General features: G+C 46.1%; 9 protein-coding genes and 1 pseudogene across 34 annotated transcripts; 3 read left to right on the top strand and 7 right to left on the bottom strand.

The window, feature by feature from the left end:
• Nucleotides 1–422: 422 nt before the first annotated feature.
• LOC135544467 (far upstream element-binding protein 3-like) lies at nt 423–28543 on the bottom strand (annotated as a pseudogene).
• A 19865-nt stretch (nt 28544–48408) lies between these two features.
• ass1 (argininosuccinate synthase 1) lies at nt 48409–77722 on the bottom strand. Its single transcript, XM_064972102.1, has 15 exons — nt 77609–77722; nt 76868–77000; nt 73307–73375; nt 71149–71337; nt 70587–70643; nt 70373–70447; nt 65730–65800; nt 65334–65364; nt 60300–60390; nt 56903–56987; nt 56602–56666; nt 53735–53866; nt 52430–52586; nt 48780–48845; nt 48409–48630 (listed from the first exon to the last, which is right to left on the bottom strand). The coding sequence occupies exons 2-15, from the start codon at nt 76967–76969 to the stop codon at nt 48582–48584; spliced, it is 1239 nt and encodes a 412-aa protein (XP_064828174.1). The 5' UTR covers nt 76970–77000; nt 77609–77722; the 3' UTR covers nt 48409–48581.
• A 2945-nt stretch (nt 77723–80667) lies between these two features.
• Nucleotides 80668–87612, bottom strand: surf4 (surfeit 4). The gene is made up of 6 exons (XM_064972097.1): nt 87380–87612; nt 84564–84750; nt 84109–84185; nt 83907–83950; nt 82584–82770; nt 80668–81869 (listed from the first exon to the last, which is right to left on the bottom strand). Exons 1-6 carry the CDS (start codon nt 87425–87427, stop codon nt 81603–81605), a joined length of 810 nt encoding a protein of 269 aa, XP_064828169.1. The 5' UTR covers nt 87428–87612; the 3' UTR covers nt 80668–81602.
• A 60-nt stretch (nt 87613–87672) lies between these two features.
• bbln (bublin coiled coil protein) lies at nt 87673–96038 on the top strand. Of its 3 annotated transcripts, none has more exons than XM_064972099.1 (3): nt 87673–87808; nt 94699–94813; nt 95004–96038. In XM_064972099.1, exons 2-3 carry the CDS (start codon nt 94726–94728, stop codon nt 95228–95230), a joined length of 315 nt encoding a protein of 104 aa, XP_064828171.1. In that variant the 5' UTR covers nt 87673–87808; nt 94699–94725; the 3' UTR covers nt 95231–96038. The 3 variants fall into 3 exon arrangements, with proteins under 3 accessions (XP_064828171.1, XP_064828172.1, XP_064828173.1); XM_064972100.1 differs by lacking the exon at nt 87673–87808 and adding an exon at nt 94230–94466; XM_064972101.1 differs by lacking the exon at nt 87673–87808 and having other exon boundaries at nt 94243–94804.
• On the bottom strand, nt 92046–93744 carry LOC135543916 (surfeit locus protein 2-like). Its single transcript, XM_064971233.1, has 6 exons — nt 93589–93744; nt 93213–93364; nt 92949–93052; nt 92581–92760; nt 92290–92414; nt 92046–92156 (listed from the first exon to the last, which is right to left on the bottom strand). Exons 1-6 carry the CDS (start codon nt 93664–93666, stop codon nt 92064–92066), a joined length of 732 nt encoding a protein of 243 aa, XP_064827305.1. The 5' UTR covers nt 93667–93744; the 3' UTR covers nt 92046–92063.
• Nucleotides 95888–108633, bottom strand: ciz1a (cdkn1a interacting zinc finger protein 1a). 6 transcript variants are annotated; one of them, XM_064972092.1, is made up of 15 exons: nt 108544–108633; nt 107754–108025; nt 105141–105262; nt 104307–104488; nt 102821–102929; nt 102489–102582; nt 102223–102314; nt 102026–102093; nt 101689–101892; nt 100706–100851; nt 100282–100528; nt 99988–100125; nt 99736–99817; nt 98929–99050; nt 95888–98791 (listed from the first exon to the last, which is right to left on the bottom strand). In XM_064972092.1, the coding sequence occupies exons 2-15, from the start codon at nt 107933–107935 to the stop codon at nt 98318–98320; spliced, it is 2262 nt and encodes a 753-aa protein (XP_064828164.1). In that variant the 5' UTR covers nt 107936–108025; nt 108544–108633; the 3' UTR covers nt 95888–98317. The 6 variants fall into 6 exon arrangements, with proteins under 6 accessions (XP_064828164.1, XP_064828163.1, XP_064828168.1 ...); XM_064972091.1 differs by having other exon boundaries at nt 108517–108610; XM_064972096.1 differs by having other exon boundaries at nt 100321–100528; nt 108517–108610.
• A 6822-nt stretch (nt 108634–115455) lies between these two features.
• Nucleotides 115456–228531, top strand: dnm1a (dynamin 1a). 6 transcript variants are annotated; one of them, XR_010456341.1, is made up of 24 exons: nt 115458–115908; nt 150173–150246; nt 158483–158632; nt 159156–159359; nt 159541–159639; nt 161167–161327; nt 164446–164588; nt 164797–164932; nt 166060–166127; nt 167722–167860; nt 174794–174880; nt 175335–175405; nt 175571–175622; nt 176146–176160; nt 180671–180784; nt 218109–218218; nt 219109–219220; nt 219461–219475; nt 220155–220331; nt 220631–220872; nt 221533–221730; nt 221933–221965; nt 222989–223025; nt 228012–228531. XR_010456341.1 is itself a non-coding variant. In XM_064972086.1 (23 exons), the coding sequence occupies exons 1-22, from the start codon at nt 115748–115750 to the stop codon at nt 223008–223010; spliced, it is 2547 nt and encodes an 848-aa protein (XP_064828158.1). In that variant the 5' UTR covers nt 115456–115747; the 3' UTR covers nt 223011–223025; nt 228012–228531. The 6 variants fall into 6 exon arrangements, 5 of the variants coding, with proteins under 5 accessions (XP_064828158.1, XP_064828156.1, XP_064828154.1 ...); XM_064972086.1 differs by lacking the exon at nt 221933–221965 and having other exon boundaries at nt 115456–115908; nt 176149–176160; XM_064972084.1 differs by lacking the exon at nt 221933–221965 and having other exon boundaries at nt 115457–115908; nt 220158–220331.
• A 429-nt stretch (nt 228532–228960) lies between these two features.
• On the bottom strand, nt 228961–264511 carry LOC135544456 (golgin subfamily A member 2-like). Of its 13 annotated transcripts, none has more exons than XM_064972069.1 (33): nt 263965–264508; nt 261175–261311; nt 260269–260849; nt 259415–259503; nt 258627–259213; nt 256766–256831; nt 255801–256362; nt 254557–254688; nt 253765–253833; nt 253025–253180; nt 252367–252410; nt 252052–252115; nt 251727–251789; nt 248934–249014; nt 248336–248374; nt 248184–248246; nt 247710–247803; nt 247401–247507; nt 247159–247217; nt 246795–246936; nt 246612–246701; nt 244200–244307; nt 243996–244083; nt 243717–243853; nt 243257–243475; nt 242967–243080; nt 242658–242882; nt 242342–242530; nt 241987–242188; nt 241670–241840; nt 234077–234183; nt 233081–233267; nt 228961–232640 (listed from the first exon to the last, which is right to left on the bottom strand). In XM_064972069.1, the coding sequence occupies exons 7-33, from the start codon at nt 255846–255848 to the stop codon at nt 232372–232374; spliced, it is 3267 nt and encodes a 1088-aa protein (XP_064828141.1). In that variant the 5' UTR covers nt 255849–256362; nt 256766–256831; nt 258627–259213; nt 259415–259503; nt 260269–260849; nt 261175–261311; nt 263965–264508; the 3' UTR covers nt 228961–232371. The 13 variants fall into 13 exon arrangements, with proteins under 13 accessions (XP_064828141.1, XP_064828145.1, XP_064828146.1 ...); XM_064972073.1 differs by lacking the exon at nt 259415–259503 and having other exon boundaries at nt 258627–258695; nt 258851–259213; XM_064972074.1 differs by lacking the exon at nt 259415–259503 and having other exon boundaries at nt 258627–258981; nt 259071–259213.
• Nucleotides 264512–265372: 861 nt separating this feature from the next.
• hspa5 (heat shock protein 5) lies at nt 265373–269434 on the top strand. The gene is made up of 8 exons (XM_064972088.1): nt 265373–265491; nt 266192–266342; nt 266476–266707; nt 266861–267111; nt 267224–267614; nt 267735–267972; nt 268202–268369; nt 268486–269434. The coding sequence occupies exons 2-8, from the start codon at nt 266227–266229 to the stop codon at nt 269064–269066; spliced, it is 1977 nt and encodes a 658-aa protein (XP_064828160.1). The 5' UTR covers nt 265373–265491; nt 266192–266226; the 3' UTR covers nt 269067–269434.
• rabepk (Rab9 effector protein with kelch motifs) lies at nt 269346–276635 on the bottom strand. 2 transcript variants are annotated; one of them, XM_064972090.1, is made up of 9 exons: nt 276460–276635; nt 276050–276106; nt 275800–275954; nt 275460–275615; nt 275066–275227; nt 274699–274848; nt 273104–273253; nt 272513–272601; nt 270288–270374 (listed from the first exon to the last, which is right to left on the bottom strand). In XM_064972090.1, the coding sequence occupies exons 2-8, from the start codon at nt 276100–276102 to the stop codon at nt 272558–272560; spliced, it is 870 nt and encodes a 289-aa protein (XP_064828162.1). In that variant the 5' UTR covers nt 276103–276106; nt 276460–276635; the 3' UTR covers nt 270288–270374; nt 272513–272557. The 2 variants fall into 2 exon arrangements, with proteins under 2 accessions (XP_064828161.1, XP_064828162.1); XM_064972089.1 differs by lacking the exon at nt 272513–272601 and having other exon boundaries at nt 269346–270374.
• Between the last annotated feature and the right edge of the window lie 10628 nt (nt 276636–287263).

The raw sequence follows: 287263 nt of genomic DNA, 5'->3' as shown, positions 1-287263 counted from the left end.
TTGTGTGTGTAGTAGATGGGTGAGATAAAAAAAAATATATACTTTCATCCTTTTTGAATTCAGGCTGTAACAGAATGTGGAAGTCAAGAGGTATGAATACTTTCTGTAGGCACTGTAGCAACTAATAAAGATAGTATACTTCAACCACAAGAGAGGCTTGTGGAACATTTATTTGAATTTGTGAACTGGCAAAGTAATGTTCTATAGAAAAAAAATATATATCTTCTGTTTATACAACATACCATACAGTTTCACCTTTATATTTACTTCATGTATAGCGAATACTCAGTCTTAAAACAGAGCGCGGAGGAAAGGTTTCACAGTTTAAACCCAATAAAATCGTTAACACTCAATACTGGAATGTGACAAGAAAACTAAGCTTTCAAATGGCAAAATAAAACAATTTTAACAGAACACAAAGGTAGTCTTGACGTTTTTAATACACGGTTACCTGTACATATGAGGAAAAAACACTAAAATTAAACATTTCGAAATTATAATATCCCTTTTCATTAAGCAATGAAGTTAACACTAGATTCATTTCGTAACTAATCAATCATACATATATTAGATCACACAAAGTAGAAAGAAAAATGAATTAAAAAGTTTAGCATTGGACTGTACACGAGTCCACAGTGTGTACTGGATGGGGCATTAGGGAAACTGGGTGGTACCAAATAAGACAATTTTGATCGTAATACTTAGCATATAAAAAACTACAATTAATTATTACACAGGTAGAATCCAGAGGCTTAGCAGTCTTGAATTATTTAGGTACAAAACATACATAAAAACCTGGCATTTCTCATTTTTGTCCATAGCAAGATGCAACATCAAATTTCAAATGACACATTCACGATCTTTGAACATTTTCAGTATGAAAACAGAGCAGAAAAACAGGGACAGTTTTCCTGTGATAATGACTCCATGAAAAAAACTTCTTTGATTTAATTATATATATATTTTTAAATAAAGTATTTAGTCAAGTATCTGAGCATACATACATAGTTTTACAAGATAGCAAAGGCAAATAACTCACAAAATGCAACATCCCCTTTCCCATATCAGATCATTGTAATAAATTATTCATTACATTTTCATATGCCTAAAAAAAAATTCATCTAAGAACTACAAGTTAAACGCCTGTCAAAATATTAGAGAATCCATCTTTGTTTCAAAAATGAAATAAGATATTGCACCTTTTTTAAACCAGAGTACAATAAAAGACAATGGAAAACAATACAAAGCACAACAGGAATTAAATTAGGAATTGACTGCCATTTGCCAACATCTCTCGTATTTTGCAACAAAATTATACATTTTCCTGTAACAAAATATCACAGTTTCATCTCACTGAATTAAAATGCTTTTTGTAAAAGGAAAAGAAAACATTTTTACACATTCTTAAAACATCTTATGACAAAACAAAAATTAATTCAAGACTGCTAAGCCCATAATTGCGATTTTATTGCAACAGAACTAGAAAAAATAGATTATATTGCGTTTACTGAAAAGTTACAACTCCGGGGTTCGTTTTGGCAATGTAATTTGAATCAAAAAAGGAAAAAATAGAAAACAAAACAGCTCTCTCATAAGTCCAAAAGGGATCCCGGAAATTGTCAATTCAAAATAATGGTGTACACAAGTATTTAGTAACAATTAAATGTTCCTGATTTAGAAATATTCTTTTTTTAAATTGTATAAGTCATTCTACAGCTAGTGTTTCTCACTAAGAAAAAAGTAAAAGTCTTCAAGGCGTTGCAAATCTAGAAACCTCTGTTACAAAAGGTTTGTTTTCATCCTCTCAGTGATTCAAAAATCTTCAACTAAAGGGTGTCCTCTCTAATGATCCTGCAAAACAGGTTCACATCAGTGACAACGGACAGACATACATTTACATGTGCAAGTTACAGTTCATCTCCTGACAGAAACAACTTAGTTAAACAGGTGGAGAGGGTGCTAAGAGTTGGGATGGGTTCTCACCTGAAGGCCTGGGGCCGGTGTCTGCTGTGCACCCTGGCCATAGTAGGCCCCCTGCTGTCTGTAATACTCCACCCAGGCAGCACTGTAGTCCGGAGGGGAGCTCTGCTGGGAGCCGGGGCCTGCTGCCTGACCTGGGGAGAGGGTGAGCACAGGGTAGAGGAATGGGGGTGACAGAGGAAGGTCAGGGGAGAGGGAGTTGGAGGCACCAGAGCATAGAGCACTACTGACAGCATCAAACAGCGAGCAGAAATCTACTTCCTCCGATGTTGTGCACTCAAAAGGCAAGACTATTGGAGGAGTTTGGTGGCCACGTGGGTGTAATCTTACTCTGTTTCTTGTAGTAATCCTCCCATGCTTTGCTGTAGTCAGAGCCACTGCTCTGGGCTTGGCTCTGCTGACCTGGGCACAATAAAACAAGGATGAATCAATACAACACACACCAAACCAGCTACCAAGATCTCCCCAATTAATGTGTTCGGCTCCATAAATTCAATTTCTTCTGACTCAAATATATTCAATTATTCAAACTAATGCTAATGTACATTGGTGATAAAATCAAAAGTCTGCTCATTACACATTTAAAATGGCATTGATACACTCAGCAATCCAGCTGCACAAACATATAACCAAAATGGTAAACTTCTGACTACAATCATCGGCGTCAAATGGTGTCAAGGTGACATGACATTTCTGCCCATAGACTCAAGTTCCTTTGCACAAAACCTCTTTAAACAAGGGCAGGGGGAAGGTTTGAGGTCTGGTTCCGAGGTGTATACTACGCACAACCCTAACCCTTAGTGGTGTTACACAAGCGAGAAGGGGTAGGAGCTCCCTTCTCTGATCTCCCCGAGAAGACTGACTCTTGCCTATGTTTTTAGAATACGGCTCCCATGCTTTGGAATAGTCCATCTGTCCGGTCTGGTATCCATTGAGACCTGCAACCAGACAGATAACACTGTTGGAGGACAGAGTTACTGCACGAGGGTCTTTCAATGGAGGCTGAGGCTTACCATCCAGACATGTCCCGCTGTATCCTATTGCTTGAGGCCTCTACCCAAACTTAGCCCAAACCGTAACTTGAACTTCCATCGAGTGAAAATTGGCTTTGAAATTTGAAGAAACGAAGGAACAAAATGTAAGTAAACCCATATCTGGACGGTTAGTCACATTCTGAATGCAAGGACTTTTCTGCCCCTCTCTTGAGTTGAATTTAAATGCACTGCAGCATTGCCAAAACCAGCCTTCAGTCTTTAATCTCTCCAATTCCTTGTATTCCTAGGAAATTTCTGTTCAACTGGCAACATGTTGTCAGTAAGCAGAGCAGAGAGCATAAGACATAGCAAGTTTTAGTCCTCCTTCCACCTCTTTGTCCTCTTTCATTTCTCTGGGAGGGACTGTTATGCCCAGCATTATTTTGAGGATTACATGATCTCCATATATCAAGGAATTGTAGTGAAATGGCAGACCGATATTGGTATTAAGTGTTATGGGTATCCCACCCTGAACCTAACTGACTTACTGGGGTCCTGCTGGCCCGGAGCCTGCCATGTCTGATATGTTGTGCCCCATCCTCCTGTCAGGAATGTCTGGGGTCCACTAACACCACAAAAACAGAGATACACATGTCAGACGGTTTAAGAGACCTACGGTCACAGTTTATATTTATACTAATTGTTGGCATGGGAATTGTTAAATCATTGTTGTTTTCATACTTTGGTCAGTGTAAGTAGCAGCCGAGAACATAGACGAAGGCATGTTAGACAAATGTAACAGTAGTAGAAAGTGTGGAGACCAAGAAGCTACTCACTTCTGATGCGGGGTAGTTGGTCCTTGTCCGAATGGGTTCAGACCAAAACTGCTGTTGCCCCCCATTCCTGAGGCCTAGATGAGAGAGCAAGAAAGGACAGGAGAGACCACACTTGTGGTTAAACGGGGGTGAACAGGCAAGGCCAAAGGGCAGTGCTGGCCGCTGACGCACTCCATTAAGTCCATTTGATGGATTCTTCATGTTTAACCCCGGGTGACATACTGGTGGATGGTAGGGGCACAAGAACCAGTTGCACCCCCCCTTTGACATGTGCCCTCATGAATATCAGGTCAGACAATAGCTTTTTTTTGGGGGGGTGGGGGGAGCGGTATAAAAAAGGACCACCTACCCCAATCTTCTCATCGATCAGCTGGCGGGCCATTTCCATCTGCTGGTGGGTGCCGCGGATGGAGAAGATGCGCACGTTGGGGTCAGTGTTAGGTGGCGGGTTTCTCTGCAGCTCCACATGCGCTCCGGACTGCTGGTTGATGTTCTTGATGGTTTCGCCACCTTTTAGGGAAGAGGAAACACACAAGTTTACATTTTTACCACCAATCAATCAGTTAGTAAAAACCACCAACAGTTCTTCCTCTGCTGTCTGGTTCTTAAAAACCACCAACAGTTCTTCCTCTGCTGTCTGGTTCTTAAAAACCACCAACAGTTCTTCCTCTGCTGTCTGGTTCTATCCTTTAGGCTTCACCATACGTACCTAAACTCAACCGACTGAAGGTTAGTTGTAGTGATACCTACACCTTCATCCCCATTCTATTTTAACATCCGCGCTAATCAGAGACAAAGGACGACAACACTTCTTCCCCCACGCTGACGAATCAGACGGCAGCTTCCTGACGTGAAGGAGAGCAATTAAACCAGCAGGAAGAAATTAAACTTAGATGGGGAAGAAAAGACAAATTAAAGCGTATCCTCTTTCTGGGATGTCGTTAGTCTCCTTTTGCTTTCCCGACTCCATGTTGCGTTGTGGGGAGGGGGGGGGGATACAATTACAACCCCTCTCCCCCCTCCTGCCATCCCAGTGAAAGGAGCGAGGGGGCTGTCCCAACATCAATTACACATTTGTTCACTGGTGGCTGACACTGGGTTGACCCCAGCTGACCTCGCAGTAAAAACGCTCATCCAAACCGCTCCTCCTCCCGTAGCCTCTTCCCTGCTGCCAATAGACTACACATGGGCCATTAACCCATTGTCAACCAAATGAAACTTCTGCCTTAATGAAGCCATTATGAGGTCCCCCCAGTCAGACAGCAGAGGGGAATGAAGAGCCACACTATTCATTTCATGAACTGGGCCTCGCTGGGACCACATCATACAGCCTTATTATTGAGACTGGTTTAGTAAGCTGGACAAAAAAAGGAGGGGATATAAAGTGCAACTGGCGAGGGACTTAGGATAAGGGGGAGGGAGCCCAGACAAGTTGGCCAGCAGTATGGGAAAATCAACCAGGCGCTTAAACTTAAGTGAGAATCAAAATAAAATGTTATTTGTCAAATGCTTCGTAAACAAGTGTAGACTAACAGTGAAATGCTTACTTACGAGCCTTTCCAAACAATGCAGAAAAAAAAGGAATAAATACAATGAGTAACAATAACATGGCTATATAAATGTACAGTATATATCAGTACTGAGTCGAGGTGAAGGGGAACGAGGTAATTGTGGTAGATATGTACATATAGGTAGGCATGACGTGACTAGGCAACAGGATAGATAAACAGTAGCAGCAGCGAATGTGATTAGTCAAGAGTTCATGCAAAAAAAAAAAAAAAAAAAAAAAAAAAGTCAACCAAGAGCTACACGGACTAACTATTTAGCAGTCCTATGGCTTAGGGGTACAAGCTGTTCATGGTTCTGTTGGTTCCAGACTTCGGTACTGCTTGCCGTGCGGTAGCAGAGAACAGTCCGACTTGGATGGCTGGACTCTTGGACAATTTTTAGGGCCTTCTGCCGTAGAGGTCAACCGATTAATTAGGGAAGATTAAGTTCATAAAATCGGTATTCTGCCTTTTTGTACACCGATTACATTGCAGGCAGACCACCTGTTACGCGAGTACAGCGTCAATGGGGCCTTGTGGCTGCAATGAGTCAAGGTAAGTTACAAGCTAGCGTTAAACTTATCTTATTAAAAACATTTTTTTATAATCACTCGTTAACCTAGTAATATTATCAACCATGTGTTGTTAACTAGCTTGTCCTGTGGTGCATATAATCAATGCAGTGGCTGTACATTTATCATCGAATCACAGCCTCCTTTAACCCAAACGGGTGATGATTTAACAAAAACGCAATCTTGGCACAAATGTACTTAACAATATTCATCAATGCCTTTCTTAAAATCAATACACAGATGTATATATTTTTAAACCTGCATATTTAGTTAATATTGCCTGCTAACATGCGTTTCTTTTAACTATGGAAATTGTGTCCCTTCTCTTGCATTCAGTGCAAGCAGAGTCAAGGTATATGCAACAGTTTGGCCTACCTGGCTCATTGCGAACGGTGTGACCGTAACTCATTTGCCAGAATTTTACATAATTATGACATAACATTAAATATTGCTGTTACATTGCACAACCTTCAGACTTAAGGTTGCCACCCTTTCGATAAAATACGGAACGGTTCCGTATTTCACTGAAAGAATAAACTTTGTTTATTTCGAAATGATAGTTTCCGGATTTGACCATATTAATGACCAAAGGATCGTATTTCGGTGTGTTATTATATTATAATTACGTCTATGATTTGATAGAGCAGTCTGACTGAGCGGTGGTAGGCAGCAGCAGGCTCGTAAGCATTCATTCAAACAGCACTTTAATGCGTTTCCCAACAGCTCTTAGCAATGCTTGAGGCACAGCGCTGTTAATGACTCAAGCCTATCAACTCCTGAGATTAGGCTGGCAATACGAAAGTGCCAATAAGAACATCCAATAGTCAAAAGGTATATGAAATACAAAATGGTAGAGACAGAAATAGTCGATGTGTCATAATTCCTATAATAACTACAACCTAAAACTTCTTAAACTGGGAATATTGAACCACCAGCTGAGCAAGGAACGTACGTTAGCTTCTTTATTTATTTTTACATGGCACATATTGCACTTTTACTTCAACAGTTTTTGCATTATTTAAACCAAATTGAACACATTTCATTATTTGAGACTAAATAGATTTGATGTATTATATTAAGTTAGTGTTGTGTTGTAATTGTCATTATTACAAATATATATGAAAATCCGCATCGGCTTTTTTTGGTCCTCCAATAAAATCGGTAACGGCGTTGAAAAATCATAATCGGTCGACCTCTATTCCCGACACCGCCTGGTATAGAGGTCGTAGATAGCAGGAAGCTCAGCCCCAGTGATGTACTGGGTCATACGCACTATCCTCTGTAGCGCCTTGTGGCCGGACGCCAAGCGGTGATGCAGCCAGTCAAGATGCTCTCAATGGTGCAGCTGTAGAACTAAGGGGCCATGCCAAATGTTTTCAGTCTCCTGAGGGGAAAAGGCATTGTGTGTGGACCAGTCCTTGGGGATGTGGATACCGAGGACCTCGAAGCTCTCGACACGCTCCAATACAGCCCTGTCAAAGTGGATGGGGGCGTGCTCCGGCCACCGTTTCCTGTAGTCCACGATCAGGTCATTTGTCTTGCTGACAGTTAGACAGCTCTACCGTTTAGCTCAATGCAGATGTTACCTGTAATCCATGGCTTCTGGTTGAGATACGTACGTATCGTCACTGTGGGGACGACCTTGTCGACGCACTATTAATGTAGCCGGTGACTGAGGTGGTAAACTCCTCAATGACATCGGATGAATTCCATAACATATTCCAGTCTATGCTAGTGAAACAGCCATGTAGCTTAGCATCCGATTGATTGCACGACTTCTGTATTGAGCGTGTCACTGGTCCATCTTTTTTTAGTTTTTGTTTGTAAGCAGGAATATATACACTGCTCAAAAAAAATAAAAGGGAACACTAAAATTACACATCCTAGATCTGAATTAATGAAATTTTCTTAAATACTTTCTTTACATAGTTGAATGTGCTGACAACAAAAAGGATCAATGGAAATCAAATTTATCAACCCATGGAGGTCTGGATTTGGAGTCACACTCAAAATTAAAGTGGAAAACCACACTACAGGCAGATCCAACTTTGATGTAATGTCCTTAAAACATGTCAAAATTAGGCTCAGTAGTGTGTGTGGCCTCCACGTGCCTGTATGACCTCCCTACAACGCCTGGGCATGCTCCTGATGAGGTGGCGGATGGTCTCCTGAGGGATCTCCTCCCAGACCAGGACTAAAGCATCCGCCAACTCCTGGTGCAACGTGGCGTTGGTGGATGGAGCAAGACATGATGTACCAGATGTGCTCAATTGGATTGAGGTCTGGGGAACGGGCGGGCCAGTCCATAGCATCAATGCCTTCCTCTTGCAGGAACTGCTGACACACTCCAGCCACATGAGGTCTAGCATCGTCTTGCATTAGGAGGAACCCAGGGCCAACCGCACCAGCATATGGTCTCACAAGGGGTCTGAGGATCTCATCTCGGTACCTAATGGCAGTCAGGCTACCTCTGGCGAGCACATGGAGTGCTGTGCGGCACCCCAAAAGAAATGCCACCCCACACCATGACTGACCCACCGCCAAACCGGTCATGCTGGAGGATGTTGCAGGCAGCAGAACGTTCTCCACGGCGTCTCCAGACTGTCACGTCTGTCACGTGCTCAGTGTGAACCTGCTTTCATCTGTGAAGAGCATAGGGAGCCAGTGGCGAATTTGCCAATCTTGGTGTTCTCTGGCAAATGCCAAACATCCTGCACGGTGTTGGCTGTAAGCACAACCCCCACCTGTGGACGTTGGGCTCTCATACCACCCTCATGGAGTCGGTTTCTGACCGTTTGAGCAGACACATGCACATGTGGCCTGCTGGAGGTCATATTGCAGGGCTCTGGCAGTGCTCTTCCCGCTCCTCCTTGCACAAAGGCGGAGGTAGTGGTCCTGCTGCTGGGTTGTTGCCCTCCTACAGCCTCCTCCACGTCTCCTGATGTACTGGCCTGTCTCCTGATAGCGCCTCCATGCTCTGGACACTACGCTGACAGACACAGCAAACCTTCTTGCCACAGCTCGCAATGATGTGTCATCCTGGATGAGCTGCACTACCTGAGCCACTTGTGTGGGTTGTAGACTCCGTCTCATTCTACCACTAGAGTGAAAGCACCGCCAGCATTCAAAAGTGACCAAAACATCAGCCAGGAAGCATAGGAACTGAGAAGTGGTCTGTGGTTGCCACCTGCAGAACCACTCCTTTATTGGGGGTGTCTTGCTAATTGCCTATGATTTCCACCTGTTGTCTATTCCATTTGCACAACAGCATGTGAAATGTATTGTCAAATCAGTGTTGCTTCTTAAGTGGACAATTTGATTTCACAGAAGTGTGATTGACTTGTGGTCGTATTTGCCAAATGGAGGGTGAGGGAGAGCTTTGTATGCGTTTCTGTGTGTGGAGTAAAAGTGATCTAGAGTTTTAGCCTCTAGTTGCACAGGGGACATGCTGGTAAAAATGAGGAAAGATGTCAGTTTCCCTGTATTAAAATCAATGGCCACTAGGAGCACTACCTCCAGCTATGTATTTTGTTGTTTGCTTATGGCCCGATACAGCTCATTGAGTGCAGTCTTAGTGCCAGCATTGGTTAGTGGCGGTAAATAGACAGCTATGAAAAATACAGTACCAGTCAAGAGTTTGGACACATCTACTCGTTTAAGGGTGTTTCTTTTTTTATTATTTTCTACACTGTATTATAGTGAAGAAATCACAACCATCAAATAACACATATGGAACCATGTAGTATCCAAACGTGTTCAACAAATCAAAATATTGTTTATATCCGAGATTCTTCATAGTAGCAACCCTTTGCCTTGACAGCTTTGCACACTCTTGGTATTCTCTGAACCCGCTTCACCTGGAATGCTTTTCCAACAGTCTTTAAGGAATTCCCACATATGCTGAGCACTTGTTGGCTACTTTTCCTTCTCTGTGGTGAAAACTCATCCCAAACCATCTCAATTGGGTTGAGGCCAGGTGATTGTGTAGGCCAGGTTATCTGATGCTGCACTCAATCATTCTCCTTCTTGGTCTAATAGTCCCTACACAGCCTGGAGGTGCGTTTTGGGTCATTGTCCTGTTGAAAAACTGAAAGTCCCACTAAGCGCAAACCAGATGGGATGGCGTATTGCTGCAGAATGCTGTGGAATTATAAATAAGTAACAGTGTCACCAGCAAAGCCCAATCACACCACCTCCTCCATGCTTCGCGGTGGGAACCACACATGCAGAGCTCATCTATTCACCTAGTCTGCATCACAAAGACGACGGTTGAAACCAAAAACCTCATTTTGGACTCATCAGACCAAGAAACAGATTTCCACAGTTCTAATGTCCATTGCTTGTGTTTCTTGGCCCAAGCAATACTTCTTATTGGTGTCCTTTAGTAGTGGTTTCTTTGCAGCAATTCGACCATGAAGGCCTGATTCACGCAGTCTCCTCTGAATAGTTGATTGAGATGTCGGTTACTTGAAAGCTGAAGCATTTATTTGGCCTGCAATTTCTGGAGGACAGTAACTAATGAACTTATCCTCTGCAGCAGAGGTAACTGGCTTTTCCTTAACTGTTGCGGTAATCATGAGCCAGTTCCATCACAGTGCTTGATGGTTTTTGTAACTGCACTTGAAGAAATGTTCAAACTTTTTGAAATTTTCCAGATTTACTGACCATGTCTTAAAGTAATTTTGTTTCTCTTTGCTTATTTGAGCTGTTCTTGACATATGGACTTGGTATTTTTTACCAAATAGGGGTGGTATACAGAAGATGATCCAATCTTGTCACAACACAACTGATTGGCTCAAATGCATTGAAAGAATTTCCACAAATTACCTTAACAAGGCACACCTGTTAATTGATATGCATTCCAGGTGACTAACTCATGAAGCTGGTTGAGAGAATGCCAAGAGTGTGCAAAGCTGTCAAGGCAAAGGGTGGCTACTTTGCCAAATCGAAAATCTATTTGGATTGGTTTAACACTTGGATACTACATGATTCCATGTGTGTTATTTCATAGTTTTGATGTATTCCTTATTATTCTACAATGTAGAAAAAAGTTAAAAGAAAAATCTTGGAATGAGTGGGTGTCTAAACTTTTGACTTACTGTAGATAAAAATCTTTGTAAATTGTATGTCTGCAGCTTATCGTGGGGTATTGTTACTCTGCCATGAAAACCTAGAGACTTCCTTAACATTAGAGATACAGCAGACCAGCTGTCGTTAACAAAAAGAAACAACCCCCCTAACTTTACCCGAAGCAGCCTTTCGGTCTTGACAATGCATAGAAAAAAAAACAGCTCGATAACTGTCCATGTCCTTGTTCAGCCACAACTCAGAGAAACATAGACTATTACAGTTCTTCAGGTCCCGCTGATGAACTGGACAAGCTCCGTTCGAGTCTCTCTAGTAATTGTACGTTCGCCAATAGAACCGAGGGTAGAGGCAGTTTATTTACTCGCCAAAATAGTCGTCAGGGAGCCCAATCATTTGTCTCTCATTTGTCTGCTTCAAGAATGTTTCTGAAGATAAACTTTTTCTTGAATTTCATTTGCAAAGAAAGTAAATCCTTGAATATGAGTTGTGGACACTAGAGTAGAAGTACTCTTTCAGTTGAATGTTTATATCTCCACAGTTAACATAAACCACAACAAAGAGATGGGTCTAATACCTTACACATGAAGATCTTTACATGTTTTTTTTTTATAACTTAACTGGACGATGCTGGGCTAATTGTGTGCCACCCTATGGGACTACCAGTCATTGCCGGTAGTGACACAGCCTGGGATTGAACCCGGGTCTGTAGTGACGCCTGAAACAGACCGCTGCGCCACTCGGGGGGCCGGAAGATGATAGTTGATGACTTGTCTAGAGTTGAATCCCGCAAACAATTACCCCCCCCAGCCAGTCACTACAAAGACAACGCTCCTACATGTCAGACTCAATCTCACAAGCACAAACATGACTCGAGCCACGCTACCTACCACGGTAAATTCCCACCCTTAAAAGGGGCAGGTGAATTTGTCACATCTGTGATATATTGGTTAAATGACTGTTTAATTAAAAATACATTTTGACAGTCTACCACATTACTTCTTACTAGTAATGCATTTATTGCTTTAGAAACATTAAAGCATGCTCAGCCGTTGTTTTGTTAGTGTAATTCTAGCAGGAGGAAAATGTTGGCTGGTAAAAAAAAAAAGAAAAAAAAGAGGCTGGTAGATTTTTTTATCCATCTACCTGCCACAGTGACTGGTGGAGCAAAAAGTACATTTTATGCCCTGTATGTGTGGGTGGGTGGCGTGAGCCCCAAGTTACCAGGCTGTGTGTATTTGGGGGTGTAATCAGTGGGTCAAGCAGCTGCATAAAGGCATCGTAAAGATATTAATCACCTCAGTCTGTAAGGCCAGGCTGACAGGACCCAGACCCACAGTCATATTGGACCAGTTCATATGCTAATGCAGGGAGGGGGGTTCGCAGGGGGACGCAACGCCCAGGTTTATTCGCCCCCCCTCCCACCTCACAAAAGCCACTTGACATTTCTATTGCCATGTTTCTATCATAGGTAAAGAGCCCCCCCCTCTAACCACGCCCACCACAGCACACACACCCATAGGACAGGGACACACTCAGGGCTCCTCCGTAAGCGCAATGGTCAATGACTTTTAAATAGCTGGCAATGGAGTGAGCATGAATGGCCAATAAGCTAATTCCTCTCATTCATTCCCTCACTCCACTCCATTGAGCTGAAAGGGCCTCATTAGATGCCAGGAAACCTTCTACGTGATTGAAGGCTGTTATTATGAACCTTTAACAATTAATGTCACATTACATGCATTATCCCTGTCATTAAGCCCTTAGGGATGGGACACAATGCCACTTGTGCTGCATGCATGAGCCAGTGGAGGGGGTGAGGTGAGGGGGTGGCTGGACCCACACCATACGGGCTCATTGTGCAACTTTAAATGGCATTTCATCACGAGAGAACAAGCACAAGCTAATGGCCTGGCAATGATTCACTTTGGGCATAATCAAGGTTCTTGATAAATTGCTTATGCCTCTTTAAGTGATGAAGACCGCTGGTAAAAGAAAGAATCGACTGAAAGACAACATTATGCATTAAGGCTTGGTTTTCCCGAGAATGCACAGTAGGGGATGGCCTCGAACAATTTTTGAAAAACTTTTCCTATTGGAAGTACACACACACTGAAAGATAAAAAAAAACTGCTCAACTGAACTTTGAGAAGGGCTTTCAAGGAGTTGATCTGATGTCACCGGACTCGCACCTTGTTCCCACCCCCCCCCACCATGTCATACCTGGACCACCATATGACATGTGCCTTTTGTTAATTTACTCAGGTTTTAAATGAGGCGAAAATGAGACCAGAATAGGACTTTAAATGGGTTAATGGCTTTACTCAAAAATACATTCAAATGACAAAGATTGTTTTTGCTGGTGATGGATCTTGACAGCACCAAATGTAAAACTTGCAGAATAATTTACTCACTGCGTTTGCTTTCTCACCTTTTCCAATCACCAGGCCACACTTGTCGGCAGGTATCGAGTACGTCACTTCCTGCAGTCCACCAGGCGCACCCATGTTCCAGTCTCCACGGCCTCTGCCCCGGCCTCTGGGCCCCACAGGACTCCCAAAGCCATCCCTCTCCTGTAGAGGAACCAGTGGGTGAGAACAGGCTCCTAGACAGACACCAACACACAAACATTTTACACACCTCAACCCCCCCCCCCCCCTCCCCCCAGTATCACCAGTGCAGCAAAATCTTGTCAAATTAAATAGTTCAGATTGTTAGGCATTCTCTTCAAATTCATGTGACTTGCATCATTTTACCTTCGACCCGATAGAAAGAGTAAACCATGGAATATGACCAAGAGCGCCACCATGTGGGAGATTCTCTATGTTCTAGGGTTGGAGACATGCCTCAGAGACTAAGCTCACCCACCCAGTGTACATTCTCTGCTCAGGGGCAGTGGGTCAGGTGACAGAAACTAGAGGTGGTGGAGGTGGAGACCCACTGCCCTGTTACCTGTCTGTACACCTGTCTGAGGAGGTCCCCCCCACCACCCAGCCACAGGGCTAGGGGGTCCAGAGAAGCTTGAGAGGTGGCCAGGCTGGCCCTGTCCGGGAGCCAGCCAGCTAGAGAATGGGCTGGGGAGGCCTGCTACACAGGCAACAAGGAGTTTAAGGGGGGCATAGCTTACTTCAGAAATACTGTAAGGCAGGAGTGAACCAATCTGATACGATTCATAAGGGGTTGTTCATTTCATGGCAGAAATATTTAAAGTAAAAAAAGTGGAATCCGTGCTGTACCTGTACCTGTGCCGTTTGGACCAGCTCGTTGATGAGATGCACTGCATGCTGGCAACGGTCAGACTGGCCCATCACCTGGGCAATCCGGTCGGGACTGATGCCATCGTCTGAAGGAGAGGGGGACACTAGTCAGAACTGTTACATTAAACATAGTCCTTTGTAGCCCAGTTGGAAGAGCATGACACTTGTAACGCCAGGGTAGTGGGTTTGATTCCCAGGACCAGCCATAGTGAAAAAGTATGCATGCATGACTAAGTCGCTTTGAAGTGTAATCATGGCACAGCCTCACTGAACATTACAGATTCTCCAAGACATTTGTTGTTACAGCCACCATGTGAGTCAATTGAAGAACAAGACAGGCAAACAAAAGATTCCAGATAGATTCAAGATTGAGGCCATCACTAACATTGACAATTGTATTAGCCAAGCACAAGGGAAAACACCTTTAGTAGAGGGGAGCGGGCTCACCTGGTTTGAACTGGATCCTGACCCCAGAGTCATTCTGGATCTTCTTGATCATCTCTCCGTTCCTCCCAATGACGATGCCCACAGCAAACCTGGGGACTGCCACATCCAGACTGCTTCCCCCAGTCTGGATCCAAAGTCTCCCCTGCTGGCCCGGAAGTCTCCCTGGTCCTTGTCCCGGATGATCTCCACCACCAGCTCTCGCGCTTGCTGCAAAACACCAATGCCACCAGCACAGAAATGTTTACATATTTTAACTGTAATATACAGTTGTATATTGTGGGAGGGGCTAGGTCCACATAATGGTGCAACTTTTAAAAAATCCCAAAAGCTCTGACGAAGGCCGTGTGGCCGATACGTAAGCTTATTAAAGATCGGTGATACTATCAAGAGCAGTGTGCAGTTTCCTTTTTCCTTCATCTTGTTCAATTGTTGCCATGCACCTGCAAATTAGATTGCTCAGATGTGCGAGTGCCTTTTGGATTGTTATATACACAAAGGCTGATTGATACCTTGAATCGTCTATCCTTGCCTTTTACAAACTCATTGGTCTTCTAACACGTTTTTATACTTTACAAAAATAGAAAACAACAATTAACAGTTTTACTGAGTTACAGTTCATAAGGAAATCAGTCAATTGTAATAAATTCATTAGGCCCTAATCTGGGGATTTCACATGACAGGGGAGCCCGGCCCAGCCACTCAGAATGTGTTTTATCCCCACAAAAAGGGCATCAATTTCATCAGCTGTCCAGGTGGCTCGTCTTAGACCATCCCGCAGGTGAAGAAGCCAGATGTGGCGGTCCTGGGCAGGTGTGGTTACACGTGGTCTGCGGTTGTGAGGCCAGTTGGACATCTTGCCAAATTCTCTAAGATGACGGAGGCAGCTTATGGTAGGGAATTTAACATTCAATTCTCTGGCAACAGCTCTGGTGGACATTCCTGCAGTCAGCATGACAATTGCGCGCTCCCTCAAAAACATAAGACATCTGTGACATTGTGTTTTTTGACAAAACGGCACATTTTAGAGTAGCCTTATTGTCCACAGCACAAGGTGCACCTGTAACGATCATGCTGTTTAATCAACTTCTTGATATGCCACACCTGTCAGGTGGATGGATTATCTTGGCAAAGGAGAAATGCTCACTTAGAGGGATGTAAATAAATGGGTGCACAAAAGGAGAGAAATAAGCTTGTTGTGCACATGGACCATTTCTGGGATCTTTTATTTCAGCTCATGAAACATGTGACCAACACTTTTCATGTTGCCGTTATATTTTTGTTGAGCACACGAGCAGGCGTGGAGTGTCGATATGAAGGAGGGGATCCAGGTTTCAGGGACTGACTGACCTGCACTTTGTAGGGGTCCCCAGTGATTCTCAGGGGTTTGTCTGCTCCAGTGGGCATGGGGCCATCCTGGATCATCATCATTTTCACACCGGTTCTCTCCTGTGGGGAGCATGTCAAAAAAACATGTCAAAAATAATCTGAACTACCTATTCCAGATGTAGAGAAAGTGAGATGGTTGAATAATGTTGACAATGAAGCACAAACGAGTAGATATCTTCCCATTGCTTATTGACAACTTCCTCCATTTCAATACCCACGGTTTCTGAAGAACTGCCTAAACGAATGTGGTTAACTTCAATAACCCAAAACAGTGGCATAAGGAGAAATTTATTTCGCAGCTTAAAAACAAAATCACTAAGACCGGAGCATTTTTTGTTAATACACGTGTGCCTCAACCACAGAATCCACTGAGCGTCTCGTGGACGTACCTGCAGTTGTTTGATGGTGTCCCCACCCTTGCCAATGACCAGGCCCACTTTGCTGGCAGGGATGAGGATCTCCTGGATGGCGCTGTTGCTGTCCATCTCGCTGTGGAACCCCGGGCCGTTCCGACACCGGTCCACAATCTGACTCAGCAGCCTCTTGGCCTGTCTGGTGGGAGAGGGGCACAGTCCACTCATGGCCATGTTCATACATAGCCAGACCATGCATACAAACTATAGCTGATGGGTTTCTCCATGTGCAGAAACTAGATATTGAATAATGTCAACGGATTGTAAGGTGGTGCCACCTAATAACAGCAAAGGACCATTCATCCGGTGCTGGTCATTATGGTGGAATTCAGGAGGGCGCCGCGGAGAGCATTACGATAAACCGACACAGCCTTCCTCTTGCCGAAGCATTTTGCTTAGGTCTGTAATTGTGGCCGATTTTTGCTAGACAATGTTCCCGTAGATTGTAAAAGCATTATTTGGTCAACAGTAATAGTCTATGCATTATGTTGATTCCTGCTATGAAAGTATATGCCGGTCTCTGCTTCACTGCCGGCTCCCACTACCCACAGCGCGCACAGAGGGAGAGATGCAGTCGGAGAAGCATCAGCATATGACCTTTCTTCAAAATGCTATTGCGGGAAAAAAACAGTTTTCAAAGCAACCAATGTTCTAGTTACAGAGCAGAGTGACAGCTTTCTGAGAGTATATCATGTATTTCTCACCTCTTAATGTTGAGTTCATGGCAACACTTTACAACCAGTATAGGCTGTGTTGTATGGGTTTTACGCCACTGTGGAGCAGAGCGTACTATTTACAGTGAATAGGCCTACATCACATAGCTTGGGCATTGCGCTGGAAAGCATGTGGGACATTAGCTTACATTTACTGATACATTAATCAATTAGCCTACATTGCTATATAGCAATAATATCATATTTATAGTTAGCAATCGAGCTAAGTGTTTATCAGCTGGCGAATAATATAACTTATAGGTCAATACGGACAAAGATCCCAGAAAATTCTCTGGAGCCAAAAATAATTCTGATAATTATGGATACTATTTTTAAAGGTTGCACATCAAAATATAAAATCATGCAAGATATATTAGATGTAATTGCTTACTTTATCAATCATAGGCTACCATCTCAGTTGTCTTACTTGGCACTGGCAATGTTTTGTCTCGGGAGTCCTTTTTTGTTATCTGGCATAATAGTTCCATTTATTGTGACTGTGTTGCAATAAACTCAAGTTCTGATTTTCACGATTTGTGACTCAACCATTGGGGCCTTCTTGTGACTTGTATTTGCACTTGGACTGGATAGGCTACTATGATAAGCAGAATATTAGCAGCACTGGATGTGCTCAGCAGTGAGGGTTCTGTTCTCTCGCAGTGGGAAGGACTCGCCACACCGGCACAAGCAGCCTACATCAGCTGGTGAGCTGTGGAGGAGAAAGACATGTGGGCAGACAGGCAGGCACCGCTCATAGGCGTCAAGACGCCAAAGCGACTCGCTTGCTTCTCCGTAACCGCCAGTCACCAGCCTACCATTTAGCTTTGCCCGGTTATGAAAAAACTAACTGTTTATGAAATTGAAAACTAAACTATTGTGTAACCCTCCCAATTTCCCCAGTCTCCATTTAGTCTTCACTCTGGAATAAAAAAACTACACAAATAAAACGGGCATTACAAAAAAGTAGCCGAGAGCCCGTCACCATTATTGTAAATTATAATATGGTCAATCTGACAGGAGCAAGAGCCAACTCCGTAGAGAGACCATTCATCCATTCAAAACAGCATTACCGATTACACATAACTATTGAACATTATATAAAAAGTGTGTGTTAGCCTGTGTGAGAAGGACTTGTTTCATAGGCTATTACAGGCAATCACGACCACATTATTATTGGTTTCACACAGACGAGAGCACTTGACCAGGACTCGAGCACTGGGGCTCAGTCTCATGACTCGAGGCCTTGAGTGACTCGACTATGACACCCCCCCCCCCCCCCCATAAAAATATTTATCATGAAACCGCTGATTTACCATTATCACAAAAATTGGCCATTGACGGCCAAAAATCCATATTGTCATATCACCCAGCTCTAGTGGCACTTTGCTGAGCAGACATGTTTCCTTACAATATATTTCCATCTGATCACTATGTAGCCAAAGCCAAGGTACCAAATCCCTGAGGGGAATGTGCTGTAACTTACTCAATGTTCTCTGGACTTCCGGTTAGGGTGCAGGCCCTGTCCATCATGCCGCCGCTGTCTGTTACACAACACAACGCTCCATTATACACACCTCCATGTTAACAGCCTACATGCTACCTTATTATTGATTCATGTTTATGAAGTCACATTGGTTATTTCACTACAAAATGACTCAATATATTCATTGTGGGCGTATATATGGTTGTAGATTAGATTTGACAAGGCTTCAGTTTCTCTCAGCTGAACCTGTTGAGCAGGTTGTGTCATGCGCTTGCCTCGTACTCAGGGTGTGCTTCTGGGCTTCCTGGAAACGCTATCACCGATAACAGGAAGGACCTTAGTAGCAACTCAGTCAAGTACCGACATGACAAACTAAGGTATAGAGGGCCACTGTCTCTTCTTTAGGCAGAACTTACCTGCAGCTATCTGAATCTTGCAGCCTGACTCCAACTGAATTCTCGTGATCTGCTCTCCTCCTCTTCCAATGACTGAGTGTGGGTGAGAGGAAAGGGAATTACAACAGTTAAAATGTCAATATCCCAGCCCGTGTTTGTTGAAAATGACCCCAAACAGTTAATGTGAGTACTGTAAGTTGGAGACAATCACTAGAATGTGTGTGGAAGTATTATCAAGAGCTAAATAGTGTTACTTACTGAATCCAACCATCTTATCAGGCACTTTGAAGTCTTCTGTCATAATAGCCCTGCAAGACACCACGACAACAATCAATGACCGAGGCCCCAGTACAAAACCATTAAGGGTATATACAGTATCAACTGGGACGTAGTATGGCCTACTTACAAATTATAGGATTTTATTATCATACTTATGAAAGCTTGACGGGATAGTTCACCCTCAACCCAAAGATGCATCTCAGTGTTCCCCTAGGATTTCTTTCAGCAGCAATGACAGAGTGAGGTTTGGGGGGGTTGGGTTGGTAGTGGGCGTGGCCAATGGCACTGTCTCTGACCAAAACTTTAGATAGCAAATATGTCAGGTTGTTTTAAAGCAATTTTCCTGCAACCCTACACATTTTGCAACAGGGCTGAGAAAAAAAACGTAAGCCAAAATAATATTTCATGTTTTTATTAATCTGACTATCTAATATTACAGTAAAGCCACGTGCAGTGAAGTAGAAATTTTGCTGACCAGGATCAAAAAAATGGTCATGAGAAGCGAACGCAAAACGCAAGTATTATTTAATAACTTTGTAAAATGAACAATATATTATACAAGGCCTAAAGCTTAAGTTACAAGGCAACACTGACATTAACAAGACAATAATGTAGGCACCAGAGACTGTTCATGGCCTGAGTCCCTAGGGAGGAGCGAGTCAGTACTGCATTTCACCAGAGTACGTCAAGAACCAAATGCAATTAATCTAAAACCCTGTCATAAACATTGAGCTGTTTCAATAAAAATAAAGAATAAATCAGCATTGTTAACCAATACTATTACAGATATCAGACCTACAGGAAGTAAAGACAACAGAACCTCTGCTTCAGAGGTCTAAGGAGTTGGGGGATAGGGAGAGCAACACAGAAGGCTAAATGGTATTTGCCATGGTCTTATGCTATCTGACGGACTCAAACAATATCAAATGGGGGGCTCCATGCCAGGACTTTTTATTTTAGGTTCTGCCCGTCTAGTTTTTATGGGGATTGTTAGTTCTCAAAGATTATCCATTATCTTTACTACATACATTATATCTGGTTTGAGTCTTAAGTTTACACTGAAATCATTTTAGTCACGAAAAATATATAAATAAATGCATCATCTTTTTCTGGAGAGGCGGCCCGCCTCGGCATCTTAGGTTGCGCCCATATTTCCCATTCATTTGGATTGATGGCTGCCGATTTCTACACAACATGGACTCAGCTCAACTTGAGACATGAAAACTTCCAACTAGGTATCCCTTTAATTCATGAAAGTGTCATTCTGTGAAGAACATGTGTTTGACTAAAACCACAAAGGCCCATTTGTTCTGCATGCAACTATCTGAGATGCTACTGGATACAGGGGCAATAGTGAGGTTCATAGCCTGATTGATCTACTGTTAAATCAATATCTACTCACACATCAATCAATACAAAGTCATTTGAGAAGATGAGTCTCACCTTTGATGTACCATTCCACCCAGCTGGTTACCTACTGAGAAACGATATGTGGGAAAACAAGAAGGGGAAGAGAAACAGGGGGAAACAATTAGCTTGAGACCAAATTGACTCCAATCAATGCAAAACTCAAAAATACAGAATAACCATTGTGGCTGCAGGACCAAGAGAAGTGACTCCGGGTGGATTGGATTAAAAAAAAACAGATGGAGATGGCTCTGTCTGACACACAGCAGGGGTGTGCACAGCTATGGAAATGAGGCGTGTGCATGGTTCAGAGATAGTACCCGGGTCACTGGTTATCAGCACAGACATGCATTTTGACAGGTTGCAATAAGCAGTGGACTTAAAGGGTCACTGAATGATATGGTACTACTGACAGAACACCATAAACAGATATCTACAAGGTTCACTACATTTTTACAGTCGTTTGCACATATTTAGTTGTTGGAAATGCATTGAGGTAAAGAAATTAAATGCCTATGAATATAAAGCATGTATGATGTGGTGTCAATTCACACAGACATTACACTGTGGAGGACTTGTGCTTAACTTAAGTGTTAAATGGTACTTGTATTATTTAAAAGTGACCATTAAGGACCTAACAGGGGTGACCGACGTATTTATACAGCGCAACAGCCGACTGTTGTTACATTTCATATTTTGTGTAGCTTAACCTTGAGAAACTGAAGAGCAAATTGTTGAAAACAAGTGAGTTGGCCAGCCAAATAGACACCAGAACTGCACACAACTTATTCAGCCATGCATTCAGAGCGAAAATATACCACACCATGACAGGTTAAGAGGACAATAACTGACTGGAGTTTCTGCTTCACCGACACAAAATTGCCCAAATCTACATTTTGGGTGCATATGGGTAACCACACGAAACATTCCACCATTCTGCAAAGCCACACCCTTGCGGGTTAGCTACAATTCCAGAAGAGTCGACCGCCGACATACACAACAACAATAATAAAAACAATAATAATAACGTGGAAACTAAGGACAGCTTGTCAAACATGCTTGGTGAATTGAAAACATTTTGTTGGTAAACAAGATAGGCTAGTTCAAATTTACTGAGTGTTCCATTGTCATATGCTTCTAAAACAGACTGAGTATAAAGTACGCAGGAAAATACTGACCTACAGAGGGAAAACTATGAGCAATGACAGATACACACTTTAGACACAAGTATTAGGACAAGTCATGAATTCTTTCACAGACAAAATACAGTGTACATTTGAAATCAGAAACACACCCAGCGCTAGAGGCCCAAAGGAAAAGGCAGATGTTGGAAAATGAAAATGCATACAGTTCAGTTACATTTCTAGTTTGCCAGGTTTCAAACTGCGAGAGCAAAACAGAATTGCGCCGGAATGTGAATCAAGGGCTTCAATACAAAAACGTAAAACCATGTTCACACTGACCTTTGCGACCATCAGACAATACCTCTTAACCCCTTATTAGATTAGGCCAAGCCATTTCCTGTTTTATAACATAAATGCTCTGACAGAACTGCTTCCTCAGGGAGAGGCTGGAGTTAAGTCATGAGTAAAGCCTTACATAAGGTTTAGCTGACTTCTGTTACTCCTGCTTTTACTGGGCCTGTAAGCTTAGAAGGTAATTTTCCACATCAAGGACCCCCCCCCCCAAACTGGTCCCATCTCATCCGCTGCAATTCCTTCAAGGCAGCTGCAGCCCATTTGTTGAACTGATTCTGCAGCAAGATGTAGCAAACACACTAACACCACAGAATTACAATTCCTATAACCACTGGAAGTGTGAACGCGAAGCCAATGCAGCAAGATCCTTGATGTAAGGGCTCACTCAATTACAATGAAATCCAGATCAGTTGTGCTGTCTATTGAATTGTTTTCATCTGTAAATACATGTCATTGGTCATTAGCATAACAAAAAGTAACCATAACAATAATAGTTACAAAAATGAATCTTTATGAATAGCAACAACTGATATGAGCTCAATCAGCATTATCCACATTTCTAGAAGCACGGTTCCTTTCTCTACTTGGTGGACTTGCCTCTAACCACAAACCTGTTTCACTTGCTGCTGCTCGCTGCATTTGGCCTTTTTTTTAATCCCTTACAGCTTTGGAGGCATGAAACCTGCAGTTTGTGGTTTATCAAGCAACCAATGTCGATCAATCATATCTGTCGCAGCTCGAGCATTGTGCTTCAGGAGGAGGGAGGGTTAGAATGAGAAATCCCCTCAATGGCCTCTGGGTAACTAGGGATCTGCTTCTGTTCTGACCTAACAGTTAATTTACTTTGTGGTCTTGGACAGTAATCCTGCCCTGAAATAACACAGGACGAGGAGGAGAAAGCTCTGTCTGAATCGAGCTACAGAGAGGCAGAGCACTTCCCAACTCCTCCTGGCTAGTGGTTACTCTACCCACTTCCACATTTCCCCTCCCATTGGCACAAGTCAATCCAAGCCAGCCCACTACTAGTACAATTACATGTCATTCAAAACGCAACAGACCTGCTATCCAGAGGGCCCCATTGCTTGACAAACATACTAGCTAGCTCCTACACCTTCCACAAATAGGCTACGAGACAGAATATACATAAACAAGTGACAAGAGCTCACATTACGTAAAGCCGTCATGACTGATCTCTTGACCGGGGGGGGGGGTTGCTGGTTATCCTGGTCAGTTAGCTACACCACAGTCTCAAGACAGCTGAAATATGGAGTGGATTTAGAAAGCTAAGGTGGACCAATCAATTACTTCATAGTGTTTGCAATGGCACTTCAGAGAACAAGGTTTGATTAAGCCAACACGGTATTTGGCTTAAGTGTTGTACCACAGTCCTCAACAAGTACGGTAAGATTGCATAAAAAACCAGAAGGACCCTCACACTCGGTTGCAGCGCACTTTACCAAAGCCGTTTGAAGGGTACCCAGTTGAGCATACTGTAACGGGGATAACTGTTAAGGCTCATATTAAAACAGGAGGATTGTTTTGTATAGTGCACGAGGGAGAGTGGAGAGACCCACTGCCACCGCCTGCTTACCTCCATCATCCATTGAGCGCTTCTGGCCTCCGTAGCCATAGAGAGAGGGGTCTAGGACTGGAGAAGAGTTGTTCATGTGGGGCATCTGGTCACCTCCCATCTTTGCCGCAATCTGAGGAGACAAGAGGGATAGAGGAGAGGGAGGGCTAGGGTGAGCACACTGATAGCAGCACATAACCGGTCCTAGATAATTAGACTAGTTATATTAGAAAGGTTTTATTTTACCTTTATTTAGCCAGCCAAACTATTACCCAAAACTATGTACTACTTTTCATGTTCTAATTTCAGTAGTCAGACATTTTTACTCAGTCCCCTACATCTGAAGGAAAATGAAAGGCAGTAACTACCTAGTTATGAAACTAGCTATAGCAGCACCACATGCACATTTGACAAAACACTGCTTGCAACTCCTCACCCGAAATTTGCCCCTTGCCAACACCAATTAACTACATGTATTCTCAGTAGATTGACATTCAAATCCAAACATCGCACAAAAGCATGAGGTAAGTTTCTCCTAAACCCCTCCTCCACCACTACCTCTAGCCATTAAAGAAAGTATAGAGTTTCGGCAACATAGTCACAGATTAGACGCTGACAATTAGAGGCTGACAATTAGAGCCTTCCATCAACTTCAGCAATCATTATCTACTTCAGTGCCATCACACAGAGCTTCCTGCCTGCCTCTGAAAGTGAGAGGGGAGGAGAAAAAAAAACAGCTGTCCAACATGGCTCCTGATCCCAGTTAGGGCTGAGCTGAACTGGGTAGGGGGCCACGGACTGGGTGAGTGAAGGCTCCCCCTCTTCCCTAGAGCTAAACCTTCTTTCTGGGAAATGTCGGGGTGGTATGTCAACACTGAGCCGCACACTGATAAATCAACTACCTAGCGAAAGGCTCGTGCCTAGAAGACTAGTATAGTCCTCACAAAACAACTGTTGCTGACTGTCAAGGGGGTTTGGGACAGGCTAGTTCCATGAGGGAAGAAATGCCAGAGGATATTCTGATGCTCAGGGAACATGCCCGAGGTTGGTGAGGCCAGTTTGCTCTGAAATTACAGGTCAAACACTCATGTGTCAGGGGGTAATTCCACTCTGCATACCACACTATGGCATTGATGTTAAGGTTCTTGAAGTAAAAAATATTTGTATTCTATCTTCCATTAAGGACTGGATGACATTTCATATCAAAAACATTGTGAAGTGAAAGATTCTCCGGAACGTTTATATAGTTTTTGTCCAGTATTTCGGAAAGTAGCGCAAGGAAAAATTGGTCCCCGAAAAACTACAACACATGTGTACGTGTACCACATCATTGCTCCCTCGCTCTGCTCTGGGTGCATCTTGTGCCTCTTGCTCGATGTCACTCAAATGACGAGGGGCTGAAGCTCATTGGATTGAACTCAAATTGCTTGGGGGCTGGCCCACGTGGGGGGAAATGGCACAGCTTCCAGAAAAAGTCAATTTTAAACAAAGGATTTCGTGGCTAAATGAGGTAATACAGTAATTCCGCGCAGATTATGCATGTATGAACTACACGTCGACCCATCCAACGCAAAGCTATTTCTAGTCTTCCCATTCTTAAATTTAGTTTTTGCCTCTTAATCTTGGTTTTGTCCATCAGCTAAAAATACAATATTTTTGGTTAATGAAATTATATTTCACCACAGTTTAGATGATACAATGAAATTAGGCGAACGATGAGAAGTTTTGCAACCAGGAAATGGTGGAGCGATTTTTGCATATTGCACCTTTAAGGAGAAACGACATGCATTTACTTGATCAGAGAGAATAGCAACTCAACCTCAACACCCAATGACAGTAGGCCTAATGTTCAGTCACATTTTACATTTAAGTCATTTGGCAGACGCTCTTATCCAGAGCGACTTACAAATTGGTGAATTCACCTTATGACATCCAGTGGAACAGCCACTTTACAATAGTGCATCTAAATCATTTAAGGGGGGGTGAGAAGGATTACTTTATCCTATCACAATATCAGATACATAGGGCCTACAGAAAACATAACACACAAGGGCTATTTTGGGGTGGAGTGCTATTTTCAGTTAGAAACTGTAGTGCTGAGCGATTAATCAGCATTCTGGTTAGGCGTGTTATCCATTTATTAAACTATAATTGACCTACAATTCATTTATTTGAATTCCCATATTGGTTCTGTGCATTCTACATAGTTTAGCAAGGAAAACATGGTAATGAACTACAATGACCATAAACCATTGTCTGGTCTGTGAGCCAGTCACAGAAAGGGAGAGAAGAGAGACAAATAGAGCTGTTGCTTCGAAGGCATCAACCTGAAAATATATGATTAAATGACTGATAGTTAGTATTCAGCAGTTATAAAATGATGCCTTATTTATTTTGATGAACTACTAAAAATAGTGATTTTGTCAGACAGCAGCTCTATAGAGAATAATGTGAATTAATCCTGGTTATGATAAGCAGCAATGGTCAGTCACTACCATGATTTATTAACTGTTTTATTCTGTGTTACAGCATTCAACACACAATGTATTTAAATGTTTAAAAACATAATTGAAATGGAAAATTGTGATATTTTAGAAATCTAACCGAAAACAAACTCAAAAAGCATTAACCGCTCAGCACTAAGAAGCAGTGTATTGAAATCTTTGGTCTTTGTACAGGCTAGCAGTAAAATGGGCAGAGTCTCTGGACCTGTTCTACTTTTCCCCCTATGGAGTTGATAAATGCTAAATGGGCAAATGGCATGGCTGTCCTATTCCTCTTCCCAGAAGCACAGACCTGGGGCCTATAGGGAAGCCGCAAGGGACAGCACGGTGCCACGGTTTCCAGAGAAAAACTCAAACCTGACCCACAAGCGTGATGGTTGACTACAAGGCCACACGCTTGTAGCTCATGGGATATGCACACAGCTGAGAGAGTTGGGGGAAGAGACCTCAGGCATTATGAAATGGACACCAGTACACCCAAACATGTGCTTATGCCATATGTTCATCTGGGTTTATTTGCAGGAATGTGTCTTTCTCAGGGCGAATATGTTGTGAATATCTGGGTTAGTGTCGATTATGGTAATGATGACTAAAAGTTGCTTTTAAAATACGCAGGAGGATTTCAGCTCATTATTTTCTTTGTCATATTTCCCTGGCCGAGACTATATGAAAACAGGTGTGGGTTTTAGCCCTGGGAGTAAAGGCTTCACAAGAACTCGGCCCCGAGTGCAGATACCAACTAGGAAGGAATGGGGAACAGTTGGCAGTTTTCCTTCACTGTTTTCAATAGCCTACGTCCTGAAGTTATAGTCATCTTGGGAAACTTTAACCATGTTGCATGCATGATACTGGTATTTTAAATGGAATAATTTGCACCGTAGTAGCTATGTTGCTAGCTGTGGTTTGATGATCAATTGTAACATTGTAGTCGAATACAGAGTGTGGGAGGTTAAAGATTAATCAATTCTGAATAACTACAGTGCCTAGCATTTTTTCATCATATGCCCAAATGACATAGCTAACTTCGAGACGTCAAGAAGTAGCTAGTTAGCCAGCTAAAAAAATGCATATGAATTATTGGACGTTACAACTCGTTAGCTAACTAGCTAGATAAGGTTAGCTAGTTAGTTACCGGTAGCTAATTCCAAGACTGGAGTCACGTTGTTGTACCGTTAGCTAGCCAGTAGCTACTGAGTTATAACGTCCAACACCATTTAGCTAGCTGACACCCTGGCTGCAAAAAAAGTTCAGTGATCACATTCCCGCTAAACTAGACGGTCAACATAAGCTGTTGCCGTTGCTAGTTAACCGTGCATGTTATCTGGCTTCATTTGTATAATCGAGGTTAGCTAGTTTTGCTACCAGACTGAAGCACTCGATAGCTTAACAGCTAGCCAACGTCAACTCGGTATTGGATTCTGAAATTGTTTGGCATGGCTACATCGCTGTAGTTAGCTAGCCAACTTATTTTATCCAGTGTAAATGTGCGAGTGGTTGCAATTTAACACATCGAGTTGTCTTGTTTTCAGCTATTAAGACAACTTTTGACAGCGCTTGGCTGAAATCAGCTGATATTTCTGGCTTCACCACGAAACTAGGCCACGGCCATACCGGTAGTTTCTCGACGCTGGTGGTAGAAATAGTTAGCTAGTGTTAACTAGCTTCAACTTATGTGGCTTTACAACAGGTTGCAATTTGTTGCTTATGCCTAGCTTTAAAAAAAAGTTACCCTCACCTCAGTTTCATGCAGTTGATTTCTATGTTGCGTCAATCATGCTTTGCCTAATTAACTTGCTTGTTATTTTGACTTTTTATTGTGCGTCTTTTGGTCCGCATTCTCAATCTGCAGGCACAGCCATGCAGTCACTTGGACCTAGTGTGGCTAGTTAGCTAGCTATATATACGGGAGAAGTGTTTTTTAGAGTAAAGGGGGTTCTGTGGGTGCGCTGGTAGAAAAAAAAGTGCACTCCTCCACCACGCAGAATGGTCTTGTTCGTTTCTCCTCTGAAATCATTCGGTTTCTCTTCGTTGTAATGAATTACCTGTCGGGCCCGGTGTAAAGCGTCGGCGAAGCCATCTGCTTTCGTTCCAGGCTGAGCCACCGAGGCCTGTCCCTGTACCAACTCCGCCATCATCATCATCCCTACTACAGCAGCTCAGCGACACACCAAAAAAAAACCTTTAGACTAGCGAGCAAATCAAGCAGCACACGCGCCGACCTCAGGAAGAAGAAGCTGAGCCCCTTTCTACACGATACCGCGAGATTCAGAACCATCCATTTTGGATACATGTATTTGATGAAATCACGCGTTACTTGACAGATAGCATGACCATTTTAACCGGAAGAAGTACTGATGGAGGTCAGATGGGTCGTCTTTAGTTACCACAGCCACAAAGTAATAAACTCCGCCTATTTCTAAATGTAACTTCTTAAATATGCATTTCCTGGATGCTAAAATTATAAATGGTCGCCTAATTTCAGTTTATGTGACAAAACAAGAACGTATAGTGTAGATAATCATTGTAAACCGCTGTGAAATATACACTGCTCAAAAAAAATAAAGGGAACACTAAAATAACACATCCTAGATCTGAATGAATGAAATATTCTTATTGAATACTTTTTTCATTACATAGTTGAATGTGCTGACAACAAAATCACACAAAAATTATCAATGGAAATCAAATTTATCAACCCATGGAGGTCTGGATTTGGAGTCACACTCAAAATTAAAGTGGAAAACCACACTACAGGCAGATCCAACTTTGATGTAATGTCCTTAAAACAAGTCAAAATGAGGCTCAGTAGTGTGTGTGGCCTCCACGTGCCTGTATGACCTCCCTACAACGCCTGGGCATGCTCCTGATGAGGTGGCGGATGGTCTCCTGAGGGATCTCCTCCCAGACCTGGACTAAAGCATCCGCCAACTCCTGGACAGGCTGTGGTGTAACGTGGCGTTGGTGGATGGAGCGAGACATGATGTCCGGGCCAGTCCACAGCATCAATGTCTTCCTCTTGCAGGAACTGCTGACACACTCCAGCCACGAGGTCTAGCATTGTCTTGCATTAGGAGGAACCCAGGGCCAACCGCACCAGCATATGGTCTCACAAGGGGTCTGAGGATCTCATCTCGGTACCTAATGGCAGTCAGGCTACCTCTGGCGAGCACATGGAGGGCTGTGCGGCTCCCCAAAGAAATGCCACCCCACACCATGACTGACCCACCGCCAAACCGGTCATGCTGGAGGATGTTGCAGGCAGCAGAACGTTCCCCACGGCGTCTCCGGACTCTGTCACGTCTGTCACGTGCTCAGTGTGAACCTGCTTTCATCTGTGAAGAGCACAGAGCACCAGTGGCGAATTTGCCAATCTTGGTGTTCTCTGGCAAATGCCAAACGTCCTGCACGGTGTTGGGCTGTAAGCACAACCCCCACCTGTGGACGTCGGGCCCTCATACCACCCTCATGGAGTCGGTTTCTGACCGTTTGAGCAGACACATGCACATTTGTGGCCTGCTGGGGGTCATTTTGCAGGGCTCTGGCAGTGCTCCTCCTGCTCCTCCTTGCACAAAGGCAGAGGTAGCGGTCCTGCTGCTAGGTTGTTACCCTCCTACGGCCTCCTCCACGTCTCCCGATGTACTGGCCTGTCTCCTGGTAGCGCCTCCATGCTCTGGACACTACGCTGACAGACACAGCAAACCTTCTTGCCACAGCTCGCATTGATGTGTCATCCTGGATGAGCTGCACTACCTGAGCCACTTGTGTGGGTTGTAGACTCCGTCTCGTGCTACCACTAGAGTAAAAGCACCGCCAGCATTCAAAAGTGACCAAAACATCAGCCAGGAAGCATAGGAACTGAGAAGTGGTCTGTGGTCCCCACCTGCAGAACCACTCCTTTATTGGGGGTGTCTTGCTAATTGCCTATAATTGTCTATAGTGTTGTCTATAGTGTTGTCTATTCCATTTGCACAACAGCATGTGCAATTTATTGTCAATCAGTGTTGCTTCCTAAGTGGACAGTTTGATTTCACAGAAGTGTGATTGCATTGGAGTTACATTGTGTTGTTTAAGTGTTCCCTTTATTTTTTTGAGCAGTGTATTTTCCATAACCAAAGTACTGTATTTTCAGCTGTTTTTAGCTGGTGTACAAAACCGAAAGTAAAATACGCAAATATTAAACTTAAGACCAGGAAGCATAGAAATAGCGCACATTGAACACATCTACATAGGAATAGCGCACATAGAACAGATATACCGCTTCTTAGACTTGCTTAGACCCTAACCCTATGTGAATTTGGTCACGTCAACCAAAACATATTGCAACTGTAAAATTTAATTTTAAACCTAACCTTAATAACACTTTAAACTTTTACTTAACTAGGCAATTCAGTTAAGAACGAATTCTTATTTTCAATGACAGCCTAGGAACAGTGGGTTAACTGCCTGTTCAGGGGCAGAACGACAGATTTGTACCTTGTCAGCTCGGGGATTTGAACTTGTAACCTTCATGGTTTACAAGTCCAACACTCTAACCACTTAGCTACTGTAACAGTATAACTTTAGACTGTTACCCGGGCGCGAACCAGGGACCCTCTGAAGACATCAACAACTGACACCCACGAAGCATCGTTACCCATCGCTCCACAAGAGCAAGGGGAACCACAACTTCAAGGTCTCAGAGCAAGTGACGTCACCGATTGAAACGCTATTTAGCGCGAACCACCGCTAACTAAGCAAGCCGTTTCACATCCGTTACACTACCCTACCGCCACTTTATGACCAACCTTAACTTTAAATTAAGACAACAACGTGGAAACCGGTCAGATGGTGGTTGGTCGGTTATGTTTCACGATATTGGATCGCTCCAATATATTGGTATCACTCCGTGGCGGAGGGAATGATTTACAGATTCACTCCGGTGTACAGCTGTGTCACAGCTGGGGTCCGCCCCTATATATAGACCCCATGGCCGTATGGTTTGAGGTACAAACTTTCTGAAGTTCTCTTGGTAAGTCACTGGTAAATGTATTATAACAGATTACTGCACCTGTACATAGCCCACCTATAATTTTGCACAAACAACTACCTCTTTCCCTACTGTATTTATTATATTTATTTATTTTGCTCCTTTGCACCCCGTTATTTTTATTTCTACTTTGCACATTCTTCCACTGCAAATCTACCATTCCAGTGTTTTACTTGCTATATTGTATTTACTTTGTCACCATGACCTTTTTTTTGCCTTTACCTCCCTTATCTCACCTCATTTGCTCACATCGTATATAGACTTGTTTATACTGTATTATTGACTGTATGTTTGTTTTACTCCATGTGTAACTCTGTGTCGTTGTATGTGTCGAACTGCTTTGCTTTATCTTGGCCAGGTCGCAATTGTAAATGGGAACTTGTTCTCAACTTGCCTACCTGGTTAAATAACGTTGAAATAAAAAAAAATATTAAAAAAAATATCTTGCATGGTAGTATACTCATTGGCTGTTTGCAGCCTGGAGTAGCTGCCCCTCCTCTTGAGTGCTCCACACGTTTGATCTGTATCTTCCGCCCGTGGTTTATCGTACTTGTTTCGTTAGCGTTACAAAACGACTCAGTGTGCATCCATTAGTATGGTGGCTCTTGCTATTATAAAATGTCATTTACCTTTCACAACTTGCCGACCAGCTTGTTCTATGTGTGTGTTGTGAATTGCTTTAACATGCTGCTTGCTGCATGCGTGGGTTCTGCGCTAATTACCCTGCTATTTTTTTTCTGGTTCTTTCCTCTGCATAGTGTAAGAGTATCATGGTGGGCTTTCCACTACGTAGAAACATTAACTTTGGAGTTCCTTAACGGAGTTACTCCATCATATGGCTGTTTTTACTTATTGGATATTAAACCTGCTCGGTAATATTGCAGTTTGTAAAATAAAATAAATAAAATCCATTACCTGTTTTTTTTTTGGTCTGTCTGTCTGTTTTTCGCACATGGGTCTTGCCTGTTTTTTTGCAGAGGTACTGGGTAATTTATCCCTCACCGGGTTCCTATTCCTCACTGGGTTCCTACACCGGGTTCCTTTTCCTCTGCCATGGCACAGGTGGTTACCTCCCGGCGCCTTCTCTGGTTGGCCCAATCCCATCTCCCAGCTGCTCTCCAGAGAACAATTGCTCCTCTACCCATCACCCTAGGGCTGACGTTTGGAGCAGGGGTTGATGTTCTGGAGCAGACCGATAAGGGTTGTAGGGACCGGGGGACCCTGAGATGGTTCATGCCGCCTCCTCAGGCCCCGTGTCCAAGGCAGACTGACTGTCGCTACCCACCTGCACCCGAACGACGGTGGGGTCCCTCTCCTTCCCCATAGCCTCGTGCTGAAGGACGACAGTGCGGTGGATCAACAACCTGTCAACTGTCACCGCCATAGGGACGTGCCTGGGAGACCCAGGCGCTCAGGGTGCCAGAGGAGAGGCAGGCTCCGGCAGGACCCTTGACACACCTTTCCCCGGCCGCTTCTCCCGGTCTCAAAGGGCAAAGTGGGAGGAGGGTGTGGAGTCACCCTGGGTGTTGTCCACAATGCTCAAGGGGTACCGACTATAATTCTGGACATCAGAACGGCTAGATGGGTTCTACTCCATTTATTTTGTGATCCCAAAAAGAGACTGCGGGTTTCAACCGATTCTGGACCTCCGCATCCTCAATGGGTACTTGAAGGTAATGAGGTTCCACATGCTGTCCCCAGCCCGCGTGTTGCAGGATGTATTCAGGGACCAGTGGTTTGTTATGCTGGACCTAAGGGATGCATACTTCCATGTTCCTGTTCACCAAGCTTATTGGCAGTACCACCGATTTGCTTTTGAAGGGACGGCTTTACGAATTCATGGTTCTTCCCTTCGGCCTCTCCTTTGCACCCTGCACTTTCACAAAGTGCATGGATGTGGTCCTGGCACGTCACATCCCGAGGATTATTGATCCTCAATTACTTGGACGATTGACTGATTTGTGCCCCGACCAGGACCCAGGTGCTGTCAGACAAAGACATGCTCCTGACCCACATCGGCAGGCTGGGCATTACTGTAAACGACAAGAGTCGTCATCTGACGTGGTGGGTGGCCTTCATTGGCATGGAACTGGACTCAGTCCTCATAAGAGCATGCCTGCCCACCAGAAGGGATCAGGCGATCTTATCTTGCTTCAACCACTTTCGGCAGGGGCGGGTGGTATCCGCCTTGACCTGCCAACGCCTGTTGGGCCTGCTGACGGCAGCCTCGTTGCTGATTCCCTTGGGCCTGCTCTATCTTCGGCCTCTTCAACGGTGGTTCAATTCCCACCGACTGCACCCGAAGCGCCACCGTCACCGTCACCGCCAGCTGCGGGTGACTGCACAGTGCCTCAGGGCATTGTTGAGGTGGCACTGTTGCACCTTTCTCTTAGGGGGTGGAGATGCTGAGGATGTGTTGCTGGTCAGTACAGACCCCTCCCAGATCAGCTGGGGTGTGTGGCCAAGGGCAAGTCGGCAAGCAGCTGTTGGCTACCCCCTTGGAGCGGCAGGCGCATCAATACACTAGAGCTCCGAGCTATACTGCTGGCCATGCGGTCTTTCCTTCCACATCTGAAGGGAAGACAGGTCCTGGTGAGAACAGACATCACCACATGTGAGGCTTACATCAACCATCAGGGTGGACTGATGTCCCACTGCCTCTGGGACCTCTGGTGCAGCACCTATGACAAGTTTGGGTAGGTGAACCTGTTTGCCTTCCTGGACAATGCACACTGCCCCCTGTGGTACTCTGTCGGAGCCATCAGGGCCTCTGGGATTGGATGCTCTGGCTCACAATTGGCCAGGGCTGGAGCTTTACGCATTTCCCCTGATCCAGGGTGTGCCAGACAGGACCAGGATGGCAGAGCATCCTCTGCTGCTGGTGGCCCCATACTGGCACAGATGACCCTGGTTCAGCCTTCTCCTATCCCTGTTGTCTGGGGCACCTTGGCAACTGCCCCTGAGATCTGACCTGCTGTCTCAGGCCTCCCTCCGGCATGCTGTGTCCAGTATGGGCACTGGCTGCCGATGTGGAGCAGACTCGGTGAGTGAGAACAACACACCAGCTCTTTGTCTGCTATGGTGAGAGAGTCCTGGGGGCTGGGTTATCCAAGCAGAGGCTCTCTCACTGGATCATGGACACGATTATGACAGCATTCCACCTGGTTGGCAGGCCAGTGCTGGGATCTGTGGTGGCACATTCAACACGAGGTGTGGCTGCGTCTTGGGCTCTATTGAGAGGAGTGTCCCTCGCTAATATTGGTGCTGCGGCCAGCTGGGCTTTGCTAGATACTATTGAGTAAATGTGGTACCTCCCCACTATAGTTGGTTCAGCGGTCCTGGGCATCGCCTCCCCTTCCCAGGGACTGGGCCAGGACCCCCCCTTCCACATTAATGGCCCCTGTATCTCAGTCCCGCACTGGGACTTCGCCGTTTGCTGGCCAGGTCCCTCTAGCACCAACTAAATCTGGTATGGGTATACCAATATATTGGAGGGATCCAATATAGTGAAACATAACGAAGGTTACGTATGTAACCACAGTTATGTGAGCTATATGGATCACTCCAATCCTCTATGGCACTACAGGCGCCTCAAAAATGATGTAGAGAACGTGTCGCGGCCATGGGGTCCATATATAGGGGCGGACCCCAGCCATGACGCAGGTGTACACAGGAGTGAATCTGTAAATCCTCACCTCAGATGTATCCCTCCACTGCGGAGTGATACCAATATATTGGAGTGACCCATATAGCTCACAAAACAGTGGTTACATTCAGCTGAAGTCGGAGTTTACATACACTTAGGTTGGAGTCATTAAAACTCTTTTTTTCAACTATTACACAAATTTCTTGTTAACAAACTATAGTTTTGTCAAGTCGGTTAAGACATCTACTTTGTGCATGACACAAGTCATTTTCCCAACATCTATTTATAGACAGATCATTTCACTTATAATTCACTGTATCACAATTCCAGTGGGTCAGACGTTTACATGCACTAAGTTGACTGTGCCTTTAAACAGCTTGGAAAATTCCAGAAAATGATGTCATGGCTTTATTAGCTTCTGTTAGACAAATTGACATCATTTGAGTCAATTGGAAGTGTACCTGTGGATGTATTTCAAAGCCTTACATTGAAACTCAGTGCCTCTTTGCTTGACATCATGGGAAAATCAAAAGAAATCAACCAAGACCTCAGAAAAAAAATTGTAGACCTCCACGTCTGGTTCATCCTTGGGAGCAATTTACAAACGCCAGAAGTTACAAACAATAGTATGCAAGTGTAAACACCATGGGACCATGCAGCCATCATACCTCTCAGGAAGGAAACTCATTCTGTCTCCTAGAGATTAATGTACTTTGGTGCTAAAAGTGCAAATCAATCCCAGAACAACAGCAAAGGACGTTGTGAAGATGCTGGAGGAAACAGGTACAAAAGTATCTATATTCACAGTAAAACGAGTCCTATATCGACATAACCTGAAAGGCCGCTCAGCAAGGAAGAAACCACTGCTCCAAAACTGTCATAAAAAAAGCCAGACTACAGTTTGCGACTGAACATGGGGACAAAGATTGTACTTTTTGGAGAAATGTCATGTGGTCTGATGAAACAAAAATAGAACTGTTTGGCCATAATGACCATTGTTATGTTTGGAGGAGAAATGGGGACGCTTGCAAGCCGAAGAACAACATCTCAACCGTGAAGCATGGGAGTGGCAGCATCATGTTGTGGGGGTGCTTTGCTGCAGGAGGGACTGGTGCACTTCACAAATAGATGGCATCATGAGAGTGGAAAATTATGTGGATATATTGAAGCAACATCTCAAGACATCAGTCAGGAAGTTAAAGCTTGGTCGCAAATGGATCTTCCAAGGACAATGACCCCAAGCATACTTCCAAAGTTGTGGCAAAATGGTTTAAGGACAACAAAGTCAAGGTATTGGAGTGGCCATCACAAAGCCCTGAGCTCAATCCTATAAAAAAGTTGTGGGCAGAACTGAAAAAGTGTGTGCGAACCTGACTCAGTTACATCAGCTCTATCAGGAGGAATGGGCCAAAATTCACCCAACTTATTGTGGGAAGCTTGTGGAAGACTACCTGAAACATTTGACCCAAGTTAAAGAATTTAAAGGCATTATTATTCTGACATTTCACATTCCTATAATAAAGTGGTGATCCCAACTGACCTAAGTCAAGGAATTTTTACAAGGATTAAATGTCAGGAATTGTGAAACTGAGTTTAAATGTATGTATACTTTCGACTTCAACTGTACATAACCTTTGATTTTTAAAGAGAGCGAGCAGCATGTTGATCAATATGAAAATGTTTGATTACATGAGGCATTCGGTGTGAATGTTTGTTTTGGAATGCTCTTTAGAAATTATTGTTGAATAAAAATAAGTACAAGCCGATGTGTATTTTTAAACTTGCCCACTTAGTATGCAGTAGCACAACACTGTTCTTTTACCGATGTTTGGTTAAATAAATATGAATTGTTTCCAGGTAAAACGTTTTTACCACTTCCTCACATCGCTACGGTCTTGAATTTGACCAGGTCACAGGATTTATTTAACTGGCAAAACATTTTCAAACAAATGTGCAGTTTTATGTTAATTTTCTTCTGTTACTATTTGTGTGCCCTCCTTTGTTTAACACTGAATGTAGCCTACTCAGATAATGGGCTACAAGGCAATTGGTTTTAAAATGTTTTTTGTTGTTGTTGTGTGTTACAATTGCCTCCACAGTTGGCTAAATGTGTCTGTTTTTGCATGCAGGCCTATTCCTTATGAGTAAAGACGTGTTTTATTGTGTAATATGGGGAGCATCGTGTAACCAATCTGGTTGGACCCAAAACAGTTGACATGTAAGCCTACAGAGAGATGAAAATGGAGGAATATTGATTTTCCTTCTCATTTTCTCCTTGCACATGTGGAAACATCTATCGTTACACATCTGGCAGATTCCAGCACTTTGGAGAGAGGCAAGTCAAATTGCCCCAAATTTATAGACGTTTATGCAAAACAGTTCACGTTCCTTAAATTCCACCCAATCCCAAATGCTACAAGAACAATATGCAAGTAGGCCTCACTCAAATGAATTTGGAGACAATGTTATAATGAAAGCACATTTGTTTGAGTAGCCTATTTTTCAGTTTATTTTTTATTGTCCATGAAATGCAGTGCTTTACATTTTTCCCTAACAATGCAAACAATGTGTTCTCTGTATGTACACCAAACATTGGGAACACCTTCCTCATATTGAGTTGCACCCCCTTCTGCCCACAGAACAGCCTTATGGACTCAACAAGGTGTTGAACGTGTTCCTCAGGGATGTTGGCCCATGTTGACGCCAGTGCTTCCTTACAGTTGTATCAAGTTGGCTGGATGTCCTTTGGGTGGTGGACCATTCTTGATACACACAGGAAACTGTTGCGCATGAAAAAGCCTTCAGTGTTGCAGTTCTTGACACACTGGCGAGCCTGGCACCTACTACCATACCCTGTTCAAAGGCACTTGAATCTTTTGTCTTGTCCATTCAGATTCTAAATGGCACACACACAATCCATGTCTCAATATTTAAAAATCCTCCTTTAACCTGTCTCCTCCCCTTCATCTACACTGATTGAAGTGGATTTAACAATTGACATCAACAAGGGATCATAGCTTTCACCTGGATTCAGATGGTCAGGCTATGTCATGGGAAGAGCAGGTGTTCTTAATGTTTTGTATACTCCATGTACAGTATGTGTGGGATATAGACATGTGTCAATGCTGTGGGGTGCTTGGACATGACTGATTTGGGTGGCCTGTGAGACAAGGAGATTGACATTCCCTTGGTCTGCTGCCTCTTATGGACACAGAGATATCAATTTTCCTGCCTACTCAGCCTCATGCATTTTATCACTTCCAAAAAAGAAGAGAAGAAATTAAGTGGCTGAGAAGTAGGGGTTCCCATTACCATAACCAGACTGACACCACTAAATTAAGATATCACATTTTTGTGATGTATGATCTTGCGCCGATATTGCTACCATGTGCTCAGCAATGTATTCAGACTCAGGGATGGGTAGGAAGGGAAGTAAAATTCACACAGAACCATTAGAGATGCGGCCCCCAGTCTCTCTCTCTCCCAGCGGTACAGGAGAATAGGGATAGCCAAAGCAGGTGTGGTGGGCCTCTGGAGTCCTGCCAGTCAACAGTGGGAACTTTCATGAGAACGGAGGGGATGGTGGGGTGTGCAGAGTGTGGTTACCATACAAGGCTGATCAAGTGTCATGTTCCTCCCTCTCCTCTCCATTATTGTTGAGAAGGGTCTCTTGTCTCCTGGGTCATCTGTGGTGAAATGTACAGACTTTCTCACTGTGTGTGTGTGTCTGTGGTAAGAGCTAAGCTTTACAAAAACATGCTGAAGAATAACCAACCTGTGGGATTCCTTCCAAATGACAAAAACATGACTTTCCTCTGAATGTTCCACTTGCTTCAGGCTTGTGACGTAGATCTATCACAGTATAAATGGGCTAGGGGGAATAAATGCACACATGCAATTGTCAGTCTCCATGATTGATTGCATTTAGACAGGCAGCCCAATTCTGATACATTTTTTTCATTCATTGATCTTTTAACCAATCAGATGAGCTCTGAAAAAGATCTGATGTGATTGGTCAATAGACCAATTAGTGGAAAAATATCAGAATTGGGCTGCCTGTCTAAATGCAAGCCAGGTGTTTGAACTGGTTTTGAGTGAAGTACAGTAGTGCTAAGCTTACGCATTCATGCAGTTGTAAAAAAAGCATACATATGACTGCTAATTTTCAAAATCAAAAGTAACAGTCAGTATCAGTCAGTATCTGGTTTTGCCACCAGCTACATTTAAGTACTGCAGTGCATCTCCTCCTTGTGGACTGCACCAGATTTGCCAGTTCTTGCTGTGAGATGTTACCCCACTCTTCCACCAAGGCACCTGCAAGTTCCCAGACATTTCTGGGGGGGAATGGCCCGAGCCCTTACCCTCCGATCCAACAGGTCCCAGATGTGCTCTATGGGATTAAGATACGGGTTCTTCGCTGGCCATGGCAGAACACTGACATTCCTGTCTTGCAGGAAATCATGCACAGAACGAGCAGTATGGCTAGTGGCATTGTCATGCTGGAGGGTCATGTCAGGATGAGCCTGCAGGAAGGGTACCGCATGAGGGAGGAGGACATCTTCCCTGTTAATGCAAAGCGTTGAGATTGCCTGCAATGACCACAAGCTCAATCTGATGATGCTGTGACAGACCATGACGGACCCTCCACCTCAAAATCGATCCCGCTCCTGAGTACAGGCCTTGGTGTAACACTCATTCCTTCAACAATAAACACGAATCTGACCATCACCCCTGGTGAGACAAAACCTTGACTCGTCAGTGAAGAGCACTTTTTGCCAGTCGTGTCTGGTCCAGCGACGGTGGGTTTGTACCCATAGGCGACGTTGTTGCCGGTGATGTCTGGTGAGGACCTGCCTTACCACAGGCCTACAAGCTCTCAGTCCAGCCTCTGTCCACAATAGGCTGAGAGTCTGAGCACTGATGGAGGGATTGTGCGTTCCCGGTGTAACTCGGGCAGTTGTTGCCATCCTGTACCTGTCCTGCTGGTGTGATGTTCGGATGTACCGATCCTGTGCAGGTGTTGTTATATGTGGTCTGCCACTGTGAGGACGATCCGCTCTCCACCCTGTCTCCCTGTAGCGCTGTCTTTGGCATCTCACTGTACGGACATTGCAATTTATTGCCCTGGCCACATCTGCAGTCCTCATGCCTCCTTGCAGCATGCCTAAGGCACGTTCACGCAGATGAGCAGGGACCCTGGGCATCTTTCTTTTGGTGTTTTTCAGAGTCAGTAGAAAGGCCTCTAGTGTCCTAAGTTTTCATAACTGTGACCTTAATTGCCTACCGTCTGTAATCTGTCAGTGTCTTAACGACTGTTCCACAGGTGCATGTTCATTAATTGTTTTATAGGTTATTGAACAAGCATGGGAAACAGTGTTTAAACCCTTTACAATGAAGATCTGTGAAGTTATTTGGATTTTTACGAATTATCTTTGAAAGACACTGTCCAGAAAAAGAGACTCTTTTTTTTACTGAGTTTAAATGCTTTAATTGAGCTACCCCAGAACCATGAAATATCCAGATGTTGGGCTTGTTCAGTAATTACTTTGGAAAAAGAAACATGGATAGAAGCTAAAAAATAAGAAGCTAATTTAACACCATTTTGAACAGTGGTGGGCCGTCAGGGCCAGCAAGGCCTTCTCTGCTGGCCTAAACATCATCAGAATATATATATTTTTTAAAATATATTTTCCCACAAATATGTATTAAATTATTCCCCAGAGTAAGAGTTACACTCTTCATTTCATAGCGTTCCTCTTGGTTGCACTGCTTCCAGCCCCAGGTTGAGATTTGGAGGGCTGGTCTTTATGTTAGATATTATATCCAATCATATTCAGCCATCATGTGTTGCCAGGGGTCTAAAATCTGCCCTCAGGCCTTCAGAATCAACAGTGCGGGCGCTTGTAGCTTAAAGTGAATGGAAATTAAAATTTAGTGTCAACCAATCAGCTTTAGAGTTGGCTATTGTACGCCTGCTGGCTGGCTCCAGTGTTACACAGGAGCCAGCTAGCAGGCGTAGTGCCTGCATGTCTTTTGATTGGATTACCAATATTGAGTGGCAGGTCTCAGAACTAGGAAACTGAAATTGATCAACGAATTAATTTGCGTACTATTAAACTGTTTTTTTTTTCAACCCACAATGGCGGAAGGAGAAGATATCGATTTGGTCGAGGATATAATTATAACGCCACTCTCAAGACAAACTTTTCAAGAAAAGTTATACATTGTCAGGAGAGGTAGACGCCGACGCTACAAAGCCGACGCTACAAAGACAGGCTCCGAGAAGCACTGCAAACTGTACTGCTGGGAATGCCTATTATTTGCAAGTGATCGATTTGGTGTTAGGTTTGCAAAGCCAGTGTGGCTCCAGAGTTGTCTAACCAAGGCAGCAACGAGACACCAAAGTACGGCTGGGCACTTACAAACAATGGTGCTTTTGAAAACTTTTGGGGACACCCGAGTGTATCTACAGCTTAACGAACAAGCGCGCAGGGCAATGAAGCTGCACAATGAAAAGGTATTGTACTCTTCCCCTGCAATTCTCTGAATAAAAATGTCAATTTCAAGGTGACGCAACGCCTGGTTATACTGCGTTTCTGTCTAAATGTATAGTGTCTAGAGCCATGGCATCATAATGATGGTAATAAGAGGTGGAATAATTCGTAATAATTCGGGTGGGACTGTGTAGGACTTCACTGAAGGCCCAGGCCCCAGAAACACGGCACGCTACTGATTTTGAAACATCTCAGAAAATGCAGGATTATGAAAACAGTACCTCCTCTGGGGATTATTGGGAAATAGAAAGGTTAAACACAAACACTCGCATACTTATCCCAGTTGCCGCTGAATATTTCACCCTCTCCCGCAGAAGAAGGGGCCATATAAAACTGTAATTGCCTTACATGCTGAGAGATACTGCAATTATATGTGGAATTCTGAAGGCAGGATACATACAGGGATATTGTTTCATTGAGAACCCTCTTAGGTATCTCTCTCTGTCCAGCTTTCAGTTTTCCTTCAAATACAAATCATTGTCTATGGAGAGAGGAAACACCCCCCCCCCGCAAAAAAAAAAAAAAAAAAAAAAAGTTTAATAAAATGCAACTTCAAAAGGCAGTAAAGGGAAAGATCATTTTCACTACCAGTGTAGCATAATTATAAGAAGACTACAGACAATAGGCAATTAAAAAGAAGATCAGGCAGGAGAAAAAGGCATCTGATCAGTAAGTATCACTGATGCAAACGTGAGAAAAAAAACCCAGAAATGAAATTAAACTGTATGATGGCTGGAGAAGGTGTACCTTAAAATAAAAATCCCTGACAGGACAAATCCTGCAATTCCCCAATTTTTGTTTTGACAGTTGAACATTTGAAAACAGACTGTCTTTCTCCAATGACAGGAAATGTACACGTTTACCTCCTTATTTCCCCCCTTGTCTTTTCAGCTTCCTCAGCCCCCAACCCCCAGCCACTTTGCTTTGATTCAGCTCTGTATCTGTATTTGAAATGACTCAATTACATTGGATCCTGCGGTGAAAATTACGGATGTTTTCCACTATTTCTCTCTCTCCTCTGGGACAGCATGACCCCGCCCTGCCACCAATCAACCCCACCTCTTCCCTCCACCAATTTTTCCTGCCCTCCTGCCCCACCTGTCCTACTCTCCTCTTCTTTCCCCAGCTCTTTCCTCTGAAAATGTTCACTTTATTGTGTGTCTATCTGCGACTAAGAGGAAATAATAGCTAAATGGGCTTGTGTGTGAGCTCTTTTTGCCGTGAACTGACAAAGAGAGTGTTTGGCTGCTGTTTTTCCAGCAGCTAAAGCTTCACCTGTCATCACTGCATAAGTCAGAGTCTAGAGTGTATCCTTTCAATGACAGGAGCCCGCAGTGCTTCCAGCCATTCAAAGCCACCCAGACAGAAATCAACACACACATCAGCAGGAATAGTAAACAAAATAGTCTCTATTCTTTAAAAGCAACAGACGTTTCCCTTCAGACTCACAGTTTACAACCCTGGTTAATCAGGCTCACAGTTTACAACCCTGGTTAATCAGGCTCACAGTTTACAACCCTGGTTAATCAGGCTCACAGTTTACAACCCTGGTTAATCAGGGTTACAGTTCACAACCTTGGTTAATATGTATGTCTGTTTCCACAACAATGAAAATGAAAATAACATCAAGGAAGTATTCATAAAATGCAAGTTGTACCGGTTGATTATTCTCTCTCTGTGTGTGAAAGACATGGATCCACAATTGAAATCTGTCTCATTACAATCTCTGTTGAAGCGCAAATGGTATCAATCAGAATATGAGGTGCTTTATATAGCCCTCTAGTGGTGATCCATATATATACAAATATATATATATACACTATTGCACAGTGTATTTCCATGATTAGAGCAGTAGTGTAAAGTGGTCATTAAGAAAAAAGTGGCTCTGATGAAGATTTCAGAATGTGCAAAGATGCTAACAAGACACTCCAACCGACCATCAACAATCAGCATCAGTCATTACACCACATGCACATATTCAGCACACTGATCAAACTTTCTGAACATCTTCCAAATATTGAGTTCCACCCCCTATTGCCCTCAGAACAGCCTCAAGTCGTCGGGGGATGGACTCTACAAGATGTCGAATGGATGCTGGCTCATGTTGACTCCAATGCTTCCCACAGTTGTGTCAAGTTGGCCGGATGTCTGTTGGGTGATGGTCCATTCTTGATACATGCGAATAACTGTTGAGCATGAAAAACACAGCAGCGTAGCATTTCTTCACACAAACTGGGGCGTCTGGCACCTACTACCAATTTATTGGTCCTCACCAGACATCACTACTACCCCGTTCAAAGGCACTTATATTTTCTCTTGCCCATTAACCCTCTGAAGGACACATACCCAATCCATTTCTCATTTGTCTCAAGGCTTAAGTAGCCTCCTTTAACCTGCCTCCTCCACTTCATCTACGCTGATTGAAGTGGATTTAACAAGTGACATCAATAAGGGATCATAGCTTTCCCCTGGTCAGTCTCATGGAAAGAGCAATGTTTTGTATACTCAGTGTAAACAGGGCCATTAAACATTAAAATCACCTTCCTAGGGATACACTCAAGCAGAATCACCACCTTGAACCTGATACGCCACTCATCCATTCACCACCTCTCCCAGAAACAAATCGAAGGACATAATGAGTGGGCCTGCTAACAAACCAGCAGACTCCAGGGAGGGAGCCAGAGAGCGCAGTCACTGCCAGGGAGATAAATCTATTGATTTGAGATAAACATACTACATTACTGCTGCCCTGGGGAGTTGGGTTTTGGAGCTGGTCTGAGACCACAGGGCAGCTGGTTATGGGATAGAGACCAGACCCCTCTGATCCTGGCTGCTTCTCCCTGGTGAGATCTGTGAAGACTTCCTGGCTGCCCACTCTCTCTATGGAACTGGCTGGGGGAGGAAAGCCCCTCTTAGAGAAGCTTTAAACCCCATGGATTTGGCATCTATGGATTTGTATTGGTCTGAATGGGGCACAGGGCAAACCATCATTCACATCTATCCCTACACGAACACTGTTGTGACAAAGAGGAAGAGAGGTATGAATGGGGTGGAGTAGACAGCAGGTAACATTAATTTATGGAACCTTAATTTAACGAGGCAAGTCAGTTAAGAACACATTCTTATTTACAATGATGGCCTATGAACAGTGGGTTAACTGCCTTGTTCAGGGGCAGATTGACAGATTTTTACCTTGTCAGCTCGGGGATTCAATCTAGCAACCTTTCAGTTACTGGCCCAACGCTCTAACCACAAGGCTACCTGCCGCCCCTAACATAACTGTTAAAATAATATTGAGAATATGAAAAATGTGTGTTGGACAATATTTTGCAGATGATGAAATACAACAGAATTTCTGTGCAGTGACCACATTGTAAATCGACCAAACCTTCCAACATATTTAAATCTTATATTTTGGTGAACAAGATTCAGCCTGGCCACAAAGACCTCGTAGACCAAGAAAAAGTTAATCTGGCATTGTAAAAGGCTATCGATTAGCCCTGGCCCCAGGGGGACAGACCTTAGAAGTCTAGTTGCTGTAACAGGAGACAGGGTATCCCAAACACTCATTAACCCTCTCAGATGAGCAACATTAAGCAGGAGGCAAAATATTTATAATTTTCCATCAATATTTCATCACTGGCTGTGTCCAAACAAAGACGAGGCTTTGACCATAATGGTCCTCCATCCGTTTATAGATTTTGGGGAGAGGAAGTAACATACCAGTGTCCTTTGACACCAGAACTAAGTCTGTCTCAACTGCCGTGAACACAGGATCCATGCATATTAGATAGCTAGGTTGTCCTACAGTCAAGTACTGTAGAATAAGTACTGCAAAAGGAGAGGCAGTTATGTTTCTCTGACACTTTCACAGCCTGGGTTTGCTTCACATTAAACATACTGCAACTCATATGTCGAACACGGTGGTGGACTTGGCAAGGCATCTTCGGTGTCACATGTCACCGTCTGTGAATCCTCCTTATACCATCCTCACATCTCATCACAGTGGGATTAAGTCACCTAATGCTTCCATTCATTAATCCCAGCGGTTCCACTTAACACACTAGAACAGTATATAGTAAGTCAGAACCAATCTGTGGTGTGTCTCGGCCTGTCGTAAATCTCCCCGACTCACTCTGCAGTGAGAGGATGACCTCATTGTCTTTTCCTGGCCCATTAGCTTTCTGGGAAAACCTCTGGGGACCGTTGTTAACCCCTCTGGTGCTGGACCAAGCAGCATTACACTCCATCCCAACCAGGTGGAATTGGTTTCATATTATAAAATATTGATGGACTAATTTGCTCTACATGCTATGCAGATGTCACACATTGGTTTCATAACATTGAGAATTACATGCATATTATTTGGGTGCATTTCAATAGTCAAAAGTGCCTGCCTCCCCACACATCTTCATTTGCACTGATCTGTACACCCAGGGGCATTGAAGGCAATAAGGTACATACTGTGAACTTTATTTCACCCATCCAGTTCCTTCCTCAGTGCCAATCTACTCTGCCACCAGAACCAAAGCTCATGTGAGACCCGGCCTCTTCATGTTTCCATCTGTCAGGAGAGACTACCTCAGTGCAGACGGAGTGAACACAGGGAAGGACTGCGCTCATCCGTTACTGCCACTCTTCCAGGTGTCTAGCTGGGAACCGTGGACGCAGGGTCTACACTCCCAGTCCCAGGGTGAAGTGCACTACAGACATAATAGAGAAAGCTTATGGGGCGGTCGTCTTAGGTTACAGGTTCACCATAATGATGGGACCTGCCTTGCATTCTAATTGCAGGTAATTTACCTCCTGTGGACTGTTATTGTTCCAGCTTCTTTTGTGCTGGCTGCCGTTTAGAGCAGAGGTCAGTGAACCTGGGACCCCTGACTCCTCCAGACAGGTAGTCTAGGATTAAATGACCCAAGACGTTCTGTTAGAGAATAGACTCATCTTCTGTGCTTAATAGACCCCCAGCTCTCCCTCCTTTACTGTTACATTGTTTGCCATTAACTTCAGTTTACAGAAAACTTTTGAGGTTGACTTGATTAAAGAGATCGTTTCTCGTTCAGTTATACACTTTAGAGCAGGTACAGATGAATTTCCGAGAGAAAGAAAAAATGTATAATTTGAACTGAATTCACAATTTGAGATATCGCAGTTACAAATTGAGACTACAGTCCATGTCGTTCACATTTTTCACTACAGCAGAGACAAATCACCTGCACCCGTGCACCCTCTCTGTCACAAAATACTAGAGGATCCGTCTCAAGAGGCCACAGTAACCTGGGAACAATGGTGTCCTTTGTGAGAGAGTGACAGAGAGTGAAGGTCTGCTCCTACGGAGACAGACAGAAGAGCATCCATTAGGGCTCCATTCAGGGACGCCGTTGACTTTCATGTCATCCCATTGTGGCACTTCTCCTTGGAGAGGCTGACACAGAGTGGGTAATGAGGGGTAATTGACTCAGGGTCAAGGATGATTAATTCCCTTGGTCAGGTGTCCTCGCTTTCATACCTGACAGAGACGCAGGTTGCCGTGAAGCCACAGGCGGGCGGGCAGAGCAGGAGGCTGGCTGGAGCTGAAACACGAGACACACGCAACACACACGGTACACACTGCCCAGGCCGTTCTCATGATGTCATCCAATCCTTGGACAGGCTAGTGGTTAATGCTCTGAACTGCGGCACCTTGACTGCTGCCACAGACCACAGCTCTCCATCACTCTCACACACACCTAGCAGTGTTCACATGTCAGTCTGCTTCATTTATATGGCTAATGACCTGGGGTAAGACACAAAGGTGAAAGGTCATAACTATCTTCCCCTACACAGAGCTATACTGAGCTCCCACCACAGACCACAGATTGAGAGTGACAGTCGTACTACTCTACCCTCCTTTCTCCTTCAGCTTCACTGGCTAATCTGAATCCCTCATTTTCTGCACAAGCAATTTCCCCCCCCCCCAAAAGGCCAGTGATTACAGGCGACCTGCTGAATGTATGCACGCGTTACTAAATGCCAGGGCTAGCTGGTAATTGACCAGGCAGACAGAGACGCCTGCGGTGTAATTGAGCAGGGTTGAGGGGTTCTGGTGGGACTGAAAGGACCTGGGGATCCCCCACCGGCCATTAAGCCCAGCAGGAGGGCTCCTGCCTGGGTCCACCTCAGGCTCAGGGCGGCCCCTCATCCAGCCTATCGCCCCTTCAACAGTGTGGGACACCCCAAGATCTGGAGAGGGTTTGGATCACATAGTGTGAGAGGAAGAATGAAAAATAAGACTTTAGGGCACTAACTTTAAAAACGGTTTGTTTGAAATTCCTTTTTTATTTTATTTTTTAAACATAGATTCTGCATTGAGACGCAGAACCCATGTAGAATCCATGTCAATGGAGACTCAAAGAGAAGGTATCATTTAACTGCAATACATATACGGTACGTGTCATAAGTTCATCTCTTGCTGGCTGTCTGTCCATATGCAGTTGGGATGAACAGAGCAGAGCACACATGCTGAGCCTGATATACGTTGACCCCCAATTGGCCTGTCCTTTCACTCCAGTCGCGCCGTCACATACCAGAAATAGCCTCATCACTTCCACTACAGTAGATGACAGCTAGCCTAGCAACAAGGCCCAAGCACACCAGTGCAACCAACCAACCTCCCACTAGGCAACAGCGTCATCTACTGATCTACATATACTGTTTACATGATACAGCTTCCCTGATACCCTTAACCTCTTGACGGAACAGTGCCCAGATACGACTGTTCTGTACCAAAAGGACACCTATCAGATACACTAAATCAATGTAAGAATTTTCATTTACCCTCTTAAGCACAAAATGTAGTGTGACAGCAATTCACTTCAATGATTCAAATACTTTTTATTACAACCTACGGTAACAAACACCTCATTTGAAATATGCAACTAGAAAACTACTACGGTAAGGCAAGAGGGGTGAGAGTAAACATTAGGAAGTGTAAAGCTGCTTAAGACACAGGGGAGAGAAAGATGATCCAAGGCTGACCGTCTTGCCCTAGTGCTTGGAGCGATGTTCCCCCTGCAAACGGTGGTGCTCCCTTAGTCTGCAGTGAGAGAACAGAGTTAGTTAGCGCATTTATCAAAATCAAAAAAAAAGTGTATGTAAAAAAAATTATATGGTTGACGCTCAAGAAGCCTTCTTGAAAATATAACTTCTTGGGGACAATTGAGTTTGCTTATGAAGGACACAAACCTGACAGCGTTGATCTTGATGAATCCAGAGGCATCACATGGGTCATAGTCTCCCTGCACATCCATACTGGGACAAAAAAACAGGAGTGTAAGTCACGTTATTATGTAGGCCTACGTGGTTGGGGAAGGGCTTTTGCAGGCACATTCTAAACTGAAGTTATTCCACCATTCGTCTAGCCCACAGGAGAGGTAGGACAGTGAATAACATTAACCACGGATTATTGCATCATTCAAAAGAAAAATGTCAATTGATTTCTCTGAACGCATTTGCTCTTTATTTTTGCGATTTCAGAGGGGGAAAAAAACAACCACACGTTGAGAAAAAGCACAAACACCCAACTCATTTGTAGACAATCCAGTTTTGTACAAACTCCTAAGCAGAGGAAATGAGTTTTCCTCATAACCAGAAGTTTTTTTTGTCTGTGACATCCTTTTTGTAAGCAACGCCCGTGATGAAAAAATTGTGCTAGTGAACATCTATTATATAGGCCTCTTGTGGCTCGTTCCCTTCTCCTCCTCTGTGTGTGTATTTGTAAAGGTGTGGTTTTGTAAGGTGTGTGTATTTGTAAAGGTGTGTGTGTGTGTCGGAGAGAGAGAGGGGAGAGTATGTTCCTCTATGTTAGAGCCTCGCTACCCTCCGAAGGTAGTACGCGACACAGTTGAAGCAGTGCAGTGGAAACAATTGTCTCCCTGAGCCAACATTCCTACAGTATAAAAGGTAATAGCAGAGGAATGTTTTTTTAAACAGCTGAAATGTATAGACATTTTCCTTATATTTCAGACTTGCTATATTGCGTTTTTACCTGAAATTGCAGTAACAACCCGTTTAATGGAAATTGTAGCTGCCGGCTGCACTGAGACATGTATGACATGAAAGACCATCCCACTACCAAAAACATGTCAAAGGTAGATCCTACACATAGGATGTGTTGTTTCATTTGTAACATTGTGTGGTGGTTTCAGAGGTGACACCACAGGTCCCAGAATGGTGCTGGTGGGGAGGGGGGGTTGTTTTCCTGGGGCCCAGAGTTTCCCCTGACCTGGTAGTAGGCTAACCTCACCAACTTCGGACCCAAGTTGTGAGGTATGACATAGCAATAAATCAGCTGTAAAAAAAACAGTTTTATATGGGCTATGATGGGACCAGAGTTTTTCTGATCCGGTCATGTGGTTTAAAATAAAACTCCTGGAAAGTCTCCTGGAAAGGCCAGAGGGAGGATTAAAACATTTAAACCATTTACAGGAACATACTAGTCTGAGCTCGCTGTATGCAGGGTTACAATCATGTAGGCCTAAAAAGACACTCAAACAGCATGTCATCACTATTGTGTTGATTCATTCCACTAAAAATACTTAGTTAGCCTGTATAATAAGTTTGTTTTAAGGTAGGCCTAGTGTACTTTTATATTCACATGAGAAGGTTAATCGTTCCTTTTTGATAGGCTGACGTTACTTGATGAAGGCATGATATAAATCAAAATGTAATGAGTGTAGCAAACAGACAAGAAAATAAACCTTTCATTGTCTGCACAATGCACATAAATGCTTATGAATTATTGTATTACCCAGGTGTGTAATATTGTTGTTGTATTATTCAATAAAAGCTAGGTTTCCATCCAATTAGCAACATATTTACATGAGAATATTCTAAAATCAGCATAAACACAATGTGCATTTCCCCACCAGAAACGTGTTTCCATCAAATGGACTTGTTGTGGATAAAATGCTGTGCGTGATGAAGTAGTGCACATAAAAATAACTTGGTTAAATTTCCATGTAACCAATTAAAAAGTACAAGTTAAATGGGTTTCCATCGCATTTTCAACTCTGCTGACTGTCTTGTCACAAACAAAATGTACGTTTTATAGTGAATGTGTTCATTCTGGTATGGGCACTTGCGCTCTAGCCACCAGCTCCAGATACAGTGCGGGTATAGCCTACATGAGGAGAATATTATGGACAGCGAGATTGTTTATTTGTCAAATGGCAGCCAAGCATCGATCATCATGTCACCAGAATAAGACCCTCAATATTTATTGGAAAGTTGCATCAAGCTTATCACTGTGAACTTTCACCACACTGTGAAGTTCATCATAACTTATTTCATCTGTAGCCTCAAACTGTATACGTGGACGACACGAGTCATCGCATGACTCCAAGTTTACTTCCATATGAAGGTCATAATATAAATATTTGCGTATAAAAGCGTTTCCACCTCCATTTCTCACAATTAACTTTACCGACAAAAATAGCCCACCTTGCTAAGCGTGTTTTGTTTTGTCGACATTTGGAAAGTTTACCGACAAATTGTCTGTTTCCAACAGGCCTGTTGTGATTTATCTGACATGTACTTTATTCGCATAAAAAGGCTGGATAGAAACCTGGTTATTGCTGAATATTTTGTGTTTACTCGCTACTGTGATATTTACGGTCAATTTGAGCTGCGGACCAAGAATGTCGCATTGCCAGCCACAACAAAAGGTTAGACAAGGATGTAATGTGAATTGAAAAGTAGAATTATCTGTTCGCCACCCCACCCCATCCCCTCATACTCGCCTTCATATCTCGTAGTGGGAATAGGGCCTAATTACAGTCGTTTTTACCTGCAGCGCGAACACCCTCAGCTCCTCCTCCACAGAGCCCCAGCTGCTAATCTAAGACCTGCACTCATTCTTCAGACACACCGTGCTGGAGGAAATCAAAGAATGTCAAAAAAAAAAAAAAAGACTCCGTGGAGAGAAAGAAAGGCAAGACCACCATCAACTCTCAAAACAAGGCTCCCTACCTACCATCTTATGAGTGCGGTCTATGAGTTGTTGAATGGCTGTGGAAGCAGGTTTCCAGAAGGTGAATACATAGGAAAAACCATGTGGTCTAATTGACTGCCAAACACCTAGCAGGAAACCTTCTGACATTTGTCCCAGATCAATGCAGCGTGTGTGTGATGCTATACCACTGTGTTAATGACACTGTTTACTGAGGAGACGCAGCTAGCTGTCCACCAGGGTCTTACAGTTAAGCATGGGTTTGGAGGGTGAAATGGTGTGTGTGTGTGTGGGGCTGTACTTCAGGTGGTATAAGTGGACTTTGCACCACAATGGGATCCTTCACAGGACACTCAGCACATCTGTTACCTCAGAATAGTGCCCCTAAGAACCTCTCCTCCAGTGCAACCCAACACTCAGTCACCAACAGGAGTGTGTGTGAAAGAGAGCGAGGTTGAGCTCTCAGCTGCACAGCTCCCCCTGCTTAACTAGCATGAAACCTGTGCTTTGGCCTTAAAAGCAGCACTCTCTTCTCCTTTGGCTGGAAATGCCATTAGCGGTGGAGGGTAGATGGAAGGGGGCATATGGAGGCTTTGCTTTGGTCAGCACTGAGCCAGCCCAGGGGGCATTGGGGGCTTAGGTGTCTGAATGGACTCACTGTTCCACAGCGAAGAGACCAATGGGGAGAAAGCCCTCCAGGAATTGAGCTTGACACCCCTGCTCCGCACTCTGATGTCTTTGGAGCCAGTGTCCATTTATTGGTGGTGTAGGGTCAGTGGAGAATGAAGTGACCTGAGCAAACAATGGGGATACTGCATATATGCAGTGAACTGATTATACTGTACCCAGAGATTAGTCACAAGCACACAATGCTAGAGGTCCTTACCTGACCAGTTCCTCGTTGTAGAGGGATTTGGGCGACTCGCGGCCCAGGATGTAGACCTGGCCTTTGAAGACAGACAGCTGCACCTTGCCCTCCACGCTCTCCTGGGACTTGTCAATGCAGTGGCGCACAAACTCACACTCCGGACTATACCAGAAACCTGGGGACAAGGAACTGGATGTATACAAGCCACTATAGTGGAAATCATCCTTCAGCCTCCATTAGAAGTCTGGTTCAATTGTGCACATATGACCCCCCCCCCCCCCACCACCACCACATTCTCCTCCCATCCCACTCCTCATGCGAGCACTCGTCACATCGCTCCAGGTGAGGCTCAGACCCTTCACCCCGCCTCTCCTGCCTCACCCAGGTGACCTGCTCTGTCGGTCTGAGGGACAGCTGGACTGGGGGGGGGGGGGGGTAGAGAAAAATGACGCCCATCTCCATGGGGTGGCTCTCTCCCTCTTCCATGCCCTTCCACCTCCCAATCCCCAAGAACAATCCTCTCACCCAGTCCCTTTCCACAGAATCTGCAGTGGTGTGAGTATCACACAGTCAGGCCAGGGCTGAGTGGATGGATCAAGCCACAGCTGTCCTCTTTCTCTCTCTCTCTCCATACTGTGTTCTGTTCAGGGAATCCCCTGTGGCTTTAGCCCATGCAGTGGGCCAGGCAGAGACAGTGGTATTTCACGCTTTAAGACCATAATGAGTTTAATCTCTGCCCCCCTCCTAGAAGGAGCTAGCTAGCGCCTGTACCTTGGTGTCTCGCTCGCTCTCCTTGGTCTCTCTGCCTGCCTGGCCAGCTCCCTCCTCTCATGAGGATTTAAATTGCAGAGGCTCAGTAATCAGTCTCTAACGGCTGTGATCCTATTATAGGGGATGAAGGAAGGCCGGCCGGGGGGGCTTAGGACACCTGAGCCAGGCGGACAGGAGGTTTAGGCCCCAGTCATTCAGTCACACATTACCTCTATGAGAGGCAGAAGTAACATAGTCACTCCTCACCTGTCAATCACCGTGATTGCCACTGTGTGAGGTGTTCTGGCACAAAATGGCTGCCGTGTGCCATGCACAATTTAATCACCCAGATCAGTGTAAAGTATTTTGCATAATTTTATCATCAATGTAAAGTGCTTTGAAAACAAGTGAACATGATATAAATCAAATATATTATCAGGAGGCTGAATCATTTTTGGCTAACCATTTAGTGTGTGTTCTAGGAGAGAACATAACCATGAATGCACCGTTTCTGAATGCTGTATGAGCACGGTTTTAAATGTGTGTGTTTTTTGCGTAATACACCAAACGTACCGTTGTAGAGCATCTCGGCGAACTTGACCCCCAGGCCCTGTTTGATCCTCCTGACCTCTCGGTCCATGGTGAAGGTCTCTATGTCCAGGTGAGCGTGGTAAAGGATGGTGCCTCCTGGGGTCTCATAGATACCTGGGGGAGCACAGAAACACACAACTAGGTGCGGAACAAAAGGTGGAGAGACAAATTAAGCACATAGGTTGCATTGCATTTCAAAATAGTCTGAAGTTGCCCCCCCCCCCCACCCAAACAAAAATATTCCATTCATACTTTTAGATGTGTGTATGGTTGTGAATTGTTAGACTTTACTGGACTGTTGGAGCTAGGAACACAAGCATTTAGCTACAGCCACAATAACATCTGCTAAATATGTGTATGCGACCAATATAATTTAAATTGATCAGAACAGGTCTCTGGTGGTCCTGTGTCCATGACAACCTCATTGTACTTCCTTCCAGGACCAACTCAACTCAGACAGCTCTATTAGGCACCAGCCATCTTCACCCTCCTCCTCCAATACCTTGGCTGACGGACAGGCCAGCACCACAGTATATCAACCCAGTCAGAATGAGCCTGTCGCGGGCAAATGACAGGGTAGGAGGCCCCCGCCAGCCCTGAGCTAGGCCCCAGGCTCTCCCGACCCTGCAATTTACCCCCACTGCACTGTTGAGGGGAACGGAGGGAGAAGACAGAGGGGGGGGGATGACAGGAGAAATGAAGCTGTCACTCAGCTGTCTGTCTTATGAGGGCGAAAAGAAAAGGCCGAAAGAGACCAGAGGAGAGATCGCGTTTCTCTATTCAAATAATACCATTCTAATACGCTAAACCACTGGGACATCTCTGTTTAATTGACTATGGTTACGTATGGGCAGGATATTCCTATCCTTTCCATTCAGTCTTTGGGATTAAACTCTGCGGATGGGCGCCTTGTGTTGGGACCTCAATTCACTGTTAGAAGGGGCACCGATACAATTCTTGTCTTAGATGGAGCCTACTTGAAGGTGAGGGGGGGGACCTTCTGAAAATTGAGAAGCACTTACAAAGCACTGGCTGCCCAAAACAGGATTTTGCAAAACTGCTAATCATCTAAACCTCAAAAAGTGGCAATTTGAGCCACTAAAACAAGGCAACAGAGGGCAAAAACAGGGGCAATTCAACTGTCACTATCTGATAAAACAGTTCAAACTGCCCTTTAACCCAATTTACCTTAAGCACCCCAAAGAGAGATTAGAAAGACAAATGAACAATAAAAAGTCTCTCTTACCTTAGCTAAACCAACTGTGGCTTAGTTAAGCTTAGGAGGACAAAAACACCAGTGATTTCCAGGTATTAATCTTTTAAACAGTTTCTCTGTATGTAGGCCAATTCTGCTAGAGGGGGTAGAGGGGTTAAGACTAAGCATTAACCCCACCTGGGCTGAGCCTGTGCTCCCCTTTGGGCGTACAGCCCACGAATGCAGGCACAAATATACACATTAAGCCTGCTTCCTGCTTTCCTGATGTTCCTCTGATCAAGAATCAAAACACACACACACACACACACTTCAGAATTGTAGTTCTTGAATTCAACTAGGCCTAAATTCCTGAAACACGAAAAAGTACAAATTTGTCTGATATTCTAAACTGTCTGAAAAAAAAGCCTCCAAAAACAAATCAAATTTCTTTCAATAATATATCAATCAAACCAGTTAATCATCACCATAACGTTCTCTACAGACCCTCAGCACAACATGGTTCGTCACAGTGGAGAGTTCAGAGCTCAGACAAGGGTTGACAGGTGTACACCACTTACATACACCAGTGAAATGTTTTGTCGAGAACTGACAACATTCTTGACAACCATTTCCATGCCCCGCCTTCTTGACCCCCCCCCCAAGACATACAAATAAATGACACATTCAGTCTGTCAACTAGTCAATCCTCCTTGGCATCTTTTGTGCAAACCCCCCCTTCTCCCCCTGCCGTCAACACACAATCTTTACTAGTTATTCACTGCCGTCAAACCTCACACTCCTCCTTTCCCATTTCTGTAGAAAAGATGAGCTTTGATCTTTTGTGCAGCCAAGAGGGAGAAAAGTGGGCTTCCCATTTTTCAATTTCTACCTGCCACTACGCCAGAGGCGGAGTGTGTTGGCGAGTCAATTTGCTGGTCAGGTTATTGTGCGGAGTAGAAATGCAGTGTGGCAGGAGGCAGGGGCCACTGAGGGAGTCAGTGACGTGCTGTCTGACATGGGACACGGGTGCCACAAACATCTTGGCCCCTCACGGCCCTTAAGCATGCAGAAATAAGGAGGTTTCTGAGAAGCTCTGTTGACGGAGAGGGCAATTCGAAGTCATGCGGAGTGGCCGACTGCCGAGATGGAGTGTGTGTGTGTGTGGGAGGCTGCAAAAAGAGAAATGCGAAGGCTTTCTGCATGTGAAAGTGAATGTGGGTCACATCAGACCCTCAGTTTACAGGTGAACCAGAGAAAAACATTTCCTCTGAAAGGAAAGAGGCACATAATGCTGTGTTTGTTCATGGTCTTGCTTTTCCTCCACAACACTTTTATGCAAGTGGAATAGCAAGTGTTCCCTTTTAGCACTGACATAAAATGACTGCAATTGCCTGAAAGCACTAGAGATGTGACAGGAAGCTTTACAAATGGATAGGACATGGAAGTGTTGGCACTTACGGCGGAGTAGGTACTGTATGTCTTTGTCCGAGCTTATCTATAAATCTAAAATATCTATAAAAGGGAAGTGCATTTTAACCAAAGCTATTGATACAGTGTACATGTTTTTCCTCTCAATTCAATTCATCTGTATTCTCTCAGGATCTCTTCTCTTTATACATATAGGCTCTCTCATTACACCTCGTCACTGCCTTACCTCTGGACTTCATGCCGATGAAGCGATTCTCCACGATGTCGATCCTCCCAACTCCATGCCTCCCTCTGAGACCACAATGGAAACCACAATAGAATTCTTACTCACCAAGAACAGTAGTCAATATTTCAGTATTCTCGCCTGCAAACACCCACACTTTGCTGAAAACACTGCAGTATGAGTTTACACACTGCCCTCTTAATGGTGGTTCCATGCAGTCAAGGATTCTCATTCGCAGTTTGGCTCTCCCTACTGATTGTCCGACTCACCCCATCTCATTGAGGTAAGAGAAAGTCCGACTCACCCCATCTCATTGAGGTAAGAGAAGATGTCCAGCGGTGTGTCCTTCGACTTCCCCTCCTTGACGTGGGTCACCTTGATGGGCACACCTGTGTGGGTTGGAATGGAACAGTCAGACAGTCAGTTACGCAACAGTCTGGAGAGATACTGCATCATCATAACACTGTGCTACAGTAGGTCATTCAGGTTAACAATATGGTTCTCTTACAGTTTCAAATCTGATCTCGTTACATTCAGCAAATTTTGGATTTGGGCAGAAGCTGTATTTATGAATCTGACAGAATCAAAGCCAAAGTTGTTACTACATTTCCACCTATTTGTTTAATGTTCACTAAAAACAAACAAAGTGAAGAGACTGATTCCCAGGCACTGAACACAGTTCACAAGGGAGATGGGAGAGACCATGAAAAGAGTGAGGGAGTGGAGAGGGAGATTTGGATGTGGGGGAATGTGGAGGAAGGGTAACGGGTGTTAATGGTAGAATACTTCAATGGGATGTGGTGAAAAGTACTAATATATTCAAAAGCCCTGCTCATTTGAAGGCTGTGAAATCCCAGACAGGCCTTTCCTAATTTAATTACACACCCGGGCTTTGAGTCACCCATACCTTTTCTACCAATAGCCTCGCACTGCGGTATGAGTGAACGTGTGTGTGCACATTATTAGGAACGCATTGACCATTCCTAATAAGCACACACACACGCCTAGGTGCTCCCCAATCAATCTCCATCCCCAACTTTCCCTACAAAGACACACTAAATTCAGTTTATTAGGTACACCCATCTAGTACTGGGTCGGACCCCCCCTTTGTCTCCAGAACTGCCCGAATTCGTCAGGATTCTCTGTGGAAATGTTGCTCAAATGGTATCAAGGGAGCTAACGTGTTCCAGGAAAACATTCTTCTCACCATTACACCACCAGCCTGTACCGTTGACATCAGGCAGGATGGGGCCATGGACTCATGCTGCTTACGCCAAACCCTGACTCTGCCATCAGCATGACGCAACAGGAATGGGGATTTGTCAGAACAGGCAAGGTTTTTCCACTCCTCAGTTGTCCAGTGTTGATGATCCGGTGCCCAGTGGAGCCGCTTCCTCTTGTTTTTAGCTGATAAGAGTGGAACCCGGTGTGGTCGTCTGCTGTAATAATCCATCCGTGACAAGGACCGACGAGAAGCGCTCCGAGATGTTCTGCACATCACTGTTGTACTGCGCCGTTATTCGCCTCTTAGCTTGCACCATTCTTGACCTTCTCATTCATCCTCTCATCAATGAGCTGTTTTCGCCCACAGGACAGCTGACTGAATGTTTTTTGTTTGTCGCACCATTCTCGGTGAACCCTAGACACTGTCGTGCGTGAAAAGCCCAAGATGCCGACGGTTTCTGAGATACTGGAACCGCCGCACCGACGATCATAACATGCTGAAAGTCGCTACGGTCACCTGTTTTGCCCATAATAACGTTTAAATCGAACAGTAACCGAATGCCTCGGTGCCCGTCTGCCTGCTTTATATAGCAAGCCATGGCCATGTGACCTACTGTCTGTAGGAGCGAACCATCTTCATGAAAGGGGTGATGTACCTAATATACTGGCCAATGTATTTTGGCCACTGTCATTTACTTGCTTATTCATAGTATTCATAGGTTAAAATGAGCAACGCAGAGGTCAAAGGTGGAGGAGGTGCAATAGACTGGGACATGGGCGGGGGAGGGGGAGGTGGGGGGCTAAAAGAGCTTTTGAAGACACACGAAGGATAGAAGAAAGAAAAATAAATCTGCAGATAGTCACTCCCCTATCCATCCAGCGCTCATTAGCATTTAGCATACTTGCAGTTGCCAATCAAGTCCCGGTAAAAAAGCAGCACTCCTGGTTGCATTTCAATGGGCACAAATGTAAGCCCTGTTCGAATGACACGTAAAGGACTTGACAAAATATTTTTAGACAAGGGCTTTGTCACTTCGGCCCCTGAGGAAAACTCCCAGAGCCGGAGAGGGCACACGGATAGCGCTCCGACAAAGCCCCCTGATCCCCCAAATAGTTAATAATTAGATTAAAAGTTCAAATAAATTAAGTGAGGGTGTGAATGCGGGAGCCGGGCCCGGCCTCTCGTCCTCCTCTCCTCCATCTCGCCGTGTCTATCATTCATTGGGCCTTTCTTTTCCCTGCCTGCCCTTTTCTTCAGCGCTGAAGTGAACAGTGCAAACAATGGGACAGCAGACACAGTTGTAGGAAAAATTACTGCTTTAAATTTTTCCTCTCTCTTTTTCCTTTCCCCCCCCTCTTTCAATGAAAGGAAGAGGGATAAAAAAAAGGACAGAAAGAAGGGGAAAACTGCTGCTGATGAAAGAAAGTTTCGTTTATCTTTTTAATCAGTGAGAAAGCCCGGTGAAAAAAGGGCTGGTGGGAGATGAAAAGATGGAAACATTCTTGCGCTGATCTTGTGCTTGAGGAGGAGGAGTAAGCTGAAGCCTTTGTGTGAGCCACTAAAACAGCTTTTGTCATCGTCACTCAATAAGGGGAGAGAAAAAAAAAACTATGAAAACTGATTGCAAATGAGCAAAGGGCCGAGGTGAAACCAGGTTATACGATGACGTCAGTTTCAGATTCCTATTACCAGCTTATTTTTTATTGTTTAAACCTTCCTTCAAATGAAGATTTAACAGTTCTCTATAAACTTTATCATTGCTCCTCTCCCTCCAATTTCACTTACTTAAGATAGAAATTTCAAATATACCCCACAAACCTTCAAAGTTGCATAAATCAGCAGATAGATACCAACGTAAATCACAGATGAAACCTCCTTTCTCTTCTATTCCTCTCTGAACTGCTTCAGTGTAGTAGCAATGTCATAAAACTGTCACTGGTCATCACCATGATCAGAGGCTAATGTCCTGCCATGTCTTTTGAAGCCCCAGCAGGCCTCAGTGGCCTGTAGCCCCCCCCATCCATCCATTTATACACACGGACACTTGTGACCAGGATCTAGATTAGAGGGATTTCTGCTTCTGGCCCCAGGCTGGGATGTGTGTCTCTTTTCGGCAACTGTGCTAATGTGTCACTTTCCTGGGCCTCCCTCAGTCAATTGTATTAGCTGGCTTAACGCTTCCGGCCCCTCCATGCCCCCAGGCAGGCTGCTTTAGTTTAGACTGCTCCGGGTTGTGGGGCTGGGCTGTCCTAGGTCTGGGTGGTCAGAGTGATAAACACAGCCAGGGAAAGGCAGGGTAGCACGGGGTCTACAGCAGCCCTGGGGCTGTGGGTATGGCCAAGCCATTGGTGGACAAGACGAACAAACTAACACAGGTCAGGACTGGACTTGGAATCATAAACCCCGGCTGAACTAGAGGACTAAAAAGTCCCACTACATGGGATGAGGAGATGTAGACAGACGGACGGACACACACCTTTTTTGAACTCGATCTCCAGCACATCTGGGCTGTTGGGGGCATCCTCTGGGCTCTTGGTCATCAGGTACAGGCCAGCTGGAGCATGGCTCTGTAATATACACACAATGACATTCACATTTCAGCACTTAGTATGGTACTAGGAGATTCAGTTGAGAACATGGCAGACATAGCCAGTCTACTGTGGGTGGAGGGATGGGATGATGCGTGAAAAAAAATCACCTTCAAAAGCTGTCAGGATCTGAGAGAAAAAGACAAAAATCTACATCCTATTTTTCTCCTCTATTTGGTTTCATTTTTCCCTGCTTGGCCTCTCACCGCAGAGGGAGGTGGAGAGAAGAGGAAGAGATGCAGCTGGGAAAAAAGAGAGAGAAAGACAGACCCCAATCCACTGAAAGAAGACACTTCATAAGTCAAAGCACATCTGATACTATGACAGGATGTACTCAAGCGAATGCCACACAATATTCACTGGCTGTTTGGAAAGGCGCAAGCAAATCTTCCAAATCTGCCATCCAGCCTCCCCCTCCCCATAAGCTTTTCCACATCTTCTGGAATTGACTTTCTGACTGACATTTTCTCCTTTATTTCTCTTCAGATGGAGAATGAATCTTTATGGGAACCACACAACAACAACCTACCCCTCCTACCCTGAGAGCCATAGGAAGTTGTAGGAGCCGACATAGACGTTTGTTGTTTTCCAGTTGGGGGGAGTTGGTAGTTGAGCACTTAAATAAAAATCGGGCTGACACCCCTGCCAATTACCTCACATTACAACCAGACGATGGCCAATGTCCCCTGAGCTGAGGCAAATTGCAGGGGAACTATGCAAAATAACCACTGGGTGCATTTAAATGAAAACCTTTACCAGACAAAAAAAAAATCATACGATAACTAATCTCGCTCTCTGCCGCAGAGAGACTGCCCACGTCGGGGAACGAGTGCAATCGCTTCTTTCCTTTTAACTAAACACCAACGTCGACTTTAAAAAAGGCTCCCATCTCTCCTTTTTATTTTCTGCCTCAGCGCCCAAGAAGACGACAAACGAGAGGGAGAAGGAGTGGGGCAAAACGACTCCCCGAAAAACCCATTTGATGCATACTATTGAAGGGGACAGAACCGAGGAAGGCGGCATGATGTCATTTGAACAACAACAGACTGAGCAGGCCTTGCTCTGTGAATCCGGGTATGATAACTATTGTTGTGTGGTTACTATAGTGTTCTACAGAGTTGCCTTACCTACTAGTGGTTTAAAGCCTACGCAATCCTAACCAATGAGTATGCATTGTTTCTGCCGGCTAGAGCTCACTCTATGATAAAGACGTTATCCTTCTTACCTCTCTACACAGACACATTATCACAAGGAAATACATGGAATATCAATTCAAACATGTATGCTCACGAGACGCGAGTGACAAAGTGGGAGAGAGAGAGAGAAATGGAAAGAGCGAGGGAATAGTTTCCAGTGCTTAAAGATCAATGCATTTCAATTCCAGCCCCCCGCAGGTGGACCGGTCCCAAAGCCCCTGGCCCCGAAAGACAGAAACATTTAGAAATGGAGCGAGAGTGAGAGAAAGGGAGAGCAATGCTGTCAAATGGGGCGTGAAGCTCAGCCATCATGTCGCTGTGCATAGCTCCCTTTTGCAGCCATTCTCCAGTTCTGCCATATTGTGGTGCTGCTGTGGTCCCACTCAATGTGGCCCCCAGAAAGAGGGCTGTGGCAGCATGAACTTAAAGTGAGTAAATTTCTATCTTTCCACACGTTAGCTGCCTCATTGCCTTTCAATTGAGTCCGGTGGCCTCCAAAGAAAAAGGCAGAGGTGGGGAGAGAGTTGGGGGGGGGGGGGGAGCTGGAAGAAAATCTGGCCCACTGGTTTGGAACTGACACTTAAATCACCACGTCTAAAGTCAGGCCTCGTCTTTAAAATGCCATTTGCAAACATGGCACATTGAGAATGTATTAAATCTGATTTGTGTGGACTATTTTTTATGTTTAACACCCCGCTACATTTGGTTAACATTACCATTGGCCGTATCATGGGGCGGCAGGTAGCCTAGCGGTTAGAGAGGCGAGCCAGCAACCGGAGGCTGACCTGTTCGAATCCCAGGTCAGTTGGGAAAAATCTGTCGGGAAGTGAGCTGGCAACTGGAGGGTTGCTGTATCAAATCCTAGATGCCATTGAGCAAGGCACTTAACCCCTCACAACAACAGCTCCCCAGGTATCCAGTGTGGTAGCACCCGCACCTCTCCAAAACCTGTGTATGTGTGTATTTCAGGGGGGTTGGAAGCGGAAGTAAAATTTTGGTTGAACCTTGTGTGCAATTGACCAATAAAGAAAATCTTAACCTTTGTCTACAGTATCTACCAACAGCTTTGCCCAAGAGGCAACACTAGTAACAAGCACAAACTATAAGACAGCAACTAAATCAGAGACAAATAGATTGACAGAGAGCTCTATAATATGTCAGACCCAACCATCTGACCAAGGGGCGAGAAGGTTGCATGACAAATCTAACCCTCCGTGCTTGAAAAGACACCTACACACACCATCCAACGCGTCCTTCCCCCTAGGCAGCTGCGTCACGGGCCGGGTCATTTCCAAACTAACAGAAAACAAGTTTCATTTCCTCTGTCGCAACACAGTCTGTTCCGCTACCACCTCTTCAGTCAATACCATCAAAGGGGCTCGGGGTTTACCACACAACATCGTTGTCCTTCACTCCTACTGGGCTACTGGGCCAGGGGAAGTCCAGCCAAAGCCAGGGACTATCATTTCGACAGAGGGGATGTTTTAATGACTGCTGCCGAGTGTCACACTGCCCCAGGGACCCTGACCGGTAAACTGACAGCACAGAGGATATTGGGTTGTGTTTCAGGACAAATAGCTTGCCTTTTCAAGGTAAATAGCTTCACGTTATTTATACAAGTTCAATCAGATCAGGAAAGCAGCTACAACATGTTATCGATACGGCAAATGATAGATCTGTTACATAGTGTTTAAACTTCAGAGTTGAAATGCTTGTCCTTGAATTGCAATGTGTTCAAAAATAAAAATGCATCATCAAAATTCCATCATTCATAGAAACTTTAATCCCCTGGTTGCTCCTAATCCAGTAAAAAACTGTCTAGAAGAACAGCGTCAAATGTGAGCGGATAAAGACAATGTAGCCTAGTGGTGTAGCTAAAGCCTAACCTCTGGTGTAATGGGAGAGAATCCAGCTAGTGGGAATAACCACAGTGCAACCTGACCCTGGTTACCTTATCTCAGAAGGAACATATGAGCGACCATTTGGACATTTCCTAATCTGTGTGTGGGGAGAGTGGAGCCATTGTGTTTACAGGTGGGCGGAGAGGCACTGTGAATGGAGGGAGTCTGCTCCGGCCTTGGGGGGGGGTAACTGGACTCCTAGGAGGCAGATGCCCAGTTGAGAACTAGAAGGTTGAGATGACCTTTTCAATATCTCCTCACGGACAGTCATGTTTGGGTGCATATGTTGATAAGAGGTTAATAATTATACAAAGTACATTGATGTATTATTACCATCTGGGTTGTACATTCAATTTACAGTAAGGTTTCTTAGAAGCCTGAAACGGTTTTAAATTGACACATTAAAAGTAAAATGTTTAAAGTACTTAGAAAATGTGTATTATCTCAAATAATCTCCTACGGGAGCAGAAACTGAGCAAATGAGTGAATTATTACAGTCTGCTCAATTTGAAATGGATCATAACAGGCCCCGAGTAATGTATTCAAATCCCTTTATCACTTGTATCTCCTCCACCATAAATATTTCATCGCATTTAATTCCATTGATAAATTCATTGTGAAAGTAAATGGGACTAAAACCATGAATTAAATCAATTACACAATACTGTCATACTACACATCGCTATGCTATTGAGTCGTTTCTTTTCAGGATAAATTTCTCCACAGGGCGAGCGTCGGAGAGAGAAAAGCCTGCGTTACAGTTCTGCCCCTGCCCCGCCAATCCAAAAGCGGGGGACCCCTCGCCTCCCTGACACCCCGTCCATTGGGACGCTCATCTGTCTGCCCGCCTTTGTACTTTACTGTTACTGGTGACATTCTGGTGTCACGGTGAAATGGGTCCCTCCCACGTTGCAGCCTGCGGCGGCGCAACCAGAAACAATGGTCCCCCAAGAGCCGGGGGGACCCAGGAGGCCCAGCTGGGCGCGCTGCCCTAACCCTTCCCCCGGCTCCCATGAAATCGGGAATTATGCGAGCCGTTTCTGATGACAAGTCAGTGTCTGTGTGTCCCAGGCTCTTCCCAGGCTCGGCAAGGTTTAGGGTGAGAAGAGACAACAAGGAGGGATGAGGTTTGAGTCGTCAAGGGTGACCTTTGTGTACAGCCTTGACCTCTGACCCCTGAAGAGATCAAACTATCTCTGTCTCACTGTGGGCTCAGGGTTTGGTTCATCTGTGCTGGTGCCAATATAAGAGATTGGGGGGGGGGGGCTCTTCTTAACTTTATCTCAATAGACTCTAATCTAGGGTTGCAAAATTCCAGTAAATTTCCCCAAATCCCCTGGTTTTCCAGAAATCCTGGTTGTAGGATTCATGGAATTTAGGAGGGAATAAGCAGGAAATCTGTGAATCCCCTAACTGGGATTTCAGGAAAAACTTTTTGGGAAAGTTATTTCACAACTCTACTCCTATCAGCTATTGCTTTGTACATATTACAATAATATATGCTGTAAAAAAGAAAACGTGAAACAGGGAGAATCTATAAACTACCAGGCAGGTTGACTATGGAGAGAAATGTTGAATATGAGTAGGAGGACTAAGGATGTGATAGATACTGTATGGTCAATGACATGGATTAGCTGACACTATGTGAACCAGGGTCCAGTGTATCCATCCTGATACTCTTGAGAAGTTTGCTGTTGTGATTCAGACAGCAGGAGGTGAGATGAACAACCCGCTGAATCTGGCACTGGGATGAATGGTGACATGTTAGGGGCCATAATTGTCCTGATTGATTCCTCAGCCTGCTCATGCATGCGGAAGATCTTACCTTGGGATTTTCCAGTATTCCAGACTCATAGCTGTTGAAACAGACAATGAGAAGGTATGTTGGTGAACACATTCATTCCCTTTGTCATTCTACAGCGGTGTTTCCCAACTAAGCAAACCTAATTCGACTTTTCATCTAATCATCAAGCCCTTGATAAGTTGAAGCAGGCGTCATTGTCTGGGTAGACAACAAAAATGTGTGGCGTTGGGGCTACTCAAGGACCGGAGTTGGGATGTACTGCTCTACAGGCTATAGCTAATGTGGGAGACAAATTACCAAAAAGGGCCAATACCGCCTGAAAGTTACAAACTATTCTTGTAAAAATAAAACATATATATTTTCTTCAACCTTAATTTAACCAGGAAGTATTGTGAGCATCAGTGGTGTTCTTCTCACCTGATGTGCATGAGGTTGGCATCCATGCTCCAGGGTGCTTTAGGGGTGACGGGCACAGGGATGCCATGTTTCTGGGGGGGATGGAAAGGTCAGAGAAGAGTCAATGATAACAGTATATTAACACTTCAACTGAGACCGCTCTGAGCAATACATTTTTATCTGCTAAATTCTGAATAGTTAAACCAATCATATCAACTCCAGCTGTTCTTTAACAACTGCAATTGTTGATTTGACTTCAAATCTGGTCATTACGTTATTTATTTAAGTTCAACGTTGTATAACAATCATGGGAAGGGAGAAAAGCTTGATAAAAAATGGTGACTGATGCACACATGGGACTAAAAGGCCATGATCCCCCTCTAGTGGGCAGAGTGGAGAACACCACCTCATAGACAAACACTGCCAGGCAACATGTTATGAAAAGAACATTTACATTACATTTACATTTAAGTCATTTAGCAGACGCTCTTATCCAGAGCGACTTACAAATTGGTGAATTCACCTTCTGACATCCAGTGGAACAGCCACTTTACAATAGTGCATCTAAATCATTTAGGGGGGGGGGTGAGAAGGATTACTTATCCTATCCTAGGTATTCCTTGAAGAGGTGGGGTTTCAGGTGTCTCCGGAAGGTGGTGATTGACTCCGCTGTCCTGGCGTCGTGAGGGAGTTTGTTCCACCATTGGGGGGCCAGAGCAGCGAACAGTTTTGACTGGGCTGAGCGGGAACTATACTTCCTCAGTGGTAGGGAGGCGAGCAGGCCAGAGGTGGATGAACGCAGTGCCCTTGTTTGGGTGTAGGGCCTGATCAGAGCCTGGAGGTACTGCGGTGCCGTTCCCCTCACAGCTCCGTAGGCAAGCACCATGGTCTTGTAGCGGATGCGAGCTTCAACTGTAAGCCAGTGGAGAGAGCGGAGGAGCGGGGTGACGTGAGAGAACTTGGGAAGGTTGAACACCAGACGGGCTGCGGCGTTCTGGATGAGTTGTAGGGGTTTAATGGCACAGGCAGGGAGCCCAGCCAACAGCGAGTTGCAGTAATCCAGACGGGAGATGACAAGTGCCTGGATTAGGACCTGCGCCGCTTCCTGTGTGAGGCAGGGTCGTACTCTGCGGATGTTGTAGAGCATGAACCTACAGGAACGGGCCACCGCCATGATGTTGGTTGAGAACGACAGGGTGTTGTCCAGGATCACGCCAAGGTTCTTAGCGCTCTGGGAGGAGGACACAATGGAGTTGTCAACCGTGATGGCGAGATCATGGAACGGGCAGTCCTTCCCCGGGGGAAGAGCAGCTCCGTCTTGCCGAGGTTCAGCTTGAGGTGGTGATCCATCATCCACACTGATATGTCTGCCAGACATGCAGAGATGCGATTCGCCACCTGGTCATCACTGACTCACTGTCAGTCAACGTTTATGTTTAAATTACATTGGGTGTGCGTGTGAATGACATTGGGTGTGGGTGTGGATGACATTGGGTGTGGGTGTGAATGATATTGGGTGTGGGTGTAAATAACATTGGGTGTGAATGACATTGGGTGTGAATGTTTAACTGACATTGGGATCTTGCAGTTTAAAAAAATATATCCCTAACCGTTTTTATTTATTTTAAGCTGCAATATGTAACTTTTTGGGCAAGCCAACAAAATTCACATAGAAATGTGAGTTATATATCTGTCATTCTCAATGAAAGCAAGTCTAAGAAGCAGTAGATATAGCACACATAAAAACGGGAAGCATAGATATGCAAGACAGAAACTTAGAACATCTTTTACTATCGGTTTTGTACACCAACTTCAAACTGCTGAAACACAATATTTTGGGTTACGCAACAAAATATTTCACAGCGGTTTAGATGGTACAATGATTCTCTACACTATATTCGCTTGTCACAAACTGAAATTAGGCAAACTATTTGAATTTTAGCAACCAGGAAATGGCAGAGCAAACAAAATTCTAATCACAGTGCAGGTTCCGATCATCATAATGAAAGGAAAAATAACAATTCAACAAAATGCCTAACGTGCTGACCACACCGCTCGAGTTTCGTGCTTTGTAAAATAAATGTACACATACACGTTATTCAAATCATTGCACCCGCATGTCTGCAGAGCCAGTCGCTAAAATAGAACTTGGTTCTATTTGTGACTGTCACGTCCTGACCATAGAGAGCCCTTATTTTCTTTTCTTTTACCTTAATATAATACATCAATAAAATCAATTTAGCCTCAAATAAATAATGAAACATGTTCAATTTGGTTTAAATAATGCAAAAACAAAGTGTTGAGAAGAAAGTAAAAGTGCAATATGTGCCATGTAAAAAAAGCTAATGTTTAAGTTCCTTGCTCAGAACATGAGAACATATGAAAGCTGGTGGTTACTTTTTACATGAGTCTTCAATATTCCCAGATAAGAAGTTTTAGGTTGTAGTTATTATAGGACTCTCTCTCTCTCTCTATACCATTTGTATTTCATATACCTTTGACTATTGGATGTTCTTATAGGCACTTTAGTATTGCCAGTGTAACAGTATAGCTTCCGTCCCTCTCCTCGCCCCTATCTGGGCTCGAACCAGGAACACATTGACAACAGCCACCCTCGAAGCATTGTTACCCATCACTCCACAAAAGCTGCGGCCCTTGCAGAGCAAGGGGAACAACTACTCCAACTCTCAGAGCGAGTGACGTCACCGATTGAAATGCTATTAGCGCGCACCCCGCTAACTAGCTAGCCATTTCACATTGGTTACACCAGCCTAATCTCGGGAGTTGATAGGCTTGAAGTCATCAACAGCTCAATGCTTGAAGCACAGCGAAGAGCTGCTGGCAAACGCACAAAAATGCTGTTTGAATGAATGCTTACAAGCCTGCTGCTGCCTACCCCCGCTCAGTCAGACTGCTCTATGAAATATAAAATAATAGACTTAATTATGACATAATAACACACTTTGGTCATTGATATGGTTGAATCCGGAAACTATCATTTAGAAAACAAAACGTTTATTCTTTCAGTGAAATACAGAACCGTTCCATATTTTATCTAACGGGTGGCATCCATAAGTCTAAATATTGCTGTTACATTATACAACCTTCAATGTCATAATTATGTACAATTCTGGCAAATTAATTACGGTCTTTGTTAGGAATAAATGGACTTCACACAGTTCACAACGAGCCTGGCGGCCCAAACTGCTGCATATACCCTGACTGCTTGCACGGAACGCAAGCGAAGTGACACAATTTCCCTAGTTATAAGAAATTCATGTTTGCAGGCAATATTAACTAAATATGCAGGTTTAAAAATGATATACTTGTGTATTGATTTTAAAGAAAGACATTGACGGTTAGGTTTGGTACAACGACAGTGTTAAATCATCACCCGTTTGGCGAAGTAGGCTGTGATTTGATGAGAAATTAACAGGCACCGCATCGATTATATGCAACGCAGGACATGCTAGATAAACTAGTAATATCAACCATGTGTAGTTAACTAGTGATTAGGTAAAGATTGATTGGTTTTTATTGGACTAGTAACCGGAAGGTTGCAAAAACGAATCCCCAATCTGACAAGGTAAAAATGTCATTCTGCCCCTGAACAAGGCAGTTAACCCACCTTTCCTAGGCCTTCATTGAAAATAAGAATGTGTTCTTAACTGACTTGCCTAGTTAAATAAAGGTGTATAAAAAAATTTAAACTTTTTTTTTTTAAATGGCCAAATCAGTGTCCAAAAATACAGATTTCCGATTGTTATTGAAACTTGAAAATCGGCCCTAATTAATCGGCCGACCTCTAATACCCACATCTCATCTCCTCAATGCGCTCATCACGTCATCGTTGTTTACAGTTAGGAAAGTGGCAGACAGGGACGCGACAGCAGCGAAGCCCTGTATACTTTGAAAAGTTAAATGAGAAAGTGGTCAAATAAATGCGAGGTGGAATTGAACTACAGTGGCAGGATATTTGCAACGCTTAACCATCTCAAAAGGGAGACATCGAAAGACCCAAGCCGTTGCTGGCAGCAGTGCGATAACGGATGGAGTGAGAAAATCACAGCGCTGATGACAGAAATGATTGCAGTTGATATGCAGCCACTGTCAATGCACTGATGGCATATCTAGAACCAGACTACAAGATGCAAAAAAAACTTGATGGCCCGGATGGAGATATTGTACAATGATTTCTCTGCAAGTACAAAGGGTGAGCTTTCAAAAACCATACGTGGCGTTAACACATTGTCAGAGGTCTATGAACACGCTGTCATGCATCACTGCAGCGAGCCATCACATTGATGAGAAGTGGGACATGTACTGCAAAATGAGAACATGGAGGAGAGGGTCACAGCAGAGAACCTAAAATGGCATTAACTACAGTCATTGTTGAGTGGGAGGGGTACAGCAGTAAGGTGACTGCCTTCTGTTAGGTAGTCAGGGTTGCACTAGATTGAACGGCACTGCCCCCTAGCGGTCACACACAGGACCAAATGTGAATTGTGAATTCACGTAATTTAATACTTTTTAAAATAATTTAAAAATGGAAGTTTAAACTTTCAAATGTTTACATAAGTCACATCACTAATGTATATGAAGAGATCACACACTCACTGCCAGGCAACATGTTATGAAGTGATCCTATCATGAGGAAGTGTTACCTCGGCATACTCCATCAGATCCTTCCTCCCAACGAAGCGATTGTAGAACTCAGGGATCCTCCACGGAGCGATAATCTGAGCGGGAGAGAGAGGAGCGAGGGTTACGCATGTCATTTGTATGGTGCATTATCTGAAGTAAATGTTGGATGATGGGACTGTCATGTTGTGCAGTTACAGGTGTTCATGCAGAGGAGCTGGGGAAGACTGTACTGACCTGAACCTCAGGGTAGAGGGCATAGCAGGTGAGCTCGAATCGGATCTGATCGTTGCCCTGAAAGTCACAGTTAACCATTCACACACAAAACACTAGTAGCATGTCCAGAAAAATATCTAAAAAATGACTAGCAAAGACAGAGAGATAATCAAGCAGGTGATTTCTCACTCACCTAAGACAAGTTAAGGTTCAAATCACTTCCAATGGTAGTTGAAAAAGCATGTAAACTGACAAGCTTCCAGTGAGTGACTTCTTGCAGTTACTGTTGGTTGAAGGCTCAATTCAGTGGCATTTGTCTCCATCTACAGTTGGAGCAGGGACACTACATCTCCCCACAGTATCGTTACACTTGTGGCTGACTAATGAATACCATTGTGGTAGCTGAGGGCTATTTGAATGTGACCTTCCCACTCACTCCAAAAGCTAATTGGGAAAACATTCAGATTTCAACAAAACAGACAAACATCTCAAATGAACCTTGACAGATGTTAACTATTTGCTAATGGCTCCACCTCGCCTTCCGGGTTCTTCTCGGCTCTCCCCTTGCAGATTTACCCCTCACCTTTCCCGTGGCACCGTGGGAGACGTATTGGGCACCCTCCTGGCGTGCGATCTGGATCTGGCGGCGGGCAATGCAGGGCCGGGCCACTGAAGTGCCCAGCAGGTAGCGGTCCTCGTAGATGGCGCTGGCCTGGACCGACGGCCAGATGAACTCTTCCACAAACTCTGCCCTCAGGTCCTCGATGAACACCTATACATGGAGGGAGGTTACACTTGAACCATTCGGCGTAAAGCTTACGTCAACAATATTTCACTAAATGCTCCTTTGACGATCTTAATACACAAGCGCAGTCAGTTGAGTTCACCTGCAATGGCTTTGCGTTGACAAACTTTTGCTTACAAATCTTAACTCGCAAGGCAGAAAGAGCGCAGACCCCTGCCAGTGTTAGCTGCTAAGAAGACGACGACAACCCAGACCTCATATCCTCACGTGTCTTTGATAACAATCAAAATACGATTTGCCTGCTAAATCATTTCCCGTAACTCTGTGACCCAGATGTCAGGACACATAATTCTAAACCTCAAGAACTGACAATCCAACCTTGAACTGGCTCATCACCATGTACCCAAAGTAGCAAATGTATCACTGTTCTCATTGTTCAATTGAAAGTTGTATCAGTTTCATATCAACCAAAGTCTAATTGTATTTTTATTTTTGCATACATACAGTACCGTGAAATTATTTGCCCCCTTTTTAATTTTCTATACTTTTGCATATTTTTTTATACTGAATGTTAACAGATCTTCAACCGAAACCTAATATTAGATCAACGAGTGAACAAATAACACAACAATGACACACTTATTTCATAAACAAGTTCAGCAACATCCAATGTTCCTGTGTGAAAAAGTAATTTCCTCAATAACTGGTTCTGCCACCTTTAGCCCCAACCAAACGCTTCCACGTCCCTGCGGAGGAATTATGGCTCACTTCCATGCAGAACTGTTGTAAATCAACGACATTTGTGGTTTTTCAATTCCTGCCACAACATATCAATTGGGATTAAGACTTGCCTTTGACTAGGCCATTCCAAAACTTTAAATGTGTTGCTTTTTTGCCATTTTCATTTAGACTTGAGCGTTTTGGATCATTGTCTTGCTGCATGACTCAGCTGCACTTCAGCTTCATCTTACAGATGGATGGCCTGACATTCTCCTGTGGAATTCTCTGATACAGAGCAGAATTCATGGCTCCTTCTATAAAGGCAAGTTGTCTAGGTCCTGAGGCAGCCCCATCACACTACCATCATTATAATTCACTGTTGGTATGAGGTTCTTACTATGGACTGCAGTGTTTGGTTAGCGCCAGACATAATGGGCCCGTCGTCAAAAAAGTTATACTTTTGAATCATCTGTCCGTAGAACAGAGTCTTGATGATCCTCCAGGTGCTATTTGGCAAACTTGAGTCAACTATTTGGACGACACGGTTCCCATTATTCCTGGCGAAAAATAAAACACTGCATTCCACAGTACGAACCTCGTACCAACGGTCCAGACCTAATCCCAATTGAGATGTGGCAGGACTTGAAAAGAGCAGTTCATGGATTAAAACTCAAATGTCGCAGAGTTAAAGCAGTTCTGCGTTCAAGAGTGGGCCAAAATTCCTCCACAGCGATGTGAGAGACTGGTTAACAACTACAGGAAGCATTTGGTTGCAGTCAATGCAGCTAAAAGGTGGCACAACCAGTTTGAGTGTAAGGGGGAAATTACTTTTTCACCCAGGGGAATTGAGTATTGCATAACTTTATTAAGGAAATAAATAATATATTTGTAATTTCAGGTTCCTTTTATCTGACAACATTCAGTATCAAAAACATGCACAAAAAAAGAGAATCAGAAAAGGGCAAATACTTTGACGGCACTGTATGTAATTCAGAATGACTCATCTTGAGACTCAAGAAGAAGGATTTGCTCCTTTTAGCCATGTTTTGTAGTTGTTGCCACCATGCCACCTTGGCTTTGTAGCCTCTGGTACTATTAGCCTATGCATTTCTTGTTTATAATTTCTGTGTATTTGTCTTGTATCCGAAAGAGATTCTACTGCACTGTTACTTCAACCAGATCCTGGAACTCCTCTTTAACCTTCTCTACCGTGTCCTCCACACCACTATGCTACCTTGTCTTACCAATGTCATGACGCTTAGACTCCGCTTTTTACCTTCTTTGCTCCAAGACTCTCTGCTTTCTTCTTTGCAGCATCAAAGTCCTCTACTTGTCCAATATTAGCCTGCAGGAAGAGAGTTTGTTACATCTAATCAACTGGTGCCCAAAATAGTATACTACAGGAGTGTTTCAGTGAAAATGTTTAATGTTCTCCAAACTTCATTCGCGTGTTTTTTACGAGAGCACTTAGTCAGAAAATCAGAGTTTTGAATTCTGCCATACACTCTTTGAATCAGCTATTTTCTCAAAGGAGAAGAGCATGTAAACATTTAAAAACAATATGCTACTTATCCTTCTATTTATAAAATGTCTTGCACAACTAGCAAAATTTGTTTCTGATCACTTTAGACATTTTGGGATTCCACCCTGTAAAAGTACTTTGCCTGTTGACACGATTGGAGAAGTAGTCCCATTTCACACAAGCATACTTTTTCCCACTTTCCCTCTTCTTGCTGCTTCTCCTCAATTACCTTTGACCTTTTTCAAAAGGAGGACAGAGGATTCAGGATTTGAGCAAATTTAATTGAAAAAAGGCCTGTGTCTTCATCCCAGGTCATTCTCGCCAGGGACCAAAGCCATTGATTGTCACAGATTGGCTGCTGAAGTCCCGTCGCCCACCATTTTAACATTCAGGTCACATCTATGACATACTTCCACACAGTCTAGCAGTGCACTGCTGCTCCAGGAATATCATGGAGGGATTTCTGCTGAGATTGTTGATTAACCAGGTCTTTTTCCTTTTGACCGGTAACTCAAACTAAGACTTAACAAAACCCAGCTCAGACAGGAAAATCAGGTGTGGAGTGAGCCGGCAACCTCAAGATTTCTGGCATTAACTTACAGTGCCTTCAGAAAGTTCAGACCTCTTGACTTTTTCCACATTTTGTTACATAACAGCCTTAATCTAAAATGGGTTATATATATATATTTTTAAATCCTCTGCAAACACCCCATAATGACAAAGCAAAAACAGAAATAGCTTACTTACTAGGAATGCATGATGTATATCGGTGACCATATCGGAATCGGACCATATTACCTAAATGCCAACAACGGCCCGATGTCTAGTTTAACGACGACGTGCAAATCCGATGTCAAAGCTGACGTGTATACCTATATAAAAAGGTAGGTATTCTTAGCAATGATTTAGGAATCCTCGTAAGTATTAGCTAGGTAGCCACTTGTTGTTCGCCTATTGGAATTGAACTTCAGTTCATGAAAAATAAATAGCTAGCCAGCTACTTCACCCTGTTGCCCAAAGCTAACGTTTAAGCAGCCAGCTAGCTTCATCTGGCTAGTGAGGCTCGACCAGAACGTGTTGTGAAGCTAGCCACAATAAGGATTAGGCACGGTGGAATTTGCGGTTTCTTTTCAAAATAAAAGAAACTCTTTGAAAGGGATGCAGAAGATTACAATTGGTGGAATCATGCCATATTCAGACTATATAATGTTAAACAAGGTTGGAATGTGAAGCAATGAAATGGGGTATCAGTCTACTCAGTGACACCCACAGAACACAACTGTATATCGGATATTGCTATTCGCCAAAAAAATGTAATATCGGTGCATCACTATTATTTACATAAGTATTCGGACCCTTTGCTATGAGACTCGCAATTGAACTCAGGTGCATTCTGTTTCCATTGATCATCCTTGAGATGTTTCTACAACTTGGAGTCCACCTGTGGTAAATTCAATTAATTGGACGATTTGGAAAGGCACACACCCGTGTATATAAGGTCCCAGAGTTGACAGTGCATGTCAGAGCAAAAATCAAGCCACAAGGTTGAAGGAATTGCCTGTAGAGCTCCAAGACAGGATTGTGTCGAGGCACAGATCTGGGGAAGGGTACCAAAACATTTCTGCAGTGTTGAAGGTCCCCAAGAACACAGTGGCCGCCATCATTCTTAAATGGAAGAAGTTTGGAACCACCAAGACTGTTCCTAGAGCTGGCAGATGGAAGCCACTCCTCAGTAAAAGACATATGACAGTCCGCTTGGAGTTTGCCAAAAGGCACCTAAAGGACTCTCAGACCATGAGAAACAAGATTATCTGGTCTGATGAAAGATTGAACTCTTTGGCCTGAATGCCAAGTGTCACGTCTGGAATAAACCAAAAACCATTCCTATGGTGAAGCATTGGTGGGAGCATCATGCTGTGGGGATGTTTTTCAGAAGCAGGGACTGGGAGACACGTCAGGATTGAGGCAAAGATGAACAGAGCAGAGAGATCCTTGATAAAAAACCTGGTCCAGAGAGCTCAGGACCTCAAGACAGGGGTGAATGTTCACCTTCCAACAGAACAACGACCCTAAGCACACAGCCAAGACAACGCAGGAGTGGCTTTGGGACAAGGCTCCTTGAGTGGCCCAGCCAGAGACCAGACTTGAACCCGATCCAACATCTCTGGAAAGACCTGAAAATAGCTGTGCAGCAATGCTTCCCATCCAACCTGACGGCTTGAGAGGATCTGCAGAGAAGAATGGGAGAAACTCCCCAAATACAGGTGTTTCAATCTTGTAGGGTCACACCCAAGAAGACTCGACGCTGTAATCGCTGCCAAAGGTGCTTTAACAAAGTACTGAGTAAAGAGTCTGAATACTTACGTAAATGTGATAAAGGTATTATAAATGTACAACATTTTCTAAAGACCTGTTTTTGCTTTGTCATTATGGGGTAATGTGTGTAGATTGATGAGTGGAAAATAACTTTCATCCCTGTTAGAATAAGGTTGAAACAAAACATGTAAAAAGGTCAAGGGGTCTGAATACCTTCCGAATGCACCGTAGATACCATTGACTGCCGGTGTACCTCTGAGCAAGGCACTTCACCCCCTACAACTGCTCAAGTGGTGCTGCACTGCAGCTGACCCATAGCTTTCAGGCCCTTAGTGTGTGTCGGGTTGTGAGCATAAAGCCATCTGTTCTCTGCAAGTTCATGGACAATAAAGTACATCTCTCTCACTTAGTCAAAAAAGAAAAATACAAGCCAGTGTTCCACATAACTGAGGTAGCTGTGCCTGTCTTTGTCTACCTCTGTGGAATTCTGAATGGTGGCTTGGCAGAGGTTTTTCTATAACAACCTAACATGAGCAGACAGGGATTTCAACAAGAAAAACAGGTTGCCGATTGGGACAGTGTCTTCCTGCCCACCCAAAACCAACAGGTGGTGCCATAGCCCTTCAGCATACCCGCCCTTTTCTCTCGCCAGACAATGAATAAACAGTTACACAATAAAGAAATCTGCATTGTGGTCAATTCTGAACTGGCCTAGGGGCAAAAAGTTAATCTAGACTGCTATTCACCAGCATTATGCAGCCAGATAGCCCTTTTGTGTGGGGGGGTTAACTCACTGCTATGGTGAATGAATCCCTTCTTTACAAATATCTAATACGGCATGAAATGAACATTCACTGGGGTTTCTGCTGCACAAGTGAAATATTTAGGCTCTAATAGGTTGACCTACAATAAAGGAGAGCACCAACTGGATGGCTGTGTGCTGTCCGACCCCAAGTTATATTGGCCCCACATACAGCTACTTGTGCGTGTGATCCTTACCAAGTATGTGATGACATCATAGCCTTCTTCCTTCAACCACACCAAGATACAGGAGGTGTCCAGTCCTCCGCTGTAGGCCAGAACCACTGTGCCTTTCGACATGATGACGGCAGGTCAAAGGGGGCTGTTGTGTCTGGGGGCAAAAAAATACAAGGAAAATACAGACTTTTTCCATATAGAAAATTAATTAGAGTAATACAATTACGGAAATCTCCAATCATCTTCTATTCTGAATACTGGCGTATTCGTGAGGCTGTGACTGGATGCAGGGTGGAAAATGGATGGATGTAAATGGATGGATGATGACATCCATCCATTTCCCTGAAAGAATATCGTTATAGAAACTAGTAGCAATCTCCAATCGCATTACAAAGACTACGGTTACAAACACCAATAAACATTTCATGGAGTTGCAGGTTCCAAAGGTTTGCGCTCAATAAATGCACACATGTAAACCACGCATGTTATACTATTAAGTATTCTACTGTTATTCAACACCTGTTGTTAAGAAGCATGTGGCAAATAACATTAGCTTATTAGCTACCTAGTTGGCTGGCTAGCTAACACGCTTCACTGAAATACCAACTGTTGCATTCGAATCAGTAGTTAGTTAGCTACCATGGACTCAATAATCAGCAGCAATCACGCACGATGTGGACGTTATCCCGGCTGATGTTTTGATAGCATTTAGTAGTATTTAAAATATAGGTGACGCCATTTTACAATGATATATGTATTTACCGTTCTAAAAGCTTGACAGGGCGAAATGAAGTCTTCTCTCCAGTCCAGTCACCACGATGAACGGAATGCTTGTGCAAATGTATAGGGCAGTGGGCAAGATTTTGTATACAGCTGCAGCCTTTCACTAATAGTATCGCCATCTACTGGCCGTGGTTTATCTCTACCACATACTGTAAATGTTAACTCCTTTCTTTCCTCAATCCCTTTCCTTTCCTCCTTTCCGCTCTCCTGGCGGTTGTTAACCCCTACCACATACAAGTGAACAACCTCATTTTATTTCCTAGATTCCTTTCTGCATTTCTTTGCTCCCTTTCCTAGCTCCTTTTATTTTCTTCCTTTCCTGTCTACTGGTTGTGGTTAATTCCTACCACATACATGTGAACTCCTTTTCTTTCCTAGATTCCTTTCCTCACTCCCTTTCATTTAATATCCAAGCTCCCTTTCTTATCCTCCTTTACTAGCTTCATTTCATAATTTCCTTTCATTCCCTACCTCCCTTCCTCATGTCCTTCCTAGCTTATTTATTTAGTGGAGAAAAAAATTAAGGAAACAAGGATAGTTGGAAATGATCTAGGAAAGGAGATAAGGAAAGTGAGATAGGGATGGAGTAGAGGAAAGGGTGGTAGGGAAGGAAAGGAAGCTAGGAAAGGAAAAGTTCACATGCATGTGGGAGGGATTAACCACACCCAGTAGTGGAAAGGAAGTTAGGAAAAGAGGAAAGGAAGCAAGGAAAGGATGAAAGAAATATAGGAAAGTAGGAGTTCACATGTATGTGGTAAGGATTAACCACAGCCAGATGATGGCAATAGTATTGGTTTTAGGTTTTAGTGACAGGTTAGTTTTACTCACAGGCTGCAGCAGGGCCACAGTAATTTCAAAATTCGGGAACACCAACAGCCAATCAAAACTCGACTACCTTTGGAGGGGGTGTATGGAATGGGTGTGATGAGTCAGAAAATCTGCTGTCTCAGCCACTGCCTGTCACAAAGGGAGCACCCCAAGGCTCAATCCTAGACCCCACGCTCTTCTCAATTTACATCAACAACATATCTCAAGCAGTAGGAAGCTCTCATCCATTTATATGCAGGTGATACAGTTTCATACTCAGCTGGCCCCTCCCCGGATTTTGTGTTAAATGCTCACAACACGGCTTTCTTTGTGTCCAACAAGCTTTCTCTACCCTTAACCTTTTTCTGAACAACTCCAAAACAAAGGTCATGTGGAACACCCCTCTCCCCACAGGTGTGATTACTACCTCTGAGGGTTTAGAGCTTGAGGTAGTCACCTCATACAAGTACTTGGGAGTATGGCTAGACGGTACACTGTCTTTCTCTCAGCACATATCAAAGCTGCAGGCTAAAGTAAAAACCTAGACTTGGTTTCCTCTATCGTAATCGCTCCTCTTTCACCCCAGCTGCCAAACTAACCCTGATTCAGATGACCATACTATCCATGCTAGATTACGGAGATGTAATTTATAGATTGGTGGGTAAGGGTGCTCTAGAGCCATCAGATTTGCCACCAATGCTCCTTATAGGACACATCACTGCCCTCTATACTCCTCTGTGTTACGTTCCCCAGTTTGTGTTGTAGTTTGTGTATTTGCATGTGTTTATTTCAGGAAATGGCTTCCTGAAATCCCTCAAGCAGCTGATTGGTCGACTCTATGGTTAATTGGAGAGCTGACCCCGCCCCCTCGTCAAGACACAGCTGTCTCCAGTTACACATTCATTCTGAAGCTATATAAAAGCCAGTGTTCTGTTCAGGAAGTTCATTGCTGGGAGGTCATTGTAGAGACATTGAATGTGATAGAGAATCATTGCTGAGAGAGGAGGCTGATGGCTGTGGAAAATTTACTATGTTAGTGGTTGGTAGCAGTTGGTATGTTCCGTGAGTTTGTTGCTCAGATAGAGCTTATTTGATGTCCTTTGTTTCTTAGTTTGTTTGAGAAATTATTTGTTCTCCTGTTTCATTTGTTCCCAGGGGGGAAGGCACCTAGGGAGTGCTTAGGCAAGATAAACCCGTAGTATATTCACTGTCTAGGCACAATAGGTAAGACAGGGGACCACCCCCTGTATTTTGGTTAGGGCACCAGGTGGTGCTAAATTAGGTAAGTATTGGTCAGGCAGGTAAGATAGGGAGAGAGAGGGGGGGGGATTTGAGATTTACTTGATTTGCTTTGGTTCCGTCCAGCCCATTTTCCCCATATTACCGTGTAAAGGACTAAAGTCCTTGTAAACGGTACCACATTCTGTCTGTTATCCTTACTCGCACCTACAGTCCATACCTTTTTCACTTCACGGAGAGTTGAGTAGTCGCAGGGTGTTGCGTTCCCTCTTCATAGAGGCGTGCGTAACACTCTGTAAACTGGTCATCTTTGTATACCTGTCGCAAGACCCACTGGTTGATGCTTATTTATAAAACCCTCTTAGGCCTCACTCCCCCCTATCTGAGATATCTACTGCAGCCCTCATCCTCAACATACAACACCGTTCTGACGGTCACATTATATTAAAGGTCCCCAAAGCACACACATCCCTGGGTCGCTCGTCTTTTCAGTTCGTTGCAGCTAGCGACTGGAAAAAGCTGCAACAATCACTCAAACACTCATTCATTGACACTTACTGACAGCTGTGGCTGCTTTGTTGTCTCTACCTTCTAACCCTTTGTGCTGTTGTCTGTGCCCAATGATTTGATCCATGTTTTGTGTCGCTACCATGTTATCATGCAGTGTTGTCATGTGTTGCTGTCTTGTCGTGATGTGTGTTTTGTCCTATATATATTTTTTAAATCCCAGCCCCTGTCCCTGCAGGAGGCCTTTGCCTTTTTGGTAGGCCATCCCTGTAAATAAGAATGTGTTCTTAACTGACTTACCTAGTCAAATAAGTCAGAAGGGGAAGACTGACCCCTGGTTGTGAGTTTAGCCAAAGATTAATACAGCAAGAATGATTTTAAAAAAACTATAAAAATACCCATTTTGAGATCAAGCAGATGCTTTTTTGTAATTTTCAATGAACTCAGAAAAACAATTAAATACTATATAAACTTCTGAAAATCAATAAACTCAAGATGTTTATTTCCTTATACAGTATAAAGCAAAAACACTGAACAAAGGAAAAAGTCAGGGTGATTGACTCTTCAGTTCTGCTTGCTTCTTTAGATTGAGGAATATGGCGTTTCACAAATGTCAAACTCCCACTACGGCCCTGTTAAAATACAGTTACTAGTTAGGCATTTGCCCTAGATGTAAAGAACAAAGTGCCCAAAAAGAGTCCTGGTGCTAACAATTGTTTCAATATTCAATCAAGCACAACTCCAACCATTTTGAATAGTAGTATACAATGCACACATCCCCCACAACTAATCTCCATATGCAATCCATGAGTCACAGCCATGGGACTGGATGTGTGTAAGGATGAGGCCTGAGACTTCTGAAAAGCAGGGAAGATGGCAACCTACAGAGTGAGGGAGAATCGTATTGTATTCAGTGCCAGAGGTCTCAGTATTGATATGAGCAAGTCACAGATGGTCCAACAAGCAGGAAAAGATTGGCGCCTTCCTTGGCCAGCAAACTGATACAAGTGCTCACCACTGTTTTTCAGGTATTCACAAAAAACTTTCTTTCTGAAAGGTTATGATAACATCCATAAATACATTGTGATATTCATACCTCTCCAACACAGAACCAATTTTTTTTTTTCATCCACCCATCACTCATGAATTAGTTACTTTGCACTTTGACAGTTTATTCAAAATCTGACTTTTTCCTTGCCACCAAAATAAAGGGGACATAAATAGGTGTATAAAATCATCCAGTACCGACCATATTGACCTCATAAAAACAAACAGCAGCTGGAAAACAAAATGTGAAAAAAGAAAAGGAGGGGACAGAACGGTGGAGGGAGAGGTTGCTGTGGATGGTCAGAAAAATGACGAGTACCCTGGGGGTCCTTGTGTGTCCTGGGGTCAGTGGTGTTTGTGCATCTCCCTCTCCCTACCACTCCTTCTTCTTCTCGTCCATGGACACCCCGCCGGGCCCCAGTGCTACGACTAACAGCAGCCCTCCGATGACGGACGTGGTCTGGAAGAAATCGTACTTGAGGAAGTCATGCATAGGCTTGTAGGCGGGCACCGTCCAAAAGGCGTTGAAGTAGACGTTGATGGCCAGCAGCCATATTACCAGGGTCAGGGCGGCCAGCTTGGTCTTGAAGCCAATGGCCACCAGGATGATGAGAGCCGTGCCCACCATGTTCTGGAGGATCTGGGGGAGTGGAGAGGGACACATGGGTCAGGAGTCAGACTGAACCACCAATAATACAGTACAACCATTGCAACGGATCCTGTCTAATGGAATGCAGCACTTAGGCCGTCAAATTTCTAAATACCATACAATACAAAAATGATTGCTTATAATCTTAACAAAAACTATCAACACCCCACATGCATCAAAGCCAGGACCGAGAGACTGAAAAACAGCTTCTCAGACTGTTAAATAGCCATCACTAGCTAGCTACCACCCAGTTACTCAACCCTACACCTTTGAGGCTGCTGCCATATATACATAGACATGGAATCACTGGTAACTTTAATAATATTTACATACTGTACTGCTTTACTCATCTCATATACTGTATTCTATTCTACTGTGTTTTAGTCAATGCCACTCCGACATTGCTCATCCTAATATATATTTCTTAATTTATATATTTCTTAATTCCATTATTTTTCTTTAGATGTGTATATTGTTGTGAACTGTTAGATAATACTGCACTGTCGGATTTAGGAACCCAAGCATTTCGCTACACCGGGAATAACATCTGCTAAATATGTGTATGTGACCAATAGAATTTGATTTGACACAAACTCAGCTTGATCTCCACATATGTCCATGAGAAAATGCATTACACAGCTTATTCTCCTCCGGCTTTAGTCCCTGCTGAGTGGTACCATAGAGGCAGGGTGGTGGCCTACTCACCGAGAAGAAGCTGGGGTCAAAGTGCAGCAGGGTCATGAACATGAGCACCAACAGGACTCTCCCTCCCAGCTGCATGTACTGCTTCGGTGAGCTCTCCCCCATGGAGGGGACGCCAGCGAACATGCTCTTCCCTTCTGAGCGCGACTCCGCTAGTAACAGCAGGAGTCCACCGCCAAGAGCAAGGTTCCTGATAGAGGAATGGGGGGGAGAGAGACATTGTGTAGGAGAGGGGAAATAAGACCAATACTTAGTTCAACGCAGTGCTGCAGTACTCGAGTCTGACTCGAGTCCAGATTTTCATGACTAGTGACTCGCCTTCTTGTGACTTGTATTTGCACTTGGACAGGATAGGCTACTATGATAAGCAGAATATTAGCAGCACTGGATGTGCTCAGCAGCGAGGGTTCTGTTCTCTCGCAGTGGGAAGGACTCGCCACACGCAGCCTACATCAGCTGGTGAGCTGCAGGAGCGCAAGCGATGATTGTGGGAAGGCAGACTCCACTCCGATCATTGGCTACACATCATGCAAGTGACTCTCTTGCTTCCCCGTAACCACCAGTCACCAGTCTACTATTTAGCTTTGCCTGGTTAAGAAACACAAATTGCTTTACAAAATTGAAAACACTAGTATTGAGTTGAATAGTAAAACTGTTTGTCTCTCTCTGGCCTTGATCGTAAAACTGTTTGTCTCTCTCTGGCCTTGAGTATAGAAAAGTAGCCCATCTTTGAACGTGTTGCCTCGTCATACCCTTCAACTGTCCCCCTTCATCCCATAGCCACATTCTGATAAGCCTCCCTTCAGTTTTCATTTTGCAAGAAAAAAATTCTACACTATCAGTGGGCAATTAAAAGAAAAGTAGCTGAAAGCCTGACTTACCATAAATGTATGTAGTAAATAAGTAGTGAAACAAGTCCCGAGTAGAACTTGTGAGCTAGTGGTGAATAGTTTAAAAAAATTATGAGAGAGTGGTCAAATGGTGGCTACTAGACACAATTGAATAAGTCCTATTATAAATTGATGGCCTCGTGACTCGACCATTGGTGACTTGGACTTCAGCCAAAGGGGTTAATGACTCGACTCTGACTTGTGCATAGGGGACTTGTGACTCAACCTCAAGGTTTAGTGACTCAACTACAACACTGGTTCAATGTATGGGGGGTATAGAATTAGAGGGACAGACAGACAGTGGAAAACGTACCTATGGTTTAAAGACACTTAAACAACTAATATAATTGGTCATGTACAAGAGACTAAAGTGAATTGCATATTTTCAATTTAATAAGTAAAAATATTATTCATCAACTTATTGGAAGAGACCTACCTCATCAGAAATTTTATATCCCATAAAATACTGTATGCAACCGTCTGGAAAAAACAAGTAAAAGAAATTCATCATGAAATATTACATAGCCCGAAATTCATGAACATAGCCAGTGTCCGGGTTGTCAGCCATTTGAAATGTCAGCACAAAATCACAGAAAGGTGCATGAAATGCAATGCCAATAGATGTGATATTTCCTCACCTGTAGAGCTATGACTCCAAATAATCCAAAGCAGGCATACTGTACAAAATTTCTACTGAGGATAAGGACACAGCCACCTGTTGCAGTGAAAAAAAAAAAGAGAGACAGAAGGTTAGGATTGTAGAAACTCATTCAATTGAACCACACAACTGTACCCCATCTTCCCCAAAAAGGGTGGCATTCCCACTTAATACAACTCCTGTATCTTTCCCCAGCTTTCAAAGACAGCATGGGGTCATCACTCTAAAGTCTTAGGCCCACACCACACTAACCACTCAAATGAGTCGATAGTTAATGAATGATCACATCATGGGGCTTGGGAACGAACCCAGATTAACTTTCTTCTGAACCGTTTTTTTCTTCAATCCATACATTGGACCCTATCTGGATCCATGCAGATTGCTGTTTGCTTACATTGATGACACTAACAGGCTAATGATCCCAGCCTTGCTCACCAAGCTGTCCTGTGAGGTTGAGCAGCACAAAGCAGGTGGCCAGGAAGTAGCCACAGCCCCACGTCGCCTCGATGTAGTCCTTTTGCTCGTTCCACTGGAACCACATACGGATGCCGTCCTCCAGGAAGGTGCTGATTAGACACAGCCGAGCCAGGTGAGGCAGGTACTGCTTCGTCAACCGCAAGAACTGGGAGAGAGAGGGGAAAGGGACATTTAGGCCAACATCTGACATACAGTACAATGACATTTCAGCAGACACTAGCATTGACAGTGAAAGAGTGAATGAGGACCTTTAAATAAATCTACTGAAAATCTACAGGAGATTACATGAAAGGTCCTTCCAGAAGAAATTTGGGAGAAGAGACACAGAGTAGGCCAACTGGTAGCATTTCAGCAGGGAAAAAGGTAATATATTTTTTAACTCCCCTTTTCTCCCCAATTTCGATCTTGTCTCATCGCTGCAACTCCCCAACGGACTCAGGAGGCGAAGGTCGAGCCATGCGTCCTATGAAACATGACCCGTCAAACCGCGCTTCTTAACACCAGCCCGCTTAACCCAGACGCACAATGTGTCGGAGGAAACACTGTTCACCTGAAGACCGAGGTCAGCCTGCAGGTGCCTGGCCCGCCACAAGGAGTCGCTAGAGCGCAATGAGCCAAGTAAAGACCCCCCCCGGCCAAACCCTCCCTTAACGTGGAGCCAATTGTGCGCTGGCCTATGGGACTCCCAATCACAGCCGGTTGTGATAAAGCCCGGGATTGAACCCGGGTCTGTAGTGACACCTCTAGTACTGCGATGCATTGCCTTAGTCCGCTTCGCCACTCGGGAGGCCCTAGAAGATGGTATATTTAATGACAAGTTGGACCAATACAGGCTTTCAGAAAAGCACCCTGCTTTGTGTCAGTCTCAAAGTACTACATACTAGGTTAGAAACATCTGCAAATACCGCAAGGCTCTCCAGAGGGTGGTGCAGTCTGCACAACGCATCACCGGGGGCAAACTACCTGCCCTCCAGGACACCTACAGCACCCGAGGCCAAAAAGATCAAGGACAATCACCCGAGCCACTGCCTGTTCACTCCGCTTACAATCCAGAAGGCGAGGTCAGTACAGGTACATCAAAGCTGTGACCGAGAGACTGAAAAACAGCTTCTATCTCAAGGCTATCAGACATCAGAAGCAAAGAGAGGCAGCTGCCTAAATAGACTTGAAATCATGGGCCACTGTAATAAATTATTCAATAGTCACTTTAATAATGCCACTTTAATAATGTTTACATCTCTTGCATTACTCATCTCATATTTTATTTCATACCGTGTGTGAAATCAATCCCTGCTCACTTAGTTAAACTTGAACAAAGACCAACTGCCCTACATTCAATAAATCTCCATATGTTGGCTTCCCTCCAATACTTTGGAACGGATCATTGTCTACCTACTAAAGTACACCAGAAGAACAGTAACCATCTCACAACACCTCCCACCATACAGTACACATCAGCACTGCCTGTTTTGAGGTGGCCTATCACAGTTCAACAACTCCCACACGTCATTCATAGAGCACACGAATGGGAGGGCCTAGCAGGCAATCAGAGAGGACCGAAAAGGTGCTGCAAAAGCCTCAGTCGAGTAGCCTACATTAGATCAGAACGGCTTGCTTACAGCTTATTAGTGAGGAATTTTCAGCACTGTCTTGTTAAAATGTGCCTTTAAAATGTAGGACAGGCCTGTCTTAAGACATGTTTCAAGGCTCAGCAATTTAAGAGGTGAAATTTCCAGACTATGCTATTTTACAGCATTGCTAAAATGTCAACGGGGTGAACTAAATATTTGGTATCAGCTGGGGATTATTGAAAAGTGTTCAATAAAGTAGCAGGACGATGTTACACCTTTACTTAATGTCTGTCCGGAGAGTATGGAAACTGGGCAAACAGAAAAGTTCACATGGATAGTGGAAGGCTATAGGAGAGGAAATAGCTCAGGTCTTTCCTATCGACTGAAATACAGCACGATTTGACTTCCAGTCCAATCTTCAACCTGGGTAACAGCTCTGTAACCTGAACTATGGCTCTTGACACAGTCCCCTTATAGATCCGAATTCCAAGGGGATTGCAATTTCATCCACGGGGCAAAAAGCTCGACTTACCAAAGGGGCATACAATAATTTAACATTTTCTGCCTCTGTCTTGTACATTACACAACACTTCTATTGTGTTCTTACACACACTTCATAAGAGTTGAGTGTGGTGTCTCTGTGGGGAGTGAATTTGCATAGACAGTCAACTTTAGTGTGTTACTGTGTGGCTAGCTGAAAGTTCTTAACTCCACAACTCCATTGAGAATGAGATGTGAAATAGTACGGTAGCAGACGGTACCGTTAGCTAGCTACATATCGTGGAGTTGAGAATTCTAAGCGACTGTGTGGCCAGAGTTGCATCATTAACTAGTTAACCGGGAATTATGAATCATTGTTTCCAAGTACACTGGCTCGAGAGCTTGCATGTGATCTATCCAAATGAAAGTAGCTAGGGAAAGCACGGGAATAATATGTGCAGTTGTATTCTGCTGCAGTAATTAGCTACCTAACGCGTAGGATAATTGGCAAGCTAGGTCTTCCTAAAGTTATCTAGCAAATAATACGTGTAGCTAGCTAATTGCGCAAGTAATATTAGCTAGCTAACAAGATAAATGAATAACCCACTCGGGCAGCTGTGGCTACCTAGCTAGAACCCGCTGTTCCTCTGAATCGGTCTGAAAAGTTAGCAACCTAGCTAGCTAACAACTAACTTTAGCCTGTGAAACAACGAAGTTAGCTACCTGGTCCGCCACATCTTCGGCTCGACTCATAAGCTCCTCCTGCCCCATGTCTAAAGAAACTGAGGCTTAGTGCTTTAAGTCAATAAACTATTAATTAGCTAATACAGAAATCTTCTGCCTCCGATATTTACTTCAGCAAGTCTTGCCGGTCTCAATGAAGAGAAGGCCGCCTCTGCCCCACAATGCTTCACGTTGCTACGATAGCCCCCGGAGCTGCTCTACCGACTGCTGTGTGCCACGTACACTGATCCAGGGGGTTTGTCGTCATGCCATGTTTGCGTCATGTAAACACTAGTTGACATAATTAGCTGAGACCATTCCTAATTGACATTAGACAAGATGGCCTACTGTAGTGTATCATGCAGCATCTTCAATGTTACTCAATACTGGCATGTTACGGACTGATTTTTATTTTCATACTCTATGAGGGTAAGATCACATTTTACTATTCTATCGTTAGCTACTAAATATGGACTATTTTGAATACTGGGGTACTTGTATTATACGGTTTAATGACAGAATTTCTGGAGAAGAGTGAGGTAGTAAGTGGACAGAAAATAATGCATGATATCTTAAGTCCCATATTGAAAAATTAACATACTTTTCAACATAATCTCAGAAAAAGTGGTTTTTAAATGTACCAAACAGGCAGTCAATGCAGTAGAGACAGACACTACACTACCTTTGTTCAACAGTTGCAAAATTCCTTGATAAAGTAAACACTCTATCAAAGTTCATTGAACTGTTCATGACTCCCGAGTGGCACAGCGGTTTAAGCCACTGCATCTTAGTGCAAGAGGCGTCACTGCAGTCCCTGGTTTGAATCCAGGCTGCATCACATCTGGTTTCAGATTGGGAGTCCCATAGGGCGGCGCAGAATTGGCCCAGTGTAATTTGGGGTAGGCCGTCATTGTAAATAAGTATTTGTTCTTAACTGACTTGCCTGGTTATATAAAAAACTGGAGTCCAATAAGACTATAGAGAATATCTACAAGTGAATAATTTAGTAAAAGTAAATACTTTTTACACCTGCAACAAGTAGCCATTACGACGGTTCCAGTTTGCACAACATTCCAGTCGATCTAGGGCCTGAAGCTGAGCTGACCCCATAGGTGTGACTGACCACAAATGGAAGGTGGCTTTCAGAGTCTGTGAAGTTGGTCTTGGCAATCCAGACCTGTCTTCGGATGGCTACAGAAGAAGCCATGACCCTTCCAGACAGTTCAGCCTAGGTGGGAGGACAGCTTAAGCGTGAACTGGCCAATGATCTTCAGCTCACTGAGGATAGCCACAAAACTCTGTGCTGAACGATCCTCAGTGTTCTCCAGCAGCAGCCTCCTCTGGTAGTCGGATAGGTAGCGCAGGTAGTTGGCCGTCTTGGCAAGCATGCTAGCAGTCTGGTACATCTTCTCAACTAGAGTCTCAGTGAAACGCAATCGCATAGCCGGGACCAGCGCCTCCTTGTTCTCCGTTGGCTTCATTGCCTGGAAGATGGCCGACATAATGCAGTTGACCTGAGGCATCTGGTTGTAGGCTGGAGACTGGCAGTCGTGAAGCCTGTACATCTTGGAGAACAGCTCCGTCTACGGCTTCAAGCTGGCATGGTTTGGCCAAGAGCTCTGGACCAGGTCCTCAAACGCTGGAACCATGGTAGGGTCTGGTGGGCTGGAGCTGGTTGGTGAAGTCTATGCCAAGGTACTTGGCAGCTCATGCTATGAGGCTCTGAAGCTCCTTAGCTGCCAGTGAGTCCTGTTTGGAGATAGGACCATCAGTTGATGGAGAGGCATCCTCCCCTTCCACATCACTGAGAGGACTCAAGGCAGATGAGATGGAGGGCTCCTCTTCTTGCTTCACAATGGTATGGGAGATAAGTCTCTCTGCTCGCTTTCCTGAGACAAGTGATGGAGGCATGAAGATGTGTAGTTTGGGCTGAAGTGGGGAATGACACAACAGCTTCTGCACCTTTCCTCTCCAGAGCCTCAATGCACTTCTCCAGAATTGCACACTGTAGCTGGGTGGCCTGTTGCTGTGCCTCTAGTCTCTATTGAACCATCTCCACCAGCTCCCTGTGTCTCCTCTCTAACCGGACAGCCTGCTGCGACTCTCTCTGAGACCTCCTCCACTTTCCAGAAGGGCAAAAGTCAGTAGGAGGAGGAAGACGGGGAGGATGGAGAGCGTCTCCGCTGGAGGCTACCCTGGCTCCGTTTGGAGTGATTGGTGCAGCGCAAGCGGCATTTTGAGAAATGGTGTCGTTTGCCGAACCCTGGAAGTCAGCATGTGGGAACCTGACTGGCTCATGGATGGGGTGGAGTCAGCTGACTGCTGAATAGCAAGTTGTGAGAGGAAAGTGTCTTTTGGGATGCTGGAATTGGGCCCTATCTGCGGGGAAGAGGATGGTGAACAACACTGGCATGGTGGACGAATATACAGGTGTGGTAGTCGAGAGCCGAGGTGGGGGCAGAATGGGGACTGGGTCTTCCCCCAGTTTTGGTTCCTTGATGGGAGCCGAGGTGGTCTCAGACTTGAGCTTGACTTCAGACTGTGCTGCCTCGTGCCTCCTCTCATGGTGCATTATCCCCTGAACTTTGGTGAGGGCGGTTGATGCAGGTGCTCCAGTCCATCTTGGCACACTGGGGGCATTTCCCATACTCCAGCACAGCCTCCTTGGCATGTTGGATGCCCAGACAGTGCAGGCACAGCTCATTGGTGTCTTTGATAGGAATCTTAGGTTTGCGACAGTCACACCACGTGAACCTTGGGGATGAAGTTATCATGGCTTTGTTCAATGTTCTCAGTTTAGGAGATATTGTTGGCTCCTGTGTAACAATAAAATTGCCATATGAGCCGAACACAGGTCATCAACGTTCATCATATTTGTACATAAATTTTTTAATGTTTAGCTGACTAGCTTGGTCAGTAGCTCGCTAGCTATCATAAACTACTGCTGGCTACGAGCTAGTCCATTGCCGAAAAGCAAAATAATGAAGATTTTATTAGAAAATGGCAGAATACTTAGTTATATATATATATCTCATAAACATAATTTAAAAAGTAGACCAGGCAGTATGCGAATACAATTTGCATTAAACTGTCTTTGTGTTGTCCTTCATCCATGTTTGTTGATGTTGCGGAGACCATCCAGGCAAATTACCTAGAAGGTAAACGAACATGCATCGAAAACGTAGCTATGCATATTGGAGACCATACGGAAGAATGCACGCACTCCTACCCCCATTCCCGGAAGAATGCACGCACTCCTACCCCCATTCCAATCTGATAAGGTTTGCTTTGTTGTTTATTTGAAATTATGATCTGCAAGGATACAGGAAACGTGTAGATATGTCCTGCAGAGTTGCTCCTACGTCGTACTCTGTGCGACAGAAGCTAAAGAGCAAAGATCTTGTAGTAACAACCAGATCCCACGATTGCACGGTCTCCTGTAGAATTAGTGATAACACTAGAATGCCCATGAACCTGATGGTATAAAGATCAGCCATTTGGTCAGGGAGTTGGTCAACCTGCCAGTGCTGTGATAAGATAGTGTAAAATAATGCATTTGAATGTATCTGCACTGTATGTTTGTTTGCTAGCTAGCCAGACAGTTTCAGAGGAATTATTCCATGCATTAAAATTAACTGCCAATATTCTATTCAAACTATGCAGTCAATCCACAGCGTTGAATTTGTCCAAAATAAACTATTTTCAGATTAAAAAATAGTTTATTTTCGACAAATTCAGGGGTGTACTCATTCAGTTGATTATGTTATGCAACCGAATGCTTTGCAACTGTTGATTACAACCCTAATTGCAACGAATGATTACAGCCCTAATTGATTGAGGAGAAGGCATAGACGGGGCTCTGTCATAAATCCTCAAAGTTCCAGAATGGGTTGAACATAGCAGCCATATTGGTCAGGGAGATATCCAAACCAGTATAATTGGAATGAATGGCAGATCAACATTTGAGTAGGTAATCAACATTTGAGTAGGTAGAAGGACATTTTGGGTGGCTTAAAGTAGACATTTCTTCAGATTTTGGAACCGCTTGCCTTTGACATGCCGTAAGAGGTGTGTTCAGCCTTATTGTATTTGGGTGTACCACAGCATCTGTCCAGAGACAGATTTGCAACTGTTTGTACTTTCTACTAGACAAATTTAGGTAATGCCCTCCATGTTTTGTTGTTTGCTTAGATTTTGCAACAGAATCAGTGGAATGAATAGACCCCTGTTAAGTCCCTCACCGTTTCATTTGCTTTTGTTTAAGAAACATTTTGCAATAGAATCAGCGGAATGAATACAACCCAGTCTTTAAATACCTTAGCTGGCAGTTACTGTATCAAACTTTTCCATAATCTCTTCTTTTGATACTGAATGAATACTCTAGTACGTTTGGGACCTTTTCATAATTGCAGCTATATGATGAAGATTAAATGCTGTAGTTGAGATTATAAACAGGACTACATTTACTTCTGGGCATTAGCAGAATCCATGTTATGACTGGAAAATGCTTGTGTGAGGAACATTACAGATGTAGTGTTTATCTGTCAACTCTTGCTCAATAGGACCTACAAATCATTAAGTAGCTGTTACAAGTAGCGTTTAACCATGTTTGCATCTACTTATCGACACTCGACAGGATTCGACAAATTCAGAGTACGATTAGAGAAACATTTTATATTCACCTTTATTTTACATTTTTTACTTTCACATTGGTCTTTAAACCTTTTCTTTTCAAGTTATGATTCTTGAATTTCTTCTGGAAACCACCAGACTGAACCTGTTGAGAATACAAAGAGAGCTGTGTTACTAATTTCAGTAATTCAAAATCCATATAGTCAGACCTGTTTGTGTGGAAGACCACGCAACACTATTGGTGTAAAGACAGTGCTGAGAGAGTTAAGCCGTCTGACCTTCTTGCGTTTCTGTGGCGCCTGTTTATCAACTTCCATCTCCTCATCGTCATCCGTTTTAAAGTCATCTTCTTTTTCCGCCTCCATACCCTCCTCAGTCTCTTTTTGCAGAGAAAATAAAGAAGCTGTGGGGAACCAAAAAGCCAGACATCAGTTTTCACCTTCCAGAATGGAAGGAAATTGATGAAATAAATCTAAATGTACTTGAATCCACATATCAGGTTATTGCTCATCCACAGCAGACATTGTCCCCATTGACTGTTTTACACATTAAATGACTGAGGTACTAACATGGGTACAGGTCACTCATGCTGTCCTCGGAGTCGCTGCCACCCTCGTTGCTGGAGTCTGGAGCCCACGCTCCATTCCCCCGCTGGGTATTGCGCCCCCTCTCCCCATCGCTATCTCTGGGCTTCTTCTGTCGGAGGCTGGCAGGAATGTACTCCATCCCCTGTTGTACACACGCTTCATCTAGGGGAGAGATTAGATCATTCATAAACTGTACTGACAACAACGAAAACAACCTATGTGGTGTTTCAGGTAGTTCTACTCTACCTATCCAACAAAACTCAAAATGGAAAACCCTCTAAAACTTTGAGTGGAAAGGAAGCATCAACATTTGAGTGTAGGAAGGACATTTTGGGTGGCGGCAAACTGACATTTCTTCTTTGCTTTTTGGAACCGCTTGCCATTGACGTGCCGTAAGACCTGGTGTGGCAGGCGATTGATATGTCTGAGTGTTAACTTGCAGAAGAGATGATTGCTGTAGGTCAGACATACAGAATTTGTCAGTAACAATTCAAATAACTGGTTGAGAGGCAGACAGGCAGCTGATAATCACACAGGTCCTGTAATCAGGTACTGAAAGTCGTGTCACCAAGTACTGAAAGTATGACTCTTACGGTTGAGAATAGAATACTTACGGTTGCTTCGAGCTGGGCACAACATGAGGTTCATATTGACCATAGTTGAACTCTGCAGTAGAACTTAGTTTCTGATATTTCTTCCCTTTCGTGAAGTTCTGGAGCTCTGTGAGGTTGCAAGGACAATCATGTCCATTGAGTCTGCATTTAATCTGAAAAGGGGGTAAAACAAAAACAATGTCATTTTTTACGTCTTGTTCCTCACATCATTCGCAGATACAGCCAGCCATTTGACAGAGCAGAAGCTAGTGGCTGACAAACTAGCTGCGCAGCCTATTGTCACATCTGTGCTATCATTATGAGCTAACTAACGTTAGCTGGCTAGTTTATACAGTATTTTGTAAAAATACGTTTTTTGGAAATTCTTCTAGCTAACCTTTTTACCGTCACCCGTAAATTCAAGAAATGGGTGGTTCAGAAGGAACGCTTTGATATCTGCAGGTAGGTCCTCCATGGTCGAGTAATCAAGTGGCTAGCTCGATAAGGTTATTTTATTTGAGCTCACTAGCTACGAGCTGACTGTCTCTATCGTGTATGCAGGGTCCGAGACACGTGTGTACGCCGGCGTATTTCTTCCTCGCAAGATGCGTAGTACTTTGGCACCACCTATTGTTCATTACCGTATGAAGCAGTCTGAGATAGGGTCGAGTACTCAAGACAAAATAAACAAAACTGTCTGTAATGCATAAATATCAATAGAAATTGAACGTTAAAATTAATCAAATTAAACACTGAAAAGTTTAACATTGACGTTGGAATGAATGATATAGGGCATTTGCCAAATATAATATACTAATATAAATCACAAGATAGACATCACGAAACTGGCCACAAAACTGCCTGATGTAAATCTATCGATCCTGATATTGTGTTCCAGTCTCATTCACATGCAAAATATTTTTTTTATACTCATCATTACAAGGACAGATATATTGTAGATGTAGATTTATTGAAGTATTTGTAAAGCAATTTTGGGACAATGCGTCAAGGCATCATTTCCGGCAGCTTGTTTCGGTTTCCACTAATTACCACAACCACAAAGGAAAAATTGGCTATATCGTAAAAATATATGAAAGTATAAATGTGCTTTTTGGTCTTAATTTAAGGTTAGGAATAAGGTTAACAGAGTGGTTAAGGTTAGATTTAAAATCCTTAAAAAATATGTGCATATAATTGGGCGAGGTTTAGGACTTTATGGTTGTGGTAACTAGCGACTACTAATATTGTTATCAGTCAGCTGACCGTGCGTGACAGGTTAGACCAAAGACACTTGCGGTTGCCGTTAAGCAAAATCCAATTTGTGCATTACGATTGTCATTTTAACTTTTTCAGCGGAATTTTCTGTTAGAACCCCCTCTTATATATCAAATACACTGGTGATGGACATAGTAATATAAGTCAACTAGCATCTGTTGTTAAGTTAGCTACTATCAATGCTATGGGCTATGTCTAGCTAGCTAACGCATCCTTCCCTATTTAATTTTAGTGTAGTTAATTATACGTAAGCAACAATATGTCTGGACCAAATGGAGATCCTAACATCCCAAGTGACGATGGCATCATCGAGGATGAAGATGAATTCAACGAAGAAGGTAATACTGGTATGTTTCAGATGTCAATGTCATCATACACCATAAAGCGTCATCTCTTCACCTGTGACTAAGGGATACTGTGTGTGTGTGTGTGTATATTCTCATTCTCCGCTGTCTACATAGGTAAGTCAAAAGAGTGCCTGTATTTGTCTGTTAGGACTTGCATCGTCTCTGTTCTCACATCACTCTCGTTTGGCAGAGTATGCAGCCATCAACACTATGCTGGATCAGATCAACTCCTGCCTGGATGACCTGGAGGAACGCAACGACTCCCTGAATGGCAAACTACATGAACTGTTGGAGTCTAACCGGCAGGCCAGACAGGAGTTCAGAGGTCAGCTGACCACTGCTACACCCCCAGGAGAGGAGAAATTGTTCCCAGACCAGGATTCTCCAGCCACTGAAGGGGAGAAGGGCGGAGAGTGAGAGGACAAAGCTTGACTAGAGATCTTCTCATACAAATCAACAACATTCCTTCCATCTATATGAGCATATTTCCTCAAGTGTTTCTGTGTGGTGTGTCGACACTTAGATAAGTGTGAATAGGGTTTGTCATTTTCTGTCTCTTATTCTGTAGTGCTTATGAATCCACTCGGCTGTTGAAATCTTAAAATGGTTCCTCACAGGGGAAGGTAAATTAGCCAAAAGCTGACAGTTCATTCTGTGTGTTGAAGTGATTTACTTTATGCCAACACGTATCCACCACCACATACGATGTATACTAATGTTTAGCTACCTGTATACAGTCCTCAATTGATACAATAGTACGTATTTATCCCTGTGCTTGGTATGGGGTGAAAGAATGTGGAATGAGCTCATTGATTGTCATAACTGGTTGTTTGTAGTCAATATTTACCTCTGTGTGGGGAAACTACCTTTACAGCAATAATACAATGTTTTTCAGTGATGTGCAAGAAGAGATTCATGTTTTGTGCTGTGTTCCACTTTTTCCTATTGTTTTTGTTAGCCAGGTATAAATACAGTATATTTAATGTTACTGAGTGTGACATCTTGAGAATTGCTAACTTAAAGCACTAGTTCTCTAAAACATTTCAAACAATGAACAGGTGTGATATATTCAAGTGAGGCAATAGTAATATTTTATTTATAAATTAAAAGGAACCCAATACAGAAAACATCCCCCAAAAAATACAATAAACTTCTAGCTGCTAGAAAACAACTTTTGTTCATCTGAGTTTGTCATTTGTTGAATAAAAATACATTAAGAAACATACAGCTTTGTTTGAAATGTCTCTTAAATGACCATTTTCATCACGCTCTGGTCCTGTAATATTTCAGTGGGACCGGAACCAGATAATCTTGCAGACAACTGTGCTTACCTTCAAAACCAATATGTATCTGCTCTTCCTCTGTGCAGGTTAACTAATAAAACTGGCCATTCACTTAAAAGTACAATCTGGAAGGGAAAGATTATTTTCTTCTTTCAAGGAATCAAAGTGGCTATTTCCACTTGCTGTGAATGGTGACTTATCTGTGGAGTGCTACATTACTTTTTAGTGTTGTGTAGTTCTGTCTACAACTTAAACATCCTATATTCAGGTAGAGAAGTCTCCTCACCAGTAGATCTGTGACAAATGCCTATCCATGTCTTGTGATGGACCATGAATAGATCTCCAGTCTTGTGTATTTTATTCTTCTTGTGGACTATTTCTAACTGCATTGTTTGGAAGGGCTGATGAGCATTTCACTTTGAAGTCGACACCCGTGGTATTCGGCGCATGTGACAAATCATATTTAATTTGAGATCACAAGCGGATGAATCATTCCATTCCTTCTATTGGTGCTCTTCAAAATCAGAGCTGCTGGTTATCAGTTTCTTTAACTGATAGTCTGCTTCACTAATTGACTACCACTGGGGAAAAGACACCTAATTCTCCATGCCAGGGGCCAAGAGTTTTTCCTGACCAGTTAGGGCCCCGAGCTTCACCCAGGCATGTCTCATGGTTAGGAAGAACTCAAAAGTCCTATCATTCCACTTCATTGGTGTTGATAATAACCTTGATGTTAAGTTACCCAGTTGAAAGGTGACAACACTGCCATGCAATTCCTGTACGGACAATTCTACTCCAATGAAAACGACTCTACTAGTCAAGTGTACAAGATGTGTGTGGGAAAAAAAGAACGAAGTAACAACGCAATTCAAAAGGTTGGAAAACAAGCACAAAACTACTCAACTCTTTTAGTGTCACGTTTGTGTTGGGATGTGTAAACTATGTTAATGCAACATTGCAGGACATTTGAAATTGTAAATATTAATGGGGTGACAGGCTTTGGAAATCCACCCATCGTATCAACTGGCAATAGGTAGACCTAATGCTCACAACTGAGGAAAAATATAAGTGATCACTTACCTTTGCATAAAACTGGTTCTCAGTGGAGAACCAACTATGGCAAAGATAATCTTTTCTCAGCCAACTCTAAAGGAACTGTTTATGGTCTTTAGGATTTGTCTACTCCAGCACTTTCACAACATTATGAGACATTCAGTAAGAGAAGCTACATTCTAAGGCTCACTAAAAGCATGTACTGATTCCTAACATTGCAGAAACACTACTGACCTAAAAAAAATTCTCCCAGTCTTGACAAAGCCATATGAGCCAACAGCTCAGCCTTTTGCAGGTTCATGTGCAACTTAGGTGCAACACCAGTGGGATTTAGGCAGAGTTTCAGCAACCACAGGGTTAAAGAGCTAAACAAGTCAGAATGACTTTTGTAGTACAGTGATGATGGGAAAACAGTAGCTCACGGTGTATCTGAGCAAAATAGACAAAGCAGTTCGGACTTATCCCCTTTGAACCACCCCCCTCTAACCTATCCCTTTGCCTGCTAACACATCCCAAGAAATCTCCATTACAGTTCAGTTTGTGTAAATAAAAATGTCAAGGACAGTAACACTTCAACAAAGCGAGGATCAAATCAAGGTTCATCGTTACTCGACATTCAAACAAAAGTACAGTTTACTTTTTAAACGTTTAGTTCCTACCCCCCTCACATTTTTTTTGTTCTTCAGATAAAAGTCAACTGCTAAAATGCTACATTCTAAGTCTCACTAAAAGCTTGACAAAGCATAGTTAGCTCTATGGGAAATGCCTGGACTAAAACACCACTTCCTTCCTAAACATGGCTACAATGTGTTACGGAGTTAGATTGAACACAACGTGTTGTTGAACTAAGCTTGACCTGTGTTTTCACTTGACTCTTCACACTTTATGATAGAAACACCACACGTTGTTTCCCCGACGGTTCTCCTCTTCAGTCAGGTTTAACTGAACGCCTGTTAGAAATACATCTGTATCTAGTTGTGGTTGTGTTATAAAAAAAAAATGAAACACCTAGGTATGCCAGGAGGACCACTGGTTTTGAGTTGCCAGGGTGTTCTTTTCTTGGTCCATTGAGCTATACAGAAAAGGAGGTGGGGGATCCTGTCCAAAACTAACCGACCCTGTCCTAGGGTAGCGATTGTACTGGATATCATCTTTTTCTTCCACTCTCTCAACGTCTCTGTGTTGTCCTCCCAGACCTTCTTTTGGATCCCCCCTTCGCGTTCCCGTCGCCCAGCGTCTCCTCTTGGGCAGCTGCCTCCTCTTCCGTCTCTCCCGTGACTGGCTCCTCCTCGGTGTCTTCTGTGATTGGTCCTAGGTCTAGGGTTGGCTCTTCCTCCTTGTCCTCAGGCCCAGCTCGGCTCTGCTGCTCTGGGGTGGCTTGGCCCAGGGTCCCCTTCGTGTTGGTGCTGGTAGTGGTGCTGGGAGTGGCAAGGTGCTGCTGGGATAAAGATGAGGCTGAGGGAGTGTTGTCCTGGGGTTCAGGGCAGGGCTGAGAGGGCCTCAGCGCGGTGGTGGGCGGCAGTAAGGCAGGGCTGCTGAGGACCTCTGAAGGCAGGCTGTGGTTACTGTCACACTCTGCATCTCCGTCCACGGGAGTAGGTTTCAATGTCCCATCTTTCTGGCTACGCAAGGCCCTGTACTTCTGTAAGGGAGAGAAGGCACAAGCGTATAGGATTTAACGGCGATGACTGCAATAGACAGACAACCGTAGGCAAACCCGTAAATGTTGTGTGGGTAGGGTCTTAATTCATACACAGTACGTGCGATTAATCAACCAACCTTGAGGTTCTCAAAGTGTTTGAGTGACTTGCAGTGCGAGTGGCGGGCTGAAGACTCAAAATGGTAGAAGTGCTGGCAGATTCTACAGAGGAACCCAGCCACGGGAACCACAAAGCTTGAACCTGGGAGATGAGCAGAGAGAGGTACTGTTAGTCAATGAAAATGGAATGGCACATGACAAAATCATAATGTGCAATATACAAATAACATGAACAGATAAATGATTGATGCAAAATCGCTTTTCAAGTCAGTGATTCGTGTGTGGTGCGACAATCCCCAAAGCCAACACTTCATTGGCCGCTTTTCCTTCCAGTTCTCTGCTGCCAATGACTGGAACGAATTGCAAAAATCACTGAATCTGGAGTCTTATATCTCCCTCTCTAACTTTAAGCATCAGCTGTCAGAGCAGCTTACCGATCACTGTACACAGCCAATTTGTAAATTGCACTCCCAACTACCTCATCCACATATTGTTACTTACCCTCTTGCACCCCAGTATCTCTACTTGCACATCATCATCTGCACATCTATCATTCCAGTGTCAATGCTAAATTGTAATTATTTCACCTCCATGGCCTATTTATTGCCTTACCTCCCTACTCTTCTACATTTCCACACACTATACATAGATTTTTCTATTGTGTTATTGACTGTACATTTGTATATGTGTAACTCTGTGTTGTTGTTTTTGTCACACTGCTTTTCTTTATCTTGACCTGGTCGCAGTTGCAAATGAGAACTTGTTCTCAACTAGCCTACCTGGTGAAATAAAGAAAACAATGACCCCTGATAGAGTGTGTCACTCACCGTACACCGTGTCAGGGTCATATTCCTCATCTTCATCTATGTCCTCCAGTAAAGCCACCTCCATCTGGGTCGGCCAGCCCTCCTGCCACACCAAACACACACACGACCAAACAGATGGAAACCAACACAAGAGACCACACACAGAAGTTCCATGGAGAACACTTCAAAATGGCTTGAGTGTGGATCCTGTGACAAAGTGAACGTGGGACAAAGAGCGAGGAACGACAAAGCATGTACGAGCAGACGCCTAACCTTTCCATGGGAGCTGCTTTGGTCACCATCTTCCTCGTCCTCTTCCCCCCCCTCCTCATCTCCGTCATCTACAAAACAGCCCTGTTCGTCCATGGCAACCAGTTCAGCTAAGACCGCTGGCCCTCCCTCCTCCCGAAGCTGTCGTGGGAGGAGCACAGAGCAGTGAATAAGAGGGGGGAATAGCTGACACTGGTTGCGTCCCAAATGGCACCCTATTCCCTAGTTAGTGCACTATATAAGGAATAGGGCGCCATCTGGGACGCGAGAGAAAGGTAATCAATTGAATGGATTTACAAGCTGCCGAGGCAGAGATGAGTAGACCGGCGGACACACCTCGCCGACTCTCTGCTTGTGCTCCTGGGACTGCATGTGCTCCAGGAACAGGAGTGGGCTCTTGAAGTGCCTCTTGCAGACGGTACAGGAGGGGTTGGAGGTGCGGCTGGTCAGCTTGTGCTCACTGGTCCTGCGGTGCTCTATGACTGTACTGGTGTAGTGGATTTGGCAGGTGGCACACCAACGCTGCAGGCCGGGTCTCTTCTCTCTGTGTTAAACACACACAGCTCTGAGGACAATCAGGGTCGTATTCATAGACCGTAGCAAAACATTTTGCAATGGAAAAGGAAAACAAGTGTTTCTTATTGGACAAGTTTAGATAGACCCTTCCTATTTGGGTCAGTTTTCATCCGTATGGTGCCTAATGACATGCATTAGTACTGACCCGTCCCTGAAGGAGCTGTCCCTGCGGCCTCCCTGCAGTGACTCCTGGACGCAGGGCATCAAGGTGACCAGACAGGCACTGGACATGTGTTGGATCTCCATCATCCTCTGCTGGTGGACCAGGCTGTTCATGTGACTCTGGAAGTCCTAAAGACGAAAAAGAAATGGAGCGAGAGGGAGAGAGAGAGCGCGACACAGAGAGCGATACGGAGAGCGCGCGACACAGAGAGATACGGAGAGCGCGCGACACAGAGAGAGATACGGAGAGCGCGCGACACAGAGAGAGATACGGAGAGCGCGCGACACAGAGAGAGATACGGAGAGCGCGCGACACAGAGAGAGATACGGAGAGCGCGCGACACAGAGAGAGATACGGAGAGCGCGCGACACAGAGAGAGATACGGAGAGCGCGCGACACAGAGAGAGATAGAGAGAGCGCGACACAGAGAGAGATGGAGAGAGCGCGACACAGAGAGAGATGGAGAGAGCGCGACACAGAGAGAGATGGTGAGAGCGCGACACAGAGAGAGATGGTGAGAGCGCGACACAGAGAGAGATGGAAAGTGCGCGACCCAGAGAGAGAGCGACCCAGAGAGAGAGCGATCCAGAGAGAGAGCGATCCAGAGAGAGAGCGATCCAGAGAGAGATGGAGAGAGCGATCAGAAAAGGGAGAGCATGATACAGAGAGATGGAGACAAAGAGATGGAGAGAGAGCGATACAGAGAGAGGGAGCGATACAGCGAGAGGGAGAGAGCGATACAGCGAGCACGATACAGAGAGAGGGCGAGCACGATACAGAGAGATGAAGACAAAGAGATGGAGAGAGCGCGACACAGAGAGAGATAAAGAGAGAGGGATACAGAGAGATGAGGTAGAGTGATTCCTCTGTCGGATGCGTCGATCTGAGTGCTTGCCTTGGACCATCCAAAAGCAAACACATTTTACTCTACACCCTCAGAGTGGGTGTGTGTGTGTTTGCGCTACCTGCTGGTTGTGACAGGTGATAGTGCAGATGTAGCAATAGAACTTGTTTGCAGCATCACCCCCCTCCTTGCCCTCTTCCTGCCCTCCTTCCAATACCCCTGAGGCAGCCTTGCCCTCTGCCATGTCCTTTAGGCCTGGTGTAAATGCCTGGCGCTCACCACTCAGCTGCTCAGAGGCTGGCATGGTCGACACTCCACTCTGGACCTGCTCATACACAGGGAGGGGCCCTTAAAGCAGGTCATGATATCACCTTGGGAGCAGAAATCAGGTGCCATCTGTCTGATCTAGCATCACACTGACAGTTTGGTCTTCAGTAAAGCCTGATTATAAAACTCACCTTGGCTGCTCTGCTTTCCTCAAGTGCCTCTGGACCAGCCGTGCTCCCATCCTCCAGAATGAAACAGTCTGTTCATGGAAGCGAGAGACCAGGTGAGATAAGGGAAGCACTAGGCCAATGCTGTAGCTGGGTGGGAGGAGGAGGCGTGGCAGTGCTGCTGGAAAGGAAGGGCTAGGATGGTATACGAGACCACTCACCTTCAAGCTGGCTGTCATCTGGTGGGCTTTGATGCACTGCTGCACCTAGAACCCCATCTGTCTCCGGAGGCTGCTCCACAGTCTCCTCTGACCTGAGAGAAAGGAACAGGGAAGGGATACATGTCACTTCAAGCTGCTACCCTCCAAGGACTCATCAACACATGGATACTCAGTTAAGTGTAATCTGAATAGGTATGTAAACAAAACAACTGCCCAACTGCTCTAGACCTTGAGATATTCTCTAAAGTCAAAACAGTGTTACTTACCCCTCTGTCCTCTGCTTCTTCAGTGCTGGCTCCTTGGGCTCAGGTTGCACTGAGGGCCGTGCCTGTCCACCTGGCCCTCCCACTCCTCCATCTGCTGGGAGAGGGAGACACAAGGCTATCTACTGTTCCAACCACATATTGACTGTTTCACATCCACTCAAAAAACATACAGAGAAGGAGACATAGGAAAAAACAAACCCTTTTCATGCTTCTGAGATTTCACAAGCTCTAAAGGAAAGACACCAAATTAACACTAGTGCTAGCAGGCGTTGCTAGCAGGCGTTGCTAGCAGGCGTTGCTAGCAGGTGTTGAGTGCTCAGGTACGGTCCTACCTTTGAGAGTCTTGTCATTGGGCAGGGTCCTGCTGGCTGCAGGTTGGTTATCTGTGCTCCCCCCGGCTCTCTGCTCCCTCTTTCTATCCGGGTACCGTGAAGCATAGTCCTACATGGACAGGGTGAGCCATTTGATCAACCAATCAACTGCTCCCTCAGCAATCAGCAACAGTAAATGTGTGAAACAGGTATAGAGGACGAAGAAGTGTTATTTGAGCATTTCAGTAGGACAGTGCATTCGGAAATTATTCAGATCCCTTCACAGCCTTATTCTAAGACGGATTAAATAAACATTTTCTTTATCAACACACACTATAATGACAAAGCGAAAAACAATGCAAATGTATTAAAAATAAAAAACAGAAATACCATATTTAAGTATTCAGACCCTTTGCTATACATTCAGGCCTTTATGGTAGAGTGGCCAGAAGGAAGACACTCCTCAGTAAAAGGCACATGACAGCCTGCATGGAGTTTGCCAAAAGGCACCTAAAGACTCTCAGACCATGAGAAACAAGATTCTCTGGTCTGATGAAACCAAGATTCAACTCTTTGGCCTGAATGCCAAGCGTCACGTCCGGAGGAAACCTGGCACCATCCCCCCGGCGAAGCATGGTGGTGGCAGCATCATGCTGTGGGGATGTTTTTCAGCGGCAGGGACTGGGAGACTAGTCAGGATCAAGTGAAAGATGAACGGAGCAAAGTACAGAGAGATCCTGGATGAAAACCTGATCCTTCTCCTTCCAACTGGACAGCGACCCTAAGCCCACAGCCAAGACAAAGTAGGAGTGGCTTCAGGACAAGTCTTTGAATGTACAGCCAGAGCCAGGACTAGAACCCATTCCAACATCTCTGGAGAGACCTGAACATAGATGTGCAGCGACACTCCCCATCCAACCTGACAGAGCTTGAGAAGATCTGCAGGGAAGAATGGGAGAAACTCTTCAAATACAGGTGTGCCAAGTTGTAGCTTCATACCCAAGAAGACTCGAGGCTGTAATCACTGCCAAAGATGCTGCAGAAAATTACTAAGTAAATGGTCTGAATACTTACGGAAATGTTTTTGTTTTGTCATTATGTGGTATTGTGTTTAGATGAAATAGTTTTTTTCCTCATCAATTTTAGAATGAGGCTGTGACGTAAGAAAACGTGGAAACGGTCTGAATACTTTGCGAATACCCTGAATACGCATTTTGCCTAATCGTGATGTGGCAGGTGACACTTTGCTTCTTGAAAGTCCAATATCTTGAAAACTTGACTGCTGACAAGCAAAACATTTTGCCAATGTATCAAACAGTGGACTAATGAAAACAATACAGAAAGATAGTTTGAGCGGATTTCCCCTTTAAGCCTCATTGCTTTGATTGTCTTGAAACTGTGGGACAATGCTATCTTAACAACTCAGACTAAAACTCAACCAGACACTGCTCAGAGTGGGTGCTCAGTGCCTTGTAGTTCTCCATAATGAAATAGAGGTTGTGATTACATTGTTGTTGTTGTTGTTGTTGTAGTAGCGGGTGTGGGGATGGTAGTGTCGGGCAGGGAAGCCCATGTGGGGATTCTTCATGGACATGCCCATGGGTACAGGCCCCAGGAGAGAGGACCGGGCCCCCGCAGCAAAGAACTGGGTGAACTGCTGCCCACTTGCTGTAAAGCCACGCATGCTACCTGGAAAGCCAGAGAAATAAGGAGAGAGAGGCAGAGATGGGGGATGAGTATGAGGGAAGGAGAGAGAGGTGGGAGAGGCAGAGACGGGGGATGAGTATGAGGGAAGGAGAGAGAGGTGGGAGAGGCAGAGATGGGGGATGAGTATGAGGGAAGGAGAGAGAGGTGGGAGAGGCAAAGATGGGGGATGAGTATGAGGAGAAAGATCTAAATGGGGTCATAGTTTCTATCAGGTGGCCTTTGGAGCAATAAGGAACACCAAATCAATGTTAACAGTGCAGAGACCCATACAGCTTTTAATATGTATTTATTGTATTTAACCTTTATTTCACTAGGCAACTCAGTTAAGAACAAATTCTTATTTACAATGACGGCCTACCCCGGCCAAGTCCTAACCCGAATGGACGCTGGGCCAATTGTGCGCTGCCCTATGGGACTCCCAATCATGGCCTGTTGTGATACAGCCAAGAATCAAACCAGGGTGTCTGCAGTGACGCCTCTTACACTGAGATGCAGTGCCTCAGACCGCTGCGCCATCCGGGAGCCCTTTTGCACGTACACGCCAGCGACGTAGATATAAAGATGTGATACCATATTGGAAACATATGTCAATCTACTTGTCTGTACATTTGCTGACATTCTGAAATGCTCTCACCTTGCATCTGCTGCATCATTAGAGCCCCTTGTAACATTGGGTTGGGGGCAATGATGGTGGCCTGGGCAGCCAGGTTGACCATATGGGGAGGTGGAGGAGCAGGGCCTGGTCCAGCCATGGCCCTGGTGATCACAGAGCCAATGGGCATTAATTACAAAGCAGTATTTATATCTAAACATAATACAGCCACAGAGTTTGGAACAGTTGGCCAGTGTAATTTTCAATAACAAATACTATTCATACAAAGACAATGTGAGGTGTGTTCAGCAGGACAGAAAGGTGTGCAACGTTTAATTCAATAGAATTAGGGGGGGGGGTGCTGCACAAGTTTTGCAAATGGTCACACACATGGTCAGGCCACACCCCACCACACCCACCTGACGGAAGCAAACATACTGGCACAGAGTTTCTAAACCCAGAGGCCCAATATCGTGATACTTCCGGGAACGCATCACGAAGCATACCAAACCGGGGTTTGGCAAGTCAATAGGAGAAGTGAAAAATGTGCCCTTAGTTAATTTTCTAAATGGCAAAACCTAATGCTGAGTGATTAACCAAAATGTTAGTCGTTTAACAAACGAAAAAATAACTAATTGACAGACATCAGTCAATTATTTGAATTCCATTTTGTTCTGTTTTTCCCCCCCTTCTGTCAGCGCAAAGCAGTTTCCCTAGTGATCAAACAGCGCAAGCCCGAACTGTGCAATGTAATAGCAAGTTGTAGTTTCCAACAGGCCAATATTAGACATAGTTTAGCGCAGAAAACATGGTAATTAACTACAATGACCATAATCCATTGCACGTCTACTGGTCCAGACTGTGTGGAGCAGACATGGAGATGGAGAGAAGAATGCACGACCGAGAGGGATAGAGAGCAGTTGCTTCACGAGCTATCTCTACCTGAAAATACATGTGATTGATAGTTGGCATTCAGCAGTCATAAAAGTATGCCTTATTTATTTTGATGAACTACTAAAAATAGCGATTTTGTCAGACAGCAGCTCTATAGAGATGAGATGAGTTGGAATGAAATAAACTGGAATGAAATAAACAAATGTGATAAACACAACTGTAATGTGAATAAATGATCGTTAATAATTGATAAGCACTAATGGGCAGTCACTACCATCATGCGACATATTACGAATTGTTTAATTTAGTGTTGTTCAGCATTCAACCCACAAAATGCATAGTGCATTTAAAGTAAAACATTTGTTTTGAAATCGAAAACCGTGATAATTTTTAAATTATCGAACCGAAACTACCTCAAAAAGCACTAAAATTACTCAGCACGAGCAAAACCTAGATTCGAGCCAATGTCTTAAGTAGCTGAAAGTGTACTACAACCTTGTGAAAGTGACAAACTGACACGTTTGAGTGACTTTGATTAAACGGCCTGCACACGTGCAGTACAGCACAAGATGACCGTGTTTCTGAGCATGAGCTTAGCCGACTTACGTCGCCATGACATCGTCTACAAGCGTGATCGGAGATTTCTATTGGATTAGGAGTTTCTAGGCCTCTTTATTTAAAAATTGTCTTTGATACCGGGGTGCGTTCAGTTTGCTTAAACTTTTGCTAAGTAGTGTGACAGTTTGTTGCATTTCCCTAAAACGATGCACACCGTTCTTCAGCCTTTGAGGTATGTTTGGTGGGTGTGTGTGGCAATATGTGGCCTACGACATAACTATGTGAATTCACTGTTTCACACAGTTCTGTCATAATGAACATAATCCCGGGGTACATTCAGTTGGATTTAACGTTTGCTACGCTGCCTGCCGGTTGGTACTCTACACAGGTGGTACCTTAATTGGGGAGGATGGGTTCGTGGTAATGGCTGGAGCGAAATCTGTGGGATGGTATCAAATACATCAAACTCACGGTTTCCATGTGTTTGCCATTCCATTGGCGCCGTTCCAGCCATTATTATCAAATGTATTTATAAAGCCCTTTTTACATCAACCGTTGCCACAAAGTGAAAAACAGAATCCCAGCCTAAAACCCCAAACAGCAAGCAATACAGGTGTATAAGCCTTCCTCCCCACAGCAGCATCCATTGGTACTGAACAACAAGTTTCCCCAAAATGGTGCCCACTGTTCTTCAACAGGGGTGTATTCACTAGGAATCAAATGAGGGGCCTATCTGAATTTCCAATATCAACTTACTTATGTTGCAACTGTTTGCTTTGGTTTAATGATTACAACCCAGCCTTCTCCCGTTTGGTGGGTGTGGCCTGATCTATGTGTGTGTGACCATTTTAAATCACAAAACTAAATGCAGCACACACCAAACACATCTCCCTCTGGGCCACCATAATCACACCGTTCTTGAACAGGTTGTTCAGTAGTGTCTTTGCCGTATTATTACATTATAACACCTTCTCTTGTACTGAATGCAGCCCCCTGTAGAATGGTTTTCAGCGTTTGGGAAAGCTTGTCTAAAACAGTTAGGCAACGTTGAATGAACTGAACCAGAGGAAGATATATCTAGATCATATTTGACTGAACGCACCCCTGGCAAATGTAATCCAAGCTAAACATATTACTGTTTGTCTGATTTTAGAAGTCAGATTTAGGGCCTTATATCCACGACCTCGAGTTCACATTTCTTACCGTCCTCTTTGATGGTGATGTGGAACATGGTGCGATGGAACATGGTGCGATGGAGGGGGTTGGGGTTGTGGTGGAGGAGGCGGCGGAGGGGGCTGGTGCTGGAACAGTTGCTGAAGCTGCCGCAAATGATGGTGAAACTGTTGCTGTTGTTGGTGCTGTTGGTGGTGGTGTGGGTTAAACATCCCGGCGTTGTGTTCAGTAACGTGTTAGCTTACGTTAACTGTCCGTGGTTGCTTGCAGAAAAGCCTATCGACGATACCTTGGCTCAGGATCTTGATAAGAGAGAAAAAAGCTTTTGATTACCTGATCCACAATAAACATTGAATCCAGCTACCTATCATGCGGAGTATAACGTTGGCTACATAACAGTTAGCTAAATACGCCTCCTGGCTATATAGAACATAATAAATACAGCTCGTTGAAGTGTAAGTTATCTGTGCTTTTCTAGCGAGGATGTTCTAACGTTCCTGCCCGTGGTTTCTAGCTAGCTAGTCAGCATTAGCAACGCTACAGTCCGTGTCTACAACCTCTGGCAAACATAACTAGCTAGCTATCTACCCTATAACGTTAGCTAGCTAGCAATTTAGCCTAGCATTACCAACATAGCTAGCTATTTGGCTTGCATTAGCTACAAGCTTTAGTTAATGCCTTTGTTTTATGTAATCGGAATAATCAATGGTAGCTATCTAAATTGTATTTACATGTAATGTTTTTTTTAACCATATAACGATAACCTACGTTTTAACAGAAAAAAAATAGTTACAATTATTTTAGAAGCGCAGGTTTGTACCAGTATGCAGCCTTTTAAAATTTATCAGCGATTGTTCCGTTGAGACTGCAATCGCTGTGAAGCAGGCAAGACTAACTAAGCTTTTCCGGGTCATTTTGGAATCCTTCAGAATAAAAGTCCCGTCTCGTGTACTTTGTAAATAAAACAGTTGGGTGAAAATTATGGAACATTGACACAATTATCAATACATTTTACACTAGTTATATTACAAATAATTATTCAAAGTATGTCTATAAGATATTATGTGATGAAAACATATTGTTGTGTGTAATCCTATCATTTATTGAACTGTACACAATCTTCTGTATATTGTGTTGCAGTAAAAGGGGGATCCGTTCTACTCAGGAGCAATTCTGCTTTTCAAATCCAAAATCCAAATCCCCAGCATGTTACTGCTCATTTAGAGGACTTTGCTTCTTGTTAATTTCTTAGAAAATGAGCTACTTTATATTCACAGTCTTGATTTTCTAATTTGTAATAACAAGGCAGTGGTTTATGGCAAGAATAGGAAAGATCTCATCTTTGAAATAAGAGACATTTCAGAAGGTCAAAGGTTACCTTGAACAGCAATTAGCCCAACAGGGTAGGATTTGTAGCATGTATGTTTACACACTGCTGGGGGTGTAAAGTCTGTGGATTTGGAAAGCAGAAGTGCCCCTGAATAATAATAATATAATAATATTTTACTGCAGTGGGCTCAGTCAGGGTCAGACAGTGTTTCTTGGTAGTTTTAAACAAATCTACTTTGAAACCAAAGTATACGCCTCACACACCTGGTTATGCTTTAAAAAATAAGACACCTGTACCATTTGTATTTGTATTGATTAAGGATCCCCATTGGTTCCTGGCAAGACAGCGTCTACTCTTCCTGGGGTCCTGCAACATTAAGGCATTTATATACAATTTAAAATATTACATGACATTACATTTCAAAACACTTTCCCCAATACATTTAGTGTGTTCCCTCAGGTCACTGCTCCACCATCGTATACTTACAATACAACATCCATATGTACGTGTGTGTAGAGTGTGTCTCATCATGTCTATGTGTGTCTGCCTGTGTGGGTGTGTGTGTGTGTTCTCACAGTCCCCGCTGTTCCATAAGGTGTATTGTTATCTGTTTTTAAAATCTGATTCTACTGCTTGCATCAGTTACCTGATGTGGAATAGAGTTCCATGTAGCCATGGGTCTATGTAGTACTGTGCACCTCCCATAGTCGGTTCTTGACTTGGGGACTGTGAATAGACCTTTGGTGGCATGTCTTGTGGGGTATGCATGGGTGTCCAATCTGTGTGCTAGTAGTTTAAACAGACACCTCAGTGCATTCAGCATGTCAACACTTCTTACGAAAACAAGTAGTGATGAAGTCAATCTCTCTTCTACTTTGAGCCATGAGAGATTTACATGCATATTGTTACTCTTAGCTCTCCATGTACATTTAAGGGCCAGCACCTAACCACTTTTTTTCACCTTTATTTAACCAGGTAGGCTAGTTGAGAATAAGTTCTCATTTGCAACTGCGACCTGGCCAAGATAAAGCATAGCAGTGTGAACAGACAACACAGAGTTACACATGGAGTAAACAATTAACAAGTCAATAACACAGTAGAAAAAGGAGAGAGTCTATATACATTGTGTGCAAAAGGCATGACGAGGTAGGCGAATAATTACAATTTTGCAGATTAACACTGGAGTGATAAATTATCAGATGGTCATGTACAGGTAGAGATATTGGTGTGCAAAAGAGCAGAAAAGTAAATAAATAAAGGGGGCCAGCCGACTAGAGCATACAGGTCGCAGTGGTGGGTGGTATAATGTGCTTTAGTAACAAAAATGACTGAACAGTAGTCCAGGTGTGACAAAACTAGAGCCTGTAGTACCTGCCTTATTGATAGTATTGTTAAGAAGGCAGAATAGCGTTTTATTATGGACAGATGTCTCCCCATCTTAGCTACTGTTGTATCAATGTGTTTTGATCATGACAGTTTACAATCCAAGCAGTTTACAATCCAAGCAGGTTATTCCAAAAAGTTTATTCACCTCGACTTACTATATTTTCATATTATGTATTACAAGATTTAGTTGAGGTTTATGGTTTATTGAATGATTTCATATTTAGGACTAACTTATTCTCTGCCACTCATTCTGAAACTAACTGCAGCTCTTTGTTAAGTGTTGCAGTGATTTCACTCGCTGTAGTAACTGACATGTATAGTGCTGTCATCCACATACATAGAGACAGACACTGGCTTTCTCAAGGCCAGTGGCATGTCATTAGTAAAGATTGACAAAAATAAGGGGCCTAGACAGCTGCCCTGGGAAATTCCTGATTCTACCTGGATTATGTTAGAGAGGCTTCCATTAAAGAACACCCTCTGTGTTCTGTTAGACAGGTAAATCTTTATCCACAAAATAACAGGGGGTACAAAACCATAACAGATACGTTTCTCCATCAGTAGACTATGATCAATAATGTCAAAAGCAACACTAAAGTCTAACAAAACAGCTCCCACAATCTTTTTATCATCAATTTCTCTCAGCCAATCATCAGTCATTTGTGTACTGTAGGTGCTGTAGTTGTTGAATGTTATTCCCTATACGTGTGCTGGAAGTCTGTTGTCAATTTGTTTACAGTAAAATAGCATTGTATCTGGACAAACAAAATAAAAATAAAAAACTTTACTAAGGGTTGGTAACAGGCTGATTGGTTCGCTAGTTGAGCCAGTAAATGGAGCTTTACTATTCTTGGGTAGCGGAATTACTTTTGCCTACCTCCAGGCCTGAGGGAAAACACTTTCTAGTATGCTTAGATTCAATAGGAGTGGCAATATCATCCGCTATTATCCTCAGTAATTTTCTCAGTAAAGTTGTCAGACTAAGTGGCTTGTCATCGTTGATAGACAACAACACTTTTCCCACCTCTTCCACACTCACTTTAGGGAATTCAAAATTACAATGCTTGTCTTTCATCATTTCATCAGTTATACTTGGATGTGTGTAGTGTCAGCATTTGTTGCTGGCATGTCATACTTTAGTTCGCTAGTCATTAAAGTAATTGGCAATGTCAGTGGGTTTTGTGATGAATTGCCATCTGATTCAATGAATGATGGAGCTGAGTTTGCATTTTTGCCCAAAATGTCATTTAAGGTGCTCCAAAGCTTTTTACTATTATTATTTATGTCATTTATCTTTGTTTCATAGTATAGTTTCTTCTTTTTTTATTCAGTTTAGTCACATGATTTTTACATTTGCAGTACGTTTTCCAATCTGTTGTGCAACTCAACTTATTTGCCATTTCTTATGTCGGGGCGGCAGAGTAGCCTAGTGGTTAGAGCGTTGGGGACTAGTAACCGGAAGGTTGTGAGTTCAAACCCCCGAGCTGACAAGGTACAAATCTGTCGTTCCTGAACAGGCAGTTAACCCACTGTTCCCAGGCCGTCATTGAAAATAAGAATTTGTTCTTAACTGACTTGCCTGGTTAAATAAAGGTAAAAAATAAAATAAAAAAAATAAAAAGAATGTCTCATCCCTCTCAACAATACATTTTTTCAATTCCTCATCTTTCCACCGGGATTTAACAGTTTTTACAGTCATTTTCTTAATGGGTGCATGCTTATTTGTAACTGGAATATGCAATTTCATAAATGTTTCAAGTGCAGTTTCTGATTGCTCCTCATTACACACCACAGACCAACACATATTATTTTCATCAACAACATACACTATATTAGGCCCAGCCTTTGGAGCTTTGGTATTCCTAGATATGGCCACTATATTGTGATCGCTACATCTGATGGATCTGGATACCGCTTTAAAGCACATTTCTGCAGAATTAGTAAAGATGTGATCAATACATGTTGATGATTTCATTCCTGTACTGCTTGTAACTACACCGGTAGGTTGACTGATAAATTAACCTGTACCAGGTTGCAGGTACTAGTTACAGTGTTGAGCTTTTTTTTGAGTGGGCAGCTTGATGAAAGCCAGTCAATATTTAAATCACCCCGAAAATATACCTCTCTGTTGATATCACATACATTATCAAGCATTTCACACATGTTATCCAGATAATGACTGTTAGCACTTGGTCATATATAGCAGCTTCTAACCTGAATGGGCTTTTGGTGAGGCAGATGAACCTGTAGCCATATTACTTCAATAGTATTTCACATGAGATCCTCTCTAAGCTTTACAGAAATGTGGTTCTGAATGTAAACGGTAATACCTCCACCTTTGGCATTTTTGTATATGTTATAACCATGTATTGCTTCCACTGTATCATCAAAGCTATTATCTAAGTGAGTTTCAGAGATTGTCAGAATATGAATGTCATCTGTTACTAGCAAATGATTGATTTCATGAACCTTTTTTCTTAAGCTACATATGTTAACGTGGGCTATTTCAGATACAGAGTTGAAATGTATTCCATTTTTTGTTTGCATCCCAATATTACACTTTATATACAACACAGAAGACTGAAATACAACAAATCATGTTTGACAGAAACACCAGATTTTTGGCAGGTTTAAAAAAACAATGTTTATAAATGATTAAGAACATTCCACCGATGAGGCCACTAGGTAATTTGACTGCAGGAAAAGAGTCTGATTTGCCATTCTTCAAGGGCTGCAGAATGAGCCGCTACACTGCTTGGGGTGTAAATCTGTGGATTTGGAAAGTAGAAGTGCTACTAAGTAGTATCGAACCCCCTTTAACTGTGACACGACGCACAGCAATGGTAAATGGTTGGCCATGGTAAATGGACGAGGTGAGAAAGTCTGCCTACCTTGTGTAGAGACCAGCATTCGCGATTGGGTTCCTACTATCTGGGATCCTTGGGACATCCATACCCCATTGAAGTTGAAATGTAAAATGTTTAAGGTTAGGGTAAGGCGAGGCGTTAAGGTTAGTGTTTATTGTAGTGACGTCCCAAGGAACCCGGATAGCACCGTCCGTCCCGGTTGTGGTCAGCCCTTCTCCCATTGAAGCCTATCACGGTAGCGAGCACCACGAACCGTGCCACTTTCAAAACTGCTTGCATTTTGCCATCCGCCACCCTACTCCCATTGAAGTCAATGGTACCTTTGACGCTCACAGCGGACCGTCTGTAAATGCCTTTAAAGGGCCACAGAAGTGGAAGTGCTCCTGAGTAGAATGGACCCCCGTTTACTGGAACATAATGTACAGAAAATTGTGTACGGTGCAATATGTATGTTCAATTTAACACTGAAGCCTTCAGTCATTAGTTAGGGTTTATAACAGACAGTAGATAGGGTAGTTGTTTAAAGTGAAATGTTCTTGTTAATGTGTTTCTCTTTTTAATCCATGAGCTAGACGGGTCGGTCGTGCTCACTTGGGCCAACCATGTCACATGACAATTTTTTTGAAGTATTCATGTCCCTAGAGTTGGAAAATGTATGATAGCAGTGTAGCAATGGTAGCTTGTTGTGACATTTGTTTTTTAGATATGACTACACTTTTAGAGCTAGAAACAGAAGCATTTTGCTACAACCACAATAACATCTGCTAAACACGTATGTGAGAATGAACATTTGATTTGATTTGCTTTTGATTAGAAAAGCACAAACATAAGAACATAGAAATTGGTTATTTGAAAAGCACAAACTTAATATGTCCATCACATACCCCAGAGGTCAAAGGTTAAAGTTCTGTTGACCTGAACATTCCTGAAAAGGTGTCTGATGGATTGCTGTGACTCTAAGCTTTCCAATGGTACATGATTAAAGGTACAAGTGAGCAATAACTTGTTGTATGCTGACATTGTTTGTCAATGAATGGGATGGAGGGATGAAAGAAAGAGTGATAACACACAGAAAGCTGCTATTGATGCACTGCTATCACACATTTTCCAACTCTAGGGACATAGACCTTCAAAACAAAATCACTTTGAGACATTGAGCCTGACAGCCTAAATCTGGGGGTCTGGCTCATGGACAATTGAATTTAATTATGTTCATTTTATTATATCTTATGTAAGCTGCACTGCAATTCAGTTTTATTGTAACCTGCAAAAGTGCTCCTTTGTGGCACCCATTGTGGCACATGTATTTTTGTAAATAAAACAAATTGATTTAATATGCAAACATTGAATACATCTGAATGACAGAACAATGGGATATAAACGTGTTTTCTAAAGTGGATCATTATAAGATATTATTATTCATAATAGTAGCATTATAAATAATGTTTTGTGATTTAAATTTGGCCTACTGTTGTTACCATAATTACTGATTATGATTAGTAGGGCCTAATCATTACTCTCATTGCTGTTAACAATATTGCCAGTGCTATAATATTATTTGTGGTTTTACGGCTATTAACTATTTCCTTTCCCAAAATTCAAAGTCTGCTAATATTTCCAACATTTTTTAAACACATTTTCACCCCAAAAAAAGTTTTTACTGTCTTTATTGTGGGACTTTTATTTTGAAGGAATATCGCCGAGGTCACTTATTCCTGGTAGGTATTGCTTATTCTTGCTGGTAAAACGGAGGTGAAACTGTGCACCTGCTCCCGGTATTTTACAGGGATGCGCACCTCTTATTATTCCTCGGTGTGCGCACTGTGACTGTCTGTAGCGTATGTCGCCCTCTCTCCCCTAGGAGGCTGAGGAACAGATGACGTTGTTTAACAATTTCAGCACCATGGACAGATCAACACCGCCATCCACACAAAGCCCACCAAACACAATCAGCATGGGCATAGCATAATTAATCTAAGATGTAGCAAAGTATCAACATGTATCAATATAGCCTATTTATAAATACAATGTTTACATAGCTTGTATTTTCTATTTCTTACAGCATAGCGGTAAGAGAGAGCACACAAAGCCTTGTGCGCAATTCTGTTGAGGTAGATCGCCGCTGAGTGGTGCATGCGCGTCAGTGCAAGGATCCCCTAGCGTATTCTAAGAAGAGATCATCCCTCGGTGCTGCGTGGTAGAGAGTTGCGTATAGCTGTAGCGGAGAGTGAGGAGAGGAGAAGCGTTCTGTGTAGAAGGGACACCGGGAAAGCGTAATCAATGAGGGTGCAAGCAATATTTATATAGAAGGCGGATTCCAAACGTTGAAACACCCTCATAACGGAAGGGTGATAAAGGGGGGGACAAGCGCTCGGTTCCGAGGGAGAACGCTTTCCCTCATTTGTTTCTACTAAGAAGGAGCGACCGAATCCCTTGCAATCATGGGGAACCGGGGGATGGAAGACCTTATTCCTCTTGTGAATAAAATGCAAGATGCCTTCTCGGCTATCGGTCAAAATTCCCAGTTGGATCTACCTCAAATCGCTGTGGTCGGCGGGCAGAGTGCAGGGAAAAGCTCGGTGTTGGAGAACTTCGTTGGGAAGTAAGTGGTTTTGTGTTTCTGTACGCATATGCATCCCTCCATGATCAAAGCCTCCTAGGCTGCACTCGTTCTTACACACCTATCTAGACCCAGCCCAACCCTACCCCCCCCACCCCATCCCTTGATTTACAGCCATTGAGATCCATTGGATAACCTCACAATTATATCGAATGTATTACATTTAGACGAGTTGCTGAAATTGCTGCCTTGAATCACCAGTCTCTCCTCTTCAACGCATAATAAACGTAAACAGCTTATTTGGTTACATAAAACCTTTCATGTGCTAATTGCTGCATTATATGCATTACCAGAATAGAATACCAAACCAAAATGGTCGTTGGATTTTGTTGTTTGTGCTCCCTATGATAAAACTATTGTATTTAAGCTTAATCTATAATAATTGTAATCCTTATTGGCCAATTATGTATTTCTCTATGGTGCTATTCTAATATTTGTCATAGTACAACTTTACAGTAGATATAAAATAATCCCCCAACATGTTGTATTTCCTTTGATATTACAAATTGCATATTGGAGGTTTCCAGCTCTTATGATTAAAGACATCATAATGTACCGGTTTAATTGGGTTGAATACGGTATGCATTGCCCCCCATCCTCTCGTGGGCTCTTCCACGCTCAGGTCGCATAGCGCATTGAAGGCCACTGCCCAATATTTCGTAGGCACCTTGTAAGCACACAATTCCAACAAGAAAGTCTAATGTGTGGTTGTTTCTCAGACAGGGTTGCCATTTTGTCGTCCATAAACTAAACACAGACCACAGAGGATAGATATTATGTGTATCTGACCTTCAGTCATTTACGGATTAGGGTACACCTAATGTGAGATGTGAATGAATACATAACATTAATTATGTCATAGTCCCTGTCACGACTGTCACGGTGTTGATGATGGATAAACCACAGTTCTCCGGGGACACAACCCCGCTATGCTGCAGTATGACCTTGCGAAAATGCATGGAGAGGAGAAGGAAGGGAGAGTCGCTTTGAGCCCTTCGATGTCGGCTCCCCATCCATCTGTTAGTGCTTAGCTCGGCTGGTGCACCCGCTCAGCACCGGGCGATATGATAGGTGACTGACTGATTGTCAGGCCTCCCTTGGCTGTTGCAAATTTCGCAATACAATGCTTTGCTTTATTTGACAAAATCACACAGCCTACACATTTCTTTGTAATGTCAATGGGAACAGTTGGATGTCCTGGTCAATATGAATTATACGTGTTCTCAGCAGCATTGTCATCCTGACAAGTTCATACTGTAAGTGCCTATGAAGATGCATACTGCAGTCTCGACGCAATGAATTGCCTGCTGACTAGCAGAATGTACTATCATGCGGGTCTACTCTCCCTGACCAGATGCAATGACGTCACCTGGGTCTTCCTAATCACACATGACTGCCGCACCCCCTCCCTGCTGTTTTCTGTTTTCTAACACTTTTATACACACGCACACACACACGCACACACACATACACACCAAACTTGTTGTGTTTGCTCACACGTACACACATACACCCATACATACACCACCTTTCAAAGATTTGGGGTCACTTAGAAATGTCCTTGTTTTTGAAAGAAAAGCACATTTTTTGTCCATTCAAATAAGATCAAATTGATCAGAAATACAGTGTAGACATTGTTAATGTTGTAAATGACTATTGTTGCTGGAAACGGCAGATTTTGTTAATGGAATATCTACGTAACCGTACAGAGGCCTATTATCAGCAACCATCACTCCTGTGTTCCAACGGCATGTTGTGTTAGCTAATCTAAGTTTATAGTTTTAAAAGGCTAAATTATCATTAGAAAACCCTTTTGCAATTATGTTAGCACAGCTGAAAACTGTTGTCCTGATTAAAGAAGCAATAAAACTGGCCTTCTTTAGACTAGTTGAGTATCTGGAGCGTCAGAATTTGTGGGTTTGATTACAGGCTCAAAATGGCCAGAAACAAAGGAATTTCTTCTGGAAATTTCTTCAGAAATTTCTTCTGTAACTCGTCAGTCTATTCTTGTTCTGAGAAATGAAGGCTATTCCATGCGATAAATTGCCAAGAAACTGAAGATCTCGTACAATGCTGTGTACTACTCCCTTCACAGAACAGTGCAAACTGGCTCTAACCAGAATAGAAAGAGTGGGAGGCCCTGGTGCACAACTGAGCAAGAGGACAAGTACATTAGAGTATCTAGTTAGAGAAACAGACGCCTCACACGTCCAGAGGCAGAGTTCCTCTGTCCAGTGTCTGTGTTCTTTTGCCCATCTTAATCTTTTCATTTTATTGGCCAGTCTGAGATATGTCTTTTTCTTTGCAACTCTGCCTAGAAGGCCAGCATCCCAGAGTCGCCTCTTTTCTGTTGACGTTGAGACTGGTGTTTTGCGGGTACATTTAATGAAGCTACCAGTTGAGGACAGCGTTGTATGTGATCTTCAGTTTCTTGGTAATTTCTCGCATGAAATAGCCTTCATTTCTCAGAACAAGAATAGACTGACGAGTTTCAGAAGAAAGGTCTTTGTTTCTGGCCATTTTGAGCCTGTAATCGAACCCACAAATGTTGATGCTACAGATACTCAACTAGTCTAAAGAAAACCAGTTTTATTGCTTCTTTAAAATCAGAACAACAGTTTTCAACTGTGCTAACATAATTGCAAAAGGGTTTTCTAATGATCAATTAGCCTTTTAAAATTATAAACTTGAATGAGCTAACACAATGTGCCATCAGAACACAGGAGTGATGGTTGCTGATAATGGGCCTCTGTACGCCTATGTAGATATTCCATTAAAAATCAGCCGTTTCCAGCTACAATAGTCATTTACAACATTAATGTCTACACTGTATTTCTGATCAATTTTATTTTATTCTAATGGACAAAAAAATGTGCTTTTCGTTCAAAAACAAGGATATTTCTAAGTGATCCCAAACTTTTGAATGGTAGTATACATACATACATACATACATACATACATACATACATACATACATACATACATACATACATACATACATACATACATACATACATACATACATACATACATAACAATACACATACACAATGCACATGCACAATGCACATGTGTTTACACACTCTCTCACTGTCAATCCTACTCTCCCTCTCACAATAATTTAATTCTCTCTTTCTACTGGGGCCCTACTCTAATCTGTTGGCCTTCATTAAGCTGCTTGCTGTTTATCCTTTTGACTTTGAATAGAATCTGTCAGCATGTAGAATGGTGGTGGCTCATAGTGTGGATGCAGACAGAGACACCGCCTGTCTGGACGTGTGGACAGGGGACCATTCTGTTGGCACTGGCGTTTCCTAAAGAACTAGGAGACCACCTGACCACGTTTTGTCAGTCCATTCACTCCCTTGACCCCATGGTGACATAATTGGCTATACAGGAAACTGTAGAAACACTGAGAGATTAAAGCAAAGAGAGAAAGCGAAGTAGTTATTATGATACGGTGTAAATGCAGAGAGATGGATAGAGAGAGAAAGAGAGAGAGTGAGAGGGAGACGCAGAGTCTCAGGCCACAGAGTCTTATCAAAGTGTGTAAACACTTTACTTAACAACTGTCATAAGAGGTACAAAATAACAATAATTACATGATATAGGATGTGAACAGTGATGAGAGTTGGTAACTGACTTTACACAGCCATGACAACAATCTTAACATTTTGCTGATCCCAATTCTGAGGTTCATATTGCATTGAGATATGCTGTAGAGGCACATTTCCTATTTAGAATTTGTCAGTCCTCAAAATATTTCCTCGATGTGATGACTTGCAGGCAGATGTAAAATGATACGATTCATCAAACAGTTGTTATAACAGCTGTGGCAAAGCAATTCCCGTTATGTCCTGAATACAAAGTGTTTCCCTTATGTTCGGGGCAAATCAAATACAACGCATTACTGAGTGCTACTCCTCATATTTTCAATGATAGTGGTGGCTGCATCATGTTATGGGTATGCTTGTAATCATTAAGGACTGGGGAGTTTCAGGATAAAAATAAACGGAATTTAGCTAAACACAGGGAAAATCCTAGAGGAAAACCTGGTTCAGTCTGCTTTCGACCAGACACTGGGAGATTAATTCACCTTTCAGCGGGACAATAACCTAAAACTATCATGACACAAGGCGAGACCCAGATGCTGTCACAGGAGGCCGATGGTTTGAGTCTAACCATGTTTATTAATCCATAAAGAGTAGGCAAGAGAATGGTCGTGGACAGGCAAAAAGGTCAAAACCAGATCAGAGTCCAGGAGGTACAGAGTGGCAGACAGGCTCGTGGTCAAGGCAGGCAGAATGGTCAGGCAGGTGGGTACAAAGTCCAGAAACAGGCAAGGGTCAAAACTGTGAGGACTAGAAAAAGGAGAATGCAAAAAGCAGGAGAACAGGAAAACGGCTGGTTGACTTGGAAAACATACAAGACGAACTGGTACAGAGAGACAGGAAACACAGGGATAAATACATTGGGGAAAATAAGCGACACCTGGAGGGGGTGGAGACAATCACAGGGACAGTTGAAACAGACCAGGGCGTGACAAAAACTCAAAGCCAAATCTACGTGGGAGTTACTTACCAAGAAGTCTGTGAAGTGGCCGAGTTACAGTTTTGACTTAAATCTGCTTGAAAATCTATGGCAAGACCTGAAAATGGTTTTCTACTAATGATCAACAACCAATTTGACAGAGAATCATTTTTAAAAGGATGGGCAAATTCTTCCCAATCCAGATGTGCAAAGCTCTTATAGACTCACCCAGAAAGACTCACAGTTGTAATCGCTGCCAAAGGTGATTCAAACATCTATTGACTCAGGGGGTTGAATACTCAAGATACTGTATATTAGTGCTTTATTTTTCACATCTTTTCTTTTACAAATGTTTGAATTTCTCTTCCACTTTGACATTACGAATGATTTTGAGTAGATCAAATCAAATCAAAGTTTATTTGTCACGTGCGCCGAATACATCAGGTGTAGACCTTACAGTGAAATGCTTACTTACAGACTCTAACCAACAATGAAAAAAAGGTATTAGGTAAACAATAGATAAGTAAATAAATAAAAACAACAGTAAAAAAGACAGTGAAAAAAAAAAGTAGCAAAGCTACATACAGTTGTAAGACTATATACAGTAGTAAGACTATAACAGTAGTGAGGCTATATACAGTAGTAAGACTATAACAGTAGTAAGACTGTAACAGTAGAGAGGCTATATACAGTAGTGAGGCTATAACAGTAGAAAGCCTATATACAGTAGTAAGACTATAACAGTAGTAAGACTATAACAGTAGAGAGGCTATATACAGTAGTAAGACTATAACAGTAGTAAGACTGTAACAGTAGAGAGGCTATATACAGTAGTGAGGCTATAACAGTAGCAAGACTATAACAGTAGCGAAGCTACATACAGTAGTAAGACTATAACAGTAGCGAAGCTAAATACAGTAGTGAGACTATAACAGTAGTGAGACTATAACAGTAGTGAGACTATAACAGTAGAGAGGCTATATACAGTAGTGAGACTATAACAGTAGCGAGGCTATATACAGTAGCAAGACTATAACAGTAGCGAGACTATAACAGTAGCGAGGCTATATACAGTAGTAAGACTATAACAGTAGCGAGGCTATATACAGTAGCGAGGCTATATACAGTAGCGAGACTATAACAGTAGTGAGACTATAACAGTAGCGAGGCTATATACAGTAGCGAGGCTATATACAGTAGCGAGGCTATATACAGTAGCGAGACTATAACAGTAGCGAGGCTATATACAGTAGTAAGACTATAACAGTAGAGAGGCTATATACAGTAGTAAGACTATAACAGTAGAGAGGCTATATACAGTAGTAAGACTATAACAGTAGAGAGGCTATATACAGTAGTAAGACTATAACAGTAGCGAGGCTATATACAGTAGTAAGACTATAACAGTAGAGAGGCTATATACAGTAGTAAGACTATAACAGTAGCGAGGCTATATACAGTAGTAAGACTATAACAGTAGTGAGGCTATATACAGTAGTAAGACTATAACAGTAGCGAGGCTATATACAGTAGTGAGACTATAACAGTAGCGAGGCTATATACAGTAGTAAGACTATAACAGTAGAGAGGCTATATACAGTAGTAAGACTATAACAGTAGCGAGGCTATATACAGTAGTAAGACTATAACAGTAGCGAGGCTATATACAGTAGTAAGACTATAACAGTAGCGAGGCTATATACAGTAGTAAGACTATAACAGTAGAGAGGCTATATACAGTAGTAAGACTATAACAGTAGCGAGGCTATATACAGTAGTGAGACTATAACAGTAGCGAGGCTATATACAGTAGTAAGACTATAACAGTAGAGAGGCTATATACAGTAGTAAGACTATAACAGTAGCGAGGCTATATACAGTAGTAAGACTATAACAGTAGCGAGGCTATATACAGTAGTAAGACTATAACAGTAGCGAGGCTATATACAGTAGTGAGACTATAACAGCGAGGCTATATACAGTAGTGAGACTATAACAGTAGCGAGGCTATATACAGTAGTGAGACTATAACAGTAGTGAGGCTATATACAGTAGTGAGGCTATATACAGTAGTGAGACTATAACAGTAGCGAGGCTATAACAGTAGTGAGACTATAACAGTAGTGAGACTATAACAGTAGTGAGACTATAACAGTAGCGAGGCTATATACAGAAGTGAGACTATAACAGTAGTGAGGCTATATACAGTTGTGAGACTATAACAGTAGCGAGGCTATAACAGTAGTGAGACTATTACAGTAGCGAGGCTATATACAGTAGTGAGACTATAACAGTAGCGAGGCTATATAGAGTAGTGAGACTATTACAGTAGTGAGACTATAACAGTAGCGAGGCTATATAGAGTAGTGAGACTATATACAGTAGTGAGACTATAACAGTAGCGAGGCTATATACAGTAGCGAGGCTATATACAGTAGCGAGGCTACATACAGTAGTAAGACTATAACAGTAGCGAGGCTATAACAGTAGCGAGGCTATATACAGTAGCGAGGCTACATACAGTAGTAAGACTATAACAGTAGCGAGGCTATAACAGTAGCGAGGCTATATACAATAGCAAGACTATAACAGTATCGAGGCTATATATAGTAGTGAGACTATAACAGTAGCAAAGCTACATACAGTTGTAAGACTATATACAGTAGTAAGACTATAACAGTAGTGAGGCTATATACAGTAGTAAGACTATAACAGTAGTAAGACTGTAACAGTAGAGAGGCTATATACAGTAGTGAGGCTATAACAGTAGAAAGCCTATATACAGTAGTAAGACTATAACAGTAGTAAGACTATAACAGTAGAGAGGCTATATACAGTAGTAAGACTATAACAGTAGTAAGACTGTAACAGTAGAGAGGCTATATACAGTAGTGAGGCTATAACAGTAGCAAGACTATAACAGTAGCGAAGCTACATACAGTAGTAAGACTATAACAGTAGCGAAGCTAAATACAGTAGTGAGACTATAACAGTAGTGAGACTATAACAGTAGTGAGACTATAACAGTAGAGAGGCTATATACAGTAGTGAGACTATAACAGTAGCGAGGCTATATACAGTAGCAAGACTATAACAGTAGCGAGACTATAACAGTAGCGAGGCTATATACAGTAGTAAGACTATAACAGTAGCGAGGCTATATACAGTAGCGAGGCTATATACAGTAGCGAGACTATAACAGTAGTGAGACTATAACAGTAGCGAGGCTATATACAGTAGCGAGGCTATATACAGTAGCGAGGCTATATACAGTAGCGAGACTATAACAGTAGCGAGGCTATATACAGTAGTAAGACTATAACAGTAGAGAGGCTATATACAGTAGTAAGACTATAACAGTAGAGAGGCTATATACAGTTGTAAGACTATAACAGTAGCGAGGCTATATACAGTAGTAAGACTATAACAGTAGAGGCTATATACAGTAGTAAGACTATAACAGTAGCGAGGCTATATACAGTAGTAAGACTATAACAGTAGTGAGGCTATATACAGTAGTAAGACTATAACAGTAGCGAGGCTATATACAGTAGTGAGACTATAACAGTAGCGAGGCTATATACAGTAGTAAGACTATAACAGTAGAGAGGCTATATACAGTAGTAAGACTATAACAGTAGCGAGGCTATATACAGTAGTAAGACTATAACAGTAGCGAGGCTATATACAGTAGTAAGACTATAACAGTAGAGAGGCTATATACAGTAGTAAGACTATAACAGTAGCGAGGCTATATACAGTAGTGAGACTATAACAGTAGCGAGGCTATATACAGTAGTAAGACTATAACAGTAGAGAGGCTATATACAGTAGTAAGACTATAACAGTAGCGAGGCTATATACAGTAGTAAGACTATAACAGTAGCGAGGCTATATACAGTAGTGAGACTATAACAGTAGCGAGGCTATATACAGTAGTAAGACTATAACAGTAGAGAGGCTATATACAGTAGTAAGACTATAACAGTAGCGAGGCTATATACAGTAGTAAGACTATAACAGTAGCGAGGCTATATACAGTAGTGAGACTATAACAGCGAGGCTATATACAGTAGTGAGACTATAACAGTAGCGAGGCTATATACAGTAGTGAGACTATAACAGTAGTGAGGCTATATACAGTAGTGAGGCTATATACAGTAGTGAGACTATAACAGTAGCGAGGCTATAACAGTAGTGAGACTATAACAGTAGTGAGACTATAACAGTAGTGAGACTATAACAGTAGCGAGGCTATATACAGAAGTGAGACTATAACAGTAGTGAGGCTATATACAGTTGTGAGACTATAACAGTAGCGAGGCTATAACAGTAGTGAGACTATTACAGTAGCGAGGCTATATACAGTAGTGAGACTATAACAGTAGCGAGGCTATATAGAGTAGTGAGACTATTACAGTAGTGAGACTATAACAGTAGCGAGGCTATATAGAGTAGTGAGACTATATACAGTAGTGAGACTATAACAGTAGCGAGGCTATATACAGTAGCGAGGCTATATACAGTAGCGAGGCTACATACAGTAGTAAGACTATAACAGTAGCGAGGCTATAACAGTAGTGAGGCTATAACAGTAGCGAGGCTATAACAGTAGCGAGGCTATAACAGTAGTGAGACTATAACAGTAGCGAGGCTATATACAGTAGCGAGGCTACATACAGTAGTAAGACTATAACAGTAGCGAGGCTATAACAGTAGCGAGGCTATATACAATAGCAAGACTATAACAGTATCGAGGCTATATATAGTAGTGAGACTATAACAGTAGCGAGGCTATATACAGTAGTAAGACTTAAACAGTAGCGAGGCTATATACAGTAGTGAGACTATAACAGTAGCGGGGCTATAACAGTAGTGAGACTATAACAGTAGTGAGACCATAACAGTAGCGAGGCTATATACAGTAGCGAGGCTACATACAGTAGTAAGACTATAACAGTAATGAGGCTATATACAGTAGTGAGACTATAACAGTAGCGAGGCTATAACAGTAGTGAGACTATAACAGTAGTGAGACCATAACAGTAGCGAGGCTATATACAGTAGCGAGGCTACATACAGTAGTAAGACTATAACAGTAATGAGGCTATAACAGTAGTGAGACTATAACAGTAGTGAGACCATAACAGTAGCGAGGCTACATACAGTAGTAAGACTATAACAGTAGCGAGGCTATAACAGTAGTGAGACTATAACAGTAGTGAGACTATATACAGTAGTAAGACTATAACAGTAGTGAGGCTATATACAGTAGTAAGACTATAACAGTAGTGAGACTATATACAGTAGTGAGACTATAACAGTAGTGAGACTATATACAGTAGTAAGACTATAACAGTAGTGAGACTATATACAGTAGTGAGACTATAACAGTAGTGAGACTATATACAGTAGTAAGACTATAACAGTAGTGAGACTATATACAGTAGTAAGACTATAACAGTAGTGAGGCTATATACAGTAGTGAGACTATAACAGTAGCGAGGCTATATACAGTAGTGAGACTATAACAGTAGCGAGGCTATATACAGTAGTGAGACTATAACAGTAGCGAGTCTACATACAGTCGTAAGACTATAACAGTAGCGAGGCTACATACAGTAGTAAGACTATAACAGTAGCGAGGCTACATACAGTTGTGAGACTATAACAGTAGCGAGGCTATAACAGTAGTGAGGCTATAACAGTAGCGAGGCTATATACAGTAGTAAGATTATAACAGTAATGAGGCTATATACAGTAGTGAGACTATAACAGTTGTGAGGCTATATACAGGCACTGGTTAGTCAGGCTGATTGAGGCAGTATGTACATATAGATATGGTTAAAGTGACTATGCATATATGATAAACAGAGAGTAGCGGGACACAATGCAGATAGCCCGGTTAGCCAATGTGCAGGAGTACTGGTTGGTCAGCCCAATTGAGGTGGTATGTATATGAATGTATAGTTAAAGTGACTATAAAAGTAGCAAGTGACTATGCATATATTTTTTATTTATTTTACCAGGCAAGTCAGTTAAGAACAAATTCTTATTTTCAATGACGGCCTAGGAACAGTGGGTTAACTGCCTGTTCAGGGGCAGAACGACAGATTTGTACCTTGTCAGCTCAGGGATTCGAACTTGCAACCTTTTGGTTACTAGTCCAACGCTCTAACCACTAGGCTACCCTGCCTCCCCTGATAAACAGAGAATAGCAGCAGCGTAAAAGAGGGGTTGGGGGGGGGGTGACACACAATGCAAATAGTCCGGGTAACTGATGAACCTATGGGCTCACTCGTGCAATAATACGTTTCCTTTCTCTCAACCAATGAACATAAATCTGGGGGAGTATTTACAGTGCCTTGAGAAAGTATTCACACCCCTTGACTTTTTCCACATTTTGTTGTTACAAAGTAGGATTAAAATAGAGTAATCCTGAACAGGTAGTCAAATGGTTACCCGGACTATTTGCATTGTGTGTCACCCCACCCCAACCCCTCTTTTACGCTGCTGCTATTCTCTGTTTATCATATATGCATAGTCACTTTAACTATACATTCATGTACATACTACCTCAATTGGCCCAACCAACCAGTACTCCTGCACATTGGCTATATACAGTAGTAAGACTATAACAGTAGCGAGGCTATATACAGTAGCGAGGCTATATACAGTAGTGAGGCTATAACAGTGGTGAGGCTATATACAGTAGTGAGACTATAACAGTAGCGAGGCTATATACAGTAGTGAGACTATAACAGTAGCGAGGCAACCCATCACCGCTCCTCTGGACCGTACCCCTCCCAAACCACCAGGTACTGGATCTGACCACCACGACATCTGGAGTCCAGAATGATCCTTGTGACTGATCACCACATCAGGCACACTGACCCTCAACATGGGGGCCCCTCAGGGGTGCATGCTTAGTCCCCTCATGTACTTCCTGTTCACCCACAACTGCGTGGCCGCCCACGACTCCAACACCATAATTTAGTTTGCTGACGGCACAACGTGGTAGGCCTGATCACCAACGACGATGAGACAGCCTATAGGGAGGAGGTCCACAACCTCTCCCTCAATGTCAACAAGACAAAAGAGCTGATAGTGGACTACAGGAAACGGAGGCCAAGCACTTCCCCATCCACGTCTTCACGTTCCTCGTGTCCACATCACTAAGGACCTATCATGGTCCAGACACACCAACACAGTTATCAAGAGGGCATGACAATGCCTCTTCCCCCTCAGGAAAAAAAAAGCATGGGCCCTTAGATCCTCAAAAAGTTCTACAGCTGCACCATTGAGAGCGTCTTGATTAGCTGCATCACTGCTTGGTATGGCAACTGGTTGGCATCCGATCGTAAGGCGCTACAAAGGGTATTGCGTATGGCCCAGTACATCACTGGGGCTGAGCTCTCTGCCATCCAGAACCACTATACCAGGCGGTGTCAGAAGAAGGCCCGAAAATTTGTCAAAGGCTCCAGCCACCCAAGTCATAGACTGCAAGCGGTACCGGAGCACCAAGTTCTACCCCCCCAACCAAAATAAATAAATACATAAAAATGTATATATATATATATATATATATATATATATGTGTATATTGTGTATATATTTTTAAATGTAATACACTATAATACTATAATAATACTGTTGGGCTCTGATTGGCATGCCGGAACCTTTGTCGTTTACAGCCATTGGCTGATTTCAGGGTAGAAGATGAGAGGTGTCGGAAATCTCTCTGTCCTTCCTCCTCCCCTCCTCTTTTCTACCCCTTAGCCCCTCTCTCACTCGTTCTCCATCTCCTCCCATGTTTAATTAGCACAGCAACACTAGACCTTTACTAAGGCAGGGACCTACCTTAGCCCGCAGACCCTGGCACAGAGACAGCCGGTTGGGGGACATGTGGCCCATACACAGGGTGGAGGTGGAAGTCGCAATTAGGGCACTGATCCAGGCCCATGCTTCCTTTTCTAGCCTTTAATAATTAGAAACAGGACAGGTGGAGAAATCTGATCACAGACCAGTGTATAGGGGAGTACCACCACCACTATTAGTGGATGATTCTATCCATTGGTGGTAATAGTCTACCCATATAAAGAATCCTATTGAAACCTGAGGACTTTAAAATATCAAACGGTGCATAAGGGCCTCAAGGCAGGTTTCAAATCAATTGACTCATTTCTAATATGAAGGAAACTGCTGTCAGAACCAAACTGCAAAAACATGCATTTGGGCAGTATCAATAAAGTATCATTTAGAGGTGCAAGGTGGAGAACAGTGATTGTCCCACACAGTGAACCGACAACAGCATCCACAGAACTTCATTATTGAGAGTGCAGGAGGCAGGCGGCGTTCAGCCTACCAGACAAACAAACCAATGAGTCTTCATTCACCAGAAAGCTCGTAGTGGAGACCTCACACACACTGTTATACTGTCACGGTCGCCGCTAAGGGTGACCTAATGTACCCAAGATACAGGTGGGAACAGACATCAGTTACAAACATCTTGGTGCGATGCCTCCGACAGTTGCTATTGCAAAATGATTAGTTGAATTTGTCCCTGTTATTTTATATGTCCTTATCAGATGAACACGGGTTGGTTGCTGGCTGTTTGGTATACAGAGCCTGTACTTTCCTCTAAGGTGAAGTATTGCTCTAGACATATGAGCCTCGTCATCAGATTTCCAAATCAATTATTCATCGAAAGATAGGAATATCTATTTCTCAGATCACCACCAATTTCTACTGATGCAGTTGTTCTAGGTCAAAGAAGTGCTTTACTGCAGAGTGGATTGCCCTGTTCTCTCCTGGAGAACCCAATTTGAGAGCACACGTTTATTAGAGTGCTGGTGCTTGCAGCATTTTGACTAGAATATGTCAACTGGTATCTTCTGCTGCGTAGGCTTCCTCTCATTTGCTGACAAGTCAAAAAATTCATCTCTACTGGTCCAATTGGAGAGATTATTATTGCAGGGCGGAATTACAGCATATTACACAATGTGAAGAATGCAAAATGCAAGGGATGATCTGTATCCCCAACATAAGAAGGACAGTATGGGCTGTCGTATGGCCCGACTCTCTTTCTCTAATCCTATTCCTAGTCTGTGCGAACGACGATATACTGTAGATAGATAGCCCTTTACTGCCTGACTGACACGAATAGATAATGGGCTACTCACTGGCTAGCACTGCTGGGAAGTGTAGTCTACTTTGGGTATTTATTGGCGATCGTTGTTTTTCCCTTTGAGATATTTATTACTGCATGTCACTTTATTTGTCGCCTCGTTTCATTTATGTTGGCCTATTATTATTGGTGGAAGGTGGGTCTAGACCTACAGTTGTCTATTCTTTATACACACTATTGTTTTTAGGAGAACTGATAGAGGCAGTTGTGTCATTGCTTGTTGCTTTTGAAATGATTCTGCCGAGAGAGGGTAAAATAAGCAAGATAGCGGAAGATAGGGGTAGAGACGAGGGAAAGAGTGAGAGGAAAGAAAGAGAGAGCGAGAGTGGGGATAGGTTTGCTGCCTTTACACTGCTCAAAGGGATTACATTTAATCTGTGAGGCTACACACAGCTCCCCAACAACCAGCACTCTCATTGGCTCCCGCCCTTACTTTAATCTGGGTGCCATTGGCCAAGAACGAGCCGTTTGATTGGCCCTTTCACTACAATGACTGTAATCTGGAGGTGTACATGGCGACACAACAAGCAATCTCAGCCACTAAGGCTGTGGCCTGGGGGATAGTGAAATAGCTTTTTCTGGTTCTCGTATTCATAGTGTGACTGTAATTGCTGCACACCATTGATCATGATTAGATTACAGCCTGTAGTCTGTACATTTACAGCTGAAGAGTGATATTATGCAATGTAGGGAAGGGCCCGTAAGTAAGCATTTCACTGTTAGTCAACACCTGTTGTTTACCAAGAATGTGACAAACAAAAATGTGTTTTGAATATGTGTTGACCCTAGGTCGGTTTAGATAAATGTATGTAATGTTATTGTGAATCAATCAGAGTGACTGTGTAGGAGAAAACAATGGAGAGGAAATGATCTGACTGTTATTGGACTAAAGCTCATCGTGGTTCTGTTGTTATTCCTCACAAAGCCTCCAGTCTACGAAGCTGAATGTCAGACAACGACAACTCCCTCTCAGGGTTTCCACTAAGCAAGGCACAGTATATTCACGTGCCGGTTGTCAGTGCTGTGTCTGTCTGTGTGTGTGTGTACAGGTGTACAGGTGTGTGTATGTGTGTAAATATCTGTTTGTTTATACAGTTTCCTTATGGGTGGATATGTTTGTCTTCTCAGTGCCTTCATAGTCGACCTTGGTTTGACAGTGGATAGCCGCTGGCTGGGGTGTTTGAATGCTATCACCAGACAGGGGAGGGGTTGAGTAGAGGTGGAGGAGAGGGGCTGGCTGGGGTGTTTGAATGCTATCACCAGACAGGGGGAGGGGTTGAGTAGAGGTGGAGGAGAGGGGCTGGCTGGGGTGTTTGAATGCTATCACCAGACAGGGGGAGGGGTTGAGTAGAGGTGGAGGAGAGGCGCTGGCTGGGGTGTTTGTATGCTATCACCAGACAGGGGAGGGGTTGAGTAGAGGTGGAGGAGAGGGGCTGGCTGGGGTGTTTGAATGCTATCACCAGACAGGGGAGGGGTTGAGTAGAGGTGGAGGAGAGGGGCTGGCTGGGGTGTTTGAATGCTATCACCAGACAGGGGGAGGGGTTGAGTAGAGGTGGAGGAGAGGGGCTGGCTGGGGTGTTTGAATGCTATCACCAGACAGGGGGAGGGGTTGAGTAGAGGTGGAGGAGAGGGGCTGGCTGGGGTGTTTGTATGCTATCACCAGACAGGGGGAGTGGTTGAGTCTCCCAATGGGATTAGACGGATGGTAGATGGGTGGACTGTCCATAATCACAGCTGCCCATATGCTGGGGTGGAGGAGAGGTGCATGCTGGGGTGGAGGCGAGGTGCATGCTGGGGTGGAGGCGAGGTGCATGCTGGGGTGGAGGCGAGGTGCATGCTGGGGTGGAGGAGAGGTGCATGCTGGGGTGGAGGAGAGGTGCAGGCTGGGGTGGAGGAGAGGTACAGGCTGGGGTGGAGGAGAGGTGCAGGCTGGGGTGGAGGAGAGGTGCATGCTGGGGTGGAGGAGAGGTGCATGCTGGGGTGGAGGAGAGGTGCAGGCTGGGGTGGAGGAGAGGTACATGCTGGGGTGGAGGAGAGGTGCATGCTGGGGTGGAGGAGAGGTGCATGCTGGGGTGGAGGAGAGGTACAGGCTGGGGTGGAGGAGAGGTGCATGCTGGGGTGGAGGAGAGGTACAGGCTGGGGTGGAGGAGAGGTACAGGCTGGGGTGGAGGAGAGGTGCATGCTGGGGTGGAGGAGAGGTACAGGCTGGGGTGGAGGAGAGGGACAGGCTGGGGTGGAGGAGAGGTGCAGGCTGGGGTGGAGGAGAGGTGCATGCTGGGGTGGAGGAGAGGGACAGGCTGGGGTGGAGGAGAGGTGCAGGCTGGGGTGGAGGAGAGGTACAGGCTGGGGTGGAGGAGAGGTACAGGCTGGGGTGGGGGAGAGGTACAGGCTGGGGTGGGGGAGAGGTACAGGCTGGGGTGGGGGAGAGGTACAGGCTGGGGTGGGGGAGAGGTACAGGCTGGGGTGGAGGAGAGGTGCAGGCTGGGGTGGAGGAGAGGTACAGGCTGGGGTGGGGGAGAGGTACAGGCTGGGGTGGAGGAGAGGGGCAGGCTGGGGTGGAGGAGAGGTACAGGCTGGGGTGGGGGAGAGGGACAGGCTGGGGTGGAGGAGAGGTGCAGGCTGGGGTGGAGGAGAGGTACAGGCTGGGGTGGAGGAGAGGGGCAGGCTGGGGTGGGGGAGAGGGGCAGGCTGGGGTGGAGGAGAGGTGCAGGCTGGGGTGGAGGAGAGGGGCAGGCTGGGGTGGAGGAGAGGGGCAGGCTGGGGTGGGGGAGAGGGACAGGCTGGGGTGGGGGAGAGGGGCAGGCTGGGGTGGGGGAGAGGGGCAGGCTGGGGTGGAGGAGAGGTGCAGGCTGGGGTGGAGGAGAGGGGCAGGCTGGGGTGGGGGAGAGGGACAGGCTGGGGTGGAGGAGAGGTGCAGGCTGGGGTGGAGGAGAGGTACAGGCTGGGGTGGAGGAGAGGGGCAGGCTGGGGTGGGGGAGAGGTACAGGCTGGGGTGGGGGAGAGGTACAGGCTGGGGTGGAGGAGAGGTGCAGGCTGGGGTGGAGGAGAGGTACAGGCTGGGGTGGAGGAGAGGGGCAGGCTGGGGTGGGGGAGAGGTACAGGCTGGGGTGGGGGAGAGGTACAGGCTGGGGTGGAGGAGAGGTGCAGGCTGGGGTGGAGGAGAGGTGCATGCTGGGGTGGAGGAGAGGTGCATGCTGGGGTGGAGGAGAGGTGCAGGCTGGGGTGGAGGAGAGGTACATGCTGGGGTGGAGGCGAGGTGCATGCTGGGGTGGAGGAGAGGGGCATGCTGGGGTGGAGGAGAGGTACATGCTGGGGTGGAGGAGAGGTGCATGCTGGGGTGGAGGCGAGGTGCATGCTGGGGTGGAGGAGAGGGGCAGGCTGGGGTGGGGGAGAGGGCAGGCTGGGGTGGAGGAGAGGTACATGCTGGGGTGGAGGAGAGGGCATGCTGGGGTGGAGGAGAGGTGCAGGCTGGGGTGGAGGAGAGGTACATGCTGGGGTGGAGGAGAGGTGCATGCTGGGGTGGAGGAGAGGTGCATGCTGGGGTGGAGGAGAGGTGCAGGCTGGGGTGGAGGCGAGGTGCATGCTGGGGTGGAGGAGAGGGGCATGCTGGGGTGGAGGAGAGGTACATGCTGGGGTGGAGGAGAGGTGCATGCTGGGGTGGAGGAGAGGGGCATGCTGGGGTGGAGGAGAGGTACATGCTGGGGTGGAGGAGAGGTGCATGCTGGGGTGGAGGCGAGGTGCATGCTGGGGTGGAGGAGAGGGGCAGGCTGGGGTGGGGGAGAGGTGCAGGCTGGGGTGGAGGAGAGGGGCAGGCTGGGGTGGAGGAGAGGTGCATGCTGGGGTGGAGGAGAGGGGCAGGCTGGGGTGGGGGAGAGGTGCAGGCTGGGGTAGGGGAGAGGGGCAGGCTGGGGTAGGGGAGAGGGGCAGGCTGGGGTAGGGGAGAGGGGCAGGCTGGGGTAGGGGGAGAGGGGCAGGCTGGGGTGGGGGAGAGGTACAGGCTGGGGTGGGGGAGAGGTACAGGCTGGGGTGGGGGAGAGGTACAGGCTGGGGTGGAGGAGAGGTGCAGGCTGGGGTGGAGGAGAGGTACAGGCTGGGGTGGAGGAGAGGTACAGGCTGGGGTGGGGGAGAGGTACAGGCTGGGGTGGGGGAGAGAGGTACAGGCTGGGGTGGAGGAGAGGTGCAGGCTGGGGTGGAGGAGAGGTGCATGCTGGGGTGGAGGAGAGGCATGCTGGGGTGGAGGAGAGGTGCAGGCTGGGGTGGAGGAGAGGTACATGCTGGGGTGGAGGCGAGGTGCATGCTGGGGTGGAGGAGAGGGGCATGCTGGGGTGGAGGAGAGGTACATGCTGGGGTGGAGGGAGGTGCATGCTGGGGGGTGGAGGCGAGGTGCATGCTGGGGTGGAGGAGAGGGGCAGGCTGGGGTGGGGGAGAGGTGCAGGCTGGGGTGGAGGAGAGGTACATGCTGGGGTGGAGGAGAGGTGCATGCTGGGGTGGAGGAGAGGTGCAGGCTGGGGTGGAGGAGGGTACATGCTGGGGTGGAGGAGAGGTGCATGCTGGGGTGGAGGAGAGTGCATGCTGGGGTGGAGGAGAGGTGCAGGCTGGGGTGGAGGAGAGGTACATGCTGGGGTGGAGGCGAGGTGCATGCTGGGGTGGAGGAGAGGGGCATGCTGGGGTGGAGGAGAGGTACATGCTGGGGTGGAGGAGAGGTGCATGCTGGGGTGGAGGCGAGGTGCATGCTGGGGTGGAGGAGAGGGGCAGGCTGGGGTGGGGGAGAGGTGCAGGCTGGGGTGGAGGAGAGGTGCAGGCTGGGGTGGAGGAGAGGTACAGGCTGGGGTGGGGGAGAGGTACAGGCTGGGGTGGAGGAGAGGGGCAGGCTGGGGTGGAGGAGAGGTACAGGCTGGGGTGGGGGAGAGGGACAGGCTGGGGTGGAGGAGAGGTGCAGGCTGGGGGGTGGAGGAGAGGTACAGGCTGGGGTGGGGGAGAGGTACAGGCTGGGGTGGAGGAGAGGGGCAGGCTGGGGTGGGGGAGAGGTACAGGCTGGGGTGGGGGAGAGGTACAGGCTGGGGTGGAGGAGAGGTGCAGGCTGGGGTGGAGGAGAGGTGCATGCTGGGGTGGAGGAGAGGTGCATGCTGGGGTGGAGGAGAGGTGCAGGCTGGGGTGGAGGAGAGGTACATGCTGGGGTGGAGGCGAGGTGCATGCTGGGGTGGAGGAGAGGGGCATGCTGGGGTGGAGGAGAGGTACATGCTGGGGTGGAGGAGAGGTGCATGCTGGGGTGGAGGCGAGGTGCATGCTGGGGTGGAGGAGAGGGGCAGGCTGGGGTGGGGGAGAGGTGCAGGCTGGGGTGGAGGAGAGGTACATGCTGGGGTGGAGGAGAGGTGCATGCTGGGGTGGAGGAGAGGTGCAGGCTGGGGTGGAGGAGAGGTACATGCTGGGGTGGAGGAGAGGTGCATGCGGGGGTGGAGGAGAGGGCATGCTGGGGTGGAGGAGAGGTGCAGGCTGGGGTGGAGGCGAGGTGCATGCTGGGGTGGAGGAGAGGGGCATGCTGGGGTGGAGGAGAGGTACATGCTGGGGTGGAGGAGAGGTGCATGCTGGGGTGGAGGAGAGGGGCATGCTGGGGTGGAGGAGAGGTACATGCTGGGGTGGAGGAGAGGGCATGCTGGGGTGGAGGCGAGGTGCATGCTGGGGTGGAGGAGAGGGGCAGGCTGGGGTGGGGGAGAGGTGCAGGCTGGGGTGGAGGAGAGGGGCAGGCTGGGGTGGAGGAGAGGTGCATGCTGGGGTGGAGGGAGGGGCAGGCTGGGGTGGGGGAGAGGTGCAGGCTGGGGTAGGGGAGAGGGGCAGGCTGGGGTAGGGGGAGAGGGGCAGGCTGGGGTAGGGGAGAGGGGCAGGCTGGGGTGGGGGAGAGGTACAGGCTGGGGTGGGGGAGAGGTACAGGCTGGGGTGGGGGAGAGGTACAGGCTGGGGTGGAGGAGAGGTGCAGGCTGGGGTGGAGGAGAGGTACAGGCTGGGGTGGAGGAGAGGTACAGGCTGGGGTGGGGGAGAGGTACAGGCTGGGGTGGGGGAGAGGTACAGGCTGGGGTGGAGGAGAGGTGCAGGCTGGGGTGGAGGGAGGTGCATGCTGGGGTGGAGGAGGTGCATGCTGGGGTGGAGGAGAGGTGCAGGCTGGGGTGGAGGAGAGGTACATGCTGGGGTGGAGGCGAGGTGCATGCTGGGGTGGAGGAGAGGTGCAGGCTGGGGTGGAGGAGAGGTACAGGCTGGGGTGGAGGAGAGGTACAGGCTGGGGTGGGGGAGAGGTACAGGCTGGGGTGGGGGAGAGGTACAGGCTGGGGTGGAGGAGAGGTGCAGGCTGGGGTGGAGGAGAGGTGCATGCTGGGGTGGAGGAGAGGTGCATGCTGGGGTGGAGGAGAGGTGCAGGCTGGGGTGGAGGAGAGGTACATGCTGGGGTGGAGGCGAGGTGCATGCTGGGGTGGAGGAGAGGGGCATGCTGGGGTGGAGGAGAGGTACATGCTGGGGTGGAGGAGAGGTGCATGCTGGGGTGGAGGCGAGGTGCATGCTGGGGTGGAGGAGAGGGGCAGGCTGGGGTGGGGGAGAGGTGCAGGCTGGGGTGGAGGAGAGGTACATGCTGGGGTGGAGGAGAGGTGCATGCTGGGGTGGAGGAGAGGTGCAGGCTGGGGTGGAGGAGAGGTACATGCTGGGGTGGAGGAGAGGTGCATGCTGGGGTGGAGGAGAGGTGCATGCTGGGGTGGAGGAGAGGTGCAGGCTGGGGTGGAGGAGAGGTACATGCTGGGGTGGAGGCGAGGTGCATGCTGGGGTGGAGGAGAGGGGCATGCTGGGGTGGAGGAGAGGACATGCTGGGGTGGAGGAGAGGTGCATGCTGGGGTGGAGGCGAGGTGCATGCTGGGGGTGGAGGGAGAGGGGCAGGCTGGGGTGGGGGAGAGGTGCAGGCTGGGGTGGAGGAGAGGGGCAGGCTGGGGTGGAGGAGAGGTGCATGCTGGGGTGGAGGAGAGGGGCAGGCTGGGGTGGGGGAGAGGTGCAGGCTGGGGGGGGAGAGGGGCGGGCTGGGGTAGGGGAGAGGGGCAGGCTGGGGTAGGGGAGAGGGGCAGGCTGGGGTAGGGGAGAGGGGCAGGCTGTGGTGGGGGAGAGGTGCAGGCTGTGGTGGGGGAGAGGTGCAGGCTAGGGTGGAGGAGAGGGACAGGCTGGGGTGGAGGAGAGGGACAGGCTGGGGTGGAGGAGAGGGACAGGCTGGGGTAGGGGAGAGGGGCAGGCTGGGGTGGGGGAGAGGTGCAGGCTGGGGTGGAGGTGCATGCTGGGGTGGAGGAGAGGTGCATGCTGGGGTGGAGGAGGGGCAGGCTGGGGACAGGTGCAGGCTGGGGTGGGGGAGAGGGGCAGGCTGGGGTAGGGGGAGAGGGGCAGGCTGTGGTGGGGGAGAGGGCAGGCTGGGGTGGAGGAGAGGGACAGGCTGGGGTGGAGGAGAGGGACAGGCTGGGGTGGAGGGAGGGAGGTGCAGGCTGGGGTGGGGAGAGGGCAGGCTGGGGTGGAGGAGAGGGGCAGGCTGGGGGCTGGGGAGGGAGAGGGGCAGGCTGGGGTGGAGGAGAGGGGCAGGCTGGGGTGGAGGGGGAGAGGGGCAGGCTGGGGTGGAGGAGAGGGGCAGGCTGGGGTGGGGGAGAGGGGCAGGCTGGGGTGGAGGGGCAGGCTGGGGTGGAGGAGAGGGACAGGCTGGGGTGGGGGAGAGGGGCAGGCTGGGGTGGAGGAGAGGGGCAGGCTGGGGGTGGGCAGGCTGGGGGAGAGGGGCAGGCTGGGGTGGAGGAGAGGGGCAGGCTGGGGTGGAGGAGAGGGGCAGGCTGGGGTGGAGGAGAGGGGCAGGCTGGGGTGGAGGGAGGGGCAGGCTGGGGTGGAGGGAGGGGCAGGCTGGGGTGGAGGAGAGGGGCAGGCTGGGGTGGAGGGGAGGGGCAGGCTGGGGTGGGGGAGAGGGGCAGGCTGGGGTGGCAGGGGGTGGGGGGGCAGGCTGGGGTGGAGGAGAGGGGCAGGCTGGGGTGGGGGAGAGGGGCAGGCTGGGGTGGAGGAGAGGGGCAGGCTGGGGTGGGGGAGAGGGGCAGGCTGGGGTGGAGGAGAGGGGCAGGCTGGGGTGGGGAGAGGGGGCAGGCTGGGGTGGGGAGAGGGGCAGGCTGGGGTGGCAGGAGAGGGGCAGGCTGGGGTGGAGGAGAGGGGCAGGCTGGGGTGGAGGAGAGGGGCAGGCTGGGGTGGAGAGGGGCAGGCTGGGGTGGAGGAGAGGGGGGCAGGCTGGGGGTGGCTGGGGTGGGGAGAGGGCAGGCTGGGGTGGAGGAGAGGGCAGGCTGGGGTGGAGGAGAGGGGCAGGCTGGGGTGGAGGGAGGGGCAGGCTGGGGTGGGGGAGAGGGCAGGCTGGGGTGGGGCTGGGGTGGGGGAGAGGGGCAGGCTGGGGTGGAGGAGAGGGGCAGGCTGGGGTGGGGGAGAGGGGCAGGCTGGGGTGGAGGAGAGGGGCAGGCTGGGGGGTGGAGGGCAGGCTGGGGTGGGGGAGAGGGCAGGCTGGGGTGGGGGAGAGGCGCAGGCTGGGGGTGGAGGGGCAGGCTGGGGTGGGGGGGCAGGCTGGGGGGGGGAGAGGGGCAGGCTGGGGTGGGGGAGGCGCAGGCTGGGGTGGGGGAGAGGCGCAGGCTGGGGTGGGGAGAGGGACAGGCTGGGGTGGGGGAGGGGCAGGCTGGGGTGGAGGAGAGGGGCAGGCTGGGGTGGGGAGAGGTACAGGCTGGGGTGGGGGAGAGGTACAGGCTGGGGTGGGGGAGAGGTACAGGCTGGGGTGGGGGAGAGGTACAGGCTGGGGTGGGGTAGAGGTACAGGCTGGGGTGGAGGAGAGGGGCAGGCTGGGGTGGGGAGGAGAGGGGCAGGCTGGGGTGGAGGAGAGGGCAGGCTGGGGTGGGGGAGAGGGCAGGCTGGGGTGGGGCAGGCAGGCTGGGGTGGAGGAGAGGGGCAGGCTGGGGTGGGGGAGAGGGGCAGGCTGGGGTGGAGGAGAGGTGCAGGCTGGGGTGGGGGAGAGGGGCAGGCTGGGGTAGGGGGAGGGGCAGGCTGGGGTAGGGGAGAGGTACAGGCTGGGGTGGAGGAGAGGGGCAGGCTGGGGTGGAGGAGAGGGACAGGCTGGGGTGGAGGAGAGGGACAGGCTGGGGTGGAGGAGAGGGACAGGCTGGGGTGGAGGAGAGGGGCAGGCTGGGGAGGAGAGGGGCAGGCTGGGGGGGAGGGGCAGGCTGGGGTGGAGGAGAGGGGCAGGCTGGGGTGGGGAGAGGGGCAGGCTGGGGTGGAGGGAGGGGCAGGCTGGGGTGGAGGGAGAGGGGCAGGCTGGGGTGGAGGAGAGGGGCAGGCTGGGGTGGAGGAGAGGGGCAGGCTGGGGTGGAGGAGAGGGGCAGGCTGGGGTGGAGGAGGGGCAGGCTGGGGTGGGGGAGAGGGGCAGGCTGGGGTGGAGGAGAGGGGCAGGCTGGGGTGGAGGAGAGGGGCAGGCTGGGGTGGAGGAGAGGGGCAGGCTGGGGTGGGGGAGGGGCAGGCTGGGGGGGCAGGCTGGGGTGGAGGAGAGGGGCAGGCTGGGGTGGGGGAGAGGGGCAGGCTGGGGTGGGGAGAGGGGCAGGCTGGGGTAGGGGGAGAGGGGCAGGCTGGGGTGGGGGAGAGGGGCAGGCTGGGGGGTAGGGGAGGGGCAGGCTGGGGTGGGGGAGAGGGGCAGGCTGGGGTGGAGGAGAGGGCAGGCTGGGGTGGAGGAGAGGGGCAGGCTGGGGTGGAGGAGAGGGGCAGGCTGGGGTGGGGAGAGGGGCAGGCTGGGGTGGAGGAGAGGGGCAGGCTGGGGTGGGGGAGAGGGGCAGGCTGGGGTGGAGGAGGGGCAGGCTGGGGAGGAGAGGGGCAGGCTGGGGTGGAGGAGAGGGGCAGGCTGGGGTGGAGGAGAGGGGCAGGCTGGGGTGGAGGAGAGGGGCAGGCTGGGGTGGAGGAGAGGGGCAGGCTGGGGTGGAGGAGAGGGGCAGGCTGGGGTAGGGGGAGAGGGGCAGGCTGGGGTGGGGGAGACAGGCTGGGGTGGGGGAGAGGGCGCAGGCTGGGGTGGGGGAGAGGGGCAGGCTGGGGTGGGGGAGAGGCGCAGGCTGGGGTGGGGGAGAGGCGCAGGCTGGGGTGGAGGAGAGGGGCAGGCTGGGGTGGGGGAGAGGGACAGGCTGGGGTGGGGGAGAGGTACAGGCTGGGGTGGGAGAGGTACAGGCTGGGGTGGGGGAGAGGTACAGGCTGGGGAGAGGTACAGGGGGGGAGAGGTACAGGCTGGGGTGGGGGAGAGGTACAGGCTGGGGTGGAGGAGAGGTACAGGCTGGGGTGGAGGAGAGGGGCAGGCTGGGGGGGGGGAGGGGCAGGCTGGGGTGGAGGGAGGCGCAGGCTGGGGTGGAGGAGAGGGGCAGGCTGGGGTGGAGGAGAGGGGCAGGCTGGGGTGGAGGAGAGGGGCAGGCTGGGGTGGAGGAGAGGTACAGGCTGGGGTGGGGGAGAGGTACAGGCTGGGGTGGGGAGAGGTACAGGCTGGGGTGGGGGAGAGGTACAGGCTGGGGTGGGGAGAGGTACAGGCTGGGGTGGGGAGAGGTACAGGCTGGGGTGGGGGAGAGGTACAGGCTGGGGTGGGGAGGGGCAGGCTGGGGTGGGGGAGAGGGGCAGGCTGGGGTGGAGGGAGGGGCAGGCTGGGGTGGGGGAGAGGGGCAGGCTGGGGTGGGGGAGAGGGGCAGGCTGGGGTGGAGGAGAGGGGCAGGCTGGGGTGGGGGAGAGGGGCAGGCTGGGGTGGAGGAGAGGGGCAGGCTGGGGGTGGAGGAGAGGGGCAGGCTGGGGTGGGGGAGAGGGGCAGGCTGGGGTGGAGGAGAGGGGCAGGCTGGGGTGGAGGAGAGGGGCAGGCTGGGGTGGGGAGAGGTACAGGCTGGGGTGGGGGGAGAGGTACAGGCTGGGGTGGAGGAGAGGGGCAGGCTGGGGTGGGGGAGAGGGGCAGGCTGGGGTGGAGGAGAGGGCAGGCTGGGGTGGAGGAGAGGGGCAGGCTGGGGTGGGGGAGGGTACAGGCTGGGGTGGAGGAGAGGGGCAGGCTGGGGTGGGGAGAGGTACAGGCTGGGGTGGGGGAGAGGTACAGGCTGGGGCTGGGGTGGGGAGAGAGGTACAGGCTGGGGTGGGGGAGAGAGGTACAGGCTGGGGTGGGGGAGAGGTACAGGCTGGGGTGGGGGGAGAGGTACAGGCTGGGGTGGGGGAGAGGTACAGGCTGGGGTGGGGGAGAGGTACAGGCTGGGGTGGGGGAGAGGTACAGGCTGGGGTGGAGGAGGAGGTACAGGCTGGGGTGGGGGAGAGGTACAGGCTGGGGTGGGGGGAGGGTACAGGCTGGGGTGGGGGAGAGGTACAGGCTGGGGTGGAGGAGAGGGGCAGGCTGGGGTGGGGGAGAGGTACAGGCTGGGGTGGAGGAGAGGTACAGGCTGGGGTGGGGGAGAGGTACAGGCTGCGGTGGGGGAGAGGTACAGGCTGGGGTGGGGGAGAGGTACAGGCTGGGGTGGGGGAGAGGTACAGGCTGGGGTGGGGGAGAGGGGCAGGCTGGGGTGGGGGAGAGGTACAGGCTGGGGTGGAGGAGAGGTACAGGCTGGGGTGGGGGAGAGGTACAGGCTGGGGTGGGGGAGAGGTGCAGGCTGGGGTGGGGGAGAGGTGCAGGCTGGGGTGGGGGAGAGGTACAGGCTGGGGTGGGGGAGAGGTACAGGCTGGGGTAGGGGAGAGGTACAGGCTGGGGTGGGGGAGAGGTACAGGCTGGGGTGGGGGAGAGGTACAGGCTGGGGTAGGGGAGAGGTACAGGCTGGGGTGGGGGGAGGTGCAGGCTGGGGTGGGGGAGAGGTACAGGCTGGGGTGGAGGAGAGGTACAGGCTGGGGTGGGGGAGAGGGGCAGGCTGGGGTGGAGGAGAGGGGCAGGCTGGGGTGGGGGAGAGGTACAGGCTGGGGTGGGGGAGAGGTACAGGCTGGGGTGGGGGAGAGGTACAGGCTGGGGTGGGGGAGAGGTACAGGCTGGGGTGGGGGAGAGGTACAGGCTGGGGTGGAGGAGAGGTACAGGCTGGGGTGGAGGAGAGGGGCAGGCTGGGGTGGGGGAGAGGTACAGGCTGCGGTGGGGGAGAGGTACAGGCTGGGGTGGAGGAGAGGTACAGGCTGGGGTGGGGGAGAGGTACAGGCTGGGGTGGGGGAGAGGTACAGGCTGGGGTGGAGGAGAGGGGCAGGCTGGGGTGGGGGGAGGTACAGGCTGCGGTGGGGAGAGGTACAGGCTGCGGTGGGGGAGAGGTACAGGCTGGGGTGGAGGAGAGGTACAGGCTGGGGTGGAGGAGAGGGGCAGGCTGGGGTGGGGGAGAGGTACAGGCTGCGGTGGGGGAGAGGTACAGGCTGGGGTGGAGGAGAGGGGCAGGCTGGGGTGGGGGAGAGGTACAGGCTGGGGTGGGGGAGAGGTACAGGCTGGGGTGGAGGAGAGGTACAGGCTGGGGTGGGGGAGAGGTACAGGCTGCGGTGGGGGAGAGGTACAGGCTGGGGTGGGGGAGAGGTACAGGCTGGGGTGGGGGAGAGGTACAGGCTGGGGTGGGGGAGAGGGGCAGGCTGGGGTGGGGGAGAGGTACAGGCTGGGGTGGAGGAGAGGTACAGGCTGGGGTGGGGGAGAGGTACAGGCTGCGGTGGGGGAGAGGTACAGGCTGGGGTGGGGGAGAGGTACAGGCTGGGGTGGGGGAGAGGTACAGGCTGGGGTGGGGGAGAGGTACAGGCTGGGGTGGAGGAGAGGTACAGGCTGAGGTGGGGGGAGAGGTACAGGCTGGGGCGGGGGAGAGGTACAGGCTGGGGCGGGGGAGAGGTACAGGCTGGGGTGGGGGAGAGGTACAGGCTGGGGTGGGGGAGAGGTACAGGCTGAGGTGGGGGAGAGGTACAGGCTGGGGCGGGGGAGAGGTACAGGCTGGGGTGGGGGAGAGGTACAGGCTGGGGTGGGGGAGAGGTGCAGGCTGGGGTGGGGGAGAGGTACAGGCTGGGGTGGGGGAGAGGTACAGGCTGGGGTGGGGAGAGGTACAGGCTGGGGTGGAGGAGAGGTACAGGCTGGGGTGGGGGAGAGGTACAGGCTGGGGTGGGGGAGAGGTACAGGCTGCGGTGGGGGAGAGGTACAGGCTGGGGTGGGGGAGAGGTACAGGCTGGGGTGGGGGAGAGGTACAGGCTGGGGTGGGGGAGAGGTACAGGCTGGGGTGGAGGAGAGGTACAGGCTGGGGTGGGGGAGAGGTACAGGCTGGGGTGGGGGAGAGGGGCAGGCTGGGGTGGGGGAGAGGTACAGGCTGGGGTGGAGGAGAGGTACAGGCTGGGGTGGGGGAGAGGGGCAGGCTGGGGTAGGGGAGAGGGGCAGGCTGGGGTAGGGGGAGAGGGGCAGGCTGGGGTGGGGAGAGGGGCAGGCTGTGGTGGGGGGGGGAGCTGGGGTGCAGGCTGGGGTGGAGGAGAGGGACAGGCTGGGGTGGAGGAGAGGGACAGGCTGGGGTGGAGGGGCAGGCTGGGGTGGGGGGAGGTGCAGGCTGGGGTGGGGGAGAGGGCAGGCTGGGGTGGGGGAGAGGGCAGGCTGGGGTGGAGGAGAGGGCAGGCTGGGGTGGGGAGAGGGGCAGGCTGGGGTGGAGGAGAGGGGCAGGCTGGGGTGGGGGAGAGGGGCAGGCTGGGGTGGAGGAGAGGGGCAGGCTGGGGTGGGGAGAGGGGCAGGCTGGGGTGGGGGAGAGGGGCAGGCTGGGGTGGGAGGAGAGGGGCAGGCTGGGGTGGGGGAGGGGCTGGGGTGGGGTGGGCTGGGGTGGGAGGAGGGGCAGGCTGGGGTGGGGGAGAGGGGCAGGCTGGGGTGGAGGAGAGGGGCAGGCTGGGGTAGGGGAGAGGGGCAGGCTGGGGTGGGGGAGAGGTGTAGGCTGGGGTGGGGGAGAGGCGCAGGCTGGGGTGGGGGAGAGGGGCAGGCTGGGGTGGGGAGAGGCGCAGGCTGGGGTGGGGGAGAGGGGCAGGCTGGGGTGGGGGAGAGGTGCAGGCTGGGGTGGGGGAGAGGGGCAGGCTGGGGTGGGGGAGAGGTGCAGGCTGGGGTGGGGGGAGGTACAGGCTGGGGTGGGGGAGAGGTGCAGGCTGGGGTGGGGGAGAGGGGCAGGCTGGGGTGGGGGAGAGGTGCAGGCTGGGGTGGAGGAGAGGGACAGGCTGGGGTGGAGGAGAGGGGCAGGCTGGGGTGGAGGAGAGGGGCAGGCTGGGGTGGGGGAGGACAGGCTGGGGTGGGGAGAGGGACAGGCTGGGGTGGGGGAGGCTGGGGGTGGAGGGACAGGCTGGGGTGGGGAGAGGTACAGGCTGGGGTGGGGGGAGAGGTACAGGCTGGGGTGGGGGGGGAGGCTGGGGTGGGGGAGGTACAGGCTGGGGTGGGGGAGAGGTACAGGCTGGGGTGGAGGAGAGGGGCAGGCTGGGGTGGGGGAGAGGAGGGACAGGCTGGGGTGGGGGAGAGGTACAGGCTGGGGTGGGGGAGAGGTACAGGCTGGGGTGGGGGGTGGGGGAGAGGTACAGGCTGGGGTGGGGAGAGGTACAGGCTGGGGTGGAGGAGAGGGGCAGGCTGGGGTGGGGGAGAGGGGCAGGCTGGGGTGGAGGAGAGGGGCAGGCTGGGGTGGAGGAGAGGGGCAGGCTGGGGTGGGGGAGAGGTACAGGCTGGGGTGGAGGAGAGGGGCAGGCTGGGGTGGGGGAGAGGTACAGGCTGGGGTGGGGGAGAGGTACAGGCTGGGGTGGGGGAGAGGTACAGGCTGGGGTGGGGGAGAGGTACAGGCTGGGGTGGGGGAGAGGTACAGGCTGGGGTGGGGGGAGGTGCAGGCTGGGGTGGGGGAGAGGGGCAGGCTGGGGTGGGGGAGAGGTACAGGCTGGGGTGGGGGAGAGGTACAGGCTGGGGTGGGGGAGAGGTACAGGCTGGGGTGGGGGAGAGGTACAGGCTGGGGTGGAGGAGAGGTACAGGCTGGGGTGGGGAGAGGGCAGGCTGGGGTGGGGGAGAGGTACAGGCTGGGGTGGAGGAGAGGTACAGGCTGGGGTGGGGGAGAGGTACAGGCTGCGGTGGGGGAGAGGTACAGGCTGGGGTGGGGGAGAGGTACAGGCTGGGGTGGGGGAGAGGTACAGGCTGGGGTGGGGGAGAGGGGCAGGCTGGGGTGGGGGAGAGGTACAGGCTGGGGTGGAGGAGAGGTACAGGCTGGGGTGGGGGAGAGGTACAGGCTGCGGTGGGGGAGAGGTACAGGCTGGGGTGGGGGAGAGGTACAGGCTGGGGTGGGGGAGAGGTACAGGCTGGGGTGGGGGAGAGGTACAGGCTGAGGTGGGGGAGAGGTACAGGCTGGGGTGGGGGAGAGGTACAGGCTGGGGTAGGGGAGAGGTACAGGCTGGGGTGGGGGAGAGGTACAGGCTGGGGTGGGGGAGAGGTACAGGCTGGGGTGGGGGAGAGGTACAGGCTGGGGTGGGGGAGAGGTACAGGCTGGGGTGGGGGAGAGGGGCAGGCTGGGGTAGGGGAGAGGGGCAGGCTGGGGTAGGGGAGAGGGGCAGGCTGGGGTAGGGGAGAGGTACAGGCTGGGGTGGGGGAGAGGGGCAGGCTGGGGTAGGGGAGAGGGGCAGGCTGGGGTAGGGGAGAGGGGCAGGCTGGGGTAGGGGAGAGGGGCAGGCTGTGGTGGGGGAGAGGTGCAGGCTGGGGTGGAGGAGAGGGGCAGGCTGGGGTAGGGGAGAGGGGCAGGCTGGGGTGGAGGAGAGGGGCAGGCTGGGGTGGGGGAGAGGGGCAGGCTGGGGTGGAGGAGAGGGGCAGGCTGGGGTAGGGGAGAGGGGGCAGGCTGGGGTGGAGGAGAGGGGCAGGCTGGGGTAGGGGAGAGGGGCAGGCTGGGGTGGGGGAGATGTGTAGGCTGGGGTGGAGGAGAGGGGCAGGCTGGGGTGGGGGAGAGGGGCAGGCTGGGGTGGAGGAGAGGGGCAGGCTGGGGTAGGGGAGAGGGGCAGGCTGGGGTGGAGGAGAGGGGCAGGCTGGGGTAGGGGGAGAGGGGCAGGCTGGGGTGGGGGAGAGGTGTAGGCTGGGGTGGGGGAGAGGTACAGGCTGGGGTGGGGGAGAGGGGCAGGCTGGGGTGGGGGAGAGGTGCAGGCTGGGGTGGGGGAGAGGTACAGGCTGGGGTGGGGAGAGGGGCAGGCTGGGGTGGGGGAGAGGTACAGGCTGGGGTGGGGGAGAGGGGCAGGCTGGGGTGGGGGGAGAGGTGCAGGCTGGGGTGGGGGAGAGGTACAGGCTGGGGTGGGGGGAGGTGCAGGCTGGGGTGGGGGAGAGGGGCAGGCTGGGGTGGGGGAGAGGTGCAGGCTGGGGTGGAGGAGAGGGGCAGGCTGGGGTGGAGGAGAGGGCAGGCTGGGGTGGGGGAGAGGTACAGGCTGGGGTGGAGGAGAGGGGCAGGCTGGGGTGGGGGAGAGGGGCAGGCTGGGGTGGAGGAGAGGGGCAGGCTGGGGTGGGGGAGAGGGGCAGGCTGGGGTGGGGGAGAGGTACAGGCTGCGGTGGGGGAGAGGTACAGGCTGGGGTGGGGGAGAGGTACAGGCTGGGGTGGGGGAGAGGTACAGGCTGCGGTGGGGGAGAGGTACAGGCTGGGGTGGGGGAGAGGTTCAGGCTGGGGTGGGGGAGAGGTGCAGGCTGGGGTGGGGGAGAGGTACAGGCTGGGGTGGGGGGAGAGGTGCAGGCTGGGGTGGGGGAGAGGGGCAGGCTGGGGTGGGGGAGAGGTGCAGGCTGGGGTGGAGGAGAGGGGCAGGCTGGGGTGGAGGAGAGGGGCAGGCTGGGGTGGGGGAGAGGTACAGGCTGGGGTGGAGGAGAGGGGCAGGCTGGGGTGGGGGAGAGGGGCAGGCTGGGGTGGAGGAGAGGGGCAGGCTGGGGTGGGGGAGAGGGGCAGGCTGGGGTGGGGGAGAGGTACAGGCTGCGGTGGGGGAGAGGTACAGGCTGGGGTAGGTACAGGCTGGGGTGGGGGAGAGGTACAGGCTGCGGTGGGGGAGAGGTACAGGCTGGGGTGGGGGAGAGGTACAGGCTGGGGTGGGGGGGGAGAGGTACAGGCTGGGGTGGGGGGAGGTACAGGCTGGGGTGGGGGAGAGGTACAGGCTGGGGTGGGGGAGAGGTACAGGCTGGGGTGGGGGAGAGGTGCAGGCTGGGGTGGGGGAGAGGGGCAGGCTGGGGTGGGGGAGAGGGACAGGCTGGGGTGGGGGGGAGAGGTACAGGCTGGGGTGGGGGAGAGGGACAGGCTGGGGTGGAGGAGAGGGACAGGCTGGGGTGGGGGAGAGGTACAGGCTGGGGTGGGGGAGAGGGGCAGGCTGGGGTGGGGAGAGGGGCAGGCTGGGGTGGGGGAGAGGGGCAGGCTGGGGGTGGGGGAGAGGTACAGGCTGGGGTGGGGTGGGGGAGAGGGTACAGGCTGGGGTGGGGGAGAGGTACAGGCTGGGGTGGGGGAGAGGGGCAGGCTGGGGTGGGGGAGAGGTACAGGCTGGGGTGGGGGAGAGGGGCAGGCTGGGGTGGGGGAGAGGTACAGGCTGGGGTGGGGGAGAGGTACAGGCTGGGGTGGAGGAGAGGTACAGGCTGGGGTAGGGGAGAGGAACAGGCTGGGGTGGGGGAGAGGTACAGGCTGGGGTGGGGGAGAGGTACAGGCTGGGGTGGGGGAGAGGTACAGGCTGGGGTGGAGGAGAGGTACAGGCTGGGGTGGGGGAGAGGTACAGGCTGGGGTGGAGGAGAGGTACAGGCTGGGGTGGGGAGAGGTACAGGCTGGGGTGGGGGAGAGGTACAGGCTGGGGTGGAGGAGAGGTACAGGCTGGGGTGGGGGAGAGGTACAGGCTGGGGTGGAGGAGAGGTACAGGCTGGGGTGGGGAGAGGTACAGGCTGGGGTGGGGGAGAGGGGCAGGCTGGGGTGGGGGAGAGGTACAGGCTGGGGTGGGGGAGAGGTACAGGCTGGTTATAGTAATATCCACAATTGAAGTCACATTATCTGGCTAGCCGGGCTACTATTCTTAGTTGGCCAATCATAATTCATAACTGAAAATATTCTCATAAACTGCAGCTCTGTAAGCTGTCCATTTAGTAACCCACTGAGCATACCTTTTTTTGTTTTGAATTTTACCCAGTTTTCTCCCCAATTTCGTGGTATCCAATTATTTAGTAGCTACTATCTTGTCTCATCGCTACAACTCCCGTATGGGCTTGGGAGAGACGAAGGTTGAAAGTCATGCGTCCTCTGATACACAACCCACACAGCGCGCATCCAACCCGGAAGCCAGCTGCACCAATGTGTCGGAGGAAACACCGTGCACCTGGCAACCTTGGTTAGCGCGCACTGCGCCTGGCCCACCACAGGAGTCGCTGGTGCGCGATGAGACAAGGATTTCCCTACCGGCCAAACCCTCCCCAACCCGGACGGCGCTGTTTGTCGCCCCACGGACCTCCCGGTCGCGGCCTGTTACGGCCTGGGCGCGAACCCAGAGACTCTGGTGGCTCAGCTGGTGCTGCAGTACAGCGCCCTTAACCACTGCGCCACCCGGGAGGCCCCACTGAGCATACTTAACTAATATCATCGTTGGTCAATATTCAGCCATGGTTGCTATTGACCCGCAAGCACTGTAAAGTTAAAATCTATGGTGGTGATGCAATGAAGAGATCAGGCATTACTACTATTCAAATCAAATCAAATGTTATTGGTCACATACACATATTTAGCAGATGGTATTGCTGGTGCAGCGAAAAGCACAGTAGTAGTCTACACGCTCTTGGTTTACAGGACCCTATGAGATTCTATCTGGGTGCATGTCTCTTCTAGACCACTGTTGTTGAACCCAGGTGGAAGTGAATTAGCTACAACTAGTGTCAGGTCAGCAGGCTATGTAACAGCATATATACAAACAATATCACCATGGCTGCTACTGCCATTACGGCAGTGTCGGCAGAATACTACAGAAGAAAACACACACACACACACACACACACACACACACACACACACACACACACACACACACACACACACACACACACACACACACACACACACACACACACACACACACACACACACACACACACACACACACACACACACACACACAAACACACACACACAGCCACTTTAGGACCATGTTGTGTACCATACCATCTGCATGTTACCAGTCTCACAGATGGCTGGAGGCAGGTGAAGACACTCATATCTCTCTCTTGCTCTCTCACTCTCTCTCTCTCGCTCTTTCTCTCTCTCGCTCTCCCTCTCTCTTTTTCTGAGGTAGTTGAAGAGACACTCTCTTGCTCTCTCTCCATCTCTTTTTCTGACCCAGAGCTGCAAATTAAAAGAAAAAACGAAACAGTTGAAAACATTGATAAAAGCTTCAGAGGGAGTCTATAGAGTCTACAATGCTAGTGTGTGGAGAATGTTTTCTGAGAGCCTTTCAGTCTCTTTTTTAAAGAGCTTACATTGAGTGTGTTCTGGAGCACTCCATGCCATGGAAAATTAATGGAGAATTAATCATTTTATGTGGGATATTTGTCCCAATAAGATTTTGTATATGAGATTAGTGTTGCTCTTCGGCAAACACCCCGCAGAATGTAGAGTCCTGTTCTCAGCTTGCAGAAGCACCACTGTCACATGATAAGGGTAGGCTCTCAGGCTACTAACTTTAGCTGCCCATTGTTTGAACAAAGCCTGCAATTATGGTGCTGATTATCCAGAGATTTATCCATTAAAGACCCAGGACTGCCTGGCAAGGCACTGATTCCATTCATTGCCACCTGACAATGAAGCTGAGGAAAGAGAGTGCTCATCAGCTGTGCTAGAGCTACAGTACAGCTCTCTCTCTCTCCCTGTGCCTTCTTTCTCTCTCTCCCTTTCTCTTGCTCTCTCTCATCCTCTCTCTCACTGTTTTTTGCTATTATGTACTCTGCTCTCTCCCTTCCTCACCCTCTCAATAATTTTCTCCCTCTACAATCTTATTTTTCTCTCTTCCTCCCTCTCCCTCTCCCTCTCCATCTCCCTCTCCATCTCTCTCTCTCTATCTCTCTCTCTATCTCTCTCTCCTCTCTCTCTCTCTCTCTCTCTCTCTCTCTCTCCCTCTCCCTCTCCCTCTCCCTCTACATCTCTCTCCATTTCTCTCTCTCTCTCTCTCCCTCTCCCTCTCCCCCCCCTCTCTCTCTCTCTCTCTCCCTCTCTCTCTCTCTCTCTCTCTCTCTCTCTCTCTCTCTCTCTCTCTCTCTCCTGTCCCAGTGCTTACCAGTCCCTGCATGCTCAGACCTCACACAGGCTCTTAAGTGGGCTACTCTCAGAAAGAGCTAATTGTATCGCATCCCAGACAAAGACTGCCAGGTGGAATAGAAAGTGTTTCCGGAAAAACAGCCCTTTACAGAAACTTCAATATGTCTCGCAGTCCCACTTTCTATGAGGTAAAAATGTAAAAATGTATTAAGCACTCCTACTCTGAGATGCTTAATGAATATGGGCCCAGGTGTTTCCATAACCATGGTTATTTTCTCTCTCCCGTGTGTTACAGAGATTTCCTTCCCCGTGGCTCTGGCATCGTCACCCGCCGTCCTTTGGTCCTCCAGCTGATCAACTGTCCCACAGGTAAACTCTTCCCCATCCCTCCCTTCCACTTGCCTCCTCACCAGAGCAGTGGTGTAGTGCAATTTCTTTAGGTGAGGGATAGCGATTGTTTTTGTACGTCATCATTTTCTCAGTCAAAGTTTGTACCGTAAGATATAGCCAAATTAATAGCCTATCAATATTGAATATGCATAAAATGCATCCTCCAATTGCATCATCTGCCATCATCACTCTCAATTGTGAATGATAATTATTCACGTTTTACCGGTGAAACATCCAAACTGCATCTCCATGCAAATCATTTGATTGATCTCAATCAGTTTCATGGTAATAAGCATTTATATATTCCTGAATGTCTGTTCTGTGAGTGAATTAGAGCAGACGGTGTTAAAACATTATTAGCCTTTCTTGTGTTTTGCTTCATTCAAAGCGTATATCCTACATAGTGGCTCTGTTGGTATTTGGCACATTTATTTTACTATTCAGCTTCAGCCAACCATCCTAAAATCTCATTCCAAATGAGGTGTTGTTGGTGTAACAGTAGTGTTGCAGGCCTACTATGTTATGGAAAATGCAAATGAATCATTGCGATCTTGCAAGACATTGATTCAGCTTGGATCTAATTTTACTAAACGAGCACAATTGTGAAAAGTGATAATCTTCTATTTGTAGTAGTAATAATATTATGCGATGACATGCCATTTTAAGTGATTAGAGCATCCTTCGTGGTGCTGAAAGGACAGTGCCAGGATCGCGCAATGATGTTAGACAAGTTGAACCAACTTGTGGTGCTGAAGGACAGCACCAGGATCGCGCAATGATGTTAAACAAGTTCAACCAACTTGTGGTGCTGAAAGGACAGCACCAGGATCACGCAATAATGTTAAACAAGTTCAACCAACTTGTGGTGCTGAAAGGACAGCGCCAGGATCGGGCAATGATGCTAATTAGACAAGTTGAACCAACTTGTGGTGCTGAAGGACGGTGAAGGACAGCTCTGTGCATTTGTTTTAAAACAGCCATATACTCAAGCTTTTGGTGTGGTGTATTCATGCAGCTCAATAACCTATAACCTAAATGCATTATTACCTCCAACTTGGCCCAATTCACATTTCCAATTGCTCACCCTGTCATACCAGGCTAGAATGGGCCCTGCGTCTCAACCAATAGCCAATGTAGGCTAAATATTCCAAGCAGGGCTACAGCAACTTCCAGAGAGGATCAGGCTCCTTGGGCTTTGCAGTGGCCACTCTGGTTTGGGTGTCTTTGGGAGAATGGTGTCACTGTAACCAAGTGGTCACATGTATTCTGGGTTCCACTGTGTTAGAGTAGAGAGGAGTTTTATGAACATCAATGGAGACACACGGTCAATTTAGATTTTTCTTTCAATTTTCTGACTGGCCAAAGTGGTGAAGCCTCCACCAGGCCTCCACTGTGCACACGTAGCCTGTATAGTTCTTCATCATTCTCGCCACCGCCAGAGAGAAGACAGGGAAGATTTATCATTTACCTACAGTGCCTTCAGAAAGTATTCACACCCCTTCAATTTCTCAAAATGTTGTTGTGCTACAGACTGAATTTAAAATAGATTCAATTGAGATTTGGTGTCACTGGTCTACACACAATAATCCATATTGTCAAGGTGGAAAAATGTTTTTAGAAATGTTTACAAATGTATAAAAAATTAGAAGCTGAAATGTCTTGAGTCAATAAGTATTCAACCCTTTTGTTATGGCCTAAATACGTTCAGGAGTAAACATTTGCATAACAAGTCCCATAATAAGTTGTATGGACTCACTTTGTCTGCAATAATAGTGTTTAACATGATTTTTGAATGACTACCTCACCTCTGTACCCCACACATACAATTATCTGTATGGTCCCTTAGTCGAGCATTGAATTTCAAACACAGATTCAACGGCAAAGACCAGGGAGGTTTTCCAATGCCAAAGAAGGGCACCCGTTGGTAGATGGGTCAAAATAAAAAAAATGAGATTGAATACCCCTTTGAGCACGGTGAAGTTATTAATTACACTTTGGAAGGTGTATCAATACATTCAGTCACTACAAAGATACAGGCATCCTTCCTAAATCAGTTGTCCTAGGCGAAGGAAACCGCTCAGGGATTTCACAATGAGGCCAATGGTAAGTTTAAAACAGTTACAGAGTTTAATGACTGTGATAGGAGAAAACTGAGGATGGATTGTAGTTGTAGTTACTCCACAATACTAACCTAAATGACAGAGTGAAAAGAAGGAATACAAGAATACAGAATACAAATATTCCTAAACACATCCTGTTTGCAATAAGGCACTAAAGTAATACTGACAAAAATGTAGCAAAGATATGAACTTTTTGATGTGAATACAAAGTGTAATGTTTGGTGAAAATCCAACAAAACAAAACACATCACTTATTACCATTCTTTATATTTTGGTGGTGGCTGCATCATGTTATGGGTATGCTTTTCATTGACAAGGAAGGGGGAGTTTTCTGGGATAAAAAGAAACAGAATAGAGCTAAGCACAGATAAAATCCTAGAAAACCTGGTCCGGTCTGCTTTCCAAACACTGGGAGACAAATTCACCTTTCAGCAGGACAATAACCTAAAACCCAAGGCCAAATATACAATGGAGTTGCTTACCAAGACGACATTGAATGTTCCTGAGTGGCCTAGTTACAGTTTTGACTTCAATCAGCTTGAAAATCTATAGCAAGATGCGAAGATGGCTGTCTAGCAATGATCAACAACCAACTTGACAGAGCTTATAGAATTTTAAAAGAATCATGTGCAAATATTGTACAATCCAAGTGTGCAAGGCTCTTAGAGACTTACCTAGAAAGAATCACAGCCGAAACTGCTGCCAAAAGTGATTCTAACATGTATTGACTCAGGGGTGTGAATACTTATGTAAATAAGATATTTTCGATAAATTTGCCAAAATTTCAAAAAACATATTTTCACTTTGTCATTATGTCGTATTTTTTTTATTTTTAAATGTCACGTCCTGACCATAGTGAGTCTTTATTTTCTATGGTGGAGTAGGTCAGGGTGTGACTGGGGGGTTAGTCTAGTTTATATTTTCTATGTGGGGTTCTAGTTTTGTTTTCTATGTTGGTGATTGGTATGATTCCCAATTAGAGACAGCTGGTAATCGTTGTCTCTAATTGGGGATCATATTTAGGTAGCCTTTTTCCACCTGTGTTTTGTGGGATATTGTTTATGTGTAGTTGCATGTTAGCACTACACTGTCATCACGGTTAGTTTAGTCTTTATTGTTTTGTTGTGTGGTTCACTTATTTCAAATAAAAGATGTGGAACCCAGATCACGCTGCAGCTCGGTCCAATAATTATTCCAGCGGACGTGACATTAAAATCCATTTTGAATTCAGGCTGTAACACATAAGTTAAGGGGTATGTATACCTCTAGGCCACCATACATATTTACTTGGTTTGTCATTCTATTGTTTTTCATGGAATTTTTGTGGTAATTAAAAATCATTTATTTGGAATTTATCCAAATTAATTTTCAAGGAATAGTTTTACCAGCCCCATCTATTGTCAAATGTAAAAATGTGAAGGAGTGCTGTGGCAGCACCACACCAGTGCTCCTGAGGTTCAGGCTGCCTGCCATCCAGGACCTCAACACCAGGCAGTATCAGAGGAAGGCCCTAAAAAATGTCAAAGACCCCAGCCACCCCAGTGATAGACTGTTCTCTCTACTTCCGCATGGCAAGCGGTACCGGAGTGCCAAGTCTAGCACAAAATGCGTAAAAGAGGGTGTGTGTGTGTGTGTGTGGGGGGGGGGGGGCACACAATGCAAATAGTCCTGTTAGCCATAAGACTCCTGAACATGTAATCAAATGGCTATTTGCACTGTGTGCCTCCCCCACACCCTCTTTTACTCTGCTGCTACTCTCTGTTTATCATATATGCATAGTCACTTAAACTATACATTCATGTACATACTACCTCAATTGGGCCGACCAACCAGTGCTCCTGCACATTGGCTAACTGGGCTATCTGTTATTGTGTCCCACCTCCCGCCAACCCCTCTTTCACGCTACTGCTACTCTCTGTTCATCATATATGCATAGTCACTTTAACCATATCTACATGTACATACTGCCTCAATAAGCCTGACTAACCGGTGCCTGTATATAGCCTTGCTACTTTTATAGCCTCACTACTGTATATAGCCTGTCTTTTTACTGTTGTTTTATTTCTTTACTTACAAATTGTTTACCAAATACCTTTTTTGCACTATTGGTTAGAGCCTGTAAGTAAGCATTTCAATGTTAGGTCTACACCTGTTGTATTCGGGGCACGTGACAAATAAACTTTGATTTGATTTGATGACAGTGGCTTGGTAGTGTTGTTATGGTAACTTCATAAGTTAGAGTAGGCTTTCAATAACAGACTTCATCACAATGCAACATATTATAAATATATATATACACTACCGTTCAAAAGTTTGGGTTCACTGAGAAATGTCCTTGTTTTTGAAAGAAAAGCAATTAAAATAAAATCAAATTCATCAGAAATACAGTGTAAACATTAATGTTGTAAATGACTATTGTAGCTGGAAATGGCTGATTTTTAATGGAATATCTACATAGGCGTACAGAGGCCCATTATCAGCAACCATCACTCCTGTGTTCTGATGGCACCTTGTGTTAGCTCATCCAAGTTTATCATTTTAAAAGGCTAATTGATCATTAGAAAATCCCTTTGCAATTATGTTAGCACAGCTGAAATATCTTGTCCTGATTAAAGAAGCAATAAAACAGGCCTTCTTTAGACTAGTTGAGGATCTGGAGCATCAGCATTTGCGGGTTCGATTACAGGCTCAAAATGGCCAGAAACAAAGACTTTCTTCTGGAACTCATGTTTATTCTTGTTCTGATAAATAATGGCTATTCCATGCGAGAAATTGCCAAGAAACTGAAGATCCCGTACAACGCTGTGTACTACTCCCTTCACAGAACAGTGCAAACTGGCCCTAACCAGAATAGAAAGAGGAGTTGGAGGCCCCGGTGCACAACTGAGCAAGAGGAGAAGTACATTACAGTGTCTAGTTTGAGAAACTAGCAGCTTCGTTAAATAGTAACCGCAAAACACCAGTCTCAACGTCAACAGTGAAGGGGCGACTCCGGGATGCTGGCCTTCTAGGTAGAGTTCCTCTGTCCAGTGTCTGTGTTCTTTTGCCCATATTAATATTTTATTTTTGTTGGCCAGTCTGAGATATGTCTTTTTCTTTGCAACTCTGCCTAGTAGGCCAGCAATGGTGACAGCGAGTCTTGCTGGGGTCTGACACATAAGGAAATAAACTTTACAAGCAAAAATACTTTACAATTTAAAAAAAATGTAAAAACATAAAAATTTAATGGAAGACACAAATGTACACAATAAAAAAGCAAAATAAATAAATAATAATGATGTGTGGGTGTGTGTAGTGTGTGCAACTAGGAATTATACACACAGTGCATTCAGAAAGTATTCAGATGTATTGACTTTTTCCACACTTTGTTACGTTACAGCCTTATTCTAAAATTGATTAAATTGTCCTTTTTTTCTCATCAATCTACACACAATAAAGCAAAACAGGTTTATCAAAATCTTAGCAAATTTTGTCAAAATAAAAAATGGAAATATCACGTTTACATAAGTATTCAGATCCTTTACTCAGTACTTTGTTGAAGCACCTTTGGCAGCGATTACAGCCTTACAACATCTATTCTTGGGTATGACGCTACAAGCTCGGCACACCTGGATTTGGGGAGTTTCTCCCATTCCTCTCTGCAGATCCTCTCAAGCTCTGTCAGATTGGATGGGGAGCGTTGCTGCAAAGCTATTTTCAGGTCTCTCCAGAGATGCTCGATCGGGTTTAAATCCGGCTCTGGCTGGGCCACTCAAGGACATTCAGAGACATGTCCCGAAGCCACTCCTGTGTTGTCTTGGCTATGTGCTTAGGGTTGTTGTCCTGTTGGAAGGTGAACCTTTGTCCCAGTCTGAGGTCCTGAGCGCTCTGGAGCAGGTTTCCATCAAAGATTTCTCTGTACTTTGCCAAAGAGTTTCGTCTTGGTTTCAGCAGACCAGAGAATCTTCAACCTCAGGAGGCTGAAGAAATTTGGCTTGTCACCAAAAGCACTCACAAACTTCTACAGATGCACAATCGAGAGCATCCTGGCGGGCTGTATCACCGCCTGGTACGGCAACTGCTCCGCCCACAACCATAAGGCTCTCCAGAGGGTAGTGAGGTCTGAACAACGCATCACCGGGGGCAAACTACCTGCTCTCCAGGACACCTTCACCACCCGATGTCACAGGAAGGCCATAAAGATCATCAAGGACAACAACCACCCGAGCCACTGCCTGTTCACCCCGCTATCATCCAGAAGGCGAGGTCAGTACAGGTGCATCAAAGCTGGGACCGAGAGACTGAAAAACAGCTTCTATCTCAAGGCCATCAGACTGTTAAACAGCCACCACTAACATTGAGTGGCTGCTGCCAACACACTGACTCAACTCCAGCCACTTTAATAATGGGAATTGATGGGAAATGATGTAAAATATATCACTAGCCACTTTAAACAATGCTACCTAATATAATGTTTACATACCCTACATTATTCATCTCATATGTATACATATATACTGAACTCTATATCATCTACTGCATCTTTATGTAATACATGTATCACTAGCCACTTTAACTATGCCACTTTGTTTACATACTCATCTCATATGTATATACTGTACTCGATACCATCTACTGTATCTTGCCTATGCTGCTCTGTACCATCACTCATTCATATATCTTTATGTACATATTATTTATCCCTTTACACTTGTGTGTATAAGAAATTAGTTTTGGAATTGTTAGTTAGATTACTTGTTGGTTATTACTGCATTGTCGGAACTGGAAGCACAAGCATTTCGCTACACTCGCATTAACATCTGCTAACCATGTGTATGTGACAAATAAAATTTGATTTGATTTGACACAATCCTGTCTCAGATCTCTACAGACAATTCCTTCGACCATGGCTTGATTTTTACTCAGACATACACTGTCAACTGTGGGACCTTATATAGACAGGTGTGTGCCTTTCCAAACCATGTCCAATCAATTGAATATACCACAGGTGGACTACAATCAAGTTGTAGAAACATCTCAAGGATGATCAATGGAAACAGGATGCACCTGATCTCAATGTCGAGTCTCAAAGCAAAGAATATTTAAGTAAATAAGTCAATCAATCAAATTCAATCAAATTTATTTATAAAGCCCTTCTTACATCAGCTGATGTCACATAGTGCTGTACAGAAACCCAGCCTAAAAGCCCAAACAGAAAGCAATGCAGGTGTAGAAGCACCTGTATAAGTACAACAATAAGTATTTGCAAACATTTTAAAAAACCTGTTTTGGCTTTGTCATTATGGGGTATTGTGTGTAGATTGATGAGGAAAAAACAATATTTAATACATTTTTTAATAAGGTAACGTAACAAAATGTGGAAAAAGTCAAGTGGTCTGAATACTTTCCGAATGCACTGTACATGTCCGTACATACACATGTGTAGTGTGTGTGTGTGTGTGTGTGTGTGTATGCGCGCATCTATCAATTACACATACATGTCCGTACAAACACACAAACATTTGGTCACATGGGCGAGAGGCGTTAGGTGTTGCTTTATTTGTTTTTTGAAACCCAGTTTGTAGATGTATTGCGTTTTACTGTATATTACAACATTTCAATATATATTTTAAGGTTTATGAAAACCAAACTGTCCTAGAGGAAAAACCTGGTTCAGTCCTTAATGCTCAAGTAATGTATAGCCTACCCAAAGTCATTGGAGAGGTAGATTCTAAATAATCCCTTTGCAAAATAAATAAACAAAACACCAATCTCTGTCAAGACCAACCATGGTCACCTGAGGTCCGGTTAGCAGCGGTGTTTACATTTAAGGCCTTATTCATATCCTGTATTACCAATTGGACAAAATGGGCTTCTAATTCGTTTAGGATCATTACAAGGTCTGTGTCCGTCTCATAGTGCCATCTAGTGTTGCTACATTGTCTTTCAAACTGTGAGTGATGAAAAGCAAAGATATGACAGAACAACTTTCCTCATTTCCATTCAAGGTGCAAAAAAACGGTGTCCTGTTTTTATCATGGTTCTTGAATGAATTTGTTATCCTCACTCCTCCTTTCCTTTCCTCTCCTCTTCTCTGTCCCCCTCTCCTTCTGCAGAATATGCAGAGTTCCTTCACTGTAAGGGGAAGAAGTTCACAGACTTCGATGAGGTTCGTGGGGAGATCGAGGCCGAGACGGACCGCATCACTGGGCAGAATAAGGGAATCTCACCTGTGCCAATAAATCTCAGGGTCTACTCCCCGCATGGTGAGGACACAGATCCTGCATCTTGGCACATGGGCATCTTGGCACATGGGCATCTTGGCACATGGGCAACTTGGCAGAACTACCATGGCGACACTCATAATACTTTGATTGTAGGAAAGAGTAGTTTAACTTTATCAAATGGAATACAAGTATCTTAATTCTATACACAGAGTTTGGTGAATCAAGTTTCCTTATTCCCTATTGGTCAAAACTGGCAACCAGTTTGATTGTATAGCAGGGCCCAAAGTTGGTTGTTGTATAGTGAGTCTCAATCAGGTACTATTAATTATATTATATAGTATTTTATTTTCAAGGTTAGTATCATTCATCGGATCTGATATCATATTTACAATCTCTCTCTGTCTCCACCTCTCTACCCTCTCCTCTCTCAACCCTCTCCCCTCTCCACACTCTCTTCCCCTTTACCCTCTACCCTCCCCTTCTATCTCCTCGGCCTTTCGCATCTCTCTCCTCTCTGTCCTCCCCTCTCTCCCTTTACCTCTCTCTCCCCTCTCTCCCCTAGTCCTGAATCTGACTCTGGTGGACTTGCCGGGGATGACCAAGGTCCCAGTAGGGGACCAGCCTGCGGACATTGAGCAGCAGATCAGAGACATGTTATATCAGTTTGTGACCAAGGACAACTGTCTGCTGCTGGCTGTTTCCCCGGCCAACTCTGATCTGGCCAACTCGGATGCCCTGAAGATTGCCAAAGAAGTGGACCCACAGGGTGGGTGAGGTTCACAAGAGGTTAAAGGCAGTAACTGTAGGCCTTCTGCTTTCATCTGTGCTCTCAGTATCATTCAACATCAAGTTGTGACAGAACAGTTAGACAAGGATGCAATTGAACCTACCTACAGCGCAGATCTGGACTTTGTTGTGTGTGTGTGTGTGTGTGTGTGTGTGACCAGGTCAGCGAACCATTGGTGTGATCACCAAGCTGGATCTGATGGATGAGGGGACTGACGCCAGAGAAATTCTGGAAAATAAGCTGCTCCCACTGCGAAGAGGTGAGACTACACACACACACACTGTCTCAGTGCTTCCCTCTTGTGGTTATCTAGTTGTGTTGCTCACTGCAGCAGTTGGAGAGAGAGAGAGAGAGAGAGAGAGAGAGAGAGAGAGAGAGAGAGAGAGAGAGAGAGAGAGAGAGAGAGAGAGAGAGAGAGAGAGAGAGAGAGAGAGAGAGAGAGAGAGAGAGAGAGAGAGAGAGAGAGAGAGAGAGATGAGAATGCAGAGAGAGAGAGAGAGAGAGAGAGGGATGAGAATGCAGAGAGAGAGAGAGATGAGAATGCAGAGAGAGAGAGATGAGAATGCAGAGAGAGAGAGATGAGAATGCAGAGAGAGAGAGATGAGAATGCAGCGAGTGAGAGATGAGAATGCAGTGAGTGAGAGAGAGAGAGAGATGAGAATGCAGAGAGAGAGAGAGAGAGAGAGAGAGATGAGAATGCAGAGAGAGAGAGAGAGAGATGAGAGAGAGAGAGATGAGAATGCAGAGAGAGAGAGAGATGAGAATGCAGAGAGAGAGAGAGAGATGAGAATGCAGAGAGAGAGAGATGAGAATGCAGAGAGAGAGAGAAGAGAATGCAGAGAGAGAGAGAGATGAGAATGCAGAGAGAGAGAGAGATGAGAATGCAGAGAGAGAGAGAGATGAGAATGCAGAGAGAGAGAGAGAGATGAGAATGAGAGAGAGAGAGAGATGAGAATGCAGAGAGAGAGAGAGATGAGATTGCAGAGAGAGAGAGATGAGATTGCAGAGAGAGAGAGATGAGATTGGAGAGAGAGAGAGAGATGAGATTGCTAAGATTGCAGAGAGGGAGAAAATGAAGAGAGAGCGAAGAAAAGAAAGGGAGAGAGAAAGGTGGACAATAACAATGTCTTGGTTTCAGTGACACATCTGGAAGAAACATCTGTTATTTTCTTTGCAATAAAATATATTTGTGGGAAACCCTAATGCAATCTGCTTATGTGTCGTTTTTCCACTGGCGCTTGGTTAGAACCCAGGCATGTGCTTCTGAACGTTTTCCATGTCCTTTGTCTCTACCTTCTCTGCTTCTGTCACTCTCCCGTGTCGGAAGGCCGCATGTTAAGCCACAAGCATATTTACAAGGCTATTGGCGTTCAGTCCAAAAGGTTATAGAGCAAGACATACTGCTTAACAGAGAAATGCATGAGAAAACTTAACTAGATGGGGATATGTGATCCCTCTTGCCCATGTGGCTGACATTCTTTATTTGTTTTCAGTCATAGCAGGATATGTAGGCATGTAGTACAATCGACAGCTGTTACAAATAACCATCCCACAATAGATTACTCTCCACACCTCCCCCAGAACTCCCCTCCTCCTTCGGCCCACTACCCAGTGTGGTAAACCCAGACAGGCAAACAAACAAGAAAATAAATCTCACCCACACAAAACACGAATAATAATTACCCTAAAAAACTTTGTTTTCAGTTTTTCTCCCCACAAAACAACATTGTGCCTATCTTTGCATCCTGATGTGTCCAGTATCAGCTGCCCTTGCTCTCTGTCCCAGGTTACATTGGTGTGGTGAACAGGAGTCAGAAGGACATAGATGGGAAGAAGGACATCACAGCGGCCATGGCTGCAGAGAGGAAGTTCTTCCTGACCCATCCTGGATACAGACACCTGGCTGAACGCATGGGCACCCCCTACCTACAGAAAACACTCAACCAGGTCAGTCCCCTACCTACAGAAAACACTCAACCAGGTCAGTCCCCTACCTACAGAAAACACTCAACCAGGTCAGTCCCCTACCTACAGAAAACAACCAGGTCAGTCCCCTACCTACAGAAAACACTCAACCAGGTCAGTCCCCTACCTACAGAAAACACTCAACCAGGTCAGTCCCCTACCTACAGAAAACACTCAACCAGGTCAGTCCCCTACCTACAGAAAACACTCAACCAGGTCAGTCCCCTACCTACAGAAAACACTCAACCAGGTCAGTCCCCTACCTACAGAAAACACTCAACCAGGTCAGTCCCCTACCTACAGAAAACACTCAACCAGGTCAGTCCCCTACCTACAGAAAACACTCAACCAGGTCAGTCCCCTACAGAAAACCTACAGAAAACACTCAACCAGGTCAGTCCCCTACCTACAGAAAACACTCAGAAAAACCAGGTCAGTCCCCTACCTACAGAAAACACTCAACCAGGTCAGTCCCCTACCTACAGAAAACACTCAACCAGGTCAGTCCCCTACCTACAGAAAACACTCAACCAGGTCAGTCCCCTACCTACAGAAAACACTCAACCAGGTCAGTCCCCTACCTACAGAAAACACCCAACCAGGTCAGTCCCCTACCTACAGAAAACACTCAACCAGGTCAGTCCCCTACCTACAGAAAACACACAACCAGGTAAATCCCCTACCTACAGAAAACACTCAACCAGGTCAGTCCCCTACCTACAGAAAACACTCAACCAGGTCAGTCCCCTACCTACAGAAAACACTCAACCAGGTCAGTCCCCTACCTACAGAAAACACTCAACCAGGTCAGTCCCCTACCTACAGAAAACACTCAACCAGGTCAGTCCCCTACCTACAGAAAACACTCAACCAGGTCAGTCCCCTACCTACAGAAAACACTCAACCAGGTCAGTCCCCTACCTACAGAAAACACTCAACCAGGTCAGTCCCCTACCTACAGAAAACACTCAACCAGGTCAGTCCCCTACCTACAGAAAACACTCAACCAGGTCAGTCCCCTACCTACAGAAAACACTCAACCAGGTCAGTCCCCTACCTACAGAAAACACTCAACCAGGTCAGTCCCCTACCTACAGAAAACACTCAACCAGGTCAGTCCCCTACCTACAGAAAACACTCAACCAGGTCAGTCCCCTACCTACAGAAAACACTCAACCAGGTCAGTCCCCTACCTACAGAAAACACTCAACCAGGTCAGTCCCCTACCTACAGAAAACACTCAACCAGGTCAGTCCCCAGGTCACCTACCAGAAAACACTCAACCAGGTCAGTCCCCTACCTACAGAAAACACTCAACCAGGTCAGTCCCCTACCTACAGAAAACACTCAACCAGGTCAGTCCCCTACCTACAGAAAACACTCAACCAGGTCAGTACAGAAAACCCAACCAGGTCACCTACAGAAAACACAACCAGGTCAGTCCCCTACCTACAGAAAACAACCAGGTCAGTCCCCTACCTACAGAAAACACTCAACCAGGTCAGTCCCCTACCTACAGAAAACACTCAACCAGGTCAGTCCCCTACCTACAGAAAACACTCAACCAGGTCAGTCCCCTACCTACAGAAAACACTCAACCAGGTCAGTCCCCTACCTCAACCACAGAAAACACTCAACCAGGTCAGTCCCCTACCTACAGAAAACACTCAACCAGGTCAGTCCCCTACCTACAGAAAACACTCAACCAGGTCAGTCCCCTACCTACAGAAAACACTCAACCAGGTCAGTCCCCTACCTACAGAAAACAACCAGGTCAGTCCCCTACCTACAGAAAACACTCAACCAGGTCAGTCCCCTACCTACAGAAAACACTCAACCAGGTCAGTCCCCTACCTACAGAAAACACTCAACCAGGTCAGTCCCCTACCTACAGAAAACACTCAACCAGGTCAGTCCCCTACCTACAGAAAACACTCAACCAGGTCAGTCCCCTACCTACAGAAAACACTCAACCAGGTCAGTCCCCTACCTACAGAAAACACTCAACCAGGTCAGTCCCCTACCTACAGAAAACACTCAACCAGGTCAGTCCCCTACCTACAGAAAACACTCAACCAGGTCAGTCCCCTACCTACAGAAAACACTCAACCAGGTCAGTCCCCTACCTACAGAAAACACACAACCAGGTCAGTCCCCTACCTACAGAAAACACTCAACCAGGTCAGTCCCCTACCTACAGAAAACACTCAACCAGGTCAATCCCCTACCTACAGAAAACACTCAACCAGGTAAATCCCCTACCTACAGAAAACACTCAACCAGGTCAGTCCCCTACCTACAGAAAACACTCAACCAGGTAAATCCCCTACCTACAGAAAACACTCAACCAGGTAAATCCCCTACCTACAGAAAACACTCAACCAGGTCAGTCCCCTACCTACAGAAAACACTCAACCAGGTCAGTTCCCTACCTACAGAAAACACACAACCAGGTCAGTCCCCTACCTACAGAAAACACACAACCAGGTCAGTTCCCTACCTACAGAAAACACACAACCAGGTCAGTCCCCTACCTACAGAAAACACTCAACCAGGTCAGTCCCCTACCTACAGAAAACACTCAACCAGGTCAGTCCCCTACCTACAGAAAACACACAACCAGGTCAGTTCCCTACCTACAGAAAACACTCAACCAGGTAAATCCCCTACCTACAGAAAACACTCAACCAGGTCAGTCCTCCTTTGTGTGTGTGTGTGTGTGTGTGTGTGTGTGTGTGTGTGTGTGTGTGTGTGTGTGTGTGTGTGTGTGTGTGTGTGTGTGTGTGTGGAGGGGAACACTAATACTTTCCTGATCACTTACTTACTTATTACTGGTTCAAATCCCTCAATCATTACCAAAGTGCATAGTAGGAATATTATTTTAGCGTTCACAATATGTATCTTTTCAGTTTATTTTTATAGCCTTCAGAGAAGTCTTCTACCAGATGAGTCATCCACATGACGCATTTTGATGCTTTCGCCGAGTTTATAATATCCACTAGAGATAAGGGAGTAGAACGGTAGTAGGCTGGTATGCTAGATCACTGTAATCTCTTCCTTCGCATGTCATAACCCACACTGAGGACCTTGCCCTCCGCAGCAACTGACCAATCACATCCGGGACACTCTGCCGGGGCTGCGGGCCAAGCTGCAGAGCCAGCTGCTGTCTATAGAGAAGGAGGTGGAGGAGTACAAGAACTTCAGACCTGACGACCCCTCCCGCAAGACCAAGGCCCTGTTGCAGTGAGTAGGACACACAAGTACGCACGATGGCATGCACGCAGACACGCACGCACGCACACGCACACACACACACACACACACACACACACACACACACACACACACACACACACACACACACACACACACACACACACACACACACACACACACACACACACACACACACACGTCTAACTCCCTTATCCCTGTATCCTTTACTCTCCAGGATGGTGCAGCAGTTCTCAGTGGACTTTGAGAAGCGTATCGAGGGTTCTGGGGACCAGATCGACACAGCAGAGCTGTCAGGCGGGGCCAAGATCAACCGCATCTTCCACGAGCGCTTCCCCTTCGAGCTGGTCAAGGTGTGTGTACTGTACTGTATGTGTGTGTCTCTTACCAGGGCCCCCGCTCTCCTAACTCTTGAGACAGACAGGGCTGTGGATCGACCCCAAACCAGAGACATTATTATAATTACAATAATTATTATTTGTTTAAAAAAATATATTTTTTACTTTCACCCTTTTTCTCCCCAATTTCGTGATATCCAATTGGTAGTCTTGTCTCATCGCTGCAACTCCCCTACGGACTCGGTAGAGACGAAGGTCGAGAGCCGTGCGTCCCCCGAAACACGACCCTGCCAAGCCGCACTGCTTCTTGTCACAATGCACGCTTAACCCGGGACCAATGTGTCGGTGGAAACAACGTTCTGCTGGCGACCGAAGTCAAATTGGAGGCGCCCGGCCCGCCAAAAGGAGTCGCTAGAGCGCGATGGGACAAGGAAATCTCAGCCGGCCAAACCCTCCCCTAACCCGGACAACGCTGGGCCAATTGTGCGCCACCTCATTGGTCTCCCGGTCACGGCTGGCTGTGACACAGCCTGGGATTGAATCTGGGTCTGTAGTTACGCCTCAAGCACTGCGATGCAGTGCCTTAGACCACTGCACCACTCGGGAGGCACAACCCAGAGACTTTATGAGGAAAACATTCTTCCCTCCCTCCCTCCCTCCCTCCCTCCCTCCCTCCCTCCCTCCCTCCCTCCCTCCCTCCCTCCCTCCCTCCCTCCCTCCCTCCCTCCCTCCCTCCCTCCCTCCCTCCCTCCCTCCCTCCCTCCCTCCGTCACAGTAAAACATTCTGTTTGGCCTTGGCCACAGGATCTGGGCCTGCTGTGGCCAGACTACAGTCTCAGTCGTTAAACATCGCACAGTCAGACTGTCTGTCATCATAAACTCATGGTATAGCTGTGTCATATCAAATGATTAACAGAGGTGTCAGACTGAATGGAATAACCAAGCAGTGTTAGTACTTAGTCTGAAGGTTTGTTGTTGTTGTAAATTTGCTCCCGTGAAGAATATTCTGTTCGCTGTTCAGAGCCACTCAATGGATACAAGGGACCTTCCATCTCTATCTATGTGGTATCTGCTGTGCGTCGGAGGCGTGTGCTCACTATTTAACGCGCGTGTGTGTGTGTGTCCTTTCTGTGTCCGTACAGATGGAGTTTAACGAAAAGGAGCTTCGCAAGGAGATCAGCTACGCCATTAAGAACATCCACGGCATTAGGCAACGTCCTTTCTCCCCATCCCCCTCTCCCTCCCCTGTCCTCGCCCGCCTGGGTCGCGGCTGTGGGCCAGGCCAGCTCTAATCGCCGTCACCCATCTGATCACAAAGACCTCGAGACACATTGACCGCAGACATGCACCCAGCATGCTGTCGCATACTGATGTTATCAGAAACAGACGTGGAGGGATTTGTGATTAGATCTGTGACCGCTGGTTGGATTGGTATCTTTCTCCCGCTCCTTGCCCTGCCCCCGTGTCCACCTGTCTGTATCTTGTATGTATGACTGTCTGTCTGTTGAAGCCCTAGCCTGATATGCCAGTCAGGTGTGACCTCGCTCACGTTTGACCCGTCCCATGACAACGCCCTGTCTTTTACGTAGGTCCCAGAGCGATATAAATCAGAATCATCCGACAGTGACGTCATCGCTATTCAGGAAGTGAACCTGTTGAAATGAACCTGTTGAAAGTCCCCCTTCTTCCTCCCACTCCACCTCCCACAGTGAAGCTAGAAGGAAGTCTTCAAGAACAGGGGGTGGTTTGAGCTATGTAGCAGAATACATGATCCTGGTGACCTACTGCCAAGAAAACAAACTAACTTAAACTATGAACAATTGTTTTTGCTTCGTGCATACAGTTTCCCTCAGAAAAGCTCCAAAATCTAAATTTGCTTGAGCTTGGAACAGTATTGCTGTTTGTCTGCATTTCCTTGTCACATTTCCTTTGTGAAAGCAAAATGGCTGCAAACCTGTTCTGACAGTGAGGGTGAGCTCGACCCGGTCAGTGATTCTGAAGGAGGGGGATGGTGAAAGGAAACCGTTCCAAGAGAATTGAGACATTATGGTGTAGTGGTATAGGGATTCCAAAAGTAATGGCGTCATCTGGGTGAGTCCTATGCTGTAATATGTGGGCAACACTATTCACATACTGTATAGCAGGGTCTCCACCTGGCGACACGGGGGTTTTATTTCCCCCCTCAAAGATGACTGAAAAGTTATCATTATTTTTTGCTGGGTTGGGGAGACTGTAAAAACCCCATCAAATTAGATTTTTATTCAGGATATATGTTCAAAAGTACTCCCACACCAAAGAGAGATATACTGTATGTGATCGTGTACAAATGTTGGCGAGGTTTGAAATGGTCATGTTTTTTGGGCTTCTTGCGGTCAATTTGCAGTGTACAAATGAATAATCATTCTGTTCTGGCCCCCTGACCATCCGCTCAAGAACAAATCATCCCATAGCAGAATCTAGTTGACGATCCCTGCTGTATAGTAATAATGAGAAACCTTCTGTTCTTTAAGTTCAGTTGTGCTTTTATCGAACTAGCTCAATATTTCCCCCAAACCATGATGTGATGATTTAGCTTCGTTTTTAATACTGTTTTTTGTTGAAATTTATAATCTGTCTTTATCTTGCTGTGCATGATTCTTCTTTATGCTTTATGTGGAAGGGGTTCATGAGGAGGAATTTATTTCCAAGTAACACTATTCTCTCTGCCTGACCTCCTCCTCCTCCTCCTCCTCCTCCTCTTCCTCCTTCTTTCTCTTTTTTCCCACTTTTTTGAACCTGTCGCTCGTTTTCTCTCTACCGGGCAGAACTGGCCTCTTCACCCCGGACATGGCCTTTGAGACCATTGTGAAAAGGCAGATCGGCAAGATCAAAGAGCCCTGCCAGAAATGTGTGGACATGGTCATTTCTGAGCTAGTCAATACCGTTAGGCAGTGTACTCAGAAGGTAAACGCACACGGTGGAGAGCGACACTATGGTTTCATCTCTCCCTCCCACCAAAACCTTCTGCTATGTCATCCCTGTTATCATATCACCTGTTTTCCCGGGTTGGGACAGTAGGGGGCGTACTAGGGTAGTTGGGGTATTGTGAGGGACTGCCTGCCTACCGCTTTGGATGGGGTGGCTTGGCAAAGTGGCAATCGCATGGCCATGTTAGAGAACTGTGCTGGGTATAGAAGGGGTGTGGATGCTGCTGAGTTGCTGCTCTGTGGCTACATGTCAAGGGTAGCAACTTTTGACACAGGAGTAAGGATGAAAATGATCAAATTGACATTCAGAATCAAATTAACGGTCAAATGAACACATCTTAAGATGTTTAATTTATGTTAAGTCACAGGTGACTGAGTTCCTTTTAGCAGTGGATAAATCATTTTCAATGCCTTGAGTGTCACATCAAAGTGTCACTCCACTGTTGTCCCTGGCAGCCATGTTGGGTGACCTCAGCATCCAGACTTCCTGCTTGTGAGACCGGAGGCTGTGCACCTGCAGCAGACAGGAGCCATGACAATGTGAAGATCTGGATGATTACCAAGGGCCAAGGTCAGCTTTAGAGGGCCCTTTAGGGCCACACTCAGCCAAAGGGGCCCCAGTGGTTTTAATACCAGTGGTCTTAATTCCACTGTGACCAGGCCATGTTATGGAATGTGGCCTGACCACAGTGACTCCGAGACAGCGGAATAACAAACGCTGTGACCCTGCTCTGTGTGGTCAGCTGGGGGATAGATGGAGATAGGGGGAAAGGGAGAAGAGGATGAAGATTTAGGGTCAGGTAGAGAGGAAGAGCAAGGTGCTTCGTCTGGGGTGTTGGGTGCACAGCTACGGTCTGGCATGGCTCATAACTCAGAGCTGTTGGCCGGTGGAATGGTGCAGGCTGTATTTTCTCTCTCTCTCTCTCTCTCTCTCTCTCTCTCTCTCTCTCTCTCTCTCTCTCCCTCCCTTTCTGGATAGAGGGATAGACCTCAGCGCTGGCCTCTTTAGAATGGCTTCAAGGGAAACCAAATGTCTCACTTGCCTTTTATTCCCTCTTTACTGTTTACCCACCTCCCCCTGACCTGTCACTATCCCCTCTTTTTCATCTGTCTCTCAATCTGTCATCCCTCTTTTTTTCCTCCTTATACGTTCTCTCCTCCTCTATGTGGCCCTTTGGTGTTATGCTTTCGCCTCTCTATCTCTCTCTCTGCTTTGACCTGCTCTCTATCCCTCCTTTTGTTGGTCCTCTCTCTCCCCCGTCACCACCTCCTCTCTACAGGACGGGCCTGTTCACTCCTGACCTGGCCTTTGAGGCCATAGTGAAAAAGCAGATCCAAAAGCTGAAGGAACCCTCATTGAAGTGTATAGATATGGTAGTGAGCGAACTCACCTCCACCATACGAAAGTGTAGTGACAAGGTAACCAAGGAACCGAGCCACGTTCGGAGTCTGACTTTTAGAGGTAGGGACAGACCGATGGTTGGACTACAAATCGGAAGCAAATTAACAATTCAAATAATTGATCTATAGTGGTTAGTGTTGTAGCTATATGCTTTCTGTTTGGTCGAATAAGAGGCAAAAATAACCATTTGATTGTAACGATTCTCAACATCGTCTGATGAGGAATATGAGAGATCGGACCAAAATGCAGAGTGGTATGTGTCCATGTTAAATTTATTGCAACTGAACACAAAATAACAAACGTGAAACAACGAAAATCGAAACAGTCCTGCAAGATGGCACAACACAAAACAACTACCCACAAACACAGGTGGGAACAGGCTACCTAAGTATGGTTCTCAATCAGAGACAACGATTGTCTGATCGTGTCTGACTGTATTTATTTAGTTTGACATACACTACCGGTCAAAAGTTTTAGAACACCTACTCATTCAAGGGTTTTTCTTTATTTTTACTATTTTCTTAATTGTAGACATCAAAACTATGAAATAACACAATTGGAATTATGTAGTAACCAAAAAAGTGTTAAACATTTTACCCCCTACCTTGTCACAACACAACTGATTGGCTCAAAAGAGAGGCTCATTAAGAAAGAAAGAAATTCCACAAATACATTTTTAAGAAGGCACACCTTTTAATTGAAATGCATTCCAGGTGACCACCTCATGAAGCTGGTTGAGAGAATGCCAAGAGTGTGCAAAGCTGTCATCAAGGCAAAGGGCCTCAAATCTAAAATATATTTTGATTTGTTTAACACTTTTTTTGGTTACTAAATGATTCCATATGTGCTATTTCGTAGTTTTGATGTCTTCACTATTATTCTACAATGTAGAAAATAGTAAAAATAAAGAAAAACCCTTGAATGAGTAGGTTTTCTAAAAACGTTTGACTGGTAGTGTATACCTTCCCGTTATAGAATGCACAGTAAGCCACACAGCTAAGAAATCATTTCATAGTTTGTCTTTGTCAGTCAGTCTCTTCGTTCATACTCCTTATTCCTCAGTTTTCTCTTCTCCTCTTTTTGTATTGTGGTGTGATATTAGTGTTTGACGTTTATCTGCAAATGTGCCTGGCCCTCTTACATATTTGTTTCCAAATGACAAAGAACAAGACTCGGTGTTGGCTCTGAGCCAGCTACATAGCAGATTTAAATAGTTGTTTTTCTTCAAACATGCCATTCCATTTATGCAATGATGGCATCCTAAAAATGATGAATACTCTGTCTGACTCAGAAGACCGACTACCATTTTTTCAAAGCAGAGTCAACTCACCCATTGGTGACAATATACAGTGACATTTATTTACTGTGTACTGACTTTGTAAGCTTGGCAAATGCAAAAGACAGATGGTGGTCACTTACGGTCAAAAGAGGAGTCCTTTCAACACATGAAAGGATTCAAACATGTATTGTCATGTTCAGCCAGATACACTGCCCTCAGAAAGTATTCACACCCCTTGACCTTTTCCACTTTCTGTTGTGTTACAGTCTGAATTTAAAATGGATTGAACTGATATGTTGTGTCACTGACCTACGTAATGTCAAAATGGAATTATGTTTTTACAAATGTTTACAAATTAATTCAAAATGAGAAGCTGAAATGTAAATGTCTTGAGTAAGTAAGTATTCAACCCTTTTGTTATGGCAAGCGTAAATAAGTTCAGGAGTAAAAATGTTCATGGACTCACTTTGTGTGCAATAATAGCATTTAAAATTATTTTTAAATGACTTCTCCATCTCTGTACCCCACACATACTGTAAGGTCCCTCAATCGAGCAAAGAATTTCAAGCACAGATTCAACCACAAAGACCAGGGAGGTTTTCCAATGCATCGCAAAGAAGGGCACCGACTGGTAGATGGGTAAAAATAAAAACATTGAATATCCCTTTGAGCCTGTACATAAGTCTGTACAGAATACAAATATTCCAAAACATACGTCCTGTTTGAAGTAAGGCACTTAAGTAATACTGCAAAAAATTCACTTTTTGTCCTGAATATATAGCGCTATGGTTTGAGGCAAATCCAACACAACACATCACTGAGTACCACTCTTCATATTCTCAAGCACGGTAGTGGTTGCATCATGTTATGGGTATGCTTGTCATCGGCAAGGACTAGGGAGTTATTTGTGGAGTGGGATGAAAATGAACAGAGTAGAACTAAGCACAGGCAAAATCCTGGAGGAAAACTTCTGCTTTCCAACAGGCACTTGGAGACAAATTCACCTTTTAGCTGGACAATTATCTAAAAACAAGGCAATACAAAGGAGTTGCTAACCAAGACGGCATTGAATGTTCCTGAGTGGCCTAGTTACAGTTTAGACTTAAATTAACGTGAAAATCTATGGCAAGACTTGAAAATGGCATCTAGCAATGATCAACAACCAACTTGACAGAAGTTGAATACTTTTTTAAAGAGTAATGGGCAAATGTTGTACAATCCAGGTATGGAAAGCTCTTCGAGATTTACCCAGAAAGACAGCTGCAATCGCTGCCAAGCTTATTCTAACATGTATTGACTCAGAGAGTTGAATACTTATCTCATCAAGATATATTAGTGTTTGATTTTCCATGAATTACTGCACACTAAAATAATAATAATAACCTTCCACTTTGACATTACAGAGTATGTTGTGCTGACCGTTGACAAAAGATGACAATTCAATCCAATGTGATGACAATTCAATCCAATGTGATGACAATTCAATCCAATGTGATGACAATTCAATCCAATGTGGAAAAGCGTTGTGGATACTTTCTGAATGTACAGTATGTTGTTTATTTTCAATAGGAGACACCTGACTATGCACACTGCTATTGATTAAACATCATCTTCTCGAGATGTGTGACACGGTTAGCTTTCTGTCACACTTCACTATCTATGTCCTGTGTGCACTCGGGAACATGCTATGTAGTCAGTACAACGCTGCTGAACAATGTGAATCACTTTCACATTGATAGTCTGAACATGGTAGGACCGAGACGATGGATCATTCTGTGCTCACTCTTTGTTTTAGATATGGCATCCAACACATTAGTCCAGCAGACTGTCAGTCTATCCTTACTCTGGTCTTACCATGATATTTAACTCCCATGTTGTTTTTTTGTCATTCTATTTCTATTCAAACATTCGTTTTTATTCTGTTTTGTTTTTGATTGGCCAAAGTAGACAATTGAACTAATTGTCCCAAGTTCCCATCGTAACCAGCATTTGTGTGTTTTCTCCTCAGTGAGTAATACTGTGTCTTTGCGACTTCCTCTCAGTCTCCGTTTCTGTCATCTGATTTGAGTTCCTCTAGTCGATTCTACTCACTTCCATTCCAGTGTCTGTCGATATGATTTGATCTGTTGTAGTAACTAGTGCTGTTGCAGGTGGAGCAGTTGTGTCTCAGCATCTCAACTAACAGATCTACCCACAACATCTATTTCTCTCTGTTTCTCTCTCGTTCTCTTTCTCCCACTCTCTCTTCCTCTTTCTCTCTCTTTATTGTCTTCTACCTCTTGTTGTGTCTCACCTCTCACTGACTTGTTTATTCTTCAAGCACATTTTTGAAAAAATGTAAAAGAGCCCTCTCGTGGATTTTTTCAAGACCATAAAACAGAAAATCCACAAGAGGTCTTTCTGCCCTCTTCACTCTCTCTCCTCGTCCTCCCCCTGCTCCCCATGCATTGTGTGTGTGTGTTTGTGTGTAACAATCTTCCTACATGCTGCCCATACCCTGTTTGTATGAGTTATTGTATATCAAAGTACTTTTTACGATGCATCTCTGTCAAACAGAACATTCCTAACTGGCTGCGCTGGAACTATGTTGTGGATGTGAAAGTTACAATGACACATTGGTTAATTAGTCTTAAATTTAAAAATGCCACTAATATCAGTCTTATTTTGATTGGTCAATTTAATATCTGCTCTAGTAAGTCACCTGGCCATAAGGTAGTAGTACAGATGTAGGATCTTAATTTGAGCCAAATAATCCTACAGCAACAGGAAATGTGAGTTTTATACTAAATTTACATTTTTTAGGGGTTGCTACATTTGTGGGAAAAATCAGCTCTGAATTTTTTAAACCTGAACTACAGTACAAGTTGAACATTACCTGCATTGCAAGAAAGTTCGACTGCAACAAGGTGATCAAATTAAGACCCTACATCTGTATTAGTAATAGCCCGACATGGCATTATAGCACAGTATGTGAAATAGCCCTGCAATGTGTCATCAAAGCCAAAGAACCAGTGTACTATAAGTCACCAGGACTTGTGTTTAGATGACAGTATAGAAGGAAGACACTAATACTGTTATATAATAGTCGTCAATGACATGGCTATCTGTCTACACATATAAATAAGCCTTAAAGAGCTCAATGTTGCCTACTGTGTATTTGGGCCCAGGCCAGGAAGTGATAAATCAAACGATAGAAGAGAAGGATCTCATTGAATCCAATGTGATCCAGTGACCTTGAACAGCAAACGCAAAGGATGCCAGACGTCAGCTTATTTTCTTTCACTGTGATTTCAGTTGGCTTTCCTCCCTCCCACCAGACTCTGTGATTCAGTTGGCTTTCCTCCCTCCCACCAGACTCTGTGATTCAGTTGGCTTTCCTCCCTCCCACCAGACTCTGTGATTCAGTTGGCTTTCCTCCCTCCCACCAGACTCTGTGATTCAGTTGGCTTTCCTCCCTCCCACCAGACTCTGTGATTCAGTTGGCTTTCCTCCCTCCCACCAGACTCTGTGATTCAGTTGGCTTTCCTCCCTCCCACCAGACTCTGTGATTCAGTTGGCTTTCCTCCCTCCCACCAGAATCTGTGATTCAGTTGGCTTTCCTCCCTCTCACCAGACTCTGTGATTCAGTTGGCTTTCCTCCCTCTCACCAGACTCTGTGATTCAGTTGGCTTTCCTCCCTCCCACCAGACTCTGTGATTCAGTTGGCTTTCCTCCCTCCCACCAGACTCTGTGATTCAGTTGGCTTTCCTCCCTCCCACCAGACTCTGTGATTCAGTTGGCTTTCCTCCCTCCCACCAGACTCTGTGATTCAGTTGGCTTTCCTCCCTTCCACCAGACTCTGACTATTTGTTGGGCAGAAGACTATTTGTTGGGCAGAAGACTGTTTGTTGGGCAGAAGACTATTTGTTGGGCAGAAGTCTGTTTCGTGTTTTATGGCAGTAATACAGACTTTGCACTATTCATTGACTTGTAATTTGATTAACCCCTTGTGGAAAGATAGACACACTAAGAAAAGTCAATATTAACACTGATGAACTTACATTGTTGTGACTAGGGCAGAGTCTGTGCTGTGCTCTTGTTGTGTGTGCACTGTATGTTTTTGTGCTGTTAGTAGTTGAGTGTGTGTGTTTGGCAGTGTTGGCTGTGTTGGCTGTGCTTTGTGTCTGGTCCGTGTCTGAACTGTGCCTCCCTACCCACACGGTGTGCCCTGTGCTGTCCTGTACCCACAGCTGGCTCAGTACCCCATGCTGAGGGAGGAGATGGACAAGATTGTCACCCAGCATATCCGAGACCGCGAGAGTCGCACCAAGGACCAGGTGACACTCACACGCGCGCGCGCACACACACACACACACACACACACACACACACACACACACACACACACACACACACACACACACACACACACACACACACACACACACACACACACACACACACACACACACACACACTGGCGTAGCGCAGTTTCTGTGGACCACTGCAAAGTTTGGAGTTTGCGCCCCGCCCTAAAAAAGCGACTACTACCAGGTAGAATGGACAACACAAACACTTCCCTTACTACACGTGGAGATTAAATAGGAGGGTTGCTGTCAAAATGATTTGTTTGAAAAAGTAATCCAATTTAGAGATGGGTGTGAGATGACGGGCGGGTGGGCCCCAGGAGCCTGCAGGGGGTTTCCACTACACCAGTGACTATCTTCCCAATTCAAACTGTTATGTCTAATCCTAACTCTAATAACTCCTGGTGTGTGTCCCTCCATCTAGGTGATGCTGCTGATTGACATTGAGCTGGCCTACATGAACACCAACCATGAGGACTTCATTGGCTTTGCCAAGTGAGTGTCGCCCTTTTGACCACTTTCCTGATACAGTCGATTAGAACAGATAACCCTGTACAGACACAGTACAGTCTGTGAACTTTGACCTACCCTGACATACTAATGATTCCTGTGTTTAGGTGTGTCTACCAATCTAACCTATGATTATGTTTACCTCTGTAGTGCTCAGCAGAGGAGCAGCCAGGTGGCCCAGAAGAAGCAACCTGGCAACAAGGTACTATAGGCACAGTACAGCACCTACAGATAGTCCTACAGTACATTCACTATGATGTTTGTCCTGATGGGCTTTTCAGAAAGCATTGTAATGGCCCAAGATGCAAGATTCTAGGTGGAGTTGCAACATTCTGGATAACTTTCAATAACGTTTAAACTTCCAAAAATCCTGGTTGAAGGATTCCTGGAATCATGAAGAAATAAGCAGGAAATCAGGGATTCTCCAACTTGGATTTCGGGAAACCCAGAGACTCTATTGAAAGTTCCAAGAATCTTGCAACCCTAGTCCTAAAGTCTATGTTGAGCTATTCCCAAACCAGATTATGGCTCCAAGTGAGTGCAGTTTTGAGTGAGTTTGTATTACTTCTCCATTTGTTCTCAAATAAATTCTATTGTTCCTTTGTTATTCTTTAGTAGTGCAGTGTGTTAGTTGTGTTCCCACTCTATCTCTGTTTCTACTGAGGGACTTCTCTTTCTGTTGTCTTTTTCTCTTCACCTCTATCACTACAACTGTTCTGCTTTAGCAGGATGAAATCATGGTGAGTAGAGAGTGTGTGTGTGTTAGTGTGTGTGTGTGTGTTAGTGTGTTAGTGTGTGTGTGTGTGTGTGTGCGTGTGCGTGTGTGTGTGTGCGTGTGCGTGTTAGTGTGTGTTAGTGCGCGCGTGTGCTTGCATATGTGTGTTTCTTTGGGAGTGTGTTATTGTATGTGTGTGTGCGTTAGAATGTGTGTGTTAGTGCGCGTGCGTCCTTGCGTATGCGTGTTTCTTTGAGAGTGTGTTAGTATGTGTGTGCGTTAGAATGTGTGTGTGGTTCTGTGTTTGTTAGAATGTGTGTGTGTGTGTGTGTGTGGTAAGAGCTTCTCATTACTGTAGATGGACAGGTGGCTAAGGGAGCTCTCTGGGGCTTCTTTAGGGAGCTCCTCCCTCCTCCAGGCAGTGCTCCCATCCAAAACAATAGAAAAGTACCCAGCTAGTGCTGCTCATCTCCCATTAGAAACCAGCATGAGAGGAAAAATAGCACACCCCACAGTACACCCCCCCCCCCCACCCCCTCCAGACATAGACAGAACACAGAGGGGTTGAGACCAGACAGGCCTTCCCGTTGCATAATGCACACCTTCTGTTTATGTGTAGACGTCTCTCTCTCCCATAGAAACAACACCATTTGGAGACGTCACATTTCAAAGCTTGTTGCCGAAACAGTTGAGCCTCATTTTCCTTGGCCGTGTGATCGCTCGACGCTCCCTTAGTCTTGCCCGACGACTCAAACTGAGTTCTACTGCTTCTCTATGTTCCCTAACGTTACGTACTTCAGTCTGAGACTGCCATCGTTGACATCCATTTGTGGTGACGTAAAATGAGCGATGTTGTACAAAACAAAGCCATCAGCGATTGCATCATCTCTAACCAATCAGAGTACTAAATTGGTGTGAGATGTGTTCTGGATCTGGCCCAACCCATTGGTTTCTGGGACCAATCAGAATGGCTAGAATGTGTTTGCGTTCTAGAAATCGTCGGGACTGTACTCAGATCCAGACTCGTTGTGGAGAAGAACCTAAGGTCCGTGGGCATGGCGTAGTGTTTGGCCGGAGAAAGGAGTTTGGGTAGCCAGTCAACACCTAGCCTTAGCTTGAACCAGATAAAGAAGGCAGCTATGTGTCCTCCAATAACAACAGATCCCAGAGGGATGGAGACTGTAGCTTTAATGTGGGAGCAGGCCATTGGTTTCTCATCTTTATCAGTGGAACTGTCCGTTTGCAATATTACAACAACGAACAATGTTTTTTCCCTCGGACATCATAACACATCATTGCACACGGGTGATAGAACAGCACAGCATGTACTATGATTTTCTCTGACCATGATGCTCGATGCTCCTCTAAACTAAAACAATAACAGATGCGGAAGGGGAGGCCAGTGGTGCTGTTTCACCGATCACAGATCTCAACTATACCAGTTATACAAAGCCATTTATAAAGAGGAAACATCACTATACACTTTCTAGTTCCTTCTTATTCTCTCTTTAACCCCCCTGTCTCTTTCTCACTCTTTATTTACACTCTTCTACAGTATTCTACTCTACTCCACACTACTCTACTCTACATTATTCTACTCTACTCTACACTACTCTATTTGACACCATTCTACTCTACTCTATTCTACTCTACACTATTCTACTCTACAGTATCCTACTCTATTCTATTCTACTCTACTCTACACTATTCTACACTATTCTACTCTACACTATTCTACTCGACTTTACACTATTTTACTCTACTCTACACTATTCTATTCTATTCTACTCTACTCTACTCTACTCTACTCTACTCTACTCTACTCTACTCTACTCTACTCTACTGTACTCTACTCTACTCTACTCTACTCTACTCTGCACTATTCTACTCTACTCTACACTATTCCACTCTGTTCTACTCTACTATACTCTACACTATTCTACTCTACTCTATTCTACACTATTCTATTGTACTCTATTCTACTCTACACTATTCTACTCTACTCTATTCTACTCTACTCTACACTACTCTACTCTACACTACTCTACTCTACTCTACTCTACTCTACTCTACTCAATTCTATTCTACTCTACTCTACACTATTCTACTCTACTCTACTCTACTCTACTCTATTCTACTCTACACTATTCTACTCTACTCTATTCTACTCTACTCTACTCTATTCTACTCTACTCTACACTATTCTACTCTACACTATTCTACTCTACAGTATCCTACTCTATTCTATTCTACTCTACTCTACACTATTCTACACTATTCTACTCTACTCTACACTATTCTACTCGACTTTACACTATTTTACTCTACTCTACACTATTCTATTCTACTCTACTCTACTCTACTCTACACTATTCTACTCGACTTTACACTATTTTACTCTACTCTACACTATTCTATTCTATTCTACTCTACTCTACTCTACTCTACTCTACTCTACACTATTCTACTCTGCACTATTCTACTCTACTATACTCTACACTATTCTACTCAACTCTACTCTACTCTATTCTACTCTACACTACTCTGTTCTACAATATTCTACTCTACTCTATTCTACTCTAATCTATTCTACTCTACACTATTCTACTCTACTCTATTCTACTCTACTCTACACTATTCTACTCTACACTATTCTACTCTACTCTACTCTACTCTACTCTACTCTACTCTACTCTACTCAATTCTACTCTACTCTACTCTACACTATTCTACTCTACTCTACTCTACACAATTCTACTAAACTCTACACTACTCTACTCTACTCTACACTACTATATTCTACTCTACTCTACACTATTCTACTCTACTCTACTCTACCCTACACTATTCTACTCCACTCCAATCTACTCTACACTATTCTACTCTACTCTACACTACTCTAGTCTACTCTACACCATTCTACTCTACTCTATTCTACTCTACACTAATTTACATCTAATTTACTCTACACTATTTTCCATCTCTCTCTCAATTACATTTCTCTCTCTCTCTCTCTCTCTCTCTGTCTCTGTCTCTGTCTCTCTGTCTCTCTCTCTGTCTCTCGCTGTCACTCTCTCTGTCTCTGTCTCTCTGTCTCTCTCTCTCTGTCTCTCTCTCTGTCTCTCTCTCTGTCTCTCTCTCTCTCTCTCTCTCTAACTGTGTGTGTGTTGATAGAGCCTAACTATCTAGTGAAGGAGGGGGAACGTCTCTCAGTGCAGCACAGATAAATACATCACCTCCAGAGGCACACCCTGTCAGTTTCCATAGTGACCGCCCAAGCGGGAGGGTCAAAGGGCTTAGGGGCAGTGTAAACACATTGGCCCTCGCTGTTTCCTGTTTAGCTGGCTGCGCTTACCGCCTAGATCTGCTCTCCCCCGTTTCAGCAGCCGCTTTGACTAACAGCCTCCCCTAGTATCTCCCTTTTACCTCCCCCTCTACCCATCTAGTGGATTTTCAAACCACCCAATATGAGGCAATATAATGACTAACAATGCCTTGATGGAAGGGGCAAGTAAGCAGTTGGTTGTACTAACACAACCGCTGCCCAACAGAAAGGTTTGAGAAAACAGAAGTTTTGACATGACACATGATGACTCGGCATCCGTCAGCTAATAACCAAATGATCATTCTCTCCACCCCACCACACCCCACAACCACGAAACAACCCTGCATCCACATATGCGCTGCATGTGTTTCGGTTCGAAAGCAGCCTTACTTAAATGATAAGGCCCAAGGAGGTGGTATATGGGCAATATACTACGGCTAAGGGCTGTGCACTACGCAGCGCGGAGTTCCTGGACACAGCCCAAGCCGTGGTATATTGGCCGTATAGCACAAACCCACAAGGTTCTTTATTTCTATTATAAACTAGTTACCAACATAATTAGAGCAGTAAAACTAAACGTTTTGTCATACCCGTGGTATACTGTCTGATATACCATGGCTTTCAGCCAATCAGAATTCAGGGCTCAAACCACTCAGTTTATAAAGCTCCACATAGCTTTGTCCTCCTTTGTCCTCCTTTGTCCCTGCCTGCCTTCCCTCGCTGTATTACCTTCTAGTGTGCCAGTGTGTTGCCTGCCTTCCCTCGATGTATTACCTTCTAGCTGGCCAGTGTGCCAGTGTGCTGCCTGCCCCTGTGCATTGCGAATGGCCTATGCCCGGTGCACTGTGCTCTGTCCGTGGCACAGCTGTGTAATGTTCTCTCCACATCCTCATTCAGCCGGAGAGAGGAGCGGTTAATGATCGGTTTAAGGTAAATACAGAGGCATATGCATTCTATGTTTATGGTGTGGGAGAGACACTGATAGAATCACAAGGATAGTTGTGCTTCGATGGTAGTAGATAAGCCCACAGATCCAGCCCCATTTGTCCCATGTTGTGTCCCCTGCAGTGACTCTCTATGGCCACTAGGGACAGTAGTGAGATGTGATACCACACACATGCTATACATACACAGACTGGGAGGGGATAGAGAAGGCTAGCTTTGTGTATGCCTGCCTCTCTGACTCTGTCCCTCTGTTTCTCTCTCTCAGGTGATCAGGAAGGGCTGGCTGACCATCAACAACATTGGCATCATGAAGGGAGGAGCCAAGGAGTACTGGTTCGTCCTGACCGCTGAGTCCCTGTCCTGGTACAAGGATGATGAGGTGATGCTTTGGTTATGCAAACACTTGTGCGCACAAAGACACAAGGGCTTACAAACACACTGGCCTCTGCTGGTTCATGATCCTTTTATGTGTCACCTCTCAGTTTAGATTTTATAGAAAGGATTTCATACCAGAGTGATTTAATGAAGGTACCTCATTTGCTTATGTCCCGGTTCTGTCACAGTTTTGGGGGGAAGGAGCTCACATAAGGAGGTTTCTCATAGAATGTCTTATTACATTCATTTCCATTGGCTGTATTGTGTTGGATGGAATGACAATAGAAGAGCACTGAAATGCTGCTCCTGTCTTTACCTCCAGCACACGACACGTCATCCCATCACAGTGAGGTGTCTCCATTTAACCACAACTCACCGGTGATTATCGGTAGCTTTTTACAAAACCACTAATAGAATTCTTTCAGCGAGATACTTTAAGTTTTACTTTACAGTTTTTATTTTATTTATTTTTTTACAATCGCTAGGAATAATTTCTCAAAACTTAGGTCACTTTTTCAAAACTCTTCACACAGTGAGCACAACAGCAGTCTATGAGGGCTAAACCGTGGATCATTTTTCATTGCTTTGGCACAAAATGCCTTCAATGACTACATCTTTCAAATTTCATGAATTATTTTCTAACTCAGACACAACCTCCAGCAAAACTCTATGTTCCTACAGGTCAATTTGCACATGTTTACATACTCTTTTCAAAACTGTTAAACTTAAGTTTCAAAACCTAACATTGAATAAGACAGCAATTTGCTACATTTCTACAGTAATACCATACTGAAATATATTCCAAATCTAAAGAATTAAATACTATCAAAACAATTCGACCAACCACAGCTGATTCCCATTGTAGATGAACACCTACCCAGGTGTTGGTCTTTCAATTACATTACCATCTATACAAAAGGGGACATCTTGGGAATAATGCTGCACTGTAATGTAAACATGGACCCAGCCAGAGATAGAGAAGTGGCTGACAGAGGAAGAAGAGAGGGAGAGGGAGAGGAGTACATATGCGAAGAAGACTGAGAGGAAGATCAAAAGCTGTAGTCTCAGATGAGATTTGGGCCACTATAATTGATCATGTAATAATTCATGGTCTATCAATGAGAGAGGCTGGTCTGAGAGTGCAACCAAATCTGCAACGCTCAACAGTGGCATCTATTCTGAGATGTTTCTGGCAAAACAACAGGTAAGATGTGCATTCTGCAAGGGCATCTGACTGAACTGCACATTACAGAAGTCAATTGAGCAAAGCCTCCAAACCCACTTGTGTGTAATTGTTTTTGTATTTCTGCGTAGGACCTGACAGTTACCTCCCACAGGTGGGAGAGGTAGGATTTTCACTGCTGTGCAGGAAACTGCAATTGCTTCTCTGGTCATCAGAAACAATGGCATAAAACATATTGAAGCATATTGCATCATGTCTGATTCATTCCTGTAACGTAAACTGCAGCGTATTCTAAACAGTAGAGAGGTGTCATTCTTGTCTTGTGAAGACATTTTACAAAAGAAAACATTGTGTAATGCTACCTGTTGTTAATGTTTTTTAGGTAATTGTTTTATGATTGACAAAGTGTGCTTGTTGGGTGACAACCTTTGCTTGTGTTATAGAAGAATGAGTTGATTTGAGACATGTATGTGTTTTGGTAGTTTTAGTGCATTTTGGATGTGAAATTAACTGCCGTGGCAAGCTGAAAGTTGGTTAGGAGAACTGTGTGAAGAGTTTTGAAAAAGTGGCCGCAATTGTAAAAAAAACCTGTAAGACGTTTTACTTTAAGATTCAATGTTTCTTTTCCATAGTTTATTCCAAGTCAGATGCTGAGTTTTCCCAGTAAAATGTGCTGGTGTAGTTTGCTGGTTGTGTTTCAAAAGGCTTGTTCTGATAATAGAACCTGACACGATTTGAACCAGATCAGATTGGTCAAAGACAATCCCAGAACCCTTTGCAAATCTATTAGAAGTTAGAGACAGCCACAGTCTGGCTGTCTCCATGCCCTAGCCACAGTCTGGCTGTCTCCATGCCCTAGCCACAGTCTGGTTGTCTCCATGCCCTAGCCACAGTCTGGCTGTCTCCGTGCCCTAGCCACAGTCTGGCTGTCTCCATGCCCTAGCCACAGTCTGGCTGTCTCCATGCCCTAGCCACAGTCTGGCTGTCTCCATGCCCTAGCCACAGTCTGGCTGTCTCCATGCCCTAGCCACAGTCTGGCTGTCTCCGTGCCCTAGCCACAGTCTGGCTGTCTCCGTGCCCTAGCCACAGTCTGGCTGTCTCCGTGCCCTAGCCACAGTCTGGCTGTCTCCGTGCCCTAGCCACAGTCTGGCTGTCTCCGTGCCCTAGCCACAGTCTGGCTGTCTCCGTGCCCTAGCCACAGTCTGGCTGTCTCCGTGCCCTAGCCACAGTCTGGCTGTCTCCATGCCCTAGCCACAGTCTGGCTGTCTCCGTGCCCTAGCCACAGTCTGGCTGTCTCCAAGCCCTAGCCACAGTCTGGCTGTCTCCGTGCCCTAGCCAAAGTCTGGCTGTCTCCATGCCCTAGTCACAGTCTGGCTGTCTCCATGCCCTAGCCACAGTCTGGCTGTCTCCATGCCCTAGCCACAGTCTGGCTGTCTCCGTGCCCTAGCCACAGTCTGGCTGTCTCCAAGCCCTAGCCACAGTCTGGCTGTCTCCGTGCCCTAGCCACAGTCTGGCTGTCTCCATGCCCTAGTCACAGTCTGGCTGTCTCCATGCCCTAGCCACAGTCTGGCTGTCTCCATGCCCTAGCCACAGTCTGGCTGTCTCCGTGCCCTAGCCACAGTCTGGCTGTCTCCGTGCCCTAGCCACAGTCTGGCTGTCTCCATGCCCTAGCCACAGTCTGGCTGTCTCCATGCCCTAGCCACAGTCTGGCTGTCTCCATGCCCTAGCCACAGTCTGGCTGTCTCCGTGCCCTAGCAACAGTCTGGCTGTCTCCATGCCCTAGCCACAGTCTGGCTGTCTCCGTGCCCTAGCCACAGTCTGGCTGTCTCCATGCCCTAGCCACAGTCTGGCTGTCTCCATGCCCTAGCCACAGTCTGGCTGTCTCCATGCCCTAGCCACAGTCTGCCTGTCTCCATGCCCTAGCCACAGTCACTCCACTGACTGACTCACATCACTGGGCTGAGCTGGGAGATTGTGTTTGTCTTAAAGCAGATTTTAACAGGATTCTTAACACCTTTTCTGAGATGCTTTGTGGATACGGGCCCTAGTCTTGAAGGGGAACATGCAGGCCGGCCCTGAAAGTGTGTGTGTGTGTGTGTGTGTGTGTTTGCGTGTGTGCGTGCGTGTGCGTGTGTGTGTTACAATACCTACTACTGAAGCAGCACAATAGAGTTTGTTTGTGTCTCTCTAACAGAAAGGTTTATATTATATTTTTTTCTACATAACAAAGAGTCTGTTCTTTTACACACTAAAGGTGATGAGAAGGGTGAATGGATGTTTTTTTTGTCAGGGGGGGAGTTAGTGGAAGTAGAGAGGGTGGGGGTGATCGGGGCTGTAGCGGGAGAGAGGGAGAGAGGTAGTTTAGAGGGTCTGTTCAAAGTGAGACAGGGCCCCCCAGCATGTCAGACACCAAAGCTGGCACCCACATGTGCATACCAGAGCCCTGTGCTGAGTGTGTGTTTCCAATTACATACACACACACACACACACACACACACACACACACACACACACACACACACACACACACACACACACACACACACACACACACACACACACACACACACACACACACACACACACACACACTTTCAGGGCCGGCCTGCATGTTCCCCTTCAAGACTAGGGCCCGTATCCACAAAGCATCTCAGAAAAGGTCTTGAGAATCCTGTTAAAATCTGCTTTAAGACAAAAAAAATCTCCCAGCTCAGACTAGGTTTTTAGGATGACCCACTCTGATGCAGGAGTAAAATCCAACCATCAAATGTGATCTCAGCTGATAATCACGACAGTTTGAGGTACCGCAAAGGACAGATAGCGATGATGCTCATTGACATTGTTAAAAACGGTAGGGAATAATCAATCGCGATGAGGCATCGCCAGCTGTGAACTCTATAGAATGCTTCAGACAACCCTTGTGAATATGACTGTACATCAAATGTTGCAATGGTAAAACATTTTATATAATTTTTGCCTGACACAATCACTTTGCCTCATCTTAATTATTGCCTAATATGTTGGCATGCGTAACCCTTTTTCATTTTTAAAAATCGATTTGATTATTTTAAAATCCGAATTTGCCAATATTACCATCATATCAACACACTTGTCACTCCTGTTTAACAACTCTAAATCGCTTTGGCACGGCAGGTATCAAGACACCTGCTGATAATGTTGCATACAACTTTTGAAAGGTCTATCATTTTCATCGAACACAACGAAAGTTAACACACGGCCTAGAAGCCTGCAATAGCCCACGTTAGAGGCATGCTCAGTTTAAGCATATTTTGTTTTTAACAATGTGGCATTGCGCTCCAAAGGGATAACTTGAAATAACACGTTGTAGGTAATTAAACCATCATTTAGAAAAACGCGGTCATTTATTAGCCAAGTGGTGAGAAGTATTTAGGCATGTTATGAGAAATAGGCCTTGTGAAGTCCCTGTCGTTAAAAGTGCAAGAGATACTGTTGCATGTAGGTCCAGAAAATGTATGGATTGATCACATAGAAATATCAAAACATTCTTTCAACCCTAAAGCAATCACCTGTCTATGGCGCAGGAACCAGTGACACACTGTCTTTTTCTCTTATCAAGACACCTGCTGGTAGCTCATAACTGGTTAGGGCAGCTCATGAGGTCCCCTAAATATCTGTCGACTAGGTAGGACTCTTATGAATAAAGCGGCTTCATGCATAGCATACATTTTTACCCGTAAGTGTAGGAGTAAAATATCTCTATTCTCAGCACCAATTTCCTACTCTGAGACACTGTGGATACGGGCCCAAGGCTACTTTATCAACATATTTAATTTCAAAGGGGGCTAGAGAGGAGGAGGGAAAGAGGAAGAGAAAGGGGAGGGATTTGGGTGTAAAGGAGTAGAGGGGGGAGGAGAGGAGTGTCTCTGGTTAGCTGCTTAGGGCCGCAGTGACAAGGACCATGTGGGACGGACAGAGAGACAGGGACAGAGAGACAGGGACAGAGAGACAGGGGCAGAGAGACAGGGACAGAGAGACAGGGACAGAGAGACAGGGACAGAGAGACAGGGACAGAGAGACAGGGGCAGAGAGACAGGGACAGAGAGACAGGGACAGAGAGACAGGGACAGAGAGACAGGGGCAGAGAGACAGGGACAGAGAGACAGGGACAGAGAGAAGGATGCTGTGGTCTTCCTTTCATCTCCCGCTGAAAAAAAGTCCCGGTCTCCTCCCTCCCTCCCCCATCCCCAGAGCCCTATCCCAAATAACGAACACACATACAGGTCAGGAGCCCCACTCCCCAACTTCATCCTCCCCTCCCTCCCTCTTTCGGCATTGCTCCACATGTATTTATTTGAACTCTGCGGTCTCTCTGAGCACAGGGACCCAAAACTAACATAGCACCGTTGCTCCAGCTCAGAGGAGACGGACTAGTGTGGCTTAATGAGCAGGGAACAGAAACTTGCCATGCCTTTGTCTAGGCAAGGTGGACATGCTTTAATTTCTACACACTCAGTCACATACATAAGAACACTGAGGGGCATGCAGAGCACACACTGGCTAACGTACACCCACACAGATGGACGCAGACACACTCATCCACCCATGAACACCATACACACTCTCTATAATGAACCTGGCATATGTTAAGTTCACTATTTAACTGAGTTGCTTTTTTGCTTCTGTCTGTGTTTTCATACAGAGGATCATCCACACATCCACACATCCACACTAACACACATATAGAGCTTTAAAAAATGGACTTGCTTTATATTTTACTGTCTAGCTTCTCATTATTGGGAACCCATGCCTTGTTCTGGCAGCTTAAAAAAAAGAGGGGGAGGTCAAGACTATTGTGCTGCTTCAGTAGTCGGTATTGTAACACACACACACACACACACACACACACACACACACACACACACACACACACACACACACACACACACACACACACACACACACACACACACACACACACACACACACACACACACACACACACACAGAGGGTAGGGTCTAGGGGGGTTAGGGGTCTGGTTTGTATTACCAGACATGCCAGGGCTTTGAATCAAGCATCCCTGGAGCACAGAGCTCCCCAAAGCTTCAAGAACCAGAGAACCAGAGAAGAAGTGAATTAAGAGAAACCCTCAAAAGCACGAGCCAACGCCAAGCCCATGACACTCATTATTTACACACACACGCACGCACGCACACACACACACACACACACACACACACACACACACACACACACACACACACACACACACACACACACACACACACACACACACACACACACACACACACACACACACACACACACACACACACACACACACACACACACGCACAGCACATTAGCTTGCAACGATGCTATAGTTGTCATCGAGCTGCTGTGGTACCCTTCACGCTGTTGTGTGTTTGTGTGTTTATGTGTGTGGTTGGAGTGTCTCCATGCAGCCCAGTCCAGATGCAATGTCTTGAGTCTCAACTGGAGATCTGAGCTGTAAATAACCTGGGGGGCAATAGGAGGCACTCGCTCTCAACAGCACTCACCAAAACGTGTGTGTGTGTGTCTCAAGGACTGCATCTTATAAAAAGCAGTTGCACTCAACAGCGGACTGTTAATTGGAAACATTTTGCTGTGTGTTTTCATTCCTCTGGTAGAGTCTGAGAGCCGGGATATCGAGTGAATCAGTCTCGATTGCGCGCGTGTGTGTGTGTGTGTGTGCGTGTGAGAGAGAGAGAGAGAGAGAGAGAGAGAGAGAGAGAGAGAGAGAGAGAGAGAGAGAGAGAGAGAGAGAGAGAGAGAGAGAGAGAGAGAGAGAGAGAGAGAGAGACAGAGAGACGTACATCGATGTAAACCCCCTTCTCTTTTGGGTCAGTCTAGTCAAAAACTACAGGGGCGCATGACATCATACAGTATGAGACATAAGCCTGTCTTAGAAAATAATCAGAAGCATAGACATCATTTAGATATGTTCAAGTATTTTATTTCATGTCAGGGACTTTAGATGGAGCTTTCTTGGAGGTAGTCTGCCAATTGGTCAACGTGAGACAATCACCATTTATTTATGTTGCTCAGGCTGTGACTTAATTGTAAGCTTCTGTTTAGCATAGAGCAACAGTTACACTTTGGGTTAACAATCTATGGTCTTTCATCCTCCTGTATGCTGTATCTTAGTCATCCTCCTGTATGCTGTATCTTCGTCATCCTCTTGTATGCTGTATCTTAGCCACCCTCCTGTATGCTGTATCTTAGTCATCCTCCTGTATGCTGTATCTTAGTCACCCTCCTGTATGCTGTATCTTAGTCACCCTCCTGTATGCTGTATCTTAGTCATCCTCCTGTATGCTGTATCTTAGTCACCCTCCTGTATGCTGTATCTTAGTCACCCTCCTGTATGCTGTATCTTAGTCACCCTCCTGTATGCTGTATCTTAGTCACCCTCCTGTATGCTGTATCTTAGTCACCCTCCTGTATGCTGTATCTTAGTCACCCTCCTGTATGCTGTATCTTAGTCACCCTCCTGTATGCTGTATCTTAGTCACCCCCCTGTATGCTGTATCTTAGTCACCCTCCTGTATGCTGTATCTTAGTCACCCTCCTGTATGCTGTATCTTAGTCACCCTCCGGTATGCTGTATCTTAGTGCCCCTCCTGTATGCTGTATCTTAGTCACCCTCCTGTATGCTGTATCTTAGTCACCCTCCTGTATGCTGTATCTTAGTCACCCTCCTGTATGCTGTATCTTAGTCACCCTCCTGTATACTGTATCTTAGTCACCCTCCTGTATGCTGTATCTTAGTCACCCTCCTGTATGCTGTATCTTAGTCACCCTCCTGTATGCTGTATCTTAGTCACCCTCCTGTATGCTGTATCTTAGTCACCCTCCTGTATGCTGTATCTTAGTCACCCTCCTGTATGCTGTATCTTAGTCACTCTCCTGAATGCTGTATCTTAGTCACCCCCCTGTATGCTGTATCTTAGTCACCCTCCTGTATGCTGTATCTTAGTCACCCTCCTGTATGCTGTATCTTAGTCACCCTCCTGTATGCTGTATCTTAGTGTCCCTCCTGTATGCTGTATCTTAGTCACCCTCCTGTATGCTGTATCTTAGTCACCCTCCTGTATGCTGTATCTTAGTCACCCTCCTGTATGCTGTATCTTAGTCACCCTCCTGTATACTGTATCTTAGTCACCCTCCTGTATGCTGTATCTTAGTCACCCTCCTTTGGTTGGAATAATTTGGGTTCTTCATACAAATATAACCACTCCAGTAGAAGCCATCTTTAGTATATTGATGTTCATTACCAATACCAGTGTTTCCCATTTAACCGTAACATTTTAATTATATAGCATGTACAGTCTTATGCAAAGTTGAAATCTGCAGTTTTAATTCTTGCCCATGACAATATTTACAAAATATAAAGTACCATTTCTGGATTCGACCTGGCAGACGTCTTAGACACTAAGTAGGCTCAGACTGATCTTCAAAAAAACTGTATTTCAATTTCTCAGGACATACAGTCAGTCATCAACTCAGAACAGAACACAACAGTACTAGACAGGTATATAGTTGGGCATGGCCTGTTTCTGTGGTTGAGGCTGTGGTTCGGATTCTTAATGCTGTGCCAGGCTTGCCTAGAGTAGTGCCACGGTCTTTTTGGCTGCTGTCACCCACTGGCTAGCTGTCTCTCTGTGTCCTGAGTCTTGCGCTTCCCCACCCAGCCTAACCAATGTGCAGACTACTGTGCAACCACTACTTCCTGAACAGGTAGTCTGAACACTGGGCAGGCGGGGCGGGCTGCTGGTCCACGAGGGAGGAGGGTGAAGGAGGTACACATATATACATGTAAACACTCACACATACTGCACATACACACACACACACACACACACACACACACACACACACACACACACACACACACACACACACACACACACACACACACACACACACACACACACACACACACACACACACACACACACACACACACACACACACACACAGACACACACACACACACACACACTGCAGAGACACGCACGCACACTTATATGCACACACTCGCTCACGCGCACGCAGACACAGTCGCTCACACACACACGTAGACACTGAACACATGCACACACAAACACACACACACGTAGGCACTGAACACACCTAAACATACACACTACTCACTGTGTTATCTGCACTGTATCCAAAATAGCTATTTGACCAATCCCGTGGGCTCAGGAGGGAAGAGGGATTTCTGCACAGTGTAGAAAGAAGTAGAGGTCTTGTCTGGAGAAGAGACAGAGAAAGAAAATGGGAGAGTAAATGGCTGAGGTCAGGGAGAAGTGATGAGTTGTGATTGGCAGTCTGAGTATTCCTTCCTGTGTCCTGCAGGGAGAGAGAGAGAGGCAGAGGCAGGGAGAGAGGCAGCAAGAAAGGCAGAGAGAGAGAGAGAGAGAGAGTCATTTGAAACCCTGTCATGAGTCACAGAGGAGACGATTTAAAATTGTGCAATGTGTCAGTAGTCTCTGAAATTAGTTTGTGTTTTTTTTTTTTACATATGAAAGCAGATGAAAATGTGCACACACACATACACACACACGCGCACCCACACACACACACACACACACACAGACACATTCACAGTCAGTGTCTTCGCTAACTAGACTGGAGTTTGTATGCCCTCATTGAACTTATGTGTTGAGGTAAAATGGATATTTACAATCCGTTTTTCACTACACCTAAGAAATGACCAGTGAACTAAGAACTCTTTGATCTTAGTGTAAAGTTTGTTTGGTGATGACACTGCTCCTTTACTGGCAACCATCTGTAGTGCTGTGGTCAGGAAACAGTCACCAAGCGGTCAAAAACACTGATAGACTTACCGGTGGAGAAACGCACTCAACATAGATAGTGGTTCATTCCCAACTTCTCATACTCACATCCATCCAACTCTCTCAAACACACATCTACCCAACACAGTTTACATCACCATTCCTTCACAGACACTTAACACGGTGAGGACAAGACAGAAAGGATAGAGATACCTAGTCCATTTTGAGGGTTCTGGATGGGTTGGTCAATGGACTCTCGCTCTCCGTCTCCTCTCTCCCTCTTTCACCTCTTGACGTCTCTCCGGAGAGAAGTCCCCTTTTCACCCTCCACTTTTTCACCCTCCAACTCCCTGTCTCTCCCTCTCCCTCTCTCCCTCTCCCTCTCTCCTCTCTCCCTCTCTCCTCTCTCCCTCTCTCCTCTCTCCCTCTCCCTGTCTCCCTCTCCCTGTCTCCCTCTCTCCTCTCTCCCTGTCTCCCTGTCTCCTCTCTCCCTGTCTCCCTCTCCATCTCTCCCTCTCTCCCTCTTTCCCTCTCCCTCTCTCCCTCTTACCCTTTCCCTCTCTCCTCTCTCCCTCTCCCTCTCTCCTCTCTCCCTCTCCCTCTCTCCCTCTTTCCCTTTCCCTCTCCCCCTCTCTCCTCTTTCCCTCTCTCCATCTCTCCCTCTCCCTCTTTCCCTCTCTCCTCTCTCTCCTCTCTCCCTCTCTCCCTCTCTCATCTTCCCCTCTCTCTCTTCTCTCCTCTCTCCTCTCTCATCTTTCCTCTGCCAGCAGAGAAGTGTTGATTCAGGTAGACTCCTGTTGTCTGTCCATGACAGTCCATTGGAGCGGAGAGACGTTGTGTGGAGGTTGTAACAGAGTTGTAACAGCAATGTCCAGAGGTTATCTCCTCAGTACGAGAGAATTCTCGCTGAGAGGCAGAGTGAGGACTAGCAGCAGGCTTACGTGGCAGACGAATGGTCACCAAAAGTTTCCTTGGTGAGAGAGAGGGAAGGAGAGAGAGATGGAGGCAAGAGAGAGAGAGAGAGAGAGAGGAGGAGGAGCTCTTATTGTCCTCTTTTCTTTTCCCCTTCTGTCTGGGTCTTAGGTTTTTTACAGCTTGGGCTTTTGGGGAGGTAGCAAGAAGTGGAAGGTCAGGGGTCAACAGGAAGTGAGGCGCATTAATTTGAAGGCGTGTGTTGTGTAATTGTAGCAGGGGGGAACAGGGGCTGGAGGGGAGGGGAGGGGGGGGGAGAGGGATTGGTTGTCTAGCTGGTGAGCTTTTGGGGAAGCATGTGTGTGGGAGGACTGTGTGTGTGTGTGTGTGTGTGTGCGTGTGTGTGTATAAAAGTGTTAGGGTGAGTGTGTTGGTTGTATGTCATTGAGTTTGAATGTGTGTGTGTGTGTGTGTGTGTGTGTGTGTGTGTGTGTGTGTGTGTGTGTGTGTGTGTGTGTGTGTGTGTGTGTGTGTGTGTGTGTGTGTGTGTGTGTGTGTGTGTGTGTGTGTGTGTGTGTGTGTGTGTGTGTGTGTGTGTGTGTGTGTGTGTGTGTGGGAGGGAGGGAGGCTGGATGACTGCAGAGGCTCCATGGCTTTGTAGCCAGGGCAGGAATGTCGGCGTTTCTTGGCGAGAAGGAAGGCTTGTAATAACTCCAGATGTGCGGCCCTGTGGTCTTTTCTCTCTCTCTCTCCCTCTCTCTCTCTCTCTCTCTCTCTCTCTCTCTCTCTCTCTCTCTCTTCTCTATGCTCTGTTTTGTCTTCTAAAGCTGATTTCCTCTCCCTGTCCGGCTTGAATAAAGGGCTCTTTATACTGGTCTACATCGCCCATCACACCCCTAGCCCCCCTCAATCACCCCCTCACCACCAACACCCCATCAGAAAGAGGGGGACTGGTGAATTGGGCAGTGGTGGGGGGGGGGGGCATGCTAAGAGTGTACTGCTGGGAAATCAGAACCAGAACAGAAGTTGAGGTGTGTGTGTGTGTGTGTGTGTGTGTGTGTGTGTGTGTGTGTGTGTGTATGTGTTTGTCTATTTGTGTGTGTGCAAAGGTCAAACAGTCTACTGGTTAGAGACATGGCAGTAGTGGGATAGTCCAGTGAACATGACAAAACATCATTCTCACTCTCCCTCTCTTACTATTTCTCTCCATTTATGTCAGGTGGCGGATCTCACACGTGGTGATTTGGGGAGTGTGCATGTGTGTGCGTTTATGTGTACGTGTGTTTGTGCGTGTGTGTATATGAGGGGTTCCTGGCTCAGCACTGGGTGGTAGCTGGGCCTGTGTGTTTGCTTTAGCTACGGTTTCTGAGAACCAACCTGAGAGAGAAATCAAAGAGCCTCCCCGGGGAGCTAGGGCAGCACTACTGAGAGAGAGGAAGAGCTAGGGCAGCACTACTGAGAGAGAGGAAGAGCTAGGGCAGCACTACTGAGAGAGAGGAAGAGCTAGGGCAGCACCACTGAGAGAGAGGAAGAGCGAGGGCAGCACTACTGAGAGAGAGGAAGAGCTAGGGCAGCACTACTGAGAGAGAGGAAGAGCTAGGGCAGCACTACTGAGAGAGAGGAAGAGCTAGGGCAGCACTACTGAGAGAGAGGAAGAGCTAGGGCAACACTATTGAGAGAGAGGAAGAGCTAGGGCAGCACTACTGAGAGAGAGGAAGAGCTAGGGCAGCACTACTGAGAGAGAGGAAGAGCTAGGGCAGCACTACTGAGAGATAAATCAAAGCGCCTCCCCGGGGAGCTAGGGCAGCACTACTGAGAGAGAGGAAGAGCTAGGGCAGCACTACTGAGAGAGAGGAAGAGCTAGGGCAGCACTACTGAGAGAGGAAGCGCTAGGGCAGCACTACAGAGAGAGAGAGAGAGAGAGAGAGAGAGAGAGAGAGAGAGAGAGAGAGAGAGAGAGAGAGAGAGAGAGAGAGAGAGAGAGAGAGAGAGGGAGAGGGAGAGGGAGAGACAGAGAGAGAGAGAGCTAGGGCAGCACTATAGAGAGAGGGGCAGAGAGCTAGGGCAGCACTATAGAGAGACGGGCAGAGAGCTAGGGCAGTACTATAGAGAGAGGGGCAGAGAGCTAGGGCAGCACTATGGAGAGAGAGGCAGAGAGATAGGGCAGCACTATAGAGAGGGAGGCAGAGAGCTAGGGCAGCACTACTGAGAGAGAGGCAGAGAGCTAGGCAGCACTATAGAGAGAGAGGCAGAGAGCTAGGGCAGCACTATAGAGAGAGAGGCAGAGAGCTAGGGCAGCACTATAGAGAGAGAGAGGCAGAGAGCTAGGGCAGCACTATAGAGAGAGAGGCAGAGAGCTAGGGCAGCACTATAGAGAGAGAGAGAGGCAGAGAGCTAGGGCTGCAGTATAGAGAGAGAGGCAGAGAGCTAGGGCAGCACTATATAGAGAGAGAGAGGCAGAGAGCTAGGGCAGCACTATAGAGAGAGAGTTGGAGCTTGGGCAGCACTACTGAGAGAGAGAGGGAGATAGCTAGGGCAGCACTACTGAGAGAGAGGCAGAGAGCGAGGGCAACACTATAGAGAGGGAGGCAGATAGCTAGGGCAGCACTATAGAGAGAGAGGCAGAGAGCTAGGGCAGCACTACTGAGAGAGAGGCAGAGAGCTAGGGCAGCACTACTGAGAGAGAGAGGCAGAGAGCTAGGGCAGCACTACTGAGAGAGAGAGAGGCAGAGAGCTAGGGCAGCACTACTGAGAGAGAGATGCAGAGAGCTAGGGCAGCACTACTGAGAGAGAGGCAGAGAGCTAGGGCAGCACTATAGAGAGAGAGGCAGAGAGCTAGGGCAGCACTATAGAGAGAGAGGCAGAGAGCTAGGGCAGCACTATAGAGAAAGAGGCAGAGAGCTAGGGCAGCACTACTGAGAGAGAGGCAGAGAGCTAGGCAGCACTATAGAGAGAGAGGCAGAGAGCTAGGGCAGCACTATAGAGAGAGAGGCAGAGAGCTAGGGCAGCACTATAGAGAGAGAGAGGCAGAGAGCTAGGGCAGCACTATAGAGAGAGAGAGGCAGAGAGCTAGGGCAGCACTATAGAGAGAGAGAGAGGCAGAGAGCTAGGGCTGCAGTATAGAGAGAGAGGCAGAGAGCTAGGGCAGCACTATATAGAGAGAGAGGCAGAGAGCTAGGGCAGCACTATAGAGAGAGAGTTGGAGCTTGGGCAGCACTACTGAGAGAGAGAGGGAGATAGCTAGGGCAGCACTACTGAGAGAGAGGCAGAGAGCGAGGGCAACACTATAGAGAGGGAGGCAGATAGCTAGGGCAGCACTATAGAGAGAGAGGCAGAGAGCTAGGGCAGCACTACTGGGCGAGAAGGAGCTAGGGCAGCACTATATAGAGAGAGGCAGAGAGCTAGGGCAGCACTATAGAGAGAGAGTTGGAGCTTGGGCAGCACTACTGAGAGAGATGCAGAGCGCTAGGGCAGCACTACTGAGAGAGAGTTGGAGCTAGGGCAGCACTACTGAGAGAGAGGCAGAGAGCTAGGGCAGCACTAGAGAGAGGCAGAGAGCTAGGGCAGCACTACTGAGAGAGAGCGGCAGAGAGCTAGGGCAGCACTACTGAGAGAGAGGCAGAGAGCTAGGGCAGCACTACCGAGAGAGAGAGGCAGAGAGCTAGGGCAGCACTACTGAGAGAGAGGCAGAGAGTTCGGGCAGCACTACTGAGAGAGAGGCAGAGAGCTAGGGCAGCACTACTGAGAGAGAGAGGCAGAGAGCTAGGGCAGCACTACTGAGAGAGAGAGAGGCAGAGAGCTAGGGCAGCACTACTGAGAGAGAGATGCAGAGAGCTAGGGCAGCACTACTGAGAGAGAGGCAGAGAGCTAGGGCAGCACTATAGAGAGAGAGGCAGAGAGCTAGGGCAGCACTATAGAGAGAGAGGCAGAGAGCTAGGGCAGCACTATAGAGAAAGAGGCAGAGAGCTAGGGCAGCACTACTGAGAGAGAGGCAGAGAGCTAGGCAGCACTATAGAGAGAGAGGCAGAGAGCTAGGGCAGCACTATAGAGAGAGAGGCAGAGAGCTAGGGCAGCACTATAGAGAGAGAGAGGCAGAGAGCTAGGGCAGCACTATAGAGAGAGAGAGGCAGAGAGCTAGGGCAGCACTATAGAGAGAGAGAGGCAGAGAGCTAGGGCTGCAGTATAGAGAGAGAGGCAGAGAGCTAGGGCAGCACTATATAGAGAGAGAGAGGCAGAGAGCTAGGGCAGCACTATAGAGAGAGAGTTGGAGCTTGGGCAGCACTACTGAGAGAGAGAGGGAGATAGCTAGGGCAGCACTACTGAGAGAGAGGCAGAGAGCGAGGGCAACACTATAGAGAGGGAGGCAGATAGCTAGGGCAGCACTATAGAGAGAGAGGCAGAGAGCTAGGGCAGCACTACTGAGAGAGAGGCAGAGAGCTAGGGCAGCACTACTGAGAGAGAGAGGCAGAGAGCTAGGGCAGCACTACTGAGAGAGAGGCAGAGAGCTAGGGCAGCACTACTGAGAGAGAGGGGCAGAGAGCTAGGGCAGCACTATAGAGAGACGGGCAGAGAGCTAGGGCAGTACTATAGAGAGAGGGGCAGAGAGCTAGGGCAGCACTATGGAGAGAGAGGCAGAGAGATAGGGCAACACTATAGAGAGGGAGGCAGAGAGCTAGGGCAGCACTACTGAGAGAGAGGCAGAGAGCTAGGCAGCACTAGAGAGAGAGGCAGAGAGCTAGGGCAGCACTATAGAGAGAGAGGCAGAGAGCTAGGGCAGCACTATAGAGAGAGAGAGGCAGAGAGCTAGGGCAGCACTATAGAGAGAGAGAGGCAGAGAGCTAGGGCAGCACTATAGAGAGAGAGAGAGGCAGAGAGCTAGGGCTGCAGTATAGAGAGAGAGGCAGAGAGCTAAGGCAGCACTATATAGAGAGAGAGAGGCAGAGAGCTAGGGCAGCACTATAGAGAGAGAGTTGGAGCTTGGGCAGCACTACTGAGAGAGAGAGGGAGATAGCTAGGGCAGCACTACTGAGAGAGAGGCAGAGAGCGAGGGCAACACTATAGAGAGGGAGGCAGATAGCTAGGGCAGCACTATAGAGAGAGAGGCAGAGAGCTAGGGCAGCACTACTGAGAGAGAGGCAGAGAGCTAGGGCAGCACTACTGAGAGAGAGAGGCAGAGAGCTAGGGCAGCACTACTGAGAGAGAGAGAGGCAGAGAGCTAGGGCAGCACTACTGAGAGAGAGATGCAGAGAGCTAGGGCAGCACTACTGAGAGAGAGGCAGAGAGCTAGGGCAGCACTATAGAGAGAGAGGCAGAGAGCTAGGGCAGCACTATAGAGAGAGAGGCAGAGAGCTAGGGCAGCACTATAGAGAAAGAGGCAGAGAGCTAGGGCAGCACTACTGAGAGAGAGGCAGAGAGCTAGGCAGCACTATAGAGAGAGAGGCAGAGAGCTAGGGCAGCACTATAGAGAGAGAGGCAGAGAGCTAGGGCAGCACTATAGAGAGAGAGAGGCAGAGAGCTAGGGCAGCACTATAGAGAGAGAGAGGCAGAGAGCTAGGGCAGCACTATAGAGAGAGAGAGAGGCAGAGAGCTAGGGCTGCAGTATAGAGAGAGAGGCAGAGAGCTAGGGCAGCACTATATAGAGAGAGAGGCAGAGAGCTAGGGCAGCACTATAGAGAGAGAGTTGGAGCTTGGGCAGCACTACTGAGAGAGAGGGAGATAGCTAGGGCAGCACTACTGAGAGAGAGGCAGAGAGCGAGGGCAACACTATAGAGAGGGAGGCAGATAGCTAGGGCAGCACTATAGAGAGAGAGGCAGAGAGCTAGGGCAGCACTACTGGGCGAGAAGGAGCTAGGGCAGCACTATATAGAGAGAGGCAGAGAGCTAGGGCAGCACTATAGAGAGAGAGTTGGAGCTTGGGCAGCACTACTGAGAGAGATGCAGAGCGCTAGGGCAGCACTAGAGAGAGGCAGAGAGCTAGGGCAGCACTACTGAGAGAGAGCGGCAGAGAGCTAGGGCAGCACTACTGAGAGAGAGGCAGAGAGCTAGGGCAGCACTACCGAGAGAGAGAGGCAGAGAGCTAGGGCAGCACTACTGAGAGAGAGGCAGAGAGCTAGGGCAGCACTACTGAGAGAGAGCGGCAGAGAGCTAGGGCAGCACTACTGAGAGAGAGGCAGAGAGCTAGGGCAGCACTACCGAGAGAGAGAGGCAGAGAGCTAGGGCAGCACTACTGAGAGAGAGAGGCAGAGAGCTAGGGCAGCACTACTGAGAGAGAGAGGGGCAGAGAGCTAGGGCAGCACTATAGAGAGACGGGCAGAGAGCTAGGGCAGTACTATAGAGAGAGGGGCAGAGAGCTAGGGCAGCACTATGGAGAGAGAGGCAGAGAGATAGGGCAACACTATAGAGAGGGAGGCAGAGAGCTAGGGCAGCACTACTGAGAGAGAGGCAGAGAGCTAGGCAGCACTATAGAGAGAGAGGCAGAGAGCTAGGGCAGCACTATAGAGAGAGAGGCAGAGAGCTAGGGCAGCACTATAGAGAGAGAGAGGCAGAGAGCTAGGGCAGCACTATAGAGAGAGAGAGGCAGAGAGCTAGGGCAGCACTATAGAGAGAGAGAGAGGCAGAGAGCTAGGGCTGCAGTATAGAGAGAGAGGCAGAGAGCTAAGGCAGCACTATATAGAGAGAGAGAGGCAGAGAGCTAGGGCAGCACTATAGAGAGAGAGTTGGAGCTTGGGCAGCACTACTGAGAGAGAGAGAGGAGATAGCTAGGGCAGCACTACTGAGAGAGAGGCAGAGAGCGAGGGCAACACTATAGAGAGGGAGGCAGATAGCTAGGGCAGCACTATAGAGAGAGGCAGAGAGCTAGGGCAGCACTACTGAGAGAGAGGCAGAGAGCTAGGGCAGCACTACTGAGAGAGAGAGGCAGAGAGCTAGGGCAGCACTACTGAGAGAGAGAGAGGCAGAGAGCTAGGGCAGCACTACTGAGAGAGAGATGCAGAGAGCTAGGGCAGCACTACTGAGAGAGAGGCAGAGAGCTAGGGCAGCACTATAGAGAGAGAGGCAGAGAGCTAGGGCAGCACTATAGAGAGAGAGGCAGAGAGCTAGGGCAGCACTATAGAGAAAGAGGCAGAGAGCTAGGGCAGCACTACTGAGAGAGAGGCAGAGAGCTAGGCAGCACTATAGAGAGAGAGGCAGAGAGCTAGGGCAGCACTATAGAGAGAGGCAGAGAGCTAGGGCAGCACTATAGAGAGAGAGAGGCAGAGAGCTAGGGCAGCACTATAGAGAGAGAGAGGCAGAGAGCTAGGGCAGCACTATAGAGAGAGAGAGGCAGAGAGCTAGGGCTGCAGTATAGAGAGAGAGGCAGAGAGCTAGGGCAGCACTATATAGAGAGAGAGGCAGAGAGCTAGGGCAGCACTATAGAGAGAGAGTTGGAGCTTGGGCAGCACTACTGAGAGAGAGAGGGAGATAGCTAGGGCAGCACTACTGAGAGAGAGGCAGAGAGCGAGGGCAACACTATAGAGAGGGAGGCAGATAGCTAGGGCAGCACTATAGAGAGAGAGGCAGAGAGCTAGGGCAGCACTACTGGGCGAGAAGGAGCTAGGGCAGCACTATATAGAGAGAGGCAGAGAGCTAGGGCAGCACTATAGAGAGAGAGTTGGAGCTTGGGCAGCACTACTGAGAGAGATGCAGAGCGCTAGGGCAGCACTACTGAGAGAGAGTTGGAGCTAGGGCAGCACTACTGAGAGAGAGGCAGAGAGCTAGGGCAGCACTAGAGAGAGGCAGAGAGCTAGGGCAGCACTACTGAGAGAGAGCGGCAGAGAGCTAGGGCAGCACTACTGAGAGAGAGGCAGAGAGCTAGGGCAGCACTACCGAGAGAGAGAGGCAGAGAGCTAGGGCAGCACTACTGAGAGAGAGAGGCAGAGAGCTAGGGCAGCACTACTGAGAGAGAGAGAGGCAGAGAGCTAGGGCAGCACTACTGAGAGAGAGATGCAGAGAGCTAGGGCAGCACTACTGAGAGAGAGGCAGAGAGCTAGGGCAGCACTATAGAGAGAGAGGCAGAGAGCTAGGGCAGCTATAGAGAGAGAGGCAGAGAGCTAGGGCAGCACTATAGAGAAAGAGGCAGAGAGCTAGGGCAGCACTACTGAGAGAGAGGCAGAGAGCTAGGCAGCACTATAGAGAGAGAGGCAGAGAGCTAGGGCAGCACTATAGAGAGAGAGGCAGAGAGCTAGGGCAGCACTATAGAGAGAGAGAGGCAGAGAGCTAGGGCAGCACTATAGAGAGAGAGAGGCAGAGAGCTAGGGCAGCACTATATAGAGAGAGAGAGGCAGAGAGCTAGGGCTGCAGTATAGAGAGAGAGGCAGAGAGCTAGGGCAGCACTATAGAGAGAGAGAGGCAGAGAGCTAGGGCAGCACTATAGAGAGAGAGTTGGAGCTTGGGCAGCACTACTGAGAGAGAGAGGGAGATAGCTAGGGCAGCACTACTGAGAGAGAGGCAGAGAGCGAGGGCAACACTATAGAGAGGGAGGCAGATAGCTAGGGCAGCACTATAGAGAGAGAGGCAGAGAGCTAGGGCAGCACTACTGAGAGAGAGGCAGAGAGCTAGGGCAGCACTACTGAGAGAGAGAGGCAGAGAGCTAGGGCAGCACTACTGAGAGAGAGAGAGGCAGAGAGCTAGGGCAGCACTACTGAGAGAGAGATGCAGAGAGCTAGGGCAGCACTACTGAGAGAGAGGCAGAGAGCTAGGGCAGCACTATAGAGAGAGAGGCAGAGAGCTAGGGCAGCACTATAGAGAGAGAGGCAGAGAGCTATTGCAGCACTATAGAGAAAGAGGCAGAGAGCTAGGGCAGCACTACTGAGAAAGAGGCAGAGAGCTAGGCAGCACTATAGAGAGAGAGTTGGAGCTTGGGCAGCACTACTGAGAGAGAGAGGGAGATAGCTAGGGCAGCACTACTGAGAGAGAGGCAGAGAGCGAGGGCAACACTATAGAGAGGGAGGCAGATAGCTAGGGCAGCACTATAGAGAGAGAGGCAGAGAGCTAGGGCAGCACTACTGGGCGAGAAGGAGCTAGGGCAGCACTATATAGAGAGAGGCAGAGAGCTAGGGCAGCACTATAGAGAGAGAGTTGGAGCTTGGGCAGCACTACTGAGAGAGAGGCAGAGCGCTAGGGCAGCACTACTGAGAGAGAGTTGGAGCTAGGGCAGCACTACTGAGAGAGAGGCAGAGAGCTAGGGCAGCACTAGAGAGAGAGGCAGAGAGCTTGGGCAGCACTAATGAGAGAGAGGCAGAGAGCTAGGGCAGCACTACTGAGAGAGAGTCAAAGACCTAAGGCAGCACTACTGAGAGAGAGGCAGAGAGCTAGGGCAGCACTAGAGAGAGAGGCAGAGAGCTAGGGCAGCACTACTGAGTGAGAGGCAGAGAGCTAGGGCAGCACTATAGAGAGAGAGAGGCAGAGAGCTAGGGCAGCACAAAAGAGAGAGAGAGGCAGAGAGGTAGGGCAGCATTATAGAGAGAGAGGCAGAGAGATAAGGAGCACTATAGTGAGGGAGGCAGAGAGCTAGAGCAGCACTACTGGGCGAGCGGGAGCTTGGGCAGCACTATATAGAGAGAGGCAGAGAGCTAGGGCAGCACTATAGAGAGAGAGAGGCAGAGAGCTAGGGCAGCACTATAGAGAGAGCGAGTCAGAGAGCTAGGGCAGCACTACTGAGAGAGAGGCAGAGAGCCAGGGCAGCACTATTGAGAGAGAGGCAGAGAGCTAGGGCAGCACTATAGAGAGAGAGAGGCAGAGAGCTAGGGTAGCACTATAGTGAGAGAGAGGCAGAGAGCTAGGGCAGCACTATAGAGAGAGAGGCAGAGAGCTAGGGCAGCACTATAGAGAGAGAGAGGCAGAGAGCTGGGGCAGCACTATAGAGAGAGAGCCAGAAAGCTAGGGCAGCACTATAGAGAGAGAGAGGCAGAGAGCTAGGGCAGGACTATAGAGAGAGAGGCAGAGAGCTAGGGCAGCACTATTGAGAGAGAGGCAGAGAGCTAGGGCAGCACTACTGAGAGAGAGGCAGAGAGCTAGGGCAGCACTATAGAGAGAGAGGCAGAGAGCTAGCACAGCACTATAGAGAGAGAGGCAGAGAGCTAGGGCAGCACTACTGAGAGAGAGGCAGAGAGCTTGGGCAGCACTACTGAGAGAGAGGCAGAGAGCTAGGGCAGCACTATAGAGAGAGAGAGGCAGAGAGCTAGGGCAGCACTATAGAGAGAGAGGCAGAGAGCTAGGGCAGCACTATAGAGAGAGAGGCAGAGAGCCAGGGCAGCACTATAGAGAGAGAGAGGCAGAGAGCTAGGGCAGCACTATAGAGAGAGAGGCAGAGAGCTAGGGCAGCACTATAGAGATAGAGGCAGAGAGCTAGGGCAGCACTATAGAGAGAGAGGCAGAGAGCTAGGGCAGCACTATAGAGAGAGAGGCAGAGAGCTAGCACAGCACTATAGAGAGAGAGGCAGAGAGCTAGGGCAGCACTATAGAGAGAGAGGCAGAGAGCTAGGGCAGCACTATAGAGAGAGAGGCAGAGAGCTAGGGCAGCACTATAGAGAGAGAGGCAGAGAGCTAGGGCAGCACTATAGAGAGAGAGGCAGAGAGCTAGGGCAGCACTATAGAGATAGAGGCAGAGAGCCAGGGCAGCACTAGAGAGAGAGAGGCAGAGAGCTAGGGCAGCACTATAGAGAGAGAGGCAGAGAGCTAGGGCAGCACTATAGAGAGAGAGGCAGAGAGCCAGGGCAGCACTATAGAGAGAGAGAGGCAGAGAGCTAGGGCAGCACTATAGAGAGAGAGGCAGAGAGCTAGGGCAGCACTCTAGAGAAAGAGGCAGAGAGCTAGGGCAGCACTACTGAGAGAGGCAGAGAGCTAGGCAGCACTATAGAGAGAGAGGCAGAGAGCTAGGGCAGCACTATAGAGAGAGAGGCAGAGAGCTAGGGCAGCACTATAGAGAGAGAGAGGCAGAGAGCTAGGGCAGCACTATAGAGAGAGAGAGGCAGAGAGCTAGGGCAGCACTATAGAGAGAGAGAGGCAGAGAGCTAGGGCTGCAGTATAGAGAGAGAGGCAGAGAGCTAGGGCAGCACTATTTAGAGAGAGAGAGGCAGAGAGCTAGGGCAGCACTATAGAGAGAGAGTTGGAGCTTGGGCAGCACTACTGAGAGAGAGAGGGAGATAGCTAGGGCAGCACTACTGAGAGAGAGGCAGAGAGCGAGGGCAACACTATAGAGAGGGAGGCAGATAGCTAGGGCAGCACTATAGAGAGAGAGGCAGAGAGCTAGGGCAGCACTACTGGGCGAGAAGGAGCTAGGGCAGCACTATATAGAGAGAGGCAGAGAGCTAGGGCAGCACTATAGAGAGAGAGTTGGAGCTTGGGCAGCACTACTGAGAGAGAGGCAGAGCGCTAGGGCAGCACTACTGAGAGAGAGTTGGAGCTAGGGCAGCACTACTGAGAGAGAGGCAGAGAGCTAGGGCAGCACTAGAGAGAGAGGCAGAGAGCTTGGGCAGCACTAATGAGAGAGAGGCAGAGAGCTAGTGCAGCACTACTGAGAGAGAGTCAAAGACCTAAGGCAGCACTACTGAGAGAGAGGCAGAGAGCTAGGGCAGCACTAGAGAGAGAGGCAGAGAGCTAGGGCAGCACTACTGAGTGAGAGGCAGAGAGCTAGGGCAGCACTATAGAGAGAGAGAGGCAGAGAGCTAGGGCAGCACAAAAGAGAGAGAGAGAGGCAGAGAGGTAGGGCAGCATTATAGAGAGAGAGGCAGAGAGATAAGGAGCACTATAGTGAGGGAGGCAGAGAGCTAGAGCAGCACTACTGGGCGAGCGGGAGCTTGGGCAGCACTATATAGAGAGAGGCAGAGAGCTAGGGCAGCACTATAGAGAGAGAGAGGCAGAGAGCTAGGGCAGCACTATAGAGAGAGCGAGTCAGAGAGCTAGGGCAGCACTACTGAGAGAGAGGCAGAGAGCTAGGGCAGCACTATGGAGAGAGAGGCAGAGAGCTAGGGCAGCACTATAGAGAGAGAGAGGCAGAGAGCTAGGGTAGCACTATAGTGAGAGAGAGGCAGAGAGCTAGGGCAGCACTATAGAGAGAGAGGCAGAGAGCTAGGGCAGCACTATAGAGAGAGAGAGGCAGAGAGCTAGGGCAGCACTATAGAGAGAGAGGCAGAGAGCTAGGGCAGCACTATAGAGAGAGAGAGGCAGAGAGCTAGGGCAGGACTATAGAGAGAGAGGCAGAGAGCTAGGGCAGCACTACTGAGAGAGAGTCAGAGAGCTAGGGCAGCACTATAGAGAGAGAGGCAGAGAGCTAGGGCAGCACTATAGAGAAAGAGGCAGAGAGCTAGGGCAGCACTACTGAGAGAGAGGCAGAGAGCTAGGGCAGCACTACCGAGAGAGAGAGAGGCAGAGAGCTAGGGCAGCACTACTGAGAGAGAGAGGCAGAGAGCTAGGGCAGCACTACTGAGAGAGAGGCTGAGAGCTAGTGCAGCACTACTGAGAGAGGCAGAGAGCTAGGGCAGCCCTACTGAGAGAGAGGCAGAGAGCTAGGGCAGCACTACTGAGAGAGAGAGGCAGAGAGTGAGGGCAGCACTACTGAGAGAGAGGCAGAGAGCTAGGGCAGCACTACTGAGAGAGAGGCAGGGAGCTAGGGCAGCACTACTGAGAGAGAGGCAGAGAGCTTGGGCAGCACTACTGAGAGAGAGGCAGAGAGCTAGGGCTGCACTACTGAGAGAGATGCAGAGAGCTCGGGCAGCACTACTGAGAGAGAGGCAGAGAGCTAGGGCAGCACTACTGAGAAAGAGAGGCAGAGAGCTAGGGCAGCACTACTGAGAGAGAGGCAGAGAGCTAGGGCAGCACTATAGAGAGAGGCAAAGAGCTGGCGGCAGCACTATAGAGAGAGAGGCAGAGAGCTCGGGCAGCACTATAGAGAGAGAGGCAGATAGCTAGGGCAGCACTATAGAGAGAGAGGCAGAGAGCTAGGGCAGCATTATAGAGAGAGAGGCAAAGAGCTAGGGCAGCACTATAGAGAGGCAGAGAGCTAGGGCAGCACTAGAGAGAGAGAGGCAGAGAGCTAGGGCAGCACTATAGAGAGAGAGGCAGAGAGCTAGGGCAGCACTATAGAGAGAGAGCAGAGAGAGGGCAGCACAGAGGCAGAGAGCTAGGGCAGCACTACTGAGAGAGAGGCAGAGAGCTAGGGCAGCACTACTGAGAGAGAGGCAGAGAGCTAGGGCAGCACTACTGAGAGAGAGGCAGAGAGCTAGGGCAGCACTATAGAGAGAGAGGCAGAGAGCTAGGGCAGCACTATAGAGAGAGATGCAGAGAGCTGGGGCAGCACTATAGAGAGAGAGCCAGATAGCTAGGGTAGCACTATAGAGAGAGGCAAAGAGCTAGGGCAGCACTATAGAGAGAGAGGCAGAGAGCTCGGGCAGCACTATAGAGAGAGAGGCAGAGAGCTAGGGCAGCACTATAGAGAGAGAGGCAGAGAGCTAGGGCAGCATTATAGAGAGAGAGGCAAAGAGCTAGGGCAGCACTATAGAGAGGCAGAGAGCTAGGGCAGCACTATAGAGAGAGAGGCAGAGAGCTAGGGCAGCACTATAGAGAGAGGCAGAGAGCTAGGGCAGCACTATAGAGAGAGTCAGAGAGCTAGGGCAGCACTACTGAGAGAGAGGCAGAGAGCTAGGGCAGCACTACTGAGAGAGAGGCAGAGAGCTAGGGCAGCACTACTGAGAGAGAGGCAGAGAGCTAGGGCAGCACTACTGAGAGAGAGGCAGAGAGCTAGGGCAGCACTATAGAGAGAGAGGCAGAGAGCTAGGGCAGGACTATAGAGAGAGATGCAGAGAGCTGGGGCAGCACTATAGAGAGAGAGCCAGAAAGCTAGGGCAGCACTATAGAGAGAGAGGCAGAGAGCTAGGGCAGCACTATTGAGAGAGAGGCAGAGAGCTAGGGCAGCACTACTGAGAGAGAGGCAGAGAGCTAGGGCAGCACTATAGAGAGAGAGGCAGAGAGCTAGCACAGCACTATGAGAGAGAGAGAGGCAGAGCAGCTAGGGCAGCACTACTGAGAGAGAGGCAGAGAGCTTGGGCAGCACTACTGAGAGAGAGGCAGAGAGCTAGGGCAGCACTATAGAGAGAGAGAGGCAGAGAGATAGGGCAGCACTATAGAGAGAGAGGCAGAGAGCTAGGGCAGCACTATAGAGAGAGAGGCAGAGAGCCAGGGCAGCACTATAGAGAGAGAGAGGCAGAGAGCTAGGGCAGCACTATAGAGAGAGAGGCAGAGAGCTAGGGCAGCACTATAGAGATAGAGGCAGAGAGCTAGGGCAGCACTATAGAGAGAGAGGCAGAGAGCTAGGGCAGCACTATAGAGAGAGAGGCAGAGAGCTAGGGCAGCACTATAGAGAGAGAGGCAGAGAGCTAGGGCAGCACTATAGAGAGAGAGGCAGAGAGCTAGGGCAGCACTATAGAGAGAGAGAGGCAGAGAGCTAGGGCAGCACTATAGAGAGAGAGGCAGAGAGCTAGGGCAGCACTATAGAGAGAGAGGCAGAGAGCTAGGGCAGCACTATAGAGAGAGAGGCAGAGAGCTAGGGCAGCACACTAGAGAGAGAGAGGCAGAGAGCTAGGGCAGCACTATAGAGAGAGAGGCAGAGAGCTAGGGCAGCACTATAGAGAGAGAGGCAGAGAGCTAGGAGAGGGCAGCACTATAGAGAGAGAGGCAGAGAGCCAGGGCAGCACTATAGAGAGAGAGAGGCAGAGAGCTAGGGCAGCACTATAGAGATAGAGGCAGAGAGCTAGGGCAGCACTATAGAGATAGAGGCAGAGAGCTAGGGCAGCACTATAGAGATAGAGGCAGAGAGCTAGGGCAGCACTATAGAGATAGAGGCAGAGAGCTAGGGCAGCACTATAGAGATAGAGGCAGAGAGCTAGGGCAGCACTATAGAGATAGAGGCAGAGAGCTAGGGCAGCACTATAGAGATAGAGGCAGAGAGCTAGGGCAGCACTACTGAGATGAAACAGAGGTAAAGAAAAAGATAAGTGAGAGGAAAGAGAGATGGAGACTGGGAAAGAAAGGGATTTTTCAAGTTTTTCAAGAAATGAATAGCAGAGTGAAGGAATGAGGGATGGAGGGTGGCTGTGGCTGCACCAACATTGTTTCCACAGTTTGGACATCCAAGAAGCCTCAACTTCAACTCACATCCTTTGTCTATGACGCCAGGCCAGACACACTGAAAACCAATACTGACTCCAACTTATCCAGCCTTGTCATGATTTTTTTTTAAATGTTGGTCTCGATGGACATTGTGTGCATGTGTTTGTGTGTGCATGTGTGCGCAAGTGTGTGTATGTGTGTGTGTGAGTGAGTGTGTGTGTTTGTGTGTGTCTGTTTTTGGTTTTACTATCCTTGTGGGGACTAGAAGTTAGTCCACACAAGGAAAAATGCAATTTTAGACTTAGGGGTTAGGTTTAGGGTTAGGGTTACAATTAAGGTTAGGGGTTAGGGTAAGAGATTATGGTTAAGGTTAGGTTTTGGGTTAGGTTTAGGGGTTAGGGAAAATAGGATTTTAATCAGTTGTTCGTTCCCCACTAGGATTAGTTTTACCAAAATTTTGTGAACTTTCAAAAAATTCCCAGGTTCTCCAGAAATCCTTGTTGGGATTTTGGGAAAAACAGGGAATTTATGGAAAGTTCCCAGAATTTGCAACCCTAACAAGGATAGTAAAACAAGTCAGGTCAGTCCTCCTTTGTGTGTGTGTGTGTGTGTGTGTGTTGTGTGTGTGTGTGTGTGTGTGTGTGTGTGTGTGTGTGTGTGTGTGTGTGTGTGTGTGTGTGTGTGTGTGTGAGGGACTGTGTGTGTATGTGAGGGACTGTGTGTACGTGTATGTGTGTGTGTGCACGTGAGTGTGTCCATGTGTGCGTATACGGGTGCGTGCAATAATGTGTGTAAGCCTTTGAGCACTATGGAGGAGCTTTGTCTGAAGCCAAAACCATACAAGCTGACTCAAATCATATTCTATGCTTTCACTCCAGATGGATTAGTAAGAAATGCTCAAAGAAAACCTCAGGATAGTAAACTTCTAAATGAAATTAGAGAGTATGTCAAATTACAATGAGTAGTTTTGGATTAGAGTAATGCTGCCATGTGCCAAACTATGTGCCCCCCCCCCCCCCACTGGGGGAAGTATAGGGGAAGAATAGAGTGATGTCTACACATTTTCTCACTCCTATTCTCTATTCGCACCAGAACTGACCACATTTTTTTCCCTATTCACACATTGCGTCATCCACGGAAGTTGGTACGTGTGTGAGACAGTGTCAGGCCAACGGTTCTTGTCAGACATACTCCAGTTGGTCCTGCTGTACAGTTTGCTTACATTTCAGCTTTAGAGTGGGGCTTTCAGAGAGTTGTATGATAGCTATTTAAATAAACAACAATATCTGATGATACGGAGAGCAGTAATGCACTAGGTAGGAGGGGTTCCCCTAGAACCAGTGGGGGCAATGGAGGGAGAGGTAGAGAGAGAGAGGGAGGGTTACAGGTAGAGAGAGGAGGGATACAGGTAGAGAGAGGAGGGATACAGGTAGAGAGAGGGAGAGATATAGGAAGAGAGAGGGAGGGATACAGGTAGAGAGAGGAGGGATACAGGTAGAGAGAGGGAGGGATACAGGTAGAGAGAGGGAGAGTTACAGATAGAGAGAGGGAGAGATACAGGTAGAGAGAGGAGGGATACAGGTAGAGAGAGGGAGGGATACAGGTAGGGAGAGGTAGGGATACAGGTTGAGAGAGGGAGGGATACAGGTAGAGAGAGGGAGGGATACAGGTCGAGAGAGGGAGATATACAGGTAGAGAGAGGGAGGGATACAGGTAGAGAGGGAGATATACAGGTAGAGAGAGGGAGATATACAGGTAGAGAGATGAGATATACAGGTAGAGAGAGGAAGGGATACAGGTAGAGAGAGGAAGGGATACAGGTAGAGAGAGGGAGAGATACAGATAGAGAGAGGGAGAGATACAGGTAGAGAGAGGAGGGATACAGGTAGAGAGAGGGAGGGATACAGGTAGAGAGAGGGAGGGATACAGGTAGGGAGAGGGAGGCATACAGGTAGAGAGAGGGAGGGATACAGGTAGAGAGAGGGAGGGATACAGGTTGAGAGAGGGAGGGATACAGGTAGAGAGAGGGAGGGATACAGGTCGAGAGAGGGGGGATATAGGTTGAGAGAGGGGGATAGAGGTAGAGAGGAGGGATAGAGGTAGAGAGAGGAGGGATACAGGTCGAGAGAGGGAGATATACAGGTAGAGAGAGGGAGGGATACAGGTAAAGAGGGAGATATACAGGTAGAGAGAGGGAGATATACAGGTAGAGAGATGAGATATACAGGTAGAGAGAGGAGGGATACAGGTAGAGAGAGGGAGAGATACAGGTAGAGAGAGGGAGATATACATGTAGAGAGAGGGAGATATACAGGTAGAGAGAGGAGGGATACAGGTAGAGAGGGAGATATACAGGTAGAGAGAGGGAGAGATACAGATAGAGGAGGGATACAGGTAGAGAGAGGGAGGGATACAGGTAAGGAGAGGAGGGATACAGGTAGAGCGAGGGAGAGATACAGATAGAGAGAGGGAGAGATACAGGTAGAGAGAGGAGAGATACAGGTAGAGAGAGGGAGAGATACAGGTAGAGAGAGGAGAAATACAGATAGAGAGATGGAGAGATACAGATAGAGAGAGGAGAGATACAGGTAGAGAGGGAGGGATACAGATAGAGGAGGGATACAGGTAGAGAGAGAGGGAGATATACAGATAGAGAGAGGGAGAGATACAGGTAGAGAGAGGAGGGGAGGGATACAGGTAGGGAGAGGGAGGGATACAGGTAGAGAGAGGGAGGGATACAGGTAGAGAGGGAGGGATACAGGTCGAGAGAGGGGGGGATACAGGTAGAGAGAGTGGGATAGAGGTAGAGAGAGGAGGGATAGAGGTAGAGAGAGGAGGGATAGAGGTAGAGAGAGGAGGGATAGAGGTAGAGAGAGGGGGATACAGGTAGAGAGAGGAGGGATACAGATAGAGAGAGGAGGGATACAGGTAGAGAGAGGAGGGATACAGATAGAGAGAGGAGGGATACAGATAGAGAGAGGAGGGATAGAGGTAGAGAGAGGAGGGATACAGGTAGAGAGAGGGAGGGATACAGGTAGAGAGAGGGAGGGATACAGGTAGAGAGAGGGAGGGATACAGGTAGAGAGAGGGAGGGATACAGGTAGAGAGAGGAGGGATACAGGTAGAGAGAGGAGGGATACAGGTAGAGAGAGGGAGGGATACAGGTAGAGTGAGGAGGGATACAGGTAGAGAGAGGAGGGATACAGGTAGAGAGAGGAGGGATAGAGGTAGAGTGAGGAGGGATACAGTTAGAGAGAGGGAGAGATACAGGTAGAGAGAGGAGGGATACAGGTAGAGAGAGGGAGAGATACAGATAGAGAGAGGAGAGATACAGGTAGAGAGATGAGAGATACAGGTAGAGAGAGGGAGAGATACAAATAGAGGAGGGATACAGGTAGAGAGAGGGAGGGATACAGGTAGAGAGAGGAGGGATACAGGTAGAGAGAGGAGGGATACCCGTAGAGAGAGGAGGGATACAGGTAGAGAGAGGGAGAGATACAGATAGAGGAGGGATACAGGTGGAGAGAGGGAGGGATACAGGTAGAGAGAGGAGGGATACAGGTAGAGAGAGGGAGATATACAGGTAGAGAGAGGAGGGATACAGGTAAAGAGAGGAGGGATACAGGTAGAGAGAGGAGGGATACAGGTAGAGAGAGGAGGGATACACGTAGAGAGAGGAGGGATACAGGTAGAGAGACGGAGATATACAGGTAGAGAGAGGAGGGATGCAGGTAGAGAGAGGAGGGATACAGGTAGAGAGAGGAGGGATACAGGTTGAGAGAGGAGGGATACAGGTAGAGAGAGGGAGATATACAGGTAGAGAGAGGAGGGATACAGGTAGAGAGAGGAGGGATACAGGTAGAGAGAGGAGGGATACAGATAGAGAGAGGGAGATATACAGGTAGAGAGAGGAGGGATACAGATAGAGAGAGGAGGGATACAGGTTGAGAGAGGAGGGATACAGATAGAGAGAGGGAGATATACAGGTAGAGAGAGGAGGGATACAGGTAGAGAGAGAGTAGAGAGAGGGAGTGGGGGGAACTGTAGAAAGAGAGGGAAAGAGAGAAAGTAATTGAGATGAGCGGAATGAGAAGCGACCCCTGCCTGGTAGAGGAGACAGCAGGAGAAGGAACGGGGGAAGGAACAAGTCAAGCAGGCAGGGTGAATAATTATCTTTCCAGCCCCTGGCTGATGAGATAAACATCTGTGGCGTCTGTTGTTCTTTCAATACGTTTTCTTCTTTCGTGTTCCCTCCATACTCCCCAACTCACATCTACAGAGTTTCATATCCCTCAAAAGTTCATAGAAGTATATATATATATATATATATATATATATATATATATATATGCCTTCCTCCTCCCATTCCAACTGTACTTCACAAGAGCTACAGTAAGGGAAGCAATTCAGAGCAAGCTTAGCACAATAGGCAACATTGTGATAGAGGAAAACCACAGTGGTTTTGTGTGTGTATGTATTTATGTGTGTGTTTGCTTGTGTACGACCACTAAAATATTTGGGTCCTTCATGATTTCTGTGTGTGTGTGTGTACGTTGACATTTTTGTCCGTGGACTTGTGTGCGTGTGTGTGACTGCAGACTGGTCTCTTTGAACGTACTGAAAGTGTTGGAGATTTATAGATGACATATACACGCACACACACACACTCGTTAACTCAACATTGCCCTCTCATTGATGACCCTCCCCAGCGGTGTGGGAACGTTCACATGTGTTTATGTGGTCAGCAGGGATCGTGTGTGAGAGAGAGACAGAGCCTCCCAACCCCCTTTGACTGTTGGTGGTCAACGTTGATTGTAAAAGGTCCCCGTTTGCTCCAGGGGTGTTGGAATGACCTATGACTGAGTTAAATATAACAAATAATTCGACATTTAGTAATTACCCGCTAAAGAGGGAAATATCATTGACTTGTAAACCTGTTTTGGCTGCTGCTGTGCTGGTTGAATGAGCCTTGCTTCCTTCTCTTCGAGATGAGTTTTTATTTGTGGTCATTCCACACAGGACACTGTGCAAAGCACAAAAGAGCCTTAGGTTTGCCAAGTGTTTCCCAAGGCGTTTGAGTGGAGACTTGAAGTCCAGCGCCACACTTTTGTTGACACGTCGTCTCGAAAATAGCCTCATTTTAGCAGAGGCAAATGTGACTGTTGTAAATGATTTGCTGGGCATTTTTTTTTTATAGTTTGGCAGCATTGTGTGTTACTATAAATGAATGGAGTCGTAGAAGTTGCATCGAGGTTTCAAGGAGATTGTGTCATCGACTATTCTCACTCTGGCTTCATCCCTCGTGTAACTCTAAGGGAAAATATACCTAGCTGGTTGTCGGGATGTTTGGAACATGTTCCTCTCTATGTGAGTTACGGTAAAAGGAGGAACTAAGGGGTTACATTTGGAATTGGGTGCTGGGGCGTCCTTGGAGGGGTCAGGGTTGAACACAAGGGTTAGAGTTAGTGCTTTTATCCTACTCCACATTGGACCCGTAAGGTGCAGGAGCCCTTCTTAGGGTAGCGCCGGCCCAAATGAACCACAGTCCCCTCATCTAGTCCCTATTTACTACTTTCTGACCTCTCTCTCCTATCTCCCTTAACCTCTGATTCAAAAAGAATGGAATCCAGCCATTCTATCCCCCCGTTTCTCTTCCTCTCTATGTCTCTCTCCCTTCCTCTCTCTTCACGGCCTCTGTGTTCAATAAAGGACAGGGATTCAGACCGGTCCCAAACCTAAGCCCTCTGGATGGTTCACAACTCTCATCTCATGTTCACTCATCACACTGCAGGAGAGAGAAGGAAAAGGTTTTGCCCACATTCAAAGTTTTCGTTCAACGCAAGCAGCCACTGAGATCATAGTCCGAGCAATGTAGACTCTATTTTATTGAGAATGGAAGAAAGAGAATGAAGGAGGAGAAATGGAGGGAGGTAGGGAGGGGAAAGAAAGAGTATTTTGAAAATTGCCGTTGGCCCCCGTCCAAGGCCCAGTCGCTGCGGTAATGAGGGGTTAGGAGCAACGTTATTGCTCCCAGATGCTGTGCTGGTTTTCTCCCGTCTTTGATGCAAACCCAAGTCACCAGCACTTTTCAATCTGTCTCCACACACACACACACACACACACACACACAAACACACACACACACACACACACACACACACTGTCTCACACACACACACACACGCACACTATTTTCACTGGCGCATGGACGTGCACACACACAAGCGCACGTACACACACGTACGCACACACAGGCTAATGTGCTTTATACACGCACACACACACACACACACACACACACACACACACACACACACACACACACACACACACACACACACACACACACACACACACACACACACACACACACACACACACACACACACATACACACACACACTGTCTCACACACACACACGCACACTATTTTCACTGGCGCATGGACGTGCACACACACAAGCGCACGTACACACACGTACGCACACACAGGCTAATGTGCTTTATACACGCACACACACACACACACACACACACGTACACACACGTACGCACACACAGGCTAATGTGCTTTATACACGCACACACACACACACACACACAGACGTACACACACGTACGCACACACAGGCTAATGTGCTTTATACACACACACACACACACACACACACACACACACACACGTACACACACGTACGCACACACAGGCTAATGTGCTTTATACACGCACACACACACACACACACACACACACACACACACACACACACACACACACACACACACACACACACACACACACACACACACACACACAACTCTTAAAGGAACAACCTTTCTAACCTCATGTACCTGAAATGCAACCTTCTCACTCCCACAACAATTCCCAAAGTCCAGCTGTATGTGTGTTCGACTAGTGTGTGCGTGTGTGTGTGTGTATATATATTTGTATTTGCAAATATATATATATATACACTACCGTTAAAAAGTTTGGATGCACTTAGAAATGTCCTTGTTTTTGAAAGAAAATCTACTTTTTTGTCTGTTAAAATAACACCAAATTGATCAGAAATACATTATAGATATTGTTCATTTTGTAAATGACTATTGTAGCTGGAAACGGCAGATTTTTTTATGGAATATCTACATAGGCGTACAGAGGCCCATTATCAGCAACCATCAGTCCTGTGTTCCAATGGCACGTTGTGTTAGCTCATCCAAGTTGGTCACTGGCAGCTTCATTAAATAGTACCCGGAAAACACCAGTCTCAACGTCAACAGTGAAGAGGCGACTCCGGGATGCTGGCCTTCTAGGCAGAGTTCCTCTGTCCAGTGTCCGTGTTCTTTTGCCCATCTTCATCTTTTCTTTTTATTGGCCAGTCTGAGATTTGTCTTTTTCTTTGCAACTCTGCCTAGAAGGCCAGCTTCCCGGAGTCGCCTCCTCACTGTTGACGTTGAGACTGGTGTTTTGCGGGTACTATTTAATGAAGTTGCCAGTTGAGGACATGTGAGGCGCCTGTTTCTCAAACTAGACACTCTAATGCACTTGTCCTCTTGCTTAGTTGTGCACCGGGGCCTCCCACTCCTCTTTCTATTCTGGTTAGAGCCAGTTTGCACTGTTCTGTGAAGGGAGTAGTACAGAGTGTTGTACAAGATATATATATATATATATAGCATATATATATATAAATATATTGTATGAATGTGTTGAATGCTGTGTGTATGTGTGCTGAAATACAAATGTTTTAGCAAGTGTGTGTGTGTGTCTTGGAGGGAGCATTTGTGTGGGGCCCTTGTTTGGATTACCCAAGCAGGGGTTGGAGTGGGACGTGAAGTGTGTTTATGAATCCAACGTGAACTTCCTCTGGCTTTATAATTAGGCTGGTATTAGTCACAAGCTAAACAAAACAATGGAAAGTATTTCAACTCCTCACTCTGTGGTTTGTCTGATAGGTTTATACATACCTAGCATCAACACTGACCGGAGTGAGGTTTAAGTAAAGGGCTGGGTGTGTTGGTGTCTTAAATGTTTCGGTGTGTTACACGTTCTCACACACTCGCTGAGCTGAATATTTTCCAGAAGAGAGTTTATCTGTATCTGCTCAGATGAGTGGTCTGTCATAGAGTAGTGTGTGTGTGTGTGTGGTGTGTTTGTCTGACCTTTAGTGTGTCCCATGCTGCCGGGCTGACGTTGCTGGTTTTATAGGAACATATGGAGAATCACTCAGTCTGTCTGCAGTCTCCCTCAGTCTCTACTGGGAGATGGAGGGAGGGGAGGGGAAGGAGAGGGGGAGTTCTAGGTCTGCCCCTACACACACCTCCTGATGACTTCCATACACAATCCGTGTGTGTGTGTGTTATAGCAGTCTGTCTGAGTGATAAAGTGCACAGTGAACCCTCAGAGTGCAGTGTATTAGTCTGTGTCTATGGGGCCATCCATGGCTTAGTGCCCTCTCTATGTCACTCTGGCTCCTCCTCTTCTCCTCACACTCCTCCATCTCTCTGGTCTATCTCCCTTACCCCCCTCCTCTCCAGTTTGTCCCTCTGTTTCTCTCTCTTTATTTCTCTCTCTTTATTTCTCTCTCTCTCTCTCTCCCTCTCTCTCTCTCCCCCCCCTCTCTCTCTCTATCCCTCTCTCTCTCCCTCTCTATCTCTCTCTCTCCCTCCCTCTCTCTCTCTCTCTCTCTCCCTCTCTCTCTCCCTCTCTCTCCCTCTCTTCATACCTCCTTCCCTCTCCTCACTTTTCCCTTGTTTCATTTTTTTGTTGCGCTGGCCAGGGGAAAGGAAAATGTGTGAGTCAGTGAAAGGCTGCTCCCTCCCTGGGATGAGAGAGTCAAGGGAGGACTGGGACTTGTTTAGTGTGGTGACGTCACCCTCTGTGTCCCTGGTAACCGCGTGTTTAGTCTCCGGTAGTGGACACCTGGGCACACAAACTTGGCCTGTTAAGTGTCACTCCACAGCGGTGTGTATGTGCGTGTGTGTGTGTGTCCGTCCTTAGGGGGCTCTGACCGTTTGACTGTGCAGGTCTGAACCCTTTTGATGAGGGGAGGTTGGTTATGGTGTATGTACAGGGAATGGGCTGGGCAGAGCTAGGAAGGGAAGGGCCGTGGTTGGACACAAGTTTCTAAAGTTGAAGAGAAACTGTGCTTTACCGTAGTCATAGGGGAGATTGTGCATTTTGGGGTAGAGCATAGAAAAGAGTAACTATGTGGAGACTGACTCACGTGCTGTCATGTTCTACACCAAACAAAAATATAACCGCAAAATGTAAAGTGTTGGTCTCATATTTCATGAGCTGAAATAATATTCCCAGAAATGTTCCATACGCAAACACAAAATTATTTCTCTCAAATTCTGTGCACAAATTTGTTTACATCTCTGTTAGTGAGCATTTCTCCTTTGCCAAGATAATCCATCCACCTGACAGGTGTGGCATATCAAGAAGATGATTAAATGATCATTACTGGGCTGGGTACAATAAAAGGCCAGTAAAATGTGCAGTTTTATCACATCCCACAATGCCACAGATGTCTGTGGGCAAATGCTCACCTTCGGTGGCCACTGGCACGCTGGAGAAGTGTGCTCTTCACGGATTAATCCTGGTTTTAACTGTACCGGTGCAGGTGGCAGACAGCGTGCATGGCGTTGTGTGGGCGAGCGATTTGTTGATGTCAATATTGTGAACAGAGTGGAGGTGGGGTTATGGTGTGGGCAGGCATAAGCTACGGGCAACGAACACAATTACACTTTATCATTGGCAATTTGAATGCACAGAGATATTGTGACGAGATCCTGAGGCCCATTGTTGTGCCATTCATCCGCCACCATCACCTCATGTTTCAGTATGATAATGTACATCCCCATATCGCAAGGATCTGTACACAATTCCTGGAAGCTGAAAATGTCCCAGTTCTTCCATGACCTGCATACTCACATGCCATGTCACCCATTGAGCATGTTTGGGATGCTCTGGATCAACGTGCAAGACAGCGTGTTCCAGTTCCCACCAATATCCAGCGACTTCGCACAGCCATTGAAGAGGAGTGGGACAACATTCCACAGGCCACAATCAACGGCCTGGTCAACTCTATGTGAACGAGATGTTGCACAGCATGAGGCAAATCCTGGTCATCAGATACTGACTGGTTTTCTGATCCACACCCCTACCATTTTTACCTTAAGTTGTCTGTGACCAAAAGATGCATATCTGTATTCCCAGTCATGTTAAATCCATAAATTAGGGCCTAATGAAATAATTTCAAGTGACTGATTGCCTTATATGAACTGTAACTCAGAAAAATCTAGTTCAGTTCAACATTGCTGTTTTCTGGCGACAAATAGCATGTTGTACAGTTAACTCTGGTATATGGCCACACACACACACACACACTCAAAATCCACATTTTCCTAAACCCTTAACCGAACCCTAAGCTTAACCCCAAACCCTAATTGTAACCCGAACCCTACACTTAACCCCTAAGCCTGAAATAACATTTTTTCCTTGTGGGGACCAGCGAAATGTCCCCACTTGTACAAATGTTATTTGTTTTACTATCCTTATGAGGACTTTTCGTCCCCACAAGGATAGTAAAACCAAACACACGCACACACACACACACACACACACACACACACACACACACACACACACACACACACACACACACACACACACACACACACACACACACACACACACACACACACACACACACACACACACACTGGTTGGAATGGCTCCTTTTAGTAACAGTGGGTTGTGAAGCTCAGTGGCGTGTGACCACAGGGTGTGTGTTACTTTGCCCGTATGCCCAGGTCTGGGTCTTAGCCCTGGATTCACTTCTGTGGTTCACATCCCTGGATTCTGGGTCTCTTTCGACTGGCTTTCTGAGCTTTGGGCTGTCTCTCTCTCTCTCTCTCCCTCGTGTAGTCAAGGAAAGTCTAGCTCCTCTCTCGCCCTCGCCCTACCTCCTTTCTGCTGTGGTGAAGGCTGTGTGCTGTACGGCTCGCCTGCCCCCCTAACTTACAGTTACACTGCTTTAATCACAACCAGGCACTTTGCGGGGCCTCTTTTCCACCCCTCCCTCTCTCCCTCTGTATATGTATCCCTCTCCTTCTTTCTCTGTAATTCATTTAATCAGCCTCTCTCGCTCTTTGCCTGTCTTTCTTTATTTCTGTCTGACAGACTCTCTCTCTCTCTCTCTGTCTTTTTGGGTTCATGCTGTACTTTCTCTAACCTGTGTATTGTTGACTCTGCCCCCTGCAGGAGAAAGAGAAGAAGTACATGCTCCAAGTGGACAACCTTAGGCTGAGGGATGTGGAGAAGAGCTTCATGTCGAGCAAGCAGATCTTCGCCCTGTTCAACACTGAGCAAAGGTCAGTTCTTAGGTGGACATTTCAATCATAAATGATAGTTTGTCAAATCTTTTCAGACCTCAAAAAGTAAAGTAATGTAGCTGAATCTACACAAAACAGCTGAAAACACACTGACCACACATTCACTGTTCCATAAAGACAAGCACGCAGGCATGCAAACTCCTTACCATGTCAGGTGGCTCAGTACTGTGACATGTCCCACTCACTCCTACAAGAATGTACAGGTAACTGCCAAAATAATGGAAACCCTTGAGTAAATAAGGGATACAAAGTATATTGAAAGCAGGTGCTTTCAAACAGGTGTGGTTCCTGAGTTAGTTAAGCAATTAACATCCCATCATGCTTAGGGTCATGTATAAAAATGCTGGGCAGGCCATTATTTTGGCTACCATGGCTATGCCCCCATAGGATGACTATGCCCCCATCAACAGGGGATGAGTGGTCACTGAATGGTTCGATGAGCATGAAAACAATGTAAACCACATTGAACACTTATGGGACATTCTAAAGAGACAGCGTTTTCCACCACTATCAACAAAACACCCAATTATAGAATTTCTTGTGGAAGAATGGTGTTCCGTCTCTCCAATAGAGTTCCAGACACGTGTGGAATCTATGGCGAGGTGGCCTAACACCCTATGAAGACACTTTTAGTCATTCAGTTTTTGTCATTCTTTTTTTTTTTTGTCTTGTTTGTTATGTTTATTTATTCACACGCACGCACACACACACACACACACACACACACACACACACACACACACACACACACACACACACACACACACACACACACACACACACACACACACACACACACACACACACACACACACACACACACACACACACACACACACACACTCGGACTTTCCCCTTTGTGTCCACAGGAATGTGTATAAGGACTACCGTCAGCTGGAGTTGGCCTGCGAGACTCAGGACGACATAGATGGGTGGAAGGCCTCCTTCCTTAGAGCCGGGGTGTATCCAGAACGCGTCACGGTACCACACACACACACACACACACACACACACACACACACAAACCTGTACATTCCCGTCAGTAACTCTGCCGATCCCAAACATACAGTTTTGCTGATTGTGATGGTGGTTTGCTCTCACTGCCAGTCATCTAACGTCTAACACCATCTCTCTTTCTCTCTCTCTCTTTCCCTCTCTCTCTTTCTCTCCCTCCGTCATTCTTTTCCTCAATATGTCTTTCATTGCTGTTGGACCCTATAGGAAAAGGAGGGCAAGGTATGTGCTTTGTGTCGTGATGTCTATTCCAACTCTCCACCTATGCTCAAGCTAGCGTTGGCAATTGAATTTGATACTGAACTCTGATTGGCCCTAAAGATTTATACAGGCACAGTCTCCTTTTTTGTCTCGCCTCATTGGTGCTGTTTCTAATCAACGGCCCAGTCATTCATCATTCGCACCAAACCAGGAAGTTCAAATGTCGCTCTCATCAGGGTTCTGCCATAGCTGTATTATACAACCATCTGATTGGAATAGGCTAAGCAAATGAAGGAATTATCATTGGTGGGTGAGCCAAGGGAAAGTGGTTCAGAAGGAGACACGTTGTCTCCAATGGCTCTCGTCTGAAAGCAGCCGCATGGTGAGCTAGCACCAGTAGTGTGTGTGTGTTGGCTCAGAGGTTGTTTCACTTTAGCGCCAGTTTAGGACTATATAGTAGATGTAATTAATGATGTGTGATATTGAGGATTATTTCAATACGTTGTGTGATTTGAGCAATCACTTGTCTCCATTGTTCTCTTTCTCAACTCTCATTCACATATTTCTCTCTTTCTCCTTCTCCCTCTCCCCATCCCTCTCCTTTTGCCTCTCTCTCCTTCCCTCTATCCCCGTCCCTCTACCTGTCCTCTCTACCCCTCTTCTCATCCTCCAACCCCCCCCCCCTGGCCTTGTCCTCCAGCAGAGTGAAAGTGGAGACGGAGAGAATGGCTCAGATAACTTCATGCACTCCATAGACCCACAGCTGGAGAGGCAGGTGGAGACCATCCGAAACCTGGTGGACTCCTACATGGCCATTGTCAACAAGACCATCAGGGACCTCATGCCCAAGACCATCATGTACCTCATGATCAACAACGTGAGTCCCCATTGGTCGCTTTCGCTTGTGGTGTCGTAATCTTCTGTAGGGCCAGCGGATTCTCATCCTTGTCTTTGAATCTATGTCTGGTTGGTTTAGACTTTGGAAACCAGCTGGCCTGTGAAATCTCTAACCAATCAGTGACAAGAATGGGTCAATTAAGTGCAAGGGAGGAAGAAAAACCTCTCATCTCCACAGCCACTTTTTCCTAGGTTATTGTTGTAAAGAAAAACGTACATCTCCAACTCCCCCCATTCCTCACCTTTACCCTCCCTCTCTCTTCCCCCTCCTCCACACAGACCAAGGAGTTCATCAATGCAGAGCTGCTGGCCAACCTGTACCACTCTGGGGACCAGAACAGCCTGATGGAGGAGTCCCAGGAGCAGGCCCATCACCGCGACGAGATGCTCCGCATGTACCATGCCCTGAGGGAGGCCCTAAACATCATCGGAGACATCAGCACTACCACTGTCACCACCGCCATGCCGCCGCCTGTAGACGACTCCTGGCTGAGGCCGGGGGGAAACAACTCTGGGGGAAGGTACGAAGGGAGGGAGAGAGGGAGGAAACGAGAGGAAGGGAATGAGGGACAATTATATGGGTGATGGTATGGATGGATGTGGGAAGGAAGAGGAAGGAGGGGATGGAAGGAGGACAACAGCTCTGAGTAAAAGGTATGGATGGAAGGAGGACAACAGCTCTGAGTAAAAGGTATGGATGGAAGGAGGACAACAGCTCTGAGTAAAATGTATGGATGGAAGGAGGACAACAGCTCTGAGTAAAAGGTATGGATGGAAGGAGGACAACAGCTCTGAGTAAAAGGTATGGATGGAAGGAGGACAACAGCTCTGAGTAAAAGGTATGGATGGAAGGAGGACAACAGCTCTGAGTAAAAGGTATGGATGGAAGGAGGACAACAGCTCTGAGTAAAAGGTATGGATGGAAGGAGGACAACAGCTCTGAGTAAAAGGTATGGATGAAAGGAGGACAACAGCTCTGAGTAAAAGGTATGGATGGAAGGAGGACAACAGCTCTGAGTAAAAGGTATGGATGGAAGGAGAGGGTTAATAAGGGAATAGAAGAGAGTGGGGAGTAAATGATGAGGGGAGTAAGACTGATGTTGTGGCCTCCCCTGCTGGTGTGAAAGAGAACTGCCTGTCGAAGCACTCAGCCTCTCTCTCTCTCCCCCTCCCCCCCTCAGGTCCCCAGCCAGCAGTCCCACTCCGAACAGAAGGGCTCCCCCAGGTCCCCCTGGTCGCCCTGTCTCCCGTGGCTCAGCCCCTGGCCTCCCTCCTGGCCCCCCTGTCCCCTCTCGCCCAGGGGCCTCCCCGGACCCTTTCGGTGGGCCCCCCCCATCAGTCCCCTCCCGGCCTAACCGCGCACCCCCCGGTGTGCCCAGGTGAGTGAAACCAAACCCAAACGTTACATCTCAACGCAAAAAGTCCCCAAGCCTATCAACGTGTGACACTACACTAGGTCCTACAGGGAGACAGACAAGCCAATGAGGTTGCGTAAGTGATATACTATAAGAGTGGTGATGATGATGGTGATGATGATGAAATCACATCTAAGCTGAAGTGTCAATGCTCTCTGTTGCTAAGGGGGATGTGAAGACGCCAGGAGGATGGATGGAGGTAAATGAGAGGGGAGAGATCTTGGTGTGATAGAGGACAGAGCCAGATAGACAGAGAACGTCGGGTTCAGAGGGTGCTGAAAGCTAGAGAACAGATGGGAGGCAGAGGTAGGATGGATGAGAGACATGTCATAGATGGACCCTTCCAGAAGCCTAGCTCCTGTAGTAAAACATCGCCACACACACACCTCACATATCTTTGACTTAGGTTGTTGTACGGATTTACATTGCTAACTGCCAAGAAGGTTTCAGGTGCTACTGACTTAAATTTCCTACACACTACTAGAACCTCCCAGGAACTAACGGCTTTAATTCCATTTACTATTAGTAGTACAGCTGTGCCTTGACTTAAGGCCACATGTTCTTATCATTCCCCTAGCCCTCACCAGTAGCCCCTCACTAGTAGTCTAGTGGCCTCCTCTGTGGTTGAGTCATTTGCTAGAATATAGTTTTGTACTAGAGAACTATCCTATATCCCCCTCTCCCAACCTTGGTCTTTATAGTTTAGGAATGGTGTCTCTTATCTATCCTATCTCCATGTTGGAAATAAACAGAGAGAAAAAGAGAGGGCAGGATAGGGACAGAGAAAGAATGAGAGCGAGCGTTTTTAATTTTCGTTCTCTGTTAAACTGCCTCCGCACTGCTAACGTTTGCCTTGTGCTTGCCTGTGGTTGTGAGCTAATGGACACTGTGTTGATCTGATGTGAACTCACGGTCAGGGCAGCAGCTTGCATTACTTCGGGAGACACACACATTGCCGGACACTGCTCTTGCTCACACACACCTTCAAATGTCTAAATAACCGTCAAACAAGGGCTCGAAAGCAGCCGTGTTAAAACCAATCACCCCAGATAACTTTCAAATAATGCTCCAAATCTGATTGGTCCATGGGGAGAGCAGAGCCTTGTCATGTGACGTGGGTCTCTCCTGCACTGTAACCTGTATGTGTTTGTTTGCATTCCTCTTCCTGTCCATCTCCTTCACCACACCTCTATCCCACCGTTGACTATGGTTCCTCTTTCAGAATCACTATCAGTGACCAATGAGGACTAACGCTTCTGGTACGTTTGGTACTAATCACTGTCATCATCTTCATCCTCCTCTTCCTCATGCTGCTTTCTCTTAGATACCGTCACCTCACTGCATGCCCATCACGCTCTCCTTTTCTTTCATTTTTTTTCCAGAGCATTTCCCTAATGACTCTTTTAACATTGCATGGACAAGCACACACAAGCACACACACAGATTGTTTGTGTCACTGTGTGAGCCTTGTTGGTTAGGTTATTGTCTGCTGAAGTCAAGTTTATTTTTCTAGTTTGGGAGAGGTTTGTGTCGATGAAAAAAGTCAGAGGATACCTCTAGATACGCACATGCATACACACACTCAGACACACACACACACACACTCACACACACATGCATATACACACACATGCACGCACACACCTGACCGGAGCTGCTCGTTAGGGGTCAGAAGTCAAAGGCCATGGGTTTGTGTCAGTGTGGGCTCATGACATCTCACCCCGTCCCCAGTCCTGTCTCTGATTGTTTGGTGGCGTGACACATTGCTGTGATATATTTATCCTGTCTAAATGTCAACATAGTATTCAATAGAGCTTAGGGATGCTGTTAGAGAAAGGCTATACTGTGGGTGATAATAGTGATTTGTAAAGGGTATGTTATGTCTAGTCTAACGTCTATCCAACTAGCTATTCTGGTGGTCATCATTTACCCTGCCTCCTATAGTTGAAATCTACTTTTTTAGCATTTATGCTAACTAGCCCCTCTTTTGATAGCGCAGTAAAGATAGCATAGACTTGATGATCATGGCAGAACTACTATGGAGATTATACACGTGTTATGTACCCTTTGTAGCAGCTATCACACAGCTCGATGGGTGAAATGCAACCCTCTGTTGCTCACGTTTTGCATGCTGATTGGGTTGAGAGAGGAGAATATTATGGATGATAATATAGTGGAGCTATACTGCCCTCTTCTGGGCACCACAACAACTGCCTGTCACCAATGGAAACTATGTACACTGAACAAAAATATAAACGCAAATTGCAACAATTTCAAAATTTTTACTGAGTTACAATTCATAGAAATCAGTCAATTGAAATAATTTTATTAGGCCATAAATGTATTTCACATGACTGGGAATACAGATATGCATCTTTTGGTCACAGACAACTTAATGTAAAAAAGGTAGGGGTGTGGATCAGAAAACCAGTCAGTATCTGGTGACCAGGATTTGCCTCATGCTGTGCAACATCTCGTTCACATAGAGTTGACCAGGCCGTTGATTGTGGCCTGTGGAATGTTGTCCCACTCCTCTTCAATGGCTGTGCGAAGTCGCTGGATATTGGTGGGAACTGGAACACGCTGTCTTCCACGTTGATCCAGAGCATCCCAAACATGCTCAATGGGTGACATGTCTGGTGAGTATGCAGGTCATGGACGAACTGGGACATTTTCAGCTTCCAGAAATTGTGTACAGATCCTTGCGCCATGAGGCTGTGCATGATCATACTGAAACATTGGGTGATGGCGGTGGATGAATGGCACAACAATGGGCCTCAGGATCTCGTCACAGCACCTATGTTCATTCCAATTGCCATCTATAAAATCAAATTGTGTTCGCTTAACCCCACTACCAGCACGGGGCACAATGTTGACATCAGCAAACCGTTCGCATACACAACGCCATACACACTGTCTTCCATCTGCCCAGTACAGTTGAAACTGGGATTCATCCGTGAAGATCACACTTCTCCAGTGTGCCAGTGGCCATCAAAGGTGAGCATTTGTTCACTGAAGTCGGTCACGACGCCGAACTGCAATCAGGTCAAGACCCTGGTGAGGACGACGAGTACGTAGATGAGCTTCCCTGAGACGGCTTCTGACAGTTAGTGCAGAAATTCTACGGTTGTGCAAAACCACAGTTTCATCAGCTGTCTGGGTGGCTGGACCATACCACAGGTGAAGAAGCTGGATGTGGAGGTCCTGGGCTGGCATGGTTACACGTGGTCTGCGGTTGGAGGCGGCTTATGGTATAGAAATGTATATTTAATTCTCTGGCAACAGCTCCGGTGGACATTTCTGCAGTCAGCATGCCAGTTGCACGTTCCCTCAAAACGTGAGACATCTCTGGCATTGTGTTGTGAGACAAAACTGCACATTTTCAAGTGGCCTTTTGGTGTCCCCAGCACAAGGTGCACCTGTGTAATGATCATGCTGTTTAATCAGATTCTTGATTTGCCACACCTGTCAGGTGGATGGATTATCTTGGCCAGGAGAAATGCTCACTAACAGAGAAGTAAACGAATTTATGCACAACATTTGAGAGAAAAGCTTTGTGTACGTATGGAACATTTCTGGGATCTTTTATTTCAGCTCATGGAACATGGGACCAACACTTTACATTTTGCACTTATATTTTTGTTGAGTCTATATACTGTATGCAGTATATTCCAAGATTCATGAAATCTGCAGGAATTATGTGTTTTAGTGTGTTAGCTGTTATGTCTGACTGTATTCTCCCACATTGTGTGTGTGTGTGTGTGTGTGTGTAGTAGTATGTTAAGTGTTGCGTTGAGTTATACCGCTTGTGCGTAAGGGGAAGATACCCAGCCAGAGTGACAATCCTAACTCATCCCTGTCTTCGCTTATATCTGTGTCCCTCTGTCCCTGTGTTTCTGTCTGTCCGTCTATGTGTGTATCCATGGTCCTCTTGGCAGCCGAAGACCCCCGCCCTCACCAACCCACTAGACTACTGAGCCCCCTTCCCCTCCGACTCACCACCTACCCCACGGCAGAGAGACCAAGGACTGCAGAGCAACCTTCCTTACCTAGACCTGACCCTTCTTTCTCCTCTCCCTTCTCTACTAGATGACACAGTCACGTCACACACGCACAAACCCACAGACAGACAGACACATTGTATACCCCGAATACAGAGAAATGCATTCACCCTCCACTGTATATTAAGGACCATTGTAGATAAGACTTCGAACACACTCAGACACACACATTTACATGTGTAAGTAGTCACACACTTAAACGGACAGGGCAGTGCATGCGTGGGTGGATTCAGCAAATATGGACAAGAGGGTTAAGGAACTCTATGCTGTAATGTTTTTTCTTTCTCACCCCCCCCCTTCAGATGGCTATTTCTGGTTGCTGACTTTCTTTCTTCCTCTCATTCCTCTCTGAATTCTATTTTTTTCTCTGATAATTTGGGATATTGATAATGATCTTTTTTTGTTCTGGTTGACATGTTATTCTGTGTGTTGAATCTCTCTCGGGAGTAGATGCATTATCCATCTATCTAGGAAAGTGGAGTGGATCAGAAGGGATAACTGCATCTGAACAACAGCTTTCTTTTTGTTGTCTTCTGCTATGATCATCATGATCCATACTGGTCCCTAAAGTCACAGGCTCGGACAAACCTGACATAAATGGGCAAGGGCCCTTTTAGTCGGAAAAACACCCAAAGAGAAAATATATACATTAAATGGTACTGACTCATGTGTCACAATGTGGTATCTATCTCTGTGATTTCTATGTATTATTTATGATACACTGATTCGTGTCCTATTATATCTAATATCACGACAGTGTTTCCTCGCCTCTGAGTTTGGGGACATTTTCTCTCGTTATGTTTCATTCACTTGTTCATCCTTCACTTAATCTGGCTTCATTATGTCCTCTTTCCTATCTGTTTCTACTTGACTCTTTTTATTGAATAGCGGTCCAAGCAAGGGTGGGCCCTCTCACCCGAGAGCCCCCTGCCTCCTTTTGACTCCTAGAAGCCCCCTTTTTTGCCCCTTGGGACCCCCTGACACCCATCTCTTCTCTAACACTCCCCCCTTTCCACTACTCAGCCCCTACATGTGAATCCACACTATCCTTCACACACCAATCAGAGATCTCAGCAGCTCTTCACAACAGCCTTCCTCAAAGTAAGGGTGGATGGGGGAGCAAGAGAGAGGAAATAAATAAATGTGAACCCCGCCCTCTCAGAGTGGCCATACCATTCCTGTTCATGGATAGAAAAACAAAATATCTCTTCCTCCTCTTCAGTAGGAGTGAGGGTGAGGAGAACATGTGGAACGTTCTGCATCTGTGTCCATGTCCTACCTTCAGTAGCCACCAGGCCTTGCGTCACTGTGAAGGCCCATTCTTATGTGATGTGATAACCATGATGATGATGTATTGCTGTGTCTGCAATGATACAACGATTGTTCAGGTGTTCAGACTGTGAACTGGTCACAGGAGGTTGGTGGCACCTTAATGGGGGAGGACGGGCAAGGACATGGTTTCCATGGGTTTGATGCCATTCCATTCGCTCCGTTGATCACTATGAGCCGTCCTCCCCTCTGCAGCCTCCTGTGGATCTGGTGTAGATCGGTGTAAAATCCTCCTCGACCAGCTCCCTAAGGCACATTTGAAGACATGCTTCTCTCTGTGCTTCAGTCTCTGTACTCATGCCACGTTTGCTGGGGGGGTTGTGAACTAGAGGGTCTCCTGCTAAAACTTGTGGCCCAACGTTGAGCAGAGTCATCCGTCTGTCTCTTCTCCTCCTCTCCCACTTGTCAATGAACCACTTCCCCACTAGTGAAACTCAGTACCTTAGCGAGGCGGGATCTAAATAGAAAGTACAATATGTTCTTATTGGACAGCTTAATGAGAGCTGTCCACCAATCACACCAGACTCAGAGTAGATGCTCAGCCTGAGAGGAAGCAAGGAGACAGACAAGGCCCTAACGGTTCGTCGCAATACTGTCACATGGCATCCTTTCTCCTTTCCTCACAAGGAAAGCTCAAACATTGAAGTTGTTTTCAGGAAGACCATTTATAGGTGTTGCCAGTCCAAGATGAGATTTTTTTTTGACCCTGTGTTTACAAGAGCAGTGACCGTAACAGGAGAACGTGTGTTGAATATCATTGGAACTGTGTAATAAGTGTTGGGGCGGGGGACACTGATTTTGGCATGGCTTATCAACTTTTCATTTTCTGTTCTTTCCTTTTTCCTTTCTTCCCAGTGGTCAAGGGGGTGAGTGAAGACGTCAGGTTTAAAACCACCAACAACCCAATCAGTGATGGTCTATATACAGAAACCTATATACACACACACACACACACACACCTACCTATACAGTGCACCTCTCCTGCTCGCATGTCACTCATGCGTTCCATTGCTGTTTGAGACATGTGAGTTGACCCCCCTTTCTATCAGTGGACTCTGTCTGTAGTTTGTTGTATTTTTGACCCCGTTGGTAATAATAGTACATGGGTTCATTAACCTACCCACAAACCCCTGTTTCAGTATCCATATCGTACTCACCTCATACAAACCTACCCCTCTTCACAACACCCTTGGGTCTTAGCAACAGCCAATAAATAAAGCTATTATGAAATTAATTATTAAGAGTACATTTTATCATGGACATATCTTACTTGTGTAATGTGTCCTGTGTGGTGCATCGTCTGAAACTGTGTTCCACTTGTGTAGACGTTAGTTGACATTGTATGAATACTGAATATTAAATTATTACAAATAAGTGACAGTGTGGTGTACAATGAAACATGACAAAAATAAAGACAAACAAATAAAGTGAATAATGTTATATGAAATCCTTGGCTATGGATGTTGAGTCTTGGCAGGGTGTTTGATTAGTAGTATGTAGAATAATTTGTCGCTTGTCTCAGTCTCTGTCCGGAGAGGGAATGGGGGGGGGGGGGGGGGGCAGAGTAAATATTTGTATTCTGTCCTGCTGTGACGACTTTGTCCTGTATCTTATCTTACTGCTGTCGGTGGAATGTGTCTGTCCAACAGGACTGCTTTGTCAAGACATTAAAAGTCAGTGTACTGTTACCAAAATGGTCTGAGTCTTTTGTCGAGGAATCTCACACTCAAAATGACATCTCTAACAGGACATATTGAAGTTAGAAACTCCAGCGCTTTCAAGGATCCATTGACCAGATGCTGTCTGCTTTGCTCAATCACTTTTAATCAGGAGAAATCACATCAGAAATATACTGCCGGAAGCCATTTTGTTCTCTCACAACGATCCTACATTGCATTAAAACGGATTAGTTTCGATACTTATTACAAATAAATAGATTTTTTTAAACCTTTGTATTAAATCACAGACGGTACCCCCACCCCTTCACTTCAGCTGTCCGTGTGTGTCCTGAAGCCAACAATGGATCAGACAGACACACAGACAAGCCCTCTGGGCTGCTAGCAACACTACAAACAGCCATTACACTTATTCCCACACACCAGGCAGAATGAATATACAATATGTTACACAGTTACAGTATATACAGTCCCTTTAAAACAGGAGTTCACCTCTGTCTCTTAATCATCATGTGCTCAATCCCACACATTCATTCAAAAGAACAGTTTGAATTAGAAAGCGTGGAAAAACTATTTCACCTGTTACCTTTACTCTCTCGTCACCACCTTCAAAACAATAGTTGTAAATGACTATAAAATATTCTCTTGGTTTTACCACTCCCAAAACAACTCTAAAAGGAAAAGAGAATGCTAAGAAAGCCAGGAATTTAAATATTCAGATGGGATCACTTTCAACAGAAATCATGTCAAGTCCTACTACAAAAAGTCCATTCTTGAATGAAAATCAAATGTGGATATTGGCAGTCAGAGATACACTGGAAGCATAAAAATTCAAAAATATCCTAAATATTTTGGGAGTACACACATTTCCCCAAAAACTGTGGGGTGGCAGAGATGTGCCTATGGCAATTTTATCTTTACTTGGGTCATCATTGTAAGGTTATCTAAAAACAGAGGACCTTCCTGCACCTGTCAAACAAACAGCAGAGCTTACCCCCGTTGCCCATGCAGTGTGTTACTGGAATCATTACAACCCTCTATTCATTTGTACATGCCTACACATCCTCCTAGTGCACACTGTGCACATGCGCCACACACAATATTTCGGTCACTTCAACACACACTCTGTCTTCATTCGTGGAACCCTGAGCCCCGATGTGCCAAAGTGCACATGATGACATCATAGGGCTCCCAAGTATAGAAACCAAAATGTCAGAATGGATCTGCCATAGAAAAGCTACTTTCCAAAAGTAAGTGAGATGGGACACGGTTTGATTAGAAGCTCTGTACAATTTTAGTGCAATAACCTACAGCAAAAGCCCATGTAACTTTAGAGAGAAGAGACAACTACCATTCAAATCATGAGGATACAATTGAGGTTGAATCATTTATCAAACAGACTCACAATCTTCATCCAGTCTCAAAGAGAGCAACTTAAATTATAAATGAGATATGTTGAGGGGCAACAAGCACAGCATAATTGAAAGATTGATAAACAAGAGATGATCAACTGGTGCTATGAAATGGGGCCTCAAATAAACAACCGCAGAGAAAACTTGAGGAATTACAAATCAGTCGACTGGCTCGTGTGCATAAATAAGATAAAGCTCTAGTGTACATACATATGTTCAAATTTCAGTGTTTCCACATAAGAGGATGGATAGACAAGGTAGTTGTGGGGGTGAGCAGCCATGTGTCTACATGCTAGTTCCTCCCTTTCCTGACGTCCTATGGCGTATCCTACTGAGAAGTGAAAAGTGCAAACTGCTCCCATCACTCCAAATGCTAGTGTCTTTACCAATGCTTTCCTGACTGACTTCTGCCCCAGGTAGGCCAAGCCTCGAGCCTGGCCTCTCACCTCCTTCATGTACTGTACCCAACTCGTCCTGCCCTCCTCTACCCCACCTGCCATCCTGTCCTACTCAGACAACACACTCACTCCACTGCCATAGAACATACCAACAGCTACCAAGGGCTGTGCCTCGATACGGTTCTCCTCCATTCATGACCACTTGTCTGAGTGAGTCAGTCTTGTCGCCGATCAGTGGTCATGGAGGAGAGGCGACGAGGAGATTAATTGAGACAGCCCACGCGCCAAAACCAAGCCATGTCGGTCTCTCCTACCAAACACACAGAGACTAGCCCAGTTCTGCTCCAGAGTCAGAGACAAAACCAAGCCATGTCTGTCTCTCCTACCAAACACACAGACAGACTAGCCCAGTTCTGCTCCAGAGTCAGAGACAAAACCAAGCCATGTCTGTCTCTCCTACCAAACACACAGACAGACTAGTCCAGTTCTGCTCCAGAGTCAGAGACAAAACCAAGCCATGTCTGTCTCTCCTACCAAACACACAGAGACTAGCCCAGTTCTGCTCCAGAGTCAGAGACAAAACCAAGCCATGTCTGTCTCTCCTACCAAACACACAGACAGACTAGTCCAGTTCTGCTCCAGAGTCAGAGACAAAACCAAGCCATGTCTGTCTCTCCTACCAAACACACAGACAGACTAGCCCAGTTCTGCTCCAGAGTCAGACACTAAACCAAGCCATGTCTGTCTCTCCTACCAAACACACAGACAGACTAGCCCAGTTCTGCTCCAGTGTCAGACACTAAACCAAGCCATGTCTGTCTCTCCTACCAAACACACAGACAGACTAGCCCAGTTCTGCTCCAGTGTCAGACACTAAACCAAGCCATGTCTGTTTCTCCTACCAAACACACAGACAGACTGGCCCAGTTCTGCTCCAGAGTCAGACACATTGTGAATGGGGATCCAGTTAGTGCCTTAACATAAAGGTACCAGTGGAGACTGGTGGGAGGAGCTATAGGAGGACATGCTCATTGTAAGAGCTGAAATTGAATCAATGGAATGAGTCAAACATGTGGTTTCCATGTGTTTGATACCGTTCCATGTATTCCATTGTTGCCGCTAACGTCTCACTCAAAGCCTTACATTTCTCCTATAATAGACAATGACTGAGGGAGAGGCGACAGAGATACTTTATTGTGCCTATGGTTCAAATGGCAGAGAAGGGGAGAGAGACGGAGGCTAGTGAACAGAGGGATCAATGTGCAGGAATAAACATCTCTCCATCAAGAGAATCACAGGAAGAATCTCAATAGCATCCGGTGGAATACTTCCCAATCATCGAATGGTATTAAATACCAATTAAAGGAGACAGAGCAGACAAACATTCACACTGCAAGTAAGGAGGTTGCAAAGGAGGAGGATGAAGAGGTGGACGAGGAGAGGCAAGCCGCCACACACACTTACACAAGGAGTTCACATCCTTAAGTCACTCTGTGACTTAAAAAAAAACAGCATGCGAGACCAGCCAAGGACTCAAAAGGAAAAGTGAGAAGGAGAGGAAACAACCTCTCCCAGAAAGAAGAGAGAGTGAGTGTGCATGTGTGTGAGAGACCGTATACCCAGAACTGTGTGTACGTGTAAATCCTAGATGACCTAAGTGGAGTGTGACGTGGTGGAATGGTATGTCTGTTCAGAGATCCTCCAACGTAGCTCCACAGTCTCATCATCATCAGACCACCAGGATCTTGACTTCGTCCTGCTCGTCGGGCCGGTAAAAGAACGGGACACAGGGGTTGTCCCCCAGGAAGGGCACGGAGCGGGGCCCCTGGGGGTTTTGGATCTCCTGGAGCAGCTGCATGATCTGCCTGGTCGTGCCGTCCTCTTGGGGCCTCATCAGAGCCTGGGAGTCTGAGGGGAGCCCCTGGACCTGGTCTGACGGGCCACCGTGAGGGGGGTCGGTGGAGTCAGGCTTCACGGCTGACCTTACATCCGCAGACTCTGGAGAGAGAAGGGGGGGAGCGATGAGAGATCAGGGAGGTTAGTATGATGACGATCCATGGATGTGTGTGTATTGTTTTACTCCAGGGCTCTCTAACCCTGTTCATGCAGAGTTACCCTCCGGTAGGTTTTCAATCCAACCCCAGTCGTAACTAACCTGAGTCAGCTTATCAACCAGCTAATTATTACAATCAGGCAGGTGCACTACATTAGGGTTGGTAGTGAAAAACTGCAGGATGGTATCTCTCCAGGAACAGTGTTGGAGAGCCCTGTTCTACTCCACATACATACATACCACACACACTTGTATTATTTGATGTATGTTTGTGTATCTGGTCCGCCCACAGTGCGGAGTTCCTTGTGTCTCCGTGTGCGTGTATTTGTGGTGTACCTTCCTGTGTGTGTGTGTGTGTTTGTAATATATATAAGTGTGAGCATACCTTGTCCATCCACAGCGTTGAGCTCCATGTGTCCGTGTGTGTGGTGAGCCTGGACCTGCTCCTCTCCGGCTGGCAGCAGGTCAGGGTTAGCCGCAGCGCTAGCCAGCGCCCCAGTATAGCGGCTATACCACTCGTTCCTCTCGCCCACCAACCTCATCACCAGGTCCTGCAGTTCTGACAGTTTGGCCTGGACGGGCACAGAAACACGCTCAGAACACTGGCAATACTCTGAAACGTATGTAGCTCATTCCTTGACTAATTCATGTTCTGCACCATGTATCATGTGGACCCCGGAAAGAGTAGCTGATGATTTTGGAGCGGTTCATGAGGATCCTAATAAATACCAAATACTACTCGTGTTTGCCAATTTATGTAAAAAATATATATATTCTCCTCTTACCAGGTAAATTGACTGAGAACACATTCTCATTTACAGCAATGACTTGGAGAACAGTTACACTGGAAAGCAGGGGGGGGGGGGGGTGAATGAGCCAATTGGAAGCTCAGGATGATTAGGTGGCCATGATGGTATGAGAGCCAGATTGGGAATTTAGCCAGGACACCGGGGTTAACACCCCTACTCTTATGATAAGTGGCATGGGATCGTCAGTGCCCACAGAGAGTCAGGACACCCGTTTAACGTCCCATGCGAAAGACGGCACCCTACAGAGGGCAATGTCCCCAATCACTGCCTGGGGGCATTGGGATATAATTTTTGGGGGACCAGAGGAAAGAGTACTTCATACTGGCCCTCCAGCACCACTTACAGCTACATTTGGTCTCAACAAGGAAAGGAAAGGGCAGAACGACAGATTTTTACCTTGTCAGCTTTGGGATTTGATGCAGCAACCTTTCAGTTACTGGCCCAACGCTCTAACCACCAGGCTACCTGGACCAAGCCTGCTTAGCTTCAGAGGCAAGGTAGCAGTGGGATGCAGGGTGCTATGCTGCTGGTGGCACACTGCATCCCTCTCATGTTTGGTGTGTGTGGTGTACCTTCATCTCCTCTTTGTCCTGGGCCAACATACTGATGTACTGCTCCTTCTCCGTGTGTTTCTGCTTCATGATGGCTCTCTGGTTCTGGTAAAGGGTGATGTACTCTCCTGGACAGACATACACAATTAAGGAGTAGGATGAGCAGACCTGTCACACTACGTGAGTGAACGTGTCAGCGCATCCCTGTTAGTGTGTGTGTGAGAGAAAAAGACAAGAGAGTGTGCGTCACTGATCGTGCCAGTCTTTACAGAGAGAGATGATTGAGTGTCTCACCAACAGCATTTCTGAAGACAGTTTTATACAGCGGTGTATATATACACACAGAACCAGTCAAAAGTTTGGACACACCTAGTCATTCAAAAGTTTTTCATAATGTTTTACTATTTTCTACATGGTAGAATAATAGTGAATATCAAAACAATGAAATAACACATATGGAATCATGTAGAAACCAAAAAAAGCGTTGTTAAACAAATCAGAATATATTTTATACTTGAGATTCTTCAAAGTAGCCACCCTTACCCTTGATGACAGCTTTGCACAGTCTTGGCATTCTCTCAACCAGCTTCACCTGGAATGCATTTCAATTAACAGGTGAGCCATGTTAAAAATTAATTTGTGGAATTTATTTTCTTCTTAATGTGTTTGAGCCAATCAGACGTGTTGTGACAAGGAGTCCATATTACGGCAAGAACAGCTCAAATAATCAAAGAGATTATTTACTTTAAGACACGAAGGTCAGTCAATACGGAACATTAAGAACTTTGAAAGTTTCTTTAAGTGCAGTAGCAAAAACCATCAAGCGTTAAGATGAAACTGGCTCTCATGAGGACCGCCCCAGGAAAGGAAGACCCAGAGTTACCTCTGATGCAGAGGACAAGGTCATTAGAGTGAACTGCACCTCAGATTGCAGTCCAAATAAATGCGTCACAGAGATCAAGTAACAGACACATCTCAACATTAACTGTTCAGAGGAGACTGAGTGAATAAGGTCTTCATGGTCGAATTGCTGCAAAGAAACCACTACTAAAGGACACCAATAAGAAGAGATTTGCTTGGGCCAAGAAACATGAGCAATGGACATTAGACTGGTGGATATCTGTCCTTTGGTCTGATGAGTCCAAATGTGAGATTTCTGGTTCCAACCGCCATGTCTTTGTGAGACGCAGAGTAGGTGAATGGATGATCTCCACCTGTGTGGTTCCCACCATGAAGCATGGAGGAGGTGTGATGGTGTGGGTGTGCTTTGCTGGTGACACTGTCTGTGATTTATTTAGAAGGCACACTTAACCAACATGGCTACCACAGCATTCTGCAGTGATACACCATCCCATCTGGTTTGCACTTAGTGGGACTATCATTTGTTTTTCAACAGGACAATGACCTAAAATACACCTCCAGGCTGTATAAGGGCTATTTGACCAAGAAGGAGAGTTATGAGTGCTGCATCAGATGACCTAGCCTCCACAATGCCCCAAGCTCAACTCAAAATTAAACGTGCCTATTTATATAATGAATATGAGTTTATGAAATATTAAAGATTTCAACCTCTCACTAAAAGCCTCACTCATACATAAGTTATACTTAAACACAAAATGGTTCTCCAGTAGATTATTCAGGCAGGCTCACCCTTTGTTCAAAACTGGCCTGTTTGCCTTTATACAGATTACAACTTCTAATTTTTGACTAATTGAAAAAGAAATTGTCTAAAGTATCACCCTTTCTTAAACAAGCCATACAAAGATGGTAACAATTTGTTTTATCCTCCAGAAAATATATTACAACAAATGTTAAACTCAAATATACAGATCAATAATTGTATAATACTTATTAATAGAAAAGGGAGGAGTTGTCACATATATTTTTGCTAACTGCATTTCGGAATATCTGCTCAATCCAAACTCACAACCAACTGATTGCAGCACTACCACAAAAATGGAATGAAGTGGAAAAGGGAGAAGGTAACTTGTTTGCCTGCCACATATTAAAGATACAAATAGGCTGAAATGAATTGGAATAAATAGAAAAACATACCAGTTTCATTTGAGGACAAAAACATTGACAGCTGTGCCATACAGGTTGCAAAATAAATTAGAAGAGATTCCACGGCACATCGTTTATGAACTGGTACAAAAGAACGAAGCTTGATTCAACACTTACAAGTTTTCCAATTTAAATTATGTAACATTCTTGTCACCAACAGAATTCAATACACACACACACACACACAATGGCTTGCGAAAGTATTCACCCCCCTTGGCATTTTTCCTATTTTGATGTCATACAACATGGAATTAAAATACATTTTTTGTGGCGGGTTTTATCATTTGATTTACACAACAAGCCTACCACTTTGAAGATGCAAAATATTTATTGTGAAACAAGCTAGAAATAAGACAAAAAAACTGAAAACCTGAGCATGCATAACTATTCACCCCCTCAAAGTCAATACTTTGTAGATCCACCTTTTGCAGCTGCAAGTCTCTTGGGGTATGTCTCTATAAGCTTGGCACATCTAGCCACTGGGAATTTTGCCTAGTCTTCAAGGCAAAACTGCTCCAGCTTCTTCAAGTTGGATGGGTTCCACTGGTGTACAGCAATCTTTAAATAATACCACAGATTCTCAATTGGATTGAGGTATGTGCTTTGACTAGGCCATTCCAAGACATTTAAAATGTTTCCCCTTACACCACTCAAGTGTTGCTTTAGCAGTATGCTTAGGGTCATTGTCCTGCTGGAAGGTGAACCTCTGTCCCAGTCTTAAATCTCTGGAAGACTGAAACAAGTTTCCCTCAATAATTTACCTGTATTTAGCACCATCCATCATTCCTTCAATTCTGACCAGTTACCCAGTCCCTGCCGATGAAAAACATTCCCACAGCATGATGCTGCCATCACCATGTTTCACTGTGGGGATGGTGTTCTCGGGTTGAAGAGAGGTGTTGGGTTTGCACCAGACATAGAGTTTTCCTTGATGGCCAAAAAGCTCAATTTTAGTCTCATCTGACCAGAGTACCTTCTTCCATATGTTTGGGGAGTCTCCCACATGCCTTTTGGTGAACACGAAACATGTTTGCTTATTTTATTCTTCAAGCAATGGCTTTTTTCTGGACACTCTTCCGTAAAGCCCAGCTCTGTGGAGTGTACAGTTTTGTGGTCCTATTGACAGATACTCCAATCTCCGGGATGTTCAAAGTTCCGGATATTTTTTTATAACCCAACCCTGATCTGTACTTCTCCACAACTTTGTCCCTGACCTGTTTGGAGGGCTCCTTGGTCTTCATAGTGCCGCTTGCTTGGTGGTGTTGCAGACACCGGGGCCTTTCAGAACAGGTGTGTGTGTGTATATATTTATACAGTGGGGCAAAAAAGTATTTAGTTAGCCACCAATTGTGCAAGTTCTCCCACTTAAAAAGATGAGAGGCCTGTAATTTTCATCATAGATACACTTCAACTATGACAGACAAAACGAGAAAAAAATCCAGAAAATCACATTGTATTATTTGCAAATTATGGTGGAAAATAAGTATTTGGTCAATAACAAAAGTTTCTCAATACTTTGTTATATACCCTTTGTTGGCAATGACAGAGGTCAAACGTTTTCTGTAAGTCTTCACAAGGTTTTCACACACGGTTGCTGGTATTTTGGCCCATTCCTCCATGCAGATCTCCTCTAGAGTAGTGATGTTTTGGGACTGTTGCTGGGAAACACGGACTTTCAACTCCCTCCAAAGATTGTCTATGGTGTTGAGATCTGGAGACTGGCTCGGCCACTCCAGGACCTTGAAATGCTTCTTACGAAGCCACTCCTTCGTTGCCCGGGCGGTGTGTTTGGGATCATTGTCATGCTGAAAGACCCAGCCACGTTTCATCTTCAATGCCCTTGCTGATGGAAGGAGGTTTTCACTCAAAATCTCACGATACATGGCCCCATTCATTATTTCCTTTACACGGATCAGTTGTCCTGGTCCCTTTGCAGAAAAACAGCCCCAAAGCTTGATGTTTCCACCCCCATGATTCACAGTAGGTATGGTGTTCTTTGGAAGCAAGTCAGCATTCTTTGTCCTCCAAACACAACGAGTTGAGTTTTATTTTGGTTTCATCTGACCATATGACATTCTCCCAATCTTCTTCTGGATCACCCAAATGCTCTCTAGCAAAACTTTAGACGGGCCTGGACATGTACTGGCTTAAGCATTTCCTAATAATTGCTCCCACGGTTGATTTCTTCAAACCAAGCTGCTTACCTATTGCAGATTCAGTCTTCCCAGCCTGGTGCAGGTCTACAGTGTTGTTTCAGGTGTCCTTTGACAGATATTTGGTCTTGGCCATAGTGGTGTTTGGAGTGTGACTGTTTGAGGTTGTGGACAGGTGTCTTTTATACTGATAACAAGTTCAAACAGGTGCCATTAATACAGGTAACGAGTGGAGGACAGAGGAGCCTCTTAAAGAAGAAGTTACAGGTCTGTGAGAGACAGAAATCTTGCTTGTTTGTAGGTGACCAAATACTTATTTTCCACCATAATTTGCAAATAAATTCATTACAAATCCTACAACGTGATTTTCTGGATTTTTTTTCTCATTGTCTGTCATAGTTGAAGTGTACCTATGACAAAAATTACAGGCCTCTCATCTTTTTAAGTGGGAGAACTTGCACAATTGGTGGCTGACTAAATACTTTTTTTGCCCCACTGTGTGTGTAATATATATATATATATATATATATATATATATATATATATATATATATATATATATATATATACACACACACACACATACAGAGATCATGTGACAGATCAAGCAACAGATCAAGTGACACTTAGGATTGCACACAGGTGGACTTCATTTACCCAATTATGTCACTTCTGAAGGTAATTGGTTGCACCAGATCTTATTTAGGGGCTTCATAGCAAAGGGGACAAATACATATGCACTCTTCCATTTTATTTGTTTTTGAAACAAGTTATTTTTTTCATTTCACTTCACCAATTTTGGACTATTTTATGTATGTCCATTACATGAAATCCAAATAAAAATCAATTATTTAAATTACAGGTTGTAATGCAACAAAATAGGAAAAACGCCTAGGGGGATGAATACTTTTGCAAGACACTATATATATATATATATGGGGCATACAACAATCTCAGGTCTGTAGATTTTGCTGCGAAGAGACAGAATCAATAGATCTTTTATTCTGGTATTGTCCCTATGTAGCTTGTTTCTGGTCACAAGCTCAGGAATGGTAAAAAAATAAATCACAACATGCATTAAAAATACAAATAGCAGTGTTGGGAAAAATAATCAGTCAATAAATAATACTTGTAGCAAAGACGAATCTTTAGCTCACAATCTATGGATCCCACATGACTAGAAAGGCACAAAAAAACAAAACAAAAAAAACAGTAAAAAAACAACAAAAAAACAGCACAATTGAAAAATGTATGGCACAATGAAACCAAGGTAAGGTGGTCTCAGGTGATAAGGTATGGGATGGGCTGAGAGTGGCTGAGGGTTGGGATTAAAGAGCTGATGTTTGGTAATGTATTATTGTTATGTGACTGTGTTATATAAAAGTAGCATGTATGTAAAAATGTGTATGAAAAAGTTATGTAACATGTACAGTTGAAGTCGGAAGTTTGCATACACTAAGCCAAATACATTTTTACTCAGTTTTTCACAATTCCTGACATTTAATCCTAGTAAAAATTCCCTGTTTGAGGTCAGTTAGGATCACCACTTTATTTTAAGAATGTGAAATGTCAGAATAATGTCTTGGGTCAAACATTTCAGGTAGCCTTCCACATGCTTCCAACAATAACTTGGGTGTATTTTGGCCCATTCCTCCTGACAGAGCTGGTGTAACTGAGTCAGGTTTGTAGGCCTCCTTGCTCGCACACGCTTTTTCAGTTCTGCCCAAATGTTCTATGGGATTGAGGTCAGGGCTTTGTGATGGCCACTCCAAAACCTTGACTTTGTTGCCCTTAAGCCATTTTGCCACAACTTTGGAAGTATGCTTGGGGTCATTGTCCATTTGGAACACCCATTTGTGACCAAGCTTTAACTTCCTGACTGATGTCTTGAGATGATGTTTCAATATATCCACATAATTTTCCATCCTCATGAAGCCATCTATTTTGTGAAGTGCACCAGTCCCTCCTGCAGCAAAGCACCCCCATAACATGATGCTGCCACCCCCGTGCTTCACGGTTGGGATGGTGTTCTTCAGCTTGCAAGCCTTCCCCTTTTTCCACCAAACGATGGTCATTATGGCCAAACAGTTCTATTTTTGTTTCATCAGATCAGAGGACATTTCTCCAAAAAGTATGTCTTTGTCCCCATGTGCAGTTGGAAACCATAGTCTGGCTTATTTATGGTGAGTTTGGAGCAGTGGCTTCTTCCTTGCTGAGCGGCCTTTCAGGTGATGTCAATATAGGACTCATTTTACTGTGGATATATACTTTTGTACCTCTTTCCTCCAGCATTTTCACAAGGCCCTTTGCTGTTGTTCTGGGATTGATTTGCACTTTTCGCACCAAAGTACGTTCACATCTAGGAGACAGAACGAGTCTCCTTCCTGAGCGTTATGATGGCTGCATAGTCCCATGGTGTTTATACTTGCGTACTATTGTTTGTACAGATGAATGTGGTACCTTCAGGCATTTGGAAATTGCTCCCAAGGATGAACCAGATTTGTGGAGGTCTACAATCATTTTTCTGAGGTCTTGGCTGAGTTCTTTTGATTTTCCCATGATGTCAAGCAAAGAGGAACTGAGTTTGAAGGTAGGCCTTGAAATACATCCACAGGTACACCTCCAATTGACTCAAATGATGTCAATTTGCCTATCAGAAGCTTCTAAAGCCATGACATAATTTTCTGGAATTTTCCAAGCTGTTTAAAAGGCACAGTATGTAAACTTTTGACCCACTGGAATTGTGATACAGTGAGTTAGAAGTGAAATAATCTGTCTATAAACAATTGTTGGGAAAATTACTTGTGTTATGCACAAAGTAGATGTCCTAAACGACTTGCCAAAACTATAGTTTGTTAACAAGATATTTTTGGAGTGGTTGAAAAACAAGTTAATGACTCCAACCTAAGTGTATGTAAACTTCCGACTTCAACTGTACATGTAAAATGTAGCAGAATACCTGTTAAAAACCAAAATATATTTGTGCTCAGAAGAGGGGTGGTGGTGGAGGGGTTAGCAAAAAAATATAAAAAAATAAATAATTGAGATGGTTTGGGATGAGTGAAGGAAAAGCAGCCAACCAATGCTCAGCATATGTGGGAACTCCTTCAAGAATGTTAGAAAAGCATTCCCAATAAAGCTAGTTGAGAGAATGCCAAGAATGCTTAGCTGTCATCAAGGCAAAGGATGGCTACTTTGAGAATCTCAAATATATTTTGATTTGTTGTACACTTTTTTTGGTTACTACATGATTCCATGTCTTATTTCATAATTTTGATGTCTTCACTATTATTCTACAACATAGAAAACAGCAAAAATAAAGAAAAACCATTGAATGAGTAGGCGGGTCCAAACTTTTGACTGGTACTGTATATGTATGGGTGCATGTCTCGCTCACCAATAGTATCAGTCTCTCCAGACAGCTGTATACAGCGGTGTTCCAGCTCCTCTACCCTCTCCTTCAGGTCAGCCTTCTCCTGCATCAGAGAGGTGAAGCGCTGCTGCAGCCTCTCCATGGCAACATACAAGGCCTCATGTACCTCCACTGGTACACCCTCTGAACCTGAGACTAACAGGGAGGGGTAACTGGTCAGATACACTGCACTGGTAACACTCAAAACTGACAGTGTTCCTAGAAAACAAAAACACAGGTCATGCAAGTAGCACATACAACTACGTTCATACACACACACACACCTTTCCTCATCCTCTCACCTGTGTGTTCAAGGTGACTGTGGTCATCATGGTTGTGACCGTGACACTGACCGTGGTCGTGGTCATGACTGTGGCGCTCCATGCTGAGTGCTGCAGCCTGGTGTCTGGCAGCGAAGTGCAGTCTCCTCTCCTCCTCCAGTCTGCTCCTCACCTCATCTCGCTCTGCCTCCACACGCGCCACCGCACCGCGCACAAACTCCTCCTGAGAGAGAGAGAGAGAGAGACGGAAGGGAGGAATTATTCTTCAGAGACAATTATCTGAGAAATACTTTGAAAATCCTCAATGTAGGATTCTCTACAGCATTTGGGAACACTAGTTCCCACTTAACACCACTGATAGGTGTTTTCTCCTCACCATCTCCTCGCGGCTCTCAAAGTCTTCTGGGATAGCGATCGAGGACTTCTGTGGGCTCTCTTGCTGGGATTGGCTCTCCACTCCGTCTCCCCGGTTTCTGGGGAGTGTGGAAAGGGCTGAGCTGTTGAGCAGCTCTGTGACTTCAGCCTTCAACTGCTCGTTATCTCTGGACAACTGCTCCAGCCTCTCCTGCAGAAGGCGCCAGAGGGGTCAATACAGACACTGTGTACGTGTGCATAGTGTGTGTCTCTTCATGTGCGACTCTGTGTGTGTGTGTTCGGGGATATGTGACTACATGCGTGTGTCCGTCCCTGACCTGGTTTTGCTCCAGCTGTTTGTGGCTCATCTCCAACTGAACCCTTCCCTGGGTCTCGTCATGCTGCAGCCGGTCCATCAGCTGGCTCTGCTGCAGGTACTGTCTGTGGAGCTGCTCCCGCTCTGACACCAGGGCTGTATAGCCTGCAGAGTACTGCTGTAGGTGGGCCACTACCTGGTCCCGCTGCTCCAGCAGTGCCTGGTACTCCTGCGACTTCAAATCCAACTAGGGATGGAAGAGACGTGCGAGTGTCTATATGCTGTTCCTGTACCTGTTCACCATGAAATGTGTGTGCCCGCATGTCCCTACCTGCTCCTTGACATTGTGCAGGTCCTCCTGTAGTTGTCCCATCCTGCGTCCCAGCTCCTTCTTCACGTGATGCTCTGACTGCAGAGCAGTGGTCAGCTCCATGTTCTCATTGGTCTAGGACCACAGAGACATTCAACACATTCATGAGGTCACCACCGATCTGAATGTGGCTGGATAACTGAAGATGCATTTCCACATATTCCATGTTTAAACACTAATAAAACCCGGCAGATCAGTGACTACTTAACATAAGTAAACAGGAGAGCAAAAAAGGCACCACTCCTCTTTACCAGTTTGACAAAGCCGTTCTGCAGCTCAGCCAGTTGGTCTTTAAGGGTGCGGTTCTGGGCCAAGGCGCGGCTGATGGTGGCCTTGTCACTCTGCACGTCCTCCAGCATGCGCCTGCGGTCCTCTGCATCCTCAGCCCCGCGCTCCGCATGGCGCTCCAGCTCCGAGAGACGGGACTCCTGCTCAGAGCACATGCGACTCAGCTGCTCGTTATCACGCAGCTATAAAGAGAGAAGGGAGGCCAGAGAACAGTGAGTTTTCAGTTGTGAGACACAACAGGGATGGACAGGGTGTGCAGGATTTCATTCTAGACCAGCACCAACCCACCCCATAATTCATCTTATCAGTCTATGCTTTGATGAGACAGTGTTCAGAGTGCAACTTCACTGAGGAGTGTGACACACACAGTGTGTGTTATTAATAATAATAATTATTGCCTGGCAGTGTGTGTGTGGTCATCACCTGGGCTTGGAACTGTGAGTTGAGCGAGTCTCTCTCCTGCTGCAGGCAGCCGAGGGCCTCCTGGAGGGCCAATTCACTCTCTGAGGGCCCTGAGGGCTGGGGCTCTGCCTGGGCCTCTCCCTCCTGAGACAAAAGGGCTGGGGAGGAGAGGAGAGTCCTTACGGCAATGCAAATCTTTTAATGATAATGATTGACAGGATGGAGAAGTTCAACACAGTAAGCTGGTATTTTTTGAGAACCATTGACGTGCAAACTGAGGAGGGTAGCTGTGTGTCTCACCTGCAGTGTGCTTCAGATCTGTGATATGGGCTTCAAGCTCCTGGATCTGACTGATGCTCCTGTCCCTCTCCTCTGCTACTAGTGTCACCTGCACAGGACACACGTCAATCAACTCAACCTTAAAGTGACTAGGTATTTATAGCGTTACGTCCAAGGCTGTGCCGCCTCTATAGGCTGTGCTAATGGGGTGGTAGCATAGCGTACCTGAGAGAGCAGCTGCTCTGTCTTGTCCTTCCATACTTGTCCCTCCTCCTGGATCTGCACAGCGTAGCGGTCTCTCTCGGTCTGCAGCTGGGCAACCGACTCCATTAACTACAGATAATACCAAAATAGATCTTTAACACAATGGCGTGGCAGTCAAAACTTTAAAAGAGGCACACACACACACTAAGGTTGAATGGCGGGAACCCGGCCACAACCACTTCCTTTTGCCCAGGATAAATAACTTTGTGTATTGACCGGTACATCATAAATAACAGCATGCGTGAAATTCAAACAGTTCAATTATATGCCATTTCTAAATCTGGGTCCTCTGAATAATCAACCCTCAGGGTGGGGACAGACAGTCCATCTCAGTATGGAGCGCAGATCACAATGCATGCAGAGCTAAAGTGCATTCAGAAAGTATTCAGACCCCTTGAAAGTTTCCATATTTTGTTACGTTACAACCTTATTGTAAAATATATGAAAAATATAAATATATATCCTCATCAAGTGAAAACAGGTTTAGACATTTTTGCACATTTATCACAAATAAAAAACAGAAATACCTTATTTACATAAGTATTCAGACCCTTCCCTATGAGACTCGAAATTGAGCTCAGGTGCATCCGGTTTCCATTCATCATCCTTGAAATGTTTCTACAACTTGGAGCCCACCTGTGGTAAATTCAATTGGTTGGACATGATTTGGAAAGGCACACACCTGTCTATATAAGGTCCCACAGTTGACCGTGCATGTCAGAGCAAAAACCAAGCCATGAGGTCAAAGGAATTGTCTGTAGAGCTCTGAGACAGAATTTTAATCGAGGCACATATCTGGGGAAGGGTACCATAAAATGTCTGCAGCATTGAAGGCCCCCACACTGGACTCCATCATTCTTAAATAGAAGAAGTTTGGAACCACCAAGACTTTTCCTAGAGCTGACAGCCTGGCCAAACTGAGCAATCCGGGAAGAAGGGACATGGTCAAGGAGGTGACTAAGAACCTGATGGTCACTCTGACAGAGCTCCAGAGTTCTTCAGTGGAGATGGGAGAAACTTCCAGAAGGACAACCATCTCTGCAGGACTCCACCAAACGGTAGAGCGGACAGAAGGAAGCCACTCCTCAGTAAAAGGCACATGACAGCCCGCTTGGAGTTTGCCAAAAGGCACCTAAAGAACGCAGACCATGAGAAACAAGATTCTCTGGTCTGATGAAACCAAGATTGAACCATTTGCCCTGAATGCCAAGCGTCACGTCTGGAAGAAACCTGGTAACATCCCTACAGTGAATCATGGTGGTGGCCGCATCATGCTGTGTGGATGTTTCTCAGCGGCAGGGTCTGGGAGAATAGTTAGGATTGAGGGAAAGATGAACGGAGCAATGTACAGAGATCCTTGAAGAAAACCTGCTCCAGAGCGCTCCGTACCTCAGACTGGGACGAAGGTTCTCCTTCCAACAGGACAACGACCCGAAGCACACAGCCAAGACAACACAGGAGTGGCTTCAAGACAAGTCTCTGAATGTCTTTGAGTGGACCAGCCAGAGCCTGGACTTAAACCTGATCAAACATCTCTGGAGAGACCTGAAAATAGCTGTGCAGCAACACTCCCCATCCAACCTGACGGCATGAGAGGATCTGCAGAGAGGAATGGGATAAACTCCCCAAATACAGGTGTTCCAATCTTGTAGGGTCATGTCCAAGAAGACTCGAGGCTGTAATCGCTGCCAAAAGTGCTTCAACAAAGTACTGAGTAAATGGTCTGAATACTAATGTAAAATGTGATCTAAAAAAAAATAAGGACAAAATTATATACATTCGCTAAAATTTTGTCATTATGGGGTTTTATTGGGTGGGAAAACGATTTAATCAAATTTAGAATAAAGCTGTAACGTAACAAAATGTGGAAAAAGTCAAGGGATCTAAATACTTTCCGAATGCACTCTATGGATTGGATCAATCATTTGGGCATTTTAACCTTGTGCTCATTAAATGTCTTTAATGTATGACCAAAGCTCTAATCAAATAAACACACAGGCCTATTTATATCGATTTTTTTAAATTGAACCTTTATTTAACTAGGCAAGTCAGTTAAGAACAAATTCTTATTTACAATGACGGCCTACACTGGCCAAACCCGGACGACGCTGAGCCAATTGTGGCCACCCTACGGGACTCCCAATCACAGCTGGTTGTGATACAGCCTGGATTCAAACCAGGGTGTCTGTAGTGACGCCTCCAGCACTGAGATGCATTGCCTTACCCCGCTGCGCCACTTGGGAGCCCAATGTTCTATAATGCTTTTGAATGACACTTCCGATTTTGGCGGGAAATACCGGGTCAAGTGATTTATTTTCGGGATGGAACATTTATAAAATACCGGGAAAGTATTCAACCCTAACACACACACACCTGAGCAGTGTGTGCCTCAATCTGTAGTTTCTCCTCCAGTAGTAAGTGCATCTGCTGGTTGGCACTGGGAGGCCCAGACTGACTGGAAAACTAGGAATAAAAATAAATAATTGAACAACTGCAGAACAAATGATGGTGTGTGTATGTGAGTGATTAAGTGAGACCGTGTGTGTGTGTACCTACCTGTTGCAGCATGTCGTCAGTCATCTCCAGTCTCTTACGCAGTTCATCCAGGTCCAGTCTCATAGCGTTGTTCTCACTCACCCTCAGCTTGAGCTGCTCTGACAGCTCTGAACTCTGCTGCCTCCCCTCCTCACTCACACTACTGCACAGAGACAGAGGGTCAGCTAGGAACGTGCACACACACTCACAAAGAGCCTCTGATTTACCTCGCCTCAGACGACAGGCATCTCTCTCCATGTATCACAATCACACAAACTGACGAGGTGTGGTTTCCACCACATTCCTTTCCATACCTAGTCCACAAATCAAACAAGGAAAGGCCAGCCATTGAGCAGAATGTCAGCATACTCAGGCTAAGACTTACTTCAGTCTGTACACCTCTAGCCTCAGGTCGTCTCTCTCTTTCTCGAGCTCTTTGTTATGCTGCACATACAAGAGAACATCCATCATTTGTTAGACATTACCGCAAAGCTCAAATCGATAGTCATCGGTCAAAGCGTTCAACTGTAGCAATATCAGTCGAGTGTGCAGACTACCTCCTCAAACGGTCTTCAGTGTGTGACTACAGTAGGTTGCCTTCTCAAACGGTTTCTGTGTGTGTGTTACCTTGTCAAACTGTTTCTGTTGTGTAGAGACCGAGGACAGGGTTCTCTCCAGCTCAGAGACTCTCTGTTTGGTGGCCTGGAGACGGTTACTCAGCTCCTCAGCCTCCCCTAAATGAAACACACACACACACTTCTTCAGCACTAACACAAATAGACTCTCACCCATTCATAAACACATCAACGCCATCTCTTTCTCTCTCATCTCCTCTGAACACACACCACAATATGTCACATTACTGAACACGTTTACATTCATAGACACATCAACACAGAAATGCCTTCTCTTTCTCAACACAGGCCACACACACACCTGTTTTCTGGCGGGCAGCCTGCTGTGTGTACGACAGAGCGGTCTGCAGCTCTGATTTCTCTGACACCAGGATGCCGATGGTCTGAATGTGGACCTGGGGGAGAGGACGGACAGAGAGACAGACAGGGCGAGAGACAGACAGGGCGAGAGACAGACAGGGCGAGAGACAGACAGGGCGAGAGACAGACAGGGCGAGAGACAGACAGACCAGTTATTGACGCCTCGCATGATACAATTTGTAAATATTGGATACAAATCAAGCTTTGTTTCATTTGCAATGATGAGACAGTATTCAGTGTATCAGTGCACGCTTCCCTGGGTAAAAAGGGAACAGCATGGTGTGCTGACCCCAAAGGCAGATACATAGCACACATCTGGAACTGCAGAGTGAACATTTGACAATTGCTTTCAAAAGGTCTTCAAATGGATTCAGAAAAGTGCTCTGAGGGAAGTTCCTTCTGTGTGTGTGTGTACCTGTAGCTGTTCCCGCATTGCTCCTTGCTCCTTCACACACTTCTGTTCAAACTCTCTTCGCTCCTGATCAAAGAAAGCACACAGAAAACATCCCGTCATTGTCCACTGAGGAGGAGACGAGAGAATGAGAGAGTCTTCCTTATTCTGCTCACCTTTTGCAGCTGATCTGTGAGCGCCTGAGAGTGCTCGGTCTGTCAGACAAAACAGGACAGAGGAAAAATCCATGACATCATCATCCCCACCTCAGACTTCACCACCCCAACATCTCCAGTAAGTCACCCATCTAACCCAACACCATGTCATCTCCTTTCACTCTTCAAGAGTTAAATCCCTGTTGAGCACCACGGAATCTCCCTCACACACTCAAGAGAAGCACAGCAGCGTATTAGCCGAGCCAGTGGGGTTAGCAACGGTTAGCAAGATGGCTCCAGAAGAAATATCAATGCAGTTGGCCTAAACATTCCCTCATTTCATTCAGCGTGTCCATCTTGGTGAGCATGTAAAAGCTTGGCTGTTACCAATGGGAACAAGGCAGCGCAATGAAATTATTTGTGAGGTGAATAAACAAAAAACAGTGCATGACATGATCAACTGGCCGACTGTGCTACCACTCAGCGCAGCTGCTGTTTAGCCAGGGTGTTACGTCATTTGCTAGTCAATCTGTGGCCAGTCAGTCTTGCTATAGGGGCTGTCAGGGGTTATTTGCCACACAAGGCAGAACGCCAAACTCCCACGAGCACACACTCTTACCAGCTGGTCTAGCTTGGTATTGAGCTGACTGTTTGTTAGGTTGCTGGAGTCCAGTGCGGCTGCCAGCTCCTGGTTTCGACTCTGACGTGCGCGCATGCATCGAAAGAAGAAAAAAGAGGGGAAGGGAGGGAGGGAGAATTGAAGGAAAAGAAAAACAGCGATGGGAGGAGAAATACAAACAGTAACTCATTAATGTAAAAGTTAAATACCACCTCTCTCGGGGAAAGTTAAATAACACCTCTCTCGGGGAAAGTAAATACACCCCCTCTCTCCCCCTCGGTGAAAGTAAATAACACCTCTCTCCCCCTCGGTGAAAGTAAATAACACCTCTCTCCCCCTCGGTGAAAGTAAATAACACCTCTCTCCCCCTCGGTGAAAGTAAATAACACCTCTCTCCCCCTCGGGGAAAGTAAATAACACCTCTCTCCCCCTCGGGGAAAGTTAAATAACACCTCTCTCCCCCTCGGGGAAAGTTAAATAACACCGCTCTCGGGGAAAGTTAAATAACACCTATCTCGGGGAAAGTTAAATAACACCTCTCTCGGGGAAAGTTAAATAACACCTCTCTCGGGGAAAGTTAAATAACACCTCTCTCGGGGAAAGTTAAATAACACCTCTCTCGGGGAAAGTTAAATAACACCTCTCTCGGGGAAAGTTAAATAACACCTCTCTCCCCCTCGGGGAAAGTTAAATAACACCGCTCTCGGGGAAAGTTAAATAACACCTATCTCGGGGAAAGTTAAATAACACCTCTCTCGGGGAAAGTTAAATAACACCTCTCTCGGGGAAAGTTAAATAACACCTCTCTCGGGGAAAGTTAAATAACACCTCTCTCGGGGAAAGTTAAATAACACCTCTCTCCCCCTCGGGGAAAGTTAAATAACACCGCTCTCGGGGAAAGTTAAATAACACCGCTCTCGGGGAAAGTTAAATAACACCTATCTCGGGGAAAGTTAAATAACACCTCTCTCGGGGAAAGTTAAATAACACCTCTCTCGGGGAAAGTTAAATAACACCTCTCTCGGGGAAAGTTAAATAACACCTCTCTCGGGGAAAGTTAAATAACACCTCTCTCGGGGAAAGTTAAATAACACCTCTCTCGGGGAAAGTTAAATAACACCTCTCTCGGGGAAAGTTAAATAACACCTCTCTCGGGGAAAGTTAAATAACACCTCTCCCCCCCTCGGGGAAAGTAAATAACACCTCTCTCCCCCCAGGGGAAAATAAATAACACCTCTCTCCCCCCCCGGGGAAAGTTAAATGACACCTCTCTCGGGGAAAGTTAAATAACACCTCTCTCCCCCTCGGGGAATGTAAATAACACCTCTCTCCCCCTCGGGGAAAGTAAATAACACCTCTTCCCCCCCTCGGGGAAAGTAAATAACACCTCTCCCCCCCTCGGGGAAAGTAAATAACACCTCTCCCCCCCTCGGGGAAAGTAAATAACACCTCTCTCCCCCTCGGGGAAAGTAAATAACACCTCTCTCCCCCTCGGGGAAAGTAAATAACACCTCTCTCCCCCCGGGGAAAGTAAATAACACCTCTCTCCCCCCCGGGGAAAGTAAATAACACCTCTCTCCCCCCCGGGGAAAGTAAATAACACCTCTCTCAGGGAAAGTTAAATAACACCTCTCTCCCCCCCGGGGAAAGTAAATAACACCTCTCTCCCCCCTGGGGAAAGTAAATAACACCTTCTCCCCCACGGGGAAAGTAAATAACACCTTCTCCCCCACGGGGAAAGTAAATAACACCTCTCTCCCCCCCGGGGAAAGTAAATAACACCTTCTCCCCCTCAGGGAAAGTAAATAACACCTTCTCCCTCTCCTTCAGGGATGTATAATGTGAATAACAAACAGTAAAATATGTCAGCAGGTACTTGTTGATCCTACTAGTATTCAGACAGGTCATACACAGTGAGGACAGGGTCGTGGGTAACTAGTGAAGAGTTCCGCAATACCCGGTCAGACTGGAGAGTGTAATCTAATGAGATCTAATGGGTTCGCATCACCCCAGTTTCTCTAGAAATAACATGCATGACCACAATAAGAACATACAAGTCCCTAATGTGATCTCAGCCAATTTAGACAAGTAACAACCCAGTAGTCACTGTAACAAAATGTTGTATCCTTTGAAATCCTAGTGAGAAGGGTAATACCTATAGTCAGCTCAGATCTAGGCTTTGGAAAGATGACGCCTGAAAATATAATTTGCAAACAGAACAGTCCATTCTCTATATAGACTCCATCAATCTACAAGGCAATCTAACAGGTGAGATCTGAGGACTATCAGACAAGAGCAAGAGAGATATATATGAGATATATGCATTAAACATTGTGTTTGCAGGGCCTGGGCAAGGTACTTTGGGGCGGCCTGGACAGCGATTCATACATTTGCTCTGTTCTGACTGCGACGATCTTTCAGATTGCATTGTCGTCTCAGCTGTGCAACACAAACTCAGTTCTAATCATGAGTGTCACTTATGTGGAGTACATGTGTGTGTAATCCGAGACAGGACGCAGGGCAGGAAGTGGTCATGTGAGCTGAGTGGCCGAGGCCAGTCACATACCTGCACAGAGAACCAGAATGGAGGGATTGTGTGAGAGAGGAGAGGAGCCTGTGTGGAGTGAGAGTGGACAGAATACCTCTACATAGCCTGGGGCCACAAGGGCACCTTTGGGGAGAGTGGGACTGGGTCTGTCTGATCAGGACAAATGGATAGCATTTTAGTGCTTTTCCCTGTGTACCGTGTCCATGATGAGGGGTCAACATGTGGTGTTGTGATGTGTCACCTACCTCCAGTTCTTTTTCATTGGCTGGCGAGGGAGCACTGTCTCCATTTATATAGGTGGTGGATGACTAGAATAGGTCGGGAAAGAAACAAAACAGTACAAGTCAAACCAATATAAAGCAAGCTTTTCAAAGCCAATGAGAGTATCATAAATAACACTCTTGATTATGCAACGCACTAAACTGGGAGCAGGCATATATACAAAGCAAGTAAGAGAGTGTATCCTCATTGGGACAGGGGTGAACTGCTTGCACTTATCCAATGTGCAATCTCAGGGGTCGAAGATCTTAAAAGCCACATTTCTCCTTTTTGTGGCCATAAAGTACATACCCCAGAGAGAAGACCGTTGAGCTGCTGTGAGAGCTGTCGCAGGCTCTCTGTGGACGACAGGGGTCTGGTGACACACACACCAACAACAAACAACATTAGCCCAGTGTTATTTGGTAATGAACTCACCAGTCAATGTGACAAATTGCACTGCCAGCCATCATAACTGTGCTACTAATTATGTGTGTGATTAACAGTTGCAGGCGAGGGGGGCAGGGCAGTGAAGGGTAGAGAAGGGGCAGTGAGGACCAGGGGGCAGACTCATTCATTGAGAGGTTGTGTGTGTGTGGGTGTGCATTGGATGACGAGGTGACCAACCTATTCTCATCCGCATGGTTTTCATTACCGTCATGGGGGCAGTTCTGCGGCAGAGAGAAGGAGAGAAAGAAAGAGAGGAAATAGCTGTGAGTGAAACTGAGGGAGGTGAATACGTTAAACGTAAGCTAGGCCTATCCGAGAGAGACCCACCGAAAGCCATCGAGAGAGAAAGAGATACCGACCGAGAGACACACGAGAGAGACCTAGAGAGACCCGAGAGAGAGAGAGACAGAGGGAGACACACACCTAGAGACCAAAACCTAGAGAGAGACGACCCACCGAGAGAGAGAGAGAGACCCACCGAGAGAAAGGGACCGAGAGAGGGAGAGAGACCGAGAGAGAGAGAGAGACCGAGAGAGACACACACCTAGAGACCCACACCTAGAGAGAGACACACCGAGAGAGAGAGCGACCCACCGAGAGAGAGACCCACCGAGAGAGAGAGAGAGAGACCCACCGAGAGAGAGAGACCGAGAGAGAGAGAGAGAGAGAGAGAGATAGAGAGATAGAGAGACCGAGAGACAGACACACACCGAGAGAGAGAGAGAGAGAGAGAGAGAGAGAGAGAGAGAGAGAGAGAGACCGAGAGACAGACACACACCGAGAGAGAGAGAGAGAGACACCGAGACCGAGAGAGAAGACTGACGGAGGGACACACCTGTTGCAGGTCAGTGTTGTTGGATTGGCTGGCACACTCAGTGTTAGTAGCAGAGCTAGCAGGGTTAGACACAGGAGAGCCGCGGCCGGCCTCTCCGTTTGGGTCCTCCAGTAGCTGGGTAACTGGGGACCCCCTCACCTCCCCATGGACGTGGGTCTGAGGCAGCAACACACACACAGCCATTACTTTTCAGTGCTCATCCAGAGAGTGCGTGGTTACAGCAACTTGGAAACATACACAGCACACACATGCACACATCATATCCTAGAAAACAAGGTAGTGTCAGAGACCACTATCACAACACGTGGACGGACAATCACGCATGCATACATCTTGTTTTCACTGATGGAGACATGCCAGTGTGTTAAATAAAGTAAACATCAGGTCCGGAAGTTATAAACCTCACGCCCAGATGGACTGACCCGGCATTTAGCTAGGCTTAATACTGGTAGACTCTTAGTAAGTCAACAATGGCAAAATAAATACCAAGCACTTCTCTCACTGTCGCAAAAATAACTTATGAGCAACCAGTGACCATAAGGAATAGCGTGCGGGAGAGAAGAGGAGCAAAAACAACAGAAGGGGTGGGATAGAGAAACAGTAGGGAGGGAGTGGGACAGATACAAGAGAGAGTGAAGCAGAAGGAAAGAGACCGGTGTAAAATAACAAAAGGGAAAAAGACAGCAGGGAAGAACGATAGCCCAAGAGAGAGTGGGAGAGAAGGAAGGAGAGAGGCTCACCTGGCTTTTGCCATAGGCAGGCAGAGTTAATCCATTGGTCTGACTAAGACCTTTCAGAATACTCTGAATCTACGGCAGAGGAGAGGGGAAGGGTGAAAGAGAGAGGGAAAGTGAATGAGCAAGTGAGGGAGGGAGAAAGAGACAGCAAGAGGTGACGTAAAAAGGGAGACTAGCACCCATAGAACCCTATCTACCGCTAAGCCCCTGTTGTTGTACGTGATGAGGTGTAATCAATATGGTGGAACTCAACCTCGCTAGCCTACCAGAGGGTGGTGCTACTACCACAAAGCTAATAGCTACTTTTCCTTTCAGATTTTCAAGAAGTGCTTTGGATTAACGCAAGGGGTCCATTTGGAATTGGGCATTCATTGAAAGATAGAGACTTTAAAAGCCCACAACCTGATTCATCACTGCCAGACAATGTTAGTGACCGACTCATCACAATCATATCTGTCTCTGGGAGGTACAGAAAATATTCTGTGACAATGTTCCTTCAAGCAAATGACTGTCTGGGTGGGAGCACATACCATAACCTGACATACGACAAACACTGACAGTAAACTTGCAAAGGGAGACACTCACACATCCAGTAAAAGTCGAAAGCTGCACTGGAACGTTCAATGTGATTCCAGAGAAGTATCATCAGACTGTTTTCTTGCAACGTTTCACTTTGTTATTGAAATGCAAATATCGGCAAGTGAAATATTGCAAGGAAGCAGTGTGCAGAAAGAGTACTCAAAGTCATAACACACACGCAGACAGAGACAGCCAGCATACAGTTGGGTGACTTACATTGTCTGGAGAGTGTCGGTCAGCTGAGGGTGTGTCTGGCTGGCTCCCTCCCTTCACCTTCCTCGTCTTCTTGGCCCCTGGTCCTCCTTCTCCTCCACTGGCAGGAGAACTCTTCTGCTGAAACTCCTTCAGCTGGCCGGCATAAGAGAGGAGGAGCGGACAACGAGAGCACTCAACTGTCTGGAACTCACACCTTTGCTAGGCTAACTATATCAACAGACATTCATTACAAATTGAAGGGGAAGTACAGAGAGCCTTGGTGTGGCTGAAAATGGTGCGACTGTTCAGAACTATCCCACACGATTCGACTAGAGATCTACAATATGTACAGTTGGTATCATTGGTGTGGGTGACAATGGAACAACTATTTAGAAAGATCCAATACAGTCCAACAAGATCTTATAGCATAACCAATTGCTGCAACAGCTGATGTTTGAGGAAGGTAATTGTTGTTTTCAAAATGTGTAATGAAAGAACTTTCATGCACAAGTGTATTTGTTTTTAAACATGTAACGTTAATGGTACAGCATGTGCTTTATTTGATTAACTAAGTAGCTAGCTATCTAGCTAGGTCTTTCTAGGTACACACAGCAGGTAGCTCACACAGACAGGGAAGGGGGCGTCTGCTGTCAAAACTACCAGTCACTCTTCAGAGTGACACATCACAGTTTCCTGTCAAACATGACTCAATAATAAGCTAGGCAGCATTCATCGTAAGTTAGTTAACTAAGGTTAAGTGTCAATAAGCAAGCCTATTTATAGGACACCCTGTTCTATATTATATTGAGTTAGCCGGTCGCTTCCGTACAAGATGACAACGTGCTACATGTCAGTTCATTGGTATCTAGATAGCTAGCTAAATCGCTATGGCTAACGTTAGCCAAACATCAGCACGGTAGCTAGATATCGCTAACTACCTTGCCACTTGGGTTGATCAAATCACAGGTTTATACCTAGCCAAGCAGCATTATTAGCAAAACTTTAAGTCACTGCCCTGTATAAATCGTCCACATAATCGTTCTAAGATTAGAGGCCCTAGCGAATCCTCGGTATTTCGTGCGCACTGACAGCCACACAGGGGGACGAGAGTTCGGATGGGCGACTGCAGAAAGGTCGGGGGACGTGGAATGTCAACATCACACGGGTTCGTAGAAACATGAAACGACAGACAACTCGAACCCAGAACAGAGTAATGGATGAAACACTTGTTATATTCCCTGTGTTGTGGGAATTAATATGTTTACCTTTTTCTTGGCTGCGGCGAGTTTGATTTGCCTGCTCTGGTCGGCCATCCTTATCGTCCGGTCGACGAACCGCACCACGTCATCAATTTGAGATCAGTCGGCGATGGAAGAAACTATCTTCCCGCTAGAGGCGCAAAATCTCCCTTCTGACCGTGGAAAATTCGTGTCAGGCGTGGTTTTTCAAATAGGCCAGCTAACTTAATGTCTGAATTTATAATTTGTTGTATCATATCAGGGTGATTATTATCAGAATTAACAACATTCAAGACAACACCGGCTAATCATGCATTTTATTACAAAAACAAACAATAATATAACTATGGAGTTAGCTTGTCATCAAAGGTGTCAGAGATCTGCGGCAGAACTGTCTGACACCAACTCAGTTAGACCGTGTTCTGAGAGAAGTCCTTCAGAGACCAATTTTTGGTGTCAATCTCCCGATGCAGTCTGGAATATTCCCCGGCTACTGCCTCGAATTCCTTGCCAAATATCTCAAAGGATTACAGTTTGGACTCCAGACTTCTTCTCTAACTGGGCGGTCTTAAACTCTGTTTCTAGCTTCCTTCAATGAAAACAAAAGGACTGATTGAGAGGAGAGAGGCAGGTGTAACTATCTGGCAAAGCTAAAGGACAGAAGTATGGGACTTTCTGAAAACACATTTGATTAATTCAATTGTAAACTAATAGCATACATTTTCTTATCAGTTCTGATTTGGTCTATATTTCCACTTAATCTGTTCTAGCATGGCCATCTAAAGACTCCTGGATAAGGCAGCCTGAAGACTCAACATTGAGTTGCATAGAATTCTGTCAGGGCAGAAATTCGTGTTTGGATCAGGATAGTTCTCACGACCTCTACAAGCCAGAATGATGAATAACATTATATTTTCTGGTGGTCTGTTTGGTCGGTCCTATTGCTGGTACGAATGGGGAAACAAAATATCCACTAGTGTTATCAACCCCACCTTCAGTATGTTGGTCTGTATACATAGCCGCTGGAAGTAGGAATGCTGAAGGTGCTGCAGTACCCCCTGAAAAATCAGAATATAAAATAAAAAGTAAACAAATAATATATATATATTTAAAAAACGTTTTTCACAAACGTAGTACTTTACTAGTATTAGCAGACCAATATATATATGTCTGTCGTGTGGGCAAAAACTTTTTTCAGCATCTCCACTTTATTATTAAGAACAGTATCTTGCAGGATTCAATAGTTGGAATTGTAAGAGTTGTTGCCCTGTCCCTTCGTCTGCAATTGTCATTCTAATGGAATCCATCCAGTAAGAACAAAACCCTGTCCTCAAACATTTACATCAAAATGTGCAAAGTTATGGGCAAAGACAAAACATCCACATCAAACTAAATATTTTTCTTGACCACTTTGTGCACGATTCATTTTCCATCCTTACAAACCACTTAATGTGAAAGGTGCATTACTGTATGGTACAGAAGCTGGTCATCTAGGTTTGTACCTGTCGTCTCCATCACCATGAAGAAAAACAATACACAATACAATAATTGAGTACATTGAGACAGTAAGTGGTTTATGGTGATGTGGCTCAGTTGGTAGAGCATGACGCTTGCAATGTAAAAAAAAAAAAAGGATAGATATTTGTCACATGCGCCGAATACAACAGGCAGACCTTACAGTGAAATGCTTACTTACAAGCCCTTAAAACTTCTTGAAGTATTGTTGGTTAAGAAAAAAGTGTTAAGTTAAAAAAAATGAAAATAAAAGTAACAAATAATTAAACAGCAGCAGTAAAATAACAATAGCGAGGCTATATACTGGGGGTACTGGTACAAAGTCAATGTGCAGGGCACTGGTTAGTCGAGGTAATTGAGGTAATATGTACATGTAGGTAGAGTTAAAGTGCCTATGCATAGATAATAAATAGAGTAGCAGCAGCGTAAAAGAGGGGTCTGGGCAGCCCTTTGATTAGCTGTTCAGGAGTCTTATGGCTTGGCGGTAGAGGCTGTTAAGAAACCTTTTGGACCTAGACTTGCCGCTTACCATGCGGTAGCAGAGAGAACAGTCCATGAGAAGGGTGGCTGGAGTCTTTGAAATGTTTCAATGTTAGGGATGTGGGTTCGATTCACATGGCAGACCAGTACGAAAATGTATGCACTCGCTACTGTCAGTTTCTTTGGATAAGAGCGTGGGCTTTTACTAGTCCTGTATTAGTGGATCAATACAGACTTCTTCAGTGGGGGCAATTCATTTTTTTCCCCATTGGCATAAAACATTTAATAAATCACAGCACCCCCAAACTACTTTCCATGGCTATGTCTGTATATAGTTTGTTTTTCAGGTTTTCATTTTCATTCCTGTTACAATTTGCACGTGACAAAAACTTGCACAATATTGGCGAGCCTAAACAAATGGCAAACACTAACAGTTGATTGCCAGGAAATGTGCTTCGGTCATTAAGTGCAATGTGTCAACAGATTGAAAATACAAGTGACAGAACCTATTGGCACCGCAAAAAGTCTGGTAAACAACGCTTTCCTGTGGATACCCTATCTCCACCTACCGCCAAAAGGACCGACAGCATGTACAACCGGTAAAGTAAGTGTAAATATCATTTTATTTAATATTCTGCCTTGTAAAGACTAATGAGTCTTTTTTACAGCGACTTCTTTCAGACTGATATTCATGTAGTAACCATGGTAACAGTCTGATGTTTAGGCAAGGAAAGGCATAGTAGATGAACAAAGCTGTCAAAAAGAACAACACGAGTGGGAATGACGAGTAGGTGTTGAGAGCCCCCAGAGTGGTTGATATGATAATGACATTGAGTTGCTGGGCAGCATTTGACTCACCTTGTTATTCTATAGGCTGACATTGTGTCTGCTGTGTAGGTGTCCAGCTGAATTTCCAACATATCTCCTCTGTTGTGAAGAGACATATTTAAGAAATGTAAAAGAGACACGAAAACGGAACATTGCTGATGCATGAAATACCAATTTCTCACACTCATTAACAGTCAACTGCATCTGAAGGAGCCCAGTGTAGAGTAGATGTAAACAGGAGGGGCAAATCACACCTGATCTTCTGCATGATGATCTCACATTTGGCCTCAAAGTACTCAAACTGTTTCCTGTCAAGTTATTTCTGGGCTTTTAGCCTGTGGTCAAGGATAAGTGACTGGAGAATCTGAATGCATCCTAACAGCTCCTGGAGAAAACACGTCGATCGTGAGTGAAGGTCGCAACACGTGAGACAAACCTAAGAATACATCAAACCAAGTGTTGAGAGTCTCTTACAGAGAGGTAGCAGGGAGTTTGCTTTTGCAGCAGGGCGGCACTCACGGCTCTTCCCCTTCAGACTCTCTGCTCTTTATCCTTTCGCTTTCCAGAGGGCCAGACAAGCGAGACAGCTTCATGTTCTTCAGCCTCACTCTCACCCTCTGTCCAAGAAAGGAGAGGAGTGGTATGTTTCACCATTCACACACATGCAGGTGAGTGGCTATACCATAAAGCCAGATACTGCCACATTTGCTAAAGACATTCGGTGTCCATTACATAGTAAGACACACACATACTGTCATATGTAAAATCGTATTTATGCTACATATCTACGTTTTGGTAAAAGTCTGGTGTCTCTTTACCCCATTCAGGCTGATAGTAGGACTTGAAACACGTCTCCCAGAGATGCTTTTCTAATTCTCTGGGCAGTTTGTTTCATTTTCCATATATCCTGTTAAAGCGAAACATGAACAAGTCCAAGAAATAAAACATGTTTATTCAGTGATCTCTAGGGGTTACCAGAGCTCTAGAAGAGCAGTGTGAGTGTGATACTGTACATAAATAGGAAAAGCACTCGGTAATAAGACAACAGGCTTGTCACTGCATTGCAGAGGAAGAGTTTATAGCGTTTCACTGTATTTTTACACCTGTTGCATCCTGGACAAGCGATAAACTTTGATTTGATTACTTGTTGCCGGTGTGTGGGAATTATTTGAAAATTGCTGGATTTTTGTATTTCTTTATTTTTAAACACACGCTGCACCTGCCAGTATAACTTGTGTTAATGGATCTTAAAGAAGAAGTTTCATTTTTTCCAACCAAATCACCATTTTTATGTAAATAGCATGTTATTCAAGGGTCCAGACACCTTTTGTGATTTATATAACATTCCAGATAAAGTTCAGAATGACACAATTTCATGTATACAACATCTAAAGACCTGCATCACAACACTGAGAGCTTTGCTGTTTCTAAAATTAAATATCTAGGTGTTTTTGGAGCCTTGGTTCTTTTTTTTTTCCCGGGCCCCCCTTACTACACGACGACGATGAGAAAAGGATTAGCTGTTTGGGGTAAGTTTCTCAAAAACATGTGAAATCACACAAAAGGTGTCGGCACCCTTCTATAACATATCATTTTAATATATTTTTTAAAAATTGGTTATAAAAAATAACTCATGCTTTAAGTATCAGCCTCACGGACAAAATGTACCTACCTCCTCTTGTGGCATCAGCTACAGCACCTGTTGGACACTCACTCCTAGGACAGGAGGTTGGTCCTGGCTGGTGGTGTCACTAGGGTCCAACTACCTGACACACTGGGCCACCACCAGACACTGCTCCACAGTCTCATAAAACTGCCAGGGGGAAACAAGATTTAGGTTTATTCTAACATTATACAGTACTTTGGATGATCAATGTAAACAAAAAGTAACCTTTTGGAAATCAAATTCACTTGGGTGGTTAAACTACTTCACCAATGATCTACTTGTATCTAGGCCTATAGACATTATTTGTGCATTAATAAGTGTAACCTTAAAGAGGGATTATGGTACTAAGTGTACTATGTGTTGCTCTGCCAGACACACAACAAGAATAGAGCAGTCTAGAGTTATGTATAGTAGAGTCCATTCAGCAATGAGCAATGAGTACTGTTCTGTATTGTACAGTGTCGTCCTCTGGAGGCACAGTGGAGTGATGCTTTCTGACACAGTGCTCCTGGATCATCTCCTGCAGTAGCCTGTACAGGCTCTCTGAACACAGCCCATTAAGCCTCTGTCTGCAGGTCCCTCTTAGTCTGGATTAAAACAACATAATCTCAGTCATTTAAAGCGATTCACACAACACGCACCCACACACAGAGTAGTCCAAGTCCATAACATGGTTTTAAATAGCAACAACAACTCTAGTAGTGTAATACACACAACAACAATGTCATTGCTTAAAGTAGAACCACAATTGTATTATTATGAGAGGGACAAATTAATACTCTTGGATGCACCAGAATCTTTAAATGCAGTCCTGAGACATGTACTTTATAGTCGTCGGTTAATTCTTACAAGCAGGCTTGAGAGAGCAAAGTTGTGAGCACATGAAGATGATAAGTTGTTTGTGTGTAATACCTTCTCCAGCTCTCTCTTCAGTGTAACAGTAAGGCTGAGGCGGTCCACACGCTGTGACAGCGTTACCGGGAGCTTGCAGAATAGAGGATTCTCGGTCAGGTCTTCTGTCAGCTGACACAGTGGGAATGAGGCGAGGACTTGAAAGACAAGTTCTTACTGGTTACAGGTAAAAACATTCATAATGATAGCAGTCAAAGGTTTGGACACACCTACTCATTCAAGGGATTTTCTATACCTTTGACTATTTTCTACATTGTAGAATAATAGTGAAGACATCAAAACTATGAAATAACACATATGGAATCATTTAGTAACCCAAACAAATGTTAAACAAACCAAAATATATTTTATATTTGAGATTCTTCAAAGTAGCCATCCTTTCCTTGATGACAGCTTTGCACACTCTTGGAATTCTCTCATCCAGCATCATAAGGTAGTCACCTGGAATGCATTTCAATTAACAGGTGTGCCTTATTAAAAGTTAATTTCTGAAATTTCTTTCCTTCTTACTGTGTTTGAGCCAATCAGTTGTTGTGACAAGGTAGGGGTGGTATACAGAAGATAGCCCATTCTCTCAACCAGCTTCACCTGGAATGCTTTTCTAACAGCCTTGAAGGAGTTTCCACATATGCTGAGCACTTGTAGGCTGCTTTTTCTTCACTCTTTGGTCCAACTCATCCCAAACCATCTCAAATGGGCTGAGTGATTGTGGAGGCCTGGTCATCTGATGCAGCACTCCATCACTCTCCTTCTTGGTCAAATAGCCCTTATACAGCCTGGAGGTGTGTTGGGTCATTGTCCTGTTGAAAAACAAATGATAGTCCCACTAAGCCCAAACCAGATGGGATGGCATATCGCTTCAGAATGCTGTGGTAGCCATGCTGTTTAAGTGTGCCTTGAATTCTACATAAATCACTGACAGTGTCATCAGCAAAGCGTCCCCACACCATTTATTTTTTATTTTTTTACCTTTATTTAACTAGGCAAGTCAGTTAAGAACAAATTGTTGTTTTCAATGATGGCCTAGGAACAGCCCCTGCCTTGTTCATGGGCAGAACGACAGATCTTGTACCGTGTCAGCTCGGGGTTTCAATCTTGCAACCTTTCGGTTACTAGTCCAACGCTCTAACCACTAGGCTACGCTGCCAAGTTGGTTTCAACTCCTCCTCCATTACTTCACAGTGGGAACCACATGCGGAGATCATCCGTTCACCTACTCTGCGTCTCACTAAAACACGGCGGTTGAAACCAAAAATCTCTAATTTGGACTCATCAGACCAAAGGACAGATTTCCACCAGTCTAATGTCCATTGCTCGTGTTTCTTGGCCCCAGCAAGTCTCTTCTTCTTATTGGTGTCCTAGTAGTGGTTTCTTTGCAGCAATTTGGCCTGATTCACTCAGTCTCCCCTCAACAGTTAATGTTGAGATGTGTCTGTTATTTGAATTCGGTGAAGCATTTATTTGGGCTGCAATCTGAGGTCCAGTTAACTCTAATGACCTTATCCTCTGCAGCAGAGGTAACTCTGGGTCTTCCTTTCCTGTGGTGGTCCTCATGAGAGCCAATTTCATCATAGCGCTTGATGGTTTTTGCAACTGCACTTGAAGAAAAATTCAAAGCTCTTGAAATGTTCCGTATTGACTGATGTTCATGTCTTAAAGTAATGATGGACTGTCGTTTCTCTTGTATTATTTGAGCTGTTTTTGCCATAATATGGACTTGGTCTTTTACCAAATAGAGCTATCTTCTGTATACCACCCCTACCTTGACACAACACAACTGATTGGCTCAAACGCATTAAGAAGGAAATAAATTCCACAAATTAACAAGGCACACCTGTTAATTGAAATGCATTCCAGGTGACTACCTCATGAAGGTGGTTGAGATAATGCCAAGAGTGTGCAAAGCTGTCATCTAAAAGTCTTTGCTAGGTAAAGCCCCGCCTTATCTCAGCTCACTGGTCACTATAGCAGCACCCACCCGTAGCACGCGCTCTAGCAGGTATATTTCACTGGTCACCCCCAAAGCCTATTCCTACTTTGGCTGCCTTATCTCTGCACCTGTACATAGCCCATATGTAAATAGCCCAACTACCTCATCCCAATACTGTTATTTATTTTTGCTCCTTTGCACCCCAGTATCTCTACTTGCACATTCATCTTCTGCACATCTATCACTCCAGTGTTTAATTGCTAAATTGTAATTATTTTGCCACTATGGCCTATTTATTGCCTTACCTCCCTAATCTTACCTCATTTGCACACACTGTATATAGACTTTTTTTCTATTGTGTTATTGACTGTATGTTTGTTTATTCCATGTGTAACTCTGTTTTGTTGTTTGTGTCACACTGCTTTGCTTTATCCTGGCCAGGTCGTGGTTGTAAATGAGAACTTGTCAAGGCAAAGGGTGGCTACTTTGAAGGATCTCAAATCTAAAATATATTTTGATTTGTCTAACACTTTTTTTTGGTTACAACATGATTCCATATGTGTTATTTCATAGTTTTGATGTCATGACTATTATTCTTCAATGTAGAAACTAGCACAAATATAGAAAAGCCCTTGAATGAGGAGGTGCGTCCAAACTTGACTGCTACTGTATGGTTTGAGGCATGATACGATACCCCCAGGATTTAACACTACAAGACTTCTCAAACATTTTCTTAACAAACAGTTTAGATAGGACGTCTAGAAAGAGGGCAATGTACACTGTTGTGTAATGTTAGCTCATTTAGTTACTAACAATGACATTGACATCAGAAATAGGCTGACACTTTACTTTTAGAATACCTTGTTGATGCAAGTTGTATCCTTTTCCCAGTGATCGAACCCTCGCAGAATCACGAGTGGACATCAGTTGACCAAAGCCCCTTACTCACTTGACATACAAAGGCGCTCGTGGATGAACGTAGCGCTACCACGATCATAAAAAAAAGGATATGATACAGGTCTACGGTTATCAAAAGTACACAAAACTAGCCTAGAAATCATTGTTGAGCTGGCTAGCTGTGCCGTCGTATGCTGATAAAGATAACGTAAACTGTATGTCACCTGATAAACGGTTTCGTTGCAATTTAACAGAAGATAGGCAGCTACTGTTAAACAGATTGTTACGGTTGTTTACACAAGTGGTGAGCACAACAAATTGACGACATCAGGGTAGTCACTAGTTACCACAGCCACAAAGTCATAAACCTAGCCTATTTCTACAATTTATCTGCTTAAAATGTGATTTTAAACCTAACTCTATTCTTAACTCTAAACTTACCACACTACCTTATGCCTCACCTTAAATACAATTTTACAAAATGTTTCATTCATTTTTACGATTTGGCCAATTCTGAGTTTGTGGCTGTGCTATCCAATGGAACGCGGCTATCGGCGATTTACCCCGCCTCTGCAAACAGTCAGCTGATTGGTTAATGCGGTAGAAAAGGAAGACAAATCTTTTAGAACAGGTTCCGTGGTAAAAGGGATCCTTGGGACGTCACAACCACCCCACATCCTAACCCCTACCGTTACCGAACGTTGATAAAATAATTGGCCCAAGGCAAAAACCTATCTCCTACCCCTTATTTACACTATTCTAGTTAACGGGTATGGGGAGGGTCTCATATGAGATTATATACAGGAAATAAATGAAATATACTTTCACCCCTGCCTGACCCTAACGTCCCAAGGATTCCAGATAGCACAGACCCTTAAGTACAATTTACCTGATGTAAACGACTAACTTTGATTACCTTTGTTTTTATACACACAGAACAGACAGATCATTTGGCTTTTGCCTACCATCATCATGTTATACAACTCACTATATGGCACTGGTTTTAGTTCACTACTTCCCTTGCACAAGTATTAGGCTTGGGTTTACTGTAATTTAGTACAATTTAGATTACAGTGGTACTGAAATTGGAAAATGACCCCCAAATGACTGTCAATTCAATGCACCAACGACATTTCAATGTATGATACCGGCATTTCACGTAATTGGGACTTGACACATTGACACCTAACCTATCAGCGTCGTACAGTAAAGCATGAATCATGACGTTCACTTGACCAAACGTGTGCAAATCAGCAGCGGCCAGCATGTCTGGTGCTGCCAATGAACGCGTTCCAACGAACTGCTGTCTGGCCAATGGGAAGCCTCCACGATGGGGAAGAAGTGACGGCTTATATACGGAGAGCACCGTTCATTAAACAGTATTTTACAGACTCACAATCGTAGGGGTTTCCGAAGAACACAGGCTGTGAAGCAAATAACTTCCATTGAGATAAACGCCAAAGGAAGACTCAATCGAATTATTTACAAAGGTATGTGAATTAAACGCAAGTTAGCTCAAAATAAATATTCCATTTTACATAAATGCCAGATGGAGCTTTTTTGGGGGGGCTAGTTTCCTGTTTAACTGAAGTTAACTAGCTGACCAGCAGGTTATCCAGAAATTTAAATGGAATATTTAACTAATTTATATCTAAACATGGAGATTGTTTAACAACAGTTTAGCTACCATTTTAAATGGTCTGTCTTTCGTCAGTTAGCTAACGTTAGCCATCATGCTTGAAAAATGTCAGCCAGTTTTGTAGCTAAGTTACCTCGCTAGCTTGCACGCCTTTTGAAACCGGTGTCTCCAATTGGTCACGCAGCAGCTAACTAACCACTAGCTCTAGTTTAAATCCCTATAATATGGCGATGTTAGCTAACCAACCACTAGATATTAGTTGTTTTGTTAAAAAAAAGTATCGCCATGTTTTAATTACCTAAATGTAATGTTGGCCTCATTTGGGCACATTTTATTACCGGTAAATCTTGTGCGCCACCATTTAACTCTAAGTTTGTTAGCATGTGGGCTACCCTCGGTCTGGCCTAGGAGTCTACACACACACCAGTATGCACCGTCATGTCTGCATCAGAGGGCCAAATTAACTCGTTCCGTTTGCTGTACAAGGATGAAAGGCCTACACCGTGAACTGGGCAACAACATTTATAATGTCTTGACTTTCTCTTTGACAGTACTTCAGAGTTGCGTGAACGGACACAGACTAGAGATGAGGCTTTTGTTCGTGGTTCTGCTGGTCGCCAGCAGTGTTTTTGCCGATGATGAAGACAAGCGGGAAAGTGTGGGAACCGTGGTTGGCATCGACTTGGGGACCACCTATTCCTGGTAAGCATTTTGTAATGAATAGCAAATTTAATCTTAGGTCTCATACTCCCAATCATTTAGCTAAAGGACTCTAGCGTATCATGTGATGTAGTTACTTTCCATGGTTCTCATCTATATGCTTCTCCTTTTCCAGTGTTGGTGTGTTCAAGAATGGCCGTGTTGAGATCATTGCCAACGACCAGGGAAACCGCATCACTCCATCCTATGTGGCCTTCACCGCAGAGGGGGAGCGTTTAATCGGTGACGCCGCCAAGAACCAGCTCACCTCCAACCCCGAGAACACAGTTTTTGATGCCAAGAGACTGATTGGCCGTGCCTGGACTGATTCTGCTGTACAGCATGACATCAAGTACTTCCCCTTCAAGGTGAGCCCTAAAAAACACACCCCCTGCCCTAATCTCCTGAAGCACTCACTATGCAAATAATATACTACTTATTCAGCATGTAACTATGCTGAAGTAGCTCTGAAATTGTTTTTAGAGGAGAAATGCTTAATGGTGACTACTTAAATCTTCTAGGTTATCGAGAAGAAGAGCAAGCCCCATATTCAGGTGGACATCGGTGGAGGTCAGCTCAAGACCTTCGCTCCAGAGGAGATCTCTGCCATGGTTCTCACCAAGATGAAGGAAACCGCCGAGGCTTACCTGGGAAAGAAAGTGACACACGCTGTGGTCACTGTCCCCGCCTACTTCAATGACGCCCAGCGTCAGGCCACCAAGGATGCTGGAGTCATCGCCGGCCTGAATGTCATGAGGATCATCAACGAACCGTAAGTGTGTTTGTCTTCACAATGCAGAAACTGAATTAACATATTTATTTTTAATCACCGCAAATATCTGCCAAGTCAGTGCTGGTTACATCTGTTTCCCCCTCTATTCCAGAACAGCAGCTGCCATCGCCTACGGCCTGGACAAGAAGGACGGTGAGAAGAACATCCTGGTGTTCGACCTGGGCGGCGGCACCTTTGATGTTTCCCTCCTGACCATCGACAACGGTGTGTTTGAGGTAGTCGCCACCAACGGCGACACCCACTTGGGAGGAGAGGACTTTGACCAGCGTGTCATGGAGCACTTCATCAAGCTGTACAAGAAGAAGACCGGTAAGGATGTGCGCAAGGACAACCGTGCTGTGCAGAAGCTGCGTCGTGAGGTGGAGAAGGCCAAGAGAGGCCTGTCTGCCCAGCACCAGGCTCGCATTGAGATTGAGTCCTTCTTCGACGGAGAGGACTTCTCAGAGACCCTGACCCGTGCCAAGTTTGAGGAGCTCAACATGGTAAGTTGGTTCTAATGACTATAAAACAGTGACACTGCTGGCCCATCTTGGAACATCCTATTCAAATTGAAAACTCATTCATGGAACATCTTTTAATTTGCCATTTGTATTGTCTATCAGGACCTGTTCCGTTCCACCATGAAGCCCGTGCAGAAGGTGATGGAGGACTCTGACTTGAAGAAGACCGACATTGACGAGATTGTCTTGGTGGGTGGCTCTACCCGTATCCCCAAGGTCCAGCAGCTGGTGAAGGAATTCTTCAATGGCAAGGAGCCCTCTAGGGGCATCAACCCTGATGAGGCTGTGGCCTATGGAGCTGCCGTGCAGGCTGGAGTGCTGTCTGGAGAGGAGGACACAGGTGGGTCTTGGTCCATGTGCTTAAGCCATGCACTATGCTAAGTTAAGGCCATACCCTGAGGTATCTTCAGATTTATTTATTTTCTACATAAGGAAATGTAGGCTAGATGCTTAGATTTTAAACCAAACAATGGATACCTACAGGTCATAAAACATCAGTGCTGTTCCTATTATGTGTATCACAAGTTACATTTTGATCACAAATAATAGTTTCCTGTCTTGTCCATCAGGTGACCTGGTTCTTCTGGATGTGTGCCCCCTGACCCTGGGCATTGAGACTGTGGGAGGAGTCATGACCAAGCTGATCCCCAGAAACACTGTGGTGCCAACCAAGAAGTCCCAGATCTTCTCTACTGCCTCTGACAACCAGCCCACTGTCACCATCAAAGTTTACGAGGGTATGTTCCTTTGATTAATCGCTGCCCCTTGTTGCTACATCCATAAATGCTGTTTTACACTGTAAAGAATGACAAGATTGGATCTGTTTAAAATTCTGCTTCTCTCCTTCATCCAGGTGAGCGTCCCCTGACCAAAGACAACCACCTGCTGGGAACATTCGACCTGACTGGCATCCCCCCCGCACCTCGTGGTGTGCCCCAGATTGAGGTCACCTTTGAGATTGATGTCAACGGCATCCTGCGCGTCACAGCTGAGGACAAGGGAACAGGCAACAAGAACAAGATCACCATCACCAATGACCAGAACCGTCTGACTCCCGAGGACATTGAGCGCATGGTCAACGATGCTGAGCGCTTCGCCGACGAGGACAAGAAGTTGAAGGAGCGCATTGATGCCCGCAACGAGCTTGAAAGCTACGCCTACTCGCTCAAGAACCAGATCGGCGACAAGGAGAAGCTGGGCGGCAAGCTGTCAGCCGAGGACAAGGAAACCATAGAGAAAGCGGTAGAGGAGAAGATTGAGTGGATGGAGTCTCACCAAGAGGCTGAGCTGGAGGACTTCCAGGCAAAGAAGAAGGAGCTGGAAGAAGTGGTGCAGCCGATCGTCAGCAAGCTTTACGGAAGTGCAGGTGGACCCCCGCCTGAGGGAGGAGAAGAAGAGGGAGAGGCAGATCAGGGCGACAAGGATGAGTTGTAAGGCTGTCTGGAGTGGCACAGATGTACATATTGGACATAAAATGTTAAGAAAAGGGGCTGCAAAAACGCAACCATGAATCTGCTGGAAAGACTTGTGAAATATTGTTTCAACGTGAGGGACGTTCTCTTCGCTGAGTGGCGGAGGTATACTAGTCGGCCTGTTCGAGGCTCGCTGCTGTTCTCAGGCAGTTTGAAAAGGAGTTCTCTGGGGGGGGGGGGGGTTTAGTGGGGTGAGTGCTAGACTGGGGTTTCTGGGTGAAAGGGTAACATGTTCACAAGCAATGGTAACAAGTTATTTATTGAATCTGGTCATTGTAGAAAATACTTTCTACTGTAAAGACATTGAAATAAATGTTTGATACAAATGTCTTTGATTTGTCTCTTGATATTATTATGCATCAATTTACACCTGTGTAATCATGTTAATGAGACACAACGGACGTTGGCTGTGTGCAGCGGGTAGACGTCCTATTGCCTCTGACCACAGAACATCGACTCAGTTTAAAATCCATATGTAACTGAGGTATGAATTGGGGGTCTGCACCATAATACCATCTGTGACCGCCTCAATGGCACTGCCCATGCTATCCATTTTGAAGTAGTCAATTTGCTGATTTCCCTCTAGACAAACTGATTGGATTTGACTTCAGGAGGGATCACCTAATGAAGTTTAACATCCCACACAGTTGACTAATGTTAAGCGCTCTATGGCAGGGCTCTCCCCAACCCTTTTCCTGGAGAGATACCTATGTAGATTTTCACTCTAACCACACTTAACCAAGTGCAGTGTATCCAGGACTGTTGCACTCCAGGAACAGGGTTGGAGAATCCTGCTCTATGGCCTGCGTGCATCTGCCATGCAACACCACATTTTGCATAGCTACTTGTAGTTCTGTATGTATGTGGGGTGTAAATTAAGGTCTACTGGCACTGAACCAACATCTGATCCATGATCAGCTTCACACTGGTTGGATTTATTTGAAAAAGGTGGTGCTAAAATGAACTGCAACAATTATTGACCAATAGTTAAACATACAGGCACATACACACGGTATTTCCCAGAGCAGTAGCTATTAAGATCACGTTAAGACGGTTACAACACAGTCACTGTGTATGACCCCTTGAGTGTCCATCCCTCCAAACACAAATGCCAGCTGTACGGTCCCTGATGCTGAGAAGCTCTGGGTCTGGTCTCTCTCTCCACTGACGTGCTCAGGCCTTACTCTCCAGGGTAGGACACACATGGAGTGGTCCAGTCTGTTGGGTGGCATGTTCCCTTCAAACCTCAACAGGGTCCAGCGCTGTTTGTCTGCACAGGATGAGAAGAGAAACAAAATCCTCAAGGTGCATTAGTATCCCAAAACAGTATGGCTGTCGGTAAATATTCCCTCCAGGATAGAGACTTGTGTGGCAATTATTACATCTGAAAGTAGAGAAACATGACACAATATACAGAGAACTTGGATGGAAAATTGCAGCCAATATTGCCACATCTTCAATTTAAGCCTACTAGAAAGTGTGTTCCCTCAGGTCTGGAGGAAGGCAAAAGTCATTCCAATACCTTGGAATAAAAATGCCCCTTCAGTGGCTCAAATAGCCGACCAATAAGCCTGTTACCGACACTTAGTAAAGTTCTGGAAAAAAGTGTGTTTGACCAGATACAATGCAATTATACAGTAAACAAATTCAACATTAAACAACCACGGCACTTACACGGCACTTACACGATTGGCTGAGAGAAATTTATGATAAAAAGATTGTGGGGGCTGTTTTGTTAAGACTTCAGTGAGGCTTTTGACATTATCGATCATATTCTGCTGCTGGAAAAATGTATGTGTCATGGCGTTACACCCCCTGCTACATTGTGGATAAAGAGTTACCTATCTAACAGAACACAGAGGGTGTTCTTTAACTTCTCTAGGGTAGGGGGCAGCATTTGGAATTTTGGATGAAAACCGTGCCCAAATTAAACTGCCTTCTACTCAGGCCCAGAAGATAGGATATGCATATAATTAGTAGATTTGGATAGAAAACACTTGAACGTTTCCAAAACTGTTCAATTCATGTCTGTGAGTATAACAGAACTGAGTTGGCAGTGAAAACTTGAGAAAAATCCATTCAGGAAGTAGGATTTGTTTGTTGTAGTTTTCTATTCAATGCCATTACAGTATCCATTGAATTAGGACTCAAATTGCAGTTCCTATGCCTTCCACTAGATGTCAACAGTCTTTAGAAATGGTTTCAGGCTTGTATTCTGAAAAATTAGGGAGTAAAAGCAGTCTGAATGAGTGGACCCTGCCGTGTCACAGAGCTTTTTCATGCGCACGACCGAGAGAGTGCCTTTCTTATTTACCTTTTATATTGACTACGTTATTGTCCAGTTGAAATATGATCAATTATTTAGGCTAAAAACAACCTGAGGATTGAATATAAACATCGTTTGACATGTTTCTATGAACTTTACGGATACATTTTGGATTTTTTTGTCTGCCTGTTGTGACTGCGTTTGAGCCTGTGGATTACTGAAGAAAACGCGCAAACAAAACGGAGGTTTTCGGATATAAAGAGAGACTTTATCGAACAAAAGGAACATTTATTGAATAAATGAATGTCATCTGAGTGCAACCATATGAAGATCATCAATGGTAAGTGATTAATTTCTAACTTGTGTAACTCTTCTACTGGTTACTGTTTGTAATGTTTGTAATGATTTGTCTGCTGGGCTATGTTCTCAAATAATTGTAAGGTATGCTTTCGCCATAAAGCATTTTTTAAAATCTGACACTGTGGTTGGATTCACAAGAAGTTAATCTTTAAACCTATGCAAAATAGTTGTATCTTTCTGAATTTTTATAATGAGTATTTCTGTATTTCAATTTGGCGCTCTGCAATCTCACTAGATTTTGGCCAGGTGGGACGCTCCCACATACCCTAGAGGGGTTAATGGAAGCCTCTCCAACATAATCCAGGTAGAATCAGGAATTCCCCAGGGCAGCTGTCTAGGGCCCTTACTTTTTTCAATCTTTACTAATGACATGCCATTGGCCTTGAGCAAAGCCAGTGTCTCTATGTATCCGGATGACTCAACACTATACACCTCAGCTACTACAGCGACTGAAATGACTGCAACACTTAACAAAGAGCTGCAGTTCATTTCAGAATGTGTGGCAAGGAATAAGTTAATCCTAAATAATTCAAAAACTAAAAGCATTGTATTTGGGATAATCATTCACTAAGCCCTAGACCTCAACTAAATCATGTGGAAATTGAGCAAGTTGAGGTGACTAAACTGCTTGAAGTAACCCTGGATTGTAAATTGTCATGGTCAAAATATATTAATACAACAGTAACTAAGATTGAGAGAAGTCTGTCCATAATAAAGTGCTGCTCTGCCTTTTAACAGCACTATCAACAAGGCAGGTCCTACAGGCCATAGTTTTGTCGCACCTGGACTACTGTTCAGTCGTGTGGTCAGGTGCCACAAAGAGGGACTTAGGAAATTGCCATTGGCTCAGAACAGGGCAGCACGTCTGGCCCTAGGATGTACAGAGAGAAAATATTAATAATATGCATGTCAATCTCTCTTGGCTCAAAGTGGAGGAGAGATTGACTTCATCACTACTTGTCCAGAACAGACTATGGGAGGCGCACAGTGCTACATAGAGGCTTGACTACATGGAACTCTATTCCAAGCAGTATAATCAGATTGAAAAAAAAACAGACAAAACTACACCTTTATGGAACAGCGGGGACTGTGAAGCAACATAAACATAGAGGCAGCACATGTACACACACACATGATAACATACGCACTAAACACACACGTACACATGGATTTTGTGTTGTATATATGTGGTAGTGGAGTACGGGCCTGAGGGCACGCACTTAGTGTGTTGTGAAATCTGTTATGAATGCATTGTAATGTTTTTAAAATGGTATAACAGCCTTCATTTTGCCAGACCTTGGCAGCAGCTAATGGGGATCCAGAATAAATACCACATTCATTAACCATTCCAAAGTAGATATTTTTGGCCTCACCACACTGAAATCTGTACATTGCATTGCTGGCCCCTTCTGGGGTCATCCCTCCAAAGATGTAGATGTTCTTTCCGAGGACCACAGCTGAGTGGGCAGCCACCCCCGGGGGGATGTCTCCTTTGGCTTGGACCTTCTCCCACTTCATACTGCCTAGATAAAGTGTAGCACCAAATAGTTAACAGGACCAACCATACCACTTCTCATGCCAACATAGAATAAGAGATTTCACTGGAACTACATTTGAGTCATTTCACAGACTTCCAATTAGTGCATTCATCTTAAGATAGCTAGGTGAGACAACATCACAATCGTATCAAGTACATTTTCCCTCAACAGACTATTTATCAGCAAAATCAGTGATAGTAGGAAAACAGAAGTGCCCTTTTTTGTAGGGAGAGGGGCGTCAGGAAAGTTATTTAAGATACTCTTCAAAGAGGTAGGGTTTCAGATGTTTTCGGAAAATGGGCAGGGACTCCGCTTTCCTGACTTTAGGGGGAAGTTTGTTCTACCAGAGCCCCATAGTGGAGGTGTCATAACACCCATAAAACCTAGTGGTCAAACAGGGAAATGGTTCCAATCGTTTTTCCACCATTCATTTTTCCCATAGGGGATTTTAGAAAAACATAAAATAAGGGCTGTTTCTTGTGAAGGCTTACCCTGGTGACAGTTTGCTAACCATGTAAATCTCGAGCTGACTTTTATCAATATATTCAGCTCTATTTATTCTGATTCGAAAATGCTAATTAGCATCAAAGTAGACTTCATGCAAAACTACACATCCCTGCAAGCTCCTGCACGTCATCTCGAGCTGACACCTTTGCTAACAAGTATTGTGTCAATTTAAAACTTGCAGTTTTAAACAGTTCACAGAATGGCCAATTTAAAGAAATGTAGCCATTATACTCAATACTACTTTTAGCTAACATTAGATAGTTAATCCAGAGATTCTTACATTTGCCTTGATTCGCCAGTCTCCCCCAGATCATCATGGCATTTGTAGTTCTTTATGATAGCCACATTAGCAGTCATTTAGCATTTGATTTTTGGGGGGTAAATACAGGCAAATATGATATAAAAGTCACCTTGTCCTAGAGAGATTAACACAGTTATCAAAACGTCTCGCCGGGATAAGTCTACAATGAAACAGCCCTTATTGGAAGTGTTTCTAAAATCACCTATGGGAAAAATTAATGGAGGAAAATTGATTAGAACCATTTCCCTGTCTGACCGTTAGGTTTTATGGATATTATGACTCATACTGTGGTACTCTATTGGGGTGCCAGGACAGAGAAGAGCTTTGATTGGGCTAAGCGGGAGCTGCCCGCCCGTAGGGGTGGGAGGGCCAAGAGACTAGAGGTGGAGGAAACAAAGTGCTCGGGTTGGTATGTAGGGTTTTAGCATAGCCTGAAGGTAAGAAGGGGTAATCCCCTTTGCTGCTCCTTATGCAAGCACCAGGGTCTTGAAGATGATGCGAGCTTCGACTGGAAGCCATTCCATTCTATTCTATTGTGTCCTTTATTTCAACAGAGGAAACAATAAAATACACCTAAAGCAGGATCAAGTTCTTCATGTGTATGACTGACTTGAATACTTACTGGTGTCTAGAGAGTAGATGTCGCTGTAGAACTTCTCTCCTGCCATGCCTCCATGGATATAGATTTTGGGTCCTACCGCTGTCACCACGTGGCCGTGTCTTGCAGGGGGATGTCTGCCCTGTGTGTCTGGCTGAGACCAGGTGCAGGAAACTAAAAATGGAGACAGAGGAAAACACAAAATATCTCCTCCTAACTCTAAATTCAGTTGGTACTTTCTGAAATTTAACTTTAAAGGCTGAATTTGGCCAACAAGCTTGTTGCCTCTAACTACTATGCTTTTGATACACATTTGGGCTGGTTCCTCTGTAACTGCTGTGTGAATGTGTTGTATGTGTTGTATTGGCAGACTGATTCATGCATATTCAACCTGTGTCGAAGACGTGAAGGTTGGGGTCCGAGACAGGTGTGGCCCCTGAGTCCCCTCCAGAGAAGACAAACAGTCGGTCCCCGACGCTGGCTGAGTTAGTGTGATACGTCCTGGGACAGGGGGGCGTCCCTTTCACCTCTACACCCTTCCACAACCCACCGCCTGGAAACACAGCAACACAAAACCTCAGAAGACTAAAAGGTATGGGACATTGCTCAGAGCCAGACATGATATAAAGGAGATTGTTACTCTGCAAACACAGCTACTTGACATATTCATGAACTGTTCTGTGATACTACGCTCTAAAATAATCCACGCAACACATTCTGTAGATCTATATCTCCCGACTTAGCTACAACAATGTATTAAAATCACACTATACAAATCTCCATACCTGTGAGTTGTAGGTTCTGGACACAGTTGCGGTTGCCACTCTGCTGTGCCCCAGCGAACACCCACAGGCTCTGTGGACAGCTCTCAGGGACAAAGCTGCAGTGTTCATACCGTGCCTCCAGACCCTCCCATTCAGGAATGTCCCACTCGTGACTGTCTGATAGGGTGAGAGGGACAAACATGGAACTGTCAGTCAACGAATATATCAGAACAGATTGACGTTATTGGTAAGATAATGAGTTGACTCATTGATATGAAATAAAACATTGAAATTATGTGAAACACAATAAAGAGACAGGTGCCAGGCATAATATTGTGTTGATGTGACATTTTGTCTTTACCCAGGTTTATGACATGGGATTCTGAAAAGCTGCCATTAGGGTTGGCTCCTCCTATGATCAGGACCTTCCCCATGCCATCATCCTCAGAGGGGATGTATATACAGGTGTGGCCCACACTAACTCCTGGACCACCTCCTCTGGGTATCATAGCATACCTGGGGACAAAGACAGGAACACCACGGTCATGAATAGCAGAATTGAAAGTCTAGTATAACTTCATCCTAGTTTGTTGAACAGTACGTTTATTTACCACAGTCCCGCTCGTGGTTTATCCTCTGGATCCAGCACAGGAAGTAATTCCATTTTTCTGTGGGAGGCATCCATTCAGATGATCAGTTATAATGATGATCAGATCAGCTCAGGCATAAACCGGACCATTGTGTCCACTAACATTCTGGGGGAGAAAATTCTGCTGCTGTAAAACTAGGCAAGAAGGGATCTCGCGAGGTTATCCTTCCATAATCTCGCCTCGTTGCACAAATAGAAGGTGACATTTATTTGGCTAGGTTGCTGGATGTATTATGCCACACTGGGAAAGTTAATCTAACGTTTTTCGATCATATTCATTCAATTTGAAAGGAAGACAGATGACAGTTAATTATAAAGCATGAAATCAGAAGCTAACAGTATCGTAGATAGGAAGTTCCTTCGCTCACTCACCCACGTTCGAAGGCTCAGTGTTATCTGTTGCACGTCGTTTAGCTGCTATTTCAATTATATGATGTATAATATAGCAACATTAATCAATATAAAGACATGTTGACGTTTAGCTGCACGAAAATATGTACTAGCTGCTTTCCCAACTAGCTTGCAACAAAATGTCGTGTCCACGCGTAAACGACGTAACAGCGCTGTCGTCATGGATATTACGCAGGTGAAGAGTCTGTGTGCTGTGCCAATATGTCCACACGAGGTCACTGTTGTTGCAGGACTAAATATCCCAACACGCACATTACCCAAGAGGATGACTGGGAGAACTACTCATAGAGAGACTGGGAAGACGCCTGCCAGGGAGCTTGGGAACATTGCTTACATCCGCTATGACATAATCATTGTCCACCCTCCCACCCATGAGTCTGGAAGTGGTGAGAGAGCTCCAGCCCCACATCACACTATTACACTCACAAGTGCCCGATTGCCAAATAAAGTTATTTTCTTGCTTTGTTATTTTTTTCTCTGTCAATATTATGAATATCTCAGATAAGCTACCAAGTAAACTTACAAAGATGGCCCATATTAATATATGTAGCCTTAGAAATAACATTCATTTATTGACTATATCTGAGACTTAGATCAGTAATTTGATAATATATTAGTAGTGAAACAGAGAGTAGCGATACCCCCACCCCTCTTTTGCCCTCAGAACAGCCTCAATGTGTCTTGCCCATTCATTCTCAGAATGGCACACATACACAATCCATGTCTCAATTGTCCCAAGGCTTAAAAATCCTTCTTTCACCTGTCTCCTCTTTATCTACACCGATTGAAGTGGATTCAACAAGCGACATCAATAAAGTATCAAACTGTAGCTTTCACCTGGATTCACCAGGTCAGTCTATGTCATGGAAAGAGCAAGTGTTCTTAGTATTTTGTATACTCAGTGTATAGCTTTGACAGACATACGTACTTGCAATTCCAATGTAACAGAATTGCACTTTAACTCAGTCTTTTCATTTTAAAATGTCATATAGTCACATAACATTTTTGAAAAACAAATTTGGTGGAAGACCTGTGCAGATGCAAACATTGGTATAGATACTTCAGTGTGTGTGTGTATCGTTCAAAAGTATGGGGTCACTTAAAAATGTTCTTGTTTTTTAAAGAAAAACATTTAGTTGTGCATTAATATATATATATACAGTACCAGTCAAAAGTTTGGACACACCTACTCATTCAAGGGTTTTTCTTTATTTTTACTATTTTCTACATTGTAGAATAATAGTGAAGACATCAAAACTATGAAATAACACATATGGGATCCACATATGCTGAGCACTTGTTGGCTGCTTTTCCTTCACTCTGCAGTCCAACTCATCCCAAACCATCTCATTTGGGTTGAAATCAGGCGACTGTGGAGGCCTAATCATCTGATGCAGAACTCCATTACTCTCCTTCTTGGTCAAATAGCCCTTACGCAGCCTGAAGGTGTGTTGGGTCATTGTCCTGTTGAAAATCAAATGATTGTTCCACTAAGCACAAACCAGGTGGGAAGGCGTGTTGCTGAAGAATGCTGTGGTAGCCATTCTGGTTAAGTGTGCCTTGAATTCTAAATAAATTACAGACAGTGTCACCAGCAAAGCACCTCCACACCATAACACCTCTTCCTCCATGATTTATGGTGGGAACCACACACACGGAGATCATCCGTTCACCTACTCTGCAGTTAGAACAAAAAATCTCAAATTTGGACTCATCAGACCAAAGGACAGATTTCCACCAGTCTAATGACCATTGCTCGTGTTTCTTGGCCCAAGCAAGTCTCTTCTTCTTACTGGTGTCCTTTAGTAGTGGTTTCTTTGCAGCCATTTGACCACGAAGGCCTGATTCACGCAGTCTACTCGAAACAGTTGATGTTTAGATGTGTCTGTTACTTGAACTCTGTGAAGCTGCCACACCCTGATCTGTTTCACCTGTCCTTGTTATCGTCTCCACCCCCTCCAGGTGTGGCTTGTTTTCCCAGTGTATTTATCCCTGTGTTTCCTGTCTCTCTGTGCCAATTCGTCTTGTATGTTCCAAGTCAACCAGCGAGTTTCCTGTACTCCTGCTATTCTCCTTTTTCTAGTCCTCCCGGTTTTGACCCTTGCCTGTTCTGGGCTCTGTACCCGCCTGCCTGACCATTCTGCCTGCCTTGACCTCGAGCCTGTCTGCCACTCTGTACTTCCTGGACTCTGATCTGGTTTTGACCTTTTGACTGTTTACGACCATTCTTTTGCCTACTCCTTTTTGGATGATTAAACATCTTAAACTCCCCATGTGCAGTTGCAAACCGTAGTCTGCCTTTTTTATGCCAGTTTTGGAGCAGTGGCTTCTTCCTTGCTGAGCGGCCTTTCAGGTTATGTCAATATAAGACTCTTTTTACTGTGGATATAGATACTTTTGTACCTGTTTTCTCCAGCATCTTTACAAGGTCCTTTGCTGTTGTTCTGGGATAGATTTGCACTTTTCGCACCAAAGTACGCTCATCTCTAGGAGACAGAACGCGTCTCCTTCCTGAGCGGTATGACGGCTGCGTGGTCCCATGGTGTTTCTACTTGCGTACTATTGTTTGTACAGATGAACGGGGTACCTTCAGGCATTTGGAAATTGGTCCCAAGGATGAACCAGACTTGTGAAGGTCCACAATTTTTTTCTGAGGTCTTGGCTGATTTTTTTTGATTTTCCTATGATGTCAAGCAAAGAGGCACTGAGTTTGAAGGTAGGCCTTGAAATACATCCACAGGTACACTTCCAATTGACTCACTTGATGTCAATTAGCCTATCAGAAGCTTCTATACCATGATATCCCTTTCTGAAAATTTCCAAGATGTTTAAAGGCACAGTCAACTTAGTGTATGTAAACTTCTGATCCCCTGGAATTGTGATACAGTGAGTTATAAGTGAAATAATCTGTTTGTAAACAATTGTTGGAAAAATGACTTGTGTCATGCACACAGTAATGTCCTAACAGACTGTTCTTTTGGGGTACAAGCCTGTTCTTTTGGGGTACTGCTATAGGCCACCAAGTGCCTATAGCAGTGCTAACAGTCAGTATCTGGATAATATGTGTGAAATGCTTGATAATGTGTGTGATGTTAACAGAGGTCTATTTTTTGGGTGACCTGAATATAGACTGGTATTCATCCTACTGTCCGCTCAAGGGAAAGCTTCTCACTGTAACCAGTGCCTGTCATCTGGTTCAGGTTATTAATCAACCTACCAGGGTGTTTACAGACACTGCAGGAACTACATCATCCATGTGTATTGACCAGTGGTGGGCCGTCAGGGCCAGCAAGGCCTTCTCTGCTGGCCTAAACATCATCAGAATATATATTTTTTTTAAATATATTTTCCCACAAATATGTATTAAATTATTCCCCAGAGTAAGAGTTACACTCTTCATTTCATAGCGTTCCTCTTGGTTGCACTGCTTCCAGCCCCAGGTTGAGATTTGGAGGGCTGGTCTTTATGTTAGATATTTTATCCAATCATATTCAGCCATCATGTGTTGCCAGGGGTCTAAAATCTGCCCTCAGGCCTTCAGAATCAACAGTGCGGGCGCTTGTAGCTTAAAGTGAATGGAAATTAAAATTTAGTGTCAACCAATCAGCTTTAGAGTTGGCTATTGTACGCCTGCTGGCTGGCTCCAGTGTTACACAGGAGCCAGCTAGCAGGTGTAGTGCCTGCACGTCTTTTGATTGGATTACCAATATTGAGAGGCGGGTCCTATATGGGCAGGTCTCAGAACTAGGAAACTGAAATTGATCAACAAATTAATTTGCGTACTACTAAACAGTTTTTTCAACCCACAATGGCGTAAGGAGAAGATATCGATTTGGTCAAGGATATAATTATAATGTCATTCTCAAGACAAACTTTTCAAGAAAAGTTAGACATTGTCAGGAGAAGTAGACGCCGACGCTACAAAGCCGACACTACAAAGACAGGCTCCGAGAAGCACTGCAAACTGTACTGCTGGGAATGCCTATTATTTGCAAGTGATCGATTTGGTGTTTGGAGCCACACTGGCTTTGCAAACCTGAGTTGTCTAACCAAGGCAGCAACGAGACACCAAAGTACGGCTGGGCACTTACAAACAATGGTGCTTTTGAAAACTTTTGGGGACACCCGAGTGGATCTACAGCTCAACGAACAAGCGTGCAGGGCAACGAAGCTGCACAATGAAAAGGTATTGTACTCTTCCCCTGCAATTCTCTGAATAAAAATTTCAATTTCAAGGTGACGCAACGCCTGGTTATCCTGCGTTTCTGTCTAAATGTATAGTGTCTAGAGCCATGGCATCATAATGATGGTAATAAGAGGTGGATTAATTCGGGTGGGACTGTGTAGGACTTCACCGAAGGCCCAGGCCCCAGAACCACGGCACGCTACTGGTATTGACTAATGCTGCAGAACTGTTTTATGAAGCTGTATCCACACCCATTGTATACAGGGACCATCATATAGCAGTTATGTCCAGAAAAGCCTAAATTCCAAAGACTAGGCCTAAAATTGTGTGTAAGAGATCATACACAATGTTTTGCAGAAGTATATTTTTTTGGGGGGGGGGGGTTATGTGTGTAATGAGGAGCATCCAGACAACTGCACTGCACTTGACATTGTTTCTTCCAGTTATTGATAAGCATGTGTGAAGGACGTCACACTGCTTGCTTGGCGAGTACCACTTCCTCCTGATTTGGCTCACACCGAGGCTCTACTCAGGACATGTGACTTCCCTCCCGAAGTCGTCTTTCCAGTCGCGTCACTCGAAAAGCTCGCTATTTGCAGGTGCAAGTGGGGACACTTCAGGCTGGGGAGTAAGTTTCACACATTCTCATATTCTACATTCCCCCCTCAAACGTACTTAACTATAGATAGGGGTCATGGCACCACTGTAAAGGACGTCACGCTGCTTACTTAGCGAGTACCACTCCCTCCTGATTTGGCCCACACCGAGGCTCTACTCAGGACTGCTGCTTTGCTAGCCCGTGACCGCCTTCCTGAAGCCGCCTTACCAGTCATGCCATGCAAAAGGCTAGCTATATGCTGGTGCAAGTAGGGACACTTTAGGCTAAGGAGTATGTTTCATACATCACCTATTAAGAAACTGACTGTTAGAACTTTTAAGGTTCCGTGGATTGATGAGGAACGGAAAAACTGTATGGTTGAGAGAGATGAAGCTAAAGGAGTGGCTAATAAGTCTGGCTCACATCTGATTGGCAAACGTATTGTAAATTGAGAAATGATGTGACTAAACTGAACAAAAAGATGAAACTCTAACATGAAATTAAGATAAATATGATCAAGTATGATAGAAAAACGCTTTATAGTACTTTACAAGGAAATGTACAGTATTATACAGAGCCATGGGTGCATGGAGCTCCCTTCCATCTTACATAGCGCAAGTGAACAGCAAACCTGGTTTCAAAAAACAAATAAAGCAATTCCCCATGGCACAAACCTCTCCCCCATGGGACCTAGCTGTTGTATGTACTGTCATGTATGTGTAACTGATAGATACATACACACTACATGTTCATGTTTTTATATGTATGTAAATTGTAAAGCATTTTGTCTGTAATGTCTTTTTCATGATGTGTCGAACCCCAGTTAGACTGTTGGCATCGGCGAATGGGGATCTTAAAAAATAAAATCAATCCAAAATGAAATGATGGGCAGAAAGACTAATTGAACTCTCATCTTTCATTGAATCAGAAAGGCTCATTCATCACAAAACCTTTTGATGTTGCCAATTATTTTAATGACTATTTCATTGGCAAAGTGGGCAAACTCAGGAATGAAAGGCCAACAACAACTGTGAGCCATCATATTCATGCATAACAGACCTAATGATGATAGAAAGGCATTGCAATTATGAATTCTGTAAAGTTTGTGTGGGAAACCAACTGTTATTGACATTTATATTTTCCATGACATTTTAGTCATTCAGCAGACGCTCTTATCCAGAGCGACTTACAGTACTGAGTGCATACATTTTCTTACTTTTTTTCGTACAACTTTGATGGAAAGCTACTCAGGATTGTAGCGGACTGTATTGCCACTCCTGTTTGACAAATCTTTAATCTGAGTCTGGAGAAAAGTTTTTGTCCTCAGACCCGGAGGGACGCTAAAGTCATTCCTCTACCCATGAATGGTAAAGCGCTCTTTACTGGTTCTAACAAATCATTCCCCAAGTTCTAGACATCAGCTGAGTCTGGTAATGAATGATGTGGCTGTCGAGCAAGTTGAGGACACTGAACTTTTTGGTGTCACCGTAGACTGTAAACTCTCATGGTCAAGGCATATTGATTGAATTGTTGTAAATATGGGGGAGGTCTGTGATAACGAGATGCTCAGCGTTTTTTAACACTACAGTTGACCAAACAAGTCCTGCAGGCTCGAGTTTGATCTGATCTTGTCTATTTCCTAGTGATGTGGCCAAGTGTTGCGAAGAAGGACATGGAAAAGCTGCAGCTGGCACAGAACAGAGCAGCACATTTCGCCTTTCAATGTACACAGAGGGCTATTGTCAACAGCATGAATGAGATTCTCTTTTGGCTCAAGGTAGAAATATTATTGTGTTGAAAGTCCCAAATTGTCTGTATAATCAACTTACATACACTGAGTGTATAACACATTAAGGACACCTTCCTAATATTGATTCATTTTCAGAAAACGTTAATGTCCTCAAAGAGGCAATTAATCTTGCAGCAGTCATAAAACATATAACATCTAAATATGTAAAATTAATAGCAAATGATATTTACAAACAAATAGGCAGGGTAAGTGCAGTTTCAGAGTGCACGTGTGAAGTGCAATTAGTTGCAGAATTGCATTCAGAATAAAAGAGAACTTGGCCCTATTTTTTTAAAACTATAGGTAGTCTGTGTTTTGTATACACAGTGCATAGCTTTGATATATATAGCTCCTGTCTGGGTTGGCGCCCCACTTGGGTTGTGCCGTGGGCTTTGTGGGCTATACTCGGCCTTGTCTCAGGGTGGTAAGTTGGTGGATGAAGATATCCCTCTAGTGGTGTGGGGGCTGTGCTTTGGCAAAGTGGGTGGGGTTATATCCTGCCTGTTTGGCCCTGTCTGGGGGTATCGTCGGATGGGGCCACAGTGTCTCCCGACCCCTGCTGTCTCAGCCTCCAGTATTTATGCTGCAGTAGTGTATGTGTCGGGGGGCTAGGGTCAGTTATATCTGGAGTACTTCTCCTGTCTTATCCAGTGTAGGCTCTCTATGAACATTTGAACATCTTGGCCATGTTCTGTTATAATCTCCACCCGGCACAGCCAGAAGAGGACTGGCCACGCCTCATAGCCTGGTTCCTCTCTAGGTTTCTTCCTAGGTTCTGGCCTTTCTAGGGAGTTTTTCCTAGCCACCGTGCTTCTACACCTGCATTGCTTGCTGTTTGAGGTTTTAGGTTGGGTTTCTGTACAGCACTTTGAGATATCAGCTGATTTAAGAAGGGCTTTATAAATACATTTGATTTGATTGGATTTGATTTGACAGACATACATACGGGCAATTCCACTGTATGTGGACACCCCTTTAAAATGAGTGGATTTGACTATTTTAGCCACACCCGTTGCTGACAGGTTTATAAAATTGAGCACACTGCCAAGCAATCTCCATAGACAAACATGGGCAGTAGAATGGCCTTACTGAAGAGCTCAGTGACTTTCAATGTGGCACCGTCATAGGATGCCCTATTTCCAATAAGTCAGTTTGTCAAATTTCTGCCCTGCAAGAGCTGCCCCGGACAACTGTAAGTGCTGTTATTGTGAAGTGGGAACGTCTAGGAGCAACAACGGCTCAGCCGCAAAGTAGTAGACCACAAAAGCTCACAGAACGGGACTGGCGAGTGTTAACGCATGTGGCTTTAGAAGGAATTCAAGGCTCACTTAACCAGCATGGCTACCACAACATTCTGCAGCGATACAACATCCCATCTGGTTTGCACTTAGTAGGACTGTCATTTGTTTTCAACAGGATAATGACCCAACACACCTCCAGGCTGTGTAAGGGCTGTTTGACCAAGAAGGAGAGTGATGGAGGGCTGCATCAGATGACCTGGCCTCCACAATCACCCGGACCCCAACCCAATTGAGATGGTTTGGGATGAGTTGGACCGCAGAGCGAAGGAAAATCAGCCAACAAGTGCTCAGCATATGTGGGAACTCCTTCAAGACTGTTGGAAAAGCATTCCAGGTGAAGTTGGTTGAGAGAATGCCAAGAGTGTGCAAAGCTATCATCAAGGCAAAGGGTGGCTACTTTGAAGAATCTCAAATGTTTTCACGGACCCCCCCCCCCAGCAGTACCTGCTGCTCATTCCGTTCACCAGCTCCGGAGGTCTACCTCACTGGCCTTCTAGGCATCACTGAACTGGATCAATACCACCAACCCCGGACTGTCTTGTCTCATTACACACACCTGGTTGACATTCCCCCTGATTAGTATGTTATATACAGTCTGTGCCCTCTGTTCCCCATTGTCCTTGTCGGTTATTGTTACCATGTCCGTTGGTCCTGTGAGTACCTGTGCTGTTGTATCAATGTCCATGCTACATGTTATTGGGTGCTTGTTTTACGGGTCTCTTCCTGTGTATTATTTAGAGGTTTACACCTCACTCTTTTGGTTGGGTGGAGTAAATAAACAACACTATTTCATATTACTGCGCCTGTCTCCATAAATTTAAAATATATTTTGATTTGTTTAACACTTTTTAGGTTACTACATGATTCCATATGTGTTATTTCATAGTTTTGATGTCTTCACTATTATTCTACAATGTAGAAAATAGTACAAATAAAGAAAAACCCTGTAACGGTTGTCGTCTTCCTCTTCTGAGGAGGAGTAGGAAATATCGGACCAATATGCAGCGTGGTAAGTGTTCGTCATATTTATTACACTGAACACAGGAAACAAATGAACAAGCGAATAAAGAAAAACCGAACCAGTCCCGAATGGTGAAAAACACTGAAACGGGAAATAACCACCCACTAACAAGAGTGGGAAACAGGCTACCTAAGTATGGTTCTCAATCAGAGACAACGATTGACAGCTGCCTCTGATTGGGATCCATACCAGGCCAAACACATAGAAATATAAACACAATAACAAAACATAGATTGCCCACCCCAACTCACGCCCTGACCAGCCTAAAATAGAAACATACAAAAGGAACTAAGGTCCGGACTTGACAAACCCTTCTGGGAACCAGACTGACAGAGTAGAGAGTGGGAGATAGTTTTGAACCAGGCCTGAGATCTTCCTTTCCACCCTCAGAAACAAAGTGTCACAATTTCCAGGAATGTTTGGTGATTTAGCATGAGATAAATAGAGGAAAATGACATTAACTACACATGGCAGCCAGAAAGTCCATCTCAAGTTCAATTCATTATAGTTCTGAAGAATCTTGACATTTTGACACCCATTGTCCAATCCTATCCTTCCTTGTCTAATTCTTGACATGAGATGACATGAAATAGCTGCTGCGGATATCCTTTGTCTACCCAGCCTGACTCAGTGGTTGTCTTAGTCTATTCCCAGAGGTAGACTCTGTCCTGGGCTGTGCTTATCTGGGCTTCCCCCCTCCAGCAGAGTGGGAAGGTCAAGAGTTTCAAAACGTTGCTTTGTCTTTTCTTAAGAAGCAATGATAAGTAGAACATAAATTAGAGAAAGGGAGTGAGGGGAAGAGAGAGTGACAAGGCTACGGAAAGTGTGTCCTGTGCGTGTGTTTGTGTGTGTGTGTGTGCGCACCTAACGAACCAGGCTCTCTGGAGCCCGAATGAAATAACATATTAAGGTTACTGTGGCAGTTTTGGGGTGAGGCTATATACAGTAGCCAGCCAGTGAGAGAGGAAGCTACATGCAGAGTGAGTTGTCTTTTTAAGCCACTCCTCATCTCTCCACCAATTGAGTGCTGATTTTATTTGGACCCCTTCTGCAAAAAACAGCCCGTTAATCAGGATTAGTAGGGACCCTGCTAGTCCAGCTTGGTCAGGAAAGGGCAGGTCATCACCAGGTTACTAGACCACTGGAGCTGTACTGGGCAAGCTGTGAAAATAACATCCAGACAAAACCAATAGAAAGCCAAGTCACTATCCATCTGCTGTTGTCCTTTCACCTATGAGGTGTTTAACTCTGCTGAAGGGCAGAATACAGTTTATTGTCCAAGGGGTATTACATAATGGCCCATTTCAAACAGAGATACAGTAGCTTACGAAACTATTCACCCCCTTGGCATTTTTCCTATTTTGTTACTTTACAACCTGGAATTAAAATATATTTTTGGGGTGTTTGTATCATTTGATTTACACAACATGCCTACCACTTTGAAGATGTAAAATATATTTTTTTGTGAAACAAACAAATTCAACAAAAAAACTGAACTTGAGCATGCATAACTATTCAGCCCCCCAAAGTCAATACTTTGTAGAGCCACCTTTTGCAGCAAATACAGCTTCAAGTTTCTTGGGGTATGTTTTTATAAGCATGGTACATCTAGCCACTGGGATTTTTGCCCATTCTCAAGGCAAAACTGCTCCAGCTCCTTCAAGTTGGATGGGTTCCGCTGGTATACAGCAATCTTTAAGTCATACCACAGATTCTGAATAGGATTGAGGTCTGGGCTTTGACTTGGCCATTCCAAGACATTTAAATGTTTCCCCTTAAACCACTCAAGTGTTGCTTTATCAGTATGCTTAGGGTCATTGTCCTGCTGGAAGGTGAACCTGTGTCCCCATCTCAAATCTCTGGAAAACTG

The sequence above is a fragment of the Oncorhynchus masou genome, chromosome 8 (genome assembly GCF_036934945.1).
Source record: "Oncorhynchus masou masou isolate Uvic2021 chromosome 8, UVic_Omas_1.1, whole genome shotgun sequence".
NCBI lineage: Eukaryota > Metazoa > Chordata > Actinopteri > Salmoniformes > Salmonidae > Oncorhynchus > Oncorhynchus masou.
Note: the sequence above shows the minus strand (reverse complement) of the source record. Positions and strands in the feature narration are given on the sequence as shown.

What these genes read in the sequence shown, in the direction of transcription:
- ass1 (XM_064972102.1), bottom strand. Translation starts at nt 76,969, where the DNA reads ATGTCGAAAGGCACAGTGGTTCTGGCCTACAGCGGAGGACTGGACACC. An exon ending in GGAGATCGAGTTCAAAAAAG is followed by an intron (nt 56,988 to 60,299) that starts GTGTGTGTCCGT and finishes CAACCCACACAG; the next exon opens with GTGTGCCCATCAAGGTGACC. An exon ending in ATCAAGATCAACGCTGTCAG is followed by an intron (nt 48,631 to 48,779) that starts GTTTGTGTCCTT and finishes CTCTCACTGCAG; the next exon opens with ACTAAGGGAGCACCACCGTT.
- surf4 (XM_064972097.1), bottom strand. Translation starts at nt 87,427, where the DNA reads ATGGGGCAGGAGGAGCTTATGAGTCGAGCCGAAGATGTGGCGGACCAG. An exon ending in GATATAAAATTTCTGATGAG is followed by an intron (nt 82,771 to 83,906) that starts GTAGGTCTCTTC and finishes TTCCTCTATCAG; the next exon opens with GAACCTTGCTCTTGGCGGTG. An exon ending in TTGACCCCAGCTTCTTCTCG is followed by an intron (nt 81,870 to 82,583) that starts GTGAGTAGGCCA and finishes CCACTCCCCCAG; the next exon opens with ATCCTCCAGAACATGGTGGG.
- LOC135543916 (XM_064971233.1), bottom strand. Translation starts at nt 93,666, where the DNA reads ATGGAGGACCTACCTGCAGATATCAAAGCGTTCCTTCTGAACCACCCA. An exon ending in CCAAAAAGCAAAGAAGAAAT is followed by an intron (nt 92,761 to 92,948) that starts GTCAGTTTGCCG and finishes TCTCTCCCCTAG; the next exon opens with ATGAAGCGTGTGTACAACAG. An exon ending in CGCCACAGAAACGCAAGAAG is followed by an intron (nt 92,157 to 92,289) that starts GTCAGACGGCTT and finishes TATTCTCAACAG; the next exon opens with GTTCAGTCTGGTGGTTTCCA.
- bbln (XM_064972099.1), top strand. Translation starts at nt 94,726, where the DNA reads ATGTCTGGACCAAATGGAGATCCTAACATCCCAAGTGACGATGGCATC. An exon ending in CAACGAAGAAGGTAATACTG is followed by an intron (nt 94,814 to 95,003) that starts GTATGTTTCAGA and finishes CTCGTTTGGCAG; the next exon opens with AGTATGCAGCCATCAACACT.
- ciz1a (XM_064972092.1), bottom strand. Translation starts at nt 107,935, where the DNA reads ATGTTTAACCCACACCACCACCAACAGCACCAACAACAGCAACAGTTT. An exon ending in AAGAAGCAGAGGACAGAGGG is followed by an intron (nt 102,315 to 102,488) that starts GTAAGTAACACT and finishes CCTTTCTCTCAG; the next exon opens with GTCAGAGGAGACTGTGGAGC. An exon ending in TCACCTGTCACAACCAGCAG is followed by an intron (nt 100,852 to 101,688) that starts GTAGCGCAAACA and finishes TTTCGTCTTTAG; the next exon opens with GACTTCCAGAGTCACATGAA.
- dnm1a (XM_064972082.1), top strand. Translation starts at nt 115,748, where the DNA reads ATGGGGAACCGGGGGATGGAAGACCTTATTCCTCTTGTGAATAAAATG. An exon ending in GCTGATCAACTGTCCCACAG is followed by an intron (nt 150,247 to 158,482) that starts GTAAACTCTTCC and finishes CTCCTTCTGCAG; the next exon opens with AATATGCAGAGTTCCTTCAC. An exon ending in AAGAACATCCACGGCATTAG is followed by an intron (nt 166,128 to 167,721) that starts GCAACGTCCTTT and finishes TCTACCGGGCAG; the next exon opens with AACTGGCCTCTTCACCCCGG.
- LOC135544456 (XM_064972069.1), bottom strand. Translation starts at nt 255,848, where the DNA reads ATGGCCGACCAGAGCAGGCAAATCAAACTCGCCGCAGCCAAGAAAAAG. An exon ending in TCGCCGCAGCCAAGAAAAAG is followed by an intron (nt 254,689 to 255,800) that starts GTAAACATATTA and finishes TATGCCGGCCAG; the next exon opens with CTGAAGGAGTTTCAGCAGAA. An exon ending in CAGTCACCTTGAACACACAG is followed by an intron (nt 241,841 to 241,986) that starts GTGAGAGGATGA and finishes CCTCCCTGTTAG; the next exon opens with TCTCAGGTTCAGAGGGTGTA.
- hspa5 (XM_064972088.1), top strand. Translation starts at nt 266,227, where the DNA reads ATGAGGCTTTTGTTCGTGGTTCTGCTGGTCGCCAGCAGTGTTTTTGCC. An exon ending in GTCTGGAGAGGAGGACACAG is followed by an intron (nt 267,973 to 268,201) that starts GTGGGTCTTGGT and finishes CTTGTCCATCAG; the next exon opens with GTGACCTGGTTCTTCTGGAT. An exon ending in CACCATCAAAGTTTACGAGG is followed by an intron (nt 268,370 to 268,485) that starts GTATGTTCCTTT and finishes TCCTTCATCCAG; the next exon opens with GTGAGCGTCCCCTGACCAAA.
- rabepk (XM_064972089.1), bottom strand. Translation starts at nt 276,102, where the DNA reads ATGGAATTACTTCCTGTGCTGGATCCAGAGGATAAACCACGAGCGGGA. An exon ending in CCAGAACCTACAACTCACAG is followed by an intron (nt 275,228 to 275,459) that starts GTATGGAGATTT and finishes CTGTGTTTCCAG; the next exon opens with GCGGTGGGTTGTGGAAGGGT. An exon ending in CATCTACTCTCTAGACACCA is followed by an intron (nt 273,254 to 274,698) that starts GTAAGTATTCAA and finishes CACTTTATCTAG; the next exon opens with GCAGTATGAAGTGGGAGAAG.